Genomic DNA, 245,047 nt, shown 5'->3' with positions numbered 1-245,047 from the left:
GGTGGTCAGCACTTTTGATAAACTTTATTTATGACAAAAATAAAAAGCCATGAGAGAGGACAGTATTAGCAAACATACATATGTATACTGTTGTAGACTATTAAATAATGCTGGTGTTGTTCGGCAATAAACAATTGAAACGTATTCTGTAGCAGACACTGCTGCTTCACTGTGTACCAAATGTGATTTGTGGTCTATATACAAGCTGCATCTCCCTGTTACAAGTCAGGCACAACAGGCAAGGCAGACATCGCCAAAGGCTGGTAGTGTCCAATTGGTTAGCAGGTGCTTCCATATCCAACCTCTGTAATTGATGTCATGTTGACCATTTGCCAGCTAATGCAGGTGATTGCTTTGCAAGGGCTGGTAGTCAGTGACCTTGCCTCTGTGGGCTTTAACTCTCTGAACTGGAGATATTAATGGCTGCGGGCAGAAAATCTGGGGACAACAAAGTATTATTCCAACCTAGTGTTAGTAATTTCACGGTTTGGTATATTCTTTCTGAATAGCTTATATAACCCATTAACCAAATACATTCAGTGCAGTGTGTTTCGTACAGTAAGTCACAGAGCTGTTCAAGCTGCTGGATTTGCTGGGGAGAGGAGCAGAATTTTCAAACAGACCCAGGCAACCCTCAATTACATGACTCATAGTATGGACTATGAAACTACCCACACTTCACTGGTAATCCAGTATTGCTATAATACCACGCAGCATGCTATAATACAATAAATTATACTGCTAGAACACTAGAATAAATATTCAGCTCAAAACACCACGAACAAATATATGAATACAGACTTTAACAAATTTAGCAACTTTGCGATTTACTTCAGTTGAATGTTTGGTTCTAGAGCAGTGACAATCAAAAAGGGACGGGACACCAGAAGAGAAGGCAAGGGGCTGCACATTGCATCCATGTTGTGTTTGTACTTGATTTGAACAGCTGACTCATTATACATGAACTCCCTTTCTACATATAATTTTATTCTATTTATAGTTATTACCACAGTTCTCATATATGTGATAAACCCCACCTGATTACCCTTCAGTATTTCTACTATAACATTAAAATAACGTTTTACAGACCCTAATTAACACTAATCTTGCACTGGTTAATGTTAACTTAGGCAGTGGTTCTCAACCCTGGTCCTGGGGAACCACTGTCCTTATATAATTTTATATTTAACTTGAAATCTCCAACTGTTTAAAATAAGTAAGAAGCTCTGCTTAGTTCCATTAAGGGTTCAATTAAGTAATTGAGAGATTGGTTGGAACAAAAAACACCAGGACAGTGGGTCCCCAGGACCAGGGTTGAGAACCACGGAACTTGGGTAAGCCAGTCCAAGATTAGGGTTAATCAGGGACTGTGAAACCACCACAAACTGAGGTTGGTGTTATATTGTAATACAGCAGAGCAGAATTGAAGATATAAAACCAACTAAAACTGTAGGTGTACAGAATAGAAATGGGTTCAGGTTAGGGTATATTAGAAATCAATTGCCTATCCAGTGGTACTCAACTCTGGCTCTCAAGATCCAGTCCAGTCCAGTCCAGTCCAGGCTTTTACTCCAAGCAGGTTCTAAAATAGTTAATTGAACCTGCTAAGAGGCAATTACCTAATTTAAGACCTGCTTGACATAAAGACCTGGGCTGGAATGGATCTTGAGGGCCAGATTTGAGTACCACTGGTCTATACAGTCAAACTTGCTTACAACAGCCATTCCCGGGACTGTATGAAGCGGTCTTTAGAGACGAGTGATTTTTGTGGTCTTGAGAATTTGTGGAACTCCGAATTCGAAGCAGGTTTCAGGATTTGTGATGTTAGACAGTCCCCTGAATCAGACAAGCAACCTTTTAGGAAAGTTTCTCCTAGAAAAAGCAAAGCAAAGTGTAATAAAGCATAATGAAAGCAAGCATGGTAAAGCTTAGACAAGCATTATAAATTCCAGAGAGGTATGTTAAAGCATGGCAAACGATGGTAAATGCATAGTATATCCCTGGGAAATTAAAATTAGGTGAGTTTAGTTTAGGGTTTTTAAACATGATTTATATCAGAACTGTTTTGTTACATTGTGCACGTTGTGTGTGTCTGATGATGTGCACATGCAAAGCTGATTATTCAGCTCAGCTCGGATGAACAGTAACGGTTCGTCTCAGCGATTAGGCTACCCATTTCAGCAGCAGGGGCAGTGTGCCCTACATTTACAGCTCTGTGACAGATGGACGAAAAAGCTGAATTTAATTTGAGTACATCTTTTTTTTCTGAGAATGCATCCGTTCATTTGTTTTATGATTTGATTTAAAAGAAGAGCCAGCATAGTTTTCTTTAAACAGGAGGCGCTCACAGATAGCTTTGAAAGCGATGCAAAGCAATAAGTACTGCACATTCAAATTTACAGTGATTGAACTACCATGTATACAAACCTGATTTCCTAATTTAATTCATCGGAGGTAATCTGAAATCAAATTACATTGATTTTTAATTCCTGTTGAATTTTCCCGGTCATTAATAAGCCCCCAGGATGTACGCAACTGTCCTAGTGTCAATTAAAAAAAAAAAATCTCCTAAGTAGGACTTTATATTCCTACGTATAATTTTTTTTAAAAAAAAGAAAAGTCCTTCGTAGGAGATATAAAGTCCTACGCAGGAGTTAAAAAGTCCTACATAGGAGATAACTGTGGTATTTCACACTTACATTTCTCTTTAAAGATCAAGTTCTGAAGTGGGATGGTTTGACAAATGACCACTAGGTGTGTGCAGCTGCAATTTCTGTCCCTATTGCAAGGAAGGCAAACATTACGGTTACACGTCCTAGTTGCTATTTCCTCTGCACAAGCCTGGTTAAACAAAATATACCAAAAACAGCAAGAGACAATTATACAAAACATAATATGATATTAAGCAAAATATTCAGAAAATGTAAATGTGTAAATCCCTTTAAACCAGGGCTGTTCAAAGTTGCCCCTTCCACTCATAAGAACATAAGAACGTTTACAAACGAGGAGGCCATTCAGTCCATCTTGCTCGTTTGGTTGTTTGTAGCTTATTGATCCCAGAATCTCATCAAGCAGCTTCTTGAAGGATCCCAGGGTGTCAGCTTCAACAACATTACTGGGGAGTTGGTTCCAGACCCTTACAATTCTCTGTGTAAAAAAGTGCCTCCTATTTTCTGTTCTGAATGCCCCTTTATCTAATCTCCATTTGTAACCCCTGGTCCTTGTTTCTTTTTTCAGGTTAAAAAAGTCCCCTGGGTCGACATTTTCAATACCTTTTAGGATTTTGAATGATTGAATCAGATCACAGCGTAGTCTTCTTTGTTCAGGACTGAATCGATTCAATTCTTTTAGCCTGTCTGCATACAACACTCCTGGTCTTTGTTCCAACCCTGTTTTAATTGTTTAATCAAACCAATTAATCCTCCATCCAGACCCAAAAATAGTTAATTATATAATTGTACCTGTTAAACAGTGAAATAACCCTCCAGGATTGTAATTGGACACCTCTGCTTTAAACTCAATTAAAAGCATTGACAGATACACTGGTGCAGTGCACAGTCCTGGAGCTAGGGGGCAGTGAAAAACAATTTGCCTTTCACGTTATTCAGTGTATAGAAATGCTGAAGTCAGCTTCCACATTGCAAAGCAAAAAGGCAACGAACTTTATCAGAAAATGTATTTAAAGAAATGTATCCAGCTGTACATGCAGAGATATTTATAGGATGCCTGCTGTAAAAGGGCCTACTGTGTAAGTCACAGTCCTGCATTTTATTTGTTTTCATTGGCGCACAAGTGCAGCATTTCACAGATACACACACTGCATTAAATGAAATCCCTGCAGGGCACAGAATGGTACAAAGTTGCCTTTGTTGATGAATAAATCATTTTCACCACATGCAGGGTCACCCTGCTGAGGAACAAAAAACACTGGACGTTGTGGAGGCTTTGCTGCAGTCTGGTGGATTCTACACAGCCCTCCTGCCAGAAGTAAAGCACTGCCCTGAATGCAGAGTGGAAAGAGGTTTTCAGTCCTAACTGCGGTACTGTGGCAGCTATAACAAACCAACAACAAAAATACCTGAGTACAGACATTGGAATAAATAATGTGTAAAGTAGGCGGGTTGAGTTTAAAAAGATAACAATGTTACATGATTTGAATGGAATGTGGAAGGATTTTCAGTCCAGGCAAGCATCTAGGATTCTTCAGGCAAGTTCAAGGCCAGATAAAAGCAGATTTGAAAAAACTTAACTTGGAGAACCAAGAAACACTCAGCATTATTGCAAACACCTTAATGTAGTAAGAGAAATGTAAAACAGCAATTAAAATGACATTTGAAACTACTTACTGTACATCTTTAAATTGTATACGTAGACACACATTGTTACAGCAAATGTTAAAATAAATCTGAATATAAACATTTATCTAAATCTACATTTTCATTATATTTGAAAAAAATTATGAAACGTTATGTATTTATTGGTCCAGTATCAATGGAGTTTGTTTTGTGTTTACAGTTCCTGACCCATTAAAACTTGGTGTAAGCATGCAGTAAGATAGATAGTGAAATACAGACAGCATACATGATATTTATTCAAATTACTAAAATAAATAACAAAACAACAGGCCATTGTGGTTGCATTAAGGTGAAATAAAGCAGAAGAGCTGCCGGGGGCGGTACAGTCAAATCTAGTGGAGTCTTCTTCTGGAGTCTTTTTAATGTGAAGCAAATTATTGGTTCTGGTAGGAATTCATTAAGACCTTCCAGTTAAAACAGAGAGATGCTGCAGGGGAAGAGGGTTCCTATGGTAACCTGCAAACTATGATTCATACCTGTGATACTGTGAGAGGGAGGTTTGCTTATTAAATTAGGGAGACTTGTGATGCTATAACAATAGTCCAGTACAGAGACTCATTTCTTTTGTAGGGCTCTATTCATAAAGGTTAGCAATTGAGCAGGATCATTCACTAGACTCAATTAAAAAACATCATTCTGCAGCTCTGTCTGTCCCTGCTTGAGAGAGCTGACGAACTGAATGGTGGGGTTTATTCATGACAGGAATGACGTGCTCTCTCGCTCTTGTCTCTCTGTCTCTCGCTCTCTCTTCTCTCTCTCTTGCAGAGATGTGAGTGGACACTCTCATTGTACCTGTCTTCACTGTGCCTGATGGTGCCAGGTTTCCTCACCTCTATAAGTGCTGAATTCACAAGCACCAAAAACAAGGGTAAGAACTAAAGATTATCATGTGTTTTTTTATGTGATTCAGCTTTGTCAGGCTTGCATACTGCTGTTGTTTGACTGTGTCTCCTGGACAGTCTGTGCACAGCTATCCCACATGACAATGGTATAAATGCTATCAGGAGGGGGCTCTATTACAAACCACATGGGGTGTCTCTCTGCATCCAGTGGTAAGCAGCACACAGCCAATATGAACACAAGTTCAACAGAGAAAGATTTCTCTAATGGTGCAATTACTGCCTTACCACAACTTGTTTAAAATATTGACATGAGTCTATTTTAATGACCTTCATATTGGCGGGTTATTTCACTGTATTTGTTTTTAAAATGTTATATTGTAATGTCAATAAGTGGGGCAATAAATCACCCTAGAGGGATAACCCCAGCTGGATTAATACAGAGTTGCAGAGTGGCGGTATTAAGATCCGCCTCTGATTAGATGATTAAAATGGACCCAAATAACTATTACAGGACTAAATGTCTCTTTTTCACTTTAGGTGGGCAGCAATGTTCATTACAAATTAGAAAAACAGATTCGCTGTGTTTGCAAATCATTCACGTCTAATGCAAGTCTGGCACATTGCCAGTTAGCTTGGCTTGACCACTTTTACTACCAGGAGTGTCCCACAAACTCTTCCACTTATTACTGATTCCGAAGAGCAAAGAATGTGACAATTACATTCTAACATTAAAAAAAAACCTGCAAGCTAGTACATGGGAGACATGGTCTTATTGTTATTCAATAAGTATAACAATATGTTATTCGTAAGGAATGGTCGAAAAGGTATGTCAGCATCCTTAACGTAACCAGGGATAGAGACCAACGTCTGTCTGTCTGTCTGTCTGTCTGTCTAAATGACATGCTAAAACAACCAGACTCCATTTGTGGAGCAGACTGCAGTGGCTTCATATAACTGCACTTGATTACGAAGCAATGGGCAACATACCACAAAAGGTGCCGATACGATACGGTAGTTATTGAATATGTTCTTTTAAAAAAAGTCTCATATACCAAATTGGGGAGTAACTGTAATCTGATTACATTTTTTTTAGCACCTTGTGACTGTAATAGTTCATTTTTCAGAAAGGTAATGAAATGTGGAAATGGATTACATTTTATGTGAAAAAATGTTCCTCTTACTTACATTTAAAAAAAGGACTACCAAAGCGTTTCAACAGTGTAAGCCTCCCCTTACATGTCACATGAATGCTCTTTTCATATCCTCTTGCTAGAAAATGACACCAGAGGAGGAAGCGAGTGGGTTCGATAGCTGGATCTTCAAAGAATATTTAGAGCTGCAGCCTGACCAAACTGAAAAGCAAATCTCTGTAAAATATAAATTCAGATTTCAAGTAACTGTAACAGATTGCTTTTTAAAAGTAACCTTCCCAACATTGAACAAAAGTCACTATTTTAACAGTTCTCAAAATTTCCAAAGTATTGAGCAGGGCTGGAAATAAGACTCCTATTGCATAGCAGTTTCACCCATTCCAGGTTTTAGTACAAGCTTGATTAGCCCCAGTGTATAGGTAACAAGCTTAGGTCTGTCATATTAAACTCATAGTAAAACCAGAAATGGATCAAACAGCTATGCAATAGGAGTCTTATTTCAATCCCTAGTACTGAGAAATATTTCTCATGGAAATTTACACCATTGAGTGTCCATCACTTTGTTAGTCATGTGTCATTGTCTGTACTGCAATACTTTGAAAAACTTTTCACAAAACAGCCTGAACTTGGTAGAAAGTTATAACCCGATTGAAAAGCAGCTGGATTGGTTTCTAAGTAGGTCAATCTATTTGTCAAAGAAACCCCTTCCTATTCTCTTCTATTCCATACAAACCTTTCTACTGCTCTTCTAGTTCATGCCACTAGAGGCCAGGCTTCTGCAGCACAGCAGATTTTATTATTTAAAACAAACTTCCGATGGAAGCCCTTATCCAGCTGGCGATATTATCCTCCTGTGGCACAGAATTTGCGAGAGAATAAAGGGGAAGTGAAGAGATAGCTGTTTCTGAGGATTACTAGATGTCAAGGATACCCTTAAGCAATTTAAATCTTTTTCTTTGAGAACCTTCAGTCATAAGAAACTAAGTGAAGGTAGACAAACTTTTCGCTGCCTTTTCCAAAGTCATTGCTGTTTTATTTAGTGTATCTTTGGGACGTGCTTGTCTGCTATTGCAGTTGAGCAGCTTGTGATCAAATGGGCTTAAGTTGCAGATTTCAAGTTAACTATAACACTCGGGTCACATGGACAGGGTTTGGGAAGCCCTGTGCGAGATCTAAATGCTTTGTGAATATGACCTTGTACAGTAAGTCTTCCTGTTTTTTCTTCTCCATTCACTATCTAATAAAAGGACCCTACCTGACACCACATAGGTTCCTATATGCATCATGCACCACAGAACCTAAATGTAAAGCTCAAGTGGGGCCCTATTTTCTGTAACACAGGAAGTCACAACATTATGACTTCACCTGTAAATGGTCCTTATGGGTCCTTATGGGAATAACCCTGAGACATAATTAAAAACAAAAAAAAACTATATGAACATTGTTTAGATATTTTATTTAACATCATGTAATCAAATAAACTACAAGATGATATTGTAAAAGTCTACCGGAAGCCATAATAGTAGTACAGTATTTCATGCTAGATTTCAAAATGTCACGTTTTTTAATTTGTGTCAGTTTTTCGTTAAATACAAAGCTGTATGTAATTCAGTATGTTAAGGTAACATTATGCAGCAGGTTTCATTTGACTTTATGAAGCAAAATGAGGGTGATGCAAAACTTTTGGCCATAGCTGTAGTACGGGAGCACAATAGCCATCTGATCAATTTGAGACAGGCAAGAACCAACAAGCTCTGGATTGTACAGTTCCCTTTGCACTCCAAGCAGCAGCACTTTTCCTATGTGCGCGGCTGGGGGTGGCCTCTGTTGTAATGTGAGAAAGCCAGTGGTATCTTCTTCATATTGAACGATACTGTATATGATATTTACAAGCATTCTTGCCGGTTAATCAGTTCCTTCAAGCACACACTGACTCCAATGCTTTCACTTCAGCCAGTCAGGTGACAGAGCACAGGGATTGATACGACTGATCAGTAAACTAGCCTGACCTTCATCCACAGTACTGACCTGTAGAAAGTGTGACTTACTGGACTGCACATGCTTACAGACAAAGGGGCAGGCACCTCAGATTATCTGCAGTACAATACTTGGTAAAGAAAGTTTCATCACAATTGTATAACAGGGTTATAGTGTGTGAAGTTCTACTTACATATGTGTTCCCCCCCCCCCCCCCCCCCCACAAGGGTTAAAATTTGGAACATTCTGGCAAATGTATATTAAGCCCCAGTAGAAACAGCAATCATATTTAGGTGATTACTTATTTTAGATACCAATGTAATCCCAGTATGTAATCTGCTGTATAGTCCATCCAATTCCTACAGTAACCTCTCATTATGACCAGCTTTAAATACACTAACCAATAACTCTTTGACATATTCAATATTGTAGTAATGTGACTATTAATTCACCCATAACTTTAATCACACTCAATGAAAAATAGAATGTGAAACTAAGTAGACACATTTTTAGGTTGCCTTTATCAGTGTAATGTACATTTGTAAATATACTTGAACTATATAGACTATAGATTTTGCTCATATACATGGTATACTGGTATGGACGTTTTCTCCACTTTCTATTGGTATGTTATTGTGCAGTATGCATTGGTTATTTTGTATTATGTGGAGAGTGGAGACAGAGCAAGAATCTGAGATTAAATTTCAGTTTTTACGCTCCGGTGAGTTGTTTCTCTGTATCTGCAGGGGGACAGTCTGGGCTCTATCAGCACTGTTCGTGGTTTAAACTCTTGCAGTGAAAGGGCGGCTGCCAGACATTTAGAAGCATAATGAAACAGGAATTGGCTGGGATCCTTTGCTTTTTACACGGCTGGCATCAAGCTGCATGCAACCTCTCATTGGCTTCAGTATCATTTTCACTCCTCTCCTGAGTGTTGTGGAGCAGCTGTTTCATTTTATGTCTGTGTATTATTATGCCTGCATGTTTAAAGTGATAATTCAATAAACCCTTTGTGCACTTCCATTCGTTATATAGGTTTTAAATGTGCAGGTTTCAAAGAACCACTTGTTACAGTAAATGCATGTCCATTCTAAAACATGATATACGGTACTACACTAGGTTAAAGAAATCTCAGTTTGCAAGCCTTGTTTTCAGATAGTGTTGCACTTCTTTGGTCTTTTCACCTGGAGTTTCTTTCATGTCATTAACTAACCAGCTGCTTCTCCTCTCCACTGACTTCAGCCAGCAACATGTTTTTGCCAAGAAGACAATGCTGAGGAGAAATGATCAGGTAGTGCAAGTCTACCAGATTTCCTGAATGTCAGGTGTGGAAACTGTCGTAGTACCAGCTATCATGTGACAAAATGGCTTTTTCTTGTAACTTGTACATTTGAGAACTGTGTAGCTAATGGATGTGGTAAACAAGATTTGTGGAATTATTTTGTTAGCTAATATCACTTTGAAGCCTTTAAACTGCGCCTGTAGCTACCAGCAAATATAATAGTTGTATTCTATTATATTTGCAGCAGTGTGGAGTAGTGGTTAAGGCTCTGGACTCTTGACCGGAGGGTCGTGTGTTCAATCCCAGGTGGGGGACACTGCTGCAGTACCCTTGAGTAAGGTACTTTATCTAGATTGCTCCAGTAAAAAACCAACTGTATAAATGGGTAATTGTATGTAAATAGCTATAGCTATAGCCAATAGCTACTTTTCTAAGCTAAACTGTGGGAAAGCTGAAATAATTCAAAGTGTCCACTAGAGGGTAGCACTGCATCAGGTAGAGAATAAGACATGAACGCTGTGTATGCAAGTATCTCTCTCCGTTACTTCAGTAGGATGCATATTTTTATAATACAATTGCAGTCCATGGTAGTAATATTGTCATTTTTGTCAGACTTTATAATAACAAGTACATACACTTAATCAGTGCCAGGACCACTTTGTTTTGTCATTGCTGGTAATGTTGTGCCCTGCTAATGGTTTCTTCAAGATAAATCACTGCTATAATAATAATAATAATAATAATAATAATAATAATAATAATAATAATAATAATAATAAATGATTACCTTTGTTACTTGTAACCTGACTAGTGGCTATAGATTTCAAGCACATTTTCAAGTAGTACATCGTAGACAAAGTGAACATATTTAATCCACTGAGGTTATGGTTATTTCAAACACATGACAGGTATCACAGTGTCCTGAATACCACACCATACACTACTATGGTTGAAGTGCAGTTTAAAAAGCTTGCTATCTCTGCCTGTGCATTGCGTGTGTGAGAGATATGTGATTAAGTGAGGCTCTACACTGCTGGATCTCAATAATCTCAGAGAGCCCCAGGGAAATTAAAAAGAAAAGCTGACAACATTGCTTTTCTCATGGAAGTACGCATTTCAATAGAGCCACAAGAAATAAAAGCAGATAATGAGATAGACACTGTTCCAAAATATCAGCAAGAATTCAGTAAGAAGAGGACACTGAGCAGACTGCCTTAGCTAAGCAAGGGGTTAATGACAGGGAAGGTGTCGAAGAGGTGGATATATATATATATATATATATATATATATATATATATATATATATATACACGTGTGTGTGTGTGTGTGTGTGTGTGTGTGTGTGTGTTTGTATTATACTAATGCCACCTTACAGCATGAATAAAATATATATCGTATGTTAATTACTATGAAGGTCACTACAGCTTTCACCTTCAGGAGTTCATACTGATTGGTGCAGGTGTGTTAGCTTTTACTGTTTCTGCTGTGACAGAGTTTGCATGCGTGTGGAGTTTTTTGTCTTTTGTCTTTTCCTAATATTTTGCAGGTTGGCATTAGCTACCCTATATTATTATTTAAAGTTTAACTGTCCGCCCTTCCAAAACAGAAACGCATGTGACAGATATTATTATTATTATTATTATTATTATTATTATTATTATTATTATTATTATTATTATTATTATTAAAGAAGACGACAAATAGCACTGTACGGTATACTATATAAAATTGGACAATGCTATTAGCCGATATTTTGCTGAACTGAAATAAAAATGTCTTGGTATCCCAAATTCCTGGTTTAGTGTACAAAATATTTAGTGTCAGCATTTTACAATACCAGCCTGGACGATTAAAAGGGATTTTTTTTTAAACAACACATTGTATCTCAGTACACTGCCACCGTAGAACCAATTCCTTGAATGGATTACATTTACAACCTTTGTATTGTAAACAATATATCTAACAAAGGGATGTCTTCAATAAACCTTTCTCAATCCAGAACTCAATTAAACTGGTAGCCCCGCTCGTTATTTCTTGCGCAAACAAACGACACAGCTGACGTCAGAAGTAAGGCATACAATATTTTGACTGCAAGACACCACGTATGCATGAAGTGTTTTCTACATTAGCCAGGTCGGCATTCCAAAACACCCTCCTGTCTCTGAGCAGCGCTTCCGCGGGTATTTGCAAATAACCACGGCGAGAGTGACACAGGCTGCAGTGCAGTGTACTTGCTCGGTCTCCCGTATATGGATGTGGATTAGCTATATGCTAATACTGAGAGAAGAGGAGCAGCACAGTCGAGAGCTGCCAGTGGTGGAGGCTAGCAGAGTCTGAGCGGAGCTGGGACCTCAACAGCTATGGCTGAAGGTGGTGAAGGGGAAGATGACATTCAGTTCTTAAGAACTGTAAGTAATGCATTTTAAATATCGATAGCTTTTATCGAGGGGTGCACTGCAACACGCTTTACTATATTTCTCTTCGAAGCAGTGACCGTGTCGCTTCCATACAAGCCCTTGGCTGCATCTTCTTCTTTTTCAGCACAAAACAATGCATGAGCATCACCTGTTTATGCACGAAGAGAAAGCAATTCAAACAGAATGCTTTGTTTCACTCAGCTGTGGAATTGAGCATTTGTTTGTGTGTGTGTCTACATCATATTAATATTTTATTTATTTTAACAGGTGTATATATAATGCTTTGTTTCACGCTGGAGGAATAATTTTGCAAAGGAACCTGTTTTATAGTTTGCTACAAAACACAATTTTGGGCATGAACTTTTTAGTTTTGCCTAATGCGTCTTTGTTTTGAATTCCTACGATATGACTGGTATATAGGCTACGGTACTTTTTCAATTTGTGTTGCATGTGTGTTGGAGAGGGGTATTAAAACAAAGTTTGCAATCTACCGGTGCATGGTGGATATATATATATATAGACCAGTATTAAGTTATAGAGGCTGGTGTAACCAAACGTTACTGTAATTGTGCAACGGGTCAGTATCACTTTGTCTTAAAAGACGAAAGATACTATCTTCTGTGCACGGTACTGTTAGCGGTTACAGTTCCACAATTAATTTCTATCAATTAGAGTGTCTCGATTTCTTTAAGGCTTTGTGTGGATCGCACTAAATACGACTTTAACAAGTTATTTTCACACATTAGCCTCTTAGAGATGTTTCTATTTTTATTTTTTGCCTCAGATTAGTTACATAGATTTGGTGGTGTATGGCAGTTATCTCTGTAAATGATACGATAGGATGTGATCTGCGTAGTGAAGAACTAGCGCAGCTGGTCGACCGGAGAACCATTGCACAGGGCCCGTCTGTGCAGGGTTCGGATCACGTATCCAGCGAGCACCTGTGCGAACATATTTATTTTCATATTAGGACTGATATTTAGTACCTGTGTGTGTCTATTGGACTGGGCTGTCTTCCAGAGGACCCGACACCTGTTTTTTTTCAGACGCTAATATGCCAGCATTTTTTGAGTGGCGTGATTGCAGTTGAGATATTAGGAATACCTCCATGTGTTTATTTGTTTATTTAAATTGTATCCAGTTGGATTATTTTAATTAAATACATACACACTTGTGTAACCGGTTTCTGGCATAACATTTCACAAAGTCGATATTATAAATCGGTAATCACTGCATGATTCAAAGTTAGTTGCCCGTGGATGTTGGTGAATAATTAGACGTAACAAATAGACTAGCTATTAATGATGACATCATCATTGAAGCATTTGGATGAAGTTAAGTTTGTTCGGGGTTGTATTATTCGGACACAAAAAAATAATAGGTCGAGCTAATGTTATGGTTATTTATGATTAAATGAAGACCTAGGATGTTACAGTGAACCTCGCAATATGTCACATTGTTTTCATGATTGGAAAGAGCTAGGGATTTAAGTACAATTTCAGTACTTAGCAATTACATACTCACGTTCCCTGCAAAGGCTTACCCTGAATATTCAAGAAGTAAATAGCCTAATGTGGAACGGATTTTCATCGCAAAGGTAACCGCGACTTCCTTACAGATTTATTTAATTTTAATCCAGTTTGTGTTGTATTATTATATCTGGGGATGCCTGATTCAAATGCATTGTAGCTGCATCGAGGTGGTACATATAGGCTTCAATTTGCATGACTGTTGGCAGTTTTCTCACATACAAAATCATATGAAAAGTAGCAAGTTGCAGAAAACTACACTGGTAATTAATTAACACTACAGTATTATTATTATTATTATTATTATTATTTATTTCTTAGCAGACGCCCTTATCCAGGGCGACTTACAATCGTAAGCAAAAACATTTCAAGCGTTACAATACAAGTAATACAATAAGAGCAAGAAATACAATAACTTTTGTTCAAGTAAAGTACAAGTTTGACAAACCACAATTCAATAATACAGCAGGTAATAGTGATAGTTACATCAGGATATGATTAAATAGTGATAGTTACATCAGGATGTGATTAAATACAAAGTACTACAGGTTAAAAACTTGGCAGATTACAGTATTCTGAAGTACAGGATTAAATGCAGTAAAATAGGGGCTGATAAGAGCAAAATAAAGCACATTTACATGAAGGGTGATAGTGACCCAGGATACAACTAAATATCGAGATTAGACAGCTGTAGACGGAATACGCACAGACAGGTAAATCAATATTATTATTTCTATTGTTTTTACAAAAAAAAATGCAGTTTAACCACGGGACAGATGGGAGACTAATATTAATAGTGTGCTGCTTGTCAAAACGCGTGTGTCACGTGAAAGCGAAGTGAATTCATTCCTCAGTATTTAATTAGAAAGGCCAATGCAATATCACTGCTGAGCGTGTTGGTTCTCTGCACAAGCTTTGCCGACCACGAGTAGTCACATTATTATGCCAAATATGTTCCCGGTAAGCGGTTTTATAATTTCACTACGTCGTTCTTTCAGCTGTTAGCCGTGTCTGTCACCAATTCTGATTAGCCATGCTATAAATCAGTTTACAAACCAGAGGGGGCGCACACATGACCGCAGTCCACTGCTAGTCATGGCACGGCACACGGCACACGGCAGCAGGCATCTGTTTTCAAGTCCCACTTGTTTTCATTTTTTGAGATTCCTTGCCATCTTGATTATCTGACGAATGCGGCTGCAATTTGTATCGCGTTTCTCTGGTGTCAAAGCTGGCAGCCAACCGTTCAAGCGGGGGCAAAGTGAACAATTGAGAATAACGTTGAGAGATGGTGATTTGGAGATTGCAATTAAACGCTATACAGGTCAACCAATAATCCCTTTTTAAGATTAATTATTAAAAAAACATTAAGTATACATGGATTTGTATTCATGTAAAAAAGCGATAAGTTTACTGTTTAAAATCAATTTGAATATGTGGGGAAAACAACTGGCTCGTGTTCTCTTACCTTTTAGAAGGCACGCATTACTTATGTCTCGTAGAGTAGGTAGTACGTCTCATTTTTCAATGTATCACTGGCGGCTGGTGGTCAAAAAAAAATGCAGCAGTAGAATCTTATTGTATTCGGACTGACAACACTTTTCATATTCTTCATTTTCTTATTTTTTTATTATTATTCAAGGCGACTTATAGGTGTTAAAGGACAGTACAGGGTTACAATGCAAGATGAATATTTAAATACAGTATAGTTTACAGTAAGGGCAAATAATACTACTAAAATACAATATGAAATAGAATGCAACAAGTTAGGATTACAAGAGGTTATATCTACAATGACACATTAGTAGTGCAATAGTGCATCAGCTGAGGATCCAGTAATGTGGTGGGTAGATTGAGGATGTCAGGTGTAGTAAGTGGAGGTTGATCAAGAGATCTACAGGTGCAGTCTAAGCAACTTTACCTCAATTTGGCTGTTAAACGCATTTTCTCCACCAGCCTACAGAGAAAAGAAAACAATAGCCCATGATAGTTTATTCTAATATACTTAACTGTTACACACTGACAGCGTATGTTTAAGAATGCACTGTATATAACATTGATATAGCATTTCGATTTCAAGACCACGTCACTAACATACTTTACATAAAATATTTTCTAAACAAAGTTGTTACAGCAGGAGAAAGGCAGACATCAAGCACATCCTATATAGATTTAATCTGCTAAATAAATGACCAACAAAATAATGATATACCGTACAGGTGAAAAGAAAGTGAAAGAGTTTACCTGCGCTGGGGAAAATAAACACACTGCTGAGGAAAACAATATTAATACAACTTACAACAAACACTAACAGAGAAAAAACAGCAACACCAACAACTATATTTATTCCCAGAGAAAGGAAGTGGTATCATAATATGAAACTTTGAAAATATATCTCACTTTACAGATGCTCCCAGTGTCACAATGCAGTAGGCATATGGGTGCGTAGTGTCTTCTGGAAATAGTTGTTAATCTGGTACATGCGGATAGGTGTTTCTAATCCGCAGAAAAGAGTCCTGTCATCCACGCATGTCAGCAACATGCTGACTTCATATCTAACTTTGTTTAGCTTTTAAATGTGTCCTACCATTATGATGGATTTCTTTTTTTTTTCTGGTGACTTTTAAAATTCAGAAAATGTAATATGAAATTGAATTATGCAATTTCCGTTATTCAACATTTCACATAATCGAACACACAGTAGCAGTGCGTCAGCAGGGGGCGGGCAGGTATGGGTTGATCCTCCAATTAAAACGGGCTCAGACTGCATCACCTGTCATTGCTAGTACTGTGGTTAATAGCAGGTAGGAGTTTATAACAGAGACTTGCCTCCACTGAGGAGTCAGTACTGCTGTTAATATAGGAATGTTAAATCTAGGGTTTGGTAAAAAAATATTTTTTTCTTGCAGTGTAGACAATATTTTTGTTTTTATTTTATTGAATATTATTATATTATAATGCTACACAACTATATTATATATATATATATATATATATATATATATATATATATATATATATACATATATATATATATATATATATATAGGAGTGCTCGAGACCACTTTCAATTCAAACACAAAATGTCTCGTTTTCAATCACTCGACAACACCCACAGTAGAGAAATGTTCATAATGATCAACAAAATGAGAATACGTTAAAAAAAAAAAAAAGAAAAAAAAACATACCCCATTGAAACACATTTTCCTTAAATGCATTCATTTTTGCAGTTCATTATCTGCCCATCTGCCCAGTTTAATTCACTTGCAATTTGAACCTATGAACATTTTTTTATTACAGATGCTAATATCCATATATTATAAAAAATAATAGCTAGGCTTCAGTGAGTTAAAGGAAAGTAATTCCATCTGGGGTTTCTGCTGATTGTTGAAGCAGAACATCTCGTTCTCCAGGCAACTTCTCTCACAGACAGGCCGCCTTCAATCATGCTGATAGCAACCAGGCCATCTTCATTACTCAAGCGGGACATGGTTGTATCTTTCGTTGTTCTTACGTTAATTAAAATCAGGTCTTTTCGAATGGCTATTTATAAAGTCTAATTGTCACCCTTTGCAGTGATTTGTATTTTTTATAGTATGTTTTTATGACTTTCTGTATTGAGTACTAACCCATGAGATGATGGTTTAATGGATGTGTGTATTTTGGCAAGCGCGTTGTCTACAGTATGCCTGCACCAGCATGCTAATGCTTTGTGACTGGGTTGTTATGTGCTAGATACTACACAATGATGTTTTACCTGGCAGCATCATTAGAAAATATAATTGTCTGTTGACAGCTTAATTATCAAGATGTTGTAAGAATATTAAATTATGCATTAAACATTATGACAGCGTTTGACATTAAGGGACTTATGTTGAAGGCTGGGTTGTTTTAAGATGCATATTGGTGGTGGTGTTCATTTATTTGTCATCATTTATAAAGAGATTAAACTAATTAGAAGACAGACACAATGTTTGACTTATACCTTGAGCAAGGTACATATGTGTCTACTTGACACTCAAACATAAAGACTTTAGAGTGAGGTGTTTAAAGCTTTAGTAATTAACTTTTTCATGATACTGCAGATATTGACAGATTGGCTGTCGACCATGCATATGAGAAAACCCATGCAGAGGGATAAACTAGGTAATTGATGGCCGGTTAATCTCTCGACCAGCAGCTTTTGCCGACTGGGGTTGGGTGTTCAGGGAGTAAGGACGATAGAGAGAGGAGCTTAAAGAAATAACAATTGCTACGTGTGCTGGTTCTACATGATAAAGATAAGAAAGATAAAAATCAAATGCAGAATACATACATACATGTCAGCTTTTTATAATACTGTCTTTTAAAAGAGTCACTCCGAGGGCTTTGGCTTATTTGGAGTGTATTTTGTTCTGGAAGCCTCAAGCATCCATACAAACGACTTCAAGGTTTAAAATTAGACTTTAAGAAGCTGATGCTTCCACAGTGCCTGTCTGCTTGCACACTGTCCCCTGGCACATCCACAGGCTGAGGTTATTGCATCAGCCACTACGTCGTTAACTTCAATTAATGACATTTTAACTGCAGAGGACATTAACTATTCTGGAAGCAGCACAAGCATCTCTTCTGGAGTGCAGTAGTAAGACTGTAAAACTAAATTTAAATAGTATTTATTTATTTTATCAAGATGGGATTTGACCACAAGAGGCAGAAAATGAACAGAATTCTTCTTCCCTGATCAGTTCCTAGATCGACGAGTTGTTATATTCTGGGAGGTTTACCGTGTATGGCTAAGTCATTTTAGTGAAACCCCAGACTAATGCTCATGGGGGACTTCAATCAAAAAATAAAGCACCTGCGTTCTGTCCTTGTTCTATGAGGACATTAAACCAGACTCTGTATTTGTGTTTTAAGTTAAGAGCTGATAGATTGTTAACACAAGTTTAAGACTCTCTTACTACAGCAGTGATGTGCTCTGGAAATTTGATTGAATATCGCTGTAGAACAACACAGGGAATAGAGCACCGCTGTCTTTTTAAAATTGAATCGACCTCGATGTGCTTTCAAGAGACACACTCAGGCCTTGTATGTCAAGTCCAGGGGTATTGGGGCAGTACCTGTGCCTTCAAGTTTAGTCTTACCAGTAAGGTGCAGTCACTTCTTGCAGTGTGTTCCCCCCCCCCGGTGAGGATACGGTTTGGATACGGGTCTGCTCTATGTGTATGTTCTCGCTATGTCTCTGGGGACTGTTTTTAAAAACTCCACACAACATCACAGCTGACACTGACTGCCCTGAACTGAAGCTGAATTCCAAGACCCGAGGGAGTTTGGGTACCACCAACTTTTCAAAAGCTGCTTTAATGATTCTGTCACAGAGCTATGAGGAAAGTGCTTCAGGGTCTAGTGTTTCAAGTTCAAGCTCAGGTTACTGTCCGTGCTGAAGTTCTGGTCTTCTGCAGTGTAGAATCTACACCAGTATTGACAATCCATGGCATTAAATTATCAGAACCACCAGAAAGGAGTCAAAGCAGCAGCTTCAGCAAACTACTATAATGGTGTAAAAGACATGAGACTCAGGCTTTGACACAATTGAAGGATGCAGTAGAGAAAATATATAGCTGGAGTGCTTGCCACCTCGTCTTTGTGAATAAGAAAGTTGTTTCTAATTGGAAAAAAATACTTTAATCTGGTACCATTTCATACAGTCCATACTGTACCGTAGGCGCAACTTCAAAGAGATGACATGCTTGCTTGGTCCTAATAGTTGTTTTTTTGACTGTATAAATCCTCCCCCCTCCCCACAGTGACTCATGTTCATAAACATTCATCATTGTAAAATATATGCTGTAAATATTTATAACTGCATTTATAACTCCATTATTTCGGTACATGCTTTTAAAGTAAATCTCTATTCTTCCCTGATGCAGCCTTATCCCATCTTGCCGTGTTAAAAGCTGACAGATCAGTTACCAGTTATCATGTAACTGACTTTGATAAATGCCACGTTAAGAAAAAGTGTGTGACCCACCAGGCCAGCTAACCTTTGAATAGATCCCCTTCACTCCTTCTGTCCTCAGTCCTCCTTGAAAAGAAAAACGTGTTGCTTGAACCCATTTATACTACTTCTGCTTCAATAGCCTTTCTTGGTATCATAGTCCATATGTTTTGTAAGCACTCCGGATTCCAGAATGTACCAGATAGCAAAAACTGTGATAACGTTAATTGTAATATCATGTTAAGAACATCAATTATACTTTTTACAGTTTGGTGCTTCTTAAAATCGATATCGGCATAACAGCGCCATAACTCAAATTGAATCCCATCTCCCGCATCAGTATTTTTTTTCTTCCAGTGTTAGAGGTCTAAAAGGTCACTTGGCTTGATCAGCACACAGTTAGCCAAAAGAAAAATATACAGCATAGAGCAATGCAACTTGACAGGGAGCAGAAGCCATAGACCATGGGAAAGAAGGATGTCTATTGTGGCACAATATGACCAGAGCAGCACTCAACAGCACCCCCCACTGGTCTACTCTGTAGTATACTGCAGGAAATAACATCAATAAGTACTGCAGCATTTCAGTATCTAAATGAATCATCTGCTGTACTGATGGAGCAGAGGGATTGAAAAGTGTACACTGCTCAGATATTCTGCCAAATATAACATTTACTTCAGTTATGCAATGATTGGGAGAGAAGTGACATTAAAACTAGCAAAAGATAGCAAGAGGGAGACACAACAACTAGGGCATGGAAAGTCACTGTTCATGTATCTACTGTCTGTTTTATATTTACTATTTCACAATCTTCAGGGTTTGGAAGTAGTATTTCTTAACCCCTGCAGGGGATGCATATTCTGAGTACAGAGATGTAGTGGAGACACACGTATCTCTGTCCGTATGTCACGCTTGCAGCAGTTTTACCTATATATTGAATCTAGACGAACGCTTATCCAATTATGAAAGAGCTCAATTTTCATTTTTTTACCCATTTTGTGTTTGGTGCAGGGCTCAGGATTTTGTCCTTGGAGTTGAGTGAAGGCTTCATTAATCCTTTCCATGGTAGACCAGATTTTGCTGTCAGGTTGAAATCTCTTCTTGAGTTTTGTTTGTTTAACATTAATGCTCAGTTATAGAAATATACATTTTTTTCTTGTTTCTTTTAAAAGAGAAGCTAATTTAAGCAGGAAAAGATGTCGACAGAAAGAAAAGTCACTCCGCGAATCAAGAAACTGATATATCTGGAACCTGTTGAATGGGCGGCAGCTCTAATGGAATATTGATTCTGGGAATCGACATTGACGTCTTGCTTCCATCACAGAAATTTGGAGGCGTTATTAGTTAAAAAAATGGTCAAAGTTTTCAACTCCTGAACAATTCTCTATTGATAAATGTTTTAGCATTGATAAATGTTTCTTACTACTTATTAGCATAACCAGCCTGAATATCGTGTAATGAATTGTTTCTTTTTCTTTTTACTTTTTGCTTGCGATATACATTCCAAGTACAATGCTGTTCCCTGATACCCATGCTAGCCTGTTTGCCACAGTCTGATTGCAGCTAGACCATTGGAGCGATTGTGAACTACAGCACAGCCTGCAATTAGGTACTACGAAGGAGTAATACATGATCATCTCTACTGTTAGATTAGAAAGGTCTGCACATCCCAAAAATGAAACAGAAAAACCAAGCCAAAAAAAACCCAAAATATCTTCAATGTGTTATAAATAGGTTAGCAGATCTTGAAGCCATTGCTGTCCCTTTTCTAAGATGTATTTCTAAGGAAAGGTAAGTCTCCTCATTATTACCAGCTCCATAAACATCACAATTAAGACCGGTCAGTCCCTTATGAAGATCTACACTTATCAGATCCAGCTGTCTAGATGCATTAACTCAGACCTTTTCTAGTTGCAATAGAGGAATTGCATTGTAAAATCAATTTCTTCCCTCTTATTAACACTAGCAACACCACTGGACCCTCTTTTAGTTAATTTTTGTTTGTTTCTTTTGATTATACACTTTGAAACGTAACACAATTAATTAAAAGTTGATGTTTCTGCCTGGTACCTAATCACTTGTGCTGTACTGTACAGAAGGTCAACCTGTGCTGTTAGTCAGATTCACCCCCGTGGTCAAGCAGAAACGAGGGAGCGAGGGAGATGTTGGTGGGCAGGGTATCTTTCGATTGTCAAGGTTTCATTTTTTTTTTTAATACCATACCATTATGCTGCCTTCATCCACTAATGTCCCCATCTTTGATATATGAGTCATTTCTGGTTCAACTGAAAGGAAAGATGTTTATTGCATTTCATTTTTCATGCTGTCATTTTTGCTTGTGCTGACTGATTCCAAAACAAATGTCTGTATATTCTGCTTCCAAGTGAATCGGTGGTACAGAACATGTGTTATGCATTGCTGTAGCGTAGTTTGTCTTTAGATGTTCTTTTCTACAGTATTCTTACTTTAAAACTAAAGTAAAGCCCAAACATAATTCTGTAAAACCAGTGTGACCTGTAGCTTCATGCAAAAACCTACAGTAGCTGCTCAACTTAGAACATCATTAACGGTTCATTTCCCTTCTAAGAGTTTTACACAGTAGTATTTTATCACAGTATATTTTAGAATTTTTACTATGCTTTCCCATGGTTATAGGATGCATTTACCATAGTTTACCATCGTTTGACATGCTTTTTAATATGCTTTACCATGACTCTGGGCTTTACAATGCTTACCCATGCTTTACCAAGCTTTCGCTATGCTTTATTTTACTTTGCTATGCTTTTACTAGGGGAAGCTTTTATAAAGGTTGATCAGCAAGTAAAACTGTAGGAAACTCCAGTAGACAACGTGGATATACAACATGTGTGTGAACTGTATTACATATAATTTAACAAAGAGTGTTAAGAGCGAAAATGTAACAGTCAGAAACACGGAGAGGTTATAGGAAAGTCCACCCCTTGGCTGTTCCAGACTGGGGATGATTCAATGTAAATTGGTGTGAGCAAAAGCCTCTCAGAGAGTGTGTTAGCTGATCGCGAGGTCAGCTCTGTAGAATGCATTATGAGGCTTTTACAGTGCAAGCATGGTTCCTAAAGCACTATGAAAAGAGCTGACATACCATGTTCACACATGAGGTGTCATACATGGGCTTTGAAACCCTTTGCAATGTTTTTAGCACACATCCCTTTTTTTGTAATGTGACCTTTTCCTCAAGCAGCCCGCTGTGCCTTGGAGACCACAGCTCCTCCTTGATCTTGGTCTAGTAGCACTTTGGGAATAAAAAAAAACCAAACATGACAGTAGCAGGAAGGACTTTGGAAGGGATTATTAGTATCGAGTATTAAGTGGAATGAAAAGGTCATTTAGATTGTTTTAAGATGTGTGCTTTACAGTTTGTGTGTTTAGTTATTTTTATTTGTGTATGGGCTTGCTTTTTTGAGAGATTATGGAAATGAAATAAAAGTTTCACACTTCAGAGAATTGCTTTTGCTATTTTGATAAGGGCAGTGGATATTGGTAAAGGAATTTGTTACTGGGTGCATATCTGAATCTTGTGCTGTATGTAGATAAATCACACCTACATATAACATGCTCAGTAGATGTGGATGCAGGTTATGCACTTTTTAATGATACTGATAGCTCTAATGCCTTCCAATTGAGTCTCTAGGACAGGGGTGTCAAACTCGTTTCGTTTGGTGGGCCTGATCTGGCAGTTTTAAAAATACAAAGATGAACCCAAAACCTCAAAGTTATTGTATTTAACAAAAATTAACATGCATAGCATATTTACATTCCCCTAAATAGCACATATTGATTATTTTACTCACCATCACCTCTTAGAACACGTGTGCAAACATGCTTCCAACAAATTCCTTCGCATGACGGACAAGGAATTTTCATGTTTTGGATATTCATTCAAGATGTAGATATTTGTTCGGATATTCGTTTTAAAAAACGTTATCAATGCCATTATATGTAACGCTGTATTAAAATAACCCAGAAGTAAGAAGGGCTTTACTTTACCCTTGCTTTGGAAGACATTCCACGAGAATCCTGCTTCCTTAGTGATTGTTGCTAGACACCTTCTGCCACAAGCAAAAGTCATTGCAGATATCATGTATTAAAACAGAAGGAGCCTTTGTAGTGCTGAGACCTGGACTGTCACATTGTTACAAAGATGTGAACCACTGGGTTCATAAACAAACAAATAAACCTATATGTTGAAGTGCTTTTTTGGCCTTTAGTAGTAATTCGAATGGAAATATATACACATAGGAGGGTGACAACTGGTGCATATATGGGTTACTGTTTGTACCACAGACCTAATCAGCAATGGGTATATATATATTAGATGTCATTTAGAATATTGGAGTGGAAACAACATCTTTATCAGTGAAGGGTAATTTTTTTTTAGTATTTATTTCTTTAAAAATAAGTCACTCGCTTTCTGTAGTCCTCTTCATATGAAGACATTTTTCTATTTGCAGCCTTGGCAGGTGAGGCATGTTACTCTGACCTGTGACTGTAAATAGACTTTTTTTTTTTTTTTTTGGCAGAATTGCAGCCTTCTCCAATTAAAAAAAAAAAAAAAAAAAAGTGGCACAAAGGGTGTGCATATTACTGATGCCATTAACATGTGTGAGCTGAGAGGTAAAAGCACAGCGCTATCAGTACAGTGGGAAGGGGCGTGCTGCTTCAGTTCCATTTCTATAGTGTGAGGAACATTTGAAAGCTTCATTTACTGCAGCAGCAATGATCTGTCCAGAGTGCTGAAATGAAATGTCAGGTCAGTTTTTAATGCGGCTCTACTTGGCTGAATTATTGATACACATGATCAAATCTGCGTGCTGTACTGTATGTCTTCATTTGCAGACCCCTTTTCCCATTAAATAACAGGCTCCTTTAGCACTTGGGACTGAAAGAGTGATACAATTTGTCTGCCCTTATCAAGATCTTAGCAATATATTATCTCAGTGGCTCAGCACTTCTCCTGTGGCTGTGGTGGTCGAGTAATATTTTGTTGATCACACACATCATTGACTCTTCGCTCTGACAACTGGTAATAAAAGCACAGGTATCTCTTAGTCGGTACACTGTGACGTGAATGACATGAATCTTTTACGAGAGAGATAGGGACTTGCAGTGTTGTCAGGATCACTTGCCAGGCAGTGCATTGGTCTGCTGACACACACTGTAATTAACTTGCCCTGTAAAATGAATAAAAATAAGTTAACACCGTACATATTCTTATCAAAATGGAATTGAAAAAAAAATGTACATGGAGTGTGTGCTTGAAAGCAAATGTGTGTATGTGTACTAAAACATAAACAATCACTACATGCTGAATAAATGACACTGTGGAAAGTAATTTACCTTGAAACTGACAGGCCTTTGGAAGCCATTCATCAAACTTACATTCCTGCTTTGCGCCTTGAATTCTAAAACACCTGTCTGTTAAAACCTACCATTGTGTAGGCTTAGCACCTTTCTCATTTTGTACACCTTTTTAATATCAGTTTATAATATATAATGATATAGATATAATGAAACAGGAGTTTGTAATTAATAGTAGCTGACAGAGGGGCATTGCAGGTTAAAACCCTCCATATAGAAACTACCTTTGAGAATATAAACCAACAGGACTGTTAACAAAGCCTGTTAACTGATAACGTGTCCATCTGGCTGAAGTACGTAGTAAAGAGACAGCAGTGCATTATTTTAACTTGATTGTGGAGTGATGCAGCTTTAAATGATCATAACCTCAAAAATTGTGAATATTACTGCTAGATTATTTAATAACAGACTTGAAGAAATTCAAGCGCTTTAGATACAATGACGTGTGAGAGATGACAGGGCAGCCAGCGGGGAGGAATAAAGTGAGGGGGAAATGAATTCTGGTGCTGGAAATGGAAATAAATCATTCAAGCACATCTTAATATGGGTACTGTGAGTGTGAACTCTCTTTGCTATTGAAGGCTGTATTTTTAGAAGCTCTTGCTTGTTTTTTGTTACAGTAAATGATCCCATATGTGCTGACCTACTTTTCCACGTTATTGACGCATCTAAAGTGTTTGTTACATTTGTGGTAGAGGGTTATATATGTATGGTTACAGTCCTTTTCGAATGGGTTAAAGTCAAGTTAAATACAAGCTAGACTCTAGGTGTACATGAGCAGTCACACATCATAAAACAGAGTTATTTGGCACAGTTATCACTCTTTTAAAAGACCATGTATGAAATAGTTACGTATCATCCCGCTCCAGTTAGCAGCAGCCCCAGGGCACACTGCAGGCGTATTGGCAGTGTTTCTTTGTAAGATGTCTGCTGCTTACCAGAGCTGGGGTAACTCACGACTTGAGTAACGCGTTACTGTAATAATATTGCTTTTGTCAATAATATAACATGTTCGATGTTTTAATCTGAATATTACAGTTACTTTCTGCAAAAAAGAAACAAGTTCTCCTTGTTACCTTTTCTCTATTGTACACTTACATTAGTGGTCTTTTCTTTTTTAACCCGACGCGTCAGACTGCTCTAATGTTGGTGCCTCAGCACTGATGACGCGATCTCTTCTGGGATGTCTCGTGCAGGGCAGGGATCTCCAACCCTGGTCCTGGAGAGCCCCAATCCTGCAGGTTTTCTTGGTGTCTTTACATCATCAGTGGCTAAAGATCTGGAACAACTGTTAATCTTGACTAATTAAGCCAATAGTTGGTGCAGTTAAGTAACTGAGAGCTTGGTTGAAATGAAAACCAGAAGACCTTGTAGCTGTCCAGGACCAGCCATAAGCCAGTCAAATTAGTCTTTCTGAGTCTTGTCACTGAATAAGGCTAGGCACTAGGAACAACAAAATGTGTATCCCTACATGCCAGTTTTAATGATACACTTCAAAAACACGTTTGTCTTCATAATGCAAAATTATTGAAAGTCAGGAAATATACAGTACATTATTTATATGCCAAAAATGAAATGTATTTATACTACAAAAATTGTAAAAACCTGTGACACATTTAATAAATTACCAGATGTATACAGTAGTTAAAAAGTAAATAGTCACAACAACTGTGTCGCAGGACAAGACAAGGAAAATAAATATAACGAGTAATGTGTAACAAGTAATATAACACGCTGCTTTTTTAAACTAAGTAATAAGTAAGGACATTATATATTTTTTTCTGAAGAAACGATTAGTGAGTACTAAGGTACTTTTTTTCAGTAATGTGCCCAACTGTGCTGCTTACTTACCTGGAGCCAGATTAAAACTATTGTTAAGCGTGCACTTTTTTTTAACTCGCATTAAACACTGTATTAAAAATAAACAGACAGATCATGTTTTAAAAAAGCTATCAAACTTGCTTTGATTCCACATAAAAACCTCAAATTATCAAATGACATACAAGGATCAATTGTTGAAATCTTTCTAATGGGTAATAAGTATCATAACCATGTCTTAAGTCAATGTTTGGACATCCATTTACAGAAAGCTGTCAGTATTCATCTATTAACTGTACGTACGCTTCAAAGTCTATATGCTTTATTGTAAATACTCCTTTGTTAATTTGTGCTGCAAAGTAAGGCTTATTAGAAATAGCAGCAGTTTTTTTTTTCCTGGACCATTTTAATGCTGTGTGCACTGCAATAAATTATTTGGCATAGCAGCACATTAGAAGCTCTCAGATTACTGCTAATGAATGTATCAGACTTGAACTCCTTGGGTAACCAGTGCACCTGCTCTTGTCTTTAAAAATGTTTTGCGCAGATACTGTAGGAAGGCTCCTATTAAAGGAGTAAAGGCTCTTACTGTATGTTGCATTCATTTTTGAATAGTGTTTGTGTAGATTGGCTTTACTTCTTGTTCTGGACCTGCTGCACCATGGCTTACATCTCTCTCCCTGTTCTGTGATTTATAGTAATTAAAGCTTTGTCAATATGCTGTTCTGTGAGCTCATAGTAATTCTCAGCCTGAATCTTGGGCCAGCTCCAGTTCTTGCTCAGGCACTCGGAGCTGCCGATGGAAACCCCCCCAGCTCTATACATAGACTCTGATGCCACTCTTTAGCTTTCCAGCAGATGGCTTTTCAGTGGTTGTCAGGATCATTTTGCAGCAGAGTCACTGCATTCTTTGACACAAGTTTAGCAAAGAGACGCTCTATTACAAATGGAGTCCAAATGCGTGTTTATTTGAGACTGTTTTTGGACATTCTACTGTAGCACTGTCCTCACAAAACTTAAACTAAAGTAAAACTTTCAAGAAACTTTGGTCAAGTCTTTGGCTTTAAGAGCTAAACACAGCAATTTAAATGCAATACATGTAACTGGAAATTCCATTCTGAATCAGCAGTTGTCCTGTAAAAGCTTATGTATTTTAAGAAGGGACAAACTTTCATATACAAGAACCCCCCCCCCCCCCCTCCCAACCTTCATCAGTGTACCAATTTCTTGCCCTATATTTTTGATTGACTGTTTTGAAATTCCAGATCATCATTCTAAAGAGGATTTATACAATGGATAAATCCAGCTTTTAAGAGGGTTTCCATCACACGTTGAGTGATTTTTATAAGAAAGCACTAACTAAATCCTTAACAAATACACAATGTGGAGGGAAGTTTGCGACCTGTCGTACAAATACACAATAACAGTAACAGTATGTGGGGTTGGTTGGGGCATTATCTGTAGTTCAATCTCTCTCTGTACTCAAATTTGTGATTTGTGCTTCTAGTACTTTTATTTCGTTCTGTACCGACATTACGTTATAATAAGTGTTTAACTCCTAAACACACAGTGAATGCTTACAATGCAGTAGCAACAAGCCCAAACACATAGAAGTGTGTCAGTTTGAAGATACATTGTGAATGGATCCATATTTGGCCCACATCTGTGTGAGTAAATTAGACTAATTGACTGCATAATTCATGAATGATCAATGAATAGTTCTTTGTAGTAAACAATGATTCCTAATATAAGGCAATATCTGCTACAAACCCTTTGCTATACCAAGCAAGTGCAGTTGAAGATTAATGATGGAAATGGACCAGAAGCTGCAAATGCACCAGCAACCAATCAATGGTGTGCATCTGTAGAGATCCGCTCAAAAGAGACCTTATTAGGGAAGGAGAATGGGTGACTGAGGAGTGGAAAATGAGTCGCCACTGGCATTGATCACAAGGAGATGGCCGGCGCAGGTTTGAATTCCTTTCCTGCCTCGTTAATCCTGCTCTAAACTTCTTCCAACCTCTGTCTCATTTAGATAGGAATGCTGCTTCTTGAGGTAGACAATACGCTGTCCAGCCCATGGTATTAAAACAGTAATCTTTCTATTTCTATTTCCAAAAACAATTAGTCAGTTGTGTGGGAGAGCTAGATGGTACTTGGATGCTGGGCAGATCTTCTGTGGTTCAAAGACTTTTAGAAGGGATGTCTTGTGTGTTCCCCCTGGGTGGAAGTAAAGACTGGCGATTTAGACAGACTGTGTTTAAAAGGGGAAATGCACTGGTTAGGGTTGCACTGTTCAGATTAACTATGAATATTCTGCCCATACTGCTCTCCCATAACCTGGGTGTACTGTACCTCAGAACCCGTTATTGTTACACCATGAGTGACTGTAAACCTGTCATGTTCAGCAGCGATGTCTATTTTAGATGAATGGAAGCTTTACAGTGAACATTTTTCCCCCAGTGTCACATGCTGTTGTTGATCCTGTTCATTTTTTTTAACAGAACAGTAAATCATCCTTCAGAACTTCAAAACGCTCAGTCATTACTCTAAAGAAGGGACCAGCCCAATTGTGTGTTTGCTTGACTTAGTTTCTTATAGTTTTTACTTTTAACAGAACGGTGCAACTCTTATATTTGAGTATGCATAAAAATGCAGACCTTCCTCAGTGTGATGCTATTCCCTGGTGGAATTCAGCCAGGACACTGTTAACCACCCTGCCTCTGTGAAATCAATAATAATAATAAAAAATTCAATATGCAATATGCTACCCAACCCGTATTTAATCTGGTTTTTATTATGGCTTTGACATGATGCAACTTAGACTTCAAGTCATTTCAACTGCTCAGATCTGTAATAAGTAATATGGTCCAAAAACCATTCTTGCCAACTGATAGCTTGGAAATTTCCTCCCGTGGTGTACATTGTAGCTACTGTATTGCACTTAAGATAAATAACTGGCTTTTACACCTCTTGGCTCTTGCAAGGAAAATGCTTTTGGGATGCCTTTGTAATCAATGTGTTACACAGTACCGTTGTGAAATTCTGTAGAGATTGAACAGAGGAGTTGACTGACATCAGCATCACCCTGCTTTCTGTTTTCTATGCTGCTATTAAGAAAAGAGTTAGATACTGTGTATCTGTTTTATACTGGGTTGCAGTACTTCTGTCATGTTGACCACCTAAACCTGTGTATTGTGTATTGTATATAATAGGTGGAATGTGGCTAGCATTTTCATGTCTAGCGGTTCAATCACACAGCTCTGTACATTACGTTAGTGCACAGTCATTTTATATGAGTTCCAACTCACAGGAGGCTAATAGCATTAAGAAATCAATGGATTGTTATTATTAGTTGATCTGCTATTGAGAAGCTAATTGAGATTTCCTGTTTATAATGACACAGCATTCATTCAGTTGTTTCTAAAACAAATGTCTTCACATGAGCCACCAACAGAAACAACTACACAGCTATTTAAACTGGTATGGAAATGTCATTGGTCTATTGTGGTCCTTTGTCAATGTGCATGTTTATATTTGATCTTTTTTTTCTTCCCCAGTTTTGCATTGCCTTGCTTTCTAGGCATGCATTTTAAAAGATAGGGGTGCAGGTGTGATCAGACTGACCTTCAACTCCTTTAAGTGTGTTGCTTCAGTACAACTGCAGGCTGTGTAACTGTGGTTATCAAATGGTCTACGCAATCTAAAATAATATCCGAGTGTGATGAGCCGTGCAGTTGTACTGAGATAATTGCACAGTAGCAATCGGAAAGCTCAGTTTGGATAGGCAATTCCAATCCCCTCCACCCCTCCAAATCCGAAAACTGCTTTGAGAAATACCAGGGCACCGGTGTACCCACTGAAATTGTTTTAAACTTAGCCTGAACACTTAACAGTTAGACTTATTTTTCCTCCTTAGATTTGTTATTGAATTTGACCTTTCACAGCCTCTTAATCATCCCTAACTATTAACCCCTTAAGGCACACAAGGAATTGAGCGGTTGTTGAAATGGTTTCTTCTTAAAGTACATTTGAGAGTGACTCAAGTATCACAAGGAAACTTGACAATTTGGATAACCAGATCCAACCTGTCAGTAAGCTTCAAACCCTGTTTCGTGCACCTCATTGCAAAAACAAGGAAGTTATAATCATTTTTATTTGTGGGACACATATGCCCCTTGTACCTTAAACACTCAGCAGATCTGAACCGGTGCCCATCGGGTGCCCATGTCTGTACCTTGCCCTGAAATGGCACTGAGTGAGTCATGCCCAAGAGCTGTGACCTTACTGCAGTTTTATTTTACATACTGTGTGTGTGTGTTCAGAATAATTAAGATGGGCAGTTTTAAAAATAAAACAATTATTCCACTAAAACTGGACTGGAATGCTTTCGTCTCTGAGTGTTCGTAAAACGTGCTGAAGGGTTATTTTATACTATTAAAAATATGGGTGTCTGCACTATTCACAGCATGTATACATTTAACATTTTTCTGCACCAAGTCTTAAAGGTGTATCTTCTAGCTGTCAAAAAAGCCTTGCGTGTGCCTTTTCTTTCTCTTTGGCACATGCCTTACAGCCTAGTACATAGCTTTGCATTTGTTCAATTAATTTCTTTCTTTCTTTCTTTCTTTCTTTCTTTCTTTCTTTCTTTCTTTCTTTCTTTCTGTACTTATTTCAATGATTTAACCTAAAATAAGCATCTTGTTTGAAATATCTGTAATAACTTTCTGGGGTTGAAGACAGTTGAGCCCGCAGGTGGCTATGCTTGCCGAACGTTGCCCCGTTTCTAACCAGCTTCTGTTCTCTGACAGGACGATGAAGTTGTGCTCCAGTGCGTTTCCAGTATCCAAAAAGAGCAACGCAAGTTTTGCCTGTCAGCTGAGGGACTAGGTAATCGACTGTGCTTCTTGGAACCAACTTCCGAGGCCAAGGTAAGGCAACATTGTTAAAGTGGGAGAATCAAACCTTCTGGTCTGGAAGCAAGCAATATTATACATGAAATCAAAAGAGCAACCATAATTGATAATCCTATGAATAATTGCATCTCCCACTGTGACCAGGATATAGTTCTAAAGAACACCATGTACAATTGTGATGCATCTCGGAATATATGGAGACTGTCATACTTGCATTTTACAGTACAGTGTACCATGGTGTACCTTTTATTATTATTAGTTTATTTAGCAGACGACTTTATCCAAGGCGACTTACAGAGACTAGGGTGTGTGAACTATGCATCAGCTGCAGAGTCACTTACAATTACGTCTCACCCGAAAGACGGAGCACAAGGAGGTTAAGTGACTTGCTCAGGGTCACACAATGAGTCAGTGGCTGAGGTGGGATTTGAACTGGGGACCTCCTGGTTACAAGCCCTTTTCTTTAACCACTGGACCACACAGCCCAGTGGTTAAAGAGGGCTATAAGTTTGTTACATTTCAAAATACTTTTATAAAAACCATTTATTGCTGTGTTTACCTCATGGACAATGAAGGTAGTAGAAAGAATCAGTCTCTTTAATGACGACGGGAAAAAATCCCTTAGCCCTTAATTATCGTTCATTATTGTTTTGGGAAAGCAAACATTGCTGACTCTTTCGTAATGGAATTTTCTGCACCGGTAGACCTTTTTAATCAGAATAAATGTCCTTGCGTTGTAATTCATTTCTATAATGGCCAGATGTTACAGCAAACAAAAAAGGTATTATTTCCAAACAAAAGAGAACATCAACAAGTTTGATTTAATGCCACATTTACATTTCTCAGGGCACCCTATTCCCTGATTGTGTGGAGAAGCAGGTTATAATCCACATCTGACTGTAATTAAAGTAGACAAGAGTGATATATAATGTGTGGCAGGGTGATTTTACTTCATTGCATTATAGGTTACCTTTGTATAAACAGCATCCCTCTTGGAGGTACCAATAGAAAAAATCACCAACAATAGAACAAATCCTTAATGGTGCAGCACAAATAAGAAGCATCTTATTCTTATTCTCACCTTCTTTAAATCCACCGGTTGCTTTGTGTATTATAATTTATACGAGAAAATGAATGTAGAATGTCGATTCTAAAAACACGATTGAGTAAACTGCATTAAAGTCATAAGTTTTGCAAGTGTCTATTGTACACTGTATATGTATTATTTATTATATTATTATTATTATTATTATTATTTATTTCTTAGCAGACGCCCTTATCCAGGGCGACTTACAATCGTAAGCAAATACATTTCAAGTGTTACAAGTTATATGTTATCTGTAGAGGTAAATGGTGGTCAGGAATAAAAGAACTGCCGTATTCTTTATTCATGTTGAGTTTACAAAGACTTCATTTCAGTGTGGTGTGAGAGAAATAGGACAAATGTTTAAAAAAAGAGATTGAAAACTTGGCTCAGCTGTCATTGTATGACTCGCCCTCACTCCAGCACAGTAGTGCCTTTACTGGATGTGTTTCAGGTCGGAAGATATTTCCGAGCACACCCCGAGTGGTCATTTTTATACTGGTCTCATTGCAGAAGTCCACCATGCTCAGGCATGCCCAGAGACTGTCCCAATGTTAAAACTTGCCAATTGACTTCATTCAACAGGTCTAATATACTTGAGTGCGGAAACGGTATTAAATGATAAAGAACACATTACATGGGATAATACACCATATTATTTGTGCAAATTCAGAGGGTATTCCTTTAAGCATACTAAAAAGGACAAATAAAATATAACTTTCAAAAAAAGAAAAAAAAAGTACCTAAGGAAAGGGTATGTTTGCTTCTTGGCTGATTTTGAGACAACAGCCTTTTGGTTAAGAAAGTAATACTTTAATAGCCAACACTATTGATTCTGCATTCCGCAGAGATACCGTCTCCAGTGACTCTCCCTCATGGGGTTGTGTATATTGCCTCTGATCGTAGCCTGCAGTAAAATAAATAGGGAGGGGTGCAGAGATGGAACTGCTGCCCTTTCCTGCCAGATGGACTGAAAACACAATATTGGTTCATTTGTGCTGAGTTGCTTTCTCATTTATAGCTCTTGCTTGTGTGTGCAGCTTTTTTTTTCACTTGCGTGTCAGCCTTGAACAGGGTGCGTCTCAGGTCACAGGTCTGCATTACACTTGGGGGAGAGGGCCACCCCTGCTTTTCCTGCCCGAGTGTAAATTACATTCTGTGTAGTTGGGTTTGCTGCAGAACAAATAGCTTTGCTTGTTTTGATATTGTGAGTACAAGTGGAAAATCCCATCTATTAAATGAAATGAGTATTCTGCAGTGTGAACATATTTAAAATATATTAAGAGGTTCATGTATCAAGCATTTGCGACAGCATTAATGCCATAGTGCTGAGTATACGCCGGCCTTGAAATTGCCCCGTATGTATCATGACACTTTTGGCAAGTTAAGGCCATGTTAGCACCACCAAAATGTGCTCCACCGCTCATTAGCCATGAATTTAAGGCGTGTCAAGCCTTAATTATATGCATGTGCAAATTGTAGGTGGGGCTCATATGTAAATGAAGGCTGTGGTATTAAAATTAGATGGGGTAAAATTTGTGTCATGGCAGAGCGCTGCTGTGTTGGTCGATCTTGATACATGTCTCCCAAAGTGTGGTTATATCTGTACAGATAATAAAATAAACCTAATGGATTTAATACAGAAATAGTGTTTAGATTTTCTGTATGACACCCTTTCGGATATCCAGTAAATCATTTAATGTACTAGTTCAAATACATAATTGACTTTGAATGACAATACGTATTTAATCCCAAATCAAAATGAACAGTAACCTGTTTAGTGAAACACTGACACCCACAGTTTGGTATTTCCTATGTTGGATTTATTACTGCTTCTGCAAGACTTCTCTGCAAGTCTAGGGGATTTCTCTTCAACCGATTAGTTTCAAGTGTTCAGTAACTGAAGACTGTATTGTCCTGTTTTCTCAACCATCTGTAACTCCATCCAACAGTGCTAAATTGGAGTCTGGACAGTGGACCAAGAAAATTGACGTTTACACTTTAGTATATACTATTATATACAGATGCATTTCATGCTATTCAGTGGTAATTGAAAATAATAGGGGTGTCAATGCTTAAGCCACTACTTTAATTACCCAGTTTTGACAGTCTGCCTTAGACCGAAAGCATATAAAAAAATTTGATCTCCACATGCTAACTAAAGATAGGACAGCTAATTAAAACATCAATCTTGGTAATTTCCAATAACTCTCTTTCAGTTGCCTTCTAGATCTGATTTCGTTTTGCTGGTTTGGCATCTTTTGCAGCACTCGGGATATACAGTACAGGGCATCATTTTCTGCAGCAGTCAGCTTCATTAGTGAGAGCAAGAGGGATCTTCCTAGCCTGTGTTTGTTAAAGCTGAGCTATATTACAACTGGAATAAAAAGGTGTCTTGTGAGGAGGCGCAGCCTTTCAAATGGTATTATCTGACAGATGAAGTGCCCAAGCTGTGTACCAGTCAGCAACCTGAGCTAATCAAAGGGCCACAGACAGCCTTGAGGGCAGCAAAAACAGCTAGTTAAAACCAGTTATTGGCCTTAATAATAAATGTGTTTTTTTAGATAATAATACTGCAGGATTATTTATTTCTCAATTGTATCAAGGCCAAAATGTTGTCATCTAAATGCTGTTTATCATTATCAGTTTCTCAAAACTGATTTGCCCACTTTTTCTTTTAAACAAAAATAAACAAATGACTTGAATGATATAATCCTGTTTAAAGTGCCTTTCTGAAGAAAGAAACCGCCTTGGCATAGCTTTTATGGAGGGGCAGGTTGCATACCCCAGGCACAGTATGAGATTGTGAGCATGTTGATGTACTGTATGATTACAGGTCTGCACATTATTGTTTTGTAGGGTGAATATTGTGCGGGTTTGCATTGACGTGCCTGCTGTGCTTCTCCTGTCTCTGCAGTATGTTCCTCCAGACCTGTGCGTGTGTAACTTTGTGCTGGAGCAGGCCCTGTCTGTGCGAGCCTTGCAGGAGATGCTGGCCAACACCGCAGAGAATGCAGGTGAAGGGGTAAGTGATGCGCACACACAGGCACCTACTCTGTTAAAGGTGTCAAATGGGCTTCTCTTGGGTCTCACGAGGTGGCAGCATCAAGCCTCCTCTAGGGGACGCAATGTGAAGTTGCCAGGATGTGTCAAAACGTTTGGCCCTTATTCTCTGTCAAAAAAGTTGTTCTCACAAGTAAAAAAAAACAACACATTTGAAACCGTAATGCAATGTCTAGTTTTCAACACATCCCAGGCATAAAGGGTTAAGCTCTTTGCTACATTGTAAAGTTCATTTTTTGTGAAGTAAAACCTGTTGCTGTTTAATAACCACTAAATAACTTTTTTCCTATTTGTTGTCATACACAGGATGTTTGTTACTGTACTGTATGTAAGCACACACTAGCTAATGTTGTTCATGTTATGTGTTGCACTGTATGTTTTTCCCCTGTCTATCTTTGACCTTAGAGACACCACAGACTGATTGTGTATCAGAAACTTAATTCTCGCTTTTGTTTTCTCCAAAGCTGTAAAAGAGAAAGAAAATGCACTTTGGGTTACATCAAATTGACCAAGAAGTGGTCAAATTCCAAGACACTTGTGGATAATATGTTTTTTTTTTTTTATGGCTGTGCTTTGGCTCACTATATTCTTTTCTTATTCATTTAAGGAGGGGGAGAGGGGAGGGGGCTAAAACAGTCCTGAAAATAATCTAATCATTTACAAAAGGGACCTCAGTACTCATTGACAGAGACCTAGTATTGCCCCTGCTGCATCTGTCTCCTGAAGTCTAAACCAGGTGGCAAATGTTTTCTTAGCTGTAGGCAAGTACACAAGTGGGTATTATAGTATAAGTTACAACTGAACCTACTGAGAAATACCATATAATGCTTTATTTTAGTCCCGTCCCCCTCTGTTTGAAAAAATAATTACACCCAGGCACACTGCACTATTCAAAACACACATAAGTTCAGTATATGTTTTGAAATTGTCATATATCAACTCATTACATTTCTTACACCAATTTCTGAATTTGATATTCTGATAACTGCAGCATTACAATTATATTTCTTATCTGTTATTTTCACAAGACACGTTATCACCGGCCCTCTTTCTTGTGCTGGTGGTCTTAATTGGTTCATGGCATATAAAACTGCTGGAGTCACATTTGACCTTCTGACCTACAGCACAGGACGTGATTGGGTACCAAGAAGCAGCAGTTCGATTAAAAAAAAAAAAAAAACTCCCAGAACAAAGGTCTTTTGGCACAATGAAAGAAAGACCAGTGATAATATGAATGTTAAAAATTTGTATTTTATTTGTAATTTTAAAGCCCTGGGTATCACTCCTGTAATGAATAATGCATACATTCTAAGAAAAGACGACTTCCAGAGACTCTGATTTTTATCTTTTATTGAATTGAGACCATTATTTTTTTTCTTAGCTTTCATTGGCTACAGCAGATCAGAATCTATATCATTTAACTTGTTTTTTTTGTTGTTCTATCATTTATCTTTATTTTATTCATGCTAGCCCAAAGGCCTCGACAAATGGGTATGTTGCTCCTCATTTCATTCATTCATACATTGTGTACACTATGGAATTGCATGACCGCTTCTGCAACGCACTCGTGTACAGGTTCACTTTCACTTCAAAATGTTCAGGCTCTGCAGACAGCTGTTTTTTTGGAGGAAGTTTGCTTTAGTATTTTCTGCGCATCTCACCCCTTTCTTACCCCCCCAGATTTGACGTACATTGGTGTTAGATTCCGTTCATTTACTAAACTTTACGATTTAAACTTCAATTAAAAGTTGAAACATGTTTGTGTACACTCAGATGACCTATAACAAGAAACGCAGCAAAAGTTATTGGTGTTCCTATATGCGGAGACTACTACAGTACCTCTGTAACCAGTACTCTATAATCCGGCACAATTCAGGTCCCAAACAAAGCCGGATTAGACAGGTTTTACTGTACTGTACATAAATACACAATTTAAGACTAATATAATAAGCCTATATCGGCAAACCTCACTTCACACCTACCGTATTCCCTGTGCAGCTGGAACAAGCCAGCATAAACACAACAATAATACGGCTGAATGCATAGAAGAATGTTAAAGCATGTGTCCGTTTACTGTCTGGAGATGGAGATATGTTCACTTGTCAAAGCTTCAACTGACAAGGGCTCAGTTGAAGATATCCACACTTCCACACCAAAATTATCAAACATTTTCAAGTGAAAGTGCCAGCCGTAGACTACTTCAAGCTAATACTTCTTGCTTTTTTAAAAAAAATTATTCTCATAATACATTTACAAATAAATTACCCTGAGTTCACTCACAAGTGAAAGAGATATGGTGTTTGGGTGTTGACGTAAAACCTCAATCTAACCAGACTTGCTTCTTTTTCATAACGGCACAGTCCTTCTTCTTAAGTCATAGTTCTTTTTTTTTATCTGCTCGTCTCTATCTGTATGTTTTCTCATACTACTGAGTGTGAAAACCCACTAACAGGTAGGAGTCCATTCTAAATGCTCTCCTCTGTTGGGAGTGTGCCTAACTTCTAAATGGTGCATGGATCTCACAATTGTGTGATTGCTGTATCTATCATACCAGGTTGTAAGACTGTGTGTTTGAGAATCCGTCTTCCTTCTACAGTGCTGTCCATTAGGACACAGTGCTTCTGTTGTCCCGTCTGTCTGCAAATTGGTGTCAAGGCACATCCTGCCGATTCTTTGAGTTGTGCTGGACGATCCAATTAGCGAGCCAGCAGCTTGTGTCTCTTGTTCAGTTTGCTAACAGCTACGTTCCCCTGAACTTATTAAACACGCTCTTTCCTTGGGATATGTGCATCACGCAGCATTCTTTACCCTTCAATAGGGAGTTTGACCTTGGTTCAAAACCCAGTAGTGTGTAGCTTCAATACAATAACTTTAGATTGATGAACGGACTCCCGTTTGCAAAGGTAGTTGGCTGACTTCATTTACATGATGTGTAGACTAATCTGGAGAATGTGAGGTTGAACTTTTAAGTTATTGCTGTTCACACTTGCGTGCCAACATTAGGGTCTCTCAACCTTTCAAGGTCGCTAAAGAGGAGTGAGTGTTCTGGAACCAGTTTGAGTTTCTAAGAACATGAAAGCATTTTATGGGAAATAAAAAAGTCCTTTAGACCCAGCATGAATGTTTTCTTTTGATTGATTTCTGTTGCCTTTCTCTCACGCTGTTATATCCTCTCTTTCAAAATAAATTCAGCTAATTGTTTACCAGACCCATTTCTAATGTTGGACAAATATGGGAAACTCCTGTTATAACTGGCACACATGGTTTACTCATAATGGGCAAGATGCTGAATCTGTACTGTCCAGCTGGTTATCCTGTTGACATTGTCTTGGCGGGTGTTTTTTTACATTGATACACATATTAGTATATTGAAGTAGTTTACTGGTCTGTTATCTTTCCTATAGTACCTGAACGCTCTGCAAGTGTGATATAGAGATGAATAGGATACAAACTGTATTATAATAACTGATTTATTACAGTCCACACACACATACCATATTTAAATGATTAGCACTTGCTTTCCAGGGCTTGTACAGTAAGTGGACAGCACTTCTTCATTCAGACAGCAATCCACCAGATCTTAGTCTGCAGTAACACATGGTGCATGTCTTAGCATATTATAAAATATGTAGTTAACAATACATCAATTGAAACAAAACATTGGGATTTACTATGCCCTGTCTTTTGTATGCTGTGCTTTACTGAGTCATTACTCAAGTTGGTATATACATTGTAAATGATATTGCGGACATAAGTAAGGCACATCTTCAATCTCATAAATTCAAGTTAATTCAGAGTGCTTAAATTAATCACGAGCTGGGTTTATATGCAAGAAAGGCGCCAATATAAATTACTGTGCTCTCCTAACATCTTTCTTTGTTACTCAGAGATACCCATGCTCTTACCAGTATATGATTTAAATCAGATTCACTCTAATTGTATAAACAGCCTTCAGACTCTGTGACCTACACAACAAGAAGTGATTGGGTACCAGGAAGCAGCTGCTTAAACTTTTTGACATGTGTTTGAAAACCTACATGTCCTAAATAAAGCCAATGAAATGTATTCAGGACAACAGACTGGGTTTTCTTCACAACAAACTGCATTAGCATACATTTCTGGAGAAGTAGTAGGCATACAGGTACAGCATGTACTTACTATCATGGCTTCAGTTACTAATATTGGTGAAAGACCCCTCACTTAATGATTATCAGGGTCTAATTGGGAGTATAGATGAATTTGGGAGTTTCTGAAGTCTAGTTAAACACCTTGAAGAAAGAACCAAAGAAGTTTTGTTATTCAAGCTGTGGTCAGCTGCTCTCACTGTTATTAATGACTTTAATTTCTGCTTCGTTGGATAGTATGTTTGCTAATGCAGACCTTGTTACTCTCCTGTCAGGTATGTTTTTTTTTTTTTTTTTTAAACCTTGGAATGCCAGCATCTCGCGTCCTTGAAGAAACACAATGAAAAAAAATAAAATAAAAAATACAAACTGCTGTCCAATACTAATACCATTCCTATAACTAAAACTATGATGAAAGTGGAAAGCTATTAGTGTTGCCACAATTAAATTGAACGAATCGACAGCAGTAAAACCTGACATGACCATCATTTCAGAAAGAATTCATCAGTCTTGTTTCATTCATTTGCCACACTCAAAACACCTTCTGTCAGGGAGCTGCAGCTATTGATACAGAATCTTTATAGAATCTGCCTGGAAAGCCAAGACAGTCATTGTGTGTGTTAAGCATGGCACACTTTCTGAACAGTTCCTTATAGACAGCTTATCATCAGGGCTGTATTTTCTTTCACGGTAAAAAGGGGCTTATTTCACGGTCTAAAAATAGGTATTTCAACATATTTCACAGTTAAACATAATATTTAGTAAATCAGAAAAATATAGCGTTGTCACATTCTAATTTTCTCTAGTTATTACACAACAAACATTCCTAAATATTTAAATGCTTACCTGAAAAACAGTAAATGTTAAATTGTAGAATATTTTATTTTTTTATGTCCACCTTTTTCAAACATTTTAATTATCAAACAAAATAAAAACATAAATAGATGCTAACATTATAACAGACATGTGAAATGTCCCCTTCTTGTACTGGACAGAGATATTTCCAATCTTTGGTACAGCTGGTGAAGACATTTTAAAGAAATCGTGCAGCTCTATGCAGTGAGTTTAATTATTTACTGGAAGCAAACCAAACCGGCTGCCAGGTTCCTAAATGCAGTGTAACAGGTAGTGCGTCAACAAGGAAAACGTTTGCTTTATGTATTTAAGTCATAAAAAATGTGAATTTTCACAGGGAACTACATATTACACATCAATGGGTACATTTCATGGAAATAGTCAAATCCGTGATAACCATGGAAAAAATACAGCCTTACTTATCATATACAAAAACAGCAATTGTTTCCAAAAGTGCAGCAGATTGCAAGGCACTGTGAAAATAATCAGACAACCCCCTGATTTTGAAAGGTCACAATTTATTCGTGTGAAGTAAGTGTAAGTAATCTAGAGATACAGGCAGCAGTTGAAGCAACAGCTGGGAGCCATATACAGAACCATTTTCTTTGATCAGTTGCCCATTGCCTTTCTGCAGACAGTCCCTGTGCGTCCTGTATTTACAACAGCATCCCAGCAAACAGAGTCCTGATATTGAAACCAGACAGAATTAGCCACCGCTCTCTTTGCACAACTTTCTTTATTTCTTTTTGGTGGATCAGCAGGCAGCACAGTTCCCAGGCTTTCCTCCTCCCCAGTGGAGCAGTGAGTTGACTTAGGTCACTTAAGAGCCAGTCTGTATTTTGTGGCTATGCTCCAACAATGCTCAGCTCTCAGCTATAGCTAAGGCCAAAGGTTTTGCACCACCCTGTAAAATTAACTCATTTTGCTTCATGAAGTCGAATGTAACCTGCTGAATAATGATAAGTTAGCATATTGCATTACATACTGCTTTGTAGTTTTCCATGTACTTACTGAAAAACTGATACATTGAAAAATGTGACACTTTGAAATCTAACATGAAGTACTTCTATGGCTTCCCGTAGACATTTGCGGTATCATTTTGTAATTTCTTTCATTACGTGATGTTAAAAAATAGATCTAAATTATGTTCCGGTATAATTTGTTTTAATTGTCTCGGTCCTAAAATTCTAGGTGATGAAAAACTTTTGACCATAGCTGAACATACGCCAGCCTTGCCCATGAAACTGAATGATCTAATACATTCTTGACCAGTTGCTAGGTGCTTCACTCTTCGAATGCATACCTTAGATTGCTTATATAGGACCTTAGAATGCATACCTTAGAATGCTTATATAGGACACTGTAGAACCTTGATGCCAATAACCACAATTCCATTGGTTTGCTATGCCAGTGGAGAGCATTCTAGAAAATAACTTAATTTAGGAAAGTTAATCAGCTCAAGTGCCCAGGCAGAATTAACACCTTGAAGTGGACTGACAAGACTGGATGCTTTGAGCAGTGGTGTGCAGCTGAGTGGAAACACAATTATAAGAACAGGAAGCATTAGTGTTGTCAAAAAACAATGCTGCAGTCCCAAAATCATGCTCAGTTTGACATTAAAATATTATACATTACCTTCACGGACCTTTAGTACATTCTCACATAGTTTACTGTACAATCGACTGCTTCTTAAAAAATAAAAAAGTATGTATGTTTAGCTTAACCATTTATTTTATTTCAAGCAGTTTATGCTGTAATTAAGTTTACCACTAAGAGAATGTGTGTTCAGTATTTGAAAAAAAAAAAAACAATCCTATAAAAATAATATAGCCATTTTAAAGGCTTCATTTGGTTTTGGATAGAAACTAAACTTGCAGTATGTTCTGCTTACAAATGAATCTGTAGAGGTGCTGCCACAAAACAAGCTGATAGAATATTGGGATCCTTCGCTCAAGTGAAATAAAGGGAGAGATTAAAAAATGCAGTAACACAATGCTACCCGCATTATTTCCCTGGTTTTATGCCGCAGTTCAATCAGACATCCAGACATAGGAGGCCTACAAGATGTGAATTCTTGGACTGTGTTACCACATAGAACCAGTTCAATGCACTGGTTTTAACATTTGTTGCTAATTATCTATTGAGATTAATCCATATTGTAATGTTTTCTTCTCTGTTTAATGCATTCTAGAGGTTTATAAGGAAGGTAAGTCATAATTTCCTTCCTGGCTTTTAGTACCACATTAATATTTGAATTGATGTATTTTTGAATTTATATTTTTTGTATGCTGGAGGTTCATGCAGTTACTGGCTAGCACGGGTTATTACAAAACTGCCACATCATGCCTGTAGTCGTTTTTTTGTATTTTTTCTTTGAAATATGAGCTGGATTAAATCTAAAAAAAATCTAATTTGCTAGATAAACAAAGTGATGTAAAAATACAAAACTTTAGCGATTTAATATGGTTCAGAATTCAGTCAGAATGGATTCCCCAGTTTACTGAGAAAACCAACAATTAGTAACATATAAAATACATTAGGGACAAAGCAAAGTTATAGTCCCTTATACCGAAAACTGATGCTGCTTGCCACTGTGTAATTATCACAGAAATACAAAACCAAATGTTTAGACTAGAATTGAATTTGTTGTGCTGTTACTCAAAGCTGACTGGCAGCTTGCAGTGTTTTGCGAGTGTAGAAAACTTTGCCAAGGGTACTGGTAGAAGAAAAGAAATAGTTATCTTGTGTCACGGAATTCACCTTTTAGTTAAATATGTTTTGGATATAAAACTTTTCAGTGAATACATGTTTTTTATTTTAGTTGTGAATTTTTTGAAAGTTAAATTTTCTTCAGCCTTTCTGCATCCATTTGTTTTCTGTCGTTCACTGTTTCCTGATTTTCTTTATTTTAAATTCACATCTTTACCGTTGCCACTAGGGGAACTTGTGGCACTGCATCTCTCTCTCAGCATGAGATCAAATGAAAAGGTTTCATGCAAGTTTTACAGTGATGCATTTTGTCCATAGGCAGCACAAGGAGGAGGGCACAGGACTCTTCTTTATGGCCACGCCATTCTCCTGAGACATTCGTTCAGTTCAATGGTAAGAACTTAGACTTCCCTTTATCTTTACCTCAATGCTGGCTGAAACTATTAAAACAAAGATTACATTGCAAGTCGTCAAGGTCATGAATGACCTGGTAGATATCATGAGATATCATCTCCAACACAGCTCGGCCGTCACGGTTTACATCAGGAACCTGTTTGCTCACACTCAGACTACAGTGTTTGCCTCATCAGTCTGTCTAAGCAGACTTTTCAATATGAAGCTTCATCAAGTGCCAGCTGGAGCCTAGAAGGGTGTTCTGTACCATCAAGCAGCAAATTAAACTTTAGAAAGCAAAGTATTATCAGGTATAACCAACTGAGGACTCAAACACATGGTCCATAACGGTGTCCTAATAGCAGAGCTTCTAGATTCATTTTCTTTATTACGTGTTTGCAAAAAGTTTTGGATATGTGTCTGTTCGTGGTCAATTACTTTATCTCCTGTTTAATATCATAGTACGTCTACTCTGTATGATTCTCTATTGTTGTTAATACTTAGATCATGCTTTGCCAAGCTTACAAATGATTCTGTTGTCTGGCGGTGAAGCATCTAAGTGTTACACAGGTTTCAGGGCACTCCTTCAGTGCTTCACTGTCAGATTCACAACATTTTGTGTTGCAGTATTTAACATGTTTGACTACATCAAGATCCCAGACAGACAAACTTGCATTTGATGTGGGATTGCAAGAGCATTCAACAGGTAACAAGCACTTCTGTTTATTTCAAATGTAACCTAAAAGAACAGAGGTCCAGAAATTAAGCTGGAGGAACGCAGCAATATCAGAACACCATGAAAACTGTCAGCTAAAGTAACCGTGATACAGTGTTAATGACCAGTGGATTAGCACTTCTCAGACCCAACCTGACTAAAGCAGCTTTGCAGGCAGCATAGTTTAGCAGAGAACTTAAACGGGATCACTGACATACAAATTATTTGCAAAGCATTCACAATGGTTGTACCCCATCACCTCAATCAGGGTGGATGAGTGCAATGGGCAGTCTTGTGTGGTGCTCTGAAGTTACGGATTCTGAGCTCCGACAGTGTTAAACACCTAGTTTTTTGTTAGATGTCTAGTATTTTTGTCAAGTTACATGAATGATGCAAACAGTAGTTGGCCTACTATGAAGAAACTGTAATAAAATTTGACTAAAGCTTTGAGAATTTGTTCTCAATGCTTAACGCCATAGTCCGCCTTGAATAATAAACATGTCCCTTGAATAATAAACATGTCCTAATGAAAAGGTCATGAAGTGTTAGTGTTATTTGTTACATAGCCTTCATGCACAGGTAACAGTCCATGTGCTGTATTTCATGCCTGTCATTCCTGTGTGCTGTGCAGGTGAAGCCTGCTGGTGGACCATTCACCCCGCCTCCAAGCAGAGATCGGAAGGAGAGAAGGTGCGCATTGGTGATGACCTCATCCTGGTCAGTGTCTCCTCAGAGAGGTACCTGGTAAGTCAAGACACAATCAGAGTCCAGTGGAGAGTTCAGCAGTCATGCCCCCGTTCTGATCTCTGAAACATGGAACGTTGGGTCTGGTCAACACTTGTATGAAGATCAGATTCTGCAGGAAGTAACCACTGGCACTTTTATGTTGCACAGATTCTTACCATAATGGCTCTTTAACTGATCATGTAAATGAGCCTGGCTCTTTTAATGCTGGGGTTAAGACGCTTGCTTACAGTGTTGTGATTGGTGGTTTGCGCCCAGCCTTCTACCTCTTGTGCCAGCACCTTGGTAGGCACCCAAAATCTGTTCCTTCAGCTGAGATGTTAAACTGAGATCCTGTAGCTTCATAAGCTACCTTTTAATGATGCCCTCCCATGAATTTGCGAATTCGCTAAATGAAAACGGCAATATCTTTTCTATTTTAAATGTCACATTTATTTATAATTCCTCTGTTTCCTTTCCACCTCACCGTTTGGCTGTGTGTGTGTGTGTGTGTGTGTGTGTGTGTAGTTAGAGCATCAGCAATTCAGCAGCATTTATTACCTTGTAATCTCCCCCATCCTGCATCCTGGTTTAAACTCTCAAGTATTGCCAGAGCCAGCTTGGCTCGAATGAGCCTTGCAAACTGTATTGTTTTTGTTTTAGTTTTATAGCATTCTACAAATAGCTTGATTCTAGAATCTGTCCAGCAGTACTGAACCTGCCAAAAACTGACATGGTGCTGACAGAGATGCCCCTGGCCACATGTACAGGAAAAAGCCTTTCATCTCTGCCTTTGACAGCGCTGTTTTTGGAACCAGCCACTCAACCCCATTGGCATGGCCCGACAGATTACAGCTTGCATAGCAGGACTTCATACCAAGATATACATTCAGATGTAAAATAAAGTAGGTGGGAATAGTGGAGCATAGGGGAGAAGATGGAGTAGTTGGCAGCATCCTATGTTATAGGCTGTTGGGAAGTGGTTCACAATGTCAGGGTATGTTTTAGGTCTGCTCTGTGAGGTTGTTGTATTTGTTTCCCTCTTTCTGAGGGACTCATTATTTTTCTTTCTCTTCTAGCATCTCTCCAGTTCCAATGGGAGTGTACAGGTGGATGCCTCTTTCATGCAGACACTCTGGAATGTGCACCTTACTTGCTCCGGCAGCAGTGTTGCTGAAGGTGAGTCTTCATTAGTAAACACTTGATCACAACATCTTCTTAGATAGCTTTTTTGTTTTATTGAGTGGCTTTTGTATGGCTGTACAAAAAGAGGTCTTGGCCAAGCTAACCTCCACCTGCACTCTGTGTATAGCGCGTGCTGCCAATTGGACGTTCACACAAGATAGTGACTACTGCTTGGAAAGCAATATTGCCAGAAATTCCCACACGATGTATTGTCAATTAGGTAGTAGGCAAAACCTTAAAAAAAAATAAAATAATACACCACTTCATATCTTCCGTAATAGTAAAAGAATTCAACTTTAACAATGACATGCAAAATCACAGAACCTTGATTTGTTCTAGATTTGTATGACCAACTTGCTCCTCGTAACATAGTTTCTAAATGGAATGATAATACAGTGGTAATGTACATCTTTTGTTTTATCAGTGTGCTTACTGACGGTATGATCTTCCACAGGGTACTTGCTTGGTGGGCATGTGATGCGTCTGTTTCATGGTCACGATGAGACTTTAACCATCCCATCATCTAGCCAGAGCGAGGAGCAATGCAGGTGAGTTCTTCTTCCTGTTCCACAAAATAAGAATGTTTTGCTGTGCATACTACTTCATCCACAAGAAGGTATTACATGAAGTTTGTCTGCGTGCTGTTTACAATGCATAGTATAGTATGCACTCTATTGTGTTGAATATTCATACTTGGGTCATGTTCCTAGTGTAATACACACATCTACATCGCATGCTGTCCTATTATAAATACCACAATATACTATATAGACTATTATAATCCTAGTTTTGTTGGAAAACCATATAACACATTTTTTGAAAATGTGTGCCTGTTGTACATCAGACCTTATGGTACTGTGCATGCAGAATTGACAGGATAAGTGACCATCTTTTTAGCCATCTCTTAAGATGTTTGATTTGTAGAGCCCTGTTTTAACAATGTTAAATAAAGCTGTTTTAATGGTGTACCAACAGCAACACACATTTGAGTTGTAGGTAGGAGACATTTAAATACTGTATTGAGTAGTTTTTTGTGTGGTTTTTAACCATAAATTCCTTTCAGAAAATGTGCCTTTCCCCTTGCTAATACTGTACATACATACTGTAGGTTCATATGCCCACTTAGTAAACTGTAACACGGTCCAATTTAAGCCAAGCTAGGTAATTTAAAAGAAAGTGTGTGTGTGTGCGTAATATACAGTCTAACTTCATTATAACGAACCCCCTGGGACCTGGTTTTTGAATGGTTTTCTTGGCTTTTTCCGGAGAAAAAACGACTAGATACTTGTTTTTTGCGTCTTTTTGATGTCGGACAGGGTCCGACATTGGACCTGAAAGGGAAAATTTTAGTGTCAGACCAGGTCCGTCACAGGACCGCAAAGGGTTAATCAAGAACTACTCTAATAACATTTCAGAATATAGCAAAAAAAACCACACAAATAGGAAGGGAGCTTATTCATAAAATGGCAAGGAAGGAGAGAGCGATTTCATTGGCTAACAAGTCCTGTGCAAATACAGTAGGTCACCGTACCAGCACAGTTTGGAGCTTTTAGAACCACTGCCTTATTCATTTGACATCCGATTCAGTTTGGCAGGGGTGGGGTGAGGTGGGAGTCTGTCCTTTTATAAGTACTATAACACTCAGGACTTTCAAATAAGATCCAGTATCTGCATGACTAGACTGAGAACAGCACCCCTGGGTTTGTGGACACTGGACCATACTTGACCCCCATTGGAATGTTGTTTATTTTATATTGTAACCCTACTCTAGTCAGCCTGCCTCAGACAGCTGCTCTTCAAATTCATTTGAGATTCTCTATTTCAGATTCAGATTAATCAGCACTTCTAATTACTGTGCTTGCTTACAAGGGTGGCATTATGGCTTCATTGTTGGTGTTTTTTTTTTTTTTTTTTAATAATCTCTTGCCTGTACTATGCACATTACACGCCTGCCTGTGCTTTATTTCATGGTATTTTGCAGTAAACTTTCAAAATGTGCTGATACTTTCACATGCAAATACATGAATTCGGCTCTGTTCTAAGGTGTTGACCCTTCCACTATGTCTGCAGGACAGTGAACTATGAAGCAGGAGAAGCTCGGGCTCGATCTCTGTGGAGGCTGGAACCCCTTCGGATCAGGTAAACCAAACTGGCCCCTTCCTCGTCTCCTCTTCCCCTTCGGATCAGGTAAATCAAACTGGCCCCTTCCGCGTCTCCTCTTCCCCTTCGGATCAGGTAAATCAAACTGGCTCCTTCTGCGTCTCCTCTTCCTCTTCGGATCAGGTAAATCAAACTGGCCCCTTCTGCGTCTCCTCTTCCTCTTCGGATCAGGTAAATCAAACTGGCCCCTTCCGCGTCTCCTCTTCCTCTTCGGATCAGGTAAATCAAACTGGCCCCTTCCGCGTCTCCTCTTCCTCTTCGGATCAGGTAAATCAGTCCCTTCTGCTCCACACACCGGCAGGAGTTAATGCAACAGAACAAGGTTTAGTGGAGTTTCGAAAAGGGTGACTTTTACTGTAGCTCGCCTATACTTCTAATACATGAGCTGTCACATCCCATTAGTTCCAATGAGGTCATACCTGCTTCACTTTAGAAGGATATCGATGATACTCACTGTTATTAAAATCTCTGTGCCTCTACAGCCTGTAGAAGGATTTCTTGATTGTTTAATCAGCAGGACGAGTCCTTCTTGTTTCATTAATCTAAGTGTTCTGTGTGGTGCGATCATCAAACCTGTTGTTTGTTTGCAGTTGGAGTGGAAGTCACATTCGGTGGGGTCAGCCCTTCCGTCTTCGACACATCACCACAGGGTACTATCTGGCCTTAACGGAGGAGCGAGGTCTGGCTCTCCAGGACAGGGAGCAGTCCGACACCAAATCCACATCCTTCTGCTTCAGAGCATCAAAGGTAAGGCTGGTGAAAGAGATGTCACAGAGGAGCAGTACTTTGGATCTGTCTCAGAGGTTGATTTGATCCACCTATACCTGCCGGGAAAGGCCACAGCTCTATTTTTTTTTGAGAATTTTACAGCACCTCTCTGTGGTGATTCTAGAATTTCCCGTAAATAAGAGGTTGATGTAATGCAGGGGTTTCCTGGTGCTGCAAAATGCTTTAAGAATCCAGCTGTGGCTTATCCTTGTATGGTATAGTTTGATCAAATGAACCCCTTCGACCCTGTGGAATGAGCTTTCTGATTTGAACTGAGCCCTCATTTACTATTGCCTTCCATATTTTCACTGGGTTACCTGAACTGGGGTGAGCAAATATAGTCCTATGGGCCAATCCACACAAGGTTTAGCAGAAGTCATTTCTCTGGCTGCCATCTTGGTTGCTCACCATTTTTTTTGTCTTTCTGAACTTCAGAAATCATGTGATATTTTGACCTTTCAACTTGCTTGCATCCACCTGGTTTTGTACTGTAGCCAGTTGGAAGACTAGGAAACAGTAACAGACATCATAAAATAAGACTTTGAGCACATGGACGAGGCAGTTTACAGAGCTTTACAAAGACAGAGTGCTGCTGTGATTCAGAGTGAAACTCTGGATCGTCTACTTCAGTGCTAAACAAATACAAGTGATTGTAGCTAACAAAATAGTTCCATACATTTGAATTCATTATATAAGTCTCAAATGTGCACCTTTGAAAGCAACACATCTTTAACCAAACATCCATTTTCATTTTTAAAACACACGGTACTACTCTAGGTTAAAGAAATCTCTGTTTGCAAGCCATGCTTTTAGACTGCCTTGCACTTCCTGGGTCACCTTGAGGGTGAAACTGTCCCACGCCTTCACTGGCTTCTTTCATTTCACTGACCAATCAGCTGCTTTCCCTATTGACTGATAGACTAGTAACTAGCTAGTAACATGCTTTGGACCCAGAAGACACTGCTTGGGTGACATAACCACGGAAGTAACGCAGGCAAAGCAAACAAACAGGAAACTGTCTTTTAGATAGTCCCAGATGTTTTAAAATGAACATTTTTACTATAACTTGTGTTTCTTTAAAAACTGCACATTTGAAACCTATGTAGCTAATGAAAATGCAAAATAGTTTCATGGAATTGTTTTGATAGCTAAAATTCCTATAAGCAAATACCACAATATAATTTAAACAGTCTATTGGAAGTATGGTAATATAAGTACTGTGTTTACTTGGTCGGCGCACTATATTGCGTTTTGGTTTATGTGTGGTTTAGTCAAGGCACATGGGATACTCTAGTCTGTTTGCAGATCCCTACTAGTTCTAATGTGCACTCTCTAACGTTTCTGACGGTCCTCATATAGTAAGAGAACTGCCTTATATTTATTTGAGCCTCTGAATAAAGGCATTGTCATTGTTAATATGATGTGTTAACAATGACAATGCACATGAGTTAGAATGGGTTAAGCAAGAAGCTTTGCTCGTGTACTTTGTCCTAGATTGAACCTAGTCTAGTGTTCAGGGAGTATTTGGGCTTGTCAGCTGTGCATACAGGTTACAGGTCACTCAGCTATCAATGTTAATTACAAAGCTGCATCAGTCTGGCAGTTTTACACTATGGTACATAGCTCTCCCTGTTTTTTTCTTTTTTCCCATTTATATTTGTATTTAATTCATAAATATAATGAGCGTAGTACATACAGAATAGAATACATATCAGAAATAAACACAAGAAGTAGATTTCCTTAGCTGTGAGCATATAGAGTTTTTGACTATTGCAGAGCAATTATAATGTTATTCTACACTGAACGTCTGTTGGGGTTAAGATAAGTTAAATGTGCCAATGTTTAAAAGATAAGGGGGGACTAAAATTAAATAATAATACACACATCAGTCAATAAAATATAGCAAAGATTATTAATGTTGACGTTTCCTTACCCTTTTGAAGTATTATTTATCCTGCCATTTTTAGTTTAGTAGCAGCTTTGACACCCCCACCCCCAAACTCATTATAAATAGACCTAATCATTAATATGGATAACGTTCAGTTCATGAAGTATTATCTTCCAAGAGAGAGCAGCGCCTCATCATAGAGGGTGTTGTTCAGTGTACCATTTTCATGGTTAAAATTATTTTTCACAAAGTGCTTAGCTTCATCCACTGTTTTAAAGTGCTGAATCTGTTCCTGGAAAGTAACTATCAATGTTGCCGGGTACAGCAGTCTGTAGCGTATTCCCTTGCGTATCAGAAATCGACGTATTTCTGCTGAGAAATCAGGGTCGATGCCTATGTTGTAGCCCAGGTATTTTAAATTCGGGCAGGCTTTGGCAAGATCCAGAATATTCTTTCTGTCTGGGGCAGCAGTGTGGAGTAGTGGTTAGGGCTCTGGACTCTTGACCGGAGGGTCGTGGGTTCAATCCCCGTGGAGGACACTGCTGCTGTACCCTTGAGCAAGGTACTTTACCCAGATTGCTCCAGTAAAAACCCAACTGTATAAATGGGTAATTGTATGTAAAAATAATGTGTAAAAAATAATGTAATTAAATGTAAAAAATAATGTGATATCTTGTAACAATTGTAAGTCGCCCTGGATAAGGGCGTCTGCTAAGAAATAAATAATAATAATAATAATACCTAAGCAGACGAACTACCATAGCGCGTGGTCCTCCCAGTCATTTGTCAGGAAGAGGTCACCCATTTCACTGTCCTTGCTACAACAGATCTCCCCAGCAAACGTCTTCTGTCAGCAAAATTTAAATGACTTCCTTAATGTGGCCTCCCAACAGTTTGACGTAATCAAAAGTGTGATTTGAATAAGGCTGTGTTTTTCTGCTTGCTTTTGTGTTATTAACACTAGAAGGACCGGAGGTATACTCATACCTAAAAGCCCTGCAAAAGTCGTTTGATGGCTGTGTTCAAAACACTGTAAATAGTATAACAAAAGGAGAAACAGTCGGATGTAATTCACTTTTTTTATTGAGTACGTAACATAAACATCTGAATAACGGAAGCATAATATATATAAACATTTATTTTGCAAATCAAAGCAACGCAACAGAAATCGGTTTATTATCAGATACACAAAAGCAACTGAACAATGTACGTAAACTTAGAACAAAACTTTTTACAGAAACGCAGCAGCACAAAAAGTCAAATTTCTTTATTTTTTTCTGCTTTTATAGACGAAAGGGTATTCCTTTACCTTGAGTTTAAGGCTGTTCAGTCAACACAGATAATGTGCTTCTCCACATGAGCAGTGCACTTTCCACAAACCGCCTTTCTGCACACGGCAAGTTTTATTTTTATTGCACTTGCCAACCTGGCATTGGCAGAAGTACATTTTTCGATGGCTTGCATTTGTAAATGGTTAGTGTGCAGTCAGTGTTTCAGAAAACTTGTGGTGTAGAGCTCTGTTTGCAGGTTCCTTGATGATGGCTCCTCTCTCCTGATTATATTCATAGTTCCAACCAGACTTGTGTTCTTCCTTTTCAAGTCTTTTGCAACTGCACTGAGGTAAAGAAATTATCTGTGGTCACATTTCTGCCTTTCCCCAAATAGGGTCCCATTAGCCGAAGTACCACACTGTCACTCAGCCTTTAGTTGGCAGGGCGTGTCTCATCCTTGCCCAAATAAGGGTAACCATTTATCACATACTTGGAGTGCTTCTAGAACCATATGCTCCACGGACATATAGTACACCTATAAATGCGTACAGCTCCTCCAAGGTCATTGACCATAAATTATCATTTAGTTGTCGGTGGGCTTCTGTTTCAGTGCAAGTTTTTATGTGGCGAAGCATTGGCTTATTGATCAGTAAGCAGAAGGCACTCAATGCGCTTTCATCGTCGATATTCCCTTTTGTGTGTGAAGTGGATCCTGGAGTCTCCTTCATAATATTTTGTGCAGCAGTTCTTCTTGGTGGGTTCACAGAAGCATTTACAAAGTCCCAAACTGTACCATCACGACAAACCTCTTGAGCAGGGGCTGGCACTGGTGCAGGTACAGACGCAGAAACGGCAGCTGGCACTGGTGCAGGTACAGAAGCAGAAACGGATCCACTCTTCATCTAAGTCACTTCCATCGCTTTCCATACCTTGTTCATCTCCGGAATCACCTTCAGATATTCCATAACAACTGCAAGCACTGCTCAGCAGTCACGTGTCTTTGTTGACTCATTTTTCTCTTTTTATTATTCGCAGGAAAGTAACATATTTGAAAGACTATCCTCTTGTGTAAACTCTCATGTATTCTCTCGTGAAACTGTGGAAGACAATGAATTCTTCAGGGTAGCCTCTGACCTTTATAGTAACCTGGGCAACGAATAAGTCACAGACAAAGTGGCACCTACCAAAAAAGCCTGCAGACGCCAGCGTTTGAAAAGGCTGATTGAAATGCAATAGACTGTCAGTCATTCACTCAGGCAGAGAGTAGAGACTAATCTAATTACAGATAAACACATTGTGGACTGGTGAATACAAATAATAAAGTAGAATACCATTATGTATAATCAAGCTACAATTGTTTTCTGTGTGGCTGTCAATGTGACTGCTCCCAGGGCTTGTAGATATAATGTAATATATCTCCTTTATTTCTGCGCTCCCGCGTTTCATGCTTTGTGAGAATATTTAATACATACAGAAAGGTATATGAACGCGCAGCCCCATATGTGTTACACGAGTGGAGAGAATTACATTTTAAAACCAAAAACCACCAAAATGACTTCCAAAGGGCTTCTAGTGTTAACCACAAAATGTGTGCCTTCATCTACTCACTGTGTGCATCCGTTTGTGTCTGTCCCACAGGAAAAACTGGAATCCAGCCCAAAGCGGGATATTGAAGGCATGGGGATGGCTGAAATTAAATACGGAGATTCAATTTGCTTTCTGATGCACGTGGACAGCGGACTGTGGGTGTCCTACCAAGCTCCTGATGCCAAATCAGCACGTTTGGGACCCCTGAAAAGAAGGGTGAGTACGAAATGAGTGTGTACATTACACTGTGCGTGAGCTATACATTTCACAGGACAGAAGAGCATGCAAGGCTGCACCAGCTAATTAATCTCCAGTGCTCCTGCCCTAAGACTTGGAGTGTGGTGCCCAGCACTGATACGGACAGTGTGTTAATGAGAGAAACTGTGGAGGAGCTCATCACTGTTTAATGCACACTACTCTTATCTCAATGCCTTTGCCAAACAGAAGATCATATCGTCTATAAATGACTGCATAAAATTCCTCAAAATGACCTAGCATCTCTTGTGACTTTGAAAACTCTGTGACCTGCAGGGGATGAAGTCCCTGGCGACAGGGATATACTGTAGTGGAGGGAGTCATAGGTTATTGAGACTATTAGATAATGGGGGTATATGACTTGTTAGTAACATCATTTAGCATATGTTGGTGTGTTGCATAAAAGTTCCGTCTGCTTATACGTTGATGTGTGCTGCCATCCTAAAGATACTCTCTGCACATAAATGAGGTTTTCATTGACCTGTTTGTGTAGCGTGTACAAGAGAAAGCCCCTGAAGGTCTGCCCGTTATTCTCTGTCACTCGCGTCTTTGTGTTCAGAATATCATCCCACACTGCTTTAAAACGGTACAATCCCAAACAAACTGTGCCACCCCCATCACTCTGCTAGTCCCCTTGGTGTCTGGTGTCCCTTCAATGAAACTGGACTCCTGTGGTGCTAAGACTTTCTCACGGATCATTGCTCAAATGCTTTGGAATGCTCTTTTCACGTCAGAGAAATGGGATCAAGGCCAAGTTTAAAATTCCAATGAAGAGCCTGTGCAATGGAGGTCTTTAGAACTGCAGTGATGTTCCTGTGATTGCTTTTAAAAACTGCTGACATTGCTGCTCTGGAAAAGCCCCTCTCTGTAGAGCCCACCATGTGACATAGCGGGGGCCACAGCAGCTATAGAACATGATATTGAATTAACTGCTCAATATAGCTACAGTGTCAGGAGGTGTCGAGTGGCGCAGAGAGAATGCTGCGTTCTGTCCATTTTAATGTTATTAGAAAGTATCAGCACATGTAGTTTCATAACCACCCTATGGCCAAAAGGTTTGCATCACCCTATAGAATTAACTAATTTTGCTTCATGAAGTCGAGTGAAACCTGCTGAATAATGTTATGTTAACATATTGAATTACATATCGCTTTGTAGTTTTCCATATACTTAAACTGACAACAATTAAAAAATGTGACATTTCGGAAATGTCACATTTGTCTAACATGAAATTCTATTTTGGCTTCCGGTAGACTCTTGCAATATCGTTTTGTAGTTTCTTTGATTACATCATGTTAAATAAAAGATCCAAGAATATGCAAAGCACTATCATTTCATTTCAATCTTCCCTATTAAGTTCCCTTTTTAATATAGACACAATTAAAGTAATTGTAGCTGCAACATAGTTCCATAATCTTTCTCCGCCATGCACATCCATTCATTAAATACGTCTCAAATGTTTCAGTTTTTAATTAACCACATGTTATAGCAAACATTTTCATTTTAAAATACGCTATCTGATACTACACTAGGTCAAAGAAAACAAACCTGGAGGGTAAAGCTGTCCCCACAGAGCTGGCTTTTTTAATAACCAGCTTGTCCCCTATTGACTGACATGCTTTCAGCCAATAACATGCTTTGACCCAAACGACACTGCTGAAGTGAAATGACATAGGAAGTTCAAGTGCAAACAGAAGAATGAGGTGTAGAAATGTAGAGCTTTTGTAGAGTCATGTTTTGAAATGAAAATACAAGTTGCACATTTTAGACCTGTGTAGCTAATGTCTAAAATGGCTAAGATTTATGGGTTTGTTACAATTACTTTAAGTGGTTCTGTGACATCATAATTCACAAGAGCAGACCTCACCTCAACTCCCTACTCTCCCCACAACTGCCCTTTTACCTGAACTTAGTCCCTGGTATTTTACAGAACTGTTCTCTCCACCTGTGCAGTTATAGTTACTTTACACCTTGAAATGGCTCACTGGGTCCTTTCCCTGTTCTCTCTAGGCTATACTTCATCAAGAAGGACACATGGATGATGGTGTGGCGTTGCAACGCTGCCAGCACGAAGAATTCCAAGCTGCGCGTATCATCCGCAACACGTCAAAGCTGTTCAGTCTCTTTATCAGGTAAAACTGACTGTGCTCAAGCCAGTTACCTAATGAAACCTACTGTACAGGCTAGACAGTGTGCGGGAAGGAATAACAATAACACGTGCAGCTCCCCTGGGTATCGCGGCGTACTGGTCCAGCAATGAAAGTAAGGGGAAGAAATGAAAAGTAACTTACTGTAGTGTCAGGGTGAAAAGCCTGAGGGTTGTAACCTGATAAATAAGTCTTAAGTTAGGCAAGGTTAGCGTGATTCAGGGAAGATTGTTAGAAGTGTCATTCACTGTGCAAGATCAGGACTACCTCATTAGATCGTCACTGGCATTAGATTGCTGATAGAGAATTGTGACAAGTCTATCGAGGCACAGAGCAAGTGTAATCAAACCATGGTGATAGACTTGGTTGTGGCATTAATCTAGGTCATGGTGACCCATGGTTCTTGCCTCGGACTGACACTGGTAATGTGGTGTTTGTTATTGTGAGGTGGGTTTTTCATCTTGTTGTTGTTCTCCCACCTGCTTCAGGGACCTGGACAGTCTGAGTGGAAAGAACCGAGCCTCCGTCATCCTGCCTATTGAGGAGGTTCTGCAGACCCTGAACGACCTTATCGACTACTTCCAGCCCCCGGAGGAGGAGGCGGCGTATGAGGAGAAGCAGAACAAGCTGCGCTCGCTGAAGAACCGGCAGAACCTCTTCAAGGAGGAGGTGAGTGAGGCTGGGCAGGTAGGGCAGGCAGGGCTCCAGAGTCACGTCCTGCCAGTGTGGGACTAGGGCAGGGGCAGGCAAACGCAGGCCAGCTCATTGTTCCAACCATGTCCTTAATCCCAGTTAAACACCTGACAAGCAGTTAATCATCTAAAAAGTACACAGAGCTAGCAAAACAGTTCAATTAAAACTTACCTGATACAGCAACTAAAGGTAACAATGCCTACAACAGAAAGTACTGCTCTTACTATGTAAGTGTCACTAACAATTAGTTACTACAGTGTACAGAAGAGTACTGTTCTGAAAAGTACCAGCAAGTATAGTATTACTAATACCAAAAGGGTCATTACAAACTGCCATCTTAAAAATTTAAAAATTTAAAAAACTACTTGGTACAGAATAATCCAAACTCTGTTCCTTGGGTCCTAAAGGCTCTAGCTTGTATTTAGCAGGCCACTGTTTCCTCTCAGTTTGAGTGAAGAAAGCCCCATGACACTTTTGAAAATGCTTGCAGGTCAGTTAGGGCAGTGCCTTGACCTCACCAGAAAGCCAATTCAGTTTCTGTAAAAGGACTAAATCTGGCCAATCTATTGTACCTTATTATTTATCACAGGCAATACATCACCAGCTGACCCCTGAGTTCAAAGACTAAATCATTTGATTAACCATCAAGGGTCAGGCTGTTCTGGCCTGCCTTCACCATTGCTTAAAAATCCATCTTTCACATCAACCCTGTAATGAGCTGGATAATAAGACCCTATTGGTCTTTCAAGAGTTAATAGCATGCTGTATACCTGTAAAGGCAGTTTGTAGCATTTTAAGACCCTACCTAGTAAATATTTTATTCATCACTTTTCACAGATAAGGCCAAAGTCCTAATTACAAGTGGTTTGCTCTAACCTACATACCCGTCATTCTAACCCTGCCCCAAATAGTTTTATTCATTCTAGAATATACAATAGAACTTTTTTTTTTACAAGCAAGGAAACATGTACACTAGTTTATCCACAGTTTTCAAAACCTAAACCCACAGCAGAAAAGATTAAATTTAGATTGTACACTGCAGCCAACCAACATTATTTTAAGGGTGGCCTTGCCATTTGTTTTGTTTTGTTTTGGTTTTTGGTTTTGTACAGCTGTTGTAATGTTACTTCTAATCTTTTTAAGCCATGTATTATTTGTAAATGAAGTGACCTGGTAAACACATTACAGTGCTTCACTTGCACACAAGCACATTTCTTATTGCATTACGGAGGTTGCTGTAAAATTGCAGAGAAATGCAATCCTGGGTGATTCATCAGTCATCCTGTTTTCAGCGTGTGTAGGTAAAATCAAATCCCATTACACTGTCATCCACTTCCATCTCGAAAGTGAAAGCAACAGATTGATTGTACAGGGTGGTTAGTGACTGAGGGAAGCCACTCAGACACTGCATTCTTATTTTGAATAAATAGCAAACCAAATCCTCGCTGATTTATTTTAAAGAGTGCGATCTGTGTTTTGGTCCCTGTAAAAATGCTGTTTTTAATGTTAGACGATGTAACCCTTTTCTTCTGCCTCTAATTAGTTAATACAATCTTTTTACAACCTGTGTCGGTAGTCCTAGAATCCTCTGTCCATTAGTAGGTGCCTCCATCTGCCCAATTTCATGGGAGTTAGATGGGCGTTCACATAGACATCAGCACAGAAGACTGCAATCTAGTTCACTGCAACCATCTCTAATCCATGAGGCAGATTTTAATGAATGTCATCTCTCTCTCTCTCTCTCCCTCTCTCTCTCTCTCTCTCTCTCTCTCTCTCTCTCTCCCTCCCTCTCTCTCTGTCTCTCACGTTTCCTAGGGAATGCTCACCTTGGTCTCAAACTGCATCGACCGACTCAACGTCTACAACAGCGCGGTGCACTTCGGGGAGTATGCAGGAGAGGAAGCTGGGGCCGCGTGGAAGGACATTCTCAACCTGCTTTATGAGTTACTGGGTAAGTGAAGAAGTGCCTCAGTGTGCTGAGGGGTTATTGGTTTGATCTTCGTCTGCTCTTACAGAGGACCCAGAGGACAGAGGAAGGTGAAGTAGTCCCCAGGGGAAGGCCACGAGTCCTGTGTAGGGATGTTGTCAAAAATACTGTTTTATACAGTAATATGTGTCTAAATATATATATTTGCCATGTACACAAATGTTGTACTCATCTAATGATCTAAAAGATGGCAGTTCTATAAACCGGCACAGTTTTAAAATAAGTAATAAAGGTTATGAGAATAATTGTCTCTAGTTTTTTGTAAAAATATGGACAAAACTCAGCAGTCGATTTGGAGGTCTTTTTGGTAACTGACATTCCCAAAATGTTAGATATTTGTTTAAGTTCTGCTGAGTGAGTAAGAAACATGGATTGTACTAAAACTGAATTAGTCCATGTGACTTCTTAAATTGTTATTATGGTCTATATGGTTCACTGTTTGGTTGTCTGTGCATCTGCTCTCAGTGTTTTTGTTGCTGTTGGTGGTGTTTGCACAGTGGCATGCAATTGAGAATTCTGGCCCTGACATCAGAGTGCTGTGCTGTCAGGCCCTGATTGGCTGGAAACACGTGCAGCAGTGGTACAGTACATCTGTTCCGACTGCCACTCCTGTTGCCCCTTGGAGCAGTTTGAAATATGTCTCAGCAGCCCCATACAGAGTATTTCATCATTACTAAAGGGGTTGCATAACCATATGGTCTTAATTCAGTTAATGGTTGCATGTGAAAATATTCATGTTTGCCATCTGGTCAATGAGCAATTTAGTAAAAGGCTTACACCTTAATTTACAGATGTCAACTTTTTTAAAAACACACAGAACAAAATCTGAATACAGCTGCGATGTTTTTGCTTATTGGAATGTTCTGTTGCAATTACATTAAAAAGGCTTTCTGTTATATTCTCATCACACCTCATCTCTTCCCCAGCTACATTCTAATGTGGTTTAGGTGACCCTGGATTCCTATTACCTTTCAGGACTGTTTCTCCCATATACTTAGTCTTGGATTTACATAAATAGCAAATATAAATGGGGATGCTGTAGTCTTTTCTTCTTCCTTGCAATTGAAATTATTCATGAGAAACAGAAAGGAAACACAGTTGGCCAAGGGCACCAAAAACGTTTTAAATGTATACAAAATAAACTGAATAAGTAAATAAATAAATAAATAAATAAATAAAGGCATGCTTTTGTGATTTAAAACCCACTCACTGTTTTGGGCCACTTTAATGAAACAGGCCCAAGCCAGTGACCACATCCACCCTGACTGATTCATCTTTCTTTCAGCTGCCCTGATTCGTGGCAACAGAAACAACTGCACCCAGTTCTCGAAGAACCTGGACTGGCTGGTCAGCAAACTGGACCGGCTGGAGTCCTCGTCAGGTAACGTCAGCTGCTCTTGTATTCAATCATTGTATTGTATTTGTCGTTTGAAACAATGCTGTTTGCTGTCAATGGGCAGTATAGTGCAAGGTGTAGCCTTCCCCATTCCCTGGACCACAGCAGTATTGATTAGTAGGATAATAGACAAAAGAAATGTCCTTTTTCCATTTTAACTGTAACAAGTTTAACTATGGTTCAGTCAAATAATGACAGCACCCATTTTAAAGCCATGTTGGCAGACAGCCAAACCTCTATGAAAGATGCACTCTAGTTGGTTAAAAAAAAAACACACGCTATTAAAGCTTTGTAACTCTTATTGTGATCGCTTTGATTTGATTTGAACATTTGTAGATACCTTCATAATGGGGGTACTAAAGACACTCGATTGGAGAAAGTTCCCCCAAAACACAAAAATACCCACCCACTGGCTTTCAATACACTAGATCAGTAAACATATTCATTGGCGAGTGCACGTTGGCATGTGATGCCGTGTCAGGCAGACCTCCCTCTAATCTGTCTGGTTGTGTTGTAGGAATTATTGAAGTCCTGCACTGCATCCTCATTGAAAGCCCTGAAGCCCTGAACATCATCCAGAGAGGACACATCAAGTCTGTAATCTCCCTGCTGGAGAAACATGGGCGCAATCACAAGGTGAGTAGGGCATACTCTCTCCGTGCCAATATAAATAACACAGTGCAGGGTGGCTGGCAGCGGCTTTGTCACCACTGGGACAGTCATTTTCCATTTCCCCATTCGGATGATAAGTGAATATAAATAATGCTTTGAACTGCACTAAAAGAAATATGACACATCTGTAATTGGTTTCTGTATAAGGTACATCAGCGTGCATGCAAGCTGTTTCTACAGTAATACATCCTTTTGTGAAGATGATTCTACATTATTACCAGGACAAAGTAGCACTATTCTGGAAACTCTTATTGATGACAGACGCATTTACAGGAGAACATTCTTTCATACTGTACGTATTCTGCAAAGAGGGGGACAGTATGTAATCTTCAGATGTTAAAATTAGGTCTTGTCAGCAACGATGTTAAAGTCCAGCAGAGGCTTCCCAAGCTGAGAATGTCCTTGCCTTCAAGCTTGCTAGCAGCCGCTTCCCAGGTTTAATGATCGAACAGAGTCCCCTACCAACAAATTTAACTCTAAAGAAGAACACTTTAAAGTTTATTCATGTTGCGTTTGGCAGGGCTGAGCTTTGTCTCTCTGGCTCAACCTGGGGACAGGCGGTCGCCCATTTTCAGTTTCCTCTGCATGCCTACGCAATGGCAGCATGCTATCGCTGTCAATATCCATGGTGTCACATTTTCCAGTAAAGCCGAGTACTCCATATCAATTCCCACATGACCAGTGTTCATTATATGGAATAATCTCTCCAGCTGTTTAAGGCAAGCTGCAGGTTTGTCAGCATTAGCACTGGCCATGAATACTAAGTACACTGCAGCAACAAGGCTCCCGGAGGTAACTTAACACTGAAGGGTTCAGCCTGCAAGAGGGAACTTTGTTTCACACACACACACACACACACACACACAGAGGTGCCGTCACGGATAATAGTGGTGGGGCCACTAGACTAATGTTGGACGAATAGACCTGTGCATAAAGACCCTTAATTGACTTAATGAGCCTTTCTTTTTACTCCAGCAAATGATGTGTTGCACACTTAAAATATCTGAACTCAAAGTTTGCGTTGAAAGAGTCATTCTTTTTATTGCTAACACTAAAACAGTAAGGAGAAACACAAGTAAATACTGCACTCTAGTTCCTGTGTCTTCCAATGAATGCTATTACAACGTGTGCGTGTATTTTACTTCCACTTTCGTATGTGATCGTCTTTTTCAAAGAATACAAAAACACTAACAGTATTATTTTACCTCTCTATTGATAAGCAATATAATTTTCCAATCAATACTCTACAAACCTAGTAAACCAGATATATTTTTCTGAATGTAAAGCTCGTTTGCCAGATAACCATGATGTAATTAAGAAATAGAGATGGTTTAACAATGCTAATTACAGTTTTAAAGGAAGAAGACAGAAATACGTTAAGACTTTTATATAGCTTACCTGAAAAAAAAGTGTAAAGTTTAATTTTACACAAAACTGCACACACTTATCTAAATAAACTAGGGGTGCAAAAATTATATATGTGTGTATATATATATATATATATATATATATATATATATATAATATAAAAACCAAACAAAGCAAAAACACAACGCATTTCGACAGTGTGTCTTCATCAGGTGTAGCTATACAACAATTGCTAAAAAGATTTGCTGAAGAAGGGTTTTTGTCCAAAATGTTGTGAAATAATATATATATATATAATATATATATATATATATATATATATATATATATATATATATATATATATATATATATATATATATTTTTTTTTTTTTTTTTAAATCCTTTTAAATCTTTTGTGTACATCAAAAAAATATATATAATATTGATGTTAAAAGTCTGAATTCTTCACGACAGGTTTTGGATGTGTTGTGCTCCCTGTGCGTGTGCAATGGGGTAGCCGTGAGAACCAATCAGAACCTGATCTGTGACAACCTTCTGTCTCGGAGGGACTTGATTCTGCAGAGCCGCATGGTGAATGATGTCACAAGGTACTGTAACCTCACCACAGCCGCTCGTAGAACCAGAGACAAACCCTGGGGGTGCAAGGCGAGTCAATGGAAAGCTTTATATAATGTGTGGGTAAATAACCATGGACAAACCACAGACAGAATCCCTGTTCACACACATAAGAATAAATATCCTCAGATGACCCTGTTATCTGCAAACAGGGTGTAGCGTACACCGTGTGTTGAGTAACATCTTGTAACATGAATAGCCTTTATTAGTGCTAACAATCACAAGCCAGAACCAATGGCAATTACCGTAGAGCTACTGTAGATTTGAATTCTGTGAAAAACTTGTGTTTCCAAGTTCCTTCACAATTATACGACCGGTTCTCTATGTAAGTGTGACATCTGCACGTACAGTACTAGCGTTTCCACTGTCTCTTAAAAAATCAAATACAGATTGTGGTTTGATTTGGATTTACTGTGTCTCTTTTTTAGCATGAGGCCAAACATCTTCCTGGGAGTCAGCGAGGGTTCTGCTCAGTACAAGAAGTGGTATTACGAGCTGATAATCGACCAGGTTGATCCCTTTGTGACCAACGAGCCCTCGCACCTGCGCGTCGGCTGGGCCAACACGAAAGGGTATGCCCCCTACCCTGGAGGTGGAGAGGGCTGGGGGGGGAATGGGGTCGGGGACGACCTCTACTCATACGGCTTCGACGGGCTTCAGCTGTGGTCAGGTGAGTAAGGAATGCTAAATTCCAGTTGACAGGTCTGGGGCCTCCATACAGTATGTCAGACATTTGTGTAGCCAACATTGTGTATTGAAAGAAGCATAGGGACATTCAAAATGCAGTAATATGTGCTCTAAGAGCCCTATGAATTTCCAAACACCAAAAATGAAGAACAGTTTAATAGGGTTCCTGAACCCTCTGTCGCAGTGTAAGGATAATGAAGGGTTAAACAAATATTATGAGTACACTACGCTCAGCACAGCTGCATGTTAAGCAGTTGTAAGATGATGTTTACTACTCAGGATACAGACGAACAAGGAACTGATAAAGTGGGATACATTTGACCTTGTGCAGAAGATGTTCTGTGGCTGAAACAACATTGCAGACTAGGGTGACCAGATAGCAAGAGTGAAAAATCGGGACACTTTCAGTTGTGGGGGGGTGGGGCGGTTGTAACGTAAGTGCGTATATAAAATAAAAAATAGAGCGTGCATATACCATGTATTGTATAGCTCTCTAATTGTCAGCACCAGCGGCCTCATACTTCTTGACTTGGCCATGCGCATAACATCCTTTCTGTCGATGACTCCTTGCAGCTCGTGTTGAAATTTATTTTTACTTGCGTTTCTGCACCTCACCAGCTCAATACTAGACAATACACACCGAGTCAGGGCTTCGGCTTTCGTACAGCCACAATTAATGTTTTTCACAATCGATGAATCAGGATACAATGTAGACGCAAGCCTCGATTCGGTCACAAGACCGATAGGAATGTTGGTGCACTACTGTGTGATTCACTTTGCTAAGCTGTGTAGCAAGATCTTGGGTATCCAACGTTTCATTGGGCTTGCTGAAGAAGTTTGAGGCAAGGGTATTCCGTTTTGCAGTTTGGCACATGTTGTTTCCCACCGGCGGGATGCGTCACATCCGACTTGCCGCTGTGACTGATACCGAATAGTTTTTTACACAATTTATAAAATGCCTTTGTAACACTTTTGCTTTTTAGTGACAGGTTCGTCGACAACACCAACTTTGCCAGTAAAACCACGCAGAAGCATACATATACACTCACCCAGGCCCCAGACACACTGACACACGCACCAAAAACACATGATGCATCCCGCATCATATGACTGCAGGTTAACGCGATTGGATTGCCGCATAGATGCAAACAACTCCCTCAAACAACACGCCCTAAACTAGTAGAGTGTGCGGTTGCACTGTGAGACAGTGCAGCAGCCACATATACAGAATTTCCTAACAAGAAAATCTAAATTTCCCATTTTACGCCAGGTTTTTCAACGTTTACTCTAAAAATCGGGACAGTGCCTTGATTGGGACACAGCACATAGCTCCTAATATCAGGACGATCCTGATTCTATCGGGACGTCTGGTCACCCTATGCAGACACGCCAGAAATTGGTATTGTCAAGAAAACAGTACAAACAAAATTCAGCTTCACACAGACAGTTAGGCAACATATATGACAGGCACTTGAGTGATAGTGAGAAAGCATGCCTGAATTCTGTCTTGACAACATGACCATCTCTGTGGCTGATGCTACTGTTATAACTAGGTGCTACGTGATTGTGTCTAATCATAATGTTTAAGCAATATGTGTATAACTTTTGAATATTGGAATCAATAAAAGAAAGTTACTAATAACACATCAATTAGTATTGTGTGCACTCATTTACAGATGTTATATTGGCTTCCTTACAATAGATTGCCCAATGACCTGTAATAATTGAAAAGATGGATGGTGGATGACCACGGCCACAGATCATTCTCTGAACATGTGCTATACTACTGGACACCATGCTAACTTAGGGTGTCATTGATCTTCAGTGAATTGTTTTTTTGTTGGAAATTCATTGAAACAAGCTCTTTTTTCATTTTATTTGCATGTTTCAACTGGGTCATAATATAGCTTTACAACACCTATCCTGACCCCTTTTCATCAGCCAGAATTTGGTCCACTTGAGCTGTAACACAGCTTTCTCATTTGCAACTTTTAATGGGGTTAATGGTGTTAATTGTAAAATGTATTAATCTTGTTTTGGGCTTTTGAATTTTGGTACAGGTGAAATGGGCAATAGCGTTGCCTACAGTAAGACATGATGCCAACAGACAGGTGGGCACTAGGAGTAGTCCGACTCTGCCGGGCACAAATGTATTTATTGAGTTCTGTTATAATCTAGACGGGGAGCCCTGTGCTGTACTATCTGAGATGACTAGACCCTTCTCAAGTCTTTCCTGTCGTTTACTCCTGGGCCTGATTGTGGTGTTTGCTTTGTGATGTGGACCTTCCAATAACAAGTCCTTGTGTCCCGTTGGCTGCAGGTCGAGTGCCCCGAGGCGTGGCGTCGGTGAATCAGCACCTGCTGACCTCGGATGACGTGGTGAGCTGCTGCCTGGACCTGGGGGCCCCGAGCATCTCGTTCCGTATCAACGGGCAGCCAGTGCAGGGCATGTTCGAGAACTTCAACATCGACGGGCTTCTCTTTCCTGTCGTCAGCATCTCTGCAGGAGTCAAGTAAGTGACCAACACAGGGCACTTTCTAAACCATCCCTACATTCACAAAGGTAAAACTGCTTTGCGTTTCAGTTTCAGTTTAAGCCCTGTAATGTGTAAGTAATTATACACAAAATGTGATTTGCCTTTTCAGTTCCAGAACTTTATTAACAGGCATTTACTCAACACAAGTTACCACGTTTTGAAAATAACCCACTACCCCCATTACAGATACTAATACCCATTTTTACATTTTCTTCTGCCCAATGCGATGTTCCATTGGTTAGATTTTCTTTTTAAGATAATTGTAAGCAACATACAGTATTGTGTGTTTTTTATTTCTTATATCCCTTATCTTTTTCTAGTAACAAATCCCATTTTCACCTGTAGAAACTCCCCTGCCCGTTCCTTTTGGTTTAAAGGTTCATTTGATTTAATCGAACATGTAATTGCTGTGGAAGGTTCTCCTTAAAAGCTTAACATGTCCCCAGGCTGTTCATGTTTCTTACTGCCCTAATTTCTGACAGCTTACACTGTTTACAAAAAAAACCCTGATGGAATAAACCATAGACTTTTTAAGAATCTCTTATATTTCCATATTTCAGACTACACAGTGCCAGGTTTGTTGTATATTTAAAAAAAAAAAAAAACACATTTGTTCTCATATTTGTCCTGTTTGTGGTAACTATATGCATGCAAGATAATAACCACAGGCCACCTATTGTAAATAATGATATTGAAATCCTTTCTAAATAGGTTATTGAAGTGGAAAATTGCTTTGGGGCCATCAGATTGACCCATATGTAGCTCTTCTGAATTTCATTTGCTGTCCTGTTTTCAGAGATATGAATCCTGTCTGTTGTAATTCCCCTGTGACATTAACATTCCTATCCTAAATGAGATGCTTTTCTGGAATACCCAGTGTTTTTTTGTGTAAGTGAAAGGAAATGGGAGATGAATTAAGAAACTCTAAGTATGATTTATATATGATTATTATTTTGTCACTATTTTTTTGTTTTCTGTAAACTCAACATTTTTTGACCAATGTTGTATTGTTTTCAGTGCAAATAAATTATACATATTGCCTGGGAAATATCAGAAGGTCCAGGTAGTTCTCTCTGCCTTGTTTCTTTGAAATTAGAAACTTGAGATTGGCTCTCCTATTTCCTGTGAGGAAGGGACTTGTAGATTTGAATCACTTATGTCTACATTAGCTTCTTCACTACTTACATCTTGGTCAGTTTGTGGAGTTGGAGCTTTTGATGTTGTTCAGAATCTGATTTTGGGGGGTTTGCTTTAAAAAAAGTCATGAATCAGGTGGCTGATTGTATATGACTTGTATGCAGTCTCATATGTTATTCTGTCTTCCTAGCTCTGCTCACACTGCCTCTCTCTCCTGAGTTACACCTTACCTATTTCTCTCCTCTCTACGTATTTTTCAAGAATGCTGTTTAATACTATTTCTACAGTGCTTAAACGTATAGAACACGGTTAAAGTAGCAAATGTGTTAAAATATTGTTAAAAATAAACTTAAGTATTTACTTGTTAACCATACTGACATAGTTATTCCATATAAAACTTAATGCAATCTAAATACTATTAATACAGGCACCCTCAAGAGCTTGCAGTTGAATGCCGTATTCAATTTTCACTACCTTTTGTGAAATAACTGATCAAACCACACCGACCTAGCAATTTTGGTTTCCAAGGTTTTTTTTAAAAAAATTTGTATAGCTGCTTTCATAAACCATAAAAACTCAACTTTTTTTTTTTTTTACATGAAAATGTTACGTTAAACCATTACAACATGCTGCCCTCTCTTTCTTAAAAATGTAAGTCGTTACATTAGAAAATTAACTGTGCAAATTCATATATGTGTACATTTTTACACTGCCTTGATAGAATAATCATTCTGAATAAATTCCGTAAAGAAAGGGGTTCAGAGTTCTACCATTTAATAAAGGTACTCTTAATTCTGATCTTAGTTAATTAATTAATCTTAATTCTGATCCAAAGCATTTTATCAGCACCTTTCCATGTGCATAAATTTACAACCATTAATACAAATACTGTATATAACGAGGTTTTCTGTAAGGTTTTTTTTATGGTTCAGCACTTTTTTTTTTTTTTCATTGAGGTATCACACTGACTGCAAATTAGTTACTTATATTTTAACATGAAATTCGTAAACAGTTTAACGATAACATAATACAGATAAATAAAATAAGGAAATACATTAATTTGTTAAATATATACAGGTATTAAACAGTTTGTTATAGTTGTAGGCACCTTTTTTTATATATATAAACGATTGCCTCAGATGAGGTTTCCAGGTGGGTTTTAGCTGGGCAGAGTGGTTACGCTTCAACCTGACTAAGTAGCTTTGAATTGTTCGTATTCTTCCTGTGATTGGCTGCAACGACAACAGAGCCCACCACCTTTCGGCGTCGCCAGTGGGAATACCGCAAGCACCAAAGGATCATATATTACTGGATATCTTCCAGTACTCACATGTCACGTATTACATACAAATCACTTCCATTTAGAGATGTTGGAGTTATTAGGGGACTGGGTGGAAAGGCGCTGGAGGCCTGGGTCAGAGTACAGGTCAATGAGTTTGATGGACAGTTAGGCTAGCCCAGTTCACAATACCTGCACAGGAGAGGCCCAGCAGGGAGTGGCAGGATTATTCAGCACCATACCTGACTCTACCAGTGTAATTGGTTCATCATGTCTTATGAACACTTAATACCCAAATGCAATTTTAAATTAGAAATTACAACCAAAATCCATATTGATTTATGAATATATCGGCCAAAAAAATCATTTGTTTTAATTAACTAAACTGGCAAAATATGGGACAGCAGTGTGGAGTAGTGGTTAGGGCTCTAGACTCTTGACCGGAGGGTCGTGGGTTCAATCCCAGGTGGGGGACACTGCTGCTGTACCCGTGAGCAAGGTACTTTACCTAGATTGCTCCAGTAAAAACCCAACTGTGTAAATGGGTAATTGTATGTAAAAATAATGTGTAAAAAATAATGTAATTGTATGTAAAAAATGTGATATCTTGTAACAATTGTAAGTCGGCCTGGATAAGAGCGTCTGCTAAGAAAAAAAAATAAAGAGAGGTTGGCACTTAAGTACTGTATAGAATGCATGCTGGTCTTTAGATTATAAAAATAGTAAGGTAAAACTGCAGAGTACTAGAAATACCAAACGAACTGACCACCAGATTTTTTACTGTCATAGCTGCACCTCTAACACTATTTTTGTCACGTCTTGTAAGGAGCACTGCAAATTAACATAGCGTATCATTTTACAGAGATACTGTAGGCTTTGCTTTAAATGGCTGCCCCAGCTGCTCCCTGTTGCCTCTTGGGATATCTGGACCTAAATTGCTGCAATCACGTGGATCAAACAAGCTGCGGAATTGGACAGGGGCTGTAATTAAATAGCTCCGCTTTTATTTTTTTAATGATTAAGAAAGCTACATTTTAAACTAGTGACTGTGTCTTTTCTTGCGTTATAACATAAATAGTACAAGGAATCTTTAGCTTGTGGCTTTCTTTTCTCCAAGTGAAATAAAGCCATCACAATCAGACCACATTCACTCTATGATTCCCACTGCACAGTGTGTCTAATCCACTAGGGGCAGGTGTTTTTTCTGCATTTATTAGCCTGTGAAGCGCTCTGGGATGCTTGTTTGTGAAGGACTCTTAATAAAGAAAAGGATGCGTGTCACAGAGGCCTATTTTTGGTCCACGACTAACCTGAAAAACTGAATATTTATGTCCCTTGATACTGCGGCTGGCAATTTGATTTGATGGTTGTCTATGCAGTAGATCTTTTTTTGTAGAATTGTACTACAATTATTAATGAACTGTAGACAAACACATTCTTATTTTCTATAAAGGGAATAATATTAATTGGCATAACAAAATAGATTAATTTCAGTTGTAAAGGTGTTTTTTTTTCCCCCCACAGCAGCAGCTGGAAGTGCTCAAATAACTTTAAAGCCGTGCTTGTACTCTTCAATTTAAAAGAAAAATCAGTGACGTCCATGTTGTCTTGTTCAGGGTGCGTTTCTTGCTGGGAGGTCGCCACGGAGACTTCAAGTTCCTGCCTCCTGTGGGCTACGCCCCCTGCTACGAGGCCCTGCTGCCCAAGGAGAAGATGAGGGTGGAGCCAGTGAAGGAGTACAAGCGGGACTATGACGGCGTTCGGGATTTGCTGGGAACCACAGAGTTCCTGTCCCAAGCCTCCTTCGTCCCCATGCCTGTCGAGACTGGCCAGGTGAGCAGGGGGACTGGGAATGTATTCATTAGTAGCTTCCCAAAAAATACCTTTAAAAAATCAGGTATACAGTAAGCTTGCATCTTTTTATATATGAAAATATTACAATTGATAGTAATTCATAGTAGGTAAGAATTAGTATACATTATTATTTAATTAATTTCTATAATATTTCATAGTCCAACACTATTGGAGAGTGCAGTTGTAAGTATGATAGGAGTAAGACCTGTGTTCAGTACTCTTGTGCTTTTCTCCTCCTATGGTGGTCAGTGGTTTTATCCTGTTTCTTCTGGCTGCTACTTGGAAATTTAACTGTGGAAAGCTGTGTTTAAGCCCCAGTGAGAGGTACTATATGACAAACACTCCTTTTCTCTTCCAGATTGTCTTGCCTCCCCACCTAGAAAAAGTCAGAGACAAATTGGCAGAAAATATCCATGAGCTGTGGGGTATGAACAAGATCGAACTCGGCTGGAACTATGGAAAGGTGTGGCAGAATTACCTTGTCATAATTGTATGAATACACGTGTTCAATACTAGTATTTTATTTAAAAAAAGAACATGGTGTTTAAAGGGGTACTACTACTTTGCTTCTAATTGATATAATATTTGGTTTCACTTAATACTGTAGCACACTTCAGCCTATTTTAGAAACCTTGTTAATGCTTACCTGTTCAGAGGTGTGTCTGTTTGGAATTTCTGCGTTCAGATAGGTTATCGTGGTGCTCTGATGTAAAGCAGGTCCAGTACAACAGTAACACTTACAGGAGTCACACATGATCTGTGTTTGTGGTCCAGGAATCTGCATGTCATTGTACACAGCAGCATTGCAAATGGGCCAGCTGGCTTTATAACTAACCTGAAATACAGCAGTGGGCACATTTATTAGAACGCTCCATTGCTTCTGCTGTTTTGATTTGTTGTGCATATGAAATCAAACAACTGGAACTGAAAATCTTAGAAAATTGGCAAAATAGGCAAATTAGTGATTGTCTAATTTAATTGATGACCACACATGCAATTCAGAAAAGGAACATAGCCACAAATGGTAAGATGCCTAATTAAAGCACAAAGGGGTTCAGACATGAGTGCCTATATCAAGAATTACTGAGCGAACATTGGAATTCTCACACCCACATATTTTCATGCAGGTAGGTATAAAGGAGATATAAAGGACCAATCTTGAGGTGTTCTGTATTTTTTATTAATGGAATAGGAGTCAAATAATGCCTAGGGATACTTCTATTGCTGTGGCGGTGTCTTTGGTAGCTTGGATGCTTCAGTAAGCTAATTATTCATTCCATAGAGAATAATGCTTTGGTTACCAACACTGCTGTGTACAAGCCTCATTTTGTAGCCTGGTGATTGTTATCCTGCATTTTAATTTCAGCTGTGCACTTCCTTCTGTCTACCCTGGCTGTTACTGTTTGTGATTCATTAGAGCATTAATAGCATGGGTGCATTAACATTGGCAAGCTGTACCGCATACAAACAACAACTACTGCACACCTTGCATAATGAACAAGCTACTAATGCAATTATTTAAATTAAGCGCATTCTGGAAACTGGTTTACTGTACATTGCAGTAATTGTAATCCAGAAACTGCCTGAATTTCACCATATTGGTGCTTATAGGTTGTGGCAGCATTATTAAAATTGTATATGTGTTCGTTATATGATTAAGGAGTATTGGGTTGGGGTTGGGGTTGGGTGGTTGGGGTTGGGGGGGTGGGGTAGGAAATGTCTGAAGCCAAACGATTTCTTCGTCTGCTTATGATGTGCAGTACAAGTCACATTAAATCAATATTAATACTTTACAAGAGAAGTTACGACCCAATGAGATAAAGTTTGGCACACAGCATTCAGAGATATATATATAATAGCAATAATAGAGGGAGCAGTTTCATTGGCTAACAAGTGTTCTAACCTGTGCAGGCATATACCAGTACAGCTTGGAACTTTGACTGGTTCCCTTGACAACAGATTTACTTTTGGGAGGGTGTTCAAATACGGTCCAAAATCTGCAGGCCTTGGCTGTTTAATGGCCCTTGGCTTCACCTCGTTCCTAACAACACCCCTTGGCATGTGAATATTGGATCATATTTGAACCCCCTATCATGTGTTGTAGCTTTGATATTATATTATAATTAGGCTTGCTACTTTTTTATTTTAATTGGTAAAGCTTGTTAAATGTCGAATTCTCAAAAAACGAGTTAGACTGAAATAAATTTAGATATGATAAACATCGATAAAACCACTCGCTATTTATTTTTCTTGCCAAAATGTATAATTTAGAAATCATTTCTAGTTTGTGTAGTTTTAATACTTGTTTTGTTATGTGCATATTATTTTTGCCTATTAATCTATGCCATAGGTTTGTGTAATACACTTTTATATTGCATTTTCTACGGCTTATTTGAGACCATTTTTAAATTTGTGTAGGATCTTTATCTATACAAGGTAGCTACGCTGTGACCAAACGTTATTTCAACTAGAATGTTGGTAACCATGGTTTTGTTGCATGTTGAATATGATAAAGGGGTTTCGATAAATGAGACGTTTCTCAATGGCATAAAAAGTCTGGTGTTTTTTTAAGCATAAAGATCGATTTCACCCATTCTCTGCTTCATCGTCGATTTTGCAAAAAAATAAAAATTGAATAGTAGCAAGCCTAATTATAATACAATATATTATATTATCTCTGATATAGTTCATAACCTCACCTTCGAGACTCTAATAACTGTATGCTTCGTGTCTTTAGGTTCGAGATGACAACAAAAGGCAGCACCCCTGTCTCGTGGATTTCTTGAAATTGCCAGAAACAGAAAAAAATTATAACCTCCAGATGTCAACCGAAACTTTGAAGTAAGATCTTCCCAATCAGTTTTGTGCTTGGGAGCCATAATGGTATATGTGTGAAAGTGTTTGACAGGATGGGAGGAACCACATGGAGATGGGCTTGAAGGATTGTCTAAACATCGTTTCCATTCCATCAAAGGCATTCATATTTCAGGTTATGTGAATTAGGATATCTTTGTATTCGATCACGTGATTTTCTCCTGTAACAATGGATAGTGTAAAGAGTTCAGTGATGGAGAACAATGGAAACAAGCCTTGTAATGCCCTCTAAGCTATCTTTTGAACACATGACCTGTTTCACAAAATAGCATATGAATGGGATTGGTTGACCCATCTATAAAATAATGAAGTTATAATATAAACAGTCCCATTGACCCCTTTCTGTCTTCTTATACTCTTTCAAATTGCAATTATCAAAATGAAAAACATGAATACAGGATACTGTAATTGTAAGTCCCAAATCCTTATAGATACTAAGAATGGCAAGTTAAACAGCACACACATCTGCAGCTTGCTGTGCTTTGACCAGTTTACCTCTTGGCTTACCTCACCGCACTCTTAATTGATTTTATACTTTTACAAATTGACAGTGACATATACAAGTTTTGTCTATTGTGAGATTTTGCTCCTGAATAAATACTCAGTAAATGACATTGAGGATTTCTTTGCATAAATACGATAATCTTATAATCCTATACTTCTGGTCTACATAGACAACTCATACAGTAAGTGCTATTACAGCGCCACCAGGGTTGAAAAAGTATATGCCTGTCAAGGAGTACATTTACTAGCAGTTCCTATTGCAAACAACTTCAGTAATAACGTCCTGCCAAAAGCTGACATTTCTTAATGATTTAGTTCTTTTGAAAATTTTCCAGTACATTTTTAATGGAGATTTGATGGATTTTTGGGTTTGGATATTGGATTTAGGGAAAGCTGCAGGACACTAAGCATATTGAGGTCAATTATGATGGCTTTATGGCTGTTAAATTATTTAACAAAATGAAAAAAAAATGAAACAAGAACAGATATACTTGCCTTTTCATTAAATGTAGTGTGATTGTTACAGCTCCTCATCTCTGTTGATTAATTGTTATCTTTGTTAACTGCATTTGGAAAGTTTCTGATTTGAATCTTGGGCAAATAAAAAACTGCTGATTCCGTGCATTGTATGCTGTATTTCAGCCAATATGATTTGGGGGAACAATTCTATTTTACAGTTTGAGATTGTGGACAAAATCGCCCAATATGTCTTTTAAAAAGGAAGTTTTTCATTATAGCAAAACTCGGTCTAAAGAAATACTATTTGTTTGAAAAATGCCATTGGCATACCATTACAGTACAAATATATTACCATGAAGAAACCCTAGCAGACCCCTGAGCAGACCACAGCATTATGACCAATGGCAACACAATGGATTGGGAACAAAGAATGCTCCTGATGCAGTGGCACACTGGCAGGTACTGATATACCATGCTATCATCCAGAAGTGTTAGACACTCAATTGTGCTGAATTTAGAAATGCAAAAAGAAACTAAGTTCAATGCCAAAGTATCAACTAGAAGTCTTTCTATTGAACATTTTGGAGTACCAGCAGTTTGAATTGGTTCATACCCAGTATTGGGGAAGTTACTTTTAAAAGCTGTAAAGTGTCTGTCCCTTTAAATACACACGGTACACTGGAAGTGCTCTTTAAACTCTGTAGTGTATTTTTATTAGCAAGCTGATTTCAAAGTAAGCAAAACACAAAACAAAACCTAGCCCTTCTTTGGGCACTAATTTAAACAGGTTAACGGTACTCCTATCTAACACAGGGCAGGGTAAGCCTGTTCCCCTGTTTAAACCAAATCCACAAATAACCTAATCCAAATCACCATCCAGCACTTTCGTTGTCAAAACCTGTACCTTTGTTTCTTTATCTGAAAATCCTTCTTTGTCCAACACACTTTTTCACTGTTCAGTTTTCTCCTATCTCTCCAGTTCAACCCCCATCACCGAATACACAAACTGTGACCTTTTTATTCCCCAACTGGATCAGTCACAGTTGATCAGCATTTACCCATTAATTATTCAATTAAATGATTGTTACCTTTGCTATGATGATGCGTATGTGGCTAACACCAGGGTCCTAAAGCCTCCAAATTAATGTTTGGCACATACACGTCACCACAAAGCGTGCTCAGTTACAGTTACAAGTTGCTTGAAGAAAAATGTAAGTACCGTAAGTTGAAGTTACAGTTGCAAATAGTTACTTCTCAGGGATGGTTTGGTCAGGCTGCAGCTCAAAATGTTCTTAGAAAAATCCAGCTATCGAACCCATTCACTCGCTCCTCTTCTAGTAAGATGGGATGAAAAGCGTGTGCATGTGACACGTAAGGTTTGACTTGCGTTGTTGAAGCGCTTTCTGATTTCTATATTCTGTATTAGCTGTAGTCCTTTTCTTAAATATAACACAAAGTAATTCCGTGTTCCTGATTCGTTATGAAGCCGGCACGGTTTCGTGGCACTGCATGGAAACGGAGGCAGTTTCTGACCAGGTTCCTTCACTGTTCCAGGACCCTCTTGGCTCTGGGGTGCCATGTTGTTCAGGTGAAGATGAACGCAGAAGAAGATCTGAAAAAAACTAAACTTCCCAAGAAGTAAGTCTGTTTAATAATAGCGTCTTATATTTTATTCATTTTTTCATTACTTACCAAGTTGCATAAATGCAATGCCTCAAAGTCAGATAAAGCTGACAGAGATACAGTATACTGAGTCAGACACTGAAGGAATTAGCAGATATTATGGACTTGTCAGAATCGTCCTGAAATATCTGTAATTGCTATATATCATGGAATGTGTAATGTGTTTTAGTTTGAGCAGGGATCATTGACAGGAATTAAGAACAATTAAAAGAATAGGAAAAGTAAGACAAACTTGGAGACAAACTTGACTCAGTTTTACAATGACATTATTTTACCTTGTTTTTTAGCACACGTCTACTCTTAATTGTAATCCATTGACAGGTTAAAGCATTTAAAAAAATCCATTGGTGGTTTTAAAATGACTGTAGGTTTTCTCAATTACAGTATACAGTAGTCCCTCGCTAATACAGGCACCGTTATGCCATACATTTAGATATGCCAGATGTATTTCGCCCAGTAATAACTAAATATCTGTGTATTGCATGATCCAAAGAGACCCACTGAAAAAAGTGTTATACTGTCAATGCAGTGATTTTTACATTTAAAATAACCTGAGCATTATAAATGTGTGTGTGTGTGTTTTTTTAAACCGGACACCTCATTATTTCAGACAACCTGTCTGTCTCCAGACATGTCTGGTTTAGCGATGGACTACTGTACTGTAGTAGGAGCAGACGACCCCATTGAATCGATCAGCCAGGGAATTGCCTCTCACCAATCTCTCTGTTTAATTGAAGCTACATGATGTCGAACGGTTATAAACCTGCGCCACTGGAACTTTCTGAAGTGAAGCTGATCCCAGCTCAGGAAGTTCTGGTTGATAAACTTGCTGAGAACGCACACAACGTCTGGGCAAAGGACAGAATAAAGCAAGGATGGACCTATGGCATTCAACAGGTAGGACCATCCCCTGCCAGGGACAGCAATCACTTTCACTATTAATAGTAAACAGTTTTCATTAAATCACAACCGGGGGAAAACATTGGCTTAAGTTTACGAGTGGTGAGAATTAGATGCACCACTTATTATGTCATTTGCGATAGCCCCATTACTTAAACTATAAAATGATTGATTATCTGCATTTTAAATGTGTTGGTAAAGCCCTTGTTTTATAGCCAAGTGTCATTGTCTTATTGCTTGCTGAAGGATCTGAAGAACAAAAGGAATCCTCGTTTGGTGCCGTATGCATTATTAGATGAGCGCACAAAGAAATCAAACAGAGACAGCCTGCGTGAGGCTGTCCGAACACTGATTGGCTATGGATTTAACATTGAACCTGCTGACCAGGAGAGTGGTAAGCAAAATGAACTTTACTGTACATATTGTCCTGCTGAGTGAGATGAGGTGGAACTTCAACAGTAGGAGCCCTGTTTTTAAAGCACTTTTATCTTTTTTTAACTAGCTAGAAACAACTTGGTTGCAGAATGGCTCAGGCCAGTTATTGTTCTGGGTAGTTTCTTGCTAGTTTATACAGTTGAAGTTATTCCATAATTTCAAAACACTTAATAGTAATCTGAAGATAAAACCTGGAAGTTATTTTTATTCATCCCTGGCTTCAACCGCCCCCCCCCCCCCCGTCTCTTATTTCATTAGCTTTATTAATAGACCCTTACAGCCATCTTTCTAGATGGAGTTTCACATTTGTCCATGTTTTAGGTTTTTAACACATTTTTCTCAAGGAAGTCTCTGGTTACAGTGTGTGTTAGCATACATCCTCCACTCTGCATAATACTAGGGCTTCCGTCAGTTGACATTCTGAATCAGTAACATGTTTCACAACAATCAGGGAAGGAGGAATTTAAAGGTGGGATATTTAGCAAGTGCCATACTCCCTAAAATGCTGAAAACTGTTTTAAACTGTTTTTTGTGTGTACACCTTTTTAGACACGGAATGCTAAATAGGTGTACCAATCATGTTAAAATGTTTTGGCTATACAGTAATCTGCCACTTATCCGCCCATCACGTATCCGCCCTCACCGTTTATCTGCCATAATCAACATCTTCAGCAACGTTAGTTTATTATTGAACAGAGAAGATTAGTTCAGAGATTGTAGATCCTACTAAAGTTTTCGTACACTGTGTTGTATGTGCTCTGTGCGTTGCCATTGCTGGTAGTGTCACGTGAGCTGTTCAGCATGTTGATATGTAAATAAATCCTGTTCACCTGCGGGGCGTAGCAACTTCAACCTCCGTCTCGATCTCCTGCCTGTCACTCAGCAGCGAATGCACGCACCCACATGGCAGACGGCTACTCTGTCACAAGCATTAATACCCTGTATCTTTCTAAACAAGGGATTCAGGGGAGCTCTCTAATAAAAGCTGAATCTGAAAACAATAATTGTGTGAATACAGTAATTGTTACAGGCATGAATGGTATTTAAAACAGAATTAATTTATCTCACTTTTTACATATCCGCCCTTACACTGATCCCACCGCAGTCAGATATGCGACGGGTTACTGTATACTGTAACTGTAGAAAAATAAAAACCTGTGAGACAGAAAGAATGGTATCTGTAATATTATTGTTTGTTTCTAGTTATTGCTGATCGTGTTCTGTAGTGGATTTCATTGTGCTACCACTTAGTACAGAACCATTGCATTACCATTGAAGATCACTCAGTATGTGTAATGAATGACCATGGTCACAAAAATTAGGTTTGGTCAGTCTCTGTGGTCTATTGTCATTCAAACCTGTTGAAGAGCTGTCTGTTTCAAGTGTGTTGTCCTGTTACGTTTTCCTTTTTCGCCCAGCTGGTCAGAGTTTAGAGCGCTTGAGTATTGATAAGGTACGGTTCTTCCGGGTGGAGAAAACCTATGCAGTGAAGACAGGGAAGTGGTACTTTGAGTTCGAGGCTGTCAGTGGAGGAGACATGCGTGTGGGCTGGGCCAGGCCGGGCTGCAGGCCTGACGTTGACCTCGGGACGGATGACCAGGCCTTCATATTCAACGGGTTCCAGGTTGGTGCTCACGTTAGGACTTAGAGACATATGTTTGATTTTAAAGCAAATGATGCCTGTTTGTTACATGGCAATCACCTTGTATTAAACCATATGAAGCATGGCAAAACTCGACACCTGAATCCATCATTGTCACTAACACAGTCTTGGATGCAAGTAGATACAGTAGAGTTTCTTGTGTCAAGGTAGCGGACTCCTCCGATAAGCTGAATGAATGGTACCAGAAGTACATGTAGTGTGAGTGTCTCACTGTAAAAGCAGGACATTTCAAACTCTTTTCTCAGTTTCATACTGTATCATGTTAAATTGGCTTCAACTTCTAATTTGAAACCATTTGAGATTTGACCCGATCTTGTGGTATTGTGTCTCGACGGGCATAGGGGCTTGTGTATCTCGAATGAGGATCTGGTTCAGGTAGGACTGCAGTCCCTAGTTCAGGATGGTGGTGTTAGACTGGACTGGGTCCACTCTGTCAATGAATTCCAGCTCCTTCTGCCTTGCTTTCTCAGGGCCAAAGAGTGCATCAGGGATCCAAGTTCTTTGGTCGCTCCTGGAAGGCGGGTGACGTGGTTGGCTGTATGATTGACATGGAAGATAAATCCATGATCTTCACTCTGAACGGAGTGATCCTCATCACTAACACAGGCTCCGAACTCTGTTTCGCTGACTTTGAAGTTGAAGATGGTGAGTTTGTGGTATAATTCCCTCTTTCGTTTTTGTGGAATTTAAAGCTTGAATAAACGGTGTACAAATGAAATAATTCTGTAGCCTATATAGCCTTCATGGTTTTGAAATATTAAAAAAAAACAGTGAGCTCAGCCTGGTTCACAGCAATATGTTCTCTATTAAAGACCGTTATAAGATGCTTTCAGTTCCTTGCAAGGAAATTGTGTAACATCAATTTCAGAATAAAAAATGGACACTGTTATTTAGTTTAGCACTGTATTCAAAACCTCCCTGCCACTCCTGCGTACTAAGATGTATTATATTGATGTCCTGCTGTGTAGGACAGCAGGACATCAATAAAATACATCTTAGTAAATATTAGAAAACATAATGATTTTTATTTTAATAAAGTGGTAGCCAGCTATATAACTAGTACAGATCTCCAGAGGAAGGCTTTCCAGCTGAAACATTTTTTTTCATTCCGTTGCTGATGTAGCACTCCCAGTTTTTATTCATTAATCTTTCACATACAGAACTCTGCTTTTAACAGAGAAGCCGTGGAGTTTAACAAGGACACGAGATATTGTCTTCAAATTTTATATAACCTGAATATAATATATTAAGAGTTCAGTTAAGAGTTCTGATTTATGTGACATACGGGCCAAGAAAAATCAAGACCTTGGGACAGATTTGTTCTGCCTCTATTTCCACATTTTGAGTTATTTTTTTGTAACCATAGCATTTTTATTTTATTTTCCCCAATAAGTTATAAAAATGCCAGAATATACCATTCCAAAATATGCATTGATCTATTTTGTGTCAGCACTCTTTCTGAATGAGAGGTGTATACTGTTATATGAGAGGTCTGTTATAAAGGAGAAAGGGGCTGTGCTTTTTGCTTTTCCAGGTTTCATTCCTGTGTGCAGCTTGGGTCTGTCTCAGATCGGCCGCATGAACCTGGGCAAGGACGCAAGCACCTTTAAATACTACACCATGTGCGGCCTGCAAGAGGGCTTCGAGCCCTTCGCCGTCAACATGAACCGCGACGTCGCCATGTGGTTCAGCAAGCGTCTGCCCACTTTCATCAACGTGCCACAAAACCACGGCCACGTGGAGGTAAGGAACAGGAGAAGTGGCAGAGCCTGTGGAACAGCCGACAAGCAAAGCTGCTTTCATCTAATAAAATGATGCATAAGGAAAAAACTGTGATACTCCCTTATTAAAGTTTCCCATAGTAAAAGCATAGCAGAGTGTAGTAAAGCATAGTAAAAGCATGGTAATGCACAGGTAAGCATTGTAATGTCTGGCAAGGTTTTAAAGCATATAAAAAATAAAAATGTTAACGATGGTAAATGCATGGGAAAACTGCTAAATGACCGTGCACGTTTACAATTGTAGACTTTTATCAGGGCTAGACTGAGGCCTGGTCATTTGAGTTCCCTTATAGAAATGTTCGAAAATCCAATTGAGGTGCTATTATTATCCCAATGTCACACTGAAGAATTCTTTGCAGAACCATTGGCAAAAAAATTGATTTGGTTCACATATTGCACAGTGGTCCTTATAATGTACCATAGAATACCACTGTGTGCAGGTTCCATTGTGATACAATTGATAAGAATATGAAAATACCACTGTTTTACCATTCACCAATGGTTGCTACCATTTCTTAAAGTACAGCTCTTTCTCTTTTTTGTTCCACGAAGCCTCCCAGTCTAAAGGTCTTGGCCTGTAACAAGGCTGTTTTGCAAATGTGCTTTGGATCTGAACGGGCAATGAAATGATTTGTGGCTTTGCCAACATTGTATGCATTACTCTGTGATCAGTACAAAACACCTATTTCTGAAATATAAAATGTGGCAGATCTGAAGTGCACTTAAATGATTTCATTCATGTGGGTTTGAATTAATCAGCAGGTGCACAGTGAAGGTTTAGTAATTGAGACTAACAGCACTTCTCTTGATCAAAAGCAAGTGTATTTAATAGAAGACAGTTTCAATAATGGTGTGTTTTCAAACTAAAATTTGATTTTTCACTGAAAAATCAATTTTAGTAGTTGCATTTGAAATGCATTTAGTAGTTGAAGGGAGTGAAGATCAAATGTTTGTTTCCTGGGCAAAAACAGGTTTCAGGATTTGAGTAGCTCCGTTTGATTGTTTGATTGTAAATTTACTATATTTCCCTCGGTTTTATTGTAGGTTACACGAATCGATGGGACTATCGACAGTCCGCCCTGTCTCAAAGTGACTCACAAGACGTTTGGCACGCAGAACAGCAATGCAGACATGGTGTACTGTCGACTTAGCATGCCTGTGGAGTTCCACTCCTCCTTCCGGAATGGAACCCTTCATGATTCCGAGAGCAAGCTGCACGACGAGTCACAGAAACCAAAGCAGAGGTGAGCGCATGGGAGGAGGTTCATTTGGTTCAGAAAAATAATTTAGTGTACAGGTTGACCAGCATGGCTCCGGACCTTGAGGAACATAATTATTCACCTCTGGCCTAGAGGGTCTAATTAGCTAATCAAAAGCACTTAAATGTTACTTCAAGAGAAGTATATACTCTTCTGGCTATAATATACAGGTTATTTGTACAGTAGTATCGTTGTCTTCCTGTTCTCTGTGATCACTAATAAAGACAATCTTTAAAGGCGTCTGCTGCACAGGTTTAATACATTGGATGTTGTTCTTTTCAGGTTTCCACTGAAATCCCAAAAACAAGTTGATGAAACTTCTAGAGGGCCAGAATATGGAAATATCACTGCGGTAAATAAATTCTCTTAAATGTATTGGCTAACGAGTGTTCCAACCGCTGCCTGATTCGCTTGACAAACAATTCACTTTGGGGAGGAGAGGGGTGGAGGAGGGTGCCATTTTATAAGCACAATAACACACTCCAGGGTGTTTAAATATGGTTCAAAATCTGCATGCCTTTTACCCTGTCACATGTGTTATTGTTTCCTAAAGCTGGAACCCACATACTTGAACAAAGAGACCAGTCTCCCGTAAAACCTGTACAGCCACCTGAGCTAAATGATCATGGCTCTTACCAGCTAGTAAACACGAGAGCATTTCTGTCCCCCATTGTACATCTAGTTGACGGACGCCACACTGTGCCGCTCCTTTTAAACGGTGACTGTATTTCAGGTTTCGCTATATTTCTTGTGAATTTTTGAGTAGGTTTGTGGGCTGAGTTATCTCTCTCTGCAGCACTACAGTACTTCTCTGTGCAAGTGTTTGAATCGGTTTGTCATTGGACGTGTTTAATTGTTTTGAGGTTCCTTTGTGATTATTCAGAGTTTTTTCTCTAATATTTAGTTTTCGTGTCGATCCTCTCTGCAGTACTACTACTCTGTGCGAGTGTTCGGGGGGCAGGACCCCTCCAGTGTGTGGGTGGGCTGGGTGACCCCTGATTACCATTACTGCAGCAGCACCTTTGACCTGAACCGGAACCGTACTGTCACCGTCACGCTGGGAGATGAGAGGGGACGCGTCCACGAGAGGTACAGTGTACTGCGTGCTCAGACAGGCAGGGCATTTCCATACAGCAGCAAACTCCCGCAGTCATGTTAAAAAAAAAAATAAAAAAATCATCATCTTTTCAACATGGATTTTGTTTCGCTCCATATCACAAGAGTTATTTGTAAAATAGCAAGCAAGCAAAACTCAGTGAGCTGTTTTATGTTAATGTTATCCCCATGAAATCACTGCAGTATGCTAACTTATGACATCGCTGCAGTATGCTAATCGATTGTAAGCACTGCAGTGCAAAACAAGCAAACAAACGCTGTAACAGGCCTGCTTTTATGAGCTTGGTATTGGTCAGACTGGAAAGGAGTGTTGGGATGTGACTTCTAACTGCATCTGCCTTGGGCATTTCCAGATGGAAACACATTGAACAATATTTAAATTTGACGTTCACAACTCCTAGAGCACATGCAAAAAAAGGCGCCAATAAAAAAAAAGGCATGGTTTTCGTCCTAGATTTGGACGTTCATTCTCAGTGCAGGTCTTGCCTGTACACCCTGAACCTGTTTTAACCCCTTCCATTCCAGTGTGAAGCGGTGTAACTGCTACATGGTGTGGGGGGGTGATGCCGTTGGTGCCCATGGGACAACCCGTGGTAGCGCAGACCTGGAGATCGGCTGTCACATTGACCTGGCCACTGGCTTCGTCTCCTTCACCGCCAATGGGAAGGACCTAGGCACCTCCTACCAGGTACTGCTCACAGGAGCTTTGCTGGTTTGATTTTAATAACTGGGCGGCACTTTGATTCAACCAAACAGCTTAGATTTTAGAAAGCTAAGCTTCTGAACCTTGAGCACAAACAACATTAGTTAAACTCAATTAAAGAGTGAGTAGCATATTTGTATGTCAGTTTTACTCCTTGTGATGGTTAAGTTGAACTCCCTTATAAATTGTAGCTAACAAAATAAATCCATAAATCTTACTTATTTTGCACTTCCATTTGTTACATAGATCTCCAGAAGTGTAGTTTTTAAAGAAAGACATGTTATGGCAATGTTATGTATTTTCATTGTCAAACAGATGTCTGGTACTACTGTAAGTTCTCAGTTTGCTTGCCTTGTCTTCAAGGAACTAATTTAAAGTACTTCCTGGTTCATTTCACCTCAGTAGTGTTTTCTGACTGAAAGCATGTTAGTCAATAGAGATGCAGCTGATTGGTTATTGACAGGAAAGCAGCCAGTGAAGGGTTGGGGACAATTTCACTCTTCAGGTGAAATCACCCAGGAAGTTCAAGACAGTCTAAAAAGCATGGCTTGTAAACAGATATTTCTTTAACCTAATTTAGTACCAGATATCATGTTTAAATATATATATATATATATATATATATATATATATATATATATATATATATATATATATATATATATATATATATGTAAATGCACGCTGGCTTAAATGTAGGTTTCTCCTTCTTCTGAGGAGAAACGCGGTGTGGGAAACACCAGAGTTTATCTTTTATAAAGTATGGTTGATGGGATACAAACCTCTCGCATTGCTCCGGGGGCATGCATTAGTATACTCTAGACCCCCTCCTCCTTCCCCCCGTAGTGTCAGCATGTTCTCAGTTGTGTGCAGTAAGCAGTCAGTGTAACCAGTGTCTGGTTTTGTGTTCAGGTTGAGCCCAATTCCAAGCTATTCCCTGCCGTGTTTGTGCAGCCCACGAGTCCCAACCTGTTCCAGTTTGAACTGGGGAAACTGAAGGTATGTAACTGGAGCTACTGGTTTGTTCTAATACAACATGGCTGTCTTGAATTTCTGCATTATGTGTACTTATACAGACCAACACCGGTGAAACAGAGTCTTCATAAATATCAGCTTTAGTAACAGTTTCTTTAAATATGTAGTGATTGATCACAGTTTGAGTTACAAAGACTCTAAACAAAGTGCAAGTAAATAAAAAAAAAAATCCTTAAATAATCTGAGCATAGTTCCTCATGCTATAATTTATTAGAATTATTATTTAACTGACTTTAATGGCCACATTTGTTCCTTTGCAAAGTTTGCACCTCTGAACCCTTCATGTGTGAAGTAAATTAACATGGTGCTCCGTAGATAACTGGCTGTGGATGTTCCCTTTACAGAATGTGATGCCGCTGTCGTCTGCCCTCTTCAAGAGTGAGCACAAGAACCCAGTCCCGCAGTGCCCGCCTCGCCTGGACGTGCAGACCATCATGTCCGTGCTCTGGAGCCGCATGCCCAACTCCTTCCTGAAGGTGGAGACGGCGCGGGTCAGCGAGCGGCACGGCTGGGTGGTGCAGTGCCTCGAACCCCTGCAGATAATGGCCCTGCACATCCCAGAGGAGAACAGGTCCGTGAGAAGAAACGCATTCCCACTTCACACTGATCTTAAGAACAATCACATTCCTGGTTCACACTGATTTTAAGAACTACCCAAATCTACTGCAACCACTCATTTTATGTATTTATTTATTCAGATTCTGCTCATCTTAGCTGAATACAATAATGTACAGTAACTGCCCCTTTTCTCACAGCTGTTTTATTTAATTCTAATATTGTTTACAATGCTCTAAACCATCAATAAGCTTTACCCATCTGTTCATTTGGTTTGTAATTTGGTACTCTCTTAAAGCCTTAACCCTTTGCAGTCCATTTATTAAGTGCGCGTCAGACGCGTCAGGTCCAATTTATTTTCACACGCGCAGTTAATTTTAGACGCGCTGTTTAAAATGTATTTTTTTTCCACAGTCAAACGGGTTTAAATGGCCCTGCATATCAACAAAGCACTCACTAGGCTTCTCCAGCCCCGCCACACCCTTTCGTTCGCTATCGCTTTCATCTATGTAAGAAATAAATAATAATAAAAATAATAGTCGTACATACCGATCAATCATCTCCGGATCACTCGTTTTATCACCAAACTCCTCAATATTGTGATCAAAGTCATTATTTTATTACTATAACATCTGAAAAAAGCTCTGCAAATGTCCATGATAGTCTCTGTGCGCTGACGCACTCAGCCAGCTTGTTTACTATGACCGCCCCGTTATCTGATACCTGATACCATGTATGACTATTCATGAGATACGCCTTTTTTTTTCCCCCGACTTGTCTCAGCTCCTGTCGCTCCCACTCAGCAATTGAATGGTTTTCTCGGCTTTTTCCAGAGAAAAAACGACTAGAAACCCGTTTTTTGCATTGCTATAATGATGTCGAACCCAGTCCGACAAAGGACCTGAGAGGAATAATTGCAATGTCGGACCCAGTCCGACAATGGACCGCAAAGGGTTAATAATGTTAGAGAGCCATAATTAAAATGTAATTTTAAATGTTGAATGAAAAATGAATCCTAAAACGAATATTTCTCCCATTTCTGTATTTTCTCGTTGTGTTTCAATTAGGTGCGTTGACATTTTAGAGCTTTCCGAACAAGAAGACTTAATGAAGTTCCACTACCACACCCTCAAACTCTACTGCGCTCTGTGTGCTCTCGGCAACAATCGCATTTCGCACGTGCTGTGCAGCCACGTGGACCAGTCCCAGTTGCTCTACGCCATCGATAACCAATACCTGCCAGGGTTGCTGCGCAGTGGCTTCTACGACGTGCTCATCAGCATCCACCTGGAGACCGCCAAGGAGGCCAGGCTAATGATGAACAACGAGTTCATCATCCCGATCACTGACGAAACCAGGAGCATCAAGCTGTTCCCAGACGAGTCCAAGAAGCACTCCCTGCCTGGAGTGGGTCTCAGCACGTCCCTCAAACCACGGCTGAACTTCTCCCCTGTGTACTTCGTCACCGCCAACCCCAAACGGCAGCTGTACACCCCGCAGATCCCCTTGGATGCTCTGAAGGAGAGGGCTCTTGGCATGCTGACAGAGGCGGTGCAGGGAGGAGGCCATCACATCCGAGACCCCGTGGGCGGCAGTGTGGAGTTCCAGTTCGTCCCCATCCTGAAGCTGATCGGCACGCTGCTCGTCATGGGCGTGATGACGGACGAGGACATGAAGCAGATCCTCATCCTGATTGACCCCAACGTGTTCGGAGAGCAGAAAGAGGAGGAGCCGCAGGAAGAGGCCAAGGAGAAGGAGGAAGTGACGAGTAATGAGGAGAAGGCGGTGGAAGCTGGAGAGGAGGAAGCGAAGGACACAAAGAAGCCCATGAAGGGTCTGTTGGAGAAGAGACTGCCAGAGTCTGTGAAACAACAGGTAACAACAAAACAGGCTGGGTCATGCTAATGGGGAGATATAATGTCCTATCAGTCTAATGTACAAAGATAGTTGACGTTGTTTATAAAAAATACAGTCTATCAATCAGCTGCCAATGTATATGTAATCTAGAATGAAAGTGAATCACATCAGAGGTCCACTCGGAGAGGTAGCTGTTTGATGAAGGTTTGTTGTTCTTCCAGATGTGTGAGCTCCTTCATTATTTCTGTGACTGCGAGTTGAGACACCGGGTTGAGGCCATCGTCTCCTTCTCGGACTACTTTGTTTCAAAGCTGCAGTTCAATCAGAAGTTTCGCTACAACGAGTTGATGCTGGCCTTGAACATGTCTGCGGCCGTGACGGCCAAGAAAACCAGGGAGTTCCGCTCGTCTCCACAGGAGCAGGTGAGGAGCACAGACAGGTGCTTCATTTTCAGTGCAGGCTGGAGAAAGAAATAACTGGATAACAGACACCTAACTGTTGGATAGGTTTTATGCCATGTTTCCATCTGCACTATGAAACCAGTCTGCAAACCAGTTGCCAGTTTAATCTGCAGTCTGTAATGGATTCTGTAACCAGACGTTATGATTCAAACTCTCCCTGCTATGCCTCGCATTATTTAATACTAGATCTTTATCTAGCAAAGCTCCACTTAATGAATGAATTCATTGAAGATCACAAACTGGATGTGTTATGCTTAACGGAAACCTGGTTACATGGTGACAGATGTCTCTGATAGAGGCTTCTCCCCTGAATTATTATACATTTTTTGCAAAAGGAACACCCTATGGGGAGGGGGACTGGCTTCCATTCATCGTTCTTATTACAATGTTAAACAAAATATAATTGAAAGTAAAGTTAGTCAATTACCTGTGATCATTGTAATTTATTTATCGTACACCCAAATTCAACCTACCTTTTGTGACAAAATGTGTCGATTTTTTCTCTCTCTCTATCTGTTAAACAGGACAGAGTTATTATACTTGAAGATTTTATTGACAGTGACTGATCCAGTCTGTGTAATTTTTAAGGCTTTTATATTTCCTAGATTATGTCCCGCATGCTATGTCATCTGGAGTAGTTCCCTCTGCCTTCAAAATTGCTGTGGTTAAAACTGTTCAAGAAAGCAACCCAGACCCTGCTGCTTTAAAGAATTATAGACCTATCGCAAATCTACCATTTCTAACTAAGGTTCTAGCCAACCAGCTGAATTTGTTCCTTGAGAGTAACTTGAAAAATGTAAAGTTTTAAAAATGTTCTGTTGGGTTTCCATTTTGCGCACAGTACAGAGACTGCGCTCATCAGAGTGGTGACTGATCGACTGTTAAGTGCAGACTCCAGTTGTCTCCATCATCCTCCTGCTCACATATGTAAATGAGATGGATTTACCAGTGAGCAGGAGGATGATGGGAAATGTAGTTCTGAGAGGTCCATGCGGGTACATGGGAAGCCATCTTGAGGCAGGGAATGCAATGTAAAAGTTTAAGAAAAGTGGTCAATTATGAAAAAAAAAAAAAATTAAAAACAATACACACACCTTACATAAACAGTTATAGCAACACATGGGAACAAATAACACAATAAAATAAAAAGGTCCTTATGTACCCTTTAAATCGCACGTGTGAATGGGGTCTAATTCATGCTTTTGTGGCTTCCCAACTTGACCACTGCAGGGCTCTATTTGCTGGGCTCCCAGGTCAGCCGTAACTCATCTGCAGTTTATACAGAATGTAGCTGCTAGGGTTCTCAGCAAAACAAACAAAAAGAGACCAAATACAGTAACTCCTGCATTGGCTTCACTGCATTGGCTCCCAGAGAAGTTTAGAGTTGATTTTTAAATTGTATTTTTGACTTCTAAAGTATTTACTAGTATGGCTTTATATAAGGAGATTTATATAAAGGAGCTTGTGTCAACCTCCTAAGGACTCTCTTGAAATCCTAAATCCAAACATACAGTAAGGGCTGATTGGATGTGCTAAACTCACTCCAGACCTCCTACAAAATGTCCTTAGTCAACAGCAATATAATGCCCAATTTGAGCATCAAATTGAATCAGCCATTATTATTTTCTGGTGCAAAACTTTGCTGTTTGCATTAACAGCATTGTACACCATTGTTCTCTCAAAGGGCTTCTGTGGCAAAGTGCCCCGCCCCTGTGTGCATTTGTGTGTTCTGTGTATGTATGTATGGGTGCGTATGTTAATGTTGGTGTATAGATTGGTACACGGGATATAAACGGGTCTGTGTTTCACGTGTGTTTAAAGTGTATAATTAAATTTAGGCACGAGGATGGCACATCACTTCACGTGCAGATAAAATGTGTATAATGTGTGGCACGGGGTTGCACGTAATGAATTCACGTGCTGGGATTCAAGTGAGTAATTAATTAGTAATTGAATCCCAGCACAACAGTATATATAGATGCACGTTTTAGTCACTTGGGGTTGGGTGTTCGGAAGAGGAGAACGGGTGAGAGAGAAAGGAGTTAAAATAAGTGATAAGAATAATTATAAGTGTTTTGTACTCACCGTGTTTGTTTGTCTCCGTGCACCGTTTGTTAAGTGTTTAGTCGTTTTGTCTGTCTGTTTATTTTGGCGTCAAGTGCCGTGTCCTGTTTTGTATTCCATTGTTCAAACCTTTTATTTGTTAATAAACGCTGAGTGCAGCCATTGCACTCAGCTCATCATCACCACCGTCTGTGTTTGAATTCCTTTCTGGTCTGACGCAACCCACTCTGGCCGTCTTTGTGACACGTGGTGTCATCGTGGGATAGCCGCGCCTCCAAGCGTCAGACCAGGAGGGGTCTGGATTAAAAAAAAAAAAAAAAAAAAAAAAAAAAAAAGTCAATGGCAGAAGACGCCATCAAACTGCGGGGCTGGTTCCTAGAGAATGCTGGGCTGGAGGCCCAGTCTCTGCCCATAGTCGTCCGGGCCCTGTGGATGATGGACAGTGAGAGATGGGAGGCCTATCAGGAGGAACACACCCCAAACACCTTGGAGGAAGGTGTGGAGTTTGTCCTCAGCTACCTGGAGGCAACCATAAATGGAACAGCAGCCCAGGTAGCAGGACCACCAGCAGAGGAGTACCTGCTGTCCCCATCTCCACCAGCAGAGGGTGAGTACCTGCTGTCCCCATCTCCACCAGCAGAGGGTGAATGCCTGCTGGTTTTGCCTTCACAGCCCAAATGGGAGGAGCCTGAACGTCCTACGCCTGAGTGGAAGGAGCCCGAACATCCTACGCCTGAGTGGGAGGAGCCCGAACATCCTACGCCTGAGTGGGAGGAGCCCGAACGTCCTACGCCTGAGTGGGAGGAGCCCGAACGTCCTACGCCTGAGTGGGAGGAGCCCGAACGTCCTACGCCTGAGTGGGAGGAGCCCGAACGTCCTACGCCTGAGTGGGGGGAGCCCGAACGTCCACAGCCCAAGAGGGGGGAGTCGGTGCGTCCACAGCCCAAAAGGGAGGAGTCGGTGCGTCCACAGCCCAAAAGGGAGGAGTCGGTGCGTCCACAGCCCAAAAGGGAGGAGTCGGTGCGTCCACAGCCCAAAGGGAGGCAAGTCGGGGCTTCCACAGCCCTGGGACCCAAGCCACCAGCAGAGGGAAAATGCCTGCTGGTTCAGCCCCAAGAGCCGGAAGGGGAGGGGTTACAGGCTCAACCCCCTGAAAATTTTTGGGGGGGAGAAGGGCAGGATGCTGGTGTCCCCCAGCAGCCTCTCGCTATGCTGCTGAAGGCAGCACGGCGCGCACATGCCCAGCCGCCACAGCAGAGGGAGCCAGCACCGCCAGGAGCAGAGGAGCTGGAGCTGCCTCTGCCTCCACCACCTCCAGGAGCAGAGGAGCAGGAGCTGCCTCTGCCTCCACCACCTCCAGGAGCAGAGGAGCAGGAGCTGCCTCTGCCTCCGCCACCACCACCGCAAGGAGCAGAGGAGCAGGAGCTGCCTCTGCCTCCGCCACCACCACCGCAAGGAGCAGAGGAGCTGGAGCTGCCTCTGCCTCCACCACCGCCAGGAGCAGAGGAGCAGGAGCTGCCTCTGCTGCCCGTACCTCCGCAGGGAGTACGGTGGCCGGAGCCCCAGAAAGGGGAGCTGCCGGCCACGAAGAAGGGGGAGGAGGTCTGGAGACCACTTTCCCCAGCAGCAGTTTCGCTGCAGGAGTTCTTGTGGCCGGAGCCCCACAGGAGGGAGCTGCCGGCTATGAAGAAGGGGGAGGTCGGGGGACCACCTGCCCCCGCAGCTTTTTCGCTGCAGGACAGGACCAGCATGCTGTCAGCCGTGCCACTACCGGCAGGGGAGCTGACAGCATTTCCAGCCATGGGCCCACTGAAGCCTCCCTTCCCAGCCCGAGACTTTGGCCTGGACTGCTGGGTATTTAAGGGGGGAGGTGGCCGTTGAGGCCATGTGTGCTGCGCACAAGGGGGGGTATATGTGGCAAAGTGCCCCGCCCCTGTGTGCATTTGTGTGTTCTGTGTATGTATGTATGGGTGCGTATGTTAATGTTGGTGTATAGATTGGTACACGGGATATAAACGGGTCTGTGTTTCACGTGTGTTTAAAGTGTATAATTAAATTTAGGCACGAGGATGGCACATCACTTCACGTGCAGATAAAATGTGTATAATGTGTGGCACGGGGTTGCACGTAATGAATTCACGTGCTGGGATTCAAGTGAGTAATTAATTAGTAATTGAATCCCAGCACAACAGTATATATAGATGCACGTTTTAGTCACTTGGGGTTGGGTGTTCGGAAGAGGAGAACGGGTGAGAGAGAAAGGAGTTAAAATAAGTGATAAGAATAATTATAAGTGTTTTGTACTCACCGTGTTTGTTTGTCTCCGTGCACCGTTTGTTAAGTGTTTAGTCGTTTTGTCTGTCTGTTTATTTTGGCGTCAAGTGCTGTGTCCTGTTTTGTATTCCATTGTTCAAACCTTTTATTTGTTAATAAACGCTGAGTGCAGCCATTGCACTCAGCTCATCATCACCACCGTCTGTGTTTGAATTCCTTTCTGGTCTGACGCAACCCACTCTGGTCGTCTTTGTGACAGCTTCCGATTTAGTAGTGGGTGTACCTGCCAAGGCAGCAGTGTCTTGTGCCTTTTCAGCATGGTGGTATTGTATTGTATTGCATAGCCAGGTACCGAGATGGCTTCCTAACAATGATCTTTTTCTTGTAGATCAACATGTTATTAAACTACAAACTCGGAGAAGACTGCCCCTGTCCAGATGAAATCCGTGAGGAGATGTACGAGTTCCACGATGACCTGCTTCTGCACTGTGGTATGGAAACGCATCGTGCTGTAGGAATTTGCCAGCACCCTAAATATATATACATAAGAGTTCTAAGAAACATTCGAAACACCATTGTCTTGCATGAGCTGGAATGAAAAACAGGGAATTTGTAACCTGGTGTAGTGTCAGTGTAAGTAATAGCTTGACTGTGTGCATTTGCTGAACCTACTGAACACCTTTATGAATAAATAATTGCTGCAGCGTTGACGAGGGGCCCTACAGTTAATGTTTAAAAGTAAATGATTAATACACACACAAGGGTTGTTAGAAACATGATATTTCATAAAATGTCATTCTTTAATGTTTCTGATATGCTTGCATGTTCAGTCTTCAGAATCTTTCAGAATTCATTATATGAGAATGGCTTGTGCCTTTTTGATGTCTGCAGCTTTTGTAAAGATGTTTTAGGATAATATAGTTCAGGATGTTAATCTAAGCTGGTGGTTTGATTTTTATTCAATAAACTAAAATCAGTTATCTCTCATGCACACACACACATCAATACACTTTTCATTTTACAATCCATATTGTTACTAAGCTTCACAAACAACCTTATAAACAAAAATGTATACATTAAGGGACAGTCATACTATGCATTTGCTCATGTCTTAAGTTTGCTTCACTCTGTTATATAGTGTATACTATTTCAGAACTAGAACAAAGAACTACAGTGTTAATGTAACGGCACTGACACACACCAAGGCTTTTTCAACAGCTCATCAACCGTCTGAGATGCAGACTTCGTAGTTTAATGTTGTGGAAACCCTTTGGTAAAATGTAACGGTGCCTGTGACGTCATGTGCTTGACACATTGTAGTCATGTGACTTTTTGGTTTTTGAGCTGTAGGCTGCATATCTGGTACACAGCTGGATTGTGTGATGTTCCTCTCGTCTCATGGACTGCAATGTGATTCTCCTGTCTCCCTGCCAGGCATCCCTCTGGAAGAGGAGGAGGAGGTGGAGCAGGACACCTCCATTAGGGGCCGGCTGCTCTCCCTGGTGCACAAGATCAAAGGAGCGCCCAAGAAGCAGGAGGAGCCCACCGAGGAAGAGCAGGCAGCCCCCAGTGAGTACCACACACAGCTGGGTCATTCCTGACATCAGCATGCCTGCTGAGCAAGCTTCAATGAGGCACAGACAGCTGGCTAATTCACTAGCTTTTCATGCCTTTCACATCCGGTGGCCCAGGTTTGAATCCAGATGTTCAGCTTGAGTCTCATTGAACAGTTGTCCACATGATAAAATGACCATGCAATTCGGCTCAGCACTACTACTGTTATGACACTAATGCTGTAGCAAGAGCTCACTCAGTCTAGGAAAACCAACTAACTAACGATGAGGCAGAGATATGGAAATAATTACTTTGGATGTTGAAAAAACAACTAATCTTAAAGTGCAGTGTGTGTGTAAAGTGCAGTTAAACAGTGCAGAAAGATGTGTCTTCCTTCATGTATATAGATTCGGATCATGCCACTTGATTCCTGTTGCGCAGATCAAATTGAATTTAATACAGCAATAATGCAAAGGGAACATTAGTGGATTAACTAGTTGTGAAGTGAAAGTTAATTACAGTAAAAGGGTATGTAAAAAAGGGATTGAGATATGCTCAAATAAGAGCTGTGATGGGAAGATCTCATGCCACCTGCCTAGCAGCTAGCACTATACCACACTGTCATTTTCCCTTGCCTTCACTGTTTACTTTTTCCAGTAATAGCTTTTCCCTGAACACTGAATATACAGTGTAAAGTATGCAGGGCTGCTAATGAATAGCACAGGCATTGTCGTGGATTTCTCTTCCTAGCTGCAATAAAGTGTCTTGCCAACCTCTTATTTAATATACTAAATCATCTTTTTTTCTCGATGTGCATTGCAATTAGTGGTTGACTCGTTGTAAGCATTATTTACCGTTGAATGTTTTCTGTAGTAATTGTATGCTCGTAAGAGGCCGTTGTTCCTGTGACCTGCCCACACTCTTCAAAGGGGGGATTGTCACATCTCCAAGAGGCTTTGCATGTGAAATAATAATTTTAGTAAATAATTACAAACTTGTCTTTATAGATTTTGGAACACAAAGCCTCCTGCTACAATATAACCTGGTTCATCGAGTGGAGGATAATTAGATCTGTCACATGTCAATACTCGTCTCTGGAGTGCCCTGTGTGGATATTGGTCGAAGTTAATTTCCTGAAATTGTGTTATTGGTTTTGGAGCACAGAGAGCCTTATTATGGAGTAGTTGTGCTGCTTGATATAAAGTGGAGTCAAGCATAATTGAATATGTCCCTCTGTCTTCTGCGTTGCCTCAGATACCTGTTTGTGATGACAGAGTGGCACAGTGTAGTGTGCTGTTTCTACAGGAGTGTTCCAGGTTATACCTGGCCTTTTTATTTCTTCTTGGGTTTTTTTTTCATCATAGTCAGGACAGGATTTGTTTAATTTCTTCCATGCTGAACCTGCACAGAATGCTTCACTGATTTACTCCTAGTAATTAAGAAATTAATTCCTGAAAAACACCTCTGCCAGGCATGCAGTCCGATATATTTATTTGTTTGTTTCACCCAAATTCCTATCCATGCATCTATATTGCAAGAAGGACGCTGCTGTCTTGCATATAGATATAAATAGCACCCCTGTGGCTTCAAGAGAGCTCTCAAAATCAGAGCATAAAGATTAAATACATTGGGTACACCATAGTCACGACACATCTGAGGGCAATCTGCAAACGAATAGCACACGTACAGTGAGTAGCTTGCAGAATTGCTATGGGAGCCTCTGACATTGCTGGTGGTAGATGGAGCAATGCTCTCCTAACCTGTTCAACATTAACTAGGGGAAGTCCTTGAAAATGCCCGGGAACTGCAGAGCTTGCACACTGTGTCAAGTACAAAACAGCGTAACTTGAAGCTGTGCACAAACTGTTAAACTGCAATGTAATTTTAAGTTTCAAGTACATGCTGTACCAGTAAACAAACTGATATATAGAAACAAATTATCTGTACATAATACAACAATAGTTCCATACCCTAGTGACTGCTGGAGTCTGATAATAGTATTGCTTTAGCTTCTTAAGAGCTGAAAGAAAAAACATCTGGAAAACGCCATAGCAAGCTGTTTGCTGTGCAATATATTACTAACATGGAGTGGTTTTAAAGAGAGTATTCATGTGTTAGTTTCATTGGTACATCTGTGTATTGCAATCCTAAGTTCAGAACACTACAGGATAAATTCCATAAAGAACAGCGGATCATAAGAATATTGTAATCATTCAAAGGTTTGTGAAAACATCTCTAACAGTGCTTGGTAGTCTCGTTCGTGTATTTAGAGTCTTGTTTGTCCTTAAACCTGAAGTAGTACCACATTCTATGTTTTAAAATGAAAATACATGTTTGCTAAAACATGTGCCTTTTAAAATGGCACATTGAGGCCTATGTGATGAATGGCTGTGCATAGAAAATGTAAGGAACTTCTTTGTTAGCTACCAATTACTTTAATAGTAACTGACTTGCCATAAAAAATCGCGCACTTAGCTGAACCCTTCGGTCAAGATGAAATCACCTGCCAGTTTTGAACATTTTTTTTTTGGATGCCAACATGTTTGTTTGATGTACAAGCTCAGCTGCATGTGTGTTCTGTTAACAGAGCTCTCCATTAGCAAATTATGTGATCAATAAATAAATTAGCATTATAAATCAAGTGTGTCACCGTGTGACAGTCTGGCTCGCAGTGGTGAGGTGTGGTGATGTCACGGACCAGGAAGTAACTGAAACCAAACAGTGGATGGGCGGGTGAAGCTGAGTGCAATAGCACTCAACGTATTTATTAACAAACAAAAGATTTAAACAAAACAACAAAACAAAAAGGCACAAGGGCCAAACGAATAAACAAATACTGTTTAGCAGTCATCTTTAACTGTCGTTTTTGCTCGCTCTCTCCGCTCCCCATACTCTCCTCTGTACACTCCACCCCGAGTGCAGAGAGCTGCAGGTTTATATATTCTGGCCGAGGGATTAACTAGTTGTTAATTATCTTATTATCCCTCGGCCAGAGTCTGCAGACAAAAATACAAATAATAATACATAGGGGCGGGACACTCCGCCACACACTAATAAAACGAGACATTCAAGGCAGCCTATTTTGTGATACCGCTAATTAAAGGACTGCAATGCACTTTACAGAGGAATTAAGCTTTCTGGTAATAAAGTAAAAATGTGGTCACCCCTTGAATGCTGGTATTCAGCAATATGTTGTTGGATCAATATATGACTGTTTAAGTGCAGCATACAGCAAGCTGGGGCCTCTCTCACAGCAGCATGTAGTATTGTGGATCACACATTCACACATTCTGGGCTCCTCTGTTAACTCTTTTCAGTAGGTAACTGTGACGGGGGACTGCCCCGTCTTTATGAACATGGTTGGGACTGGCAGGGAGGGGGTTAAAATTCCTCCCTGCCAGGAAAACATGTGAGAATGTGGCTGGAGCCCTAATTGAATAAGCAGCAATTATTGATTAATTGGGCTCCAGCCACAGGGGATAAAAGCCAGGGGAGAGGTCCTGGCTAGGAAGAGAGTTCCAGAAGAGAAGGAGTGTTTTGTTTGTGCTGTGTTTTTCTGTTTTAATCCAGTGAAGGCAACGCCCAGCCTGGAAGCTTTATTTGTAAGTTTTGTTGTGTTTATTTTGTGTTTGAAACCTTTTTGTTTGGCCCTCGTGCCAGTTTATTTTGTATTTTTGTTTATTAAAAACTTTATTTTTGAACTTAAAACTGTCTCCGAGTCTCAAACCTCGGTCAATCCTGTCACAGTAACTTTGTAAAAAGACAACCCTACTGCAACTAATTCAATAGTGTCAGTGTCTTATATGGAAATAGCACATAACACATTATGTAGGGGCCGGTTCTCTGCTCTGTGTTGTTGAATGCCGTTATTATTCCAAGACTACACCAGCTGACGGTGTTGGGAGATTTAAGATTCTGCCCACAAATATGAATTACAAATTGTATTAAATACACCATTGCAATCATTATACAAACATTTTTTTAAAGCAAACCTTGCAATGAGATTCCATTTCATTTAAACCTGGAGATTTTAAATAAGCAATAACGGTTTACTCTTCAGAGCTTATTAAAGAAAGCTGCTTCTGTACACTCCCTTCTCCTCTGGCAGAGAGAATTACACCCTAGCAGTTTGATACTGTATTGCTTCCTTTATTGCTTCAGTCATAATGAGGCACAGGGGATGGAACACCAACAGGTCTGTAAATCCAGCCAGCTCTGTATTCCGAAGATGATTACCTTTTAAAATGAATTTTAAATGCCTTCAGTGTGTTAGTGGCCTAGAGCATTAAACGTTAAGCCGTCTGAATTGGGAGTAATAATCAGGTGTGAAGCCCTGTGAATCCTGCCCTTCTTTCATGCTGCCTTAGTCAGCATCTGTGTCTGCTGCTGGCCTGATTTAGGGCTGCATGTGAGGCTCAAATTACAATACCCAACATATTTTATAAGAAAAAATAGCCTTGTTTATGGCTTTCAAGCGTCAGGTACCAGCGGTTAATGTTTCAGAAGTATATACAGATAGCTGAAGGGCTGTTTTGCCTAATTGGTGAGGGCTCCTTCCCTCAGACCCATTGCATGAAAATGATTTCAGGAAGTCAGATACGTATATAGAAACATGTATTCTTCACCAATGTAATCAAACACAGTTATCCTGGAATAACTGTAATAATCACCTGAATATGAAAAACCTCTCCACTGTCAACAATGAGGGTTTAACTATATGAAGATTTCTCAACCACTACATTACTAAAACTTGCAAGCTTGTTCTTGATTCTTTCTCTTTTTAATGGAGAATTCTCCACTCAAAAGAAAGGGATTTAGCATGGGAACTAAAATGGGACGCTTTTATTCCTACCTTTCTGTAGGGTGGATTTTTTCAACAATACCAGTGGAAAGTACCTGATCTGAATAGAAATATATAAATGACATATTTAGTGTCTCTGACTGCACCTTTGCAGAACTGGAATATTTTATTCAGTCTGCCAAAAACTTCCACCCTTATGCTCGGAACATCCCAGAGGACAGTGTACCATTCCTGGATATTAATTCGGGCAGCAGTGTGGAGTAGTGGTTAGGGCTCTAGAATCTTGACCGGAGGGTCATGGGTTCAATCCCAGGTGGGGGACATTGCTGCTGTACCCTTGAGCAAGGTACTTTACCTAGATTGCTCCAGTAAAAAACCAACTGTATAAATGGGTAATTGTATGTAAAAATAATGTGATATCTTGTAACAATTGTAAGTCACCCTGGATAAGGGGGTCTGCTAAGAAATAAATAATAATAATAATAATAATATTATTATTATTATTATTAATAATAATAATAATAATAATAATAATAATTCCATGATCTTTGCTTTACACAGGGCTGCAAGTGAAACAGGAGTGCTTCACCTCTTGTAACACTGCACACCGCTGCTGGGTTAGGTTCCTCCTTGTCCATACGGAGTGCTCAGTTGGACATGTTCCACTTCCAGTATCATTGGGGCATGACAAGCTTTTTAAAGTTGCTAAGCACATACGTCTTCATTTCTTTCTTCTGGAGAATGTGATACCCAAAGGAGACTGGTTTTGCAGTTACAGTACTTTTCATTTCATTTCCCATCTCTTCCAGTATATTTGTATTTCACTGAACAGAGTATTCAGTAGGCACTGAGTGTCAACGTTGATGTATTACGTGGGTAAGTTCAATGCTCTAGTGGCTAGATGCTCAATTAAAACCTACAATGGGATGCCAGAACAGTTACTTAGGAGTAACCCATAACAATTGCATCTAAATAGATGAATTCCAACAGTTTTTAATGTGCATACAGCAACACTGTTCAAACCTCTTATTCAGATACTGTATGAAGGAGAGAGTGCAAGAACCAAGAGCAATACCGTAAGAAAATGGCATTTTGTAATTCTGTGGTACTGTTTTTTTAAATATACAAATATGTCAGTGGCAGGGCTACAATGTACTGTACCCAGTGAATGGTAGAAAACTCGTTAGAAACTACTTGGTTGTATACCGAGCAGTGCTGGGAGATACACTGCTGTTACAGATTCTGACCCTGTTGGTGAGATGAGATGAGGCAAAACCTCTACAACCACCAATTCAAACAAGCCTGCTTGTTTTGCACAGTGGTTATACGCTTGTGTTACAGTTAATAGAATCTCACCTCCTGGCTCCACGTGCTTTTCCAGTGGGGTTCTACTACCTGTCATTCAGGAAAGAAGCATTTAAATTCACCTGAGTCAAAGTGAAATCAAAGGATTGGTTTCTACAAATACACCTTAATGATATCCCTTTGTAGAAGAGTATTTTAGTATGAAATTATTATTGTCACACACCTAGGCTGTAGAGGGTGAAACATTGGTCAAAGTTTTTTCCCCCCGTGTCACTTGCTGTCTTCATTGATTTACACTGGCAGTCTAGCACAACCTCCAGGTGTCTTTTAGCCTTTTAAATCTATAAAAAAGGACAGGATTCAAAAAAATGCTGAATGTGTCTTCAGCCTGTGCTCGGGGATATTTATATTGTGGTTAATTTGACCCTGCCTGGGTGATTGTACTGTTGGTAGGAATCTAGTGAGTAAATCCATGGTGTCTGGCTCTGTGTACCTTACACATAAATAAATCAACCCTGGACTGCAGAGCAACATTTCAGTTAAGTTTCTTTAGGTTAATACAATTTTTTACATTTTTCTTTTCAAATATCCTTATTTATTTATGTTGTCATATGTGCACATATATTACCCTAAACAGAAAACATTTATCTCCGTATAAGCTACCTTGTACTAAAGATTGGGTTTGAAGAAGGGTTGATTTATCACAGTATTAACACAGATTCATTTTTTGTGTCTTGATTTATTATACTGAATGTTTCCCATCAATAATGGTCTTGCCAACAATAATTTTGTTACAGACTGTCATTGAAAGCTAAAAAGTATTTAAAAAAAATAAAGGGCATGAGTGAGAAAGAATAACTGATTGGAGAGGTTTTGTGTTAAATTGATAATATATTCATTGATAACTAAACATTTTTAACTTACTACTACCTGCTTACCAAACCTCAGTCAAAACAAAGCTCTTTTAAAGTCTGACCTAATCCATGTTTTTGTTTTTTTTTCAGCCACTCTGAAGGAGCTGATCTCTCGGACCATGGTGAGTTGGGCCCAGGAGTCTCACATCCAGGATCCCGAGCTGGTGCGTGTGATGTTCAGTCTGCTGCGCCGGCAGTACGACAGCATCGGGGAGCTGCTGCGTGCCATGAGGAAGGGCTACACCATCAGCGCGGCCTCCGTGCAGGACACCATCAATCTGCTGGCCTCCCTGGGGCAGATCCGCTCCCTGCTCAGCGTGCGCATGGGCAAAGAGGAGGAGAAGCTCATGATCAACGGATTGGGGTAGGAGTGGAGTCCTGGGCTGTGTGCAAGGCAGGAGGTGCTGCGTGGGCTGCAGAGTGGTACAGTACCTTGGTCCAAGCTTTATAAAAGTGATCAGGACTACCAGCATTGGTTACAATGCAGGATGGTGCATCTCAATTGATCCTATCCATGGTTTATATATCCCCTTCGGTCAAACATTTTTATTACATTCTTAAAAATTTTAAAAGTTTGTCTGAACTCTATGGAGTTAGAGAAGGAGACATAACTTTAAAAAAAACAAACATATATGCATTATAAAATAAATGCATAGACCGGAAACTTAACATGGTACAATTGTGCTCAGTGACTGATGGGGCTATATAAATACAGAGAATATTGCATAGGGTGCTGTAAGATACAAGCTGATATCCACTCTATGAGAGGTAAGAGAGGCTACTAAGCTTTATTGAGTGCATGAAAATCAGCTTGTGTCTTACACTATATATATATTTATTTTTAAATATAGTTAAATAAGATTCATAAAAAACGTATAGCTGATTTTACGCTGATACGAGCCGTCTCATAAAAAGACATTTCAGATGGCTTCATCACTTCAATATCAGGGACTACTGGAGGTCTTTTATATCATTACGCAATATCCATCTGTAAAAACACCTACTGTATAACTACCTTATTGAACTGCCTGTGTTACTGAAGTGGTCAGTGCCAGCAATCAGACCCAAGCTAAACCTAGTTAACTGGTCTTGGTACTCTCTGGTCCAGCAGCATGTCAGTTGACACGACAGTAGTTACTGGTTGGATAACTGTAGTAAGTATAATCATTTCTAGATAGACTGCAAAAAGATTGCGGACACATTATTTTTCAGAACACATCAAAGGTACTGCAGTCATGCAAAATGGAACTAAATTCTAGGATTGCAGAATCCATCAGGAGCAGATTGTTTACCCTGTGCACCCTGTGTTGGCGTTCCAGTTTGTTTACATGCATAAAGATAGTTTCAGCTGTCTCTTTGTCTCCTGTCAAGTTCCTGCTAACACCATAAAAGCATCAGGGTGTTCTGAATTGCTCAGGGAATTCAGTATTTCAGTCTCTGAAGGAAATGAAGATGTCTCCTACACTGTTAATTTTCCTGTTGTAGCATCTTGCTCACACTGCGGGGATACAGTATCAGCTGGCAGTCTGTCTCTCACTCTGATTAGCTCATCCCAGCTTGCCTCATGTTGGACCCTGTGCCACACTTTGTGCATGTGACTTCCCTGTCCTGTGGCTTCGGGTTGCAGTGCCTGCACTTTGAAGTCTTCGTGGAGTATCTTCTACTTCTTCTCCTTAGTAGGGTTTGAAATGTTTTCATTTTCAGTTGGCATTCGCAACATGATCACTCAACCCCCTTCTGTTGTGCCAAAGATAATTTGGCTCTTCATTTACATTGTTCCGGATATGCATACAACACTATAAATAAAAAGATTACACTGCAACTTATAATTTTCCATGCTGCAGGCACATGTTGCCAATGCAGTTGACATGAATTTGACCTACAGCAGAAGAAGCAACTGCCAAGTGCTAATAAGGGATAAGAGCCTTGGTTAGTACTGCTTTAAAGGGGTTGGTGACTGGTTAGCACTACTGTAAAGAGGACAGTGATACTGTGTAGTGCTAATAATATAATAACCCATGGTTAGCACTTTGATACTCATTGAACACAAGTGTGCATCATTCATCTTAATAGACCCTCCCCAGACCTGTTCTGATTTCAGATAAACCACAGCGACTTCTGCTTCTATAAATATCTCTTCCTGACATTTGTAATTTCATCTTCAAAAATCCCCTGTCTTACTCCCACCTTTAGATCTGGAGAGCAACTACAGTATGCTCCAGAGCATTTCACAGCCAGCAGAGATGTCTGTTACATTACCACATTGCCTGTAGCATCAGCGACATAGACACAGCGAGGGCAGTGCAGGGATGGAAATAAGACTCCCATTGCACATAAGTCCAAGTTCAGATTAGCTCTGAACTTGGACTACCGTACCTTTGGTTACATTAGGGCTAAACAAGGTCTGAGAGAGGTTTCCATCCTTGGACTTCACCATAAATGACTGACACTGGTCCCCAAAAACATTCAGTTTGTTTAATAAAATAACATTTATAACTCCTACAGCATAAGAGATGGAAAGATGAATTGGACACTAAGGACTGAACCCAAGGCAGCAGTCTGACACGTCTTAATAATAGAAGTTAATAAGTGGTGTTTAGGGTGTAGCTCTAACAGGTAGTGTTGTGTTGAGTTTAGATATGTTTAAAAGCTCTATAATCTCAAGCCTGTCTCTTTTGCATAGTGGCTAAGGAGCTTGTTTGCGATGTGCAGGGTTGCCAGTTTGCTCCCAGCCTTCTTCCCATTTCATCTCTTATTGTATAAGAGGGGGCATCTCGTGCAGTTTGTGCCACTAAAACTGAAATGATTTTTTATAAGAAGAGACAAACAATGTATTAAATTATTATAAATCACAAAAACAAACACTCAGGTACTGCTAGTAAACATAAAGTGTTGTTTTTCTTATTATTTCTGCCATATATTCCATGCACAGGATGATGTCTGTACACATGGAAAGGTGTATGAATGATTTTTACAATGCCCACTAGACAAAGTGAACCAACCCTCACATTATCATTCAGCTGAGCTTTGCCAAACATACAGTATCGATGAGAAGACTTGTTAATTACAGTAACCCCACTATTAGATTATTGTAGAAATTTGAAACTTTAAAACAGAACAGTTCTCTGTTATGCCACAAGGGTTGGACCGCGTGCGGGTATCAGTTTGTTTCAGTGTTGCCCCCGGGGCTGAGGCTAACTTTGTGGGTCCTGGATACTCTTAACATGCTTGTGTTCTTTGTGTTGCTTTGCAGGGACATCATGAACAACAAGGTGTTCTACCAGCACCCCAATCTGATGAGAGTGCTGGGCATGCACGAGACTGTGATGGAGGTCATGGTGAATGTGCTCGGAGGGGACAAATCCCAGGTAGATCCTTCAGCCCATATCCACACTCGCACACAGACACGCACACTCCGGGACAAAATACTACAGTTTTGTCTTAGCCATATGTTGTTGTTGTTGTTGTTTTTTTTTGTTTTTTTTTAACTACAATTAGCTGGATAATCCTAATTTAACAATATGTGCTCAATAATTCTCTTGTTTGAAAAATTGTATTGTTAAGATTTACAATAATAATAATTAAAAAGTTAAAAAAAGAAAACTGTGATCGGTACGAAGTCTCCACATGTTTTGCTTGTTTAGCTAAACTGTAGTAAGGTTACAGAATAAAACAATTCTGACTGCCCCTGTTCTTAGCGTTTGTTTTCACGGATCTCTGTGAATCGCTCGTTTCCTCTCTCATTGCAGCAGATTACGTTTCCCAAGATGGTGGCGAGCTGCTGCCGATTTTTGTGCTACTTTTGCCGCATCAGCAGTCAGAACCAGAAGTCCATGTTTGATCATCTCAGCTACCTATTGGAGAACAGCAGTGTTGGACTGGGTGTGTGTTGGAGCACACTGATACCTGTGCAACATTATTTCAGAAAGCAAACAAGCATTTTCATTTAAAACATGACTGGTACAAGGTTAAAGAAAGTTCTCAGTTTGCTTACCTTGCCTTCCAGGAAGACTGTTGCTGCTTTACTTCCTAGGTCATTTCACTGCAGCAGCATCTTTAGGGTTAAAGAAATCTTACTGGCTGCACAGCATGTCAGTCGTCAGGGGAAGTAGATAGTTGGTTACTGACAGAAAAGAAGGCCCTTTTTAGATGAAATCATTTTAATTCCTGTGAAACAAGAACCAGATATGGGGGTGAGAGGGTGATCCTTAGTATGACTTAATTCAAAACGGAAAGTTCATCTGCACAAGGGGAGCAGAGCTGTGAGGATGGTACTAAAGATAATGAGAAGGAGAGAAATGGATTTCAGAGCCCTGCAACAAGACCTCCAAGCTGGTTTGAGTGGCTGGGTGGACGTGCTTCATATCTGCAGTTTAATCACTTGCTGTACAGTAAGCACTTAGCGCTGACAAACGAGGTGAATTAGGGAGACATGCTTGACAGGAGTTTGGCAGGATGCTGGCACACACTGATAGATAGGAGATGCTGCTGATAATGCAGAGATGGAAAGGAGACTCCCGTTGCAGAGCAGTTTGTACCAGTCCAGCTTTTACTACAGATCTGTATTACATATACTAAATGAGTTCTAACTAGGACATGGTTTTTATTTCTATAGTAAATCACACCATGTACAGACAGGGTTTCTTCACTGAGAAATCATGGAACTTGTTGATTGTTCAGTTCTTTTTAATGAGAAATCTAATTTAAGCCTCACATATTCTTCATATATCATTTTTAATTAAAAATATATAATTCATGTAGAACGACCACACGTCTTTCTGGTTCATTTCCCAAGCAGGTCAAGACGCTGGAGATGCTAGACATCCTGCTTCCCTTTGATACCTCCTCTCTACCACAGGGAGGGCTGTGTTTCAGCTGCTGACAAACTAATTGAAGTTATCACATTAAGTCACTGAGCAACTGAAGTCTGACCAATTAACATATTTGAATGATGTTTCAATGAAATAAGAGGGTAGAGTACATTCTTAGAGATGTATTACACCATTGTGTGTGCTCCTAAATGACAGAGGATTTCAAATATGTTTTCCTTTACCATGCTAACACTGTGGTTAAACCTGGAATGGCTTAAACTGCGCTGCAATGGGAGGCTTATGTCCATACTGTAGCGTGCTTGACACCTGCATATTGCTAAATAAATGCACATTTAATGTAGATGTAGATTCTGCCCTCTGCTGTTCAGATTTCAGTACTGCAGAAACTACTGTGGAATTTAATGTCATGATTAATTGAAAGGGGTTAGACTGATTTATAAAGGATCCGGTTAGATTAGTTTGATGTAGTGACTTGGCTTGGCATTATCTACACCAGAGCTCCACACTATGGCTCTCTTGATTTAGAGGTGAAAGCTGGACATAAGCTAGTTTTAGAGCAAAAACAAATGTTGCGTAACATTTGTCATTTTTTGGTTTTGTTTCTTATGTCCCTTTTAAAAATCTCTAGTCATCAGTATGGCTCTTTCAATCAAAAAGGTTTCACATCTCTGATCTATGACATTTAGGGTTTTTCAACTACAGTAATCTTCCCTCGCTCTACCTGTATGTTAACCCGACTTAGAGACACCTTTTGATTTGGCTGAATACAATGTCACAATAGGTGTACTCCAGGTATGTAGTCAGCTCTGTGTGTATTTCCTGTTTCCTGACGGCTGCTTCCTGTGCTCGCAGCATCTCCGGCAATGAGAGGCTCCACCCCCCTGGATGTGGCCGCCGCCTCTGTGATGGACAACAACGGACTGGCTCTGGCCTTGGAGGAGCCTGACCTGGACAAGGTAGCGCTTCCAATGCTGTTCACTGTGTGAAAAACATTTAGTGGATATATATTAAGAGTCAAGTGATTTACTCAGAAGAATATGATTAGAATTCACAGCAGAAGATATTTGTTATTGAAGAAACCATAGCCCAAATAAACACAAAAAAAAACAACCAAATAATTGTGGTGTGACAGTGTGAGCATTGGGGTTGTGGGTAGGAACACACTTCTGATAAAACCCTTTTTACAGCTAGCCAACAGCTGAGTGCTCTAGGTCTTTATTTCCTGATAGCTCACCGCCCAAGGTTATTCACCTCTATTGTGGGCACGCAGCAAGCAATGTTGATGGCATTATTGCGAAACCTGATCTCCGCTCTGTTTCACACTTTGGAACTCATTTTCTTGTTTGTCTTGAGAGCTAATCTTGTGGGCACCCACATGCTTATGTGAATTGAGTTTTAATCTTCGTGTGTCTGTGTTGGCAGGTCGTAACGTACTTGGCAGGCTGTGGGCTCCAGAGCTGCCCCATGCTATTGGCTAAAGGGTACCCTGACATCGGGTGGAATCCAATCGAAGGGGAGCGGTACCTGTCTTTCCTGCGCTTCGCTGTCTTTGTCAACGGTGGGTTCCGCTCAAAGCTGGATGTAAACACTTCTTATCCTGGCTCCCCCAGTGCCTGTACTCTGTAATGCTATATCCAGGAAACATCTCTATTAATAGCAGGGTTGGGGTAAATTCCTGTTTTTTTCAATTCCAATTCCTTTTTCCAATCAATTCCCAATTGATATGCTCAGAGTGCTGGTATTTCCAGGATAGAAAGGATTAAAGAAATGAAATGTAATTCCATTACTGATAGAACTGCCACAACCCCCCCGCAGTGAAGAGAATGCACTTTTGCATTTCAGTAATTGAATGGAGTGACATTATTAAAGCAGTTCAGCAACTGCTTTTGATTTTTATCTCCTTCCCAGCTGATTTTTACAGAAGTTTAACCAGTGGTATTCCAGTCATTTGTTTTTTAATTGACACTTTGTCAGGACCGTATCCCTATTAACTGGGCTCTTCACCTCAGTCTTATTCAACCTGGCCTGGTAAATATAACACTGTTATAATGTTATCGGTATCCTGGTTTCATTGCCACTACCTTTACCCACAATAGCGGTTCAGTTCCTGTTATGTTGTAGGGTTAGAACGTCTACTAATTCGGTCAAATAGTCAAGGTCAAATAAATATTAATGAATCATGTATTTCATGTCTGGCTCTCTATTTGTGTGTGTACTGTTTTGTAACATTTTGTTTGTGTTTTATATTTTAAAACTGCTTGGGATTTAAAAAAAAAAATGTTCTAGAGTGTCATTTATATGTGATATAATAATATTATTATTATTATTATTATTATTATTATTATTATTATTATTATTATTATTTATTTCTTAGCAGATGCCCTTATCCAGGGTGACTTACAATTGTTACATACAAATAACCCTTTATACAGTTTTTTTTAGTTTTTTCTTTTTTTACCACTACTCCACACTGCTGCCCTGCCATATATGCACTTCCAGCCATCTGAAACTGCCTATTACTTACATTCAAACAGCTAGTTTGGTACTAGTATACGCTTTAAACACACAAAAACATGATTCTGTGGCTGCTGCTGCTTTGAAATAGAAGCATTCAAAAAGTCGATTTACCAGTTTCTGAGGTAGACTGTCACGTTTCTCGTCGGCTGGTCGGTGCTAACCCTATTCTGTTGTTCATGTCCGTGCAGGGGAGAGTGTTGAAGAGAACTCCAGCGTGGTGGTGAAGCTTCTGATCCGTCACCCCGAGTGCTTCGGCCCGGCTCTGCGTGGGGAGGGGGGGAAGGGCCTGCTGGGGGCCATGAAGGAGGCCATCGACATCTCTGAAAACCCTGCCCTCGACGTGCCCAGTGGTCCCCCGGGACTCCAGAGAGACGTGTAAGTCTCATGTCCCTAATCACGACCCACATCCCTCACGCCAGTGGACAGCAATACCACACCCAACATTACTGAGAAATATACAGTATTTACTACAAATGACATATCATCACTAGAAATGTTTTTTAATTAGTGTATTTCACATAGCAAACTTATAAGGTGCATTTAATAGGGATGGAAATAGGACTTGCATTGTATAGATGTTTGAGCAATGCTGTGAGCTAAATGACACCAGCCACCTGAGCTTTCTACCACTCCTGTACACTGGGGCTAATTAGGCTCATAGGAAACTGCCAATTCTGCTGCTGTGAAATGGGAGTTTTCTTCCAGTGTATTCTGTTTGAAGCTTGTGTTTCAATGGTTTGTGTTTGAACATGTCTGTCTCTGGCTTGAGCAGGACTGGGGAGGAGGAGGAAGAGGAGGAGATTGTTCACATGGGCAATGCCATCATGTCCTTCTACTCCGCTCTCATTGACCTGCTGGGTCGCTGCGCACCTGAGATGCATGTGAGTTCCACCGGCTTCTACAAATCAATTTCTTACCTCGTATTATATACCTACATATCTAGACGACCACTCTCTAAATGTGATGAAACCTGGGTATGACTTTCATTATCGCCAGTTATTGGAATTATCAGAATGTGGGGATAATTAAATATCTCAGTGCAGGTGCATGTCACCTTGAGGTATCAACGTCAAGCAGGTGGGTGCCTTAAACAGTCAGCGTACAACTGATGAAGTATGTGTCCTGGTATCGCCCCCCCTTGAGTAGCATTGTTTATAGGATCTAATAATCTAACAAACTTGTTATGAATTGTTCCAATTGCAGCTTGACAGAAAGTCTTTCTCGGTTTCAAGGAGACTCATCAAGTACTGGCACTCATGGCTCCTATTGTAAATGTTTGTAAATGATCTCATTTCAGCCACTTCTGTTCTGCTCCCTGCTTAAGTCAAGGAGAAAGTCACCACAAGTGAAGTGGCAGTGTTCACAAGAAACACATTACCTCTGCTGTATCCAAATCAAAGCAAAATTCTTTTCAGCATATTCACGACTTTTGTTTTGATATTTTCATTCACACATCGAAAGCAAATCAATTACAGATTTTTTTTTTTTTAGAATCTAAACATCGCATCGTATCCAGTTCGTGCTCCCTCCTGCGGCAATGCTGGTGCTCTGATTGAAGTGAGTGGTGCATTGTGGGAACAGAAAAGCAGCATTGTTGCAGGAGGAAGTGCGGTCGCTTCTGAATAAATTTTCAGAAATGTATATCCCTGTTGACTTATGACCCATGAAACATGATTAAAGATTTCAAAAGTGTCTGCAAAAATTAAAAAAATATAACACTGCGAAATGGACAACACGGGGCACAGCAAAGGAAACGTTCCAAGTAAACTTTGTAGGGTGTTCTGTAGCACTTCAAATAATGTAGGGTCTTCACAATAGTATTCAGTACAGTGACAGTGTGTGTGTTTGTGTTTCTTGTCCCACAGCTGATCAACAAAGGGAAGGGGGAAGCTCTCCGGATCAGATCCATTCTGCGATCCCTGGTACCAACTGAGGACCTGGTGGGCATTATCAGCATACCACTTAAAATGCCAATTGTGAATAAAGGTACTGATAGATACATACGGTATACACATGGGTTTTCAGGAGTATTGGCAATCAGTTTGCAGGGGATGTTTTTGTAACAGGACAGAGGACGGGCACAAACCGGCATCCATGCACAGCGTGAGTAAGCATCTTAACCTCTATGCAAAACACTGTGACTCGCCTGCATTTGCTGTTATTGAGCTTTTAAACTCAACAGGAGTCCGAATCCATAACAGCAGTGCATCACACAACACTACCTGTTAAATTAATGAGGGTCACTGAAACACGATCAGAAAAACAGTAATCATAACCAAAACTCAGAGGTGGTTGTGGAGTTTTTATATGCAATTAGATTGGAAAGATTGTTTGGTTCTTAATAGCAGTAACACCGTCTGTCCCGGCATTCCTTCCCAGGTATCATAACTTAGCACCTTGTGTTCTTTCTTTTCAGCATGGGTCTTCTTTCCCTGCTTTGTCGTGTTGTTTCATTGATTCTGTTCTCTTTCCCCTCAGATGGTTCCGTCACTGAGCCCGACATGTCCGGTACTTTCTGTCCTGATCACAAGGCCCCGATGGTGCTGTTCCTGGAGCGTGTCTACGGGGTCGAGGACCAGAGCTTCCTGCTCCATCTGCTGGAGGTGGGCTTCCTGCCAGACCTCAGGGCCTCAGCCTCCCTCGACACGGTGAGTGAAGGAGGAGCTGCAGTTGAAGACTTCTGGTTGAAACGTTTGTATAAGGAAAGAGTTTTGTACTATATTAAGTACAAAACTATGATTTGAGATACAGCTATGCTGGTGTTATGTGGGCAGTGTATTCTGCTCTCAGGGAAATAATGTTTTATTGCCTGGGAAAAGGTCATTCAGATGAACACAACTGACCTTGACAGTAAGAGTTGTCTGTTCAAAATATTGCTGCTACACAGAGATAAGCCAACAAGTAAGCTTTGCATGCAAAGGGATGTAGAGACTATAAAAAAGCAGCACTCAGAGGTGCATTCAAGAAGAATACCTGAGTCCTATCCTGACGACTGACCATCCCATGCCTGGTGCTTCTTCCATAAGATTAGGACATTGATCACTACTTAATTTCTGTTTATAGCTAGGTGCTACATTACAATGTCTAAATGATAATGTTTAAGCAATAACATTTGATTATTGGAATCAATAAAAAAACTTAAATCCTTGTTGTATGTGCTCCTTCACACACAAATACATCAATAATTCAGTTTCCTTACATTTGTCGTTGAATGTATTTCTTTTAATATTTCTAAATGTCCTTAAAAGCTGATTAAATAGTAGCACATGACTACACAAAGTCGCTGCTTCAGTATTTTTCTGCTCGTTAATCGTGTTGCATGTTAACCATACATTTTGCTGCATTTGAACAGTATGTGCTGCTACCTAAGATTGTCTTTTCAAACCCAAAATGGGATATTACGAAAGAGCCACTGGACAACCCTAGTTTAGATGATGGTGGCAACATTTGCAATTTGGCCTTCGTTATTCTCGTTTAAAATGCATTGTTGAGACTGAGGACTTCTAAAACTGCTACGACCTTGTGATACCTGTCTTAGGAGCCACCCTGACAAAAAGTGTTTTTCCCAGTTAAAATGAAGAACATGTTCTTATTACGCTTAGGTTTTGAACAGTGGTTTTGACCTGGGCTTAGAGCAGTGTGCAAAGCCTGTTTGCTGTATAGGCCTGTTCACAGTTTCACGTTTCTGCCCCTGCAGGAGGCCCTGAGCACCACTGAGATGGCTCTGGCTATGAACAGGTATATCTGCTCGGCCGTGCTGCACCTGCTCACTCGCTGCGCTCCTCAGTTCGCCGGCACAGAGCACCATGCCACCCTGATAGACTCCACCTTGCACACCATCTACAGGCTCTCCAAGGGCCGCTCACTCACCAAAGCACAGAGGGACGCCATCGAGGAATGCTTGCTGGGTATTTGTAGGTAAGCTTTTGAAACCTCAACTCCCTGAGAGTTACTGGGGCTCCAGAGCAGAGATCCAGAGATTAATTAGAGTTTGAATATGAGGCTGTGAGACAGCAAGGTGTGGTCTGTTAGGAAGAGCCCTACCATGTTTAGTTCATGGCTGTTGTGGATGGTGCTCCAGCCTGTTGGTCCCTCTTTGTTTTTTGAAGGTATCTCTGATTCTTCTGCTTTCTTTCTGGTTGTAGCTACCTGCGGCCCTCGATGCTACAGCAGCTTCTGCGTCGCCTGGTCTTTGACGTGCCTTTGCTGACCGAGTATTGCAAGATGCCCCTGAAGGTTCGTACACAGTGTCCTCTGTTAAGTGGTGGAAGAGATTCACCCATTATATGTAACACATTACTGTAATCGGATTACATTTTTCAGTAACTTCAGTAACTACTGTTATGGTTCCTTTTTCAGAAAAAAATATCTCTGTAAAATGTAAACTGTGCCTGTGAAGTAACTGTTTCTAATTGTAACAGTAACTAGTTATATACATATATTTATTGTATTTGAATAGCCTCCGGTCCAATTGCAACCACACACTCTAACACGACCACTCTTCTGAACCGGGCTGAGCCCTTAGTAGATACAGCTTGTACTGTTGTGTAACAGAGCACTCTTGTTCCTCTGCAGCTGCTAACCAACCACTACGAGCGGAGCTGGAAGTACTACTGCCTCCCCACGGGCTGGGGGAGCTATGGCATGGCCTCTGAGGAGGAGGTGCTCCTCACCAAGAAGCTCTTCTGGGGAATCTTTGACTCGCTCTCTCAAAAGGTACAGTGTCACAATACGTCCTGATAAGCTGGTTTGCATTACTAATACAGACAGCATGTTTCTTTTTAAAGCACAACACTAAGTTTTAAATGTAACGTTTTGTTAGGAACGTTTCAAAAGGCATGCTATTGGTATTTCAGCTGTAAATATTGGCATGCATTACACTTCTAATTACTATTGCTGAATATGGGTATTATTAACACGATTTACTAACATTACCCTGAAGTTAATGGCAAATAAGTTTTGTCAATCCTGGTAGGGGAGAACAGTATTGAATTAAGTTGAATAGTCTTGAAAGTTGACGGTGGCATGTATTTGCATGAAATTATTAATTAATAATAACAAATTGAGTCTTAAAGAGCAACAAGTACACCAATAACACCTTGATGGCATTTTAACTGTGCTTTTTTAGCATGTAAGACTATGCATAGTCAGTCCAGCATTGTGTCAGAAGACTGAGAGCTTCGCCTCTCTGCTTACTATAGTGGTAAGGAAGCATGACAATCACACAGGTATTGAAACCCCATTGGGCTTCTAGCTCTTTAGTACGCTGCATGCTGCCTGCTTCTATTAATAGCCACGGGGCTGTGCTGCTGTGTTCTTGCCTGTCACTAATCCTCTGTGTGTTTCTCTGTTGGACTCCTCCGATCAGTCCCTATTATTTCTGCAGAAGTACGAACCTGAGCTCTTCAAAATGGCCATGCCCTGCCTCAGTGCGATCTCCGGGGCTCTGCCTCCCGATTATGTGGATGCCAGCATTACCAGCATGCTGGAGAAACAGGCATCAGTGGATGGACAGGGAAATTTTGATCCCAAACCTATTAGTACTTCCAAGTAAGTCGCAGGTGGAGGTAAAACCAGGAAGGTGTTACGAGGGGAAAAAACGTTGTTCTCAGTTTGACAGGAATGCGCCCATGGATATATCTAAAAAATTCCCCAGTACGTTTTTCATCTTCTATTTAAGTAAGCTTAGTAAATCAGTTAAATTACATTTGTGGGTGATTTTTCAGATCAGTTACAGTACATGTCTTGTGTTCTGTTTGTTTTGCCACATGTTGTGGAAGACCTTGCTTATTAAATAAACTTGAGATTGAATATTGATTACACAACGTGATTTTAAAAGTTTAAAACTCCTCAGAGTCCTTAAATCATCTTGCTGTCGTCGGCGGTTCGACTTCAAGTGTGTTGTTCTTTCAAGTTCTCCTGGCTCATGGCTTTAGTTGCTTATTGTTTATTAGAAAATTGGCTTTATATTTCTTGGCATCTCATTGGCTAGTACCCTTGGCAGGGGGGTACATTAACTTTCAATAGATGACCAGGAAATAAAAAGTACCAGCATAAGTGCCTGGAGAGGTTTCCCTAAGCCACCCATTTTCTAAGCGCAATAAGCCTCTAGGGTGGGCATCTGTGGCGTCTGGCCTCATCACACCCTTGGGCGGTTCGGTATTGCCCAATACCGCCCACCCTGTTGGGTCTCATTGCTTACTTTAATTATAATAGCACTTATAATTATTGTGATTTTTTTTCAGCATTTCCCTTCCAGAAAAGATGGAATACGTTGCCAACAAATATGCTGAGCACTCTCATGACAAGTGGGCATCTGAAAAGGTAACAAGTAAAAAAAAAAAAAAAAAAAAAACTCTTTATACAAAAGTTATCTATGAATTTGTAGCTCTTTAAAAAGCACATACTGCAAACTATCCTTCTTTCTAAGATGGCTTATTTAAAAAAGAAAATGCTTCTGTGTTGCTTGTGAATTAACCCACTTTGCCACCTAGCTCACAAGTTGCAGTGTTTTAAAGTGTTACAGAACACCCTGCAAAGTTTACAAAAATCACATTACATTACCTTTGCTGTGTCCCGTGTTGTCGCAGTGTTATATTTTTAAACATAGTGCAGACATTTTAAAAATTCTTTAACACACATCCTGGTTCATAAATCTACTGTGCTATACATTTCTCAAAATTTACTCTGGAGCATTCACCAGGAGAAAAAAAAAATGTCTAAGATTGCAGTGTATCCAGATCACACTCCCTCCTGCAACAATGTTTGTTTTGTGTTTGCATAATACGGCACTCATTTCAGTCAGAACACCAGCATTGTTGCAGGAGGGAGCATGAACTGGATACACCGCGATGTTTGGAAGAAAAAATCTTTTTCCTGGCGAAAGTGTAAAAGTTGAAAGAAGTTATTCCCTCATTGATTTACCTCTGATGTGTGAATAAAAAAAAAAAACTTAAAACAATCAGGAATATGTTGTATAAAACAAAATTGCTGTTTCTTGTAAGCACTGCAGGGGGTTCTGTAACACTTTAATGGTGCTGTAGTTCTAAACAGTCTCATTTCTTCACTGCAGCCTCTATGGATGCTGTCACTCAGCTGTGTGTCGTTTATCCACAGGTGGTGGGGGGGTGGAAATACGGGGAGACGGTTGATGAGAAACTGAAGACTCATCCCTTGCTGAGGCCATACAAATCATTAGCAGAGAAGGTAACTGTCACACTGGGATCCCTGCTTTGGTCTCTTCCATTAGGAAGTCTTTTGAAGGTTTTAGCTGCCTAATGGAGTTGAATTGGCCTAGATTACTATAAATCTGAGAAGCAAGAAAGTGCAGTCAGATACTTGGCCCCCTAGAATAGTAATCCCATCAAGAATCATATCAAATGCTACTAAACCCGTCAGCTGGTTTCACAGGCCCTGATTTAGCACTTTTTTTTTTTTTTTTTAATATGTGTTGCAAGAGAAATTGGAGGATTCAATGAAATCAGTATTTACTCAAAGCGACTGAAGGTTTTGTTGAAACCGAGACAGAGGTGTAATCATTATTAGGATCACATGAACATTTAGATTGAGACACGGAATCTATTTAATAAAAGTAAATTTGGATAGTTATGAAAATGTACTAGTGCTGTGCTTGCCTTTTGTTTTGTGCATGTTTGAATTTTTCTCACATATATTGTTTAGTTTCCTTTTGGCTGTTTCAACATTAAAATAAAACTCCCTAGCATCCAACCATGCCAGTATTCTTGCTGAAAGCTTCTTGGACTACCCAGTGTTACATTAGGTAACCTTGCTCTGCTGTGTATCACACTTGCATGTCTAGAGATATTACACTTGCTGTGGGTATAGATCATGGTCATCTACTTTTTCATGATACTGATGGATCATCTTTATAGTATATGAATTTATTTATGACGTGCCTGTTTTTCATCTTTCTTTCAGGAGCGAGAGATTTATCGCTGGCCTGTTAAAGAGTCTCTTAAGAGCATGTTGGCTATGGGCTGGAATATTGAGAGGACCAAAGAGGGTGAAGCCATGTTTCAGCAGCGAGAAAGTGAGAAACTGCGCAAGATCTCCCAGTCCTCCCAGGTATTCCACTTTCTTCTCAAAGAGCACTGTAGCACAGAACACAAGCACTCACAGACCCCTTTACTCCTCTCTCTTCTCACAGAGCACTGTAGCACAGAGCAAAAGCACTCACAGACTCCTACTCTACTCTCTTCTCACAGAGCACTGTAGCACAGAACACAAGCACTCACAGACCCCTTTACTCCTCTCTCTTCTCACAGAGCACTGTAGCACAGAACACAAGCACTCACAGACCCCTTTACTCCTCTCTCTTCTCACAGAGCACTGTAGCACAGAACACAAGCACTCACAGACCCCTTTACTCCTCTCTCTTCTCACAGAGCACTGTAGCACAGAACACAAGCACTCACAGACCCCTTTACTCCTCTCTCTTCTCGCAGAGCACTGTAGCACAGAACACAAGCACTCACAGACCCCTTTACTCCTCTCTCTTCTCTCAGGTATAAACATGTGTCAGCATCACTGGATTAAAGTACAAAGGGATTTTCTGCTTCTTCTTAAAATAGGTTCCAAAAACAACTTTTTAAAAATGGATTTTCTTTTTTGTTTAATTTATTTTCATGTATTGTTAATGGTACAAACCCATGCCTGTTTTGTATCACCGCTAACCCACGTCTCATTAATTTGGCAGGGCAATGGCTACAACCCATGTCCGCTTGACATGAGTAATATTGTTCTTTCCCGAGAGCTCCAGGTTAGTAACATTTACATTCTTTAACTTGTTTTACATGAAAACTATTCCCACCCAACATAATTGAACTGTATTGAAAATTACAGCATGTTCTACCCATGCGTTTGTATAAGAGAAACCTCTAGTCTTAACACCCATCGCATCTTCTCCATTGCTTTCCATAAAAATATTGCTAATTTTAGAAATACTAAAAGAAATGTTTCGACTAGAAGTCTGTCTCAATGTCTTCAGTGAACTTAAGTTCAATATTGAACACACTGTGAAAGACTTCTGCTCAAAACGTTTCAATGAATTTATTAGGTCTGTTTTCGTATTTCTAGAAATAAACCAGTGGTCATTTCATGCAGTAAACGTTTATTTTATGTTTTAGCACTGGGGTGGGAATACAGTATTAAGGTTCTTGGATCCAGTTGGGCATTGCTGGATCAAGTTGCAGACGCTGCTAGTGAAGTATAGAGCTGTTCAAACTGGTCTGTTGAGAAGCATATCAAAAGAAGGTCTTGCCAAATTTAAATGAAGTTTCACATTATGGGTGTACTTATGATCAAGACTAATCTATTATTATTCATTTTTATTTGGACAAATGGTAATGAAGTATAAAAGATAATGAAGTAATAGTTGACCGAGAATCTGAAACTACAGCATGGTGCGGATTTGGAAAAATACACGTTTCAATGAACAAGATACATGTTGCAGCTAAAACTGTATGTATTCATTTCAAACAGGCAATGGTTGATGTTGTTGCTGAAAACTACCATAACATATGGGCTAAAAAGAAGAGAATAGAATTGGGAAGAGGTAAGACATGCATTCAAGTCTGCTTATTTCTTTATCCTGATACCACGTATAGTATTTGAAACAAATCATGTAACAAAAGCCTTTTGACGGACTAACAACCTTATGTGTAATTAGGTGACTTCCTTTGATAATTAGAGACCTGTTTGTAAAAGATAAATCTAGGTTGATTTTAAGTTGCCAGTGCAATAGGAATTTATCCCAATCAGAATGTTTTACTGCTGGACACCCTGATTGCTGTGCTACAAATAATAATCTGGAAACTGTGTTTACACATTTACAGATGCACAAATCAATAAAACAGCAAAACTAACATGTAATTAATCCCTGTGTTGCTAAAACAGGGCTCCCCATTTAGTAAGTGACACAGAACGTACTAAAATAAACTGTTCAGGTAACCGCAAAGCAAATTAAAATCGTGTCTGTCTGAACGATTATTAACGTAAACTGAAGTGTGCAGATGTTTAAGCATGACCCCCTCACTACTATGACAGTATCTCCAAGATCCGAGCTATATATCAGTAAACAGTCTCCTCTTCCTCCAATAACTCTTCCCCAGGGGGCGGGAGCCACCCCCTGCTGGTTCCCTATGATACTCTGACTGCCAAGGAGAAAGCCAGGGACCGGGAGAAGGCTCAGGAGCTCTTCAAGTTTCTGCAGATCAGCAGCTACACCATTACCAGGTATAGTTATAAAAGGTCATCTCTGATGGGGGGTGTTGCATACAGTTCAATTTCCTAAACTTTTAAACATATTGGGAATTTACAGTAAAAAAAAAAAAATCCATCTTCAGAAACCCAAAATTAAAGTACTGTTTTCTTTTCATGACATACTATTAAATAAAAATAAACAATATAGCTGAATAAATCAGAACAGCATTTCTGTAATCATGTGAATATCACAGCTGCAAAAAAGCATGGACACCTTAAAGGGAAGATATTTTCACTACAATAATCGCTTATCAGAATCGGAGATCAGTGTATACCTTACTGTGTGTCATATTTTTACATGTACAGCTATGGCCAAAGATCTTTTATTTAACATCATATAATCGAAGAAACTACAAAGTCATATCAAATCTATTGGAATATTTTAAAATGTCACATTTTTCAGTTTTCATTAAGGATATGGACAACTACAAAGCTGTATTTAGTTCACTATGTTAACATTATTCAGCAGGTTTCATTTGACTTTGAGGCAAAATGAGTTTATTCTATAGGGTGATGCAAAACGTTTGTCCGTAGCTGCACATACTCTGTAGGTAGATCATGTTGTTCTTGTTTTTCATAATGCCAATAACAGCCGGGCAGGGGAAGTTTACGAGGCGTTTGTTTGAGATAAGGTTTAAGCTAGTCACAGGGTTTGTTTACAGTGTATCTTTTTTTCAGAGGCTTGAAGGACATGGAGCAGGACGCCTCGTCCATTGAGAAGAGGTTTGCTTATAAATTCCTGAAGAAGCTGCTGAAGTATGTTGACTCTGCTCAGGAATTCATTGCGCACTTGGGTAGGTGCCAGAACTACCTCAGGTCTCTGCAAACTGGAGATTTATTTCCACAATAACACCCCTCCGATAGACAAAAAAAAAAAAAAGCCTCTCTGGCGAATATTTATGTAAATGGCAGCCCTTGTCAGCATTAGCAATTATTTATTATGTTGTTAATAAGACAAAAGGCTGCATGTTATCCAGTAGCATTAGTATCCCCTTCAGTGTTAGCAGTATGTATTAATTTATTACAGTCCATGAAATATTAGCTGCATTTTTATTTGTTCTGTTTTAATTAGTGGCTTACTTTTGTCTTTAATCTGCAAATCTTGCTGCCTTTGATCATGCATGTTCCCTTTCTGTCAGTGGGGTGCGGGAGGCTGTAGTTTAGACTCCATGCCCCAAGCCTTCCCTGAACTGGAGGGATAACCCTTTCTCTTGAGGGGGGCAGTTAATTTCCCTGTGTTTGAGATGGCAAAGCCCAGTGCCAGTCATGTTGAATTGTGTTCAGCCCCGTTCCTGCTGGAGTTGATGTCGAGTGTTTGCTGTTTACCTGCAGAGGCTATGGTCAGCAGTGGGAAAGTTGACAAATCTCCTTATGAGCAGGAAATCAAGTTTTTTGCAAAGGTAAGAATTTCTTGTTCTGCATTTCAGCTTTTAAACCAAACGACTATGCAGTAGATGTACTTTAAAGGCAAGGAGATGGGGTGTTGTGCATGTTATAAATTGCCATTTACCTACAGAGCAGCATTACAATATATCATTTTTTTTATTGCATGTGCTTTCCACTGATGTGTGTCTTTCTAGTATGAAGAGAGTTTAGATTGGATTTCAATATGCAGCACATCAATTTATAATATGTTGAAAATGTGAAATCTAAAGCTTTTGTAACACTTGCAAAAAATATTTTACTATACCTGCATAAACAAGACAGTGTGTATTTTTTTAGCAACAGTTTTGTCTGGCAATAACTTTGTCCCACTCTCCTTTTAGCATTAGATGTGAGAGAGCAAGCAGTTAACTCTTTGTGTAACTTGAACTTTCAATGGTAAAGTAGCTTCAAATGTAATCTTACTTATTTACCTTCCCTTTTTATAATGTTTACAATCATTCAAAGTGGTTCTGAGTTCCAATGGCAACTAAGATTCTACAAAACCAGAATATTGATTCATTTTATAGCATATACTAACGACTGAAAGACCACCCTAGACTAACTAATTAAAAAGCTCCAATGTCTAATAATGACAACATTATAAAAATGGACATGGGTATACTTATTAGTTCACTATAGTATCTTTCCTAGGCCTGTAAAGAGGTCTTGCCAGTTGAAAGCTGTAATAAATAACAACATTTAGAGGTGATGGGTTGAACTCCCCTTCATCCTTCAGAGGGAGTTACTCGACACTTATTTTTTGTTGTGTGCCCCCAGGTTCTTCTTCCATTGATTGACCACTACTTTCAGAATCACAGTCTGTACTTCCTGTCCTCAACCGCTAAAACACTGAGCAGCAGCGGCTACGCATCCAACAAGGAGAAAGAGATGGTGACCAGGTAATCCCAGACAGCCACACCTAATGAACTCTCTCCTACAGTCCATGTGTATAATCTGGGCCCTCCTTCTCTTAACTGCTTCCGGTATCCCTTCTGTTTTTTTTTTACTGTCTTCTTTTTCTTCTTTTCTCTTTCCTCAGTTTGTTCTGTAAGCTGGCAGCTCTTGTCAGACACAGGATTTCACTCTTTGGTAAGCAGGCCTTGATTTTATTGAGGCAACTCCATTTAATGGAACGCTAAAGAAAATTTGTTGTGCGCATGCAGTATTAAATGAACTGCAGTAACATAAATCGCTGGCTTTCACAAAACCCCAGTCTCCAGAGTGTGCTATAAATGGACTGTGGTGTATGTCTGTTACACATTACACAATGTTTGAAGTTGCTAGACCTTTATTAAAATTCCTTGCTCTAGAAAGTTATAGACGGGCTGCACACATCATGTGATAATCATAACTAACAGACTGGTCAGCTGGAAAGTGAGGCCACCTGCACACAGAACCCCATAGCTGGTGTGGCTCAACTTTGTTTTGCACATTGCTGTACTTCCATAAATATTCATAACAATAATGCAGAAACATTTAACCTGTCACCAGAAACCCTTGTGGCATTAGCTAAGCATCATGAAAATCACTCTGCGTCATTTTAAATTACACCCAGATTACATACCAGTAATCAATATAGGAGGATAGACCAATGCCATGTCTTCAAGTGTGGTAGGAGCTGTGCTTTGGTGCACGAGACTGGGTCCAGTCACCAACTCGGACAATCACACATTGGTCATCTTACTATTTTATATTCAATATATTATATATAATATATTCCATGTGAAATCAACACCTCTTCAGCTGATGTACATATTGAAGGTATTTAGAAGCAGTCTGATGTTTCATATTCACTGCTGCTAGTGTTGTGTGGTCTATGATATGTTGTGTTTGATCCCCTGCAGGCAGTGACTCTGCTACGATGGTGAGCTGTCTGCATATCCTGGCTCGCACTCTTGATACGAGGTAGGTCCTTGGTTAAATATTTTAATATCTGCATTCATTTCCATGAAATACCTCTGCAGACTCACTGTGCTGTAATACAACATTGGCACCAGTTACCTCCAGTAAACTGTCTCTCGTTGTGCAGAACTGTGATGAAATCGGGCTCGGAGCTTGTGAAGGCTAGCCTGCGCACCTTCTTTGACAGTGCGGCGGAGGATCTGGAGAAGACCTTGGAAAACCTGAAGCTGGGGAAATTCACTCATTCCAGGACTCAGATGAAGGGAGTCTCCCAGAACATCAACTACACCACAGTGGCTTTGCTGCCCATCCTCACCTCCCTGTTTGAGCACATCACGCAGAACCAGTTTGGGCTGGACCTGCTCTGTGAGTGTTCTTCTCTATTGCTGTAGAGCTGCGGTCCACAATCTTCAGATTTAAAGTGATCGTAGCTAAAAAAATAATAACTGTCATGAACATGTCACAGCAAAATGTATTTTCACTTTAAAACAGGTTACCTGGTACTACACTAATTACAAGAGAAATTTTGATTTGCTTGCCTTTCAATTAGGAAATATGTGACTGTAATACTTCCTAGGTCATTTCAGCTCAGCACTGTCTTCTGTCAATAGAATGAAGGTGTTGAAAGGTCAGGGACAAATCCACTTTCCAGGTAAAATAACCAATGAAGGGAACTTGAAAGTACAGCTTAGAAACAATTTTTAAAACCTACATAGTGGCAGATATCATGTTTTAAAATGGAAATGAACGTGCACGATCGGTGATGTGTATGGGGTTATTTTGCTAGCTACTTTGAGGTAAAGTGAAACCCTTCTTCTTGTCTGTTTTAGTGGACGATGTTCAAGTCTCCTGCTATAGGATCCTGTGCAGTCTGTACTCTTTGGGGACTGGAAAGAACATCTATGTTGAAAGGTAAGTACCTCTCTGAGGCAGATCCATCTCCTATAAGCAGGCAGGTGAAGCAGACAAAGAACCATTTACAGTATCTCCATTCAAAGCATTTTTTTAGATATTAATTTATGTCCTTTTAGTGCATACAGAATGAATTATATGTACCCATCTGTATGGGTAGTATCCACCAGACTGCATAAAAACCAGAAGGAACCAGTTTCACGGCTTAGCACAGTCTCAGCTGAAGTTGCTTCATCAGTGATCTGAGGTGTCAAGTAGACAAACTTTTTTTGACTTATGCCTTAGTTATAACACTTGTAAAGTTATTTATCAATAAGTTTGTCTGCTTGACTTGTGATTCTTATTGTTGTACTTGTATGATGATTGTTTGAATAAGATCTGTCTCTTATGAATAAGTAGTAAAAGCTGTTCTTGCTGTCTGTTTGTTTCCCCTAGGCAGCGTCCAGCCCTGGGGGAGTGCCTGGCCACTCTTGCGGGAGCCATGCCGGTCGCGTTCCTCGAACCCCATCTCAACCTCCACAACCCCCACTCTGTGTTTAACACGAAGACGCCACGGGAGAGAGCCGGTATGTGCTGCTTTGCTCCTCTCCACTCGCTGTGTGTCCCTCCAGGCCTGAGGGATACTTTCACTCATGAGTTTTATTACATTTGAAAAGACTGCTTTAACGTGTATACCAAACGTTATTTAATTTAACTATCTTCTATAATGCTGTCATGAACCGCAAACTCTATTTTATTCATAAAGAACAGCTTTTAAATAACCCATGAGAGGGGGTCCCCAAGTGGCTCATCCAGTTAATGCGCTGCCACTGGGAGCGCAGGATGAGTCACACAGCTTGGATGGCGCCAGTTTGTATCTGGGTTGTGCAAAGAGGCCGAACTTTGCTGGGGACCCTGAGGGGGGCGTCACATTGGCTCTGTGTGTGTTGTGTAAATGTTTAGTATTTAATATCGTGAACAGTAGAACCAACTCACTGCAATTTAAACTTGTTTTTATTGAAAAATAAACGGTAACATGTAATAAGAGTTGTCTGTGTTACATACTGTCAGATCAGGACTTCACTGATACTGAGCATAGGAGCTGCTGCACTGCTGCATGCTGTTTCCCATGTTAAAACTGTACACAATTAGAGGTGCCGTCACAAATTCCACACACAGCACTTGAAAAATATAACAAATATAAACATGCTGAGTTCATTGCAGTTATCAGCTTCATAGAACATGGCAACAAACAAGTGAGTACAGACATTAAATCATTGTTTTAGTGTCACTTTAGTGTCTTCACAAGTTGTTTTATGTTAAGCAGTTGAATATGATAGCAACCAACTTGCTCCTGAAGTGGCACCAGCAATTGGATTTGACCGAGGAGCCATTGGCTCCTGAGGCAACAACTGTGTCTGGAGCCCTGATTTTTATTTTATTTTTTTTAAAAGAAATGTATTTTAAAGAATAAACAGGAAACAAAAGCGAAACGGGTCATGAAGCTCATTTGACCGAAAGTGCTTTACCAGTGTTATTGCAAACACTTGCTCAAGCAAATGAGACAATTGTGTGATTTTTATGTTTCATGCTGAATTTACTGTATCGTGATACATAACGTATCGTGACCCTCGTATTGGTATAAGTATCGTATCATTAAGACACTGCTGATACCCAGCCCGAGTATTGTATGCGTTAAAGAAAGAGCCGCAAGAATAGAATCTTAGTGATTGGTTTCACTGACCCCAATAAGCACTAATCTTGCCTAAGATACCCCCTGTCTCTCCTGCTATCCCAACAATACCCTATTGTCTTTGCTGCTCTCTGTTATACCCCTGTCTTTGCTGCTATCTCAGTTCTAACCTCCGGTCTTTGCTGGTTTAGTTCTTGGCATGCCGGACACTGTCGAGGAGATGTGTCCCGATATGCCGCAGCTGGACAGGTTGATGAAGGATATCAACGACATGGCGGAGTCGGGGGCGCGCTACACCGAGATGCCCCATGTGATCGAGGTCATACTGCCCATGCTGTGTAACTACCTGTCGTACTGGTGGGAGAAGGGTCCAGAGAACAACCACGAGTCGGCCGGGTCCTGCTGCACCATGGTGACCTCGGAACACCTCAGTGTCATCCTGGGGAACATCCTGAAGATCCTCAACAACAACCTGGGCATCGACGAGGCCTCCTGGATGAAGAGAATCGCCGGTAAGCACCGATGGGGGCCAGGGCAGCTGCATACAAACAGCTGAATGCTAACTCGTGGACAGTATTGCAACTAGAGGAGTTCAGTCTGTGAATACTGTTAAGGTCACCATACGTGGGTCATTGTGGTGACAGAAATAATCCATATTTGATAGGAAATTCTCTGGTTTGTGACCCTTTTATTGTACTTCCCCTCTCAAGTGTACGCCCAGCCCATCATTTGCAAAGCGCGGCCCGACCTGCTCAGGTCACACTTCCTGCCCACGCTGGAGAAGCTGAAGAAGAAGACGGTGAAGGTGGTGGCGGAGGAGGAGCTGCTGAAGGCCGACAGCAAAGGAGACACGCAGGAGGCCGAGCTGCTCATCCTGGATGAATTCGCTGTGCTGTGCCGGGACCTCTACTCCTTCTACCCCATGCTCATCCGCTATGTGGACAACAACAGGTACAGGCCACTGCCAGGCTGAGTCAGGGAGGACATGACCTAGGTCTTTAACATCTTAAAAAGAGTCGACACCCTAACCAATACTTTAAGCGCAGTACAGAAACCAGGACCAGAGGATACATTTGAACATTAAGTGTAGGTAGACTTCGGGAAGGCAACACTTCACCTAGAGAGTAGTGAGGGTAGTAATGGGTTATCTGGATGCAACTTGACAAAGTTTTGAGATCAATCAGCTTCTAGGAACTGGACAAGCTTAGATGAGCTGAATTCTTATGTTCTTATGCTCCACTCCAGGGGTTACTAGGAGGTTAATTAGCCACAGTGTGTGGGTAACAACTCAGGTGTCAAGTAGTGAAGCCCATAGTTAACAAAGAATGCCTCAAATCACAATAGGAGTCACTGCACTGCTACCCTCACTTGAAATCTGGGTTAAAATGCTGTTAAACCATTAGGCTATATTAAAAAAAAAAAAAAACATTTCTAATTTCTTGATTGATTTGCTACTGTTTGTTTGTTATAAATTTGATTGACAGATTTACGCTGGTAAAAAAAATGTCAAGTGCTGAAGTAACTTAATAACAATTTCTGGGTTTACACTTATCGAAGGGGTAATAACAAAGATTTTTAAAGCAATGTCTTACCTCAAGTCCATTCTCAAGTTTTCTTTTTACTTTGAATGAGGTGCAGCCAGTGTTTACAGGATTGGAGGCACCATGCACAGTACATTGAGTCTCTGTGGCTGAGACTGGCTTAAATGTTTCCTGGGTGTATTTGAGCTTTTAACCACATTGCTGTTATGTCCTCTTTTTATTTGATTCAGGTCAAGATGGCTGAAAGAGCCTGATGCAGATTCTAATGAACTGTTCCGCATGGTGGCTGAGGTCTTTATCCTGTGGTGTAAATCTCACGTAAGTACATATATTTTATATAATATATGCATACAGTCAATTCTCATTAAAACGAACTCAGATTAAACAAATGTCCTTTTATAGTACGGATTCAAACAGCCAAGTGTAAAGGATATTGGGAAATGTATTCACTTACATCCAGATGAATGCCTCTGTATTGTATTAGTGCTAGTTTTATATAGAGCTAGTCACAATAAAGTGTTTGCTGTTTCCTTTTTTTATATTAAACTATATTTTCTTTTACAGAACTTTAAACGGGAGGAGCAAAACTTTGTGATTCAAAATGAAATCAACAACTTGTCATTCCTAACGGCAGACAGCAAGAGCAAGATGTCAAAGGTAGGTCTCAAACACAGACCACCCCCCTGTACAGAGTGATAACAGCATTGCTGAGGCGTGTTCCTCTAATAATGGAACTGCCTTTTTCAAATACTGACTTGGGAGTTCCATTATTACTTAGTAACACGCCACGGCAATGCCAGTGTATCCCTTAGGTAAAAAATATAGTGCAGCAAGGTAATGGATTCTACACTAATTCCAAAAACTTTGTTCATCCATTTACTGAAAGTCTGTATTTTTTCTGATTTAATAAAGTGTATTTTTTATTTATTTATTTATTTATTTATTTATTTATTTTTTTTTTTTTGGTATGTTGATGTTGTATACATTTCATCTTGTTTAAGTCATCTGTTTTATATGCATTAGTAAATGTTCACTGTGTTTTTCTTTCATACAGTCATTGTCTGTAAAGGTACGGGTCAGTTTGCATGCCTTGTATCTTTTAGCCAAGCATTCGCTGTGTCAACTGCCTGGCATCAAGCTGATTGCAGTATACAGTCTTGATTTTTCCAGAGCTTTACATCACTTTGGTCTTTGTATCTGAACACACCACCTTCTGTCTGTCTGCCTGTCCTGAAATGCTGCTAGCAGTAGTTTAATATCATGCATCTTTAAATGCTTTAAAACGTGTGCTTAGCTGGCAGCATAGAGTATTTAGCCTGGTATATGGTGCTTATATTATTATGGATCAAACTCTCAATAGAAATCGCCTACTTGAAGCACCCGAGACTAAATTCTCGTCAAAGTAGAATTTGTTTTTACCCTTTTCCCGAGGGGGTGAAAATACAGTTCCGATATTGCCAATATCACACCCTCTTTAAAATGCCTGTAATTTTTGTTTTTGTTTTTTTCTCAATGGGATTTTTACATGAATCCTGGCACCACCTGGTGGCTGCAAATAAAAACTGCATTGTTTGAACGGGATGCGCAATCCAGTTTGCTTTGAGGTCACCTGCAATGATTTTTTAGCACCTTTTAGATTTACTTAAAATGAACATTGTTTCAAAGTGGGGGCTGAAGGGCAAAGGGTTAAACCAGTGGTATACATACAGGCGGGTATAATGCCAGTGAGCCACTTTGCAGTGCTACTGTGGAAAAACCAATCAAATCAAACCAAAGGATTGTTAAATCTGACCTTATTTCTGCGCATAGACACATTTATATTTTATCATACTCCTGAAGCAACAGAGGCTTTGCATTTTAATTTTGTACAGTTTTAAAGCACTTTACATTAATACTCCATTTTATTTAGCTCACTGGTAAAGGAATAATTTGCCTTGCTATATATAATAGCCTCTCAAAATTCTTGGATACAGCTGTTAAGTTTACTTGTGTTTTACCCTAATCTACAAATTCCATTTGGGGTTGAAATCAGGCTGAATCAGGTAAAACCCTAAAATCTTGCCCCTTATTCTACCTTATCCTGTGGGTGCCCGATACCACAGGGTCCTTAATGACCCGTCGAGGCAGTGAGAGACCTTGACAGTCCTGTTGCAATCCCTGTGTCCACACCTGTCAATTCCGTGTGTTTTCCCAGTAGCACTTCCTTTATAACCCCCTATATGTAATGAAACTACACTTTGCAGGTTTTCGCAATGACATTTCAGCACTGGAACTGGAATTTGAAAAGAAGACCCTAGGCAGGTGCTATAATAAATAAAACCTTTATTTAAAAAAGAAAAAAATCCTTAGCAGGGTCTTTTCTCATTCAAACCTAGTGCTGAAGTCACTCCAGCTGTGTTTTTCAAGAACAAACGTACGTGCTTATTAGCTTGCTTTTATATTGCGAATTCCACTGTAAATCTTTTTGTAATAGATGACCCATGCAGGTAAAAAGACTTTATATTTTACAGTTTTGTATTGTAAAGGCATCAGTACAATTGTGTCCTTAGCTTGTGGTGTTTACTGAATTGGACTTTTGGCGCCAGTAGTATTTCTTTTGTTTCTCACCAAGTTCCTCTTGCGTTTCAGGACTATAAATAAGACTGTCATTATATCTGTTCCCAGTTTTACTGTGAGTTTAATTCACAGACAAGCTTCTGCGTTACTAATGATACTCAAACTAAATCCTGGAATGGAATAAACTGGATTGTAACACCATAGGGCCCAACCCTATACTAGCTGTTATTTATTTGGGAGTTGGTCACAACATAAATACAGATGGTTATCAGATATAGAAAAGCCTATGTCAGTGATATAGAATAGCCTACTTAAGCCTGATACAGAATAGTCCCTTTACTGTCTGAAAATGTAGCCAAATGAGAAAGTAAGACAATGAGAAAAACAGTATTGTAAAAGCCCAGCTTGAGTGTAAACACACCCAGCTAAGGCCCCTGGTCTCTATGGTAACCCTTGCCCTCTCTCTGCCAGACTGGAGGGCAGGACCAGGAGAGGAAGAGGACGAAGCGCCGCGGAGAGCTGTACTCCATCCAGACCTCCCTCATCATAGCGGCCCTGAAGAAGATGCTGCCCATCGGCCTCAACATGTGCACCCCGGGGGACCAGGAGCTCATCTCACTGGCCAAAGGAAGATACAGCCTTGTGAGTGAGCCACGGCTTGCACAATTTACTTATATTATACCAGGAAGTCACTTTATCTCTTTTATAAGTAAGACCTGGCTAAGAAGACAGTAAAAAAAAAAAAAACATTGTCACATACACACATCATCATCCAGTTACAATTAAAGAAACCTAATAACGTATATTGTTGGCCATTTGATATTTCACAGCTTGGATTTTGATCATCTTTGGTCAGTCAAATAACGACTTACTTTATTTCAATAGAGAGATACAGATGAAGAGGTCAAAGATCATCTACGCCAAAACCTTCACTTGCAGGAGAAGGTAAGCCTGCTTGAGAAGATGGGGGATAGGACTTGTCTTGCTCTCGAGGAGTTTGATCCATGAAGTTTGTTTTGTTTGAGTGAAGCGAAGAGTGTATCCCCTGTGTCTCTGCTGGTAAAATCACTGCTGCAGGGATTGCAGGGTGAGGTCTCCTGTTGATATTCAGATTGGTTAGTGGGTGGCAGAGGTGAGTTGATAACTGGGGCACTTTTTAAAGCTGGCTTCTTGCTCTTGCAGTCGGAGGACCCTGCAGTGAGGTGGCAGATGAATCTTTACAAAGACGTGGTTGTGAGGAACGAGGAGCCGCCAGACCCTGAGCACACTGTGGACAGAGTGCAGAGCATCTCAGCAGCTGTCTTCCACCTGGAGCAGGTATACTCTCCATCTCCCCCCTCTCCCCTTCCACCTGGAACAGGTAAACCCTCCCCTTCCCCCTCCCCCTCCCCTTCCCTTCCCCTTCCTTGTTGTTGAACCATCACAGTACATATCAACTTTGACAAAGAAAAACTAATTAAATCAGTGTTGAAATATTATTTTGGGGTTGTGATTTCTAACCATTTGATAAGGTTGAGCAACCTTTGAGGTCGAAGAAGGCGGTGTGGCACAAGCTCCTGTCCAAGCAGCGCAAGAGGGCTGTGGTGGCCTGCTTCAGGATGGCTCCTCTGTATAACCTGCCCAGGTAGGACCTCTACCATAGCAGCTTGGGCTCCAGACCAAGCCTTGTTAGAACTCTCATGTCCTGCTCAGAACTGAAGAACTGGTTTTACTAGGGGAAAAACAGAATCATGGGGTTTTGTTTAACAGCTGGGTTGTACCCAGTAGTGTTTCCAATCCCAGCTCTTGCAGCTCACCCGATAACCAGCAGTTGCAGGAATTTTCATCTGGATGTGTTTTCGATTTATTCTTGTGTGTATATATATATATATATATATATATATATATATATATATATATATATATATATATATATATATATATATAATATTGCTTTTAATGTTTACTTCATGCTTCTGTGTCCAAACACTTCTCTAACTAGGCCAATTCGAACGCACAACACTCCAGTCTGCCCAGATACAGTGGGCAAAGAACTTGCTTTTTCTTAATCTTTTTATTCTATTCTGCTTTGCTGTTTCTTCATTTTTAAATGTTCTTTTTTGAATTATTGTTGTTTCTCTTATTATCTTTTATTACTTACTATTTTTATTTAGGTATTTTATATTTTAAAATTGTTATTGTTTGTTATTATTTTTTCATTGTATTGAATTGTTTTAATGTTAAGTGCTTTGTGAAGGTGGCCCACCTTGACAGGCGCTATACAAAATAAAATGTGATTGATTGATTTATAAATTTATAACCATATCACAGCTACAACTCAACTTAACACAGTTCAGCAGCTTAGAGATACAAATGGCAGAGTAGCTCTTACATGAGGTGTTCTGGGACTCAAGACCACGAACACGAAGCCTAAAATATGTGGGTATTTTTTGTTTTTTTTTGTGGTGTGGTGTTTATTTTTTTGTGACAACACTGTACTTTTCTTTAGACACAAAAATAACAATTACTTCCTGAGCTCCTATCAACATTTATGGCTGGAAAAAATGCATGAGACGACAGACTATGACAGTCTGATCTACATGTTAACGGTAACGTAGCTTCAGACACGTAGCTTGTCTGCATAAATCTGCATAAGAGCTGCCCCTCCCCCTTCTCTTCCCCAGCCATGCACTCCCACCTCCACTCACACCAAGGGAGTCTGATTGGTCAGCCTGCAGTGAGGGGCTGGGTTAAACTGTTAATTGTTGGATTATTTAGTCATTTAGCAAACGCTTTTATCCAAAGTGACTTATAGAGACTTGCTGCTGCCGAGTCACTTACAATAGGACCTCGGTTTTACGACTTACCCGAAGGACGGAGCACAAAGAGGTTAAGTGACTTGCTTAGGGTCACACAGTCTCAGTCTGTGGCTGAGCTGGGATTGAACCTCCTGGTAACAAGCCCCTTTCTTTCCGGATCATTTAAACACTATAGATAGATTACTACTTAAAACTATGGACATTGAAATGTATGGTTAACTGTCTGAATAATTATGATGTCACTCCTTTGAAGTATTTCTTTACCTTCCTTATTGAAAGCAAACCAGTGTGCCAAATCATTGACCAGTCAGGTGACCGGTTTTCGAGCCCCACACTAATCATTACTCCCCCTCCCTTTTCCTCTCCTGTCTGCCTTTGCCTCCTGTTAATGCCCCTAATCTTGCTCTCCCTCCAGGCATCGCTCTATTAACCTCTTCCTCTTTGGCTATCAGAGGTTTTGGATAGAGACAGAGGAGTACTCATTTGAGGAGAGACTAGTTCAGGACCTAGCAGTAAGTACAGAGCTGGCCTCTCTGGTGCTGTACGTTTTGCAAGCACAATTCCTGCCAAGTTCTTGAAATGTGAAGTCTGAAGCTGATGTTGCATTGTATCCGGTCTCAGTTCAGACTCTGCTTTGGAGATGTTAGGTGTTTTATGGGTAGGTGTCGACAGGAAGGTTTAGTCATGGTTAAGGTTAGGTTGAAGAGGTTTTTAAACTTTAAATTTTTACGTTGAAGTCTTCCAATTTAATTCATTGTTTTGTAGGGTATTGTATAAGAGATTTGTCTAGTGAAGTCTGACTGCTCATGCTGTGAAATGACATCTCGTATACAATAAGAGAAAACCTACACGCAAGGTTATTATAAATCACAATGAAATTTAAAAGGTGTTGTTAATTTTAGAATGGTGCCATAGTGTTATATACACACATGCCATCTGTATACGCGAGAAGATGTAGAAGTTTGAGAAAATATGCAGCTATTATTTTTTAAATCTTTTATGTGATTTATAATAGTGTTTTAATTTGCTCAGTATGACTTTTCCAACATTTATCAAAGCATTTATCTTTTGATTTAGTGTGCAGCTTTAACATGTGGAATTTTAACAGCTTCTCTGCTCTACGCTGGTGGAACAGAAGCAAGCTTTAAAATAATTGTAGCCAACAAAATTGCTCCATAATTTCTCTGCCATGCATATTCATTGATATTGGGTCTCACATGTCCAGTTTTGAAAGAGACACATGTTTTATCAAACATGTGTTTTCATTTTAAAGTATCTGGTACTACACCAAGCCTTCATGGGTCCCGTCCCCCCATCCCCACCCCCCCCGCCTTCACTGGCTTCTTTCCTCTCAGCCACCCGCTTCTCATATTGACAGACATGCTTTCAGCCTGTAACATTACCCAGAAGACACTGTTGGGTGAAATGACCAATGAAGTGAACCAGTAACAGACTTCTCAGAAGGCAGTGCAAGCAAAACAGAAAGTTTTAAAACTACCAATCAACCACACACTGAGAATGACTCAAAATAATGCTAAGCATGTGTGAAAATGGAGTAGAGATACTTTGTTGGTCCAAGGAGACCCTTTGCTACTTTTCCTTTGGTACTGAAGGTGCTGCTGATAAATGCACAGTTTTGTATAAGGAAAGGGTCTCAATGCTATTTCCATCAATCATGCTAAACAAACTCTCATGCCCGCTTGTTTCACACAATGCACTGTTTCCTGCCCCGCTTGGATGTGTGTCTGCATGTTTCCTAATCAGTGTAATTTCAGTGCTGCCGTTCACCATAGCAAAAGTATTGGTTTGATATTTTTATGAGCAGTTCATTACATTTTAATCAAGTCATACCACTGCTTGTTTTAAAGCAAGGACTGATTTAAATGTACTTTTTTGTTTAATCATTATGAATGTATACTGTATATGCATGTATTTAAGTAGAAGCCATATTGTTCTTTATGTTCTTCGTATGAAATAGTGTGGAATATCATTTTACTCTTGTTTTAAATCAGTGACTTAATGTTTTAGGTAAAACTGTACAAACTACAACTGAAGGTGGCATTTAGTAACCAAGACCCAACAGAATGGGGGTTATCAGGGGTGATAAACCTGTTGGCCCAGCAGTAATGCCTGGTTAATATCAGGTCAGAGGTCTTATTGCAGTGACATTGTGGTGAATGTGTAGATCATGAAGGAGACAAGTGACAAATTACAGATTTAATGGAAAGATTACATTCAAATTATGAAGTAATGTAGCGACTTGGAACCAAATAACAAAAACTTCTAAAATTGGCAAAAGCATCACTGATGTTACTCACAGGGATGTTTGTGTTCTGTTTTGGTGATAGAAGGACAGCAGCGGTGCTGTAGATGAGTGTGGCGTAGATGAATGTGCTGTGTGTTGTTTGTACTGGTGGGCAGGTGGGAGATGCTGATGGTTGTGGCTATTTGTGCAGAAATCCCAGGGCAAGGCAGAAGAGGAGGAGGAGGAGGAGGCTAACAAGCAGCCCGATCCTCTTCATCAGCTCATTCTGCACTTCAGTCGCAATGCCCTCACTGAGAGGAGGTGGGTTACACACAGCTTTACACTTTACACACACAGCTTTACACACACAAGCTTTATACTTTACACACAGCTTTACACACACAAGCTTTATAATTTACACACACAGCTTTACACTTTACACACACAGCTTTACACTTTACACACACAGCTTTACACACACAAGCTTTATACTTTACACACACAGCTTTACACACACAAGCTTTACACTTTACACACACAGCTTTACACTTTACACACACAGCTTTACACACACAAGCTTTATACTTTACACACACAGCTTTATACTTTATACACACAGCTTTACACTTTATACACACAAGCTTTATACTTTACACACACAGCTTTATACTTTACACACACAGCTTTACACTTTATACACACAGCTTTACACACACAAGCTTTACACTTTACACACACAAACTTTACATACAAACCTCCACTCAGTGTTACACTTCAAACACACAACTTAACACTAAAGGTTTACACTTCACACAGAGCTTTGCACATGGCTCTACATATACCCCTTCACCACTGGTTTACACTTTGCACAAAAAGCCAGAAGGTATAATTCTGAATGTATTTATTTACAGGAAGACAATCATAATTTTGAACAATTACATATATTGACAAATTACTTGACATATATTGACAAATTGCTTAAAACACAAAGCATACAGAGAGCCTTCTAGTTTAAGTAGTAACACCTTTGGAGTTTAGCTGTGTCGTGTTTACAATATAACCCCATTATCATTGTGTTTCTTATTCAATGAAGTGTAAAAACAGGTTTCACTTACTGTAAACAACGTTTCTTTCCCCAGCGCTCTTGAAGAAGATCCTTTGTATATTGCTTATGCAGACATGATGGCAAAGGTATGGAGTCCTTTACAGCAGACTGCATAGTCCCGGCACACACAGCAGTGTTTCTGGAGCACAGTATTGTACACAGACCAGTGTTTTCACATGACTGAACTACAGTATAGCCTAGAAACCCACCTGGATGCATTTTGTGACTGGGGAATTGTAATACAAGTATTTGAAGGCCATTTTCCTGTAGCAACTGAGAATCTAACCCCGGTGTCCTTTCTGTCTGTCTACTGTGCCAGAAGTCTGGCTCCCTTATCTGAGCAGACAGACGCAACTTTGTATTACTCAGTTCAGGCACCTACCAATACAAACCCCACAAAAGCTTTAGTCCTGTAAGATTCAATGTATCTAAACAAGATGTTCCTCTTTCAGAGCTGCCAGGGTGAAGAGGAGGAAGAAGAGGAAGAAGAGGGGAAAGAGAAAACATTTGAGGTGAGTCATTGACACAGAGTAGGGGGGCTGTTCATTCCATAGCCCCTTTAGACAGGGGGGAGGGGTGCGCTCATTTCAGTACCCGTTTAGAAACCAAACTCTTACGGAATGAGATTCTTATTTCCATCCCTAACTATTTCCCCAGTACAGCATGTGTCTTGTCGCTTGATTTTACACATCTTCTTATCTCCTCTGCCTCTGCCTCCCCCAGGAAAAAGAAATGGAGAAGCAGAAGACTCTGTACCAGCAGGCGAGACTGCACGACCGCGGGGCTGCAGAGATGGTGCTGCAGATGATCAGCGCCAGCAAAGGTAACATCAGGCTCCAAATGCTGCATAGAGAATCTCTTAGATACAAAACAGGATACCAACATTACTGCACAGAGGTACCAAACACTCGATACAACACTGCTGCAACACTAAACACCAGGCAGTGGAGACAGTGTGATCAGAGCCAGCAGCTTAACCAGCAGGCTCCAGAGTACTGCATAGGGAATATCTTAGATACAAAACATTTGTATCCTACAGAATGTACTCTACCGAAAGGGGTGACAACAAATCAATTATTCAACTGTGCGTGTTGTGCTGAATGAAAAGTGAGCAATGCGAAATGGTACTGCAGCTTAAACCTAAAACCATAGAAGCTGCTCTTTTACTTTCTCCAAGTGGGTTTATGAAAATGATCTTCAAAGGGTTTTGTACCGCATGAGATTAACTTTTACATGCCGTAAAGTACCTTTATTATGCTGTGAAGGCCATATCCCATGTTGTATTCAAACAGATGTGACGTAACTGTGTCTGTCTTCCCATGCAATGGTGTAGCACCACGAGCCAGTCAGAGTATTAGTGTTTGTGTGGTGAGACATTGCTGATGTACAGTACGCTTCTCTGTTTGAACATGGCTTTGTGTCTTTGCTGCAGGTACAATGGGACCCATGATTGTGTACACCCTGAAGCTTGGTATCGCCATGCTAAATGGGGGGAATGCTGTGGTGCAGCAGGTACTGTTAAAGTGTTCTACATTATTCCTCCAGCACTGACTGGATATCTATACATATTTCTGCTTACTGCTTATAGGCCCTTCATGGCTTTGGGCCTTTCTATTTACAGGAAATGTTGGTAGCTTCTGGTCCTAGTCGCAGCTTGACATTTAGCGAATGTTCAACTTTTGGAAATTCCTAGAAGTTGTCTAAAATCAGGAGGGGGCAAGGGTCTTTAGTTGCTCTGCTCCCTGCCTGTGGAACTCCATCCCAAGTCATGTCAGGAATGCTCAAATGTAAAAACATATTTGTTTGCGTTAGCTTATTCTAGAGCTGGATTAATTGGCCAATGGCTTTTCATTTTTTTATTTTATAATTTTTAATTGTCAAGTACCCTGGGATGCTCTGCATGAAGAGCGCTATATAAATGGAAATGGTTTAAGTAAATCCAAAGGGATTTACTTAAAACGAACACAGAATTATCAGTCATGTATGTATGTCAGTAAGAGATTGTTCAGCACATTCATTCTGTTCATTTTCAAACATGCTCTTTCTTTACTGCTCTAGAAAATGCTGGATTATTTGAAAGAGAAAAGGGATGCTGGGTTTTTCAAGAGTTTGTCAGGACTGATGCAGTCTTGCAGGTGAGGACAGCCGTTTTTAAAACACGGAAACCTGATTTTATTTAATAACCTCCTTTCTGGTCTCAGGCAGTCCCTGTTCAGTGTGATGTACAGACAGACAATCATATCCAACCAGAGGGGTTATTCAACACGAAATGTGCGCAGTCTGAGGACTTATGGGCCATATGGTGTTTTACAAAAATATCTGATTGCAGCTGTGTTTTTTTTCAGTTAACAATGAGAAAGCTACTTTTACCCATTCTCAAATCCACTTCTGTCTAGAGAACCAGGATTGTGCTGTGTGATTTTTTTTTTTCCCTCACGTACACCGTCATTTTAATTCTATGTATTCCAGTATGTGAAGCTCTAGCAATATCACAGCAGATTTATACATGAAGGTATATCTAAAGTAAATCTAAACACTGTTACGTCTTCCTTATTTGATATCCTGGATGTGAAAAAGTGTGTAAAGTTCGCTTTCATGTTACTCCTCGTGTACAGTAAACCCAGATCAGCAGGGCTGGTTTCTTAGATATCCAGGTTCTTGTCTAATTTCTCTTTCAGTGTTTTGGATTTGAATGCTTTTGAAAGACAGAATAAAGCTGAGGGACTTGGAATGCTGGCTGACGAGGGATCACGTAAGTAAAAGAAACCGAAAACAGAAAAAAAAAAATCCATACTGTCTTACTGATGTCCTACATCTCCCCAGCCACTTGTGCATTACTGCCCAAAACCAACGAGAGACCTATTGTATATTATTGTGTGATAATCTGACCCATACATTATTGTATTTCGATTGCACCATTTCACCCTTTGGGTCAAACGTCAGCTGGGTTCAAATAAAGTTAAAGAACAGCTTCATTTAGATCTGGTGCTGTGAAGCTCATTTAGACCCGTGGAATACGTCACAAAGCGAGGTGTTAAAAATATTCAAGAAAAAACGCATTTTACCCACACACCCTTTAATTCATGCATTCATCCACCAGTTACCTCGTGTTATTTTAAAGTGAGGGCAAAGATTGTGGAAACAATAAAAAAAACTTTTAAAACTAGCCAGAAGATTAAGAAAATAATGTAAGGTGTTTCCTTCTAGTTTCAAATATTTTTTTTGTCACTTAAATGTACCTTTGCACTAGTAACAATATGTGTGTGTGTTTTTAATGTGTAAACTTTCTGTTGTTATTTCTGTGTTTTTTATCAAATTCATTTTTACTTGTGTCTGTTTTTTTCTTTTTATTTTACTCGTGGGTCGCAGTCATGATGCGTGAGCGGGGTAAATACATGTTCAGATCTTCATCTTTTGAGTGCTGTCCTCTGAATTCTGAGCTCTGCCCTGGACTTGAACTAACTAACAGCTATGGGCTGCAGGGAGTGTGCATGCTGACTGAAACACTGATGAGAGTTCATTACATCCACTAATAACGCCTGATATGTGTGTCAGAATGGTGTAATTTAGCATTACTAACGTTAGGGTACCTTAACCCTGGTTCCCTGAGAGGACCACCAAAACATTACGTATGGGATATGCCTGCCTTGGTAGGTATTTTCTGAGATCTCTGTACCAGAGCTACCGATAGGCCCCTTCCAGTGATGACGCCATCTGTCCCGCCGACAGAGGGGTTAAAACCATAATTCCACGGAATCCATGTCTATTTTTGCATCAAAGCCGTGAGGGCGACGTACATATATCGGACAGTGAGGCCCCTCTGAAGAGAGCCCAAGATGTAGCCAACCCTCTAGTGGAGTGCGCAGCTACTCTCCCAGGTGGGGGTAAGCCAGCACTGTCATACGCCGCATAGACTGTATCCACAATCCAGTGGGACAGTCGCTGTTTTGAGAGGAGCTGTCCAAGGGTCCGCAAACCGTGACAAACAAAGAGCTGGTCAGAATGACGAAGGGCTCTTGTTCTAGCCACCTAACATCTCGTCGCCCACACTGGGCAGAGGAAGTTCAATCTCCTATCCTGGAAAGACTCCAGTTCCACAGACTGATTCATGTGGAAGGCTGTGATCACCTTGGGGGAGGACAGGAGGGTTTGTACGCAGTGACACCCTGCTGCCATCATCCCAAATCCGCATACAGGAGCTGTGCACCGACGGCGCCTGCAGCTCACTGACCCGCTTTGCGGAGGTGATAGCCAAGAGGAAGGCTGTCTTCATAGACAGATGCTTCAACTCTATGGAGTTTATGGGCTCAAACAGGGCCTTCGTGAGAGCCTCCAGTACAACATCAAGGCTCCATTCGGGGAGAACAGCACTCCTGGGAGGGCGTAACCACCGAACGCCCTTCAAAAAATAGGTCGCTAGTATATGAGTGCTTGGGACACTGAGTCAATGAGGACATGGCATGCAGATTTGGCTGCTAGGTACACTTTCAACGTAGAAGTGGATCGACCCGCCTCTAACCGATCTTGCAGAAACTGCAAAATACTTGCTATAGGGCAATAATTGGGGTCATGACCTCTGAAAATTCTTCCACTTATGGCGTATAACGCCCCTGTGGAGGAGGCCCTAGCATTCTGCAGTGTACTGACAACTACATCTGAGAGCCCTAAGGCGGACAGACGGTCGCGTTTCAGGGGCCAGACCCACAGTTGGAGTCTGCCCGGTCCTGGGTGCCAGAGGGTGCCTTGTGCCTGACTGGGGAGATCCATGTGCAGCAGGATCTCCCAGGGCTAGCCTTGCAGCAGCTGGCAGAGGTTTGAAAACCAGAATCTCCTAGGCCACCTAGGGGCCACCAGGTGAACTACTGCCTTGTCTCTCCTGACCTTCTCGAAGAAGGCAAGGAGCAGCGGTATCGGCGGGAAAGCATACAAAATTGCATCATGGTCCTCCTCAGCAATGCTGACATCTGGTTCTATAACATCCGGGGGGCAACCACCGGTGCAGACAGGGTCAGTTCCGGGGCCGGCGTTATCGGCTGAGCTGGGGCCAGAGCAAGGGCTTGATCCTGCTGCCTGTCCAGGGGCTCAGCCGTGCTAGCAGGGGACGTTGTGCAGGACATGCAAGCATGGACTTTAGCCATGCTTGATGTGTGCACAGCCCCAAGGGCGTTGTTTAAATACCGGAGGGTCTAGACATGTGTATTGAAGCACAAGGGCGCTAAGCACCGAGGCATGGAGCATCTAAGCACTGAGGGTGGTGAAGCACCGAGAGGCACCTAGCCTTAACCACATGTATTCAACACAACCCGGGGTAGTGCATAGCATAGTGCACCGAGGTACTAGTGCACCGAGGTACCGAAGCACCAGGGGACAGCTGAAGCAGCGGTGCCTACCCTAGCCACGTGTAATCAAACACCTGGTCAGCGTGTGGCGTATACCAGGGGACACACAGTTTGAATCCATGGCTGGCAAATCTGTGGACAGAGTACAACACAATAATACAATACAAACTGGGAGCACACTGCTGCTGTTGTTGATTTTTCAAAGGGCGGCAAGGTCGACTCTACAGCGGGTCTAGTAAAAATACAGCCCGTGGAGGACAAGGCCTGCTGTTTTTTTTTTTTTTTTTAACCTAGCTGCTGCACAACACAGGCAAGTGGGAATACCGCTTGTGCACTGCAGATGTGCCAGCAAGGGTATTTAGTCAACAACAATAACAAGTATATATGTTTTTATATATATTTAAACTGCCACTCGGCAGCCAGCTGAGTTGCTTGACAACAACAACGCTCACTCCTTTAAATCAATACTGCACGGGCAGTCGACTCACGTACCACAGATAGGAAATGAGTAGCCTGCAACACGAGCGCGAGCAGGTTGCTGAAGAAGAAAGAAGAAAAAGGCTGAATCAGGAGTCACTGATTCTGTGAAAGCAGCAAGCCAGCTTTCAGCCTGAAAGGCAAGGGAACTGCAGTTGACTCAAAAGCTCTTTTTCACAACACGCTCAGATACCAACACAGAGGGTCTTACCTTACCATCTTGAGAGGCAAAAAGAGACATGGCTTCCGTGGAATGACGGTTTTAACCCCTCTGTAGGTGGTACAGAGGGTGTCATCACAGGAAGGGGCCTATCGGCAGCATGCATGTCCCATACGTGATGTTTTGGTTGTCGTCTTCGAATTGAAAGGGAAGTGCAGTTTTTGTCATTTGTTTTCATTTGAATGGATTTCAAGATGACGCATATTTTTCTGCTCTTTTTCTATGTTACCATCATATAATAATACTACTAATAATATACATAGTAACCATGAGGGAGCTGGTTATTGTTCTAATCATTAAATCTACTTTTGGCCCGATTTTTATTCTTTTTGATAAGAAAATTCAGTTAACTTTGCTACAATAAAAAAAAAGCAACGGCAGGCTAAAGTAGCTTTTATGTCTTGACCCCATGTTTATCAGCTCCCCCTGTGTGATGGGGCTGCTCATTGAACTGTTGTTTTTCTGTTTAAGGTGAGAAGGTTCTTCAAAACGATGAGTTCACTCGGGATCTCTTTAGGTTTTTGCAGCTGCTATGTGAAGGTCACAATAATGGTACGTCCAGCTTCTGCCCAACTTCTCCAGGGCATCTCAGAGAGTAGATTGAAGCCTGCAAGTGACATTCTGATAAGAAACCAAACTGATATAACTTGACACTAACACCTCAAGCGTGATTCTGAAGCTCTGTGAAATATGCCCAGCCTTTGATGACATTAATGTCAGTTGGCTGTTTTATAAAGCATTTGAAAAACAGAGGTTGGATGTCAAGAAAGGACAAGACTTATACCAGTTGGAGAGGTCTGATAGGTTTATAGGGCAGCAGTGTGGAGTAGTGGTTAGGGCTCTGGACTCTTGACCGAAGGGTTGTGGGTTCAATCCCAGGTAGGGGACACTGCTGTTGTACCCTTGAGCAAGGTACTTTACCTAGATCTCCAGTAAAAACCCAACTGTATAAATGGGTAATTGTATGTAAAAATAATGTGTAAAAATAATGTGATATCTTGTAACAATTGTAAGTCGCCCTGGATAAGGGCGTCTGCTAAGAAATAAATAATAATAGTTTATAATGGTGGAATAAAGTTGGTTATAAAGTTAATTGGCTGCTTTGTGCTGCTGCTGTGAAAAACAAAAAGATTAAAAGTAGAGCAATGAAACTGGACAGGAGGAGGCACCAAACTAGGGATCTTAACAGTTGAAGTGTGTCAAAGATATGCATGTCAAATACAGGTCAGCTGTAGTGTTTATACAGTAGGAAGTGTGGGTTATTTGTTCAAAGTTTTTTCCATATACACATAGATGTTGTACACTCTCATCCACATTCAAGTTTTAAGATACAATAAAAAAGAACAGCACTCTAATGGAGAGTTTGTTGCAATGTTTCAAGTTTAGATGTTGAAATGTTTTAGAAATTAAAGTAAATCTAACATCCCTACAAACGATGGGCAGCCAGCCGTGTTATAGTTAGTAATCTGACACCTGGAGGTGTTCGTTCATCGTGATAATATTTTAAACTGCAGAATGAAGCATTTTTTGTCCAAGCTTACCTGCTCTGCAGATACTGACAGTGTTCTCTGTTTTTAATGAACAGATTTCCAGAATTTCCTGAGAACCCAGACTGGAAACACTGCCACTGTCAACATCATCATCAGCACAGTGGACTACCTGCTGCGTCTGCAGGTACAGTGAGCGTGCAGACACCGTTACACTGTGAATCTTCCTCCTGGGTGTCTGTAGAGCACTGCATGCATTTCAACATTACAGCTAAGGCCAACAGTTTTGCATCACCTAAAATTTTAGGATTGAGACATAAAATTAATAATATATTACATTTTTGTAGATCTTTTATTTAACATCCTGTAATCAAAGAAACTACAAAATTATATTGCAAAAGTCTACCGGAAGCCATAATAATAGTACAGTATTTCATGTTAGATTTCGAAATGCCACATTTTTCAATTTGTCTGTTTTTCATTGTGTATGGGGAAAGCTACAAAGCCCTATGCAATTCATTATGTTAACATAACATTATTCAGCAGATTTAATTCGTTAATTCTGCAGGGTGATGTAAAACCTTTGGCCATAGCTATACAATGAGCTCCAAAAACTATTACAAAGAACATTCAGTATAATTTGAAACTCGGCTGTGTTCCTGCAGGAATCCATCAGTGACTTCTACTGGTACTATTCAGGGAAGGACGTCATAGACGAACCAGGGCAACGCAACTTCTCCAAAGCGCTGGCTGTAGCTAAACAAATCTTTAACTCTCTTACGGAGTACATTCAGGTAAGGAGGCAAGGTGCACATCCTTCCAAAGCTGGCTTCTGTGGCCATGAAAAGCAACCAATGTTCTTGGAGAAGCTTGGTAAGAGTTGCTTTCTTGTTGTTGCTGGAAACGTTGCCTTGTTTCCATAGCTTTAAGACTTCCTCAGTTTTTGAAAATGCCTGAGGACAGATTGTAACCCCAGCTAGTGACCCAGTGCAAGTATGTAGAAACACTAGAATAAAGATATTTTATTTATAATATTATCTAGCCAGGTAAAATCAAACATTCTTATAAAATGTGTAAACGGTTATTCATATTAGTGTTGGGATTTAATATTGGGGTTCATGCTCCTGCTCGTTCTTTGAAAGAGTGCCTTCTACAACACAGCTCCAGAATGCCATTATCCATTTGGCTTTTGTTTTGTTTTCTATTTTTGGAAAGAAAGGAGTGTACTACAGCTTTACCCCACTGAGTGGCACACATGTACAGAGACTGAAGCAGCTGGATCACTGTGCACTGCACCTGTCCACAATCAGTCTCTGTCTGGAGAGACATGGACTGCCCAGGGTCATTGTACATTGCCTAGTTTCCACCCCTTTGCTATGTATTATTTATTTATTTGATTGAGTAATTATTTTACTTTATTGTATTTTCTCCTGAATAACGTTATGTGTTTTCAAGGTTAAGGTATTGTATTTAGAAAATCTTGTATATGCAGTCTCCCTCTTTCACGCTGTCTTCTTCCTTCCCTCTCTCCTTTCTTTTTATTTCTCGCTTACTCCCTCCCTCCCCATGTATCTCTCCCTCCCTTTCTCTCTCCTTCCCCTACTCCCTCTGTCACTTTCTCTCTCTCTCCCTCCTTCCTTCCCTCTCTCCCTCCTTTTCTCTTCATTTCTTTTACACTCTCTCTGTTTCTCCCTCTCTTTCACACTCTCCTCCCTCCCCCTATAATGCCTATGCAGTGTGTTGTGACCCCTGCCTGTCTCCCCAGGGCCCCTGCATCGGGAATCAGCAGAGTCTGGCTCACAGCAGGCTCTGGGACGCGGTTGTTGGTTTCCTCCACGTCTTTGCAAACATGCAGATGAAGCTCTCCCAGGTACAGAGCCTTGTTATTTTATTAGTTCTTTAGAAAGTCCTGCCAATATAAAACAATTGTGTGTTAGCAGTTTAGACATCACTGTTTTAAAGTAAATTCACAGTATGGGTTTGTATTACAAAACCACTTGTAAAGGCGTACCGTACTTTCAAATGTTTACAAAGTCTACAAAGTAGCATTTATACATTTGACTTCCATGGCAGCAAAGGAACATGCTATTTGTCATTGTTAATAGGATGACATTAAAAATGGTTGATTGATGGTGGTTACCCAGCATGGGTCATCTGGTTTTGTCCTTTCCAAATGTCAGTTCAGGTTTTTAAATTGCATCTCCCTCCCAGAGCTGGCTGGAGATTGACTCATGTTGTTTTTGTGCTGTTTGTGTATGTGTTTGTGGGTGTCGGTGTATCTGTGTGTTTCGGTGCCGGTGTGGTTGATTATTTAGGACTCCAGTCAGATTGAGCTGTTGAAAGAGCTGCTGGACCTGCAGCAGGACATGGTGGTGATGATGCTGTCCCTCCTGGAAGGTAGGCAGGTCACAAACCACTCCCTTGCACTTCACTGACCTCCCCCTCACTCCCCTGTAATCCAGTCCGTTCCCTCGTATGTATCACGAGTTAGAATTAAATCCAACCAAATGTAATATATTTATATTTACAAACACAAAAACCCCAGAAGGATGTGTCCGTGATCATGAGGATTTCGTTGTGGAAGACAGCTAAGGAAAGAAGGTAGAACAAAATGCCCAAGCATTTTGGTAAGTGACCGAAAACAATAATTTCATACAGTATATAAAAAACGAAAGCCCAAAAAAAAAAAAATTTACATAGCACAGAAAAATGAAATGAATAAAAACCAAAAAACGTAAGCCCTAAATATATTCAACCAAACAGTGCTAAATCCAAGAATATTGGAACTTCCTTTAATGCTGTTGTGTTTTATTACAGGTAACGTTGTCAATGGAACTATTGGAAAGCAGATGGTGGACACCCTTGTTGAATCTTCCAACAATGTGGAAATGATCCTGAAATTCTTTGACATGTTCCTTAAGTTGAAAGACCTGACTTCCTCCGATGCCTTCAAGGAGTATGACCCTGATGGAAAGGGAGTCATCTCCAAGAAGGAGTTCCAGAAAGCCATGGAAAGCCAGAGGCAGTACACTCAGTCCGAGATCGAGTTCCTGTTGTCCTGCGCAGATGCCGATGAGAACGACATGTTCAACTACGAAGAGTTTGTGGAGAGGTTCCACGAGCCAGCCAAGGACATTGGCTTCAATGTGGCTGTGCTCCTGACCAACCTGTCTGAACACATGCCTCATGATACCAGGCTGGGGACTTTCCAGGAGTTAGCAGAAAATGTACTGAATTACTTCGAGCCCTACCTGGGTCGCATTGAAATCCTGGGGGGAGCCAAGCGCATTGAGAGGGTATACTTTGAGATCAGCGAGTCAAGTAGAACGCAGTGGGAGAAACCACAAGTCAAAGAGTCCAAGCGACAGTTCATCTTCGATGTTGTCAATGAAGGGGGTGAGAGTGAGAAAATGGAGCTCTTTGTGAACTTCTGCGAGGACACCATCTTTGAGATGCAGTTGGCCTCGCAGATCTCAGAGCCGGATGCTGCAGAGAGACCAGAGGAAGATGAGGAGGAGCCTCACAGCCTTCTAGAGGAGCTGACAGCGGCAGAGGATGAAGAGGTCTCGCTGGAGTCCTCGTCTGCCTTCACCATGGCTTGTGTTTCCATGAAGAAGAACTTCACCAACTTCATGAAGCTTCTTACCTTAAAGAACATCAAGAAGCAGTACAAGAAGTTCAAGAAGATGAGCACCAAGGAAATGATCATGATGTTTTTTTCATTCTTCTGGATGATCTTTGTGGGACTCTTCCACTTTGTCTACACCCTGGTGTGGGGGCTCATCCAGATCGTTTGGACCTCCATGTTTGGCGGCGGCTTGGTCGAAGGTGCCAAGAACATCAAGGTGACGGACATCCTGGGGAACATGCCCGACCCCACCCAGTTCGGAATCCACAGCGACGTCCTGGAAGCAGAGAAATCGGAGATCAGCGAAGCCACCGCCTCGTCTGACCTGGTGCAGTTAGCGAAAGGTGAAAAGGGCGAACCGGACTTGATGTCAGAGTTATTGGGTAGCATTAAGAAGGAAGGTCACTCAAAACACAGCCCAGAGCCTGGTCTCGGGGATATCTCTGAAATCATCGGTACTGATGTCCCAGCCAATCTGGCAAGCGCAGTTCGTCAAAAGAAATTGGAACAGGTTGGTTTTAATTTCTTTAAATCAGCTGTAATTTAAAACCCTGACAGGTATTAAGAGGTGCTACAGTATATCTGTCTTTTAGCTCTATTTACAGTTCTCTCTGCATCTTGAATACCTTTAGGAGGTGACCTAGCTACAGGTATTCAGTCATACCAACAAAAAAATGGGGATTTGACGTGTACACGTTTATTATAACTAAACAATTAGTCATTCACTAAACCGTTAAACCAAACTTGGGTACTAATCACCTAATTAATTCTGTATTTATTCATTCCATATTAATTACTAAAAAGGGAACAATGTAGAGTTAAATTACAGTTTCTGAATGGGTTACTTTTTTTTTCATTGTGTGAGCGGTTCAATAAATTGTGTTTTTACTTTGTGAATTGGCACATGTAAGGGTGTCTGAGTATAAATTGTGCAGTTCAGTTTACTGTTTGTTAGTGTACAAAGCCCCAGTTGTAACCTGAAAAAAAGATCCAGTTTGCTGAAAGAAATTGTCCAAGTCCAATAAAATCATATATATATTTTTTTATCCAAGCTACTGTCAGAAGATACCGAATTCATCAATAATTTCATAACAAAGTACTGAAACCCTAATACCTGTAACTATGCTGACTTGTGAGCGTGGCTATTTAGTTTGCAGTCTTAAACTGTACTACTGCATATGCTGGGTGACTCAGAAGTCAGTGGACGCATGGGATGAACACATTTATTAACCGGTAAACACAGAAGTTGCAGGTGCTGTTCATTCAATCCAGGGCCATCTTGTCTTCAGTCGATATCCTGCCCTGCAGTACGTTCCAAAGAAAGCAAAAGAAGGATGCCCTCGTCCAGTGATTTTTGAGTCACGCTGTGTCTGATCTATGAATAGCCTGAGACTAACACATTGTCATTCTGGTGCTCCAGGCAGGTGACTCCAGCAAGGACACCGAGACAGAAACCAAGGCCGAACCAGAAAAGGCAGAGTAAGTTTCCGGATCTGTTACAAGAAGTCAATAACCCATATGTAAAGACTGCTACAGTATAAGCACTATTAGAAAGGTTTTGGTAATAACATGCTATAAACAGGGTTAAAGGAACATGAAAGAAACCTATTGTAATAAACTGTTAAAAGATTTAATAACACATGAATATATATGTTATAAATGAGCTATACATTATTGAACTTTACTCAATGCATGTCTCTCAAGACGCTGCACACCACAGGTGCAAAATCCAAACCGCAGCAAGCCAATGTTGCACACTTGGAATAATGAAACTTAGTGTGTTGAAATAGTTGCTCTTTTTATTTCTAAAACTGAAACAGTAAAGAGAAACACAAGTAAAGACAGCGTTCTTGTTACTGTTTCCTCTACCAGCGAATGCTGTTACATTGTGGATAATTGCAGTAGACGGCTATTTCATCCCCTACTATCAGATACCTCCTGCGCCAGACTGGATAATATTAGTTCAAATAGTGAAGAATGTTCATTTTTCCATTATTGCAGAGTTTCTGTCTATGTGGCTTTGTATTAATTATTACTATTAAATAAACAATAAAACAAAACCTGGTTGAATCTAAATACTATGAGGGTAGGAAGTTTCAACACGTCTTTCTACATATCCCACACAGAGAGTTTGTATTTGAGTCTCCTGATCCAAGTGTGCTTCATGTCTGGTTCTTGGAGGTCTAGGCAGGCTTGTCTGTATTTGGTGCTGGAGTTTTGTCCAACGTGTTCCTGTGTTGTTCCTCTCAGCACGGAGGATGGTGAGAAGAAGGACAAGGCGAAGGAAGAGGTGCAGGCGGAGCCGTTGAGCGAGGAGAAGAAAGCGCGTAGGAGGAGGCACGGGCAGAAGAAGGGGGAGAAGGATGCCTTCATGGCTAAGTTCTTAGCAGGCTTGGAGGTCTATCAAACTAAAATGCTGGTGAGTCCTGGAGTGAAGGCCAGGGTTGCTGTGGTGTGACTCCTACATCAAAGCTTGCTGGCTCAGTGCAAGAACTATGGACCATCTGATGGCAGACTCATGTTTTTATATTAAAGCTTGAAGCGCTTCAATCTGAAATCAAACGTTTGGTTCATGCTCGCAGACAGTGAGCTATGAATCTTATAGGAATCGTAACAGAAAACTTTGCAGGGAACATGTTTCTTGTTTAATTTCCATACAGGGTTTTTCACCCATTGCAGGGTATGCTGCACCTTCATTTCATTCGATTCTCATCAGGAAAAAGACTAAATCAGTGTTTCAAAGTACTAGCTCCCAATGATTTTCTTTTGTTCCAGGTGAGAATCTATTGTACAGTGATGGCACAGTATTCCTGTAATGGGACAGAGTTCTAGACATACCATAGGATTTCGAATTTTGGATCTCATTAGAAATGCTGCATCAGTCAATATTAAGTCAAGATTAAAGACTTGCTTTTATAGTTTAGTCTTTTTTACCTGACTTACAAATCTAATTGTTTTTGTCTATTTTATTTGCTTATTTTGTAATCATGTGTTTTATCATTCTTCTTAATTTCCTGTTTTCTTCAATTTCTTTTATTTTGAATTATTATTATTATTATTATTATTATTATTATTATTATTATTATTATTAGTAGTAGTAGTAGTAGTATTGGTATTATTAGTATTATAAATATGTTTTGTTACTTAGTATTTTTACTACTTCTTGATATTGCATACTTTCTTTTTAAACGAAATGTGAAGTGCTTTGAGATACTGTTGTATGAAAGACACTATAGAAATAAAATACATTGAAATGGAAATGAATTCTTACTATGGGAGCCATACACCAAACCAGGAGATTTTTTGATTTTTCAGAACTACCTGGCTAGAAACTTCTACAACCTGCGATTCCTTGCTCTCTTTGTTGCTTTTGCCATCAACTTCATCCTGCTTTTCTACAAGGTAACTATAGCTGTAGCACACAGGACCACAGTTTAATACAGGCTTCATCACACCTGAGTCTAATAAGAGTCTGCGTCACTGCTATACCTGTGCAGGTGACTGGGGAGGAGGAGGATGAAGACTCTGACCCCTGGAATGACGATGATGATGATGATTTCGGGATGGAGTTCTTTGTGTTGCAGGAGAGCACCGGCTACATGGCGCCCACACTGCGGTTCCTCGCCATCATCCACACTATCATCTCCTTAGTGTGTGTCGTCGGATACTACTGTCTCAAGGTAGGCCCCTGTCAAACAAGCACTCCTTTACACAGTTACTGAATTTCTGTGTGATTATCGGTTCAAACCTAAAATCAGAAACTTTATAGAAACATAATTAAAACAACACTGAGTCTTTATCTTCTAAACACAGAATGAACACAGAAGTGTAGTACTATTGTGTTTGCGCCCCCGGTTTGTGTAGCAGTTTACTGTATTTTGTTGCAATAGAGGTACATTTTGTTTCTCCATCTGTGCTGTTGTTTGAATTGAACACATCATGCCCCAGTAAATTACCAGAAGGAACCAGTCAGTTCACTTTTCGGATGGTTATAAACATGATTTCTGGTCATTGACAAAAATCCCCACAATTTCTACATATAAATAAACAAAAAGCCCTAGCTCCATAGCAAGTGCAGAGTCTACTCAGGTTGCAATATCCGATTTTATGTGTTTTAGGTTCTCGTGGGCACTGACCACCTTTACAATTGTATTCCTGTGGTCTGAGAATATGTATAAATATCTGTGTACCTGAAGCCCCATAGCCTGTCCTGCTTTGCCCTATTTTGAATACTAATCATGCGATATCACAGAGGTCATGACACTTTCACAGTGAAGGACCTGGTCTGCACAGGAATCGTATCCTGTACCTTGCGGCAGGATCATTCCAGCAGACGCTTAACCCGACAGTATCAGACCTGTTTATGAACGTGTGCTGGTTAAAAAGTTCCAGCCCTCTGTAAACAGTGTGCTCTGCAGTTCCAGGAGCAGCCTGAGGGGTGTTGGTCCATTAATATGCCCTGTGTTTACACATACGGTTGTGGATTGTGACTGAAGTGCTTTTCCCTGTGCCCCTCACAAGGTTCCTCTGGTTGTGTTCAAGCGTGAAAAGGAAATCGCTCGAAAGCTGGAGTTCGACGGCCTGTACATCACCGAGCAGCCCTCTGACGATGACATCAAAGGACAGTGGGACCGCCTTGTCATTAGCACACCGTAAGACAGATACACAGACACACGCTCACTCAGAGAGTCAGACAGGTGCAGACTTTCTCTTTGTCATTTCAAAGCGTTAGTTTGCTTGACTAAGAATGTGTACCCAGATTAGATGATTCCATTCCAAACTCAAACTTGACTAACCTCTCCTATGGTAAACAAGTTAATATCATTATAGATGTTGGGCAATTGTAGATCCCACACACTTATATCCTCTTCATTAAAGGTGTTGCATTTCTATTCAGTCTTTGTGACAATCAATAAGCATGCACACACACAACTGTTACATTGATTTCCCAGTAATGTATTGTTATGTAGAACAAACTAATGATATAATATATATATATATATATATATATACACACACACTCACAGACAGACGCATGCTGCTGCTAATTTCAATGGGCTACATCCTCATTTATTTATTTTTAATGACCAAAAATTGCATTCACATTAAGCGTCTTTATATGAGACAAAACGGACAAACAAATCCATCTGGCGTCTGTAACCCCTTTAAACGCGTGTGTTTGTTCAGGTTAAACAATGGCTTGTAACACACAAATCCATGCTTAATTGACAGCTCTCTGTTCCTAGAATGAAGGAAGTATATTGGGTGTTTTTTATTCTCTTCCTTGTTAAAAGCAGCTTCTAGTTTCTAGTGCTGTCAATGCAGATGGTTTTCTGCAAAAACAGAAACACTTACCACTGAAATGTGTGTTTTTTACCACAGGTCCTTCCCTAATAACTACTGGGACAAGTTTGTTAAACGTAAAGTAAGTATCGTCGTTTCTGATTTACTTTTAATCCCTTGATTAGATGGCATCAATAGAAACGAAGACGTTCAAGAAGTGAAAACACTGTACTGTTTAAGTATACACCACATGTGCACAATTAGCAGCTTTTTAAATGAATGGCTTAATTAAAATAATTGGCAGGTGAGCTGTTGACAGCACTCATAGAAAAGTATAATGATGTATTTTTAAAATTTGTAATATTTGAGCTTCACTGGATACATTTCTTCTGGGCATGTAGCATGACCTCAGTGTGACCACACAAGCCAAACAGAAACAGCTGTGTTCCAATGCTGTGCCAGCCGAAATGACGTGTCGTGCCAACGTTGGCATGTATGACGGGTTGCTATGCTGACCCCTGATTTGGACCACTGAAGTAGGGCCCTTTGTGTAGCAAGGTCATGCATTGAACTGTGCATGCAGTCTCTGTCTCTGAAAGGAGAACAGTTAAAGTACAGTTAAAGCCTGTTGTGCAAACCGGCCTCATCAGGTCTCTTGAACAGAAAGCAAACACAAGGGCTGAGTGAATGTGCTGAGCTCTCTCCAGTCACCCTGCGGAATCCGCTCAACGTGGGTGGATTGAAAAGGACCCAATTCAAGTCATCTCCTGCGTTTAATAAGAGAACACAGTGCCTCTCACACTTACACCAAGCTCTGTCACGCTGTCTCGTTGTTATCTGCTCAGACATCTGACCAGTTATCTCACAATGTATCACGGTTAGGGACAGAGATTCCCATCCCGAGGTCCAGGGATGGTGAGGAAACCTCAGGCGGTTCCTGAGGGTTTCAGCAAAATAATATTAAAAAAAATGCCCCACTTAACATACTAGTTAGTTTTTATCTATCAGCTTGTTAAATATCATTTTCATTGCATGTATGAATATGGGGTGTTGTATGTACTGTCCTGTACTGTAGGTTGTCATGCTCCCTTCTTTCCTTGTCCTGTGCAGGTCATTAATAAGTATGGGGATCGCTATGGACCAGAACGTATTGCTGAACTCTTGGGCTTGGATAAAAGTGCGCTGGACTTCAACCCTACCGAGGAAACAGCAGCGAAGGAAGCAACTCTAGTGTCTTGGTAAGTTGTGTTTTTTTTATTTTTGTCAGTTTTCTGATATTTAAGAGCACAGATGATGCATTCCATAAACGGCGATTAAGACAGTGACCTAGAGTGAGGCTGCATTCACACTGGGTCCGTTTCAGACAGACTCAGTCTGGCTTGTTTCGTTTGAAACAGTGTATCAGTGTGCTTGCTGTTCACGCTACTGCGAGCAAAGGGACCGAGTTCGTTTGGAGGTGAACTAAAGCTTGTTTGTTTTTTTATACCACACTGCTAGATTGATGAGTGTGGAGTTACTGACAATTGCTGCTGTTCCCTTCCCTCCCAGCAGGTGTCGATAGAGTGCAGTGATGGCCACAAATATTAGTATACACCTCTTTGAGATGCATACACAAACTCCAGAATATAAGGGATTTTCTTTCCTGAAGAGCTACTACCCCTTTAACATGCACTAAACAATAGCTAAGTCCACTGAATAGCACTAGTTGCCAGATTTTTACCCCAAAATACAATTTGTATGATTTTTTTTTCTTTTTTGGTGTATGGAAGATAATGAAAGTCCAGAACTACTGTATTAATAAACATTCTGAGTTGATTTTTGAATACAAAACTAAGAACAAATGGTGCACATTGCCCCTGAATGAGTCGTTCAGGGGTTTTGCTGCCTTGGGATTTATATCTGGTATTATTCTTACAGGCTGAGCTCCATTGACATGAAATACCACATCTGGAAACTGGGGGTCGTGTTCACTGATAATGTAAGGGAAACGCCATTTTTTTCTTTGCTAATTTCAACGCTATGAAACGAGTGACAATGCCACTGGCTCCAGGCTTGGTGAGATTCCTTACAAAGCTCTGACTGACAGCCCAACTCAGTCATGACCTGAAATCTTTTACAAGGGAAAGGCTGCCCAGCTCCCTGACTGCTGCTAGAAAACAGACTAGGACAGGGCGGGGTCTTGTTGTTCTCAAACATGCAGGTGCAGCCTTATTGCCAGAGCGCTTTCCACAACGTGTTATTCTTAGAGCCTCAGGAATCGTGTTCAAAGTAGTTACTGTATAAATAGCAATATTGTTAATAGCTCTTAAATAGCGTGTGGCACACACATCTGTATGTTTTACATCTCAAGAGAACTGTTTTTCCAATTGGGATAAAACATTATTTAGCAGCTGAGACTCTGGGAATATGCCTGCCCATCTGTAATTATGTCCATCAGTATGCCACACGTTTCAACTTGGATTTTGTGCAACACTTGATGCAATCTGTCCCGCTGTCAGTTCTTATGTATTTTTTTATATGTACATACAAGTGCATGTACAACTATAGCCAAAAGTTTTGCATCACCCTATAAAATTAACTAATAAAGTCAAATGAAATCTGCTGAGTAATGTTTCGTTAACATATTGAATTACATACCGCTTTGTAGTTTTCCACATACTTAATGAAAAACTGACAAAAATGGAAAACTGTGACATTTTATGGCTTCCGTTATACCTTTTTTGCAATATCATTTTGTAGTTTCTTTGATTACATGATGTCAAATGAAATATCTAAATTGTGTTTATATATATATATATATATATAATTATTATTATTTATTTCCTAGCAGACGCCCTTTTCCAGGGCGACTTACAATTGTTACAAGATATCACATTATTTTTACATACAATTGCATTATTTTTTTATTATTATTTTTTTTTAATGATGTCTCAATCCTAAAATTCTAGGTGATGCAAAACTTCTGTCCATAGCGGCATGTCACTGATAGCATTGTTACTAACCTACTGCTTCCTCTCTTCAGTCCTTCCTCTACCTGGCTTGGTACACCACTATGTCTGTCCTGGGTCATTACAACAACTTCTTCTTCGCTGCCCATCTGCTTGATATTGCCATGGGTTTCAAGACCCTGAGAACCATCCTGTCCTCTGTAACTCACAATGGAAAGCAGGTATGCAGAGCGCAGCATCCAAACAGCTTTTTCAGACAGATCAAGGGAGTAGTTGTGCTTCTGACATTACCAGACTGATTGAAGCTTGCACAGTGTCACGTATGCAGACAGCCTATTTTAAAAAAGCCTTTTATCAATGCAGTGCTCGTATCGGTCATGTTCATCTCCTGCACACTCACGATCTTTAACCTTTAGGCTGTTTTGTAGATTTGAGTTAATTTAATGAATGACACAAAAACAATAAGATAATTTCAGTTCCATTGTTTGTGGCATGTGTAAAATGCAGAAAACAGCTGTTGTAGTGGAACAGGATGTCTGTGCAATTATAAAATTGAAATGATTTTGGTCAGATGTTTGGAACATACGAAAAAAAAAAAAATCCTTTCAGTGTTGTCCCCTTCAGTAATTTGATCATCTGAACAAATGGATTCTATGAACAATCCCAGTTAGGTTGGGGTTAGTTTTCACTGTCTGTGGTCTCTGCAGTGTGAATACAGTGCCTGGCTGTAAACTGTAGTGCTGCAGTGATGTGATGTGATGTGTGCGTTGCCTATCACAGCTGGCGTTGACTGTGGGTCTGCTGGCAGTGGTGGTGTATCTCTACACGGTCGTGGCCTTCAACTTCTTCCGCAAGTTCTACAACAAGAGCGAGGATGAGGATGCACCTGACATGAAGTGCGATGACATGATGACGGTGAGTTAGCGCTTCAACAAATGATGCAGCCTGGAATCGATAATCCTAGGCTTGACATTACGTGTGTATAATGACATGCATGCATAATCAAGCAGCGTAGTTTAAAGAATCAGACATGGCAAATGTTCATTTCATTTTGGATCAGCACGATATGGAAACATGCATTATGCATGCCCTGCACCAGTGTGAGTGTACCGGTGCTATGCTGATCGCCCCTGTCCTGTGTTTGGCAGTGCTACTTGTTCCACATGTATGTGGGCGTGCGCGCCGGCGGTGGGATCGGAGACGAGCTTGAGGACCCTGCAGGGGACCCCTACGAGATGTACCGCATCATCTTCGACATCACCTTCTTCTTCTTCGTCATCGTCATCCTGCTGGCCATCATCCAGGGTAGGTTTGTTTCCCTGTGGGCTCTGCCTCTCTCTCAAAGTCACTCCTGCTGGGAGCTCCAGCGCAGCCCCAAGCTGCTGGACAGGGTCTGTCTTTAATCTCTCATTCACCAGCAGGGCCTTGTCTTAGATAGATGTGTATTATTGTGTCTGATATGGAGAGGCAGCCTGTTTTATACTGTACAGTATAGTACAGTTCAAAGTGTCCCCTGTCAAGAGGAAGCCTTCTGTGATAAGTTGTCTTACTGCAGCATACTAGATTTGTATTGGCCATTACCAATGCACCCCTAAAACATCTCTCATAAATAGCTTGACAGATTATGCTAATTAGTGTCAATTGAATAATTTTGTCCTTTTAACAACAATGCATCACCAAGCTTTATTTTTTATTTGAAGTATGTTCTTCATTTTTTAGGAATGTGTTAGGTACTTAGATTTAATGAGAAAATAGCTTTTAAAACATATATTGCATAAAACAATACTGAACAATGTAGTTTTAATATGAGTTTGATATCCTGGGAACCGTGTCCTGATGGAGTGTTGCTTAGCCGTTGTGTCTCACCGTACTGTTCTCTCTCCTCGCAGGTTTGATTATTGATGCGTTCGGTGAACTCAGAGACCAACAGGAGCAAGTGAGAGAAGACATGGAGGTATGGGACTTCATTTTAGGTGAAAAGAGTGTATTCAAGACCGAGCTTAATAGAGCCATCACTGAAATTGTTCAAAAAAGACTTCACTGACAAATAACACAAACGAGGGTGTTACAATTACAACAAAAAACTTCAGGGGAGTAGGGAGTTGATGGAGATTGTGTTATTGATTTGAATACCTGCAGTATTAAGATCTGCTGCTGTTTAACTGAATAGACCTCTTGCTGTAAGGCAGAAGCAAGAACTGGTAATGCCGCCAGGTGTTCTGGCATCCGTTTCCTTAAGTGAACATTGCAGGAGATGCGCAGGAACAGTAATCCTAATGCTCAGAGACGTAATCCTGATTATCACACTCTTCAATCTGTAAACTGCACTGATTAATGTTTCTCAAACACCGATACTTGAATACAAAATGACACTTGTGTGAATCTATAAATGAGCTGAATTCTCAAGGATTTTTAGGAATCATGCTTCAAGATTAATAGGAAGTTGAGCCTCGCTGGAAAGAGCAATCCCGTTGGCAGTTACAGCTGCTGTTAGGAAACCTACAGCCACCCACATCAGCTCAGACAGAAGAATAATTTCAATCCTCGTCAGGCAGCGTTTAACTGGAAATATTCTGTTTTAGGAGGATCTTGCATTGCTTATTCATTTGTCTTGATGTTAAACACTGTAATTGAATATTATAGTGACGTTGGGGCATTCCTTTCCTTTCAAGATCAGAATTGCAGTGATAAATCCAAGCAAGGATGTAGGAAACCCTGTCTCTTAAATGTTTTTATGGAAGTTTTTATGTTAAATAATGTATGGGTACTCTACTGTATGTGTGTGACTTTGAAATGACAGCCTCTGTATTGAAAGAGATAAGGCAATACTTTTTTTGAAAGGTTTTTTGCTTTTGGCCTGTTTCTCTGACACATGCTCTGTTCCATTTTTAATCCCCAGACCAAATGCTTCATTTGTGGAATTGGTAACGATTACTTCGACAGAGTACCGCATGGGTTTGAAACTCACACTTTAGAAGAGCACAACCTCGCAAACTACCTGTAAGTGTCACACATTCCTTTCTGCCACTTGTACAGTCTGTATAAAGGATTAATATCAATATCAATGAATGCTAAGCAATAACTAGTGATGGAGCAAACCCAGAAAGCAAATTACTCTAGGCTGCTTTCATTATACTGGAATGCATGACTTACTTAGAATATGTTAGTGCTTTAGCAATATTTGCTCTATGTTATTTTGCATTGATTGCATTTGTCATGGGAACTAGAATGGATTGATTGGATATCTATATTACATAGAGTAATAGTCTGGCATGCTAGTAAATAAAATAAAATAAAAATACTCCCCACAGTTTTTCATATGGACCAGTAACAGGAGAACATAAGATAGTTAATGTCATTAATAAAGACTGGAGTTGCCTGCCAGAAGACATGCAAAATAAACCCTTAAAAGAACCTGAGCCCTACTGTACTTTGTCTAAGCTCACAATAAAATAGAACTGAATTAGACTGCTGTGCAAGTCATTGAAGTTAGGCAGATGTCCAGTGTCTCCTGACATTTAGATGAACAAATTCAATACATAATATTTTCAGCTGGTACAGGATGCAGTAGGTTTGTATGGGGGGCTTTTCTCAGGCAGAGCCCAGAGATCCTGCATGTTTCAGGTCTTCAAATCTACAAGTACCATGAAGATGGGCACTTACTGCTGCCCCAGCTCCATATGGCAGGTCTGTGGCAAGTTTGCAAATGTACAGTATAAAGAACACTTGTTGGCATTAAGAAGATGATAATTTAAGGGGATTGCAGAAAGATGAACATTGTGATGAAGTTACTGTTGCTATATAAAGAATGTTATTTTTTGATGTGTCTCACTACAGAATGTATTGCCATTAATGAAGACTTGTTCTCTCCTCTGAGTTCTCAATCTTGATACTGTATTTGACCCACTTTATCAAAAGAACTTTGAGGAACAATTCAGTCTTTGAAACTCCCTCTACTACGTGTTATTCTATGTGTGTGTGTGCCTGCCGTTGTTCTCAGATCCAAGATAGTTTGTTTTCTCCAAATCTAAAGCGTTGAGATATTGCGGAGTGTATTTTTTTACCAGAACGTTCTGCAGTCTCTGGTAATTTCTGATGCGGAGGGCATTGTTGCTGTTCTATGTCAATATGAAATGTGCATTCTAGTTCTTTTCTAGCTGTATATTTTCTTTTTATTCACCTACAATCGCATTTGGTAATACAAAATGGGATCTAAGAATAATTACAGCAAACATTTTACAAACCTGTATTTAACTATTCTCCTGAGCAAAGTGATGTTTTGTTGGGGCTACATAAAATAACTTAATGCAAACTAGCTTGATATTGAGCTCATGAATCTTTTACTCTCCTCACATTTTAGGTTCTTCCTGATGTACATCATTAACAAGGATGAGACAGAGCACACTGGTCAGGTATGTAGCCTCAGTCTGAATAATTATTACAATATGGGGAGTTTGGCTTTTTTAATATATTTTTTTTTAAATGTAAGTAACAAAATATTGGATTAATTGCAGCATTCCACTTATCTAGGTACATAATTGAGGTACATATTAAACCCTACTGCAGCACTTCTACCAATCAGTGACTTAATGAGATCTACTTGCTGTTTTAAGTCAGTTGAGAAGACAGATCCAATTGACACACTGCTGTTCGGTAGTGCTGTCTAAAATATTGTATACTTTTCTATTTGTAATATTTCATATATAAAACTATAAAAATACACTACTAAAAACAGTAAAAACTCACAAGGCATGGTCCAAGTTAAAAATGCAAAAGGGGCCAAATTAATTAAGTAGGCTCAGTTGGTATGTTGAAATTGACACCATTAAGCACTGTGTTTCAATACTTCTTTTCAGGTTGAAATCAGCTAAAACAGCTTGAGTAGAGCGTTGCAATTAAACCAGCTTCCATATTCAAGGTGGCAAATGCACAGAAAATAATATACATGTAAAAAGAAAATTAAACGGATCAAAATAATAATAATAATAATAATAATAACAAAAGATAGTGGAAAACCGAAGCAGGAGACAGAAAGAGAGGAAATTCAATTGAAAATAGAGATAGTGTTACATGCAAATCACCTAGAAAGTTTGAGGGGTCTCAGACAGTGGAGATAAATTTGAGCCCATTGACAAGTCAGAAATGGCTGCCAGGTAGAATAGAAGTTTTCAGTAGACCCACGCAGTGTAAACTTGATTTTCTCCAGCTTAAGAAATTGCATTATATCTTTTATCCAATTGGACAAATGAAGGAGGTGTGGCTTGTTTCCAATTAAACAAGATCAGGAGTCTTACCGGTAAGGTAGAGAAGGCCAGGGCATCACTCTGGAAAAGGTTGTTTCTGTGGGAACTATACCAGATACTGCTATGAGTGGTGAGGGATCAATGGGTGAATTTAGGATCTGTGAGTACATTTCATTTTAAACAAACAGTCACAAGTGTTTTGATATTTTTCAAAAGATGAAATGGAGGTGTTCTACAAACAAGAGCGGTGGGGACTGGGAGGTTAAATGACCTTGGTTTCATCCCCCAGTATTATTAATTGTAATACACAAAGTAATAGGCTGGCAATAGATTGGGTAATGGTTTTTTTTAAAAAGTGGGAGCATTTAGTCTGTCTAAACATGTCAATGAGAACATGGTTTTAGTGAAAATGTTCCTGTAGTGAAGTTGCTGTCAAAGCTTCCCGATGGATAACCATTCCTTCTGCGTTCTGCAGGAGTCCTACGTCTGGAAGATGTACCAGGAACGCTGCTGGGACTTCTTCCCTGTCGGAGACTGCTTCCGCAAACAATACGAAGATCAACTGGGTTAGGAAAAATGCCACTGCCTATTGTACTGAGTATGTGACCTAAAGGCAAATTGAAATTATTTTTCAAATAATATAAAACAAAACACACACACAAAAACATTGTTTACATGTTAAATAACCACCAACACATAACGTTTTAGCCTTTCTAATCCCATATCCCTGCTGTTTGGATTTATTGGGGCTACGAGTTAAAGCCTGTCATCACTTAAAAAAAAAAAAAAAAGAGGCACATGTCCAACATTTCAGTTTAACTAGAATGTTTACCTGCTACCTTTGTGCCAATGTGGAAATTTATTACATTTACAACTTGCTCAAACGTATTCAGTTTTTAAATTATTGATTATTGTGGCAAACCTATTACCTTTCTTCTGTATAACCCCAATCCTTTGCACAAATGTAGTCTTCTCATGAAACACTGGGTTCAATGAAGTCACTGAATGTATCTATGCCTTTACATGCACAAGCGTACAATTTCAATGTTAATTGAATGTTGAACTGCTACTTAAGCTAAAAGTAGGGCTTGTAGAATCAAGAAAGAAAACAAATGTGAAACATTGTATTTATTTATTGAACCTTTTGTCTGGCTCCTACCTGCGTGTTTATTTAAAGAATATGGTTCTCCTGAGCTGTCACCAGTTAAAAACAAACATACAAGAAGCTCGGACTACCTTTTATCAAGTGTCAAAAAAGAAAAGTGCCTTACCTTAACCAAGACAAAGCTATGCAAGATGATGTCTGTACTTTATAGTTATACTAGTGCTGTAGTTCTCCAGGTTTAGCTGAAGCAGAATTTAATTTCGGAGAGTTTTGTGGCTTTTGTTTCAATTTTGTTAAAAAAACAAAAATGTAAAAAAACTAAAACATAATCTGTGTGTAAATGCACTCTGGTTGGAATCTTTTCAATTGCGGTTGTCCAGCCGCAAAACTCCAAAACGTACAACGAAACCATGGATATACAATAATAATGAATTCGAAGGTTACCTAACAATAAAATGCTACTGTATGGCCATTTGTATGTAGTAGCTTTGCTAACTGGTGCATTTCTTTCGAAAAATTAAAGTACCCAATGCAATAAAATCTGGGGTCTTGAATTAGTCATTTCACCGGTCTTCTCTCATTATGAAACTTCATCACCAAATTGTTGTAGTTTTGTTCTTGTAAAATGTCAAGTCCCCTGTCCACTTAGTCTTCCATGCACAATAAAAAAGCAGCAGTTGAGTGAGCCACTTGATTTCGCATATAAAAAAAAAAACACACACAGTGATGAACTCCATACAATTGGATACTCAACACATTGATTTAGAAGTCAAAGGGTGAGTCCAATTCCATTCAGTTTATGCTTTAATTATAGATCAATAAAGCAAACCACAGTTTTACAGATACAATTTGAGAAGCTATAGTGCATGTGCTTTGGGCAAGGCTGAATGACACACAGTCTTGTCACCTTTTACAAACAGAATGCAGCAATCATTTAATTCATGCCCTGGTTCCTGTTTAATAGCCATCATTAAAAGCGATTTGCTTTCATGGCTAGGAGGTAACACTAAATTCAATGGCCCTGTGTTATGGCCCATTAGCCCGACAGTCCCATGGTCCTGACCCCTGGATAGGGCACTGAACACACAGAGGGAGGTAATAAAGCTACAGCCCCCTAGCTTAGACATACAGAATATAGCAACACCCCTGTCCTGCACAACCCAGTTAAAACTAAAGAGATACATTGCCTTTCTTGTTGCATTTTGTTCTTCAAAAGTTTTACGTCCTGTATGCTTAGGGATTGGGAAGCATCATGCCCCAGAACAAGGAAACAAAGCGAGTCTAGTTCCTAAGCCAGGACTGTCACCAAGCAACTGTGGAACTGAAAGAACAAAAAGGCACGGACGTATTTGTGCGTCCAGATCTTGCGATGGTCACTGAAGTGCTTTGTGATGGGCATGCTAGTCCTCGCCTTGGCACTTGGCTGTTTGATATGGTCGAGTCTGGCAGCCCTGCCTGGCGAGCATCAGGATATCATGCTGTCCAGCCAGTCCTCCAGCTCGTCCTCAGTGATTTCCTTCTTCATGGTCATGTCTCCTGAAGAAGCTTCCTTGCCATGCTCAGACACTGTGGTCAAACAAGCACACACGTTTATTAAAAGAGAAACAGTGATACAATATGCATGCAGCGAGTGGAGGAGCAAACCATTTCCAGCAGAAAGCCTGGGTCGACTGACAAACTTTCCATCAAGGCTCTGCGAAACTTTCTGATTCTGAGCATCTGCTGTCTTCTGGGTTGAATAATCCAGATACCTCCTTAAAAAGAGTACGTAGCAGGGTTCTGAAAAATATAGCATTACAAGTCACCACATGTTGCTACAACTGTTTAAATAATGTACCTGTAATTTTTCTTTTCATTGTTAACATCCTGACAACTTCTTACACTTATAACTTTAAAGTCTGTTTCAAAGCTCTTTCAAAATGGCTGCTGTAGTGCACTGGGGTTTGAGATCTGTCCTTAAATCACTGCAGGAAAAGCGATTTAAAAAAAAAAACAACATGTAACAAGTGCTCTGGCTTTTCTTTTCCATACAACAACATGAGAGGCTATTTTGAAAACAGCTTTGAAACAGACTTTAAAGTTATAAGTACACAAAGTTGTCAGGATGTTAATGAAAAGAAAAATTAGACGTGCATTATTTAAACAGTTGTAGCAACGCTTGGGGACATGTGACGCTATATTTTTCGAAGTCCTGCTACTTACTCTCTACACTCTTCAATAGGAATTCTTAAGTAAATTACCCAGAAAAGTTGTGTAAGCTTGCCCCCCTTTATTTACAGGAGAACATCTTTCTCCTGCTAATGTTTTTCAATCCATCCCTTGGAACATCTCGAAAGAAAACCTAGGCTTTAACAAATACTTTCTTTCCTCTCTTCATTTCACAGCATTCTCACAAGTTTCCTATAGTTTTTTTTTTTTTTTTTTTTCCTTCTGCACTTAAGTTCCTAGTTACAGGACCTGCTCCTGAGCCTTGCACTTCCATTCCACGCTGGCCGTAGAAATCTACAGAGGCGTGTCTGTCTGTGCCTGTGCCTGTGCCTGTCAATATACAGAGTTCCTAATGTTAATTAAGCAGTTCATCTTCTTACCTGGATCTGCAGCAGCAATGATGTCCACAGTTTCCATGTCTTGGGCTGTAGTATCTGGCAGAAGGCTGTTTTTAGCGGTCTGAACTGGGTCTTCTAAAGCAAGAAGCACGTCGAGTTCTTCATCCAGCTCATCTGCTGCTGGCCGGGGTGCAGCGGAGCGCAGCGGGTCAGCGAGGGTTACAGAACTGGTGAAGGGGGAAGCTGCAGCGGAAGACAGGAAGGACTCAGACTCCCCAGCTGAGGGACCTCTGAACTGAGCGACAGTCACACCTTCCTTCTTGCTGTTAATCATCACCGGGGGTAGTTCCACAGGGGTTGTTACCTGCACATGACAAAGGGTTGATGACTAGGGATCCTAGTTTTTCACAATAAAAATAAAAGGCTAAAATTGAGCCCCCCCCCCCCCCCGTCACATTATAAGATACAAACAGTACTATTCAATAACAGTTAACACAGGAAGTAGTTATTGGTACACTTTTAAATTCTACGGAAGTTACACGCTCGCCAGTGTCATCAATCAATAATATAAACAAACTTACCATTTTACTTTAAAGATTACAAATACTTCTGTGTAGTAATAATAAAACCAAAAAAATAGTATTCATATTAGTTTATTTCCGAGTTAGTCTTTGTCATATGGATGGCTATTGCCAAACTCATTAACCCGATTTTTAGAGATGATTATCAGGAACAACGCACTGGATTCTGAAGTAAACTGCAGCTACATTTCAACACGAATGTGACGCTGACAGTGCGCCTCGTTCAACCTTCATCTCTGCACACCAGAAGCAGTTTTATTGAACAAGTATGTTTACTAAATTTAAAGCAAAATTGCCTGTGTTGATGATTATATATGATAGGTGTATTGATTTGGTAATCAAACAACCAAAAAAAACCTCAAATGTAAAACTAAATTCTCAGACAATATAGAAAATCTGTGTTTTTCTGTGTTATTCCGCAGCAAATGGATTCCTTGGATCCCTGGTGATGACCAAGCACAGCCCCATATAAAAACAATACAATAATACCATTCAAAAACTGTAGAGATTAGAGAATGTTCTGCATACAGTTAGTGTAAGAAAATGTGCTTCAGTACCTGGACCAGTTCAGCCTCCAGGTTTAACCTCAGGTGAAGAGGGAGCTCTTGAAGGGACTGGGCCAAGGACTGGCAGTCAACATACAGAGCCGACATCTGCAAGAAAGCACACAAAGGCAGGTCGATTCACCATTACTGCTGCAGCACAGCTGCATTGCTTTTCAAGAAGGGATAAACCGAAAAAATAATAAGGTTGGAAACGTTGCATCTTCAGACACTGAGCTCATTAGAGTCTCCTTTTCTGTAACTCTTCATATTTAAAGCTCCTATTTAGACAGCAATAGCCCTTCATTCCCCTGAGAAAGCAGGGATAACACAGCTTTGCACTTGACTGAACTGTCACAAGTCACTGAAACAGGCTGAGAAGCAGCCTAGCTTGTCAGGACACATCATGGGCTGCAATCCAATACACTACTTGGTAAGCATTACACGAGACTTAAAATGAGGGTATTTTAAAAGTACTGTGTTGTATTAGCTCAATAAGAAAACATGCAAATCAATTAATCGTTTACCAGTGGTAATGTGAGAGTATTAGTACTATTTACATGTAATTGAAATGCCATAACATACTAAAAAAACTTGATTTTACTAATATTAATTTATAAATTTTGAATATAAATTAGGCAAACATTACATTTGCTTATTACCAGACTTCTATTGCTGATGAGAAGAAAAAAAAAAACAAACTCGCAACTCAATCCTGAAAAGTCTGTTAATTACAGTGGGTACACAAAAATAGAAGCAATTGAAATGATGTACCTGATTGTTAGCTGGGGTGTCAATTTCCCATTCTTTTTCTTCAGCAAATCGAAACTGAGTGAAAGAATCACCTGAGTAAGAGAGAAGATGGGAGATGAGGATTCACAGTTCTTTCAGAACAATAAGTTGCTATGCACGAAATGTTCAGCTAGTCATAGTATTTATAAAAGACACGCTGACAGGAGGCCAATTCCTGCTCAAGTGGAGCAAAATCTAGGGAGGTGTTTCCTCGTGTGATGCAGAAAAGGGTTCCACAGTGTGTTGGGAACAGGGTTGGGGTCAATTCCCTTTTTCAATTCCAATTCCTTTTGAAAATCAATTTCCAATTCTCTTTTAAATCAATCCCAATTCCAAATCCAAGTCCTTCAAAGGAACTGGAAATGGAACTGGAATTGAAAAAAGGGAACTGACCCCAACCCTGGTTGGGAAGATCTTTGTAACTCATGTCCCATCTGGAGAGAGCGTGTCCGAAGCTTGCAAAAACTGTTTACTCAACATGGAGGATGACCCAGAAAATAAGGCAAGGGAAAGTATAAACAACGTAGAGGTGAATCAGGGAAACTGTGTGCGCGCCGTTAGACATGAGAAACGGGATCATATCGCCATAGTTCACTTTTGCCAACTGCCATTGATATTCCACCTCTTAGCTATTAGACCATTTCAAAGATTGATGTTGTCCTGCCACACTATTGTAAGTTCACTTATTGTGTTACAGGTAAGAGAGCTTTACTGTAAACCCACATTACAGAATACACCTCCTATTGGACCTTATGCTGGCCTTGGTTTATTGCCATTTTCCTACATCTCATTAGCACAAACAGTATCGTTGGTCCCACTTTTCTGCATGGAAGATCTATGGATTCTTTGCTTGTATTTTATAGTTCAAGTTTGAGATACATAGACATTTCTAAATATTTGAACATCCTAAATGTGACAGCACAATAGAGGGACTAGTAATAATGTTAATAAAGCATATATTAAAAGAAGGAGAAGAAAATGGATTTGAAAGCATTGGTGAGCACTCCTTTACGTTTTTCAGTGCCCTTGAAAAGACAGGACAAAGCAGAGATATGTCAGGGTCTCTCTTTGCACACTAAACCATAGCAGGTTGTTGCCAGGTAAGGTTTTGAGATTTCTAAGTTTGCAAAGCCTTGAGATTTCTAAGTTTGCAAAGCCCCGACCACTACAGATGGGTTTCTTCATTTTGAACCAGCTGTGCTCTGCACTTTGCTATCTGATAGCCCTTTCAATTACACCGGAGGAGCAGGGAGAGATTTCCATTTAAACCGCATGCATGAACTTTACACTGGCAATGAGATATCAAAAGGTATATGAATAATCTGAATATAGTAAATGGTTTCAAAAAGGTCAATTCATTAAATGTGGAGATAGAAATGTTTCTGCAGACACCGCATGCTGCGGCAGATAATTACGCTACAATACACGCACAATTCTTCATGCTGCCATTAACCCTTGTGTGTGTGTCGCTAGTAAAGGGTACAGCAGCTTCTGAAACATTATTAGTGTTCATTGTAATTTGAATTACATGACCCTTTGTTTCCAGTTTTAAACATATTTTAGCTGAGGAATCCTGTAACCTCTCAAAAGTTAGAAGTCTATTTGTTACAGACTTTCACCCATAGTCACTATTCAGTACCCAAGTGTTCTGGGCTGGATTTATAACTGACACAGTTTGTCACTGATAAGCCTACATCTGTCTATGGCAGGTGACTACAACCGAAGAGCACCTCCTGCAGATATATATTGTGTTGCATTCCCTACTGAACCAGACATCACCACTGTAAATAAAATACATGATGCTGTTGCTTGCATTCTCATGTAATGGGGACTAGACTATATGGCGCTCAAATTGCATTAAGAGTCACACGTTGTACACTAGAACTGGAAAAGCAAGCTTGTGCACAGAAGTCTTATTTTTTAGCTATAGTGGAGGATAGCTGGAATGTGTCTGGATTATGAGGAAGCAATACACATTTGTATAGGTCTGCTGATGTATTCACTTTACAGATCATGCAGTCGCCCACGTTGTTTCAAACTGATGTCTCAGTGAAGTGACTAACATTTACTGCTATGGTAATAAACAAGAACGATTACAAAAGTAATTCAACCTTTAGTACAGTACCTTGTAATTTAGAAATGCAACTTATGCATAGAGAATTGAGCACTTCAAAACGTTACGACAATTTACAACGGTACATTTTTACAATGTTCAAAAGCAGTATTAGTTGTACAAGCACAGATCAGGATTTGAAACCCATTTTTCAAATCTGACTGTCAGAGAGTATGCAGTGTACAAAGCGAAGCTGGACTCATGATTAATTCAAAAGGTTGTTTGCACACAAAGTTCCTTCTCATAATCAGAACACTACAGGAGCAACTTCTGAAGTTCAGAATGTTACTAATTTTACTGTTCTATCAGCAAACACAGCTGATCTTACATCAACACCAGTCAAACTCTGCACTGCTGAAGTTTTTGTACCCATTCTAATAAGGGCTAGCTCCACCTACAATCTTACATCAGCCGGGCACAGAAAGCAAACAGCCATCACAAGACTATAGAGTGGGTCATTGACCCATCACTGACGCACAGAGGAAGGGGTTTGATTTGGAGGTCAGCAAGTTAAAGAAGAACACCCTCCACCTCATGGTGCTTCAGCAAGCCCTACTGGTCAGACCCCTGAACAGTCTAGACAGTCTTCCCAAGCTTGCCTTAGAATCTCAGTAACAAAGAAGTGATTGGGTTTACAGCAGGATCAGAGATCTAGTCTGGCCGACTGGTAAGCTGGTCAACAAATCCACAGTTGTTATTTCTGTATGCATTTTAAAATCTGCTTTGGGAGCAGACAGTAAGTTTGGGTTTGGGCTTGCCTTCATTTGTGTCTCGTTTCCACCTGCATTGGAGTTTCTCTGATAATTGTCACCTGAAACCACTTCTGTTAGTGTCCATCACAATCACAGGACTACCCGCAGGAAAAGTCCCTACATAATAGATGTGCTATTCTGCGAGATCAGGAAATGAAATCATGGTTCACAGCCATGCCAAGCACAGAAAAACCTTAGTGGTCAATCTACCAGTGGAAGTGAAAATGTAAGATGAAGGTGTTGACTGGTCAGATGGAGTTTAGAGACTTTCATATGAGAGCCTGTATCTAACAATGTATGCCTATTGCGTTGTAGTTTCATCCATTCTAGGTTGTACTACAAGCTTGATTGGCCACAGTATATAGGTAACAATTTTGCTGAGGTCTTATTAAACTCCTACTAAAATCAGAATGGATCAAACTGATATGCAATGGGAGCTATATTTCCATCCCTATATTCCATCATTAGGTCTAAGACCCATATGGAAGAAAGCTGGCTATACAAAATCGTGTGTCATTCTAAATCTACATGAATTGAAGCTAGTGTAGAGCAGGATCTTTGGACTCGTTCCAGTAGGTTTTGATTAAGTACACCCTTCGTATGAAGAGACTTGCCTCTATCATCTTTAGATTAAGAAAGAACCCATTGTCTCGCTTCATTCCACATCTAAACTGGTTAGGTAAAAAAAGAGAAATGATTTCAAATTAAACCTGAGAATCAACCCAAAGCTATATTCTCATTCAAAAGCCTTGAAACAAGTCCTTAGCATGCAGTGGAATGGTTTGTATGTCATTTTTCAAATGAATTTGAAATTTAAAAAGGAACGACAGGTCACCTTAGTAGCTTCTCCACAGTCATCCCAACCAAAGGTAACATTAAGTAATTGTTTAAAACATATGTTTTCAGTTTTCTATTATTGCAATACAAAAAAAAAAAAAAACGTACCCTGGCTCCCTAATTTAATACTCAAATCATGTTCTTATTAAAAGAAACATTTATTTTTTGATGTTCCTTTAATAAGTAAATATTATGAATATCTTTGAAAGCAAATATCATTTCTAAAAAGTTTAATATCATTGCGAATAAAGGAGGACTTATTTTGGAGCCAGGTAAGAATTGCTTTTTTTCTTTTTCAGAACATTATTATTTAACTTTTTTTTTTTTTTTAGCTCTTATTAAAAAGGAAAATGTTTTGAAATCAGAATCTTAAATTAGATAACTTTTTCATTATGTAGTTATAAAGCTGGGAAGAAACGTATTGTTCAATTTCTATTTAGTTCTGATGTAATATTGAGAGTGAATTATGAGCCACTGGGATGTGGTTTCCTCCAAGGACGAGAGAAGAAAGACCTTGGCTTGTTTGACATACTGGCCTGTCATGTGCAGCTGGCAGCCTGCTGTGCCACTCAGACGATCCACAGAGCTGCAGAACGAGCTGCGCCACAGGCTGCCACTCTCTGCCATTTTCAGCCACTCCACGCAGACGCTTTCCATGTTAACACAGCCTCACATCTTTGAGAAAAGATTGTTTGCTGTGCTTTTAATTACACTGCCCTACATGAGGGTGGAGAGTGGAGGACAGATGGTTTTTGACGCATTTGCAATGTACCTGTTATTATCTTTCTCAATCTCACCCCCCCTCCTAATCTCGGCGCCTGGAGAATATTTGCACCTTCTGTAAGTTATTATGTTCTGTGGCGTGCAGAGTGTCATTTGTAGAAGTGATGTCATCGTATACAGTTTGGGTCAGCTTTCACTGTCCTAGAAGGTAGCGGGTGCTAGAAGTGATATATTATTTATTTTAAACTGTTTTTAAAAGTTAATTTAGGATTTACTTTGATGAGATTTTCATCCATAAAATTGACGGTTATCAAAATTGAAAGAAACTAGATTAGATGAAATACTACAGTCTGCTGTAGTGGTCTATTTGCAGGATGTCATCTGTACACAGGGCAACAATGTGTACTGGAATTTTGGCCTTTCACTGTGATTCTTGTACAGGGACTCAAAAAACTACTGAACCACCCATGTGGTGCTGGGAGTGGAAGTTGGTTGCCTGTTTAACCCCGTCTTGGTCTCCCCATTTTTTCTAAGAATGACAAACAACTGCTGTCACCTTGTAAACTCTTCCCCGACTCAGGAGGGGGATGAGAACACTGCATATACAATATAAAGCTATTTTTATATGGAAAAGGTCTTTAATGTAGATGCTTCTCTGCAGATGTATTCAAATGTGTTATGATTCACCCCTTACAGAATGCAGACTTCCTGTCAGATATCTGCCAGTGCTCTGTAGGTATTGCATTGTTTTATTTTGTTTTGTATGAAGGGGTTTGCAGTGCATGTCAGCAAGGACAGTCCTACTTATGTACTGTTGTGTCACTGTGTCAAGTGTCAAGCGAGGTTTGTCAACACTGGATAATCCTGAACCTGACCCCTCAGTATAGTAAGAAGCAGCACTGACAAACAGGTGATGTGAATGTGGGGCTGGAGCCCGACACTGAAATCAGCAGGCTGGATGCAAGACAGTCTGAAGCCGACAGTTTAGAAACTAATACTGACAGCTGCAGTGATCATGAGTGACAGCGCTGTCTAATACCAAGAGACGGTTCAAATCAATTCATGAAAACTAGCTCTGATGCTTAATATTTATGAAATCAAAATGCTGCTTGAATAGGGAGCGGTTGATTACCAATCAATATGTTTTATTATATATTTTTTCCACCATTAATTTGTATTTTATTTAGGATAGGCAAGTCTTTATCCTGTTCTTCCAATATTTCTATTTTTCATCTGCATCTTTTAAATTGTCTTGCAGTCGATCTCCTCCGCAGGAGGGGCTGTCTATAAAAGGTTAGCAGCTCTTTCCCCACAGCAAATTTCTCACAAATAAGTTGTCAAAGAGCACAGGCATTTCTAGGAGAAACTGCAGCCGATAATCCAACTGCAAGTTTTCTAATATTTTACAAGCAGACTCCTTTTGCGAAGAGCAACAGTTTGTTTGGTTGTCAGGAAACACTTGCAAGCACTCTCTGAGATTTTCTGCAAAGCCATCAGCAAAGTCATTCAAAAAATTGAAACATGGTCTAAAACAAAGCAGGTGCTTCAGGGAGCAGGGTTTTCTTTAACACAATCTAAATCAACAGCATCTAGGGTACACCAAAGCAAGATTTACTGACAAGCTAATTCAGTTCCCTTCATGTTTCAGTGCATTTGTAAATCACTCTGATTGGATTTGAGTTCTGCTGGTCCAATGTTGAGTTATTGTTACTTTTCTCTAAATCTGCTTTTACCTGGTCTGGAGCTGATTGGAGTTTGTCTGAGAATCCAAAATACCTGCACTGAACATTCCCCATTCCATTCAAAGCATGTGACAATCTGACCTTTTTACCTCATTCAGTCTTTAAGAACTACACTCTGATATTGCAGAACACAGAAGAGAGTGTTAGAAGACCAAAAGAGAATGGAAAAACATGTAAAACACAGGCCTGGAAAAAAATATCACATCAGTGAAACAAGTAGGCCATAACAACACAAAGATACCAGTATAGAAAAAAGGTCAAGTAAAATGTGCAAAGAATCTCAAACGAGACAGTATATCTGACAACGAATCAAGTCCAGAAGGTTAAACACAAAGCGAATCATCTTTTGTGCTCAAGCTGAATGATATTTTTGGTTATTGGACTATCTGTCATGTGTTGTCAGTACTGATATAGAGCGCCTGGCTTGTGCAATAGCATTTACAAACATAACAGCAGAACAGACCCTGCATTTTAGGTCAACTACTCCAGTTTGACATTGTGTTAAACATGACCTGGCACATTTTAAAACACAGTGTTCAAAAGATCTGAGTAATACTGGTTGGCTGCATGGTTGGCAGGCTCTGGAAGTGACAGATGTGAGCAGAGAGTTCAAACCTGCTTTTCTGCAGCTTGGGAGCCTGTATACCCGGACCCTGGTGCGATACATTTACAGGAGGTTAAGCGGATTTAAAGATTACAGGCCATGGAGGAGAGATTTCACCTTTTATCATTTCAATCAGTCACAAGGCTGGATTTCAACAGATGATGGATCTTATTTTTGAACAGCATGTTACAGAAAAACAGAATATTGGCACAATGCATCAAAGCGGTTTATCAGTCCAGGGGAAATCACCACCATTTTTGGGAAAGGAAAACATAACAGTAAAGATGCAAATGATAACTGGTAAGATGTATGCCTAACACGATAAATTCTGCACTATGCACTTTGATGCTCAGATCTATTATTAATACAGCCAGTGGATGTTTGTTTTTGTGTTTTGGGGTAACGCTTTGTTATAACAATCTGCAATTGTGTTTGTTTTGTGTTTTATGAAGCACATCAATCCAACAGGTAATGCGTAAGTTATGAGTCATCAGCTTTCACAGAAACAAACCACAATCAAAATGTATAGCCCTCCAAATGTAAAATTGTACAAAAACAGATTTATTATTATTATTATTATTATTATTATTATGTGACGGGCTGTGTCAGTGTATAAACACCAGTACTTGTTGACAGGGATGCTGTGTCAGTGTATAAACACCTGTACTTGTTGACAGGGATGCTCTGTCAGTGTATAAACACCTGTACTTGTTGACAGGGATGCTGTGTCAGTGTATAAAAACCTGTACTTGTTGACAGGGATGCTGTGTCAGTGTATAAACACCAGTACTTGTTGACAGGGATGCTGTGTCAGTGTATAAACACCTGTACTTGTTGACAGGGATGCTGTGTCAGTGTATAAACACCAGTACTTGTTGACAGGGATGCTGTGTCAGTGTATAAACACCTGTACTTGTTGACAGGGATGCTGTGTCAGTGTATAAACACCTGTACTTGTTGACAGGGATGCTGTGTCAGTGTATAAACACCTGTACTTGTTGACAGGGATGCTGTGTCAGTGTATAAACACCTGTACTTGTTGACAGGGATGCTGTGTCAGTGTTTAAACACCATATTCCAGCACCTCCTCAAGACTCACCTCTTCAGACAGCACCTGTAGAACTCCTCTTTTTTTCCCTCTGGACACTTATCACTCTTCCTTAAATGTGCTTTACTTGCTCTTGCCCTTTATTTTACTGCATTTAATCCTGTACTTTTAGAGTACTGTAATCTGTCACAAGTGGTATTTAATTATATCCTGATGTAACTATCACTGACACTGTGATTTGCTCTGTTACTGAATCGTATTTTGTCATACTTGTACTTGCTAGAACCTAAGTCATTGTATTTTTATCTTGCTCTTAATTGTATTATTACTTGTACTGTGATTCTTAATGTATTTTTGTTTACGACTGTAAATTGCCCTGGATAAGGGCGTCTGCTAAGAAAAACAATAATAATAATAATAATAATAATAATAATAATAATAATAATAATAATAATAAATTATGTTTTTTTAAAAGCAAATAAAATCTTCTGCCCAAGACACAGTAGTAACAAACTTACTGTATGATACACTTCTGAATCCTTCAACTAACATTCCAAGTTGTGTGTAACTGTACCTTTTAACACTACACACTTTACCCCGGATATATCTGTCTCACTTGGTCAATTACAATGAACTCAAATAAGAGTACTAATGGGATAATCCTGTGGTTAGTATGGAGTGCAGTACTAGTGATAGTCTGCAGGTAGGTTTTAAGATGTGGTTTTAAAGTACTCCATCAGTCGTCTGCCCCCTAGAGGATTGTAAAACAAGGTATTAAGTTAGTCCAATGTTTATTTAGACTAAGTGTTGTACTAACTTGTTACTCGTATGAATAGAATCCCTTGAGATGTATTTTCATATCATATTTTAACATATTGGGGTTTCACTTTGCACTAGGAACCACACTGTAGCACAGTATTGTAATCAATTTATTATTTTAAAAGACAATAGTATACTAACGATTCCACTTAAAATGCAGGTGAATAAATCCCCATAAATGGCAAGTTGTATTGTGTGTATGCTCCTAAAACTGTTACCTTAAGACACTTGAGAGCAATAGTGTAGAAGTGAAAAAATTATTCTGAGCAAACACCAAAAAGCCATAGTTCACCAGCAGAATGGAGGGGGTGTAAACCCATTAGTTGGGCAGGTGGCAGTGATAGATGTCAGACAACAGTTAGCGTCGGGGTGATGTCACGTAGAACATTGTCACAATTCAAACCAGCATTCAGTTACTGCTTCCTTTTTTAATTGCCTGAATACAAATTACCAAAATTAAACTCTCACTAAATTACCTTACAAAATAGAGAAGCCCTTTTTATATATTATGGGGGTTTTTTGTTAGCTACTTCCATATTGCACAGTTGGGAGCTTACTGATTCTCTTCTGTTTAATCACAAAAGATTGAAGAATCAAAGCATCCTACCATATGGGGGCAACTATTGAAGTAATCATTGTAGAGAAGTCCTTTTTAGCATTCCCTGTAGGAAACACTTCATGTGCCAGCTTGTAATATAAAAAAGTGAAAAAAAGCACTGGCGACAAACCAGACTGGGAATTAAAAATACTGCTGTTCTGTACAGGAAATAGGTTCTGCAAGTCTCTCCTAACTTGCTTAATGTCTGAAATTCCTTCCTTCTAATAGTGTTTAAACTACTGAATGTACATCTCTTAAATAAAATGGTGACACTATCCTACACCATTTAAAGCACTTTGAATTCTGGCCATTAAAGGCCTACAACCGGTATACATGCTTTGTTTTAACTTTATTATTTAATTTTGAACATGCTGGGTACTAGAGCCTTTCATTGCTTGGAATAGCTGCCATGCGACCAGATGTTCAATAACAAAAAAAAAAGGTAAGCTGTGTGCTCACTCAACCTGCTCTGAGAATGCTCCACTAACCATCCTCCACACCAAGACAGGCTTGCGGAGGAAGAAGGGAGTGCAATCAGTGGAAGTGCTCATGGAGAATTGGGTTCAGAACAGGGTTCGAGACAGTGGAGACGCAGCTATGGCGTTCTCAAGCGCGCTCCTTAACCCCTGTACACTAGCATGGATCCCCTGCAACAGGGTTCTTACCAGCTCATATCTTAGCACCTCCTCTCACACTCTGGGTTCAGCAGTATCTGCAATGGCAGTGCGTCACACAAGGCCAAGTTCAAAAGAAACAAACATCAATAAGATTCAAATTTCTAAATACGCTGGTGCTTGGGCACCTGTCTGTACAGTAACTATTTCACCTTTAGGAACCGGTGCCACACAAACGAAGAAGTTTTAATTGCAGGTTATAAAAATTCACCACCATCAATGAGAGAGAGAAAAGTAAGTTTTACGTTAGGCACCCAGTTGGTATTCAGCGCATCACACTGAACCCAGGTTATTACTCCAAACTCATTCCTGATTGTCCAAAGCCGTGTGCAGCTGATTGTGGTATTGTTGCACATGTATGTCCTCTGAAGCAATGTGGACCATAGACTCTCTGAATTGAAAATGGAAAGCACACGTTGCATATTCAAATCTCTCAGCTATCCATCTTCTTGAGATCGGCAGGGGCGCTGCTCAAGCAAGCGAGCAGATGGTCTAGGCAGCAGCCAGGACAGTGGAGAGCAGCCAAGCGAGTGGAGAGCAGCCCCGAGCACTCGTAACTTTCAGAACAAGAGCGAAACCAATTTAAACCAGGCAAAAACCTTGAAGACAGAGGACATTAGAAACCAGCACTGAAACCTTAGACAGCAGTAACTGATCATCCATTTTAATTATATTTATTTTATTATGCTGTTGTATCGTACAAAACTGACACGAAACAATGTTGTTGTAGATTAACCACGGCGCTTGTTTATTGTACTGCGTACTATATAATACTCTGTCGTACATACACCACTCACTCACTTGTGGCATCACGTATCCCGGCAATAGCAAGCATGACAGAACACTCCATAACATCAGGCAACATGTAACCCAGCAACCACAACAGCACTGACCGCACTGTAAACAACAGTATTGCTTGGCATGTCGAAAAATACGGGGGTATGATCAGCATTTCCAATCTGTCCAAGCTGGTACTGTTTGTTAGAAACGATGAAATTGTAAAAGTTTCTCTTGGTATTAATGACACTTCTTTGAAAATGGCTGCCTGTATGTCATGGATGATTTGAGATCGGCCAGTAACGCTTTGTTTCATCTTTTCTCGGCAGTAAGTCACGTTGATGCTTGTGTATTCGGGCAGCGACGTCTTTGTTGTCTTTTCTTGGCAGTCAGTCACCGTGCTGTTTGTGTACTCGGTTAGTCATGTCTTTTGTTGGCGATTTTAATACTCGTATCACTATACTGTACTTGAATTTAGACGCAAGCTATTTTTGAGAAGCAAAAAATTGTTCAAAAAGTTAAAATTCCAAGGAATACGGTAATCATGGATAGCCAAAACAAAATAAATGAAACCTGCTTCATTCAAATTAGGTTAACACACAATTCATAATAGTGATAGACTTGTTGATGTTTTCTTTTCTAAGTATCCTGACTCGAACACCATGAAAAACAACTAGACTTCAATATTATAACTGGCCATCACCAGGAACGGGGTTCATCACAATTTGATTAATAGTTTAAAAAAAAAAAAAAAAAAATGTAAAAGAAAATGTTGTCCTAGCCTCCATCCTCTGGTGCGCTGCATTGTTCTTAGATTTTCTTGATGGTCTTCTGTCTTACGTGAAGGCTCCTAACCATTTCTGACAAAACCTGTTTCTATGATGTCAATACTTAAACATTCAAACTGCTGTCCTGATGTTCTCTAGTCTGTGGATTTGAAGTTATCATCAGAAGCGTTTGAAAAATTGAACGATAGATAAATCAGAAAATTGGAAATTTGAGTGGAGCACTCAAGGAACACTATTCAATAAGTGAAAGTAGTCTTCAGATACCCATATATCAATCATACTGCCACGTTTCCACCTGCCACGGACTGACTTGAAAGTAATTTGAAATCAGACATGTTCATTTCCATCAGCAGCATATTGAGACAAAATCGATTTCAAGTGGGACTCTCTCAGCCCCAGTTAGGATTACGGGCTGGCAGAACTCAATCTCTCCGACACGCACTCAGGGTAAAAGTTACTCAATCTCTCCAACACGCACTATACACATCCTACTGTATAAACACTACATATGACATCTAAATGTTTAAACTATAAACTAGTAACATCTCTGCTGACAACCAAGTATGAGAATGGAACATAAAAACAGAACACTTTCAGGAAACCAAAATAAAAAAAAGAAAGCTAGCTACAATGCCCTCGTTCGGCAAACAATTTCCAAATCGGATCAACTCCTAAACCCTGTATATATTCTGCATAAACCAGTTTTGAGCTGGAATTGAACAAATTTGTTTTTACGTCTTCTTCTGACCCTTTTTTTTTTTTTTAAGGTTACGTTTGACCTCCTCATTTGCACCCCTCTTACAAGCAGAAAACAAAGGATGACATGATAAAGCCCAAATATAAGGGGTGCCATTTTTGAAAGTGTACAGCACCAGGTTTTAAAAATGTATTTATTTCATATTTACGATGGATGTTGCCAATTGGATGATGTCAATTTTTATGACACAATGCTCTAGGGCAGGGTCTTCTGGTTTTCATTTCAACCAAGCTCTCAGTTACTTAATTGAGTTACTGGCTTAATTAGTCAAGATTAACATGTGTTCCAGATCTTTAGCCATTGATGACGTAAAGACACCTCTAACACCTGCAGGATGGGGGCTCTCCGGGACCAGGGTTGGAGACCCCTGCTCTAGGGGCATGATTTGCCTTTTTCCATGTGGTCTGCTGTTCTCAACCACGCTGTCACTCCCTGTCTATACAATATTAAACCAAGGATGATTGTGAAACACTGTCTGCAAACCAGTTCAAACACTTAATCATAAAATCTGATGTAAAATTGTGAGACAAATCGTTCAGCTAGTGCCTTTTTTTATTGTAACTGAAGTTTTCTGAAGTGTGGGTGCTCCATATGCTCAATAGCCAGCTTGTAGCAGCGTGACGTCACAATAGGTCCCCCCCCCCCCCCCCCCAAGGAACCAATATTTCGGAATGTTTGTTCCCTTTCCAAATATTTGTACTCCCTTATTTTTTGGTAACAAAGTAATCTGTCTTTGCATTCAAGTCTATATCCGTGCATTTTCAACTAAAACCTTTCCCTAAACCTAACCTTGTACCATCCAGTCCCCTCTGCCACAGGTCCAGTCTCAACTACAACAATACATGAGAACAGCCTGCAAACATTGCTCTCATTCACTAGCATTATTAATTTTGTATTACCCAATTAGGACCCTATTTTCTTTGATTCTGCCACATAAGGCAGAATGGATTAAAACATACCATTAGCAGCAGACAGATCCTGCAATGATTAGCGACCACTGCTCTCCAGCATTCAGCAGGCTTACGCAGATTAAGAGCTATCTATAGCTTTATGAATTGCAATATTTAAACTCCTACTTGTCAGGTCTGTATCTCCAAGTGTAAACAGCCATGCTCTGGGATTATTTGCTGTCTTTTCAGATCTCTTTGCTAGTATCTCTGGTGCACATTTATACCAGTAACAGTATCCAAATATTTTTATAACAAAACAATGGGGAATATTTGTTTTCCCTATTGATTCCGTACTGTACGTGTTTATTCAACACACATCTCTTTAATACATCCTCTTTATTGAGCTCAGTGTTTTGCTGTCACAAGGCTACCTTGGCAACAAACGGCAGTGTACAGTCTGTGAATCAAATTAAAACACTCTTTCAAACCACAGCCATCGCTTTCACTGCAGCAGTCCACCTGCTACACAGCTCTAAAGGGATTGTACTTACATTTGTGGGACGCGGTTTTAAAAGCCGTCTCTGCTAAATAGATGTCAATAATTTGTTTAAACTCCATTAGCGTTGTTAATACACGCTTATTTGAGTCATTCCTGAAGTTTACTCCATGACCATAGTGCACAAAAAAAAACAGAGATCCATGTGAAACCATTAACCAGAAAATAGTCTGAGGTTACAGTTCTACTAGAAGGAAGGAACAATTTACTGAGATAAATGTGGGAGTTACAAACTATTGTATACCAGTCTCAATCTTCATGAGGATGAGGAAGTCAGGCTAGTGTGTTTAAGGCACAATGATGAACAGGCTCACCCGAACTGATTAGAAATCTCAGTGCAGAATGAGACAGGGCATCCAGTTTTGGCAAGACCCTGGCAGAATTTTTGAGATACTGAATTCTTTAACTTCCAGTGCGTAAAACAATGATAATGAACTGTATGTCTAGATGCAGTAGTGGCAGATATACAAACATGCTCAAATTTGTTGGTACCCTTACAGCTCATTGAAATAATGCTTCATTCCTCCTGAAAAGTGATGAAATTAAAAGCTATTTTATCATGTATACTTGCATGCCTTTGGTATGTCATAGAATAAAGCAAAGAAGCTGTGAAAAGAGATGAATTATTGCTTATTCTACAAAGATATTCTAAAATGGCCTGGACACATTTGTTGGTACCCCTTAGAAAAGATAATAAATAATTGGATTATAGTGATATTTCAAACTAATTAGTTTCTTAATTAGTATCACACATGTCTCCAATCTTGTAATCAGTCATTCAGCCTATTTAAATGGAGAAAAGTAGTCACTGTGCTGTTTGGTATCATTGTGTGCACCACACTGAACATGGACCAGAGAAAGCAAAGGAGAGAGTTGTCTGAGGAGATCAGAAAACAAATAATAGACAAGCATGGTAAAGGTAAAGGCTACAAGACCATCTCCAAGCAGCTTGATGTTCCTGTGACAACAGTTGCAAATAATTAACAGAACAGAAAATAAAAGGTTGGAACACAAAAACACAGGGCACGGCACTGGTAGCCAAAATAAAGAGACAAACAAAACGGACAGACACTAACAAACACGGTGAGAAACACTACTTATTATTCTTGTTATTATTATTTTTACCTCCTCTCTCTCTCACGTTCTTTCGCCCTGAACACCCAACCCCGACTGAGTGCTACGTGTCTCTATATATACTGTTGTGCTGGGATTCAATTACTAATTAATTATTCACTTGAATCCCAGCACGTGAATTCATTCTGTGCAACCCCGTGCTCACATATTACATTTAACCAGCACGTGAAGTGATTTGTGCTCTCCTCGTGCCTAAATACAAATCTACACTTTTTAAATCACACGTGAAACACAGACCCGTTTATGTCCCGTGTACCAATGACTATACACCGACATTAACACACGCACGCAACATACAACATATAACACACAAATGCACACAGGGGCGGGGCACATTGCCACATATACCCCCCCTTGTGCGCAGCACACATGGCCTCAACGGCCACCTCCCCCCTTAAAAACCCAGCAGTCCAGGACAAAGTCTCGGGCTGGAAAGGGAGGCTTCAGTGGGCCCATGGCTGGCAATGCTGTCAGCACCCCTGCCGGTAGTGGCACGGCTGACAGCATGCTGGTCCACTCCTGCAGCGAAACTGCTGCTGGGGAAAGTGGTCTCCTGACCTCTCCCCCGATCTCCGGCAACGAAAGTGCGGCTGGGGGAGCTGGTCTCTTGAACTCCCCCAACTTCTTTGTGGCTGCCAGCTCCCCTCCGTGGGGCTCCGGCCACCGTGTTTCCTGCCACGGAAATGCGGCTGGGGGAGCTGGTCTCCTGACCTCCCCCCCTTTCTTCATAGTCAGCAGCTCCCCTTCATGGAGCTCCGGCCACAGTGTAGCGACCCGAGGCAAAGCAGAGGCCCCGGCGACCCCAGGCGACGCAGGACCCTCGACGACCCCAGGCGAAGCAGGATCCCTGGCGACCCCAGGCGACGGCAGCAGCAGCGGACCCTCGGGAGGCGACGGCAGCAGCAGCGAACCCTCGGGAGGCGACGGCAGCAGCAGCGGACCCTCGGGAGGCGACGGCAGCAGCAGCGGACCCTCGGGAGGCGACGGCAGCAGCAGCGGACCCTCGGGAGGCGACGGCAGCAGCAGCGGACCCTCGGGAGGCGACGGCAGCAGCAGCGGACCCTCGGGAGGCGACGGCAGCAGCAGCGGACCCTCGGGAGGCGACGGCAGCAGCAGCGGACCCTCGGGAGGCGACGGCAGCAGCAGCGGACCCTCGGGAGGCGAACTTGGGAGGGGAGCCCCTGGCCATAGAGGCGGCAGCGGGAGCTCCACTTCTCCCTCGCACCCTGCACCCTGTGTGGAGCAAAAGGCAGCCCCAGGCGATGCAGAGTGGCTGGCAACCCCAGGCGAAGCGAGGCAGGGAGTCAGGACACGCTGGGGTGCGGGTTTTAGCCCTCTTCTCGGCCACTGCGGCCGGGCGGTTCTTCCCCATGCTTTCCTCAGCAGCCTATGCAAGGGCTGCTGAGGACCACCAGCATCTAGTCCTGGTTTTTCTCGTGAAGGGAGAGGTAGCTCCTGCTCCTCTCCTCTTGACGGTGGGGGAAGTGATACCAGCAGGCATTCATCCTCTGCTGGTTGGGGAAGTGTTACCAGCAGGCATTCCTCCTCTGCTGGTGGGGGAAGTGTTACCAGCAGGCATTCCTCCTCTGCTGGTGGGGGAAGTGTTACCAGCCGGCATTCCTCCTCTGCTGGTGGGGGAAGTAATACCAGCAGGTATTCATCCTCTGCTGGTGGGGGAAGTGATACCAGCAGGTATTCATCCTCTGCTGGTGGGGGAAGTGATACCAGCAGGTATTCATCCTCTGCTGGTGGGGGAAGTGATACCAGCAGGCATTCACCCTCTGCTGGTGGACAGGGACCCAGCAGGCATTCACCCTCTGCTGGTGGACATGGCGGAGGCAGAGGCAGCTCCTGCTCCTCTGCTCCTGGCGGTGGTGGAGGCAGAGGCAGCTCCTGCTCCTCTGCTCCTGGCGGTGGTGGAGGCAGGCAGCTCCTGCTGCTCTGCTCCTAGTGGAGGAAGCGGTGGAGGTGGCGGAGGGAGAGGCAGCTCCTGCTGCTCTGCTCTTGCCGGTGAAGGTGGGAGCAGCGTGTAGTCTCCTGGCGACGGAGGTGGGAGCAGCGTGTAGTCTCCCCCTTTTGCAGGGGACTGGTGCTGCTCTGCCTCTCTTGCAGGGGACTGGTGCGGCTCTGCCTCAGAAGGGGAAACCAGCAGGCATTCTTCCTCTGCTGGTGGAGATGGGGACAGCAGGCATTTTCCCTCTGCTGATGGAGGTGGAACCAGCAGGCATTCTCCCTCTGCTGGCAGCTTGGTTCCTAGGGTTATGGAAGCCCCGACTTTCCTCTCTTTGGGCTGTGGACGCACCGACTCCTCCCTTTTGGGCTGTGGACGCACCGACTCCCCCCTCTTGGGCTGTGGACGTTCGGGCTCCCCCCACTCAGGCGTAGGACGTTCGGGCTCCTCCCACTCAGGCGTAGGACACTCGGGCTCCTCCCACTCAGGCGTAGGACGCTCGGGCTTCTCCCACTCAGGCGTAGGACGCTCGGGCTCCTCCCGCTTGGGCTGTGGACGCTCAGGCTCCTCCCACTTAGGCTGTGGACGCTCAGGCTCCTCCTCATAACTGCGGAAGGGACAGTTGGCGAACAGATGATCCTGGTCGCAGAGGAGGCACCCCGGCGTTGGCTTGTTAAATCGCCGTGGATGTCTGGCCCTTAGGCGGCACTCCTCCTCCCTGTCCTTCACCTCTTTATCCTCCTTCCATCCCATTTTATTTATTTATATATATATTTTTTTGTAATCCAACAATTTTTTTTTTTTTCAAATAATGCGGTTCCTGCTCTGGCCTGAGTCCTGGAGGCGCTGTAGATCCCACGCAGGACACCACGTGTCACAAAGACGGCCGGAGTGGGTGGTGTCAGACCAGAGCCAGGAAATAAACAACGGAGACTTGGGGTTTTGGTAAAGCTGAGCGCGTCATCGCGCTCAGCATTTAATAATTAACAGAACAGAAAATAAAAGGTTGGAACACAAAAACACAGGGCACGGCACTGGTAGCCAAAATAAAGAGACAAACAAAACGGACAGACACTAACAAACAGGGACGAACAAACACGGTGAGAAACACTACTTATTATTCTTGTTATTATTATTTTTACCTCCTCTCTCTCTCCCGTTCTTTCGCCCTGAACACCCAAAACCCCGACTGAGTGCTACGTGTCTCTATATATACTGTTGTGCTGGGATTCAATTACTAATTAATTATTCACTTGAATCCCAGCACGTGAATTCATTCTGTGCAACCCCGTGCTCACATATTACATTTAACCAGCACGTGAAGTGATTTGTGCTCTCCTCGTGCCTAAATACAAATCTACACTTTTTAAATCACACGTGAAACAGAGACCCGTTTATATCCCGTGTACCAATGACTATACACCGACATTAACACACGCACGCAAAATACAACATATAACACACAAATGCACACAGGGGCGGGGCACATTGCCACAGGGCTCCATGGAAGAAGACCCAGGAGGACTCCACTTTTGAAAGAAAAAGATAAAAAAGCCAGACTGGAATTTGCTAAAATGCATATTGACAAGTCACAATCCTTCTGGGAGAATGTCCTTTGGACAGATGAGTCAAAACTGGAGCTTTTTGGCAAGTCACATGTTCACAGACGAAAAAATGAAGCTTTCAAAGAAAAGAACACCATACCTACAGTGAAACATGGAGGAGGCTCGGTTATGTTTTGGGGCTGCTTTGCTGCGCCTGGCACAGGGTGCCTTGAATCTGTGCAGGGCACAATGAAATCTCAAGACTATCAAGGCATTCTGGAGCGAAACATACTGCCCAGTGTCAGAAAGCTCTGTCTCAGTCGCAGGTCATGGGTCCTCCAACAGGATAATGACCCAAAACACACAGCTAAAAGCACCCAAGAATGGATAAGAACAAAACATTGGACTATTCTGAAGATGCCTTCTATGAGTCCTGATCTGAATCCTATCGAACATCTATGGAAAGAGCTGAAACTTGCAGTCTGGAGAAGGCACCCATCAAACCTGAGACAGCTGGAGCAGTTTCCTCAGGAAGAGTGGGCCAAACTACCTGTTAACAGGTGCAGAAGTCTCATTGAGAGCTACAGAAAACGTTTGATTGCAGTGATTGCCTCTAAAGGTTTTGCAACAAAATATTAGGTTAGCGGTCCCATCATTTTTGTCCATGCCATTTTCATTTGTTTTATTATTTACAATATTATGTTGAATAAAAAATCAAAAACAAAGTCTGATTTCTATTAAATATGGAATAAACAATGGTGGATGCCAATTACTTTTGTCAGTTTTAAGTTATTTCAGAGAAAATTGTGCATTCTTCGTTTTTTGTGGAGGAGTACCAACAAATTTGAGCACGTCTGTACAATGTAATCTGTATAAACAAAATGTGTTATCTTAGATTCATGGCTTAACACCATCTTTGCAAAAATAATGTCCCCATACTAAATAATTAAATGATAGCAAACAAGGTGACCTAGTCACAAGACGAGAGTGCATTCCACATGCTTAGAATTTGGTAGCTTTAAAAAGCAACTTGGTACAAGTTTAAAAAAAATCCAGTTACCTCTTGTGGATATAAGAAATATATTAGTAAGAAATTCCACACAGAGCAAATGTTGTTTTTCTCAGATACACTGGGGGTGTTAAAGTGGGGCAAGTTAATGGTTACACTAGTGTAGCAACTGAACTGTAAAAGAGAAGACATGCTCGAGAGCTGTAGAGAGACCACAGAGGTGCTTAAAACGAGTTTAAAAAAAAAAAAAAAAAACAGAAGGTGGCAAACAAAAAGCAGAAAACAAAGAAAGCTGTGATACTTCAGACCCTCAGCAGGTCTAAAAACATACATAACAAAAGCTAAAAAGGGAATTAAGGAATAGCAAAACTGCTGACATTTCCTCTGCAGTATGTAACTGTAGTAAACATATGACAGTCCTTGAATGCTGCTCTTGTTCCCTCGCTCCCCTCTTCTAATGTAATACAGTACGCTTCGCATTACTCACGGAAGACCTCGTTCCTAAAATAAACAAGTAGCAGTGCGCTACAGAGCAGGTTCAGACTTCAGGTGGACTCTTTTCAAAGTCAGATGTTTCAGATTACATTTCATTGAAGTAGAGAACAAATACTGTAGAATTCAGTTCCTGTTCACAAAACTCCAATAACTTGTCTTCACTGTAAACATCAGGGGTGGATATTTTAATAACGTAATGTTAAAAAAAAATTAAAAATCCTGTTTGCTGTTATAACAAGTACATGCAGTAGGAATAATGAATATCGGGGTGGGAAATAGTGAGGGTGGGTATTGATAACGACTGTCTGAATGACTTTGTAAAGCTGGATGAAGTCAACATGCATCCCTACAACATTGTGGTAAACGAACAGCTAATTCATTATTTACATAAACATGCAGCTACAGTAATTAACTTAAACCAAATACTGTATCTTAAAGTGTTAGTCTTTACCACCCGGAAACCAAAAAAGAACAATATGGCAGGTCACAGGTCAAAGCAAAGGTTTGCCCAAAACGCTGTACGTTTCCATAACACGGAAAATATGGATTCGCCACCTGCAATGGTTCAAGATAGATGCGCAGTTGAAAAGGTGGCTTTACTAATACACATGAGCCTCCTCACAGGAAAGTCTACAGCGCCCAAGCAATACCCATAATCTAGTGCAATATTCAAACTTTCCAGAGACACTGTCTTTGTGCATTTAAACTGAGGGCTTAAAGAATGTTCACAGATTTTTTTTTTACACCACTCGACTGAATATCGCTGTATTTACTGATTGAGACTACCTTCCCATTTCCAGTCATAAACTTTAATATTGCCGTAACCATATAGACGTGCACTACTGACAGTTTCAAATACCTCAAAATGTAAATAAATAAATACAACTAATTCCAGTATATAAAGTACAATATGGCACTACTGTTTTTCTGTGTGAAAATGTCAAGCGCTGCCAGACTCCATCGTAGTGTTCTGTAAAACAAGATTACAGTGGTGCTCATTCAATTCATCAATATTTCACCCTTTTAGAAATTCAAAGCCTTTTTATGTTCCATGAAATGCGTTTCCTTGAAAGAAACATAACCTTTATTTTGGCTACTCAGGTCTAAGGCCCTGTGTAAATCGCAATTTCATGGGCTGCACGGAAATTGTAAAATTAGCCCAATACTGCAATTTTTACAATATTCTTAAGAAATAAAAATAAATTATTTCATGATTATTATTTGTATTAAATAAAAAAATAATAATAATAAATCACATTAACGAAACTGTACAGCTCTGCTGTGTGCCTGCGTGTACTATTCGCCATGCACATGCAGTGATTATGTCATGTGACTATATGCAATCCAGGTGGGAAATTAAAATACTACACACTGTAAACAAGAAGATGGATGTCTCTAAAATGGCTACAAAATGTGTCTGCAGCAGATCGCTTAAAGCAGTATCCAGCAGGAGTTTTACACAGTGATGGAGGTAACCTCTTCTATACGTCCTGTAATGTTACTGTAGTAACATTACAGGAATTTTAAAGAAAATCACAGAAATTTTCACAGGGCCTTACTCGTGTCACAATTCCTGGCGCCCTTCGTGTGAACCGAGCCATGAGCAAGCTCACAGAGAATCATAATGTACCGATGGTGTCGAGAGAGAGCTGTAGCCCCTATAACTCAGTCGGCTACAAATGGACTTTTCATCCCGGAGGAATCAATGCTACTGGAGATCTCCTCAAATGTTTTCACAATACCTCAAACGTTTACCATGTGTAATTGTTTTTTTTTTTTTTTTTTTTTAGTATTTAATAACTGTTTACCATGATTTCTCAATGCTTTTACTATGCTATACTGCGTCACAGTAAACTTAATAAACGTTATCAAAAAGCAAATGTTCTATTCTAGCTTCAATAACCTCAATATCTTTAATATCTGCATGCAACATTCAAGAAACAGGATATTATGAAGGCGCTACAGAATGATTAATTTCCTTGTATGCTTTTTTTATTACTATTTTTATTATAAGTCCCCAGTACATGTTTGCCTAAATATTAAAATAAGCAAGGCAATTAAAATCAGTTTTCTTAAAGTCATTTGCAATCATTTGCAACATTATCACTGCTGCCCTTACTGTTGAACTGAACTCTTTAACTTTGCGATATGCAGAATTGGCCAATATATGCTCCTGTACTGTTTGTCTCCTTGTAGCCAGACCATTGTGGTAAGACTACCCAACAGCACATGGAAGTATTAAGTACCAGAAAACAGCAATTTAAACCTTCACTTCAGTATTTGAAAAATATAAAAAAAATAGAACAAAAAGCCCAAGACAATGGGTCCAGTAATAGTGTTGCTAATGCTAACTAGGAATCTGTGTCCCAAAAAAGTGCATTCACTTGCTACGCCACATAGATACAGATTTCATGCAGTCATTGGTCAGACCATCAGCAGGGTGTGCAATTCATCTTGCAGCAGGGCAGCGGGCACAGAAACACCAGTGATTCATGTGGATGGGGTTAAGAAGAAGAGGTGTAAAAAAAGCAGTTTTTAAAGCCTTGGCTATGCAAACAATAGCACTCGTTGCATAATATACTTTAGGACTGTGTAAGCCATGCAAACAGAAAGTTATTTGCAAATATAAAATGTCAAATAAAAAATGGTCAACTAGTGCAGTCGTGGTGAGCGCATGGCTTTGTCCTTTAATGCACAGTGTTAAAGGTTGCTTCCACCAGATGTGTACAGTAGTAGTTACACAGGATCCAGAAGTTCAGTCCTCTCTGTTACATATTTTTGTGCTTCCGTTTTCTTTCCCGGTCTTACTGCAACATTTGCTTGTGTTATGCAGGCCAATGTCCCACGGCTTGCCTTGCACCCTCTGCAGTAATACTTGCTAACCACTTTTTATACACCAGTGAATTATGGATGGTTTCCGTAACCTGTGCCTTTTAAGCTTAAAAAAACAGGTTATAAGTAAACATCTGGCCAGGCCCTTTCATATCGTCTACAATTCTGAGTAGTTTACATTGCTTTAAATCTATTCTACCTGCTCTGTATATATGCAATTCTTTTCGCTCCACTGGTCTCGTATGTTCAGTCAGACATATATTAGAGGAGACCCTGAGTGGAGAAGACTTGCCAAGTACCATCACAACTCCATAAGGGTTTCTCCAGATATCGGCGCATCTACTGTACTATATCCCCACTATATAAAATTGTCTTTGTAACCTACAGTATTCACACTTACTTTTCTCAGCATTAAATTACTATTATTAAAAAAAACACACTCACAGCCATTTGTTCCTCTATACCACGGGGTAATACACAGAAGCTTTGCTACAAATGTTTTACCTTTACATTTGGTACTAAAGGAACAAGTCTATTTGATTTTGTTTGTCTAAAATCCATAATTGGACCAATTTAAAAGGTTGCAGCTGACCAATCTAATTCTGCTGAATCAACATTTATCTGCATGTTTTTTTCAACTTGTAATGCACTACCTGGCCACATGAAATCATCCAAAAGATCCCAGTCATTGTGATACCAGCACCTTGTGTAATTGAGGCTGGGATTGGAGTTTAATCAGAGAAACACTCTGAAATGCCTCCCAGACACACTTGAAAAAGAGATCTCTACAAGCGTCTCCAGTAACTTACATGCCCTGCCACGGATAAAAAGCAGGTAAGAAAATGCAGTCACTCTTATACGCATTGGAATAAAGTTTATTGATTGCACAGGAATTAATTTCATGCCATACTGTATTACCCGAGCGTGGGGAGAAATGAATCTGTTAACAGTAAACACCTTGGTGGTGTGTTTTATTGTTGGTATAGCAACTGTCAGTGTTTTTATTTAACCAGGAAGCTTGCACCTTGTTGTGAAGACAAAGCACATTGCTCAGGTGGAAACAGCACTGACAGCACTTAATGAAGAAATAAAGAGAACGTAGGTAAAAACACATTACAATTAAAAATGCTAGTGAGCAACGTATGAGCTATGTGCAACTATTCAGCAACAGTCACGAGAAAGCAGATGTATCTCAGCGAGGGGTAGTGAGCTACATGGACCATCATCTCCTGGGTGTTCTAATCGTGCCTGCAGACAAGCGCAATGTATTGTGACTAGAAACAGTGTTACAATGGCCCAAAACACAGACACCTTTAACACTGGATACCACACCTGTCTCCTACTGGGAGCTAAGAGGTCCTACTTGCTGTAAATAAGGCCAGTTAATCAGATGTACAGTAAAGAAAAACAGGTCCACTTCCGTACCTCAACATCTGAGGAATTTAAAAGTCAGCAGTAAAACAGTTAACAGCTCAAGCGCCAGTAATGCAATAAACAAGCTAATGTAATATTCAGCAGCAAACAATAAAAGCATTAACATGATTAATGTCCCAGTTTATTGCCTATTCAGACACAAAACTAAACAAATCTAATTATTCTCTAACAAACATCAATTCAAATATCACTCCAAGGGGTTGTGAGGAGGATCAAATTTCAGAGAGAACTTGAGTGATTTAACACAGGTTCTGCAGTGTTTTTTTGGAAAAGCAATTCTCCAGACTGCTAAGCAAGGTATGGAAGCGAATCCCTAGATGAGCATTTACAGTAAAGTGTCTCTATGCGTACTGTACTGTAGTCCTGCAGCAATTTCCTAGCTAATGGCAACAATGATTGATTTGAAAGATCTGAGGGCACCTTCAGTGAGCCAGGCCCCTGTTAAGCACAAGATGCAAAAGCAGAAGGGGCCAAAAAAAGTCATTTTCTGACTCGTTTATGCTAATGAATTCAATCATCTTGAGTCTCCGCTGCAGTTTCAGTACAGTAAATTCAATACAACCGCTGCTTGTGTGCGGACTGGAAATACTACAACCCAGGCACTGAGCGTACAGAAAGTACTGGTGGCATAGTTATCAACACTTGAATTATTATGTATTTATTTATTTGGCAGACACCTTTACCCAAGGCGACTTACAGGTGTTACAGGGCAGTACAATGTTACAATGCAAGATTCATATTGTAATACAGTGTAGTTTACAGTAAATGTAAATAATACTACTAAAATACAATATGAACTAGGATGCAACAAGTAAGAAATACAAGTTATATCAATTACATATTCGTAGTGCAATAGTGCAAGGATAGTGCAATAGCTGAAGATCCAGTAATGTGGTGCTTAGGTAAAGCAAGTCCAGTGCATAGTAGGAGGGGTAGATCAAGAGATCTACAAGTGCAGTCTAAACAGGGGGGTCTTGAGGAGGCGGTGGAAGGCAGGGAGAGACGGAGCAGTCCTGAAGTTTTCTGCTAGCTGGTTCCACCACAGAGGGGTTAGGAAGAGAAGGAGCAGGCACGGAAGGATGGAGAGTGGAGGGGAGGCAGTAGAGGAGGAGTGGAGAGGGAGAGAGGGGGTGTAGGGAGACATGAGGGTCTGAAGATAGGAGGGGGCAGTGTGGAAGAGAGCCGACAGATTTGGTTTTAAACAGCTAGCAAACAGTTTCAAAATATACAACTCATAACAATATAGGTTAAAGCAGGACTTACTGGGTGTAAATCACAAACTATTAAACATTTGACAGCTGTGTATAAAACAAAATAAACTGTATTGAGTTCAAATAATAAATAAACTTGCAAAATTTATGTGAAATCGAATAAAACTACAAAAAGGCTTTTACAGCTGTCGAATTCTCTCCTGCTGATGCTGATGAATAACAGCAAATCCCACATAGCGCTAAAGGTTATTACATCAGTGAGTATGAAAACAATTATCTGGAGCTGTTGTGGAGTGTTCTCAGATTTGGTGTGCAGACTGGTGCTGGGTACATTCTGTTTCCTGAGCAAACGCTGAAACACAAAGCACTGTTTGCAGAGAATAACCCAATCTACCACACAGATCCTGATTCTTATCACTGAGATAAGCAATTCAAAGAATGCTACATACAGGCAACCATTCTGGTTCAGGAATCAACGTTGGGTATTGGAAAATCTCTCTGTTATCAATTTTGTTTTAGTTCATTATTTGATCCCTCTGTAAATTAGTATTATTTATCGGCTCTCGGCCCTCGTCACTAAAACAAGGCCAGATGTGTTCACAGCTGAATAAAAAATAGCAGTTAGATTCATTCCTGGTTTTACTATGAGCTTGTTACCAATACACTGTGGCTAATCAAGAGCCTATTAAAACCTGGAATGGGTAAAACTGCTATTCAACAGGAGTCTTATTTCCATTCCTGAAGAATGATCTATAAAACGAGCATAAGAGCTACATGACTTTATTATTGTTATAATAACCAATGACTGTGACTTACAAGGGAACATGGTTAGGGCTATTTATTTATTTCAACTTTTTAGGCTATTGTATTTTGGAAATGTTCAAAGCCACTGCTCAGTCAAGCACAGAATTGTGTCACTAAATGTATGGACGCAGAAGAAAAATAAATCATTCATTAACAAATTAAAACCCATGAATTAGAATCTTGGGGAAACAAATCTGGATTCCTTTTTTGTCGTGGTGTTGGAGGCACGTGAGCATCCATTGTAACGAAGACCCACTCTACCAGAATGTGTTTCAGAAAACGCTGCAGCTATAGATTTGTGGGTTAGCAAATCTATAGGTTTTTGCTCTTTGATTGGCTAAAAAAACATGTCGGTTCTTGTTTGGTACAACGTATTGCACAGCTACTGCTCGTCCAACCTCATAACAGATTGGATATTTGTTTAATAGACTTTGGCGTTGTGTAACTAATGCTCACAAACTGTGCGGAAACTCTTTGGAGACAAGGAAGCATATCGACCAAGTCACCTTGTTCATAAATGTTTACTACTCTCACAGCCTAAGTATCTGTGATATATAGACCTGTCTAATCCAATTGTGGTAAGAATTCCAGATTATTAAACAGTTTAGCCATTCAACACAAATTTGCAGGTTGTGAACATTATAATATCATGCCAGCATACGTATAGACGGAGCAGTTTCACATAACTGAAGCAACTAAAAACTCACAAACCTAGACTCTTGAATAAGTATGTCACCAAGTTGGATTGACCGGTTCTCCAGATACTTCATAAAATGCGAGTATGCATACTGTACTTACTGTATAAATAAATACTACACGGCCATCCCCACTAACATCTTGGCAGGGAGCACCTGTACTTGTTCTTTTAATCCTTGTCTGCTTCTGCTCCTGCAACCTAACAAAGAGCTTCAATAAATCCTATCCTTTAAAAATGGAACTGGTGGGGATGGTAAGAATGCAGGCAGTTCAGGTTCAAATGCAACCTCAGCAAGCTTCAGCAAGCACATCAACGTAGTTCGAGTCTAGTGGGCCAAAACAAGTCTGTTTGTGCCTACTAGCATTAAATGCCAACAAACCGCTAGAGCACCTTTTAAATACTTAATGAGGACATGCACAGAACCAAAGCCTTTCTTTAAAAATGCAGAATTGAGAAGTGCCTAGTCTTGGTTATTGAAGAAAATGTATATTTGCTGGGACTACTACATAAAACAGTATCACAAAATACCACAAATAATTGTTCTTACAACATACTAATCTAATGCAGTCTCAGCAAGAGCCTTAATGTTTGATATGTGCCACTGCTCATATTTAAGTGGTGCAATATTAATTCTGTAAAACAAAACCTGCAATACACTTGGGGAGAATGCACCTACCGGCCATGAACAATTTGAGAATTTGGATAAGCAGGCACTTGCTATCTGCCCTCCGATTATACCCACTGTGACTGTCTGAAACTGACTTTTATATGTATCGGAAGGGAACCGTTTGCTCACTACTGTACAAGTGTCGATATAACCCATACACTGATGCTCAGCATTTCTGTTACACAGCTTTACTGTTGATATACATGTTACTAAATCCAACTACATTTTCTAATCGAAACAAAATTTAGTCCGTTTTTCATTCAAAAGAGGGAAAAGGTTGATTATGTTAACTTGCTGTGGCATGTGAGCAATTGTGAACTCAGTTTTGAACTGATAGCTGTTATGTCACCATGTATTATAATAATATCCAGCAAAGTTGTACATAAAAGGCTGTAATTCTCTCTCAAGTTTCTGGTGACATTGATAAATCACTCGAGTTAGTGCTCTCGTCATCTATGTCACCAGAAACCCTCGATAGAATTACATAATTGGGTGTACATAATTCCTTATATTATTATTATTATTATTATTACCACCCTAGAGTGAAATACAATTCAGTAGCTAGGCCTGTGTATATTACAGTAAGTGCATTTTATCAGCATGCACTCCAAACAGTAAAATAAATGAATGTTAAGGCAAGACTTCACAGCAGTACATTACATTAACATGATTAGTCAATATTCAATACAAAAGAGCTCCCAACTGCCTCCCACTGCAGTACACAATTAAATGACCATATTCACATCCACTGATCATATTCAGGGACAGTTAAAAGTTTCAAATGACAACTTAATATGTTTTATTATTATTATAATCTTTTAGCTAGGGAAAAATGAGGATTCAGGAGAACAGAGCAAAAATGGTTTCAAACCTGTACCTGTACACATCCATAATAGATCTCAGTGATTTCAAACCATTAAAAAAGAGGGCAGATGTATCAACAGAATGCATAACGGTGATGAAGACCAGATATGATTTGATGGGTTTTGTTATAAAGGGATTTGGCCTCACCCAGGTCTGGGGCATGGTCTTCTGGTATGCCCTGGGTCCCCTGATTTCTGGAAGGTTAAACAAATGCCATAGTTTGCTTAAGCTTTGTTGCCACCCAACAGTACAGCACTTGTACCCTGATAACAATGGCTATTTTCAAGATGGTAATGCACTCATCCTTCTGTCTTCCTAAATCTAACTATCACGTTTCACCTTCCTGCAACACAATGGTTTTGAAAAGTCAAATGCAAAGGGAGTTCCCATACAGTCATGGTGTTGCATTCCAGCAGACGAAAACTGGTTTTGACAGTCCGATTCTAGCGCTGTCGCAGAGGAAACTGCCAAGTCTCTGTCTGCACATGAGGAACTGGAGAAGACAGACCGCACCGTGCTTAAGCAGCTCAGAGAAGCAGACCGAAGGGGGTGAACCAACTCCTCTAAAAGCTGAGGCACAACATGTGCTCCCCTGGGCACTGAGAAAAAGACTTTAGGTTTTCAGAACCAAAAGGGGAATTAGGAGAAGTCAACAGGGATCAAATAACTGAGGCCAGGATTGACCAGAGCTGGCAGATTATATGTTAGAAATGTCTAGGGAATAGCAATCTCTAAAGAAGAGATAAGAAGCTGCTGCACTGGACAACTTCTATAAGAGCACAAGGTTACACAACACATCTCTCTAATATACTCTGCGTGCTTTATGAAGGATTGGTTTTGAAAAGGGGTAACTGTACAACACTATACCCCTAGCCTAAGCTGTAATAATATTACTATCCGTAAGAGGGTACAAGTGAGTATCTGTATATTTTGCAGCATTGGGATCCCATATTAAGTTACAGCGAACACAAATGAATGACAATCTTAAAAGAAACAAAAAATAAAAACATTATGATTTAAAAAAATATATTTAAATATGTAATCCATGAAATGTGGTAGGAAGAAGACTGAAATATGAAATTATCTAAATTAGTTTGCTAAACCAAAACGCGATTTATAGTTTTGACAGATTGAAAAGACACCAGTCCCATGCATATCAAAACTGCATTTCATCCTTCAAAACAGACACAGCATCCTAAATACCGTGTTAAGACCAGTCCATTCGACACTATACACCCACACAGGCACACCAGCAAGCCAGGACAGGACAGGCACAAACTAAACTGGTGACCCAGAGGCTCCATGTCCTATTACGAGCTCAAAAAGTCACACCAGACCTCTGTCTCAGGAGTCATGGCTACTTTTAATTCTATATCTGTGCCTAAAATAAAAGCACTTTAAAAGGGATTCAAGGACTTAAAACCGGATGAAGGCTTAAGGAATATTACCAAGGGTTTTGCATACTTGACATCCCTAATCCTGTCTTCAACACACAGGGCACAGCAGACTCTCTGTTTCAGACGTGGAAAAAAGTAACAATATAGCTGCGGGACTTATCGTGAGTCTGATACAATTCGAGTACAAGCACCCTGCAATATCGGTAACACAAGAATCTAATGTAGTGAAGAACTAAGCAAATATGATCATTTGTGTGGGAATTACAGTACATTTTGATAGTGGTGCAGAAGTGTGTCTGTCCATGATGAGCATGTCGGTGATATACATCCCCACTATGACTGTGAACACATAATTAGAGCTACCTGTACCAGTATCAAGGCTTATTCCACGCCATGTTAAAAAAGTAAATGACACTTAAAGACACAGCATGCCTCTGTCCACATATTTAGCCTGTAAACACTTAATCTGTATTTCTGTGCTATATCTGTATCAATCATGATGTTTCTTTCTTTTGAACAAGTAAATCGGAGCAGGTAAACACATCTTATGATATGGAACTGTAGTAACAAACAATCTACACCTGTCATTAGGTGTCCCTGTGCATCCATACGCTGCTCCACCCTGTATAGATGAAGCATTTACTGTACTGTACACTAGATTTCTGGTGACAGCATTAGACATTCACTGTTAGTTTGCCACACACGACTTGCTGGTGGTCTTAACTTACCAAATATTGAGTCACAAGCCAGTGTGCTTATACTATATCCTACAAGTTTTTTTAAAATATATTTAGTGTTTATTATATTTAACAAGTATAAATCCTTTAAACCTAACTGTAATTAACGGATTACTGTCCCTATACCAATTAAGAACAGAAGGCAACATTCACGAGCTAACAATTTACTGTTAACATGGCTTAACTGCAAATTAAACAAATAATACCTCCCATCAAAGATTAAAATTAACAAAATTATAGGTGTCATTACCATTAAAAAGAACCATGACCTACTGTACATTCATATCACGAGGTACAGAATTTCAGAATACATTTCCCTTCATCAAAATCAGACAAGCAGCTGCCAAGAAAAATGAGTCATTTGGACCAGCAAGACCGTCAGGTATCAACTTGCAATAATACCATCACAGCTGGATGAGAGGATCCTGAGATATAGCTAGAATTGTAAGTGTGATAAACAAATACACTTCAAATAGACAACTGCATGGCTAGGGATATTGATCCTCCACAGGCAACACCACAGCAACTAGAATTATTCTAGGATGAAAAAAACCTAGTAAGACAAGAGCCCCTGTCTTGTAAATTATGAAGAGAAGAACACAAGAGGGGCTCAGATATATGTATATTTCACAAAAGTGCATTATGCTGTTGTGCTGCAGTGATAAATGGTCTAAGCCAAGGTTTTAAAATCTATTTTGAAATATTCAGGACGCGAGTCATTACGTTTTCCAAACCTATCAACGGTCCACTTTAAAACTGCCTCCTCCAACTTCAGTGCTATTACAGTAGCAGAAAAAAATATTAATATTAAAAGGCAATTACACAGATGGTCCCATCCTTTTTTTCTGAATGAAATCTGCTTGCAGCTTTGCACATACTTTTGCTTTGGTTTAAAGCTTTATTTTTTAAATGCAAGTCTACACCTACTTTCTAGAAATCTTTCCAAGTTAATAAGCAATCATTTTCTAATTGTTTCATGGTTATATTTTTTTCAATGACTCAGCTGCTTGTAATAGAGTACAGTGTACAATGAATATTCAGCTTTATTTCGTCTTTCAAACGACCTGACTGCATGCACTTATTCTTACTGTAAGCTTTATACTTTTTGACAATGGAGCCTACAGTGTATTTGGCAATTTGCAGTAGTCTTGCACAGACTTACACGGTTGATGAAAATGACAATGTGACTTGTTTTGTTTCCTACAAGGCAGGGGTGTCAAACTCAGTTCCTGGAGGGCTGCAGTGTCTTCTGGCTTTCGTTCCACCCTAGCCCTCAATTACTTAATTGGTCTAATTATTTGATTAACTGGACACATTTAACACTTCTCTTCAGGCCTCAAAATGTTTCATAAGTAGTGTACCTTGAATCAAGTGCATTTTTAAAACCATCAACTGTAAAAGACCCAGAAAAATATTAAATAAGTCAAATTCAACAAATAATTAGATCAATTATGTTAATTGAGAGCTTAAGTTGGAATGAAAACCAGAAGACCCTGCGGTCCTCGAAGACTGGAGTTTGACACACCTGCTACAAGGATTGCTCAGTTACAATAATTTCAATTTGTTTGAAACACCTTACAAAAGACATGCAACGTTTAAATAATAGTGTTATTGTTATTATATTCTTCGGCTGGGGGAAAATAGTTTAAAAATGGTATAATAATGTATTTTCTTTGTTTTCTTGTGGCAAGTATGGATATTCGGATATTCCTAAGGCTGTTATTGCAGATTATGGACCGGTTTTCATCTTGTGACCATGGACATGTTGTATATAAATCGGTGTTCGTTAATAATTCAATTGATCAAAACTTCTATGAATCTGGGCTAAACCTGCTCATTGCTGGCAGGTTAACTACCACCCAACTTGTTCTGCTTATTAGTAATCATCCTAATGTACATGCTAATCTTGTTTAATAACCATGTCTGATGACTTGGCACATGCTGCGTGATGGTGGCAGTACACATGATCGCTTGTTGGCTAATGGGGTTTAGCGACGCATTGCGTGTTGTAGACTAATCTGGATCATCAACTGAATTTTTTGTTTGTTTGTTTTACAAACCCATTTGCTTTATAAGGTAGTAAGTCATCTGTGTCTTACTGTTATATGACATGTCATCTTGTGAAGTTTGAGGAAGCAGAGCTGCACAAACTGTGCTAAATGACGTATCTAACAGAGACACAATGTATTAACTTAGAAATCGCCAACAAAAAAAAAAAGTGTTTTTTTTTGTTTTTTTTTTAAATTGCATTTTCAGAAGTGATTTATAATAATGGCATGTGTCTTGCCTCTGGGCATTGTCATGCTGAATAGGCTCGCAGCCTTGGTTACCAATCTTAAGAGCACCCCCCAAATGTTTTTCTTTGAGAAGGAACCTTGATTTGAAGCTCACACATATTGTGACCGTGTTGACTTGAATTACTTCACACTTGAAACCCAATGCCTGCCCTATTGAACAATAATAAACTAAAAAAAAAATCACATTCATTTTATCTATTAGTTTCAATTGATTTTCTTCAAGGTTGTTCTGCTGTGTTGCCAGAGGAAAGAAGAAACAACAAGTTCCTGAAAATGAGTTCTGTGAGTCTCATTACTGTTATAATGAGTACATCGATTGCTCTGTACCATTAGAATCTGAGGAGAAGTGGAGGAATATCTGTCTGTCCATTCATCAGGACATACGGGACACTTGTATGTACATACAGTGGGAGTACTTTCCATTACACTGATAGGAAAGTGACAACCAATACAAGAAAGTAATAACAGACTGCTTGGGTGCTAATCGAAGAGAAAACACTTTGTGCAGCGATTAAAGGACAGCGTGTGTTCGTCTTCGCCCTCCCGAGTCAGCGCAGGGGTGGTAGCGGTGAACTGAGCCTAAAAATAATTGGCCATTTCCAAATTGGGGTGAAAATAATAAAAATAATTGGCAACGACTAAATTTATAAAAAAAATAAATAAAATCAATATAGAATTCAGACAGGACGTTTCAGAAACCTGCAGCAGCTGCAGAGTTATTTAAGGAGTTTCTTGTTTCAGAAAAATCCTAATCACTTACAAATACCTATAAACGCATTATAAGTAGGCTTGCTACTTTTCGATTTTAAATCAGTAAAGCTCGTTAAACGTCAAATTCCCAAAAAATATTTCGACTGAAATAAATTTACATAGGATAAACGTCGGTAAAACCACTCGCTATTTTTTTTTCTTACCAAAAATAATAATTTAAGAAATCATCTCTGGTCTGTGTAGTTTTTATACTTGCTGTCTGTCCCGTCTCTGTTCCGCTCTGAATGGCTGGGGGTCGCTGTCAGTCAACTCAGTGGTCCCTTATTATTATTATTTATTTCTTAGCAGACGCCCTTATCCAGGGCGACTTACAATTGTTACAAGATTTCACATTATTTTTACATACAATTCCCCATTTATACAGTTGGGTTTTTACTGGAGCAATCTAGGTAAAGTACCTTGCTCAATGGTACAACAGCAGTGTCCCCCACTGGGGATTGAACCCACAACCCTCCGGTCAAGAGTCCAGAGCCCTAACCACTACTCCACACAGCTGCCCTAAATAAGCTAGTGTAGTTTCAGTCAGTCATTTCATCCTGTTGACAGATCTCGTTGGCTGAAGCAGCGCTAGAATGCTCTCATTCGTTTAAATGTCTGTTAATTCTGCCTCTGTGCTCATTTCAGTGCTCGGTATGTATTTATTCATTCTGCAACTATATTATACGTTTGATGAATTCTAACGTTACGGCTTTCAAAATAAGTTATATCCATCAGTGTGCAGCACACTAGGTGGATATTGCTGAGTGCGATCTCTCAAAGAAATGCGTTTTTGAGTTTGTTGGTGCATCTATTTGTTCTAAAACAGCATCGTGATAAGCTTTTTCTTTAAACGCATCAATTTCTAGAATGGCAATAATCGTCCCATGTAATTAGGGGGTGCTTTCTAATTAGCCAGAATTTAATGGGTTGATTACTGAATTATTCTATTGATCAGTTTAGCTGGAGTGGCTACACGGACATCTTGAGATTTAGGACTGAATTGCAGGTTAGTCATGTCGTTCTAATTCTCCCGTGAATTTCAAAGGGCCCTATTTATATTATCAGAAAGATGATTTTTAGAAATGTGTCTTATTACATTTATAATGGTTTCTGAACCATACCTTAGAATAATCTTCCTCAGTTGAGGCATCAGTTAAACTCCTTTTGCTGCAGCATCTCACAAGATACAGCTTCACCAGGAGACCTGAATGAGACAATGGACCCCAAGTGCTGTAATCATGAGACTACTACGGTCAAAAAAATAATGCTATAATTATACTTTCTGAAATTACACCTGTTTCATATTTTTATTTTACTTTTAAATACATGTACAGTATTTTCATACTGCATGCCCCTTCTACTGGGATGTCCAATTTAAACTGGGGCATTTTCAACACAATTTAATAAGGGGTAGTGTACAATCTATCCATTTATTTAGAGACCACAATTTTTTTTTTTTTTTTGTTGCACACTTTAAACCATTTCATTTTAATATATACAGCTCTGGAAAAAATTAAGAGACCACTGCAAAATTATCAGTTTCTCTGGTTTTGCTATTTATAGGTATGTGTTTGGGTAAAATGAACATTTTTGTTTTATTCTATAAACTACTGACAACATTTCTCCCAAATTCCAAATAAAAATATTGTCATTTAGAGCATTTATTTGCAGAAAATGACAACTGGTCAAAATAACAAAAAAGATGCAGTGTTGTCAGACCTCGAATAATGCAAAGAAAATAAGTTCATATTCATTTTTAAACAACACAATACTAATGTTTTAACTTAGGAAGAGTTCAGAAATCAATATTTGGTGGAATAACCCTGATTTTCAAGCACAGCTTTCATGCGTCTTGGCATGCTCTCCACCAGTCTTTCACATTGATGCTGGGTGACTTTATGCCACTCCTGGCGCAAAAATTCAAGCAGCTCGGCTTTGTTTGATGGCAAGGTTTTCAATGGGGTTCAGGTCTGGAGATTGGGCTGGCCATGACAGGGTCTTGATCTGGTGGTCCTCCATCCACACCTTGATTGACCTGGCTGTGTGGCATGGAGCATTGTCCTGCTGGAAAAACCAATCCTCAGAGTTGGGGAACATTGTCAGAGCAGAAGGAAGCAAGTTTTCTTCCAGGACAACCTTGTACTTCAAGACCCTGATCAAGACTTACACTTATTTTTACATACAATTACCAGTTGGGTTTTTACTGGAGCAATCTAGGTAAAGTACCTTGCTCAAGGGTACAGCAGCAGTGTCCCCACTGGGGATTGAACCCATGACCCTCTGGTCAAGAGTCCAGAGCCCTAACCACTACTATCACATTATTTCACATTATACATTATTTCACATTATACAGCTATCACATTATTTTTACATACAATTACCCACTTATACAGTTGGGTTTTTACTGGAGCAATCTAGGTAAAGTACCTTGCTCAAGAGTACAGCAGCAGTGTCCCCCACCTGGGATTGAACCCACGACCGGTCAAGAGTCCAGAGCCCTAACCACTACTCCATACTGCTGCGCTTTAAGTTACACTTTTAACATTTATACTAATTAAACAATGTCCTTTTAAGTACTGTAATATATGTTTGTGCAAGGTATTTAGAAAACTCACATATTTTCTGGAACCCCCATTGCAAGCAATATAATTTTTTCACAGATAATTGAGTCAGCAATTAGCCTTCTTGCTAGAATTATTAGGGGGATCAGAGTACTAGCCATTAGGAACAACTTGACAGATCAAGAATCTGAACAAGCAGGTATGGTGTAAAATAATAAGTAAGGTGTTGACAGGTTACTAGACTGTTACTCATGCCACATGTCGTAGGTTACAGGTTCGGACGTCACATCTCAGATAAAAATAGCTGGTCAACAACTACCTTACACATACAGACAAACACACAGTAATCTCTTTATTAACAAGACACCTTATCTATACCTATTGTTTGTATTAAGAAATAATTAAAATTTAATAAAAAATCAGTTCATTAATAGTGCACTTATATATATATATATATATATATATATATATATATATATATATATATATATATATATATATATATATATATATATATTCCTTTTGACAGCACATTGTGTGCCTTTACACTATATATGGAGGCTATGTTCATAGGAAAAAGAAATAGGTAAAAATGTACATCATGTTCTACAAAGGATGCAAATGCAATAGGAAGGACAGAGTGCATTTTATTACTGTAATAATAAAATACCATAGTTGGCAGTGGTGATGTGGTTTATGCATGTTTCTCTTAGAGTCAGCTATAATGAAAATAACATGCCAGCTTAGCCAGGTAAAGTTCCATTCTGAAAGCCGAATTGTAGCAATATAAAATATAAAAGTCAATCAGCCAATCAGATCCCCAGGTTCCACTAGATTCCAGTACATCTTATTGTGTCTTGTTTATGCACAGAAATCAAATCAACTGACATAAAAATAAATCTAAAAGCTAAACTCTGCTCAAATAAAATGGATCAGCAGATAATTTCTTTTACAGGTTATGAGGTCAGCTAACCCTCTCTCTGATGGTATAAGACTTACTTTGAATGACTAGAGTTGATAAATTGAACACAGCCATTTAAGACAGGGCTGGATTAAAGTATTGGTGAACCTGGCGTCTTAAATTCAATTAAGCTGTCAAAGAGGCTAATCGCTTGCTGTGAAAACAGCTTATCTTAAATGTGTCAGGCAGTGGTTTTGTACTGTATGCTTTCAGATGGCTTGAACATGAATGCAAAATGACTGTGACTGAACAGACACTGCGGGCATTTCATACCTCACATGAGAAACCAGAAGAGTAGGAAAGCACTGGTGAGTGGCTAATTCTTCTTTGTCATCTTCAACACATTGCAGAAATGGCTTTGACATGGTGCCCATACCAGGCATTGTTATGGTCATTTTCCATTACCATGGTGTTTGGTGCCATTCTGCGGCAGAGGTATTAAATGGAGGTATCTTTCATTTTGACACCAATGATTCAGAGGAAAAAGGTAGGATGAACTAGATAGTAAGCGAACAAAAATAAAGAATCCCCAGTGGCACAGTGTAATGCGACTGTCACTTCAGAATGTTGTCGAAAAGCAGGAGTGATATCTGTGAATCATACAACACTGCTGGGAACTAAATTTCAATCCTACAGCGTTTGGTCTTCTTCATCTTTAAATCAAAAAGTCACATTTGGCACTGAACCTTGGTCAGAGGTCAAGGCAAACTTTGCCCCAAGATGTTTTTATAACCCTGTAAATGTAAAGCCTGGATCTGTGACTCTGAGACATTCAACCCCATCATATACTGTAACAGGGGCTTTTTTAAATCATCTAAACAGTAGCGGATCCCAACACCTTAATCGAATAAATCCAACTTGTTATTTTTTATTGCATGTGGCAATGTGAATAAGTGGGTCACTGCAGTATATCATGCTAGGGGTAAAACAGCAGGATTCATATTTAGATCTGTCACTGCTTAGAATACTAAAATAGACCTCAGTGTATGATACAGAAAAGGTCATTTTTGTAGTTCTGGAATAATTTCAAATGAATATTAAAATATTCCTTAATTAGGATCCCAGAGTGCCACATCTGGTAAATGTGGTGTGTGGGGACTGTTTCTCCTCACCGTGCAACAGCAGCTCCTAGTGACCAGGCATCACCCAGTGAAGCAAGTGGACACCTGCAGGGCTGGCCTGTGTTGTCCAAGGGGCAGCAGCTAATTGGATATTGGGAGAGAGGTGGGGGGGAAATAATTGTACACTCTACAAATCTATTAAGGAGACAAATGCTTCAGTTCATGCCTTCATCAGTGTAAATATAAAACACTGCTTGGGAGACAAACAAAAGAGAGACAGGGATTACAGAAAAGCCTACAGGCAGGGAATGTAGGTTGGTTTATGTACAGTGAATGAACCTACGTTTGCTACTTCCCGAGAAGGTAACTGTGCCTCTGAATATATTCAAAGAAATCTTTGTCCCAGCGCTAAGTCTTGTGTACGCTTTATACAACGACAGCCTTTATATGGCTTTTCAACTATTTGTGGACACACACACACACTACTGACCACCTGTTTGCGCAAAATGAACGTGGGTTAACAGAACCCACAAATGATTACACGCAACCACTGTAACCACTAATCAACGCAGGCTTAAACAAATACCGTTCTATAAAGTAACATGAAACTGTCCCTGCATAGTCAGCAAAAAAAAATAACATACAGAAAAAACACTGCTGACAGTATTTCACTTTTACTGTCACTTGGAAATGCATTATATCTATTAGGCTATACTGTATATATAGAGCTAGGAACCTTTTTTTTATATATATGAAATTAAATCTATGTTTTTGGCCTTAATAATAAACTGACATATGAATTAAAAGGATCAATCTTTAAAAAAAAAAAAAAAAAAAGCCACATCCCTGTCCGTTTAACCTTATCATCTCAGCCCAGGTCAAACTATCTCTGTGCGGTTTAAGAGAACACAAAAAGCCAACACAATTGATGTCACATCACAAAGCAGCACACAGCATCTCTGATGCGGACTGCTTACCTAAAGCTGTTCAAACACAGAGCACCAATCACAAGTAATAACATCATCTGCCTCTCTTTTTGTCTTTTAAAGCAGACACAGTTGCCAGTCACACAGGAAATTAATGTGCTCATTATGTGCAAGAGAAGAGTCATCTTGGCTGCTCACTGCCTGGTTTGAGCAGCTCATATCAGCGGGTCCCTTTTGTCCTATTAACCTCCCCCCCCCCATCCTGCTTTTTGCCATACATGCTCACTGTCCCGAGACATGATGAGCCATTCTGCCCTATGGGAATCCGTCTTCCCTGCAAGCAAGTGTTACATCTGAGTCAGAAGCATCACAGGGAGATATGGCACTTCCAGACCTTCAGCAAGCAACTTCAGCGAGGAAAGGATTCTGAAAACAGTTCTTACTGGCATCTGTTCTTTTTTTTAGGACTTGCTTTTAAATCAAGGAGAACAAAAAGGAAATACTATATAAATACCATATAAATGCTTGACAAACATGTGCAAGCAGAAAGATGAATTTCAATCAATTTTTAAATAGCTCTGAATGCCTGGAGTACATTGGGTTAGCTGTTTTAGGATGCTTACAGTTCCCAGCATATAACAGAAAGGACCGCAGAGTGAAAAGGTTTTTTGGGGAATCCATGAATGCTGTTCTTTAATCATTTTCCTCAATGGAAGATATGAAAGTCTATGCAGAAGAGTGAACAGGCATGCTGGACTGGGTGTGTGCAGAGTTCAAACCCCCCCCCCCCCCCCCCCGACTGTACCTGCTGATGGATCTTCTGTGGAAAAGACAGCAAACACCTTCGGATAGTAAGTAGAGATTTCTGTTCAACTATGCATGACTTCAATGCTTTATGGCAAGAGTGTAAACTAATTGAGTTCTTGCAGCAGTAATGATAAAAATAAGATCCAGCACATGAACTTAAAAGATCATTAAAATGAAGCTAAAATCTACAGTAACGAAAACTAAACCCTTATCAATCAATATCATGTAGTAATGGCATCAAATAAGAGAAGAGGCTTTCTAATGCATTTCATTATTGTTCAAGTATAAATACGGTAGCCTGGCATGCTGTCTACATTATCGCTCTCCTAATTCTTCTAAAGCTGAAAGAAAAGTAAAAGACGTCCGATTAATACATGTAAAACTTTAGAAATACTGAGGATAATTTAATACAGACCTTTAAAAAATGAAACCCAACAACTAGAATCTTGACATTATTCACACAACAAAAACTCCCTTCAGATATACAGTTTGCAAACTGCTGCATGGCTGAAGTCCCATCTCCCAGAAATCTAACCTGACTTGCTCTGTTTCATGCTAATCAGTGCACAGCAGCCTTTCTTCTTCCAATCTATATTTCTGTGAAACTAATAAGCAGAAAAAAGGAATCAAGGTTACACAGGGCAAAGGTTCGAACGCGAGTCCAACATACTCGCAAAGCTGCATTTGAGAAGGTGCTTCATAAAGAGTTATTGCTTTATTCTGGGGAGAGAAGCGGACATATTATTATTTATTTCTTAGCAGACGCCCTTATCCAGGGCGACTTACAATTGTTATAAGATATCACATTATACACATTATTTCACATTATTATTATTTTTTTTTTACATACAATTACCCATTTATACAGTTGGGTTTTTACTGGAGCAATCTAGGTAAAGTACCTTGCTCAAGGGTACAGCAGCAGTGTCCCCCACCTGGGATTGAACCCACGACCCTCCGGTCAAGAGTCCAGAGCCCTAACCACTACTCCACATTGTTCCACACATGCGGCGAGAACGAAATTAAACGCTATGTGATTTTACAAGATTACATGTAAAGTGCTACAGGATTAGTAGGATAAATGTCAAAAGCTTTGAGTGGTAAACCAGGTAATGCAGAACACTCGCACACAAAAAGGATTGTGTGTGTGTGTGTGTGTGTGTTGCTTCCTTCATCTCAAAATGGGGCCGACATGGTGTTTCACGTTCAAATTTTCTTTCAAAATGTAAACAAATATTAATTTGGAATTGCATTACAATAGCTTCCTTTGCATCTTTTTGATACAGTGATTTACAATACATTTTAAAATACATTTTAAGGCAGTGTTTGTAAGTGCTGTTGATGTACTGTATGTATATGTGCGTGTATGTATATATATATATATATATATATATATATATATATATATATATATATATATATATATATATATATATATATATATATATATATTCCCGCGATTTGATTGGCTCTTGAAATGCTTTATTTGCATATCTCCCTACAACCCATTTGTATATATATACACATAGAGAGCGAGAGAGAGCGAGAGAGAGAGAGAGAGAATAAATTATTATTATTATTATTATTATTATAATAAAATACAAATTTCACTTGTATAGCGCTCTTCATGCAAGCATTCCAGGGCGCTTTACAAAAGAAATATAAAAAAGCCTGTGTAATATATAATCCAACTACAAATAAACAGACCCAAACAAATAAACAGGATTTAAAAGATTCAATTGTGCTAGCATTCTTGATATGAATCGGGAGCAAGTTCCAAAGACATGGGGCATTACAACTAAATGCCTTGGCTCCGATAGAGTTCATACAAATGTAGGGACTGTCAGAAGATTAGCATTTTCCGATCTCCAGGAACGACCATGTGGGACATGTGGGGTCAGCAGATCTTGAAGATAAGAAGGTTCAAGACCATATAAGAAGAGCTTTAAAAGAATAATAATAATAATAATAATAATAATAATAATAATAATAAAACAAACTTGAATGAGATTGATGCAGTAATTGTATCAATTAAATATGCAATTAAAACCAAGATAATTTTTTTTTTTTTTAATCGCTTGACATCCCTAATATTACACACACACACATATATATTATATATATATATTATACACACACACACACACACACATATTCTGTTCATTATTGATAAAATGTTTTTTCCTTTATAAGTTTAATCTTTACATATAGGACATACGGTACAGTCAAATATAAGCAATCACATTGTAATGGTAGCTAAAATGGGGGACACTGCTGCTATACCCTTGAGCAAGGTACTTTACCTAGATTGCTCCAGTAAAAACCCAACTGTATAAATGGGTAATTGTATGTATAAATAATGTGTAAAAAATAATGTAATTGTATGTAAAAATAATGTGATATCTTGTAACAATTGTAAGTCGCCCTGGATAAGGACGTCTGCTAAGAATTAAATAATAATAATAATAATGATGATGATAATAATAATAATAATAATAATAATAATAATAATAATAATAATAATAATAATAATAATTCATAAACAACCAAATGCATCCTGCAACAATGCACTTTCACTTCCTGTGTTACAAGTAATAGGGCCCTACATGAGCCCAGAAAAAGCAACGTTGTTTCAGGTGAGGTCTTGTTATATGTCAAGCAGGAAGTGACGTTATAGCATCGTAGATGTGAAAACAGGAAAATAAAGATAAATCAGCAAAACAGCAAGGGAACATGTGGTTCAGCTGATGTTGTGAAGAAAGCCATGGTTAGTGCACCTTGAAGCACATTGGCTGTAGAATGCCAGCGCTGTGTCTCCGATTTGAACTATAGCTGCCCAAACTTCCTTTCTGAAGGATTATCACTGGCAACACCAACACAATACTAATGATTTAAGACAGATCAATGACTTGAAACAGGGCAAACGTTCAAATCCTGTTAGCTGCACGAAAGCAGAGACAAGGTTCTGTTTCCGCTTCAATTAGAACTTCAGCTTGATTGACTTCATTATATTACTGCTGTGGATGCCCCCCCCAGAGGCTTCACAGCACACATTCAAGTTCACCTTAGCCAGCGTTTGCAGCACGAGGCATTAAAATGATTTTTTTTTTTTTTTAAACTATTCAAGAAGGAATATTAAGTCCATTATGTCCCCTACTATGGTAGAAATAATGTTAGTATATTCAGTACCCTTAAGTAGGATGGCAATGGATCATTTTAGTCGAGGCTAGTTAATGGGATCATCTAATCATCTATTGTTGTGATGAAGGACTAACAGACACACTTTAACCATTTTTTGCTTCTTAAAAATAGGCTGCTTAAATTCAAGTACAGTATAGTGAGGCGTGTATTAAAATCGGCAACAAAAGACGAGACTATCTGAGTACACAAACTGCAATGTGACTGACTGCCGAGAAAAGACAACAAAGACGTCTGCCCAATTTCGAATTTGAATGTTATAGGCAGCCATTTACAAAGAAGCGTCATTAGCTTCCTGAGGAACACCAAGAGAAGCTTTAACAATTTCATCGTTTCTAACAAACAGTACCAGCTTAGACAGATCGGAAATGCTGATCAGACCCCGGTATTTTTAGACATGCCAAGCAATACCAGTTCACAAACTGGGAGAAAAACAGGTTCTGACTGTTGTGTTTGCAACGCGGTCAAGGCTATTGTGGTTGCTGGGTTACATGTTGCCTGATGTTACCCAGTGTTGTGTCGTGTGGTCAATCAAATGATAATTTTTGCAGCAGTATTTAGAGTTTCCTGCCTGAAATTTAGCATACATTCAAGCAAATTTTATTTAAAAAAACACTTACTTTTGGGGGAAAAAAAGACAAATCAAGCCTATGAAAGGGTTTTGGATTCTATTATAACAAGAATAGTGTGTGTGTGTGTGTGTGTGTGTGTGTGTATGTGTGTGTGTTGGGAAGGCAGTAGAGGCTTTACCATCTAACAGCACTGTGCTCACGTTTCACAGGCTGTAGCTCCAAACCCCTTCTCTCCACAAACACAAAACATAGGCGACGGACCTAGATACCAATTTTAGAACAAATGTGAGAGGAAGGCAGTAATGTTCAATATTGCATAAACCAACGCAGAAAAACCTCTGCAGTCTCATTTATATCCCTCATTACTCGCCATATTACTCATTTTTGATTCCACTAGAATGCAAAGCATGTCAATAGAGCGAAATAAAGCACTCCACTGCATTTGGAAAGATTAGTCATGAACACATACAGACCAGTACAGGAAGAGTCATTTGTTTGCAATTTAAAAGCTTCTATATATTTATTTTTCACATTGAATATTTTCTTTTGAGAACACACTATTGCAATAATTGAGGAAGGAATGTACAGTCTTTTAATTGTGAAGCATGAGTCAGAGAGTAAGAGAGGGAGCGTGGTCTGTCCACTGAAGAAAATGTCTGAATGCCCTGAAACCGTTTCCTGGAGACATAATAAGAACAACAGGCTTCCTTGTCATTACCTGGTCATATTTGTCATTTTAACTTTGCATTAACTGTTTTAATGAATAGAGAATGTTTTTGTATGTCTACAGCCTGTTTAAATGTTCAGCCTCTGCATTTATTGTGAATGTTTTTTTTTTTTCTAAAACCTATACAAAGTCTTACCTCTCATCAACATTGCAAGTCCCTTTTCATTTTGCAGTATATGGTTTTGTTTTGGGACAATTTATGTTCTCAGTATCCTTGCCTCAGGAAGTCTGTTACTGCTTCACTTCCTAGATAATTTCAATTAAGACCTATATAGCAAACAGAGGTTCAAAACATGTAAGATTTATGGAACTGTCGTGTTAGCTGACATCACAGATTGAAATAGATCAACAGGTTAATTGAAAAAAATTACAAAGACTTTTAGAGAGCAAAACATGCAGTTTGGATGCCATTTCATTTAAAGAAACTCTTTACACATTTTTGTGAAGCAACCCAGCTTTCTCCTTTCATGCATATTAAAGCAGTGTACATACTTCACTGCACAGCTGCATTCATGAATATGAGAACCTGAATCTGCTTTCCATACTTCCATAACAAAAAGCTTTGTTTCATCAGGGAGGCATACTGCAAGCAATATTGAGGCTGGCTTATCTACAGGGAGCCACCCCCCTCAAGTAGAGTAATCCGCTGTTTCCTACATATCCACCTGCTTCTATCAGAGTCCAAGAACAGGAAGCGAACCCCTTTGCGTATTACACTACCAGAGAGGAAAATGAAAAGTTAAACATGACACATCCACTTGCCACAAGACCGATTTATTCTTTCACATAACACGTTTAAACAAAATCCATTGAAATGATGAGCTTCCCCGGTAAAGCTCTGTGGATGCACCTCGATACTACTGGACCCCCACCTGCCATTCAGCCTCTCCAAGGCAGATGGTGCCAGTTGAGGTGGAGGTTTTGTGATGTGAAGCACAGTACAATGAGGGCTAAGCTGAGATGAAGTTGGTAACTGGCTCTTCCCAAATCTAAGCCTTGCTGTAAATGCAAATAGGGATGTAACAATTCTTTACATAGTCCATTATTAGGTGATCATTTAATCTTAATATGCATCCTACAAGTAGCCTATCAGGACCATTAAAAGTATCGAGAAACACATTATATCTCAACCTGAATATAATTCTATAAATTGTATCGGTGACATCAGTGGCTCATTACACCCCTACTGCACATAGGAGGCCTTAGCTGCTGTATGGCTGGTTCATCTTGCCCTCTAGCTTTGTGAGAATCCTGGTGAGAAAATACCACAGAGGCAGAGCAGGAGCTATGGGAAGAGAATTCGGAAGAACCAGTAACTACAAATGGTATAAAATAACCAAGAACACAGCTTTTCAGGTATACCGTATATTGTTCATTATTTGGAGACATGGCGATTCAGATCGCAACAGCATGCATAGTTTTACCGAAAGCCCAAGGCACAATCTTATACACCTCCCCCAGGTCCTCCTACCATCTCAGTCCTGTCCGTCTTTACCACACCCAGATAGCTACTGGCCATCGATGACTTGGTCAAGATCCAACAAAGTTGGCAAACAAGAAGCAAACAAAACGCTAAACCCTCTAACAGCTAATCACTGTGCAGGAGGTGGGAACCAACTTAAGCTGAGATCACCAAAGCCATTTTATTATCATCAGTTCAGACCCAGGGCTAGTGTATGTATCTCAGAACAGTTTCACCCAGGGTAGCTCAAGGTTCAAAATCTTCGGGGCAGACTCCAAACCTTTCAGAACCAAATAATTAGACATTTATAATTAACAAAACGACAGCAGTTATAGACTAGGTTTAATATTTCTACTTCACTCTAATATGAGATCCGATTAGCTGTTCAAAAAATAGCTAAGAAGAGGGTTTCTGGGGGCAGCTGAAAATGCTCCTATCAGCTCCCCAAAAATTATAGCTAGAAGAAAATCTTTGGGTCCCGACCAAATCCTTTGCCGCACATTGTGTGCGTGTGCGCAACAATTCTGCAGCCCTGCTTTCACGGACAGATGAACATCACTATTACAGTGCCTTTTTTAGTTTATCAGGAAGCAATCTGTGAAACAGTAAGCTGTCTATTGTGCAAACAGGCTCTGTCTTTGATACAAAATAAATAACGAAGCTCAGCTCTACCAGACATAAGACAAACACACTGCACCTAGCAACATCCTCTAATCCCAACATCACCCCCCACCCCTGTGCCCACCGCTGTAGAAACAATGCTTGTCCACAGTCAATTCTCTCTAACCGACTCTGGCTGCTGAATCATCTGCCTTCCTTGCGGCTCTCTGTCCCTGTGCTAGGTCTCAGTCAGGCATTTCCTTCAGGCGCTGTGCACATCCGCACAAATCTGTCTGCATCCCAAAAGGCAGATGCTCTCTAAGTACAGCCAACAACTGGACTGAACAAAATCACTGGTTCATAAAAATGATTTACATTTTCAGACACTAAAAAGCTTTTGCACTTGGTCAAAACTGTCATGAAGATCGGGTAATGGAAGACGGGGACAATAATTCACTCTTTATGAATTTAGATACATACTCATTTTGCAATCTTATTGAGTTTAATATGATTTTTGTTATTAAGCGTGGGTCCACAGAATAATATTGGGCTAATCATTAAATTAAGGCAGGGCTGATATCAGTTTCATACAGTTGACAATATGTATATATATATATATATATATATATATATATATATTTTTTTTTTTTTTGAAATGCAATTACATTTTATAATTTGCAAGTTCCTGTTAAATGTATAATGAAGGAAATAAACATGACTCATGTAGTTAATTTCTACAATGACATTAATAACAAGAAGCTTCAAATAAAATATGCAGGGCAAGAATTGATTTATTTTAATCAAGTTGCACCATTTTTTTTCATGAAAGGTCAGTTTAAATGTTAAAAAACTAGAAATGAGCAACTCTAATTGACAGAAATCCCAGTTTAGAATTGCAATCAGGATAAGATTTTGATTAATCTAAAAACAGATAACGACAAGATCTCAATAATGTATGTGAGTAAAATTAATCTTTTTTTCTTTCATATAAACTATAAAATCTTAAATCTCTCACAGCTGTGCTGTTACATTTGATTTATGGAGCTCCTACCCCTTTAGTGACTTTAAAGAACTATCAAAAAACTAAAACTAAAAAAAGAACTGTGGTTATGTTATACTAAAATTGTCAACATTTATTAAATATCAGAATCCCAATCTGTCTGTTTTCTAACCAAGTACTGTGCGTCAATTGAATCCCAGACCAAAATCTTTGCCAGAAACAGATCTTGAATACTTAATACACAATATGTTTTCTGGGTCAGTTTGCACTCCAAAAGCTCATAACTCTATTAGAGATGTGCCTTTATAATCAGCAATAGCAATATCTATCTGGATTCAAGTAACACAGCTTCCCCTAAAAGCACCTGCAGAACCACTGGGGGAGTTAAAAGACAGGGAGCTCCTGACTGGCGATATTGAAGAAGTATTTTAAGAAACGGATTTAATATTGATTGAAAATCAATCCATGGTGGATGTTTCTCCACGTTATGGGCACAGCTTTCACAGGATACAGGTGTAAACGTCTTCTTCAGTTTTTCACATTGGGAGGAAACTATTCTTTCCTTTGCTGAATCCAGTGTCCATTTTTTTCCAACATATTCCTGAAGGTTTCGTAAAAAAAAAAAAAAAAAGAGTGGTGTACTGCGAGAACAGAAAAACAACATTGTTGCAGGATGGAATGTGGTCTGGATAGCCTTAGAAAATAGTTTTTTTTTTCTCCTGGCAAACAGGCAAGAGTAAATGTTAAGAAATGTATAGACCAGTTCATTTATGATGTGTGATTAAAAATATAAAAAGAGTTGGCAATATGTTTAAGAATACTGCATAATACTGTGATACAGACAACACAAGACACAGCAAAGTATATCTTTATTGCAGACTTTGCAGGGTGAGGGTGCTCTGTAACACTAAGCCATATGGGCCTCAGTGAGCTCCACAACATGGAGCTTTTGATTTAGAGTATTTTTAAGATTACAGGGGCAAATGGTAGTCTCTGATAGAAGCAAGTACAGTCAAAATGCAAAAGGCATGTTGTTGTGTTATAACATGCCACATGTTTTGCAATCTGGTTAAAAAAATAAATATGCTTACCAAAATGTCAGAACCACAATTGTTTTAATCCAAGCCAGGGTATGCCACCTCATTGTGGAATGCAGGATAATGAAGACACATTGTTAAACTGCCAACCCACAATAAACAATTTCTTGAAATAAACAGAGCTCTGAGCAGCTCAGAGCTGCAGACCAGATTTCATCAGTGATCGGAAATATTCCCGGTCTGAGCCACTCAGTTACTTAACATTAACACTGTCAAGCAGACAAACGTTTAATCAAACTTTCCAATAAGCTTCACTCAAGGATCAGAGCGCCCTCTACTGGTGACTCCATCTGGCAAGTTGTATTGCTCTGCGCTGAGTGAGTTTATAACCTTCCTGTACTTGGCCTTAGTTTTACTCTCTGTCTTCTGAAGGCATGATCTCCTGCTACTTAAAATGTGCAAGTGTCAAGCTGTTTCCAGAGAAAGTGCACACGATATGAATAATGGGCAAATGCTTTCCTTGTTAGCTACACAGCTGTACAGCTTGAAGGGCTTCCAGCAGGCTGCGCTGACACAAGCAGCATGAACTCTCTGAATGGATAAGCAGGAGACTTCAGTGTCCTGTGTCTAAATCTATCACAGATTTAAAAATCAATGACTATTACTGGTGGTGCACATGCAACTGGGGTGTCTATTACATAGTACTTACACAGTGTACGGTAATCCAAAATTGCTTGTGGGATTCAGTGATTTCCAGTAAGTCGTAGAAACCTTACATCACATGACATTTACCAAATATTAAACGGTTCAATGAATCACATAAACAGACACTGTATATTATGATACATGTGCAGAAGCAATACAAAACAGCTTCCATCAGATGTTATTATAACATTACACTTTAAAAACACTGCTTAATTGAGTGTATGTTTTCTACTGTATTGTAAAACTACTAGGATCCTCAGATGGTGCTCTTGTGACACTAAGAACACTGTCGGGTTACTGCCTGCTTGTCTTATTGAATACTGAACAGGAATCACATACAAGTGGGGCTGGAAAATCACTTTGTCAGCATTGCTACTGTGGAGAAAACGCCATAGGCAACACAATCTAGATCAGTGGTTTTCATCTCAAGTACCTGTGTTTCCAGCAGGGACCAGGAGCACATGTAACTATGTGCAACTTTTTTGTAGTCAGATTTGCAACCATTTTATTTGCAGTCTGGAGCACTGCATCATAATTTCTCATTTCTCTGTAATGCAGTGCTACAAATACATTGATACATTACGTTGGTGCAATAGAGGGAGCATTGTGGTTGAGGAATCGTATCATCATCATAAAGAACAACTGCAGATGCTTACCAGTTGAAAACCACAGATCTAGATTACTGTTTTTCACTGCAATTTCACTAGCCCAAGATTAACGGTTGGTTATTTAGTTTGTACACTTATGAGCGCCCATCATGCATTCTATCTCGCTCAACCCGGGTCAAAGTGTGTCGATCCACATCCTGATGTGGGTTACTGCCGAGCCAGGTCATCCCAGGTATGTGATTTCACACTACGCAGGATTGTGATCCGGGTAGCCAGAACCCGGGTCAGGACCAGGGTAGGAACGCCAGTGTAAAAGGGGCTCAAAACTCAATGCACTGTTGCTCTGCTGCCTGTATGGTTTTCAAGCCATCAGCGACAGCAAATCTGAAATCATGACTAGATACTGAAAACAGTGCTAAGTCAATTGCTCAATTATAGTTGTGTGTTGTCTGGTCACATGTGTATTGTACTGGAAAAGAGTTTACACCTGAATGGAGCCAATGTTTATACCAAAACCAAATCTTTATCATTTATTTATGTATTTTATATACACAATAAAATCAGGGAATCAGAATCACATTATGTTAATGGTATTCTAATGGTTTTTAATGACCTTGTCTTCCTCCGGTTTCACCTGACGGAACTGGGCCGATTTGACTCATGAGTTGAGCAGTGCCCGTCATGCCCCTATTTCCATGCCAAATCTAGGGAATCTGCCACTTTGTCTGCGGCTCCCTGTGGAATGCTGAACCGCAGGCTGCTCCCAGCTCCGATTCACTGGCTCTCTTTAAACATCATGTTAACGGAATCTGGTGCTAACCATCTCCAACTCATACATTTAACATGCTTCTTATTTAGATTCTCTTCCTAAATGTGTTTTATTTAGTGCTGCGATAAACTATTTTTTCCAAACAAGCATATTCTGTTAGATGAATATTTTTATATTCTTTCATTTTCAAATACACTACCACAGCGGTTTGCATTCCCCTATCCATAAAATACACAGTGTCCTTAAATTGTACAGACAGGGATTTATTATTGCTAGCAGTTTTATTTATTTCAGCAATTATTTATTATGTGACATACAAAACTGATGGCAAGGTGAACTTAAGAAGGGTTTGGGCAAGTCTTAGAACTTCTGGTAAACACAAACATGCTTTTTTTTTCACACGCTGATCGTTTTTGTCCATCCAACACGCTCAACATGGTGAACATGATACCTCCCTTTATTTTTATCCAACCTTCACCAAACTTTTATCGTACACTCATAGCCGCCTACAGACGTTTCTGATAGCATTTGGCTATAATCCGACAAACTCTAGATTTTATATTCTGAACCTTTAAAAGGTACTGTGCAATAATTAAGAAATGTTGAAGACCCTCTGTATGTGTGCGCACTGGTCGACTGTGTATGTAAGTTTGTCTCAGCACTAACTCCTGGCAGGGTTTTGGTTTCTATACAAAACAGCACTGTTTCATGGTCTAGTCGTTCCTACCTGCAGAGCTGAGGAGGACACTGAAGTCTGCTCCTCGCTGTGACTGTCCACTCTCCCCGACCTCCTCCTTCTCAGCTGCCTCATAGCGGTCCCAGTTCGAAACCAGCTTCCTCCGAGAAAAGACACTGGGCCCAAAATCTTCATCATCACTCTGTTTCACATCCACCTCTTCCTCAACCTTCACAACAGAGAACAACAGTTATGCTCTGATCACGATCACTCAAGGAAGTCAAAGTTTCAGTGTCTGTGTGCGTGCACACAAAGCATGGATTGAAACACACAAGCCCTGCACCCTGTGTTTCAAAAATAGAATTACGTTATTTTAATGATCACTTTGATGTTAAATAAATTATACCTCCATTATATCTGCATGAATGTTTACTACAGACTGGGGTGTGACTTATTAATGCTATGATGAGTGTGACTTATGGTATGATGAGAAGTATGATCAGTTAGAGCAGATTTATCAGGGACCTGATTGTTCAAATTCCTGACACCTGGTCATTTCAATAACATACCTAAACAAGGGAAGTTTCTGAAAGGACGGTGCAAGGCTCGTGCAAGTATCAGATACCGTTAAGCAGTTGTGACCCAAATCAAAAGAAATCTAAAATAAATAAATAAATACATACATAATTTTTTTGTCCAAATGTACTTCTCTGTTTATAGAGTCAGTATAAAGTTTTGATAAGGACAGCTCCTATGTGGCTCATACAAGTATGCAGGATTAGCCTATCAGCCACATCTAGTATTGGGTTGGGTACTCTTGTCATTTTAGAACACTATAATATATATGAGTGTTCTTGGAACACTGTTTGGTAAATGAGGATCCCGAGTTTTAATTTCTGTTTTCCTTCCTGAGCTATAACAAGAGTAAAACAAAAGGTAATTTAATTCAAGCTTGTCTGTACTGTAAATCTGCCATTCTGACCGCCTCCAACTGAGCAGACTGGCTGTGCCTTGCAGGTGTTTTCTGAATCATCACCATTCCACCATCCTGAATATCACCATACCGAGACAACTGCAGGGCCCGTTGCCTTGATGTGGTGAAGGGATTACAGCCTGGACTTAAGTGCACATAATTTCTACCTAATTCATACTGTACCACATGCAAAAGCATCACCAAGGTTTACACCAAAAAAAAAAAAAAAGCTTTGAGCTGACAGCTGACTGATAGGAGACATGAATGTACTTAAAATAAAAACCATGAGTACTGTGTCACAAAAAATAAATACACATATACACATATATATGAAAGGCGTTGGCATAATGAACCATTATTTTAAAGAAAAAGTGATGCCACTACACCAGTGGAAAAGATTTTCAGTCCATTAAAATCTGAAATTAGGGAGCTGTCAAAAGTCACGCTGTTTCCAGTTTGAATGCTTTCTTAATGTGTTTTTCTCTGTAGTGAAACTTGCTATCTTCACACAGCCCAAGTACAGGTGGTAATGTATAACCAGACTCTGAGAACAAACACGTTCTTAGTGATTTCATTTACACCAGGCACACCTGGTAAATGATCTGTCAGAGAATAGCAGGTGGACGAAGAACCCTGGAAACTGCTGGTATTATAATACATAGCATAGCCCCAACAGATTGTCATCTGTAACAGCTTACTGGGATGTTGTTTATTGCAGTTTTGCAACGCTGTATATTGGCAGTGCAGGGTTACAAACCGTGCTCAATGCTACTGTCTCAGAGCTGTTGGAAAAGTTAAGAGAACTCGTGCACGTGAATAAACGAAAATAATAGTTTCTGTATATCCATTATCGGGTTCGACTACTTTTTTGTATCTCGGTGTTTGCTTTGAAGTTTAATTCACGCAATACATACATTTTTAACACGCTTTTCACTTATCCTCCCGCGAGGTGATGTGTGACCCCGCCCGCGATGCTCCTGTCTTCCCCTTCCAGTTCCACGGTGAGCGCCTCCCCTCCCTCTGCCACGATGTTCAGGTGCTCCCGTTTCGCTGCCGTCGCCGCCGTCTCGGTTCTGCTTGTCCCCAGCATTTCGCCTCCAGCCACCTCTGCCACCGCCCCTGCCAGACCCCCGGTTCCGAGCTCTTGGTTCCATCAACACAGCAGTCAGCAGTCCTTGCCTCTCTCACAGAGACAGACGGAGGACATTCAGCGTTACACTGTTGTAGTTCAGGCAGTGTCACAGTCAAAACAATCCCCCCAAACAACCATAACTGATATTTATTTAATTCCTCGATACCGCAGTAATGGTTACACGGCTTTATATATATATATATATATATATATATATATATATATATATATATATATATATATATATATATATATATATATATATATAGTCTGTACACACAATAAAAACCATGTTCGTTTAAAGATGCTAGTAGTTGTATAAGTTCTGTAATACTAATACTGACAGTATTACTGTATACATTTCTCAAAAATGAGTGTCAACTGGAGCAGAAATGTCGTCATTCATAGCGTGTATCTGTTTATTTTTGACCATATACACTAAAATTATTCTATTTACTGGAGAAAATGGAATCAGTTAATTAAAAACTAAAATAAACTTTGAAAATATGCTACGTGTCTTCCTGTTTTATTTTACTTGACAACCGACAGAAATAGAATTGTTTGACTTCCAACAGTTAATGACCTTTAATGCATGAAAGGGATACGTGTTGCAACGGTTGTAGGCTTCTACTTGTAGCATCATTTCCGCTGTCAATATTCCTTATGCAGTTCTCAAAGCTGGCAGTGTTCCGATATTTTAATTATTTTTAACAATAGTGTAACAACCATGCTAGTGATATGTACAACTCTTAGTCTTACCAACTGGTAGAGAACAGCTTGTAAGTTTAAATCCTGAGACCCCACCCCCCCATGCAACGTTGCACTAAGTGATCCCTTCACACTAAACAGAACAAAAATCTATATTAATTGCATTGTACGAAAAGCTCTTTGAAGCTGGAATTCCATTTGATTAACCCTTTCATGCATGGGACTTCATATGGGGGCGGACATGGAAAAAACTCTCTTCTAGTCTTTACATGATGACACATGTAGACGCAAATTAATGGTATTATTATTATTATTATTTATTTCTTAGCAGACGCCCTTATCCAGGGCGACTTACAATCGTAAGCAAATACATTTCAAGTGTTACAATACAAGTAATACAATAAGAGCAAGAAATACAATAACTTTTGTTCAAGCAAAGTACAAGTATAGACAATGTCAACCCGGGGGACTTCTTTGACTTGAAAAAAGAAAAAAGGACCAGGGGTCATAAATGGAGATTAGATAAAGGGGCATTCAGAACAGAAAATAGGAGGCACTTTTTTACACAGAGAATTGTGAGGGTCTGGAACCAACTCCCCAGTAATGTTGTTGAAGCTGACACCCTGGGATCCTTCAAGAAGCTGCTTGATGAGATTCTGGGATCAATAAGCTACTAACAACCAAACGAGCAAGATGGGCTGAATGGCTTCCTCTCGTTTGTAAACTTTCTTATGTTCTTATGTTCTTAAGTGTGACAAACCACAATTCAATAATACAGCAGATAATAGTGATAGTTACATCAGGATATGATTAAATAGTGATAGTTACATCAGGATGTGATTAAATACAAAGTACTACAGGTTAAACACTTGGCCGATTACAGTATTCTGAAGTACAGGATTAAATGCAGTAAAATAGGGGGCAGATAAGAGCAAAATAAAGCACATTTAATGAAGGGTGATAGTGTCCCAGGATACAAACAGTGGAGTTCTGCTGTTTGAAGAGGTGAGTCTTAAGGAGGCGCCGGAATGTGGTCAGGGACTGGGCAGTCCTGACATCTGTAGGAAGGTCATTCCACCACTGCGGAGCAAGGGTGGAGAAGGAGCGGGCTCTGGAGGCAGGGGAGCGTAGCGGAGGTAGAGCTAGTCTTCTAGTGCAGGCGGAGCGGAGAGGTCGAGTGGGGGTGTAGGGAGAGATGAGGGTCTGGAGGTAGCTGGGTGCAGTCTGGTCAAGGCATCTGTAGGCTAGTACAAGAGTCTTGAACTGGATGCAAGCGGTGATCGGGAGCCAGTGGAGCGAGCGGAGTAGTGGAGTAGCGTGGGCGAAGCGAGGCAGAGAGAACACCAGGCGGGCAGCAGAGTTCTGGATGAGCTGGAGCGGACGGGTGGCGGACGCAGGGAGGCCAGCCAGGAGGGAGTTGCAGTAGTCTAGGCGGGAGAGTACCAGGGCCTGGACCAGGAGCTGGGTAGCATAGTTGGTGAGGAAGGGTCGGATTCTTCGGATGTTGCTCAGGAAGAATCGGCAAGTGCGTGCCAGAGTGGAGATGTGCTGGGAATAAGAGAGGCAGGGGTCCAGGGTGACTCCAAGGTTCTTAGCTGAGGAAGAGGGAGTGTAGTAGATTCCAGAGGAACAGAGATAGAGAGATCAGAGGAGGGGGAGGAGGAGGGAAAGAAAAGGAGGTCAGATTTAGAGAGGTTGAGTTTGAGGTGATGCAAGTGCATCCAGGAGGAAATAGCAGACAGACAGGTAGAGATACGGGAGGAGATGGTGGAGTCAGAGGTGGGGAAGGAGAGGAAAATCTGAGCATCATCAGCATAGAAATGGTATGAGAAACCATAGGATGCGATGAGGGGGCCCAGGGAGCGGGTGTAGAGAGAGAACAGGAGAGGACCCAAGACTGACCCTTGGGGGACTCCAGTTAAGAGAGGGTGAGGTGTGGAGGTTGCTCCACGCCAGGTTACCTGGTAAGTGCGGTTGGAGAGGTAGGAGGAGAACCAGGCCAGAGCAGTGCCAGAGATCCCCAGGTCAGCAAGAGATGATAGTAGAATAGAGTGATCAACAGTGTCAAAGGCAGCAGAGAGGTCGAGGAGAATTAGGACAGAGGAGAGAGAGGCAGCTCGGGCACACTTAAGTGAGTTGGTGACAGACAGGAGGGCGATTTTAGTGGAGTGAGCATCCTCTTATGAGGTATGGATCCTCATAAGAGGATGCCTCCCCCCCATATAAAAGCAATGGTGGAAAAAAAATGTTAAATGAAAAATATATTTATTATGTGTGAAAACCAATATATATATATATATTTATTTATGTAATTTATTTATTTTCAATATTGTATTCATGCTGTGATGTATCTGATGTATATCGTTTCCCATTCTCCCTTTTGTTTAGAATTGTTTCTAACGCTTCAAATATTGTCAAGATCATGTATTAGGTATTTTGTCCAACTTCAGCTGCTTTTGTGAGCTTTTTTCTCCAGCGCTACAGACAGCGAGTCTATTGCTTCTTATCTTTATATTGGCACTTGCACACTTGTACTATATGTGTGTCAAAATTCCGGTGCATGTTGAGAAGCCAGAAGAAAGGCAAATATCTCAAAAAGCTTTTACAGACCTGGGGGTGAGGATTAACCTAGGCTTTATGTAGTTTACTAAAAACTAAACATACTGTAAAAACAGTTGTATTTATTTTTTTTTCAGCACTTGTGATCAGAAAGAAAGGATCCTTTTGTGTATTCTGTTGTTTTTCAAATGGGAAGGTATGAATCATGAATTAATATGTAGACAGCTCTATAATGTGCAGAAAGGTTTCTATCCTGAGGTGTCCACACCAAAAGGAATATACTATATTTAAAAGTTGTTTGACACTTATCTTTGTTTTTTCTTACATATAGGCCCATAACACTGTACCATGTCAAGATCTGGTGACTCCATTTTCTAGGACGCTGCCTGCAGAGCACTCAAACCCAGCCTCATAATGGAAACAGCGCTGGTGAAGAACTCCACACTAGCCAGTAGCAATGCCTCTAGTCTTCAACACATGAGCGGCCACAGTCTTTGGGAGATCATAACCATAGCAACCGCTTCTGCCATTGTGAGTCTGATAACAATAATTGGCAACATCCTTGTCATGGTTTCATTTAAAGTCAACAGTCAGCTGAAGACGGTCAACAATTACTATTTGCTGAGCCTGGCTTTTGCTGACCTCATTATAGGTGTGTTCTCCATGAATCTCTATACCTCTTACATACTAATGGGATACTGGTCACTCGGGACCCTCGCCTGTGACCTGTGGCTAGCTCTGGATTACGTGGCCAGCAATGCCTCTGTAATGAACTTGTTAGTCATCAGCTTCGACAGATACTTTTCTATCACAAGACCTTTGACTTACAGGGCGAAACGTACACCCAAAAGGGCTGGCATCATGATCGGCCTTGCTTGGTTGGTGTCTTTTGTTTTATGGGCTCCTGCCATTATATGTTGGCAATACTTTGTTGGAGAACGAACTGTGCCTTCAGGTGAATGCGAGATCCAGTTCTTCTCTGTGCCTGTCATCACCTTCGGCACAGCCATTGCGGCTTTCTACATCCCTGTATCCATCATGACGATATTGTACTGTCGTATCTACAAGGAGACTGAGAAACGCACCAAGGACCTGGCCGAACTTCAAGGCTCAAACTTCTCAGCCGACCTGAGGATTGCGAAACCTCAAAACCCTCTTCTCAAATCGTGTTTCAATTGCAAGAGACAGACGGACGCCAACCGGGATCGGAACGAAACCTCCTGGTCGTCCTCTAGCAGAAGCACGGTCTTGAAAGCAGCCCTTGCGCCTAACACCAACGATGAGTGGTCCAAGAATGACCAGGTGACGTCCTTCAATAGCTACCCCTCTTCTGAAGACGAGGACAAGCACATGTCCAAGCCCATCTTCCAGGCAGCTCACAAGAAACAGATCAGCAGAGACAGCCAAAACGAAAGCCTTGCAGACTCCGAGGGGAGAGACGACTTTGGTGAAGACCAGCCGAACTTGAGAAGCTACTTCACCTCACCCGCCAAATACATCAACAGTAAAAAAGGGGTTTCCTACAAATTCAAGCTGGTCGCTAAAGACTGCAGCCCCCCTTTGAGCAAAAACGTCTGCTCCCAGCTGGCAGCCTCGTCTGGTTCCGCGGCAGAATCCATGGGAACCTCGGCTTCTAAAAACATCGACCCCAGCCTGAAGAACCAGCTCACCAAGAGGAAACGGATGGTTCTTATAAAGGAGAAGAAAGCGGCACAGACTCTGAGTGCAATTCTCCTGGCCTTTATCCTCACCTGGACTCCCTACAACATCATGGTCTTAATCTCGACCTTCTCAGACTGCATCCCCACCTCCCTGTGGCATCTCGGTTACTGGCTCTGCTACGTCAACAGCACCATCAACCCCATCTGTTACGCCCTGTGCAACAAGACCTTTCAGAAGACCTTTAAGCTGCTGCTGTTCTGTCAATGGAATAAGAAGAAGAGGGCCGAGGAGAAGCTATATTGGAACAGCCAGAATCCCACTGCTAATAACAAACTGCCGTGAGTGGCCAGTCAAGATAGAACACAATGCACTTATTATAAAATGGGGTTGAATTGTCGCAGCAGTGGTACAATTGATATCCATTTTTCTTAAATGTCTGCTGCAAAGGGAAGCAAATAAGCTGTGTTTGTCCTGATCTGTGGTTGACATTTAGTCTGCAGTACTATATCTGTACTGTAGGTCATTCATGCGTTTGCGGACAGATAGATTACCATGGGCCCCATTCTGAATCTTCCTAACCCTGGCCTGGGTTTATTCTGTCCATGGGCTGTAGTTGTGCATGGACAAAAAATCACTTGACCATAGGCTATTGTCTGCACCCTGACCATGTGTGAAAATATGTATTTCTTTTGTCTTGCACCCCTTATCACACACATGTAGGTTTTTCATTTAAAAAGCATTGTGATTGGCTGTTTACTAAGCAATGTTACTAAATCAACCATGCTTCTTACATCAAATTCATTACAGCACCTTCTCTGTATAATTGCTCTGTTTTTCACCCTGGAAAGCCAGCATAGCATGATATACAAAATCTGGAATGGGCTGGAGGAAGAAAAGGTAAGGTTGGAACTCTGCAATTTAACATCATAAAAATTCATTGGCCAACAGCTGGCTTGAAAAATAAAATTGATAGTTAACAGTATGCCCTCCATAGAAAATACATATTTGAATCACTGTCTAGAATTGGTTTCTGTCCAGGCTAGGCAACCTGGCTTTAACACAGGTGATTTTTTTTCACTAACACTACTATTCATGGAGAGCCTCTTCAGATCTAAAATTTGTAACTTTTCCCATAGAACCAGGTTACCCAGCCAAGTTTGTGCCCAGCAAATGAGCCTTTCTCAGAGTCAAAAGTGATGAAGTCCGCAACTCTTCCCCATATACCCTCTGTGACCCATCCAGATTCAGTGTGTGATGTGCTTAGGGCTGGCAAAGTGGGAAACAGAAGGAGGGCCTCTGAGCATGCAGTGATATAGAGAAGGGAGGGGCACAATGTGGATTATCAAACCCAGTGTTCCCCTGAGCTTTGCGGCAACGTGTCATTTCAAAGCCTGATATACTGGTATACACAATGCATATTTCCACTAGATTCAATCTGATCTGAAACACAAAACTGATCTTCCTGTCTAAACTAACGAAAGCCCAAGTAAAGAGTCCTTTCTGAGCTGCAGTGTTATCATCTGTAGAGCTTCAAATGTCTTTTAATGTTTTTGCATGATGTATGCAGTGGTTTGGAGTTCTCGTGCTTCAATATTGAGATAAATCATTTTCCCTAAATGCATTTCCACCCAACTGAAAATAAATACAGCTTGGGTTATGTTTATGTTCTGAGGCACTATTTAATTAAACGTACAGTACATGACCATGCTCTTGCATTACATAAATTACAAAAAACTTTTATTGGAACATTCAGTTAGCTCTTAATTAAAAACACGTACATGACGCACCTCAGGAAATGAGGCTGAATGTTCACAAGCAGCAGACTCCTGGTCATATAACTCACCTGCACGCCATGAGCGCACCTGGGGATCCTCACAGGGTTATTATTTGATTGATAAACCCACCCTTTAGTAGTCTACAGCAAGCACTACATATATCTAAAAGCTAGCTAAGAGACAATATTGGGGGGAAATGCATAAAACACAAAACCACTGGGAAGAAAAAAGATCCCACTTTGAATGATTACTGTGTCCTGTTCTGGTCATCTCACCTCAAAATGATTACACATGTCATGAGGAGGTACAGAGGAGGGTTAGGCAAGCCCTAGGTGTTAAAGGCACAAGCTACTGTATGAAGACAGGTTCAAAGAAAAATATCTCTTCATCCTTGGTAGGAGGGATTTAATTGATTCCAATCCTAAATGTTATAAATAACATGTACCTAAGTCAACACAGAGAGTAGGACAAATGAAAGGACTTTCATTTCCTAAAGATGAATGCATGGAAGAGTTTACCAGATGAATCACATCTGAAACACTGGGAACTTTAAACAGAATGTGAAGCTCTTTAGCCTTTTATATGTATGGAAGTGTTCTCACCACGTATCCTGTATTTACTGATTTGCAATCTTTATTTTTTTGTATTCAGTTTCCTAACAGCTCTCTTTTGTGCCTCTGCAGAAACTGCTGAGTAGAGTTTAGTGCCATTGAATTTAACAGGGCTGTAATGACTGCCTCGCTGATAAAGCAATGGGATCATGGTGCCATCAGTCTGCTGTGAAACACTCCATGTGCTACTAACGTCTGTGCTGTATTGTACATATCTGCATTCATAAACAGAATAGGTGGAACCTTGTTATACAAATGGGTACAGTGACTTTTGCATATGTTCTGTGTATGGTATAGCTAGATATATACGGAAGATGAAATAAAAGTATAATACATACTCTATTAAAGAGAACATAAGGACCTTTTTATTTTATTGTGTTACATGTTCCCATGTGTTGTTACAACTGTTTACGTAAGGTGTGTGTATTGTTTTAATTTTTTTTTTTACATTTTGACCACTTTTTTAAAACTTTTAAATTATATTCCTTGCCTCAAGATGGCTTCTCATGTACCCGCATGGACCTCTCAGAACTACATTTCCCATCATCCTCCTGCTCACATATGTAACTGAGATGGATTTACCAGTGAGCAGGAGGATGATGAGAAATGTAGTTCTCAGAGGTCAATGCAGGTACATGGGAAGTCATCTTGAGGCAGGGAATGCAATTTAAATGTTTAAAAACATGGTCAAAATGTAAAAAAATAAATAAATAAATTGTAGCAACACATGGGAACATGTAACACAAAATAAAAAGGTCCTTATGTGCCCTTTAACTAGATCTTGGTATTTTACTGTAATAGTAGGGAAGCATTTTTCAAACATTTTTTTACTCAAGCCTGCACTTTTCCTACTCAGTTTTGCCCTTCCATACTTGTAAATGTATCATGTAAAACCCCAAAAACATAATTTATAAGTAAAACTATGAGAAACTAAGTAGAATAATTTTCGGCTGGTGCCGTCAACACTTATTATAAAATGTAAATATGTACTGTAAACTTGTACTTATATCTAAAATAAAAAAATGTAAACAGAATTTGTGAGCAAATCTGACATGGCATGCACTTTCATTTGTTACAGAAGTCTGAAATGTGCACTTTTAAAAGAAACACGTTATAGAAACATGTATTTTCACTTGAAATCATAATATTGGGTACTATTGGTCGAAGACCTTTCTCTTGAGGCATAAGAGTAGTTTCTCTTTCAGAACCATGCTTAAATCTTCCAAAGGCACTCCAGCCCATTTTTGCTCTTCTGTTGATTTCGCACATTTGGTTCTCTGTTGCTGAAACTAACTGTCCTAAGTGTGCGTGTGTGTGTGTGTGTGTGTGTATATATATATAGCCATGTTAATCTATTATTGTCTGTTGTGCCCTTCTTACCAATAACCCTATATTTATGAAATCCCACAGTATACCAAAAACCACATGACTTTAGCATAGTGCATTTATGTAAGATACCATTCACTATTTAAGGAACAGTCACATAAAAGTTACATTCATTGGCAGCCTTCATACAGTATTTTAAACAAATTGGCTAATTCCCTACAGCTAAGTTTCAACTGAAAAAATGAATTAATTAAATGTATGATATATCCGAACATATTGTTAATCTTTCAAGACTGGCATTTTGTAATGGGATATCTGTACTAACTATGTTGTTTCTTAACTGTATCTTGTGTTACCCCAGCGAAGACCGGCAACTTCGCACACCACACGACTGTGCTTCTACCAGGTGAGCCACTCAGAGACCCCACATTACATATTAGAAGATGTGTTCTTAATGAGTACGTACATAATGAACGACAAAGGTACAAAATTAAAGGTTTAATTTGCTTTGCAGACTCCAAGAACTATAGAAATCCAATACTGGTAGTAAAAATTGTAAAAACCAAAAATGGTTACAGTTTCAGTAATAGGCTACATACAGTATTACAAATGAGTAATTATTTAGTAAAAGGAATGTAATGAATGTAATTACTAGGTTATTATTTTAGTTTTGTCGCTCCTGGTGAAAAACACATATGATAAGCAAGATCAGATTTCAGTTACATTAACACACAGAGCTAAATGCAACTATAAAAGGTCAATAAAGATATAAAACTACTATGTAATTATTACACAATGTGTGTCAGATTGGGTCTTTGTCAACTGGAGAATCCGGTGTACCCTGGTTTAGACTAAGCTGTCATTTTGGTACCTCGGCGTGTTACAAACTGCTTTTCAAATTTCACGAGAAGTAGCATTTGCTGCAAACTGTTCATTTCCGTTCAGACATGGCACGCGCATTCCAGATCCCAACATGGCCACCTGCAATCAACCTGGTGTGGCTCAGGGCGAACTGTTTGGTTATCGTATGAGACGGACATGTGCAGCGGCCGATATGATGAGAAAGGGGAGGGAGATTAAGGCAGAATACGTCACCGTAGACAAGATAAACAATTCAAGATTACCACCTCCAGCGTTTACTGTAGCAACATCATCACAAGGTCTTATCATTATCGCCCATATTGACGAATAAATCAATGATAAATCAAAAAATATTTAGTGCGCGTTTTCTCTCGCTATGGCACCTCCGCTACCATCTGTAAGTCTGACAAATGTCAATATAACAAAGGGATGCTATAAATGACATTTGTAACAGGCCGAGGTACCAAAACGATAGCTTTGTTATATTATATTTTGAAATGTACACCGGGCGACAAAGACCCAATCTCCAAATGTGTCCCCTGGAGCCGATCATTCCTGATTAAAGTTTACCGTAGTAAAAGGTGTGATAAAGCACAGTGAAAGCATGGTAATGCATAGGTAAGCAGTGCAAAGCACAGAGGTATGGTAAAGCAAATTTAAAAAATATGGCAAATAATTTTAAACTAAGGTAATTGCATGGTATAACCTTGGAAAAAGCATTGGAAATCTTTCTTAAAAATACAACGCAAATATACTGTGGTAAACTTTCACAAGGGATTCATTAACAAGTTAAATATTCAGTTTTAGTTCACGTCACAACTCATCACGACAACAGTTTCCAGCCTTGGTTGTCTTCACGTGCTCAGTGGGCTTCACCATCATCCAGGCGTACTTGCAGAGGTGTTCCTTGTTGCAGTCTTTCTGCCAGTAAATTACATTCCTACGATTGAGGTTGGCACCGGCACAGGCGTCGTACCACCAGCCGCCCCCTGGCACTCCGAGATACTCCAGCTGGGCACAGTTCTGGTAGTAGTTATCGTTGTCTCTGTCTTTGGTGGTGAACTTCTGGTTGTCATGGAGATACGCCTCTGTATCCTGCGTCAAAGCATCCACTGCAGCCCCCTCATACAGACCCAAGCGGATCTTATACTGAGTTTCCTCTCCTTCCACGCAGAAAGGATCATACTCCCCAGCCTTGGTTCCAGCGTCCATGTCAACCAGTTTGATTCCCAGTTTGTATCTCCCGCCCTTGTTGGTTATTTGGTACAGGTACTCGTTCCCAAGCCAGTGGTCTCCGCTCACTGCCCCGAAGCCCAGCTTGTATTCGTGCCAGGTCCTGTCGAAGTCCACGCTGCTGTTGACGGTGATGTGCTGGATCACAGTCCAGCCGCCGTTCAGCATGTCACAGAACACCACGATGTGGGATTTCATTGGCTTGATCACGTAGAGACCATCCCGGGAGATACCTTCAGAGCGCTGCAAGGCCTCGTAGCAGTCACTTGGATAATCTGAAACAAAAAATCATCCATAACTCAAGTGTGGTAAAATTAGAAATACAAAACGAAGGTTAACTTTTTGTTTTAGAAATACTAAAAGAAACGTATTAAATTCAATGACAAACATTTTGATTCAAGAATACAGGAAGACCTTTGTCGTTGAAATGTTTCTTTTTAAAACAAAAGTTAACCTTAAAAAAAGAAAGAGATTAGACACAGAAATTGCTAGTCTGAAAAAAATGAGGTCCAGGACTGAACTCCCAAAGATGTGACTCTGCACGTCCTAATCTTTATTGAATTGATCTGCTCAACTGGTGCAGGTTATTGAGTTGGTTTCTAATAATCTCTGTCTGTCTCAATCATGTGGAAATCTTCTGATGCACAACATGCTTTTCCTTTGTTAGACTTATTTATTGAAGATTTGATTTAAATAACTTATTTATTTTGTATTGTGCTTAAATGTATTATTAAATCTCCAGCAAAATCCCATGGGGTTGAAAATGATTAGCGAATAATTATTGGGGAATCATTTCAAGATTCAAGAGGTTTTCTTTATTTTTCTAAGAGAACCTGGGTTTGGGAAGGTTTTGTGGACAAGTTTAAACTTTGTGTTGCAAAAAAGAACTATATAACATGTACAATAAAAAAAACACTTTCCTGTTCCATGAATTGAATGAAGAAACTGTAACGATATATTTTAGGATGCGACGTCTAGTAGTAAGAAAAATACTAGTATTTTTACACCCCTAATGGCGAAATGCAAGAAAAATAGAGCTCTTAACAACAACAGTGTCATCTCTCCTGTTCATCAGATTAGTCGGATCACCACTTATTGTTCAAACCTGAAGATTATGGTAAAACATTGCTAAGCAAAGGTCAGCATGCAGCTACCAACACCAGCAATAAGGTATGAAACCCTGATCCACAAGCAGATGACATGAAGAATATATCACATGGAAGCTACTGTGAATCAAGATCTGTATATTAGAACAAGAAAATCTGATATACAAATGAACCCCTGCTGTCAACTCATGAGCAGTGCCATGGCCATGCATTCTTACCAGCAGCAAACATAAACCCAAATGCAGGCCAATAAACCTGAGCTTACTCTGACACATTTAGTATAAGCAACAGTGTCACACAACACTTCAATCTTTTACAGTTTATTCTTCTGGGCAATCAACTTTATCAGAAGGCAGATTCATCCACAATAATTTAATTTTACAACACATTTAAAATAAATATACCTCACTACATTTAAATGTTACCTCATTTAAACAGGAATGAAAAGCAATGTATTTTATCTTATAACTGGCTTCACTGACCCTGACTAGCACTTTATAAGGTGAAGGTAATGTAGCTCAGAATTTGTGCTAACCATGGTCTGTGAAACCAGCTGAAAGACTGAATGGGACACTAATAGCTGGTTTCACAGTCACCAATTAGCATTAATTTTAGTCTACCTTACTTAAGGTAACATTAGGTAATCCAAGACTAGTGCCCACCAGCCTCTGCTAATTTCAGCTAGTGTTCAACTGGCTACAACAGACACTGAATTTATTTAGAGCTGTCCACAGTCTTAATGGCAACGTACCTTTTTGTTCCAAATTCAAAACCAGTTTGTATTCTTCTGGAGAGAGGAGATGTGCATTTTCTACAGGAGGTGGTTCAGCTTGTGCCACAGCCACACAGGGCAGCAATGCAAACAGCACCAACTGCAAAAACTGCCTTAAATCCATTCTTCAAGCTGAGGTGTACTGAAAAAGAAAACAGATTGTGTAGGCTTATTCATTTCCACCTACCTCTCCAGGAATGAGTGAAATAAATAATTAAATAAACAAGGGCTTACTTATAAGCCCTTCTAAAAGTTTACCACAGTAAATCTGCACAGTATTCTTGCTGTTTATACTATACATTTGCCATGGCTCACCATGTTTTTAACATGCTTTAATGTCTCTCTCTAGGCTTTACAAAGCTTTCACAATGCTTTACTGCACTTCTTACTATGGTAAACCTCTATAATACAATAAGTGGTTAGATTACCTTGTCTGCTGAAGCCTGGTGTATTCAGTGTTACTCATTGAACAGATTCAGCAATCTGTTACACAGCTCTTGCCCAAATGAACACTCCTGTGATAGACTGAACTGCGTTACAGCAAACTCAGAGTCCAATGAGGCAGTGTCTTCAGTTTACACTTACGCAATTAGCGCTGGACTTTGAGTCAAGGAATCAAAACATGCAAGTGACACGTAAAGGGTTAAAGTGGCAACACTTAAAGTCATAAAATAATTCCATCAGTCTTACCTGTAGTTCATTACTTGAATAGGTCACATGATATCTGGTACTACACCCAGTTAAATAAATCTCTGTTTGAAAAGCATGCTTTCAGATAGTGTTGCACTTCCTTGGTTATTTCACCTGGAGTGTGAAATTGTCCCCATCCCTTTAATGGCTTCTTACTTGTCTTTAACCAACCAGCTGCTTCCCTATTGACTGATATGCTTTCAGCCAGTAACATGATTTGACCCAGAAGACACTGCTGGGGTGAAATGACCCAGGAAGTGCAAGTATAACATATCTTCTGATAGTAAGGCAACTGAGACCTTTATCCTAATTTAGTACCAGGTATCATCATTTAAAATAAAATACATGTTTGCTAGAACATGTTTCTTTCAAAACTGCCTTTTGAAACCTGTTTTTGTAGCGCCAACCACTTTACAAATACTCTGCTCTTTCTGTTGTCTTCTATAATTATTTTCTGTCTTTAGTTACGGTTAGCATGTGTATAAATTATCCTCAGTTTAAAAAAAAAAAAATATATATATATATCCATTTGACATTTCATATTTGATCATGATTTGATGACAAAGCTATTTGCTAAAGAGTTTTTTCTCCCTAGTTTCTGTATTTTGCTGCGCTGTAGACAGATCTTAACCTTTGATATTTTGTAGCATTGCCCAATTCTTGCGAAATTAGGCTGCTGTGATGATGCAAACATGGTTTTGTTTTGAGGAAACAGACCCAGTACTTATAAATGATCTTTAGTAGCAATACTATGGTTTTGTACTATTGGACAATGGTCTCTGTACTCCCTTCATTTTCAGTCAAACTATATATTTTTTAAAACATTCTCAGCTATATTGCTTCTGCTCCATGTTCCCTCTAGATAAATTGCATAATACTTCTGCAGACCATTCTCAGTGAGTATGTGGGGGAAAGTTTATCCACTGTTGAAGATTAATCTTCTTTAGTCATGCCCAACTTGATTACTTGACACCTTCTATGAAAATTATTGGGTTGAAACAATCTAATACTTTAATCATGTCATTTAGGTTCTGTTTAAATTTCCATACAAAATGTAGAAATCAGACACAACACTTTAAGTCTGCTTAACAACTGAGCAATACATCACAGGCTCCAGTCAGCACTCCAGCCACAATAGCACATTTACCAATTCTGAATGGAGGAGAGCTGGTAAGATCTTATTTGAGTTCATCTGAAGTGGGCAGGCCTGCCAATAAGAATTTTGAGTAAAGGCGATTGTGAACAAGAGTGACTGACAATGATCATCAAACTCTTTACTCCACGACAAAACCAATCAGGAGTAAGGAACACGATGCTACAATTCTGGTAGGAGACAACATAGGTGAGCTTCAGAGCTCATAAGTATTGTAGCAGTCCCAGCTAAAATAATAATAATAATAATAATAATAATAATAATTACACCAACATGGTAAAGAATTTGATACATATGTTAGTAACATACATCCCCCATGCCTGCTACAATGAATTAGAGCGATCAGTGTTTTGTAATAGACCAGAACATACATCTATCATGTACAACATACAATTTAAGTGTGACATACAGGCAGAGTGGTTTCTCCACATATCCCCAGATATTCTCAATAACTTGTAGTAAAACATGCTGTAATACCCATATCAAATGGCTTCCTTTTAAATGTTACTTGTTCTTGTGCATAGAAGTGAAGCACTGGAACATAAGAGAAACCTATTTCTCTTCATTATCCCAGTATCTGTGTTGAACGAAAATAAAAGGCCATCTGCCCCATTGCCAAGTGATTGTGCCAAACTCCTATTGCAAAATGTGCAGTACAGTATATCCAATATCAACATTAAACTTAATTTCCTTCTCATAGATATTCCAACATCTCTGGTGCACACTAACAGGCAAGTGATGAGGGACGTTTCTTTAACAAGCAAATCGGAAAAGCTCACATGCATGGTCAATCTTCAATCAGAAGTAACCCGTCCAATAGATCTGGCTATTTTGATACACTTGAAATGCTTTTAGAATGGAAGTTGATGTTCCTATATAAAACTTTAATTGCAGTTACAGTTCTAGAATCCAAGTCTGTACAAAGTTAACAAACATGACCTAACCTGTGAACTGTAGATGTATGTGTGGCATCTGGATAACTGCCAAGCTTAATTAAGCAAGATATCACTGGTCTTATCTGTACTGCAAGGTGACCTACCATAAAGCATCAACAACAAAGTTCTTTAGAGCAAAAGGGGGGAGGGGGTACATTTAAACAGAAATGCAAATACCTGGTATAAGAAATTAAAACAAACCCACCTCTTGAAACACACAGATCAATGACAAATGGTAAACATGTACAGCTGTTTGCACCCTGATTAGCATTAATCTTGGACATTCTTACCCAAGTTAACATTAGGTAGTCCAAGACTAGAGCTAATTGGGATTTCGCTTATTTAATTATTGCTCAACACTTACCTCAACATCCATAACTTTAAACACTTGCATTGCATATTCAGCAGTAATAAAACAAAGAAACATTTAGTAATGAAACGTCTCTGTCTGTCAATAGCCACTTTTTACCACTTGCCTGATGTGGTGTCATTTGGCCATTGTGAACAGGGAGAAACTTACAAAACATTTGAAGAGTTAGTTGCAATCATTGACACACTGATACCTCGAACACATGAATCTTGCCTTCAGAACCTCTCTCATGGGGGGGGGGGGGGGGGGGGAATGTCCCATGAAACACATAAAGTCCCTGGGGATGCAGTGTGTAGTAGTGGTTAGGGCTCTGGACTCTTGACCGGAGGGTTGTGGGCTCAATCCCAGGTGGAGGACACTGCTGCTGTACCCTTGAGCAAGGTACTTTACCTAGATTGCTCCAGTAAAAACCCAACTGTATAAATGGGTAATTGTATGTAAAAATAACATGATATCTTGTAACAATTGTAAGTCGCCCTGGATAAGGGCGTCTGCTAAGAAATAAATAATAATAATAATAATAACAATAATAATAATAATAATAATAATAATAATAATAAATAATAATAATAGGTACCAACCGTCTTAAACACTGCATCTTTAAATCTTAATCACCAATAAAAACCACACAAAATGATGATTACAATTTTATTATCCTTTGCATTTAAATACAGTTTTACTCTTTTCTAAAAGTACAAGAATTCACAATAATCGTTTTATAATGATCTAAACCCTTATCCTGGGTCTATGCAGGCAAATAAAACTCTCAAATTAATATTTATTTAAAGACATTTTCATTTTCAGCTCTTAAAGTATTCAAGTAGGTGTGGTTTATTACATAGGCATCTCAATTTTGTTAGCACTGTTAAAAATACACAATTCAAAGCAACTTTATATGTTACACTAGTGATGTATATCAAACAGCCCATAGAACAGTAAAATAAATTAATGATAATAAAATGTTTTATGGTATAACCCGATTTAGTATAAAATTGGGGTGGCAAATGATGCCATGAACAGCCCCAAGAAGATTTAATAATACTTTAAACAACTGGGGTATTTAAAAGAAACAAATGTTCACAAAACTGGCTTGTACTGTAAGCAATCCATTTATTTGAGCTGTTCCTAGCATCATTAGCTTCTCTAGCTTGTAATGTAACAGACCTACACCAAGAGACTAGGATTTGTTTTCAGTCTCCAAAAAATAAAATAAAAAACACAAACACAGAAAAAAAAAGGACAATAATAAAACAAACTAAATAATTTCATGCCAGGCAGTGTTTCTGTGCATTTATGTTCCTGGTTACAAGAAGGAACTACCTCCTCTTCAATTGCCCACTTTTTCCTGCTTTAATGCTGCTTCCCGACTTGCCAGAGCCCTTGGAGGAGAAGAGTTTGGTCATGAATTCAGACACATCAGGTAACTCGGGATTTGGGTTCAGCATGTTCATAGATTGCTCCATCTCCTAAACAAAGAAGAAAAGAAATGTGATGTACAATCTTTTACTTCATTCTTGAACTTGTATTTAACATTATACAGTAAGATGCTATGTATCGCAAGGCATTCTGGACAAGCGTTTCAACTAAAACTAAACTAAAAAACAGCACCTAAATTGTAACCATAGGCTACTGGCTTTCCAATACTGTACATTAACCTATGCATTAGCTGGCCTGATCTGCAATGTTAATCATATTAAATTGTAGACACTGAAATTTTGGAAGCAGTACATGGTATAAGCATGATATAACAGGTCAAATTCCTTTTTAAAAATGTTTTGGTTCTCTTACAAATATGAACTCACCCGTCTCATCTCAGGATCATTGGTGTTGACCACCTTGGGCAGCAAGACGATAATCAGTAATGGAAGGACCATCATCATAACCTAGAGAAGTTGAACAGTCAGATTAAACAAACAAGCTCCTTCATGCGGATATCTGTGCACTGCTTAACCTGGCTGTCACTTAGCATCTATACAGAAAAAATGGCTTTTGTGGAAACTCTTAATGTACAGTATGTTAGAAACATACACACTGTATATATCAATATCTTATGTATATAAAAACAATACATTGGGAAATCAATGTAACAATTGTGTGTGTGCATGCACATTGTCACAAAGACTGAATAGAAATGAAACACATTTAATGAAGAGGATATAAGTGTGTGGGATCTACAGCCCAGTTCTGGGAAAGAATTTTCCAATATCTATAATGATATTAACTTGTTTACCATATGAGAGGTTAGTTGCGTTTCACTTTGGATTAGTGGCAGAAAATTCAATCATTAAATCTGGGTACACATTCTTAGTCAAGCAAACTAACGCTATGAAAAGACAAAGAGAAAGACACTCCCTTATTTTTTTTTCACTAATTCTATAATGCCTACCATTGGGTTCATGAGGAAATCTGTCCACCCCCACGTTTCACGCTTATTGAAATAGTTAGGTGGGCCAGAGGATCTCATCTGCAGTGGGTAAGGCAGGCGCACCACTTCAGATGTTTTAATGAAATTAACCATTCTGGCCCTGAAATAGAAAACACAGGAAATGTGATTGGGATTGCAAGGGTTGTTATGAAAAAATATTTCTGATTGGAATTAAATTTGTACATTAGCAAGTTTTAGAAAATTCTGCCAATAGAGATGTTCTGTGTTCATCCAGATCAGAAACACCATTATTGCATATATTATATGCAGTTTTAAAAAAAAAAAAACTTACAACAGCCTTACTACAATTACTTCCTTCTAAAATACATGCTACTAATTGATCATTGGTAAGCTCCCAGACTTACTGAATCTTGGAATATAAAATCTGCCATTTGACAGAGGAAATGAAGCCAGCTTACCATGAATAAGGTCAACCAGCTAGTTAAGGTTCAGTGTTTAGGGGTGGGGCTTTTTCTGTCTTACAGCAATACTGCACATTATCTGGCAGCAGGGACTAAGTTTAAAGGTCACAGTCTTACACTGGGCTCAAGAAAAGACTATGAACAAGTAATTATGTCTAACAATGCTCAAATCAAGGTTCACATATTTGTAAAAAGAAAATGATTAAGTCTCAATATTGGAGCAACAGAAGTCTATTCACAAAGCTAACCACATCCATGTAAAAGAGGCACATGATGCAGCAGGGTTAGAAGCCATACCTCATTTTGCCTTTTGATGTAATGTCCACTCGAACTGGTTCAAACTTGTATGCTGGTGACACAATCTCTACTACATAGGAACCCGAGGGGACATCATTGACAGCAAAACTTCCATCGGTTCTAGGGGAAAGAACAAAAAATATTAATGTTGGAAATTAAGAGATAATGCAACTCATTATCACCCCAAAACATATAAAGAATTTATTTAATGTACAATTTACAGCTTTCTTGTTTACAACCTAATGTATGTGTTTATTGTCAAATGTTTGTTTTTTTGTTGTTTCTCTGAGCTACAGTGGAGATGTCATTCATAACTGCCTGCTAATGCAGGTACTACAGTAGCATCGGGAGGATGCTTGGTTTGTTCACAGGCTGACAGTCAAAAACAATAGGCCAGTAACGGGCTCCTTATGATCAGCACAGATTCTACTGCCTATTTTGTTTTCTGGAGCTATTGGCAGCAGCGAAATCAGCTGCCGCCAGTAAAAATCCTCCTGGTAGGAACTGAACATCTTTAGGGAAGGAAAAAAGAAAAACTAAAGCTTTTCAAGATCTGTAAACTATGGAAACAGTGTAAAGTATCCCATAATAGTTTAGTATAATTTTCACCATGAATGTGCAACAATTTTGTAGAAATCGCTGCTATATTTATAGCCGCTGTCCGTCTGTGTTTTTAGATTGGGCCTCTCTACTAGTCATGACTCAGTAACTACTAACTTGCCTTGACTAATACAGCAAAAAACTAAAATATAGTGAGAATTTGTAACTATCCCAGTTAAGAGACAGCTTACAGAAGTATGGCTGCATTTAGCGTTTCAAAATAGATTAGCCACAGTTTGTCTTCTGTTCTGCGACTAAACCAAGCATTTCGCTTACTAAAATATTGCAGTGAAGCGAAACAAAAACAAATGGGGCACAAAAAAGAAGCAAAAAAGAGACGCACAAACTGGTAAGAAAATAACATTGCTGTGCCAGTTTGATTGATTTGCCATTCCTATCCACAATAATTACCAGTCGCAGCTGCAAGGCAAACACTGTGAAAATCGTCGAAATACAGTTGTGTGGCATATCAAATATGTGAATATTTGAGCCTGTGTGAAAAATGTAAGCTCTGCGACCGAAATATCATTAATTGTTTACAGCAACCATCACACTGCCAGTACAACACGGTTGTCAATTACACGTTAAAACATCACAGAAGACCTACTTTAAAAAGCCGACATGGTCTTCTCCCTCGACGAGGACTCGTGCTGTAGAGACCCAGTCTTGTGCTTTAACACCCGGCACAACGCACCGGCCTTCGATCCTGAAGCGGTCCCCGTTTATCGGTGCTCCGACACTGACGGACTCAAACTCGCCGAATCCCTGCGAAACCGCTGCCAGGGCTTGAAAAAGAACACAAAACAGCGAGGTGGTGCTCCGTGGCAACATATTGAGGGTTCTTGTCAAAATTAAGATTGTACTAACTGAAGAAATTCAATTAAACAGTATCGGCAACAGCTCTATTTCCCTTTAATCACCGATAAACATCAGCTGCCTGCCACCATTAGTGTTCCTTCCTCCCCTCTGGCAACGTGACGCAGCTTACGCAACGTTTCACAAAACTTTATTGGTACAATACAAAAAACAAAACCTAGCAACGATAGAAGTAGGCCGGTTACTTAAAAAAAAAATCACACTGAAAATATGTTTAACAATTGATATCACATCAGACATTTGAGGGATCCAAGGACAACATATTATAGTCTTAAAACACGTCTCCTCGAAAACTATAGTGTTTCAATTATAGTATTTGTTTTAGGACAGATGCTTTTCCTCCAGTGCTGTCAAGTCACTTATTATGAACTGCCTATCAAACGCAATACAACATAATGCCCAGAAGGTGTCATCAGTGTGCATCCTACAGTTACAGTACATCATGTTGCTAGAAAATGTAGAATAAAATCTGTTGCTTCCACATTGTCAGATTTCAGGGGACTATTCTACAGTATGTAGACACTGTAGATAAAATGTTGATGGACAACACGGAGAAGACAATACATAGATGACATTTCATATCAAAAAGTTTATTGGTGTCTTTTAGTGTCCACATAATTTACCAGCATTTTTTTTCAAAATAATAAAATAAACGTTATTCTTTATATATCTCCCTCACAATATCCCACACCGGCTCAGGATTCATTTTCTCCACTATTTTTTCTAAAAAAAATAATTTCGCCAGCGGATAAGCTTTCATTGGCTGATTTGTTCTATGACGTAATGTTGCTTCTACAAAGTCAACAGTCCTGTGATACAGTTGCTTGCAACAAAGTTGCCCGAGACTTTGCACGTCACTTTCTACAAAAAAGTATCCCTTTCTACATTTTTCTAGCAACATGTAGACTACTTGTCCCCTCGGCTCAACAACGCCACCCTCGACTGCAGTGTTGGTTTTCTGATGGTAGCTCTGCTGCTATTGTCTGGAACATTCAGACTGTAACAAAACACATTTGAAAAATAAGACATTTCTCTTTTAAAACTACCGACAGTCTCCCAGAATCCAGTGCAATTTTACACTAAAATATAATTTCTGGGTCAATATTTATTCAAATATTCACTGTGCTTCATCACAAACTAGACTGTGTTACCCCTGGATCTATTTGCAGGCACACACGCTCCCCCTCATTGAAAGCACGTGTCTGTATTTTGCCTACGTTTGACGGCCAAAAATGAAATATTTACCGTGGAGTTGTTTCACATTTAATGAAATAGTATACTTATTATTATTATTATTATTATTTATTTCTTAGCAGACGCCCTTATCCAGGGCGACTTACAATCGTAAGCAAAAACATTTCAAGCGTTACAATACAAGTAATACAATAAGAGCAAGAAATACAATAAAACAAGTAAAGTACAAGTTTGACAAACCACAATTCAATAATACAGCAGGTAATAGTGATAGTTACATCAGGATATGATTAAATAGTGATAGTTACATCAGGATGTGATTAAATACAAAGTACTACAGGTTAAAAACTTGGCAGATTACAGTATTCTGAAGTACAGGATTAAATGCAGTAAAATAGGGGCTGATAAGAGCAAAATAAAGCACATTTACATGAAGGGTGATAGTGTCCCAGGATACAAACAGAGGAGTTCTACAGGTGCTCTTTGAAGAGGTGAGTCTTAAGGAGGTGCCGGAATGTGGTCAGGGACTGGACAGTCCTGACATCTGTAGGAAGGTCATTCCACCACTGCGGAGCAAGGGTGGAGAAGGAGCGGGCTTTGGAGGCAGGGGAGCGTAGCGGTGGTAGAGCTAGTCTTCTAGTGCAGGCGGAGCGGAGAGGTCGAGTGGGGGTGTAGGGAGAGATGAGGGTCTGGAGGTAGCTGGGTGCAGACTGGTCAAGGCATCTGTAGGCTAGTACAAGAGTCTTGAACTGGATGCGAGCGGTGATCGGGAGCCAGTGGAGCGAGCGGAGTAGTGGAGTAGCGTGGGCGAAGCGAGGCAGAGAGAACACTAGGCGGGCAGCAGAGTTCTGGATGAGCTGGAGCGGACGGGTGGCGGACGCAGGGAGGCCAGCCAGGAGGGAGTTGCAGTAGTCTAGGCGGGAGAGTACCAGGGCCTGGACCAGGAGCTGGGTAGCATAGTTGGTGAGGAAGGGTCGGATTCTTTGGATGTTGCTCAGGAAGAATCGGCAAGTGCGTGCCAGAGTGGAGATGTGCTGGGAATAAGAGAGGCAGGGGTCCAGGGTGACTCCAAGGTTCTTAGCTGAGGAAGAGGGAGAGAGTGTGGTAGATTCCAGAGGAACAGAGATGGAGAGATCAGAGGAGGGGGAGGAGGAGGGAAAGAAAAGGAGGTCAGATTTAGAGAGGTTGAGTTTGAGGTGATGCGAGTGCATCCAGGAGGAAATAGCAGACAGACAGGTAGAGATACGGGAGGAGATGGTGGAGTCAGAGGTGGGGAAGGAGAGGAAAATCTGAGCATCATCAGCATAGAAATGGTATGAGAAACCATAGGATGCGATGAGGGGGCCCAGGGAGCGGGTGTAGAGAGAGAACAGGAGAGGACCCAAGACTGACCCTTGTGGGACTCCAGTTAAGAGAGGGTGAGGTGTGGAGGTTGCTCCACGCCAGGTTACCTGGTAAGTGCGGTTGGAGAGGTAGGAGGAGAACCAGGCCAGAGCAGTGCCAGAGATCCCCAGGTCAGCAAGAGATGATAGTAGAATAGAGTGATCAACAGTGTCAAAGGCAGCAGAGAGGTCGAGGAGAATTAGGACAGAGGAGAGAGAGGCAGCTCGGGCACACTTAAGTGAGTTGGTGACAGACAGGAGGGCGGTTTCAGTAGAGTGAGCAGAGCGGAAGCCAGATTGGAGAGGGTCAAGCAGAGAGTGGTTGGACAGGAAAGCAGAGAGCTGGCGGTGTACAGTCCGCTCGAGGGTTTTGGAGAGGAAGGGTAGGAGGGAGACAGGACGGTAGCTCTGGAGGGAGGTGGGGTCGAGGGTAGGTTTTTTGAGGAGGGGAGTGATCGAGGCTTTTTTGAAGGCAGAGGGGAAGATACCAGAAAGTAGAGAGGTGTTGAGGAGGGAGGAGATGAAGGGGAGTAGAGCAGGAGCAGCAGCTTGAAAGAGGTGAGTGGGGAGGGGGTCCAAGGCACACGTGGTGGGTTTGTGACCCTGGAGCAGGGAGGAGAGGTCAGAGTCTGAGAGGGGCAAGAAGGTGGAGAAGGAGGGTGAGTTAGTAGGGGTTGCAGTGGGTGTAGGAGTTGGAGCGGGAGGGGGTGCGGGGGAGGGAGAGGTGTTAAAGAGTTTGCGGATATCTGAAATTTTAGAAGAGAAGAAGGAGGCAAAGTCATCAGGGGAGATAGAGGAGGGAGGAGGAGGGGGGGAGGGTTAAGGAGGGAGGAGAAGGTAGAGAATAGTTTACGTGGGTTGTTAGTGGAGGCTTGGATTACAGATTGGAAATAAGCACATTTAGCAGAGGAGAGCGTAGAGGAGAAGGAGGAGAGGAGAGTGCGGTAAAGGTCTAGGGCAGCAGGGAGTTTGGTTCTCTTCCATTTCTTTTCAGCAGATCGCAGTGCGATTCTTGCCGAGCGGAGCGCAGAGGAGAGCCAGGGATGGGGAGGGGAGGGGCGAGCAGGACGGGAGGTGAGGGGACAGAGGGAGTCGAGGGAGGAGGTGAGTGAGGAGAAGAGGGTGGAGGTAGCAGAGTCTACGGAGAGTTGTGAAAAGGAGTCGATAGGAGGGAGGTGAGAGAGAGCAGTGGAGGCAAGGACAGAGGGGGAGAGAGAGCGGAGGTTATGGCGAGAGGTGACAGTGGGGGTGGGAGGAGCAGGGAGAGGGGGGAGAGACAGAGAAAAAGAGATGAAATAGTGATCAGAGAGGTCCAGGGGGGTGACAGAGAGGGTGGAGGGGCAGCAGGCCCTGGAGAAGGTGAGGTCCAGTTGACGGCCAGCTTTGTGGGTAGGAGGGGACGGAGAGAGACAGAAGTCGAAGGAGTGCAGGAGAGGAGAGTGCACCAGAGAGTGTGCGGGAGGGGGGGAGAGGCAGAGAAAATGAGGTTAGAGGGGTTAGAGGAGCAGTAGCGGAGGGAGGGCAGAGGACGAGGACGGGAGGACAGAACAGGGATGTGAGAGACAGTCATAGCAGGACAAAAGGCACAGTGGGAGCAGTAGGGTGGAGGGTACAGACCTGACTAGTAGAGAGCTTCTTCTAGAGCCCCGTTAGGTTAGGATCTATTGGAGCAGCGTCTCAGTGCAGGCCTCCCCTTGCTGGACTCCCACAGCTAGACTCCCGGCTCTTTTGTTGAGGCTCTTCGGTTGGCTGGCGCGTCTGGCTGGCGCTAAAATAGGCTGCTTAATATATATTTAAAAAAACAACTGCGTGGAAACCAATCAGATAGCAAAACAACTTCTATTCAATTAAACCACTCACCTGGTACTAATCACACACCAACTCAGCTAATTCAAACACCACCTTACAGAGTTACCAAATGTAGTTAATTAAAGATTACTTGAAGCAGGAGCTAGCCTATCTGCCTCATACTTGGGGAATTTGAAGATGTTTTCCATGTGTATTGAATTATATACTGACCCACTTTGCAATTTAGTGTTAGGAAAATATTACTGTTAGTAGTAGTAAGCTATATGGCATATAATCATGTTAATTTTTAACCAATGAGAATGCAGCATGCTCTTAGCCAATCAGGATAGACCGGAAGTCCCGCCTCCCAGTTCCGGTCATGTGTTTGTAGTTGTAATGCAGTTTTGGAAACCATGTTCCATGATTGTAGTTTATCACATTACAATGGGCAATTAAACAAAGGTTTTGGGTATTATTTTTTAATTTAAATGTATTTTTAAGAGTGAAATAGGGAAAAACAAGGGGAATACATTGTTTTGTTGTATGTGTTATTTAAAAAAAAATAAAACAGGCTTCTTAGAAAAATAAAAATAAGTTTGAAAACGGGTATATAGCTTGTTATATTCTTTATTTCAAAAAAATAAAATGAGCAGTAAAATGGGTCAAAACGATGTATTCCCCTTGTTTTTCCCTATTTCACTCTTAAAAATATATTTAAATTAAAAATAATACCCCAAACCTTTGTTAAACCATTTTAATGTGATAAACTACAATCATGGAATATGGTTTCCAAAACTGCATTACAACTACAAATACATGACCAGAACTGGGAGGTGGGACTTCCGGTATATCATGATTGGCTAAGGGCACCTGTCAAAACCAAATGCTGCATTCTCATTGGTTAATTAACATGGTGATATGACATATAGCGTATTACTACTTCTGTTTTTGTCTGCCACTTGTAGACAAAATTCCCATATGATAAACCCTTTTCTGGCCACTCTATAGATGAGGAGCCACCATACAGCTACTACCTTAGCACCTTGTGGCTTCAATTATTAAGTTGAAATTGAGCCCATAAAGTGGTCTTTTTAAAATCAAATGCTACGTTGTCGTCACTTGTAGGCAGAGGGGTCATATAAACCCATGTCCTTTTCTGGCCACTCTGAACTCTATTCTCCAGGTACTTGCTGCGGCTGTTTCAGAATAAAAGTGAGATGTGGAGATTTAACAACTTTGTTATACAGTATAACAATTTTAAAATTGTTTTCTAGGACCCACTTATAATCGAGGCCTTGGTTTCAATGGGCAAATCGCCTCATTACATAAATAAATACAATTAAAAAAAGAAAGATTTTGACACCTTGTGGAATGGTTACGATGAAAGTGAGCCTGTGAAGGATCTGCTTTAAGACTTGCTTTCAAGTTTAAATAGATACAACTTGTTTTGAGGAGGATGTAGTAGTTAGACCTGTCTTATGAACCTAAAGTTTCTGCTGTAAAAGTAATGATATTCTTATACATGCATGTAAATGGTTCGCAATACTCCATACTAGCACATTGCTTTTAAAATATATGAATTTATTTATTAGAGTTCACATGGGTCCTTTATTAATACATTCTGTAACCTTAGTTCCCAGTTTTGAAAGGTAAATCATTGACTGCTACAGTACTTGATTCAATTTAGAAGCTGAACTGAAAGGGCCAAAATACCTAAATGGGGTCCACTTTAGAATGCAGGTGCTAATTTGTGTGTTCTCTTCTGTAGTCCACATAACCTGAGATTAGGTGTTACAGCAATTAGCAACCTTTCATTAACTGGAGGTCTTGGTTTGACTATCAGGTCACAAGTGAAATGATCTTTCTGCAAAACTAAACCTCAGTAGTTTATTATGCACTCAGCCCATGTTGTCAACACAGACTTGGTAGGAAGAATTGTGTTTATAAGATCAACAGCAGAGCCATCATCTCAAAAGACCTGCAGGGACACAGTGTGTGTTAAGACGAGGTGTGATGATTAGAGTACACAGCTATGC

General features: G+C 40.0%; 5 protein-coding genes and 1 long non-coding RNA gene across 36 annotated transcripts; 2 read left to right on the top strand and 4 right to left on the bottom strand.

The window, feature by feature from the left end:
- The first annotated feature begins 11,852 nt into the window (after positions 1–11,852).
- LOC117422475 (ryanodine receptor 3-like) lies at positions 11,853–161,069 on the top strand. 29 transcript variants are annotated; one of them, XM_058987384.1, is made up of 105 exons: positions 11,853–12,015; positions 31,557–31,676; positions 35,663–35,770; positions 37,279–37,299; positions 43,815–43,889; positions 44,517–44,595; positions 45,236–45,348; positions 46,407–46,506; positions 46,967–47,060; positions 48,583–48,651; positions 49,263–49,419; positions 54,238–54,402; positions 56,452–56,573; positions 57,077–57,257; positions 59,097–59,232; positions 60,554–60,649; positions 61,182–61,300; positions 63,161–63,294; positions 63,751–63,992; positions 66,330–66,522; positions 70,579–70,795; positions 71,175–71,279; positions 73,554–73,657; positions 76,208–76,291; positions 77,074–77,233; positions 77,483–77,627; positions 79,090–79,295; positions 79,805–79,979; positions 80,869–81,077; positions 82,160–82,359; positions 82,657–82,726; positions 83,303–83,463; positions 84,016–84,178; positions 85,106–85,192; positions 85,573–85,799; positions 86,851–87,658; positions 87,862–88,062; positions 92,828–92,930; positions 93,874–94,008; positions 101,104–101,377; positions 104,267–104,381; positions 104,763–104,895; positions 106,698–106,801; positions 107,268–107,403; positions 108,551–108,737; positions 109,135–109,243; positions 110,228–110,348; positions 110,841–111,010; positions 112,060–112,280; positions 112,508–112,598; positions 112,938–113,078; positions 113,731–113,912; positions 114,608–114,686; positions 115,479–115,568; positions 116,301–116,447; positions 117,079–117,141; positions 117,864–117,936; positions 118,463–118,616; positions 119,322–119,437; positions 119,976–120,043; positions 120,846–120,967; positions 121,108–121,157; positions 121,913–121,973; positions 122,098–122,336; positions 122,801–122,882; positions 123,318–123,448; positions 124,746–125,066; positions 125,265–125,505; positions 126,326–126,413; positions 126,660–126,752; positions 127,150–127,164; positions 129,123–129,293; positions 129,537–129,596; positions 129,834–129,968; positions 130,163–130,275; positions 131,140–131,239; positions 133,906–134,015; positions 134,834–134,885; positions 135,252–135,311; positions 135,523–135,622; positions 136,232–136,311; positions 136,858–136,934; positions 137,478–137,551; positions 138,169–138,186; positions 141,307–141,387; positions 142,421–142,509; positions 142,988–143,116; positions 144,088–144,192; positions 144,638–144,719; positions 145,140–146,461; positions 147,371–147,429; positions 148,201–148,369; positions 149,266–149,352; positions 149,448–149,630; positions 150,472–150,602; positions 151,333–151,375; positions 152,344–152,471; positions 153,151–153,211; positions 154,256–154,402; positions 154,962–155,096; positions 155,330–155,486; positions 156,071–156,135; positions 157,081–157,181; positions 158,542–158,593; positions 159,900–161,069. In XM_058987384.1, the coding sequence occupies exons 1-105, from the start codon at positions 11,968–11,970 to the stop codon at positions 159,993–159,995; spliced, it is 14,721 nt and encodes a 4,906-aa protein (XP_058843367.1). In that variant the 5' UTR covers positions 11,853–11,967; the 3' UTR covers positions 159,996–161,069. The 29 variants fall into 29 exon arrangements, with proteins under 29 accessions (XP_058843367.1, XP_058843372.1, XP_058843382.1 ...); XM_058987399.1 differs by lacking the exon at positions 37,279–37,299 and adding an exon at positions 42,979–42,993 and having other exon boundaries at positions 11,854–12,015; positions 113,749–113,912; positions 118,493–118,616; XM_058987385.1 differs by lacking the exon at positions 37,279–37,299 and adding an exon at positions 42,979–42,993 and having other exon boundaries at positions 11,854–12,015; positions 77,483–77,630.
- LOC131697568 (uncharacterized) lies at positions 70,799–75,624 on the bottom strand. Of its 2 annotated transcripts, none has more exons than XR_009307384.1 (3): positions 75,558–75,624; positions 71,463–71,651; positions 70,799–71,192 (listed from the first exon to the last, which is right to left on the bottom strand). It is a non-coding gene; the product is annotated as an uncharacterized LOC131697568 (long non-coding RNA). The 2 variants fall into 2 exon arrangements; XR_009307383.1 differs by lacking the exon at positions 75,558–75,624 and adding an exon at positions 73,516–73,579.
- Positions 161,070–161,306: 237 nt separating the features above from the next.
- LOC131697567 (cell death regulator Aven-like) lies at positions 161,307–218,379 on the bottom strand. The gene is made up of 6 exons (XM_058987412.1): positions 218,049–218,379; positions 216,213–216,390; positions 164,973–165,043; positions 164,214–164,309; positions 163,118–163,439; positions 161,307–162,095 (listed from the first exon to the last, which is right to left on the bottom strand). Exons 1-6 carry the CDS (start codon positions 218,286–218,288, stop codon positions 161,995–161,997), a joined length of 1,008 nt encoding a protein of 335 aa, XP_058843395.1. The 5' UTR covers positions 218,289–218,379; the 3' UTR covers positions 161,307–161,994.
- Positions 218,380–221,870: 3,491 nt separating this feature from the next.
- On the top strand, positions 221,871–226,048 carry LOC131697565 (muscarinic acetylcholine receptor M5-like). The gene has a single exon (XM_058987379.1). It carries the CDS (start codon positions 221,948–221,950, stop codon positions 223,535–223,537), a length of 1,590 nt encoding a protein of 529 aa, XP_058843362.1. The 5' UTR covers positions 221,871–221,947; the 3' UTR covers positions 223,538–226,048.
- A 1,344-nt stretch (positions 226,049–227,392) lies between these two features.
- Positions 227,393–231,714, bottom strand: LOC131697566 (fibrinogen-like protein 1-like protein). Of its 2 annotated transcripts, none has more exons than XM_058987381.1 (3): positions 231,570–231,714; positions 230,859–231,021; positions 227,393–229,276 (listed from the first exon to the last, which is right to left on the bottom strand). In XM_058987381.1, the coding sequence occupies exons 2-3, from the start codon at positions 231,001–231,003 to the stop codon at positions 228,582–228,584; spliced, it is 840 nt and encodes a 279-aa protein (XP_058843364.1). In that variant the 5' UTR covers positions 231,004–231,021; positions 231,570–231,714; the 3' UTR covers positions 227,393–228,581. The 2 variants fall into 2 exon arrangements, with proteins under 2 accessions (XP_058843364.1, XP_058843363.1); XM_058987380.1 differs by lacking the exon at positions 231,570–231,714 and adding an exon at positions 231,308–231,458.
- Positions 231,715–234,661: 2,947 nt separating this feature from the next.
- Positions 234,662–238,791, bottom strand: LOC131697564 (ER membrane protein complex subunit 7-like). The gene is made up of 5 exons (XM_058987377.1): positions 238,379–238,791; positions 237,172–237,291; positions 236,414–236,552; positions 235,830–235,910; positions 234,662–235,493 (listed from the first exon to the last, which is right to left on the bottom strand). The coding sequence occupies exons 1-5, from the start codon at positions 238,600–238,602 to the stop codon at positions 235,344–235,346; spliced, it is 714 nt and encodes a 237-aa protein (XP_058843360.1). The 5' UTR covers positions 238,603–238,791; the 3' UTR covers positions 234,662–235,343.
- Positions 238,792–245,047: the final 6,256 nt, after the last annotated feature.

The sequence above is a fragment of the Acipenser ruthenus genome, chromosome 15 (genome assembly GCF_902713425.1).
Source record: "Acipenser ruthenus chromosome 15, fAciRut3.2 maternal haplotype, whole genome shotgun sequence".
NCBI lineage: Eukaryota > Metazoa > Chordata > Actinopteri > Acipenseriformes > Acipenseridae > Acipenser > Acipenser ruthenus.
The sequence above is the reverse complement of the archived record's forward strand: the minus strand, read 5'-3'. Positions and strand labels throughout refer to the sequence as shown.

What these genes read in the sequence shown, in the direction of transcription:
- LOC117422475 (XM_058987382.1), top strand. Translation starts at nt 11,968, where the DNA reads ATGGCTGAAGGTGGTGAAGGGGAAGATGACATTCAGTTCTTAAGAACT. An exon ending in ATTGCAAGATGCCCCTGAAG is followed by an intron (nt 112,599 to 112,937) that starts GTTCGTACACAG and finishes GTTCCTCTGCAG; the next exon opens with CTGCTAACCAACCACTACGA. An exon ending in GATGCTGTCCCTCCTGGAAG is followed by an intron (nt 144,720 to 145,139) that starts GTAGGCAGGTCA and finishes GTTTTATTACAG; the next exon opens with GTAACGTTGTCAATGGAACT.
- LOC131697567 (XM_058987412.1), bottom strand. Translation starts at nt 218,288, where the DNA reads ATGGAACCAAGAGCTCGGAACCGGGGGTCTGGCAGGGGCGGTGGCAGA. An exon ending in TGTCCTCCTCAGCTCTGCAG is followed by an intron (nt 165,044 to 216,212) that starts GTAGGAACGACT and finishes TCTCTTACTCAG; the next exon opens with GTGATTCTTTCACTCAGTTT. An exon ending in TGGAGGCTGAACTGGTCCAG is followed by an intron (nt 163,440 to 164,213) that starts GTACTGAAGCAC and finishes TGTCATGTGCAG; the next exon opens with GTAACAACCCCTGTGGAACT.
- LOC131697565 (XM_058987379.1), top strand. Translation starts at nt 221,948, where the DNA reads ATGGAAACAGCGCTGGTGAAGAACTCCACACTAGCCAGTAGCAATGCC.
- LOC131697566 (XM_058987381.1), bottom strand. Translation starts at nt 231,003, where the DNA reads ATGGATTTAAGGCAGTTTTTGCAGTTGGTGCTGTTTGCATTGCTGCCC. An exon ending in TTTGAATTTGGAACAAAAAG is followed by an intron (nt 229,277 to 230,858) that starts GTACGTTGCCAT and finishes TTTTTGTTTCAG; the next exon opens with ATTATCCAAGTGACTGCTAC.
- LOC131697564 (XM_058987377.1), bottom strand. Translation starts at nt 238,602, where the DNA reads ATGTTGCCACGGAGCACCACCTCGCTGTTTTGTGTTCTTTTTCAAGCC. An exon ending in ATTTCCTCATGAACCCAATG is followed by an intron (nt 235,911 to 236,413) that starts GTAGGCATTATA and finishes CAACTTCTCTAG; the next exon opens with GTTATGATGATGGTCCTTCC. An exon ending in ATGATCCTGAGATGAGACGG is followed by an intron (nt 235,494 to 235,829) that starts GTGAGTTCATAT and finishes TTCTTTGTTTAG; the next exon opens with GAGATGGAGCAATCTATGAA.